Source organism: Sus scrofa, chromosome 6 (assembly GCF_000003025.6).
Source record: "Sus scrofa isolate TJ Tabasco breed Duroc chromosome 6, Sscrofa11.1, whole genome shotgun sequence".
Lineage (NCBI taxonomy): Eukaryota > Metazoa > Chordata > Mammalia > Artiodactyla > Suidae > Sus > Sus scrofa.
In genome coordinates, this window is record NC_010448.4 from 53276654 (window position 1) to 53524962 (window position 248309).

The 248309-nt window shown below is 53.0% G+C and overlaps 6 protein-coding genes and 1 pseudogene across 9 annotated transcripts; 6 read left to right on the forward strand and 1 right to left on the reverse strand.

Annotated features, from left to right (window-relative positions):
- ZNF541 (zinc finger protein 541) lies at positions 3389-34781 on the reverse strand. 3 transcript variants are annotated; one of them, XM_021094642.1, is made up of 17 exons: positions 34670-34781; positions 33359-33507; positions 29777-30181; positions 25367-25610; positions 22453-24262; positions 20735-20793; positions 20347-20506; positions 20017-20184; positions 18474-18807; positions 12292-12355; positions 11558-11700; positions 11050-11153; positions 9575-9650; positions 9024-9112; positions 4533-4673; positions 4188-4369; positions 3389-4075 (listed from the first exon to the last, which is right to left on the reverse strand). In XM_021094642.1, the coding sequence occupies exons 3-17, from the start codon at positions 30081-30083 to the stop codon at positions 3907-3909; spliced, it is 4050 nt and encodes a 1349-aa protein (XP_020950301.1). In that variant the 5' UTR covers positions 30084-30181; positions 33359-33507; positions 34670-34781; the 3' UTR covers positions 3389-3906. The 3 variants fall into 3 exon arrangements, with proteins under 3 accessions (XP_020950301.1, XP_020950303.1, XP_020950302.1); XM_021094644.1 differs by lacking the exon at positions 20017-20184; XM_021094643.1 differs by lacking the exon at positions 4533-4673.
- Positions 35080-56067, forward strand: LOC100518843 (annotated as a pseudogene).
- On the forward strand, positions 62513-140181 carry BICRA (BRD4 interacting chromatin remodeling complex associated protein). The gene is given in 17 exon segments (XM_021094645.1): positions 62513-62579; positions 117439-117484; positions 117570-117612; positions 119857-119922; positions 121890-123863; positions 124454-124630; positions 133533-134177; positions 134351-134480; positions 134483-134512; positions 134757-134863; positions 135662-135723; positions 136890-137038; positions 137251-137345; positions 137540-137642; positions 138181-138693; positions 138696-139180; positions 139183-140181. Coding segments are annotated over 16 exon segments (4722 nt in total). The 5' UTR covers positions 62513-62579; positions 117439-117443; the 3' UTR covers positions 139285-140181.
- Positions 146836-165354, forward strand: EHD2 (EH domain containing 2). 2 transcript variants are annotated; one of them, XM_003355959.4, is made up of 6 exons: positions 146836-147032; positions 148948-149418; positions 150204-150301; positions 154533-154945; positions 160282-160446; positions 163605-165354. In XM_003355959.4, exons 2-6 carry the CDS (start codon positions 149015-149017, stop codon positions 164154-164156), a joined length of 1632 nt encoding a protein of 543 aa, XP_003356007.1. In that variant the 5' UTR covers positions 146836-147032; positions 148948-149014; the 3' UTR covers positions 164157-165354. The 2 variants fall into 2 exon arrangements, with proteins under 2 accessions (XP_003356007.1, XP_013854004.1); XM_013998550.2 differs by lacking the exon at positions 146836-147032 and having other exon boundaries at positions 148915-149418.
- Positions 166800-175054, forward strand: NOP53 (NOP53 ribosome biogenesis factor). Its single transcript, XM_021094646.1, is given in 12 exon segments — positions 166800-167060; positions 167487-167551; positions 169842-169950; positions 170472-170671; positions 170937-171016; positions 171581-171676; positions 172955-173059; positions 173144-173344; positions 173696-173871; positions 174056-174122; positions 174821-174897; positions 174994-175054. Coding segments are annotated over 12 exon segments (1461 nt in total). The 5' UTR covers positions 166800-166836.
- SELENOW (selenoprotein W) lies at positions 193910-198009 on the forward strand. Its single transcript, XM_021094647.1, has 6 exons — positions 193910-194162; positions 195551-195575; positions 195681-195734; positions 195913-195988; positions 196113-196210; positions 197643-198009. Exons 1-5 carry the CDS (start codon positions 194135-194137, stop codon positions 196200-196202), a joined length of 273 nt encoding a protein of 90 aa, XP_020950306.1. The 5' UTR covers positions 193910-194134; the 3' UTR covers positions 196203-196210; positions 197643-198009.
- Positions 229757-233205, forward strand: CRX (cone-rod homeobox). The gene is given in 4 exon segments (XM_003127265.3): positions 229757-229856; positions 231009-231160; positions 232559-233120; positions 233123-233205. Coding segments are annotated over 4 exon segments (897 nt in total).

The window sequence follows — 248309 nt, forward strand, 5'->3', positions numbered from 1 at the left end:
TTAAAAAAAAAAAATGCTGGTGAGAGTATGGTAAAAAGTCAGGTTCAACCATGTCTAGCGTCCAGATCTTAGGTTTTAATACCATCTCCACTAAAAGGAACCAGGGGTCCTTGGATAAATGGCTGGGCAGGAAATCATACAAGATGAGCCTGGAGCTTCTTGTACATCCAGAAAGGAAGTCTCTCTGCCTGCATCTCTGTCTCTCTGTCTCTCTCTCACACACACACAAACAAGATGGGGTATGTCAAAGAGACGCAAGAGCCACCTGAAAGAGCTCCCAATAGTCAAAGCTGGAATATTTTGAGCAACAAAGTAGCGCTGATTATAACCAGTCTATAAATCCATGAGCCATGCTGAGATAAATGACTGAACAAATAAATGGTAGAGAACAGGCAAATATTCTGTGCATAATTTCAAATTATGTGGATATTCCACCTTCTAGAAGGTGGAGCATAACTCCTCTGTCCTTACATGTGGACTGCACAGTGACTTCCTTCCACAGAAAGTAGTAGGGGGGAGGGGGCCTAAGTTGACAGTGTAGAAACCTGACACTGTCAGCCAGGTGCTGGATGGTACCACCAACAGTGACAGTCACGTTGGTACTGTGTACCCTTAATAACATGGGATGACAGTGCCACTTCACCCCCGTGGTCCTCCTCCTCTGATCATGCGAAGAACTTAGACAAATCCTAGATGGGCACATTCTCCAAAATACCTGACCAAGACTCCTCATGGCTGTCATCAAAAACAAGGAAAGTCTGAGAAACTGTCACAGCCAAGAGGAACCTGATGAGATGTGACAACTAAATGCAGTGTGGCGTCCTGGGAGGATCCTGGCACAGAAGAGGGACACTAGGTAGAAACTGATGGAATCTGCATAAGTATGGATTTTAGTTACTAATATCAATATTGGCTCATTAACCGTATGTATCACACTAATGTTCGATAATAGCAGCGGAAACTGGCTGTGGGGTATACGGTCATTTTCTGTACCATTTCCCAATTTTTATGTAAATCTAAAAACTCTTTTACTAAGAAAGCTTCTTTAGAAAAATTTAAGTTCCAGGGCCCTAGCTCCAATGATTCCGATTATGAATGGCTATAGTGGCGTATAAGAATATGCAGTTTTTACTGGACCCCCTGATGCACAGGATGCAGATAATCTGCAGTTGAGAAAATGCTGTTTTCCGGTGGGCAGGAGGTGGGGTTTGGCTGAGGGGGTAATTCACCTAAGAAACCCTTGCCCAACTCTGATTGCACCCAGAGACCCTTCTGGCCCACCCACTTGTGGTAGCCCCTATATTCCGAGCACAGATAAGGCAGGGCTGAGTCTGATTGCCACAAGCAGTTGGGTCCCCTGTCCACCCAAGCAGCACTATTACATGAGTTTCCATTTATTTCAAGCTGTTAAGATTCAGCTTAATTTGTTATGTGGCAGGAGGTAACTACGATACCACCCAGGCTTGAAGCCAGACTTTCATTTCCCGAGCTGTCGGGCTTCACTTGTTATGAGGGTGGGCCCCACAGTGACAGCCATGGCACAATGCTCAGAAAGTGGGAGCTGCCCAGACCACCTGGCGCACCTGCCAATACCCAACTCACACTTTCTCATCAACATATCTGTCAGTGTAGGCATTTTCTACCCCAGTGATGGAATGAGAACTGAGACTCAAACAGGGAAAGTAACTGGCCCAGGATCACAAAGAAGAAAGAGGAGCCAGGGTGTAAATCAGATTCCTGTGAGGCTGGGGCCCTTTCCCTTAACCGCAGTGCCCTCACGGCCTGAGCTCCACTTCCTCCTCTGCCCGCCCCTCGGAAGGCAGCGCAGTCACACCTCGAAGCCATCAACCCTCGGATGCGTCCCTCTTGCCCACCAGAGTTTACAACATCCACTCAGCCGCCCAGACCCCAGCACTGCCGCGCCAGCCTCGATCCGTCTTTGTCCTTACAGCTCATCCCATGACGTGAGACCCATCAAGCCTGAGTCTGCTTCTCTGATGTGTCCCTAATCCCTGTGTTTCTGGCCCCTTCACTGCCACCCAGCCCGGGGCCACCATCTCACCTTAGAGCCTTCTAGCTGCTCTCCAGTCCTCCTCCCACGGGCCTCACAACATGTTCCCGAGGCAGAGTCTGCTTCGCCACGCTCTGGCCTGGAAAGCAGGTCTCGGCCTCAGCACCCTTCTCAGTGTGGCCTTCCCTCCAGCCATCCACCTGCCAGTGTCTGCCACACCCTGTCACTCGCTAGGACTGGGTCCCCCGTCTGTCTTTCCTCACATCACTTTGTGGTGGACACAAGTCTAACTCCCCAGTAGCCCTTTCTTCCTCTTCCTTCCTTCCCCTTCTCTTTTCTCTTTCTTCCTTTTCCTCCCTCCCTCCGTCCCTTTTTGCTGTGGTATTCACTGGCTTAATGTGGGATCTCACTTCCCAAACCAGGGATTGAACCTGGGCCACAGTGGTGAAAATGCCAAGTCCTAACCACCATCGGGGAACTCCCCCCAGTAGCCATCTCTGCTGCTGCTGCTTTTCCTGGCAAATGGGATTTCAGCTTTGATCAGGTGACGATGAACTTGAGGGAACTCACTGGTTTTCCCCAGTCCTGGAAACTATTTTTTTTTTTTTTTTTTTGCCACCCTGCAGCATATGGAGTTCCCAGGCCAGAGATCAGATCTGAGCTACAGTTACAGCTATGGCAATGCCAGATCCTTAGCCCACTGTGCTGGGCCGGGGATCAAACCTGTGTCTCAGCACTCCGGAGAAACCGCTGTTCCCATTGTGGGACAGCGGGAACTCCGAGGAGACAAATCTGGAGTGTGCAGGGCACCTGCGGCCATTCCCCTTCCCACCGCCAGGGATCGGTTAGGAAGGGCACAGGCTGCAGTTCTGGCTGATGAGACATGAGGGGTGTTTGGCTGAGGGCTGCCACAAGCTCCACTCACGCCTGAAAAGAGAAACCAGGAAGGGAGGGCCCTGCTCCCTGTCCTGCCCCCTCTGAGGCTGGGATGCCAGCCAGGGGGAGGTGACTCTTACCGCTGCTGCAGCTGACTCGCCGATTCTTCTGTTTCTACGGCCCAAAGCACACCTTCAATCGATAACTCAATCACCTTTTTGCTGATTTATCATTGCTACCTTTCTGCTTCTAAAACATCAGCTCCGTGAGGAGAGGGTCCTGTCCCTACTGCGTTACTGCGTCACTGTGTCCCTGTCACATGGACTGGGTGCCATCTGGCACGTACTACAGGCAGGTGCTCCATGAGTGCTGGCTGGACAAAGGGATGAGCCCCAGCTTCTCCAGGGCAGGGACGTGGCTTACTCGTCCCTGTGGCTCCAGCAAAGGGCAGGGGCCCCCAAGCCTTCATCAGACTGACATGCAGGGAAGCCGGACGACAGCTGCTTAAGAACTCCATTTATTAAGATTTACAAGTCGACAAGTACCAAAAAAACCTAACAATGTACAAGTCACAGCGAGAGCAGGGACTGAACCCGGGACGCAGAGACCCCGGGAGGGGCCCCGACACGGCAGAGGTCTGAGTACCGCCCGTGGAGTCTCTGCATCTCGGCCTGACCTAACAAATGTAACCAAAGCCCAAGCCAAGGCCAAGACTGGGGCTCCCCGGGTCTAACGTGCTGGCTCCCAGGCCTCTGTGCTCGGAGGAGCGGAGCTGCGGGAACGGGAGAGACTATGAGCCTAAAGAGAAGGGCGCCTCGGGCCCAGCCGACGGGGACGTCACCGCCATCAGATGACCGGGCATCTCCTCCCTACTTGTGGCCAAACTCGCTGGCTCTGCAAGCTGGCTGGCCAGCGGGGACAGTGAGGGGGCACGACAGAAGCAGAGGGGGACCTTGGAGAGGCCAAAGGGGCTGGGACAGCGCTGGAGGTCCCCATCCCAGCTTGCTGCCCTCCACGAGTCACCACGGCAGGGGGCCAATGTCAGTGCCCATCTCCTCGTCCTCCTCCTCCTCCTCCTTCAGCTGGAAGGGCTTCACGGGCCACTTCACCCGGACGAGGGGCTCCATGTGGTCCTGAAGCCGGTGCCGCTTCATGTGGGCATTTCGACTCTTGATCTTGTCGAAGACCCTGTGGGGTCACCAGGGGATGTGGGGTCAGAGCAGGGGAGAGGCAGGTGGCCCCGAGGGGGACCCCAGGGCCGAGGGTGGGCAGTAGGGTGCATCCAGGCGAGGGCTGCTACCTCTCACACTCCCTGCAGGGAAAAACGCCCTGGCCCTCCACGCTCCCAGGTGGCTCGGGCATCCGCTTGGGGCCAGCGTTTGGGCTGGCGTTGAGCGTGGACTCTCTCCTGTAACTCTTAGTCTTTATCTTTAACTCGGGGGTTGGACGGTGGCCGGGTCTCTCCCGAGGGCTGCACGTGACCTGCAGAGGAGACAGAAGTGAAAGGGTGCTGGTGACTCCCAGCCTTCTGGGGTGCAGGGATCCAGAGCATACCCGTCTCCGGGGCGCCCCGCAGCCTGGCTGGGCAGTGGGCGTCCAGATCAGCTCTCAACTCCAGACCCTGACCCCGACCCTGACCCGCTACCTTTGTTTCTGTCCTGTCTGCTTCATCTGCTTCTCTCCTGACCCTCTTTTCCAGCCCTGGGGCTCTGCCACAGTCAAACTTGATCATTTTTTTCCAGATGTAATAATACTCAACACACTGGGCCACAGTTTTTGTCTGGATCTAGTGGAAGAAAACAGAAGCCAGCCAGGGACAGCGCCTCAGGAGCGGCTGTGAGCGTGGCCTTGAGGTCCACCAGCCCCCCGCCCCACCCCCGTGGGGCCGGCCGCCCCTTTCTGAAAGCCCTCCTGAAACATCTCTCCCCGAGGGCTTGGCGTGCTCCTTTGCGACAAGGGACAAGAGGCAGAGTCACAGTCCTTCCCGGATATGGGGAGGTTTAGAGTGAAGCCATCAGAGCCAACGCGACCTAAGGTCTGTGTGCTCTGAGCTGGCCTAGGAAGCCTTCCCCTGGGGAAGGTGCACGCAGAGGTACACAGGCGGCGCTCCCTGTGACATCGCACGGAGCCACGTGTCTGCAGAGGGCAAGGAACAAGAGCAGCATGCCCTCAGGCGCTGCATCTGTGGACAGCTAGGCAGAGCCCTGCGGTCCTGAGGGGTGTGGCCCCCGAGAGGAAGAGGTTCTGGGGACAGGAGGTTCTGCGGCAGGGTTTGATCCTAGGGCACTCCCACCCCACCGTCTGCTCCTCCCTCCACTAACAAGTGACCCCATTAATAATAACATCTGTAAAAACCAAGCAGAGTGGAAAAGTTAAATTGCTTGAGGAAGAAAACATCTCAGGAAAATTGAATTGGCTATTTAAACATCTGGAGCTATTTCAGAATGTATTTTTTTCCACATGGATCTTTTCTTCCCAACTTTGTGTGTGTTCACAAGCTAGGAATCACAACAGTATATCCTCGGAATTCCCTTCATGGCTCAGTGGTTAAAGAACCCGACTAGCGACTAGCATCCATGAGGATGCGGGTCTGATCCCTGGCCTCGCTCAGTGAGTTAAGGATCCCGCGTTGCCGTGAGCTGTGGTGTAGGTGACAGACGCAGCTCGGATCCCCGCATTGCTGTGGCTGTGGCTGTGGTGTAGGCCAGCAGCTGCAGCTCTGATTTGACTCCTAGCCTGGGAACTTCCATATGCCACAGGTGCCACCCTAAAAAGCAAACAAAACAAAACAAAACAAACAGTATATCCTCTGCTTGTCTAAGAAATATCACTAGGGTTTTAAAAAGTTGAATTTCTGCTTCTAACAAGATGAAGCAATGGGGATTGGATTTACCCTCCCATCCAAAACAATGAGAAGAAACAGTCCACAGAGATGAAACAATGGTTAGTAAGACTAGCAAGACACTGGACGTGAGTGAAAAACATTCTTCTCTGAGAGACAGAAAATAAACTGCCCCCATCCCAATTAACAGCCTTGAGAGGGTTTTCCCAGGCCATGGCCCTCAGAGTGCGGGGGATCTAGGCAGAGCCCTGCAGACTTCCCGAGTGAAGCTGGAGTAGAGTGTCTGGGGAGACCGAGGGGGCAGGATCCACAAGATGAAGGTTAGCAGAGGAGAGAAACTCCAGAGATGTGCAGAGAATTCCCTTCGAGTATTCAGCCAAGCACGGAGCAGCCCATGCCTCCAAGGAGGCTGCCCACATCTGGGTAGAGAAGCACCCAAAGGGGCTGGAGGGAAAGGGCCCTGTAGCTGGTGCAGAGCCTGGCAGAGGCCTGCTCCTGCCAGCTGGGGTCAAACACCTCAAAACTCATGGGGTATTAGTGGAGTCATGGGAAGGGGCTTGCCTCAGTAATATGTAATCAACAGCCCTAGATGAAAAGCCTAGTTCCACCTTCAGAAAATCTCAAAGCAGTACCCAAAAGGAACAAATTCTTTTCAAGTAACTGTGTCTCACATCAAAATTCAAGAATATTTATAAGAATGTAAAAAAATATCTAGCACCCAACAAGTTAAGATTCACAATGCTTGGAATCCAGTGAAAAATTATCAAACATTCAAAACAGCAGGAAAGTATGACATTAATGAGGGGGGAAAAATCAATTCACTGAAATCAATCCGGAAGGAACACAGATATTAGAATTAGCAGGGAGACACATTAAAAGTTGTTATAACTGTATGCCTTCAAAGAGTAGTAGAGATTTGGAAGATATAAAAAAGACCAAACAGAACTTCTGGAGATAAAAACTGTAAAGTTTGATTTGAAAACTACACTGCACAGGAATAATGACCAATTAGACACTGCAAAAGAAAAGATTAGTGAACCTGAAGGCAGCCAGAGAAACCATCCAAAAAGGAAACACCCAGAGGAAAAAAATCATAAAAACGGAAATATCAGGGAGCAGTGGGACACCTGCAGGAACCCTGGTGCACATGTAAGTGAGTCCTCAGAGGAGAGGGAGGGAGAGAAGAAATATCTGAATAAGGCTGACGTCCCCCCAATTTAATGAAAACTATAAACCTATACATCAAAGAGTGTCACAAACCCAAGCATAAGAAAAGAAAGAAAGAAAGCAAGCCACACCAAAGCAAATCATAATTAAACTGCTCAAAACCAGTGATGAAGAGAAATTCCTAAAAACAACCAGCCGGAAAAACAAAGATCCCATGTTTTTAATATACAGACAGAGAAACGAAAGCAAGGGCATCAGTAGAGTTGTTGGAAACAATTAAAAGCAAGAAGAAAGGAGAGCATCTTTAAATTACTGAACGGGGAGTTCCTGTCGTAGTGCAGTGGAAACAAATCCGACTAGGAACCATGAGGACGCAGGTTCGATCCCTGGCCTTGTTCAGTGGCTTAGGGATCTGGCATTGCTGTGAGCTGTGATGTAAGCTGCAGACGAGGCTCAGATCCCCAGTTGCTGTGGCTGTGGTGTAGGCCGGCAGCTACCGCTCTGATTCCACCCCTGGCCTGGGAACCTCCATACACTGTGGGTGCGGCCCTAAAAAGACCAAAAAAAAAAAAAAAAAAAAAAAAAAAAGTCTGAATATTTCATGTGGAATAAAAAGAGCTACACTCACCACTTGCCACTTACAAGAATGCGCTTTAAATATAAATACACAAATAAGTTAAAAGTGACAGGATGAAAAAGATATACTATGCCAATGCCCATTGTAAGAAAGTTGGAGTAGTTGGCTATATTAATATCAAAAAAGTAGGTTTCAGAGCAAAAAGTAACACAAGGGATAAAGAAATTCATTTCATAATGATAGAGAGGGATAATTAATCAAGAGGAAATAAGATCCACATGCATCTGAGTCAGCTTCAAAATATATGAAGAGAAAACCAACAGAACTCCAAGGAAAAATGAATCTACAATTACAGTCAAATCTTTTAACACCCCATCTTCAGAAATGGCAGGAACAAGGAGACAGTAAAGGAATGGAAGCCCCGAATCTCTCCATCACCATCCCGAAAACCGACACAGAGCCCCGCCCGACAACAGCAGCATAAAACCCAATAAAAACGGAGGCAAAAGATATGAACAGACACCTCACCAAAGAGGGTGCAAATGAGCCCAAAGATGCCCAGCCTCATTAGGCATCAGGAAAATGGGGCCGGACGCTCCCGTGCACGCATTAGAATGGCTGAAAGGAGAGAGCTGACCACATCGGTGTGGGCCAGGGTGTGGGGCACCGGGAACTCTCCTAACCTGCTGGTGGGCATGTGAAACGGCACAGCCACTTTGGAAAGCGGTTTGGCAGTTTCATAAGACGTCGAATATACGTCAACCATACGATGCCTCCCCACGGCCAGGCCGCGCAGAGACCTGCCGCGAGTGCGCACGGCAGCGCCATCGACAGTCATCAGTAGCTGGAAGCCACCACCCCAGAAGGACGGTAGTGCACGGTGGTCGTCTACACGGCAGAATACTACTCAGCAATGAAGAGACAGACTACTGGTACACACGACAACGTGCCTGAATTTCAAAATCGTTACGCTTAGTGTACGAAGCCAGTCAAAGCAGGTCGAGATTCTCCCATTTACCTAAAACTCTAGATAACGCAAACTAATTCACAGTGACAGAAAGCAGACTGCGCCGACTAGTAACAGGGGTGGTGGGAAGGAGAGGTTACAAAGCTGCAAGAGCAAACAAACTTTTGGGGGTGACCGATATTTTCATTTTCCTGATCGTGGTGATGGTCTTACAAGTGTAAAAACATGTCAAACATCCAATCTGACACTTTACACCGCAGTTTGCAGTACATCAAGTTGAAAAGCAAAATAATCAGCAGGATAGTAAATACATGATCTCACTCATTTTTGAGAAAGTGTGTAAGTGCGTGTAAAACCTGCGTGAGCATTTAGTAACTGCCCATCCGGTTTCCAATGGGAAGCAGGACAGGGGGGAGGGGCCTGAGGGCTTTATCTGGAGCCGGGCTGCCTTTCTGTGCTGTTGGTGGCGGTTCACAGCAAGGGCTTCGTGAGGTTCACTGTGGGAGCCGAGTCTCACCCCCGACAGGCCCTGCGGCCCTAGAGTCTCAGCCGGGTGAGGGAGCCTCGTCGACTCCAGCCTTACCGTCTTGTGTATCAAGTAAAAGTCCTTCTTGTGCGCGCAGAACGCCTTCTTAAAGAGCCTCTTCTCCATCGGGGTCCAGGTGTCCGAACCTATTGGAGAAAGAGCCCAGGACAGTTCTGGGACCTCGGCCATGGCTGAAACGCAGCCCGGGCCTTTCAGCTGCCATTGCCACGCTTCGACTATGTGTCCAGGTTTCTGCTAAGCCCTTACCTGCTCTATCTCCCAACCCTCGCAAAAACCGAAGCAGGTGGGGGCTATTACTCTCCCCACTTGGCCGATGCAGCAACGAGACTTCCGCTGCCTAAGGGGCTTGCCAAGGGCAGGCGGGAACCCCAGGCTGCCTGACTTGTACTCAGCTGCTGACCCTGAGCCCCCCACTCTTCCTGGCGCCCCTTCCTGGCTGGGGAGAGCCATGAGGGGACAGGGGAAAGGGGGAAGGCAAGGTCCCGAGAGACCGCCAAGGGGCGCAAGCAGAGCTTGCCCTGGAAACCGGCTGGCTCACAGGGGTCTCGGCCAGGCCAAAGCCATGCGGGCAGCCTCGCTCCAGTCACCTGTGTAGCGATAGTCAGCGAGAGGGTGAGTCCGCGACTTCTGGGGTCCTCTGAGTAAGAGGGTCTCCAGGGCCTCCTAGAACAAGAGGAGCGGCAGGTGACTCTCTGAAGGAGAGCGGGTGAGGGGGGGCCCCCTCCTCCTTTCATCCATTTGAAAAGCACCTGCAGCCCTCCCCAGTGCCTTCCCTGCCCCAGGGTGACCCAAAGTGTGGTGGGTCAGGTCACCTGGGGAGCACGCAGCCTGCAGTAGCAGGCATTCTGTTGCATGCCGCTGCCGTGACCTTTCTCACAGCAAGGTTTGCTTTTTTTTTGAAGGCTGCGCCTACCGCGTAATGGATGTTCCCGGGCCAAGAATTGAACCCTTGCCTCTGCAGCAACCCGAGCTGCTGCAGTCAGATTCTTAACCCACTGCACCTAGCGGGAAACTCCCACAGCGAGGTTTTCGTGCTGAAGGAACCAGGGTGTGGACTTGTTCTGGCACAAGCTCCTTTCCTCCAGGAGCAGTGTTCGGAGCAGCGTTCAGAACAGCGCGGCCCTCGCCTGGCCCCACGCCATCCTCTTCATCCTGTTCACCAGCATCTATCACTGTCAACAAGCAGACTTCCTGAGGTTCCCTGGTGGCTTAGTGGTTAAGGATTCAGTGTTGTCACAGCTGGAGCTCAGGTTCGAGCCCTGGCTCAGGAACTTCCGCATGTTGTAGACGGGACCAGGAAAAAAACAAACAAACCTAAAATGTACCCTTCAAACATGTAAGCGCCACAGAGAGGGCTTTTGTCCTGCTCAGCAGTGTCACTGCAGTCAGGACTAGCTAGGTGATCTGCGGGGCCCAGTGCAAACTGGGAACACAGGGCTCCTTGTTCAAGATGTACTAAGAACTGCAGATGGTGGCGGCAGGCATAAACCCGAGGGCAGCCCTCAGCCTTCCCAGCCTGGTACCAGGGCCTCCCCAGGTTCTCAAGAGGACCCAGTAAATAGGTGTTCCTGCCTTTGCCGCGCACCCAGCATGTGCCCGCCCTGCCCCTGAGCTTGAGAAGAAGCACCAGGTGGCCCTGTCCCTTTGGTCTCTAACCCGGGTGATGTGACTTCCTCTCCTATTACACAGCTGGACTGCGATTTCCTAAACCTCAGGCCTGTGAAGAGGGTCTTTGGAAGAGGCAGAGGCACTTCTGCTGCATCAGAGGTGTCCATATATCGGTGTGGAATCAAACAATCCAAAGTTCAATACGTAAACCAGACTGACGCAGACCTGAGTCGGTTCTCCCAGGATCCACCTCCCCAGGGCCAGTCACACATACATTGAGCCTGAATGTGTGCGCTTCTGCGCTCACAAGGACGACGCCGATCCCCAAGTCACCGGGGTGAAGGGGACCACCTTCAGTTTCATAACGGCAAGCCCCCAAGCAGGAGGCCCAGGCACACACCCAGGGGAGCAGGGAGCTCGCCGCCGCCGCCGCCACCCCTCGCCTCCACCTCACCTGAACGTCACCCTGGGCTTCGTGCAGGCAGTGCAGAGCCAGCTCCAGGTTGGTGCCCCCGCCCGGCATCACGCTGGAGCAGGCCGCGTTGCAGAGCTCCGTCACTGGGTCGGGCGGGCAAGCAGCCCCCGCCGGGCAGGGGGGAGAGGAGACGAGGGTCAGCAAGAGCCGGCGAGGCGGCCGCCCCGACCGACTGCGCGGACTACGGCTCCCGGCCCATCTCCCTCTCAGCGGCGGCGCTGTGAGAGCGGGCCCAGGGGAGGGAGGGACACGGAGGGAGGGCAGAAAGCCTGCTCCGGGCACCTGCTCTGGACGGGCCGGCAGCTCCCGTGAGAGAGGACAGGCAGGGGCGAGGGACCGCAGTGCAGGAGAGCAGGGCGGGGCTGAAGGCCACCTGCCACCCCCGCCCCGCAGGGACAATGCTTCTTGGTCAAGGTGAGAACTGGGAGGCCATCTCCTTGGAGATGGAAGAGGCCCATGGGGAAGGTGGCCCCAAAGTCTCAGCCACCTCTATCCTGCGTTTCTGGGTTGGTCATCACATCTCCCCACGGCTTCCAGACCAGAGAAGCTACGTGTTCATCGGTTCCCGCCAGCAATCTGTCCTGGAGCTCCGGGATCTCCGCCTGAAACCGGCTTCCTATGTTGATGTGTCTGAAACGAGGCCACGCACACAGACATACAAGACATGGGTGTGGGACTGAGCCAGGAACAGAGCAGAGATGGGAGGTGAGCCCTGCTCCCAGGCCACAGCCCTGCTCTGTGGGATCCCCTGCCGTCTCCCAGACACATGGAGTGACAGACACACACCAGCCTTCCAGAAACCGCAAGGGCTATGCTCTCCCTTCCTCCGCTTTGCTCTGTCGCCAGATTCCTGGGCCTCCGGTGTCTTAAGGGTCTAGCACAGGGGAGGCGTGTGCCGACACCTGGGAGGCTGCCACATCCATCTCGCCCCTCCGTGGCCACTCCAGAGCCCTGCACTGTGCCATCCCCAATTCCACCTGGGACCCCAGGGTGCTGGGCTTTCTGTCCCCATGGCCCAGCTAGGGAATCTCCAGACAGATGGAACGCTGGGGGCCTTCCCACATGCGCTCAAGCCCCCACTTCTCTCCTTGAGAGGTTCTGGGTCTAGGCCTGACCTCCCCGATGAAGGTGCCCTCGGGAAAAGCCGACCCGGAATGCAAGCAGCGTCAAAGCACTCCCACTTGGGAAGGGCCCTCAGGTCCTAAGCCTGTTGCGACTCACGGTTCAATGCTGATCTTGGTGTCGTCCTTCACCACGCAGATGCCAAAAGAGCCGTCCGTGTGATCTAGAAAACACACAAAGAAAAGTCTCAAGAAGACCAGCTAGAATTGAACCAGGAGGCCCCTTCTGTCCGCCTCTCCAGAGCAGGTGAAAAGCAGGCTCTTTAGGACTGCATGGTATGGAGGTGCCTCGAGGTTAAAAACAGAACATACACATGATCCAGCCATCCCACTGCCGGGTATTCATCCACAAGAACAGAAATGAAGACCGCACAAAGACACCTGCACGCCCACACTGGCGCCAGCTACTCACACTGGTTAAGAGGTGGAAGCAGCCTAAGGGTCCACTGACAGACAAAGATGTAAAGGAGACGTGCTTCGCACATGCAACGGAACTCGACTTCGTCTTTACGAAGGGAATTTCTGCAACGTGCGATGACATGGACGCACACTGGAGACGTTAGGCTGAGCGACATAAAGCAGTCACAGAAAGAGGATTTCCGCACGACTCCACTTCAATAAAGCAGCTGAAGTGGTCAAACTGATGTCATTAAGGGGGGAACAGGAGCTGCCGGGGCTCAGGGAGGGGGGAAACGCAAGGTTACTAGTCAATGGGCAAAACGCCGCAGTTAAGCGAGATCTCGAGTCTAACCCTGTGCCCAGAGTCGCCGCAGCACTGTCCTGCGCCCGGTGGATCACAGGATGACAGTTCACATCACAAGAAAATAAAAGACAATGAAAGAAAAGAAAAAGACTGCAGGGAAGGGGGATAAGACTTCTGAAAACGTCGAGTAAGGAACTCGGCGAAACAAATTAACTGATAAAAGCTATTTTAAAAAACAGTAAGTTAAAGTCTCTGGAAGTTGTCCTAAAGACATACAGTATTTTAAGAAGGGACTTTCTGCATGCCTTGGGGCGGGAGAGGAAGGAAAGAAGGAAGGATGGACGGATGGACAGACGGGAGGGAGGGAGGAGGAAGGAAAGGAAGGAGGGAGGGAGGGAGAAAGGGAAAGAGAAAGAAAGAAAGAAAGAAAGAAAGAAAGAAAGAAAGAAAGAAAGAAAGAAAGAAAGAAAGAAAGAAAGAAAGAAAATCTACTAAATCTTGGTACAAACAGTGAGAGCCTGTGGCACTAGGGCCCCGGCCCACTGTCTTACAGGCACCCAGCCCCAGCTCCGTGTAACAGAAGTTCCAGCCAGGCAGGTGCAGCCAAGGAGACAGGGGCTCCTTCTCCCCACGCCCAGCTCCTTTGCTTGAAGAATTAAAGGAAGGAAAAATAAAAATTTCTCACCAAGAATACTATAAAGATACAGAAAGTTTTTTTTTAATGGAAATTCTGGGGAGTTCCTGTCATGGCTCAGTGGTTAGTGAACCTGACTAGCATCCATGAGGATGCGGGTTCAATCCCTGGCTTCACTCAGTGGGTTAAGCATCCGGTGTGAGCTGTGGTGTAGGTCGCAGGCACAGCTCAGATCCTGTGCTGCTGTGGCTGTGGTGTAGGCCAGCAGCTACAGCTCCAATTCAACCCCTAGCCTGGGAACCTTCATATACCGTGGGTGCGGCCCTAAAAAGACAAAAAGACCAAAAAAAAAAAGGAATTCTGGGATTAAAAAAGTACACTACAATAGATGGACTTGGAATTTGGGGTTAGTAGGTGCAAACTATTACATTTTAAATGGATAAGCAATGAGGTCCTTTGCTGTATGGCAGAAATTGACAAAATATTGTAAATCAACTGTAATACATTTTTTAGAAGTATGATAACCAAAGTGAGACTCAACAGTAGATTTGAGCTGGCAGAAGAAATGATCAACAAACCTGAAGACAGACTAATGGAGTCTATGGAATCTAAAGAACAGAGAGACAAAGAGCAAAGAGAAACGAAGAGCACCTCAGAGAAACGTGGGACAGCATTAAATGCAGCAACATTTGTGCAGTGGGAGCACCGGAAAGAAAGGAGAAAGGGACAGAAAAATATTTAAAGTCTTAATGGCTGAAAATGTCCCTAATCTGATGAAAAACTATATATCCAAGAAACTATTACTCCAAGAAGGATAAACACAAGGAGCTCTACATCTGGACATATCATAGGCACAATGTTGAAAGCCAAAGATAAAAATAAAATTTTTTTTTGTCTTTTTGCTATTTCTTGGGCCGCTCCCACGGCATATGGAGGTTCCCAGGCTAGGGGTCGATTCAGAGCTGTAGCCACCAGCCTACACTGCAGCCACATCAACGTGGGATCCAAGCCGTGTCTGCAACCTACACCACAGCTCACGGCAACGCCAGATTCTTAACCCACTGAGCAAGGGCAGGGACCGAACCCACAACCTCATGGTTCCCAGTCGGATTCGTTAACCACTGCGCCACGACAGGAACTCCAAAAATAAAATCTTGAAAGCAAAAAGAGAAAGACAATTTGTTACATACGAGGGCACCCCAGTAAAAATAACAGCTTGATTTCTCATCAAAAAACGATGGAGGTCAGAAGACAATGGGGTAACATATTCAAAGTGCTGAAAGTAAAAAACTGTCAACCAAGTATCATATTCAGCACATTATCTGTCAAAAATGAAGGTAAAATACAGATATTCCCAGATAAACAAAAGTTGAGAAGATCTGTTACTAGCAGACCTGTTTACAAGAAATATTAAAGGTGAAATATTATTCAGCCACAAAAAGGAATGAAGTGCCATACACACTGCAACATGGACAAAACCTAAAAACATCATGGAAAGTCCATGAAGGCACTAGCAAAACACACAACTGTGATTCCGCTTACAGGAAACACGCAGGAGAGCGGACTCTGTGCAGAGACAGAAAGCAGATTGGTGGTTCCCTAGTGCTGGGGTGGGGAGGACGGAAAGGAGGGCTTGCCAATGCACACAGGGCTCCGTCTGGGGACGGGAACATGTCTGAACACCGATGACAGTGATGGCCGCACAGCTCCGTGACATATGAAAAGCCAGGCGTTACATGCTTTGAAGGGATGAACTGAATGGTATGTGAATTATATCCCTCTAATAAAAATTACTAAAGAAAGTTCTTCGGATTAAAAGCAAAGGACATCAGACAGCAATGTGAATCCAACCCCCCAAAAAAAGCAAAGCGTGGGTAAATATAATTCTCTGGGTAACTATAAATATCAGTCTGACTGCATATTTTTCTTAATTGCCTTAAAAGGCAATTGCATAAAACAGTATGTGCTGTGGGCCTATAACATCCAGAAATATACCACATGTGACAGCAACCGCAAAAGGAGCAGGGCTGCACTGGAGTAAAGAAATATCATCCCCGGAGCTCCCTGTAGCACAGTGGGTTAAGGGTCCAGTACTGTCAGTGCAGCAGCTCTGGTCGCTGCTGTGGTGCAGGTTCAATCCCCGGCCCAGGAACTTCCGCATGCCCTGGGCTTGGCAAAAAAGAAAAAAGAAAAAAAGAAAAAGAAATGGTACACAAGAAGGTTAATATAACAGCCTATAAATTCGGCTTGCTTGCCTTTATCCTCTCAGGCTGCTTTATATGAAATCAAAGTATGCAAAGTAATGAACATGCCAACGTCTTCCTTGCTCTCCACCACACACGGGTGTCACACACACACACACACACTCACAAGGACAGCAGCAGCGCGAGAAGGCCTAGAGCCGGACAGGAGCAGTGTTTCCATAGTTCATTGTTAATAAGTTATTACACGGCTAACAGATTCTGATTAAGATGGATCTAGTAAGTCCCAGAGCAACCGCTAAGAAATGACTAAGAAAAAGTGAAAAATTTGAGGAATTAAAGTATTAAACTAGAAAGTACTCATTTAAGAAAAAAGTCAGTGTAAAAAGCATTTAATACAAAGAAGAAGAAAAAGACTGGAGTTCCCACTGTGGCTCAGTGGAAAGGAATCTGACTAGGATGCATGAAGACGAGGGCTCGATCCCTGGCCTCGCTCAGTGGGTTAAGGATCCAGCGTTGCTGTGAGCTGTGGCGTGGGCCAGCAGCTACAGCTCTGATTCGACCCCTAGCCTGGGAACCTACATATGCTGCGGGTGCAGCCCTATAAAGACAAAAGACAAAAAAATAAATAAATAAATACATAAATCTTAGGTTTTAAAATAAATCTGAACTAATACAAAGTATATTCTCTGACCACAATATATATTTGGCTTATAAGTCAATAATCTAATTATTTGTAATTTGGAAAATTCACAAGTATGTAAAAATTAAGCAACATACTCCTTAATAATCAGTGTATTAAAGAAGAAATGAAAAGAGAAATTAGAAAATTCGTTGAGATGAATGACACTAAAACTTACGAAATGTCGCTAAGGCAATGCTCAGAAGGAAATGTGTAGTTGTAAAATAACTGCATCATAAAAGAAGAAAAGTCTCAAATCATTCATGGTCCATTGATTTTTCAAGAGGATGCCAAGACAATTCAATCAGAAAAGAGTAGTCTTTTCAAGAAATGGTGCTAGAAGAACTGATATACACATGCAGAAGAATGAATATGGACTCCTACCTCACACAATAGATAAAAATTATTAAATAGATCTTTAAATAGATCAATGACCTAAATGTAAGAATTATTACTCTAAAAACTCTTAGAAAAAAAAAGAGAAGTAAATCTTCATGAACTTTGGTTAGGCAAAACCTTGGATATAACACTAAAACACAAGTGACAATACTAAGTTGGACTTCATCAAAGTTAAAAACTTTTGCATTGCAAGCCATACCATAAAAAAAGACAACCCATAAAATGGGAGAGACTCTGCAAATCATTTATCTGATTAAGGGGCTTGCATCCAGAATACACAAGGAACTATTACAACTCAATAATAAAAAGATGAGGATTCAATTTTTTAAATGGGCAAAGGATCTGAATAGACAGTTCTCCTGAGCAGATATACAAATGGATAATAAGCTCATGAAAAGATACTCGGCACCATTAGCTCTCAGGGAAATGCAAATCAAAACCACAATGAGCTACCACTTTATACCCACTTGGATGGTTATAACAAAAAGCACAGATAAGAAGGGTTGGTAAGGATGTGGAGAAACTGGAACTTTCATACAACGCTGATGGAAACTTAAAAGGGCTCAGCCATTCTGGAGAACAGTGTGGCAGTTCCTTGAATGGTTAAACACAGTTACCCTATGACCTGGCGACTCCACCGCTAGGCATACACCCAAGAGAAATGAAAATACACGTCTAAAAAAACATGCACGTGAATGTTCCTAACAGCACTGTGTGCAATGGCCAAAGGAAAGAAACAGGCCAAATGCTAACCGACTGATGAATGGTCAAGTAAAATTTGGTCTCTCGTGACAATGGAATATTATTCAGCCATAAAAAGGGATGAAGCACTGATGCATGCTATGACACGGATGAACCTTGAAAACCTTATTCCAAGTGGATGAACTAGACAGAAAATGTCACATATCGTGATTCCAATCATACGAAATGTCCAGCATAGGCAGACCCTAGAGAGAAAAAGTGCACTGGCAGACTGGCAGTTGCCCAGGGCTAAGGAGTTGGGGGCTACAGGGCATGTGTGTGACTGTTCATGGATACAGCGCATCTTCTGGTGGTGATGAAAATGCTTTAAAATTAGGTTGTGTGATGGGTGTACAACCCTGTGAATATACTAAAAAACACAGTGCACTTTAAATGATTGATTCAGGACTTCCTGTCATGGTGCAGCAGAAACAAATCCAACTAGTAACCATGAGGTTGCAGGTTTGCTCCCCAGCCTTGCTCAGTGAGTTAAGGATCTGGCATTGCTGTGAGCTGTGGTGTAAGTTGCAGACACAGCTCGGATCCGGCAACTGCAGCTCCGATTAGACCTGTAGCCTGGGAACCTCCATATGCCGTGGGTGCGGCCCTAAAACACAAAAGTAAATAAATAAATAAAAATAAATGATTGATCCATATAGTATATGAATTGCATCTCAATAAAGCTGTTTTAAAAATCACGCAAAGGGGCAGGCAGAAGTTTGGTCAGGCTAAATGGCCTCTATCTTCTTTCTGGCTGTAAAATTGCAAGCAGCTAGAAGGCTGTTGGTCCCAGGTGGTCCGGGAGAGTTCTGAACAGTGAGGGGACACACACACCAGAGCCAGCCACAGGCCAGAGACAAGGGCTGGCCCACAGGCTGCAGGAAGGAGGGGGTCCGGCCCCCGCAGCCCCAGCCTCACTCACCGAGCACGGTGCTGATGAGCCTGTCAGGTCCGGCCTGGGCCGACGTGGAACAGAGGGTGCTGAAATACAGCCCCGACCCCTCCCGGATGGGGCTGAGCATTGGGGGCGGCGTGTAGGGAGAGCACTGGAACAGCCCCTTCAGGAGGCGGTCCACCAGGAAGACGGGGGATCGCAGGCAGCTCTGGTGGCCCCCACCGGGGCCCGGCTCCCCGAATGTCGACGCTGCCGAAGGAGGAGGAGGGATGAATGGTGCCTTGGGCTGGGGGCGCTTCTTCCGCTTCCTGGGTTGGCTGGTCTCCTTGCTGTCTCTCTCTTCCCCATCCTTCTCCTGTCCCTGGAGAAGATGAGACTTTAGAACCACCAAGGGTCACCTGAGGCCACCTGCCCCACAGCTTAGTCCTCAAGAGAGCAGAAAGTGGGAAGGGGCACAGAACCACTGAGTTGCCTGCCCTGCATGTTGTGCCGAGAGCCCTGAGCAGTGGAAGCCCCCAGGCCTGAGCCAGACCCCAGACCCCAGGGAGGGCGATGGTCGAGGCTGGAGCCTTCTCAGTTACCCCCAAGGAGTGGCCCTCGCCCAGAGCATTTTGGGAACTCGTGTCAGTTGTTTAAATGACTGGCACTTAAAAACTGGGGCCAGAGGAGTTCCCGTCGTGGCTCAGTGGTTAACAAATCCGACTAGGAACCATGAAGTTGCGGGTTCGATCCCTGGCCTTGCTCAGTGGGTTAGGAATCCGGCGTTGCCATGAGCTGTGGTGTAGGTCGCAGACGCGGCTCGGATCCCACGTTGCTGTGGCTCTAGCATAGGCTGGTGGCTACAGCTCTGATTTGGCCCCTAGCCTGGGAACCTCCACATGCCGCAGGAGCGGCCCAAGAAAAATGGCAAAAAGACAAAAAACAAAAACAAAAAAAACTGGGGCCAGAGATGCAGTGCAACCATGTGACAAAAGGAAAACTGTTCCCTTCAAGGAACAGCAGCCCCTGGGAGACGGACAATGGGACTCATGCTTCCTGTCCCCGAGTCTAGCACCGTCTCTCCAGTGAGCTCTTCCAGAGCAGGCCGGACAGACTGAGCACTTGAACTCACTCGCCACGCTCTCCCTCTCTCCCTCACCTCCAGGAAATCTCCCTCCTCCAGGGCCGTCTTACTCCTCATCCTCCAGGTCTCAGCTCCGATACCCCCTCCTCCAGGAAGTTCACCCCGACCTCCTCAGGCCGGGTCTCTGGCGCCCCCTTGGGGCTCCCACAGCTCCCTCTGTTCCCCCTCCCAGCCCAGCCCACTTCCTGTGTGGGGACAAGTCTATCTACTCCGTTGAACTGGGAGCCCCGGGAGACGGGGTGAGGATGTTGTGGTCACAGCAGTGTCGCCAGCACTGCCCAGCCCAGAACCAGACACGGGCAGTTCAGTGGAGATTGACTGACTGACAGAACATGCAAACCAAGCTCCTCTGAGTCAGCCTTTCTGTGCCATTCGGCTGGGCTGTTCCCACAGCTCGGCTGGCAGGTGAGGAAAGCAGGGCGAGGATGAGGGCTGGCCAGCACCCACCTTGCTCCCCGGGGGGCGGTTCGCTGCCGCCACAGGCCCCGGCACGGGGCCCACCAGAGGGGCCACGGTCATGCTGTCCAAGGGCTTCCTGGCTCCTGGAGGACTCTGCCCATCCCCCTCTGGCCTCTGCACCTGTCTCGGTGGCCTGCACAACTCCGTGCCACACACCTGCACACAGAGAGCAGGAACAGTAGGTGGGGAGGAAGGAGCCCCTCTGGAGCAGCGCGGCCCTGATCCCTGCCCCAGCCAGGCCTCCCGCAGGACGTCTCCAGCCAGTCCTTGCCCCCAAGCCTGTGAGGAACCCCCGTAAGCAGAGAACTGCCCCTTCACCTGCTGCTCCTGCTTCCCTCGAGGTGACGGCCACTGGTTGCTGTGAAAACACATGTGACTGCTGAGCCCTTTCTCTGTATAAAACATCTGGCTGCAATTCTTGCAGATGTAAGTGCTCATCGGCTCTGCCCAGTCTGTGGGGCCCCCGCTGTGCTGGTTACTGCAGGGAGAAACGGCAGGGGGAGGAGTGGATGGGAGTCTGCCCCGCGGACAGCTCCGCGCGAACCCTCAGACACAGAGGCGATGGCCGATCCCCAGGGCCTGGCGCTCACAGCTTCCGAGGGCAGCAGCCAGAGCTCGCCCAGCCCGGGCCAGCACGGCAAAGCCACCAGACGGCTGCCGAGGGCTGGGCCCCCCGGGCAGGGCAGGGAGGGGCTTCGGAGCTTACCATCCACCTGCCATGTTCTCCTCCTTCATCGGCTGGGGGAGCCGATAGATATTTCCACCCTGAAGATGAAAAAAACATCTGAGCCAACGGGTCAGAAATAAGGTACAAACATGAAAACTCTAAGACACTTCGAAGAAAACACAGGTGTAAATAACCAGGTAATCCTGGAGTAGGCAGTGTTTTGGATGACTCCAGAACCAAACAAAAGACAGAACAAATTGGACTTCATCAAAATGTAAAGCTTCTGTGGGAGTTCCCGTTGTGGCTCAGCAGTCAGCAAACCCGAATAGCATCCATGAGGACGCAGGTTTGATCCCTGGCCTTGCTCAGTGGGTTAAGGATCCGGCGTTGCCGTGAGCTGTGGTGTAGATCCCAGACGCGGCTCGGATCCTTTGTTGCTGTGGCTCTGGTGTAGGCCGGCGGCTACAGCTCCGATTATACCCCTAGCCTGGGAACCTCCATATGCCACGGGAAGCGGCCCTAGAAAAGGCAAAAAGACAAAAAAAAAAAAAAAAAAAAATTTAAAAATGCACAGGAGTTCCCTGGTGGCACACCACATTAAAGATCCAGTGTTGTCTCTGCAGCGGCCTGGGTCACTGAGGTGTCACGGGCTCCACCCCAGGCCCAGAAAGTTCCACATACTGATGTGACCAAAAAAAAAAAAAAAAAAAGAGCAAAGACTCTGCAGACACGTGTTGAAAAGAAAGATACCCAACAGTCCAGCAATTCCACTCCTAGGTATTTTCCAAGAGAAATGAAAATACATATGTGAACAAAACTTGTCCACCAATGCTCGGAGCAGCATTAACACAGTGGCCAAGAAGTGGAGCCAACCCACGTGTCCATCAGCTGTGAAGTGGATCAACCAAACATGGTGAATCCGGCTCAGCACAAAAGCAATGAGGTCCTGAAGCCGCCGCAGCACCATGAGTGCCGGGAACATCGTGCCAAGTAAGAGGCCAGACGGGAAAGCCACGCTGCAGGAGACTGCCATCCTGTGAAGTACCCAGAACAGGCGACTGTCTGGGGAGAGAAAGAAGGGTCCCGGTAGCAGGAGCCGGGAGGGAGCGCCGCAGACTGGGCGGGACGACTAACGGGGCCGCGTGTGCTTTCGGAGCCGATGAAAATGTTCCGGCAAAGAGTGCTGATGCGTGTACAACCTTGTAAAGATCCAAAAACCCACCAGATGCTACACCCTGAAACGGTGAACTAGATGGGATGGGAAAATTACAGCTGGGGGGGCGGGTGGCTGTGGTGTGACAGAAAGGACCCTGGGCCTCAGCACAGCACGGAGGAAGTGGCCGAAAGCTTGGTGCCCGGGACTTCGTGGGCACGATGCCAGGGGAAACAACCACAGCCCCACAGCGACGGGCATGCGGAGGGGGCCAAGTCTGCCGTGGGGACGCTGATTCCCAGGCAGGGATGTGAGGGGAGCAGCAGCCCACCCTCCCGGCCTCCAAAGGGAGCGCAGGGCAGAGAGCCCGCCCACCCGCGGGAAACCTGACCGAGGCATCTAGGACACTCGAAAGCCTTGCTTCTGGCCTTTTGTGGGGGAGGCGGGGAGGCGAGGAAGAGCCATCCCTTCCCTGGACCCTCGTTCCCCTCCTCACCCCCGCCCTGGAAGCTGCATCTGAGGACTGGCTGCCAGTGAGAGGAGCCTGGACAAGAAGGGAACCCACAAACCAGGACCCCGCCGCCCGCGGGGCAGGGCTGGATACCTGGATCCTGTTGAATATCGTCAGCTTGGACGTGGCGTCCCGGGGGGCGTCCACCGGAGGCCCGGCCGAGAAGGAGGCCATGGCGACCTGGCTGGGAGACGCCGCGCAGCACACGTCCATCCTCGCCTTCTCCTTCCGGAAGCCCGGGAGGCGCTGGGCCCTGGAGTTGCTGGATAAGAGCCTGTAGCCCCCAGCCCGGGAGCAGGTCGGGCCCTTTTCACCCTGCGTGGCCCCGGAAGCTGTGCCATCCTCGGCCTGGGCCTGCTTCCCTGGGAGCTGGGCTCCGGGCAGCTCGTCCCCTCCCGACGGGGTCTGCCGCTGGCTCCCGGGGGCAAAGACGTTCCCCAGGTCCATGGTCCCTTTCGCAGCTCTCAGCTGCTTGGCCAGAGAGGAGAAGTCTGGATTCCCAGGAGGGTCCGAGGCTGAAGCCGCAAGGGCCGGTGGAGCGGCAGCCGCTCTTGGTCCTCCCTTGGCGTCCCGGCTCGCGCTGCCAGGGGAGGCCTCCCTGGGGAAAGCCGGGCTGGACTTTCTCCTGTGGGCTGGGGATCCCTCTGGCTCTGGGTTCACAGGGCCAGCGTGCAGAGAGTCAACGGTGGGCGCGAGAGGCCACGGGCCCTGCAGGGCCTTCAGGGCGCCCTGCTTGCCCTCGGGCCCAGGGACCTGGGTGTGGGAGAAGAGCCGCTGGGACTTGGTAATCATCTGGAACACCTGCATCTGCTCGTGGCCCACCAGGGGCTCCTGCGACTTCAGGAACAGCTGCCGGAAGAGCGGCGTGGCCTCCGAGGAAAGGCTGCCGGGCTTCTGGACGTCCTGGGGGCCTGGCTCCCCGGGGTTCTGCCATGAGAACGAGTTGCAGTCAAACTTGCTCTTCTTGGAAGCCCAGGAGTCGTCCTCCGCGCTGGCGTATCTGGGGTCACCGGAGGCCTCTCCCGGCGCCTTGAGGAGCGAAGGAGGGAAGGGCAGCGCGTCCTCCAGACCGGCGCCCAGGCTGGGCGAGGGCTCCCCCGAGGGGGAAGCGCTGCTGAGCCCGGGGCCAGGCTCGGAGCCCTCGCGAGACGACGATGGCACTGAGGGGGGCTTGTGGACGACAAACATGTTGTTCCCTTTGCTTTGGGGGCAGCCTGGCAGGTTCCGGAGCCACTGGAAACTGTGGCCTGATGGCTGGGCACCGGCAGGGACCGTCTGGCCTCGGAACAGAGGCAGGCAGGAGGGCAGGGGGCTGCCCTCAGGCCAGCCCTCCAGGGAGGACGGGAGCTGGAGCAGCGGTGGCTCCGACTCGGCTGGGTTGGGGCCGTTGTTCTCTGCCGCCCGGGCGTGGACCGCTGTGAACAGGTCAGCAGCGGGCTCCTTCCGCAGGGGACGAGGCTCCTCGGGCACCTCAGGGCCCAGGGTGCCCGGGGCGCAGGAGGAGGACCCTGACAGGGGCGGGCAGGAGCAGGGGGTGTTCCTCCCTTCGCCGCTGTCCGGAGGCCCTGCTGGGGCTGGCCCCGGGGAAGGGAGCTTCTGGTGGACGATGCTGCTCACGATGCAGCGCAGGAGGTCTCGGTTGGGCAAGAGGGAGCCCGGGGACCTGGCTTCTGGGGGCACCAGGGACCGCAGGCCCCCAGGTGCCGGCTGGCCGGCCACCTCGTGCGCGTGGGGCGAGTCCCCGCAGGCTTCCTCTTCCGGGGGCGCCTCCTTGAGGATGCAGAGCCCGTGCTGGACCTCGTAGTGCCGGCGCAGGGAGCGGTAGTCGCAGTAGCTCTTGCTGCAGCCCTGCTCGATGCACACGAAGGGCTTGGTCTTCTGGTGGGTGAGCATGTGCCCTGTCCTGGAATCGCACGAGGAGGCGGTCAGTGGGTGGGTCCCACTGCAGGACCCCCAATGTGCCCCCACAGGGCCACGGTGCAGCTGCACTACGATTCACAAGCTGCACTTGGCCCCCATGGGCAAAGACCCCACGATGGTCAAAGCCATTTGGACGGGGGGGTCTCTTTCCCTCACTGTTAAGCAAACCCCTCATCTGAGAAAACAAAAATCAATGGGAGCCAAGTCAGAGTTCCCTGAAGTGGGTTCCCAAGGAACACTGGTCTCCAGAGGTGCTCCCTGAGGATGTGGGCTCAGCTGGCAAATGAGTTTTGAAAAAACTCTCTTTGCTTCTTGGAGGTTCGCAGTAACAAACTGAAAAGCCACACAGCAGAGAAACAGACACCTGTCTAACTTCCAACGTCTCTCAAGTGTATGTGCCCCCAGTACCGTTTTTTTTTTTCAAACAGGCCTGCTTAGCATCCCTGAGAACCCCAGTTCCGTGAACACCCTTGAGGAAGTGGCAACTCGGGGATGACCATTCCTTGAACGGAGGGGAGCGCTCTGCAGAGACTGGGAGTGCTCCAAGCACAAGGGACTTGTCTCCTCCCACTTGCAAGTCCCGTGGTTTGAAAAAAGTCTGTCTTTCCTTCCTCCCTAGCAAGAAAAGCTTAGCGTTTGCTAAGACAGGAAGAACAAAGGGAATTATGTTCCTCTTATATTGGGCTTGCTTTTTAAAATCTAGAGTTGAAAAAAAATTCAAAAGTTAGAAAAAAGAGAAGTGGGAAAAAAAGGAAATAAAAAAAAGAGTGAACACTCCAGGGCTGTGTTCTGGAAAGAGGCGTTTCAGAACCCCCCATGCCCCCATGTCACCCCGCACCTACTCTCCAAGGAGCAGAGACATTCTCCCAAGGCCTGCCAGGGACTCTGCGCATTTCTCTAGAGTTAGCCCAATCCCCTCCAGGACAAAACTGCCTCTGGAGCCAGCGGGTCCCTGTCTTTAGCCAGGAGGGACCTGGCGGCTCGTCCAGGGGCCCCACAGAGTGGGGGAGGGGATGAAGGGACCCAGGAACAAACCCCTGCCCCCGGCCCCCGGATGGCCACGTGCCCTGACCAGACTGCTACGTACAGGTGGTCCTGCCGCTTAAAGGCCTTGCTGCAGATCTTGCAGACGTGCTTCCTCTCCTGGCTGTGCGTCAGGTAGTGCTTGCTGAGAGAGCTGGCGCTGCTGAACACCTTCCCACAGAGGCTGCAGTCCAGGAGGGGGTTCTGAGGGGAGCTGTGCTGCCGCCTGCCCTTCCGAGCACTCCCAGAGGCTGCCCGGCCTCCCTCGTCGGCCTCTTTGGGCACCTTGAGCACGCCGAGCCCCAGGTCTGAACAGAGGGAGGGAGAAAGCAGAGGTTACAGACCTCCGGGGACACCCAGGGGCAGGCGACAGCACCCTGCAACTCTCAGGCCGCACTGGACTCGGGGAGTGGGCCGAGTACCCTGACTCCGACTCCAGCACAGAGGGCCAGGTTTGGGACCAGGTGAGAGGGAGAAGGGACTCTGGAAAGGCCACCCCCACAGGGCAGCAGCCAGTCTTGGTGCCACACCCGGCGGGGACTGGGATGGCAGCAGTCTGAGCACCTCCAGGACAGAGTGACCAGGTGGGGCAGGGCTGCAGGACGGCACCAACACGGGCGCCCCCGGAAGTGCACCCAAACTCTTACAACCAATTCCACTTTTTAATTCAGGAAATTAATGGAGATTTGTACAAAGAATGAGCTGCAGCCTTGTCTTTCCTGGTGAAACGTGAGAAACCACCTAGTATCTGACACGAGGGCCTGTGGAGGACTGCGTTCCGGTCTCAACGGTCTATGACTCAGGCATTTAAGATAAAGCTGTAGGAGTTCCCGTTGTGGCTCAGCAGGTTAAGAATCTGACCAGGTTCCATTCCTGGCCTTGCTCAGTGGGCTAAGGATCCAGCCTTGCCTTGAGCTGTGGTGCAGGTCTCAGACATGGCTTGGATCGTGCATTGTTGTGACTGTGGGGTAGGTCAGCAGCTGCAGCTCCACTTCGACCCCTGGCCTGGGAACTTCCACATGCCATGGTTGCAGTGGTAAAAAAACAAACAAAAAACCAGACGCCACTAAAAACATAAGGCCCGTGGGTACAAGGAGTCTTCAGGCTCGCTGCAGTGTTCCCAGCTCCTGGAATCCCCGTGCTGGTACCTGTAGGCACTCAGCAACGGTGCGTTGGATGGATGAATCCTGAAAGATTCTTCTACCCTTTGGACCGGTGTGCAATATGGCTTAAGCTGTGCCATAATGTGATGGCAAGTTTAGAAATGGCCATTCATCTAGGACACTGCAGAGGCGGGACCCAAGACTCCAACAGGCCAGGCCGTGGGGATGGGGTGGGTACTGCATCCTAAGGGCCTGCAATCCTAATTCTCCGTGGCTGAGAGGCGGCATGACAGACACAGCAGAGAGGAACCTGGACTCTCATCCCAACTCTGCCTCTGGTCACGTGTCACTTCATCGGCCTGGTCTACATCTTCTTCGTGTGAGAAACTGCCATGATACGTGGTTGAATGTTTCCAACAGTCTAAGTGAGGGAAGACAGGCCTCTCACAGGGGCAGTTCTGCCCCTGCTAAGTTATTTTTAAAACGCTCCTTAAAACAACCCTTCAACTAGAACACGAAATGCGGTCTTTAAAACCGGCAAGGAGCGGGGTAGGAGGGATGGACTGGGGGTTTAGGCCTGGCATACGCACACAGAGGCATATGGAATGGCTGGCCAATGGGGACCTGCTCTATAGCACAGGTGATCCTCTGTGTGGGGAAAGAACCTGAAAGAGAATGGATTTGTGTATGTGGATGACGGAATCACTTTGTTGTACAGCAGAAATTATCACGACCTTGTAAATCAACTACACCTCAATAAAACCTTTTTTCAAAAAGTGGCAGAAGTTCCCGTAGTGGTTCAGCAGTAATGAACCTGACTAGTATCCACGAGGATGCGAGTTTGATCCCTGGCCTCGATCAGGAGGTTAAGGATCCCACATTGCTGTGGCTGTGGTGTAGGCTGGCAGCTACACCTAGGGACCCCTAGCCTGGGCACTTCCATATGCCACAGGTGCGGCCCTAAAAGACAAAATAAATTAAATAAATAGATAAAATGTCTAAAAAGTGGCAAGGAGGCGTACTCTTGGTGGCACAGGGGGTTAAGGATCCAGCTTGGTCGCTATTGTGGCTCTGGTTATAGCTGTGGTGCGGGTTTGACCCCTGGCCCCAGAACTTCCATAGGCTGGCGTGGACACAGCCAAAAAGAAAAAAAAAAAAAAAAAAGAAAAGAAATGAAATGAAAAACAAATCAAAAATCCACAAAACACTGGGAAGGACACTGAAAAAGGGGCAACCTGAGTCACTGGCCGGGAAAGCCACTAGTTTCCCCAGAGAGTCTGTGTGAGGCCGTCTCATTGCACGTGTCCTCAGACGGCAGCAGGCCGACCTGGAGGCCTGTGTGCCAAGACCTCGTCCAAGAGTGAACTTGTTGGAAAGTTCATCACCCTCAGACGGCAGCAGGCCGACCTGGAGGCCTGTGTGCCAAGACCTCGTCCAAGAGTGAACTTGTTGGAAAGTTCATCACAGAAACACCCCTAACAGCCAAAGAGGCAAGAAGGCGGTCTGACCACACAGTGGGGTACCCATGACAAGGACAAGAGAAGAGTCCATCTTCCTATGAGAAAGCAAACACACTAAGTTTTAAAAACTTCAAATAGAATTAGATACCTAACAGATCTCTGCAAAACCATGTCTACCTGAGTGGCTTCCCCCATGTTTTTTAAAAAATCCACGTGTGGAAGGCAGGGTGGGGATTTCTCTTGTTATTACTTTTCTTTGTGTTCTAAGTTTTCTTTATAAATATGCATTACTTTTTCAATAAAAATTTAATATAAGCATATGCATTTGTCTGAATCTGAACCGAAGCCAGAGAAGTATAAAGGGTTAAAATGAACATTAAGTGGAAGCTTTTTTTTTAATAAGGTAAAAAAAAAAAAAAAAAAAAAAACCTCAAGCTTTGGCGTTCCCTGGTGCCTCAGTGGGTTAAGGATTTGGTTCGTTCACTGTTCTGGCTGGAGGCACCGAAGATGTGTGGGTTTGATCCCCAGCCTGGGAATTTCCACACGCTGTGGGTGTGGCAAAAACAAAACAAAAAGAACCTTCAAGTTTAAAACAAATTAGGAAAAACGGAACTAGATCAATATTCTCTAACAATTGTGTGTGTGGGGGGGTGCAGAGACCCATATGAAAATCTGCTGAAACCTACAGGTTCTCTGCCCAGCAAGACACATACACGCTCCCGTGGCCGGCATTTTTTTAGGTAGTTTCTGGGGCCAAGGCTGAGAACCCTAATACTGCACCCAGGCCTGGCCCCGTGCCCGCAACTCTGAGGACGTCCTGGGGTTCTGGATTTCATACTCAGTTGCTGTTCCAACGTGCTTTCTAGGCTAATGGCCGGTCTGCATCTTGTGTAGAGGGGAGGCCTCAGAAGTTTTCATGCCCGCAAGTCTTCAGGACATTTCTCGAGCCGCTTATCCTGATCGCACCTGCTCTGTTTCAGGCATGGCCTGCCACGCGCCTGCTGTGATTATAAACATCAGTGCTCTCTGGCTCAGTCAACCCGTCTTGGTTACCCACCCAGGACCTCATGACGTGGGCTGAAACCAAAAATCAAATCGATCCTGTGGGGGAAGCCTGACGGCAAACCCAGGGGAGATTTAACCAAGGCCCCCAACTACTGGCTCCGTTCTCCCTTGGCTCCTCCCTCTGATGAGGAAGAAAAAGACGGAGAACTGAATCAGTGCTCCTGCACCTGATCGATGAAGTTCATTCTAACAAGACTGATAAGAACCACTATCATCCAACCGGTGCTTTACAGTCGGGGAAGTGCTTCCACATTCAGTTCTTTTGCTTCTTACTGCCGTCACTCTAGGGGAGCAGAGTGGGTCTTAATGGTCCCCACTTTATAGATGAAGAGAGTGGGACTTGGGATAGATGGAGAGCCAGCAAGCAGGTGGACAGGAGCCCAGGTCATCCTGGCCACGTGAAAGGAGCCTCTGTGATGTGGTGACGGATGGGAAAGTCTCCCGGCAACCGAAGGTCTGCCCACACCACCCACCCACAAAATCAGGATATCCCCAAACACCCAAGTCTCTCAACATCAGTCCCCAGGCTCGGCATTCAGTTTCCTTAACTAGGAAGTTGGGGACAATTCCCAGGTGGGAAAAAAGCGACTGTTCCCTAGTCACCTGCGGAAAAGAAACTTGTTCTTACCCAATCCGGGCATACTCGACCCCTACCTGGCTGCAGGACCTTTCCTTTTTTGGCCACAGTGTGCAGCAGCTTGACATGCAATCCCAGTTCCCAGACCAGGGACTGAACCCAGGCCCAGTGGTGAAAGCGCCAAGTCCTATCCACTAGACCACCAGGGAACTCCCCACAGGAACTTTCAAAGAGCCTGCCATGCCCAGGGCCTGGCTAGACAGCCTCACCTTGTAAGGAAGGCTGAGATTCCGGATCTGCATACTCCTCCAGCAGCTTCATGGAGTCACTGTCCCTCCCTGAGTACAGGGACAGGGTGTCCAAGTTGTCCTCTAGTGCCTCGCTGGGCACGTCGGGTGTCGGCAGGCTGGGGTCCAGGTCCAGGCTGCCCAGGCCGGCATAGAGCAGGTCTCGTGTGCGGGGACCCAGATCCCGGTTGAGGCTATCGCTGCAGTGGAGCCCCGGGCTCTCGGAAAACGAAGGGAGGTGCATCTCTGATGGGAGGGCGCCCTCGCCCCCGAGGCCGTACTGGTCCATGGCTCTCCACTGCCAGGTCCTGGCCAAGCGCTGCTCTCCGGACAAGCAGGGCTGTGGGAGGAGTCAGGGAGGTGAGAGCTCTCGGCAGCGTCTAATCCCTGGGAATGAACAAGGAGGAATCACAATTATGAGACAGCAACACACACGGTGGATAGAGCGGGGCCCGGAATTCAAACAGACCTGTACTGGGTCTGTTCTCTGCCACTTACAGCCATGTGACCTCAGGGAAGTCACTGAAGCTCCACAAGCCCCAGTTTCCTCATCTGGAGATCGAGCAGAAGAGTAAGGAAAAAATGAAAAGATTTCACTAAGACGAGGGACAGAACTGACCTCTATCTTCAACATAAACATACAGACACATGAGACAAGACCATTTTCAATACACAGCCAAGCTCAAGAGACAGGTAAGACCCCAGGTGCCAGCCACAATGAGGACACTCAAAGCGGGCACAAGATGACCCAAGAGGAAAGTCAGATCCGGGTACGGGGCCTGGAGCTGTCATCCGATAAGGCAGCCACTGGTGATGTGTGCTTGCGGCACACCTGAAATGTGGCCCCAGATTGACACCTGCTATGAGTGTAAAAGACACACTGGATTCGGAGGACTCAGTAGCCAAAGTAATGTATTTTCATGCTGAGTACATGCTGAAATGACAATATTTTGGACTTACTATGTTACTAAAATTAATCTTACCTACCTCTTTTTATTTTTTTATTATTTTATTTATTTATTTTTGGCCATGCCCATGGCATGTGGAAGTTCTGGGGCCAGGGATCAAACCCACACCACAGAAGTAATAACACCAGCTCCTTAACCCACTGCATCACCAGGAACTCCACGCCTCTTTTTATTTTTTATTTTTTTATATTTGTTTATTGATTTATTTTTTTTGTCTTTTGAGGTCCACACCTGCGGCATGTGGAGTGTCCCAGGCTAGGGGTCCAATCGGAGTTGTAGCCACAGGTCTATGCCAGAGCCACAGCAACGACAGATGAGAGCTGCGTCTGTGACCTACACCACAGCTCACGGCAACACCGGATCCTTAACCCACCGAGCAAGGCCAGGGATCGAACCTGCAACCTCATGGTTCCTAGATGGATTCGTTTCTGCTGTGCCACAACGGGAAATCTTTTTATTTTTTAATGTGGTTATGAGAGAATTTTTTTTCTTTTGTCTTCCTAGGGTCACACCTGCGGCATATGGAAGTTCTTAGGCTAGGGGCTGATTTGGAACTGCAACTGCTTAGCTACACAAGAGCCACAGCCACAGCCACGCCAGATCCAAGCCTCCTCTGAGACCTACACCACAGCTCACAGCAACACCGGATCCTTAACCCACTGAGTATCCTGTGTCCTCATGGATACTAGCTGGGTTTGTTACACCTGAGCCACAAGAGAACTCCTGTGAGAGAATTTTAAATTACGTATCTGGCTCATATTATATTTCAATTAAAAACCACTACTGTGGAGTTCCCATTGTGGTGCAGCAGAAACGAATCTGACTAGGAACCATGAGGTTGAGGGTTCGATCCCTGGCCTTGCTCAGTGGGTTAAGGATCCGGTGTTGCCGTGAGCTGTGGTGTAGGTCGCAGATGTGGCTCCGATCCTGCGTTGCTGTGGCTGTGGTGTAGGTCGGCAGCTATAGCTCCAATTGGACCCCTAGTCTGGGAACCTCCATATGCCATGGGTGCAGCTCCCAAAAGACTAAAATAACATAAAATATAAAATAAAATAGGTCCATCATTCCACAACTGGCCGAGGTAGGAGAAGAAAGGGATTCTCCATGAAATGCTACAGCCTCTGAGGAAAGGAATCTACCACAGGAGTCTAGATCACAGCCACAGTCCACGATTAGGTGAAGAGCACTTGCTGCGGCCTTGTTTGGAGGGAAGGGAGGAAACAACATCCACCTGTCTACAAAGATGCTTACTGAGCCTGCAGGAAATTTCAGTATTTGTCACTTAGTTATCAAGTTGAAAAACCTGTCAGAGTTCTCTTGGACAGAGGAAGAAAGTCCAAGAGAACTTTCCGTGCTGGGAAAATGTTCTAAAACTGCACTGGCCAATGATAGGTACTGGCCAACGACAGGCACTCGCCACACGTAGCTGCTGAGCAGCTAGAAATGCAGCTGGTGCCACCGACAACCCAAGTTCCTGTTTGTTTTTTTCCTGTAGCGCCCACGGCATGCAGAAGTTCCAGGCCAGGGATCAAACCTGCACCACAGCAGTGACAATGCCAAACCTTTAACCACGAGGCCACCAGGAAACTCCACTGAGTTTTTCATTTTATTTAATTCTAATAAATTAGGTACAAGTGGCTACTGGCTACCACATTGGATGCTGCATGAAGGCAAGGTTCTCTGGGAGCTCCTGGTGTGGTACGACTGAAACGAATCTGACTAGTATGCACGAGGACATGGGTTCAATCCCTGGCCTTGCTCAGTAGGTTAAGGATCCAGTGCTGGAGTTCCCATCATGGTGCAGTGGTTAACGAATCCGACTAGGAATCATGAGGTTTCGGGTTCGGTCCCTGGCCTTGCTCAGTGGGTTAAGGATCCGGCGTTGCCGTGAGCTGTGATGTAGGTTGCAGACGCGGCTCGGATCCTGCGTTGCTGTGGCTCTGGTGTAGGCCAGTGGCTACAGCTCCGATTGGACCCCTAGCCTGGGAACCTCCATATGCTGCAGGAGTGGCCCTAGAAAAGGCAAAAAAAAAAAAAAGGAAATTCCAAACTGGTGGCCAGCAAACATATTTTGCAAGGACCCCACACCATCTTTAAATACCTGTTAAACTGGTTGTCAACATTTGAAGATCAAACGGTTTCCCATAAACACAGCAGTTTGGTTTCTTCTCAAAAAAGAAAAGAAAAAGAAAAACATAAAAGTTCTGGCATCACTGCCCTAGCGTTTCCACTTGGCCATTTCCACTGGTTGGCATCACTTAGACAGGGCACACAAACTTTGGCTGGCCACACTCTGGGCCTTTACCTGCCCATCCCCTGTAGGTATCCAAGTTGCTAAACTAGAGAAGAAAAAAAGGATTTCTTTGCAATAAATAATGAAACACACACCAATCCAATAAAAACCTGCCTTCCTCCACAGCAGTCAACACGCACAATAAATAATCCTTTTCCTTATGTGACTTCCCAAAGCAACAGCTTCTAATGGTTTCATCTTTGGTACGGAGCCCTCTGGATCGATTAGAAACCCTTGCGAGAAAGAAAGGAATTCATCTAACAAATAAGTGTCCTCAGAAAAGTGCAAAGGGAGGAAACTCACCCGAAGAGCAATGGAGTGAATCTCCAGGGCACAGGCGGGCCCAGTTTAAGCCCCACAGGGAAGGGGTTCAGGTGACAGTCAGATCATTGGCTGTTTCCTCCTGGAATGCTGGATAATAAATTCAGGACACTCATCCAACTTCTCTTGCCCTGAAAGCAGGTGGTGGAAAGGAAGGGGCCGTCAGAATTTGGGTCCCCAGAGAAGCAAGGACACAGGCGTGACACTGGGGAAGGTAGGTAATCTTTGGAAGAGAGAAGAAAGCAATATTAAACTGGGACGATTCGGGCAGGAAAAGGGATCCTTTTGCTGTTAAAGGAGGTATTTTTTCTTTCCTTATTCTTCCCCCTTTGGGAAGGAACCTGGCGAGTTGTGCTGGAAGAAGCCTAACCAGGATGGGGCTGGTGATGAAAAGGAGCTTTTGTTAGAGAGTTGGGAGAAGAGGGTTGGAAAAATATTAGACAAGAGAGAAAAATGAAAGGACCGAGTTGGTTTGTAATCAGCAGAGGACCTTGGTGGGAAGGAAGAATTTCTGCTGGAAAGGGATCCTGAATGGAGGAAAAATCTGGGAAAGAAAAAAAAAACTTTTTTTTTTTTTTTTTGCTAGAGGAATGTCCTACAAGGAGGGGGATGGTCATAACCAAGGAGGAGAGGAAAGATAACTTGGTTTTGCTGCAAGATCCTTAAAAGAAACAAATCTGCGTCTCCTAAAATGGGACCGTTCTGGAGGAAAGGGGGTTTTTAGCACAAGGGGCCTGGAAAGCGGAGGGGCGAATGCAAGGCCGAGATGCAGAAAGAGTGGAGAGAGGTCGGGTAGGGCCCCGCGGCGCGAGCTGGGGAGCGGCGAGGGGGCAGTTGGGCCTGGGGGGCGGGGTAGGAAAGAAAAGGGGGTGCAGTGGGCCGGCGGCCTCTGAGGAGCGTCTTCTCCAAGGGGGAAGGGGCTGCGGGGGTGCAGCGGGGCCCAGGGCTGTTAGGGTGCAGAAGGTGCGTGCGTGACGCGGGGTGAGGGGCGCCCGCCGCGCCTGCTGCGCCCCTCAAAAAGAAGATGGGTCTCCCCCCACAAAAGAAATATATAAACGAATTAGATTTTAAAAGGCGGGAGGGGGTTGAAGACTGAGGAAGGGGCGGGAAAGGGCGGGGTGGGGAGAAGAGGAGCGGGCAGGGCAGCAGCAACCGGGTTTTACCCGCCCCCGGGGGCTCGCGCGCCGGGCCTCGCGCCTCGCGGGCTTCCCAGCGGCCCCCAGCCTCCCCGGCGCCGCCAGCTGGCCGGGCGCGCACGCGCAGCCGGGCCCGCCCCCGCAGCACCCGGCTCACCCGCAGCACGGGCACGCGTGCGTCGTCGAGGGCCGCCTCGAGCCGCCCAGAGCGGCCTCGCGCCGCCTGGGCTCCCGGCTCGTGCCTCTGGCCGCGCAGCCTAGGCGGCTATTCGGCCGCGGCTGAGGGGCGGGGCCACGGGAGGGGCGGGGCTTGGCGCGGTCAGGTGACCCGCGACGGGCGGGAAAGGAGGCGGTTGGTCGCCATTTTAGGGGGCGGGCCGTTGACGTTGGGAGAGTGTGAAGGCGGAGCGGGAGGGGGCCACGGGGGGGAGGGGCTGGCGCCCCGCGACCCACACGCGGAGAAGGGGACTCGGGTGGCTCCGGCCATTGTTCCTGGACGGCGGCGTTGGAACGCAGCAGGGGGAACTCCGGCTCCCCGCGGGCTGCTCGGAGCCGCCGTTTCCCGCGATGTGGGGTTACGAGAGCAGGGGCGGCCGCGGCGAGGCCTTAGGAGACCTGCCCGGCAGTGGGTTGGAAAGACGTGGGGCTGGAAAAGCAAAAAGGGGGTTGCGATCTGCTCTGCCATTTTTTTTTTTTTTTTGTTATTTCTTGGGCCGCTCCTGCGGCATATGGAGGTTCCCAGGCTAGGGGTTGAATCAGAGCTGTAGCCACCGGCCTACGCCAGAACCACAGCAACGCGCGATCCGAGCTTCGTCTGCAACCTACACCACAGCTCACGGCAACGCCGGATCGTTAACCCACTGAGCAAGGGCAGGGACCGAACCCGCAACCTCATGGTTCCTAGTCGGATTCGTTAACCACTGCGCCACGACGGGAACTCCTGCTCCGCCATTCTTGAGGCAAACCTCGAGCCGTGTGTGTGGGTCGGGCCCTGTGCGGAGCTGTGTTTCGAGACAGAACGAACCGGGGAGGCACAGTCGCCAGAGGATGCTGATGGGCCAGGAAGTTTGAACCCCTGGACCAACTTACGGGGAATTCATTCCTTGGAAGCTGAGCATAGAAGACAGAAAGCAAATTCGTGGTTGCCTGGAGGGGGGAGTGGGGATCGACTGTAAACAAGCACCAGGGGATCCGATGAGGGTGAGGGAAAGATGCTGACAAGTGGGTTGTGGCAATGGCTGCACAACGTGCTGACTTTACTAGAAAGCCTTGTATTTTACACTTAAAATGGGTGTCTTTCAAGTAGATTGTACCTCAGTAAAGTTTTGGTGTTTTTAAAAAAATTGATCCTTGGGGTAGGTAGAACAGAGAGGGGAGGAAAAGGACTGGCGTCTACCTTTGGATTCCTTCAGTCAGCAAAAACTGAGTTTCTGCTGTGTTCTGAGATAAGGCAGTGTATGAGTCAAGCACCTCTTGTTTATGCTCTAGGGCAGCACTGTCTATTGAAATACAATACAAGGAGTTCCCATGGGGGTGCATTGGAAACGAATCCAACTAGGAACCATGAGGTCACGGGTTCGATCCCTGGCCTCGCTCAGTGGGTTAAGGATCTGTCATTGCTATGAGCTGTGGTGTAGGTCGCAAACGTGGCTTGGATCTGACATTGCTGTGGCTGTGGTGTAGGCTGGCAGCTATAGCTCCGATTGGACCCTTAGCCTGGGAACCTCCATATGCCGCAAATGAGGCCCTAAAAAAACCAAAAAGAAAAGAAAAGAAATATAAGCCCCAAGTGCCAGCCATATAATGTTACATTTCCTAGTAGCCATACTTTTTAAAAGGTTTAAAAACAAACCAGATGAAATGAATATGGTTTAAGCCTAAGAATTATTTTAACATGTAATCAAATTTCAATTTTTTTTGGCTGCTACCCATGGCATGTGGACGTACTGGGCCAGGGATCAAATCTGAGCTGGGACCTACATCACAGGTGCTGGCAGGGGATAGTACTGGCGCCTACAGAGAGAATTGTACCATTAACCCGCTATGCTGTAACAGGAACTCAGTACAAACTTTTTTGTTTTCTTTTGTCTTTCTAGAGCTGAGGCATATATATGGAAGTTCCCAGGCTAGGTGTGGAATCGGAAGCTGTATCTGCGACCTACACCACAGCTCACAGCAATGCCGGATCCTTAACCCACTGCGCCAGGCCAGGGATGGAAACCACGTCCTTATGGATACTAACTAGTCAGGTTTGTTTCCAATGAGTCACCTCAGGAACTCAACAAACATTTTTAATGAGATAATTTATTCTTTTTTTCAGCAGAACCTGGAGCATGCAGAAGTCCTCATGCCAGGGGTCCAGCCTGAACCACAGCAGTGGCAATGCCAGCTCCTTGACCTGCTGAGCTGCCGGAGAACTCTGAGATAATTTACCTTTGGGGTGACCCTTTAAAATCTGGTGTATATTTTACATTAACAGGACAACTAATTCTGATCAGCGACATTTCAAGGGCTCCAGAGCCAAATGTAGCTAATGGCTCTGGTACTAAACAGCATCCGTTTAGTGAGGGGCTAGACAAATGCACATAGATGGCAGTGTGGTTGTGTTTTACACTGTGCCTGGGAAATTCAAAGAAGGGCCAGAGTTAGATATGGAGGCCAGATTGATGCTCCAACACAGATGAAATAATGATGATAATAATAAGTAGCAGCCATAATGTGAAACCTTTCAATGGCGCGTATCATCACCAAATCCTCTTCTAAGTGTTCTGTGTGCATAAGTTCACTGAATTCTCACAACAAGCACACGATGTAGTTACTGTAGCTCACCTCATCTCGCAGAAGAGATTTTTTTTTCCTGTTTTTTTTAGGGCCACCCTGTGGCGTATGGAAGTTCTCAGGCTAGGGGTCGAATCAGAGCTACAGCTGCCAGCCTACACCACAGCCACAGCCACGCCAGATCTGAGCTGCGTCTGTGAACTACACCACAGCTCATGGCAACACCAGATCCTTAACCCACTGAGCGAGGCCAGGGATCAGACCCGCATCCTCATGGATTCTAGTCGGGTTTGTTAACCACTGAGCCGTGGCAGGACCTCCGGAAGAGGAGACTTTTAATGGAACGTGACCGGTGGGAGAGTCTTAGACTTTGTTCATAGGACATGGGAAGTCCCCTCAGCAGAATTTTCAAGTTCAGCACTGCTGATATTTGGGGATCATAGGATTGTTTGTTGTGGGGGACCTGTCCTGTGCATCGTAGGATGTTTAGAAGCATCCCTGGACTTGACCTACGAGAGGCCAGTAGCACCCCCTCCCCACAGTGTGACAGCCAGCATGTCTCCAGACATCGCCAGCGTCCCCTGAAGGGAAAAATCACTCCCAGTTGAAGGCCATTGCAGTAGCAGTTGTTTGAATCGTAGAGGTACACAGGCCTGGGTCTGGAATTAGCTCCTCGGGATACCAGCAGGATGAGCCTGTCCTCTGCAGCCTCCTGCCTGCATGAATAGAAGTAATTTCCAAAGTAGAGCTTGAGCTCACCGACACCTCAGACGTCTTTTCCACTTCCACCGTCCTCAGCAGCTGCGATGGCATCCGATGAATTCAGCACTCAGGGCAGCGTGTGAGATGCCTGGCGCCCGCAAGTTCAAATAAGTGACTATCTTGAGACTCTTATATCATTCATAGCCTTGTGCCTCCCTCTTTGAACTTGGCTTCACTTGACCAGCATATACTGAGGCCTCCCTCATCACTGCCCTGCCAGGGTCTAGAGCTTAAAAAATGAATGAGCTATGGTGCCTTGAAAGATCCATCATCTCCTCTCATCTAAGAACATGGATTGGAGTTCCCGTCGTGGCCCAGTGGTTAACGAATCCAACTAGGAACCATGAGGTGGTGGGTTCGATCCCTGGCCTCGCTCAGTGGGTTAAGGATCTGGCATTGCCGTGAGCCGTGGTGTAGGTCACAGACCTGGCTTGGATGCCATGTTGCTGTGGTTCTGGCGTAGGCCAGCAGCTGTAGCTCTGATTAGACCCCTCGCCTGGGAACCTCCATGTGCCACGGAAGCAGCCCTAGAAAAGGCAAAAAGACAAAAAAAAAAAAAAGAGAGAGAACATGGATCTGATCATGTCACTTTCTCCTGTGTAAAAACCCCTAATGATGTCCAACCAAAAACCTGCATATGGGAGTTCCCTGGTGGCTCAGCAGGTTAAGAATTCCAGCATTGTCACTGCTGTGGTGCAGGTTAATCCCTGGCCGGGAAACATTTGCATGCTGCGGGTGTGGCCAAAATTAATTAATTTTTTAAAAACCTGTACACAGATGCTCATAGCAGCATTATTCATCATAGCGGAAAGGTGGAAACAACTCAAATGTCCATCAGTTGATAAGTGGATAACAATATGTTTGCTAATCCCTATAGTGGGATATTACTCAGCAATAAAAAGTGGAGTTCTGATACAAATTAGAACAGGAATGAATCCTGCCAACAATGGATTGCTTCCACCTTTTGGCTATGATGAGTAATGTTGCTTGGAACGTTCGTGGGCAAGTGTTTGTTTCAATACCTGTATTCATTCTTTTGCATGTATACCTAGGAGGGGAATTGCCAGACTATATGGTAGTTCTATGTTTAACCTGTAGAGGAGGAGTGCTTTTGACAGTAGAGGAAAGAGATGGAGCCAAGTCAAAGCTGATTCTGTAATAAACACACACACACACACACACACATTTTGCTTTTTAGGGCCACTTGCGTGACATATGGAGGTTCCCAGGCCAGGGGCCAAATTAGAGGTGCAGCTGCTGGCTTACGTCACAGCCACAGCCACGCCAGATCCAAGCTGCGTCTGTGACCTACACCACAGCTCACGGCAACGCCGGATCGTTAACCCACTGAGCAAGGGCAGGGACCGAACCCGCAACCTCATGGTTCCTAGTCGGATTCGTTAACCACTGCGCCACGACGGGAACTCCCTGATTCCGTAATTTTTGAGCAAGGCAAAAAGACAAAAAAAACCCCACAAAAACAAAAACAAAAAAATCCCACCAAATTTCTCCTTTTTATACTGATACCAATTTTTGTTTGTTTGTTTGTCTTTTTGCCTTTCCTAGGGCCGCTTCCACGGCATATGGAGGTTCCAAGGCTTGGGGTCTAATCAGACCGTAGCCGCCGGCCTACACCACAGCCACAGCAACGCAGGATCCGAGCTGCGTCTGCAACCTACACCACAGCTCCCGGCAACACCAGATCCTTAACCCAGTGAGCAAGGCCAGGGATCGAACCCACAACCTCATGGTTCCTAGTCGGATTTGTTAACCACTGCGCCAGGACAGGAACTCCCTGATACCAATTATATTGGATTAGAAGCCTACTCCACTGCAACCTCATCTTAATTAACCTAATTGCAACAATGCTATTTCCAAGTAAGATAGCATTCAGAGGTACCTGGGGTTGGGACTTCAACAGAGAAATTGGGTGAGGGATAAACACAGTTCAACCCATAACAAGTCACTTCTGCCATAGTCCCAAGCCTGTCCAGATTCAAAGGGAGGGAACTGGATTCTCAGTAAGAGCCAGGCCAAAGTCACATTGTAACAAGATCCTGTGGGATGGGAGATAGGGTTGTGGCTATATTTGGAAAATACAAATGTCAAGTGCTGAGGCAGAGGCTGGGGCAGAGGTAGGCATGCTCAGAAGCTCTGGAATCAAACTACATCCTCTAAGAACACTCAGCTAACAGTGACTGGAGGTGGATGATGCAGGGCTGGTTGCACAACTCAGCCACATCATCACAGATTTTCATATCCTCTCTTCTTCTATCCTCAGAGTACTGGTGTTTTGATCCTCATTGTTATTGCCTCATGGTTACAAATAGCTGCTGCAGCTCAACCATCACCTATTCATTCCACTTTCCCAACCAAAAAAGAGAGAGTGAGCAAAAAGCTTTTTTCTTAAGCGTTTTGATATTTTTATCCAAGAAGATTGTCTGTGGTGGATTGCAAAAGCTAGCCCATTTTCCTTTTCTCCTCATTGTCTATTCCTTGGCCTTAAAACTTCACAGTACCCTAGAGTTCCCTTCATGGCTCGGTGGTCAACCAACCCGACCAGGAACCATGAGGATGCCGATTCTATCTCTGGCCTCACTCTGGGTGAGGGATCCAGCATTGCCCTGAGGTGTGGTGTAGATCGCAGACTCGGCTGGGATCCCAAGTTGCTGTGGCTGTGGTGTAGGCTGGCCGCTGTAGCTTTGATTCGACCCTTAGCCTAGGAACATCCACATGCTGCCAGTGTGGCCTTAAAAAGCAAAAAACCCACCAAACTTTGCAGAACCCTTTCACCACGACTCTGGGCTTAGCCATGGAATTTGCCCTCGTGGGATAGTTGCAGGTTTGACGCCAACAGAATCTTGAATTGGGCTTGTTAGCCTGGGCTCACTCACTCCTGAGCCTCTGCCCTGGCCAGGAAAACATGCCCAGGCTGGCTTGCCAGAGGATGAGAGAGAGGCACATGGACCATAGTTGAGTTGTTCTAGTCACCTTGACCACTCAACGGCCACCCTTTTTTTTTTCTCTCTCTCTCCTTTTAGGGCCGCACCTACGGCATATGGAGGTTCCCAGGCTAGGGGTTGAATCAGAGCTGCAGCTGCCGGCCTACACCACAGCCACAGCAACGTGGGACCCGAGCCTCATCTACGACCTACACCAGAGCTCATGGCAATGCCAGATCCTTAACCCACTGAGAGAGGCCAGGGATTGAACTTGCATCCTCATGAATACTAGTCAGGTATGTTAACACTGAGCCGAGACAGGAACTCCAATGGCCAGCCCTGACCATTTGACAGCACTGAACACCAGACATGTGAGTGAGCCCCACCAGGATCAGCAGAGCCACCTAGGTGGCTCCAGATGCACAGGTAGTAAACGCTTATTATTACCTTCCACCGAGGCATGGTGGTTGCTTGTTACGGAGCATTACCGTGATAGCAAATAAGTGACTCCGTTTTTTCAGAAATCTTCCAAGATGTCCTGGCAAGAGTCGGGGAGGGAGTTACATACCCAACCACAGCTGCAAGGGAGTCAGAAAGCAGGTGACTGGTGGGAGTCAGGGGACGGATCTGATTGGCTGGGGCCAGTCATGATCAACCCCCAACAGAATGAGGTCCTGTTAGCGGAGAGCAGGCAAGGAGCGCTGTGCGGTAGGCAGCCAGCAGTGTCTGTCACCCTGGTGACTACATTCCAGGGAGGCTAGGTGGATGCGAGTGCCTACTGAGGCTATCAGAGGAACCAGGAGGAATGGTGGTTCTTTCTGGGGAGGGAACTAGGATGGGGGATGGAAGAAGGAGGACCTCAAGAGTTCCCATCGTGGCTCTGACTAGCATCCATGAGATTGCAGGTTCGATCCCTGGCCTTGCTCAATGGGTTAAGGATCTGGCATTGCCCTGAGCTGTGGTGTAGGTTGCAAACGTGGCTCAGATCCCTCATGGATGTGGCTGTGGTGTAGGCGAGCAGCCTCAGCTCTGATTCGATCCATAGCCTGGGAACTTCCATGTGCCACGGGAGTGGCCCTAAAAAGACAAAAAAATAAATAAATAAATAAAAGGAGAGGACTTCCTCACCATCAGGAAGGATTTTCATTTTCTACAAAGTTTAAAAATGTAAATGAAAATGTATTAACTAAATTAAAATGTATTCATTAGATTAGAAAACTAATTAAAATGCAAACTAAAATTATATTCTAACTTCTTAATTAAATGAAAACATTAAATTATATTCATTAGGAGTTGCCTGGTGGCCTAGAGGTTAGGGATTTGGCATTGTCGCTGCTGTGGCTTGGGTCGCTTCTGTGGTGTGAGTTTGATCCCTGGTCTGGGGACTTTCATGTCCCATAGGTGCAGCCAAAAAAAAGAAAAAAATGAACAAAGAGGAATTCGCATCGTGGCTCAGTGGTTAACTAATCCGACTAAGAACCATGAGGTTGCGGGTTTGATCCCTAGCCTTGCTCAGTGGGTTAAGGATCTGGTGTTGCTGTGAGCTGTGGTGTAGATTGCAGACACAGCTCTGATCCCGAGTTGCTATTGCTATGGTGTAGGTCAGTGGTTACAGCTCCGATTCAACCCCTAGCCTAGGAACCTCCATATGCCACAGAAGCGGCCCTAAAAAAAAGACAAGACAAAAAAAGAAAAGGAGAGTCAAGTCAGCGTGTGTGCCCAGATTTGCTCTAGGGAAAGAGCAGGCATTTGAGGAGAAGTAAATCGGTGAGGACACTGAGACGTGGAAGCAAAACCGTGAAGAAGAAGCCCCAGCCAAGCGAAGGGAAAGCTGCTCTTGGAAGGAGTGCAGGGTCCACCCTGGCCACCGGTTTCTCCTCTCCTCCGCCCTTTCGTGTCCTCGTCACTATTTCTCTCTGCTCTGCCCTACCTTCATGATTCACCTCTTGCATCACTTCCTTCAAGCATCCTCAGACTCCTCGCACCCCACATCCTCTGGAGTACACACCTGGCCAAACTCCGGTCTTCCGCGAAAACACCCACCCAGCCAGCCCAGCAGGTTTTACCTGAATCAGAAATCGCAGACCTCGAGGGGGCTCAGGGCACTGTCCGTGTGTCTCTGGGGAGCTTGGTTTTCACTCCATCGCTCCAGGCGTGACACATCCTACCAGGCCTCCCCACTTCCCAGCCCTGGCGTCCCACATCCCAAGCCTCCCCATGCAAACTGGAGCCATCTCTCGGGAATCCCTTATCCTCCCCCTTCTAATGTTAGGCCAGATCCAAGCTGCGTCTGTGACCTACACCACAGCTCAGGGCAACACCAGATCCTTAACCCACTGAGCGAGGGCAGGGATCAAACCCGCAACCTCATGGTTCCTAGTCGGATTCGTTTCCGCTGTGCCAGATGGGAACTCTTCCCTCTGCTTCTAATTCTCCTCCTCCTCCTTCTCCCCTCCTCCTGTGCAGCCCACATCAGCCAACTCAATCCTTAAAAACGAGGGATCACTCCACCTCTTGGTGGGAAGAGGGGAAATATTTAGCTTCTACTGTCAAAAGAGACTTTGGGGGGTGACTTTTGGCTCTTCTCTCATGCGGCTATATCTATTTTTTTTTTTTTTTTTTTTTTTTTTTTGTCTTTTTGCCTTTTCTTGAGCCGCTCCTGCGGCATATGGAGGTTCCCAGGTTAGGGGTTGAATCAGAGCTGTAGCCGCCGGCCTACACCACAGCCACAGCAACATGGGATCCGAGCCGCGTCTGCAACCTACACCACAGCTCACGGCAACGCCGGATCCTTAACCCCCTGAGCAAGGCCAGGGATCGAACCCGCAACCTCATGGTTCCTAGTCGGATTCGTTAACCACTGCGCCACGATGGGAACGCCTCATGCGGCTATATCTAAAGGCCAAACAACCCAATCAAAAACTGGGCAGGGGGAGTTCCGATGCATTTTCCTAACAGAAAAATCCTGGTTCATTAGATACCCTCCCTTCCCTACCAAAGTCTTTTCCGTTTCCCCACGTCGGGTCCAGAAAAGAAGAGAGGATGGAACAAAGTTGATTTGGTCACAGCCGTCTTTGCGAAGGTGACTTGGGTGGCGGAGGTGGCGATTTTCTCTGTTCAACTAATTGCTAGCACCTTATTTCCTGAGATTCAGCAAGACCATCAGCTCCTCTGAAATTAAGACCACTGCTCCTTGGGAGATCCTGTTGTGGCTCAGCACAAAAAAACCTGACTAGTATCCATAAGGACACGGGTTCGATCCCTGGCCTCGCTCAGTGGGTTAAGCATCTGGTGTTGCCTTGAACTTCGGTGTAGGTCCTGATGAGGCTCAGATCCTGAGTTACTATGGCTGTGGTGTAGGCTGACAGTTGCTGCTTCCGATTCAACCCCTAGCCTGAGACTGTCCATATGCCACAGGTGTGAACCCCCAAAAAACCCCAAAACCGTTGTTCCTTGACTTCAATGATAATAACAGCTCTCAGTTTATACTTGGCCCCGAGTTCCAAAGCTGTTATTCTTCGGCCACACCATTCTCTTTCTTAAAATGTTAATTCAGGGGAGTTTCTGTTGTGGTGCAGTGGAAATGAATTCAACTAGGAACCATGAGGTTGCCAGGTTCGATCCCTGGCCTTGCTCAGTGGGTTAAGGATCTGGCGTTAACGTGAGCTGTGGTGTGGGTCACCGATGTGGCTTAGATCTGGTGTTGCTGTGACTGTGGTGTAGACCGGAGGCTGTAGCTATGATTTGACCCCTAGCCTAGGAACCTCCATATGCTGCAGGTGTGACCCTGAAAAAAAATAAAAAAATAAATACTAAAGACTGGGTGTTGGGGATGCCCACACATTTATCCCAGCCCTTAGCCTCTCCTTTGTATCAGTTAGCCACAGCTGCATAAGGAACTGTCTCAAAACTTAGTGGTTTAAAATAACAGCCATTTATTCTTTTCTCACAGGTATTTGGGTTATCTGGACGGTTCTGCTCATCAGAGCCAGGCTCTGCTGACCTTAGCTGGGCTCACCTGTGAATCTGCCGTCACCTTCCAGCAGGTCAACTAGAGGTAGACTGGTTTCGAATGACTTCAGCAGGAATGACTCATTTCTTCCTTCCCTTCCAGCAAGCCAGCCCAGGCACGTTCTCACGGCAAAGGCAGGGACGAAGAGAGAGAAGAGAAATACTGGGAGCCTCTTAAGGCTTAGCCTTGGAATTTGTAACCTTCTGCTGTATTCTACTGGCCGAGGCAAGTCGCGAGTTCCAGTTCAGAGGATGGGAAAAGACACCCCATCTCTGGATGGGCAGAGCTACAAAAGCACATGGCAGGGAGGGGTAGAGCAGGGTGGCGTCAAGGCAGTGACGAGTGGTCCTTCCTGTTTCTCCTCCTCTTTCCATGAGCTGGCGAAAGCGTGATCCCCATCAGCCACCGTCGCCTCATCTGCCCCCCACAGTCCTCTTTGCTTTCTTTTTTGTTGTTGTTGTTCACACCCAAGATATGTGGAAGTTCCTGGGCCAGGGACTGAACCTATGGCACTGCAGTGACCCAAGCCACAGCAGTGACAACACCTGATCCTTAACCCAATAGGCCACCAGGAAACTCCCACAGCCTTGTTTTCTGACTTTAAACTTCACTTCTTTCTGTGGGTCCCTTAGGTATCTTTGGGGGCTGCTCTATCCCATTCCTTATTCTCCAAGCTCCCAACCCCATCTGCCCCTATCAAAAGAGGAGGATGAGCCCTGCCCCCAACTCCTACTTTTTTTTTTTTTTTTTTGGTCTTTTTGTTTTTTTAGGGCCGCAGCCGCAGCACATGGAGTTTCCCAGGCTAGGGGTCGAATCAGAGCTGCAGCTGCCAACCTACGCCACAGCCACAGCAATGTGTGACCCGAGCCACATCTGTGACCCACATCACAGCTCACACACAGCAACACCGGATCCTGAACCCACTGAGCGAGACCAGGGACGGAATCCGAGTCCTCATGGATGCTAGTGGGGATGGTTAACTGACGAGCCACGACGGTGCTTCCAATGCCTACTTTAGAGTCAGGACGCTCCCTGCCCCCCTGCCTCTATTTCTTCCATCTCCTGCAAGGAGATGCTTCTCAAGTGCTCGTGAGCCGTTCAACCGGGACTCCCCCCCCTTCCTCAGCCCCTCCTCCCAGCCAGTCACCCTTCTACCTCCCTGTGGGTTGGTCCTCTTGTTTCCATGCTCTCATCTCCACCCTGGTCCAGGCCCCACCATTAGCTCTTGCCCAAGACCAACGGCAACCAGATAGATGGCCGTGTTGCGGGTTGGTGGGTCTGGGTTCTAATCCTGGTTCTGCCCTTGACTAGCTGGGGGGCCTCAGGGGACTGACTTTACCTCTCTGTGCCTCAGTTTCTCCTGTCATAGGCTGAATGTTTATGTCCCCCCTCTCCCCGGAGTCCCCAGACCGTATGTTGAAACTGAATGCCCAGCGTGATGGTGTTCGGAAGCGGGGCCTTTGGGAGGTGATTAAGTCATGAGGATGGAGTTATGAGTGAGATGAGTTCCCTTGGGAAAGAGACCCCAAACGACGCGGTCCTTCTCTGCAGCACAGGGGACTATGTTTCGTATCTTGGGATAAACTTTAATGGAAACGAATATAAAAAAGAATATATTTAGGGAGTTCCCATCGTGGCTTAGTGGTAAAGAACCTGTAGTATACACGAGGGCAAGGGTTCGATCCCTGGCCTTGATCAGTGGGCTAAGGATCCAGTGTTGCCATGAGCTGTGGCATAGATCGAAGATGCGGCTCGGATCCTGCGTTGCTGTGGCTGTGGTATAGGCTGGCAGCTGCCACTCTGATTCAGCCCCTAGCCTGGGAACTTCCACATGTGATGGGAGGGGCCCTAAAAAGACAAAAAAAAAAAAAAAAAAAAAAAAAGAAGAAGAAGAAGAAGAATATATATATGTGTATAACTGAGTCATTTGTTTTGCGGTAGAAATTAATACACTGGGGCAAATCAACTATGCTTCAATTAAAAAATATATTAAAAAACAAATAGGGGTCCCCGTTGCGGCTCAGCAGGTTATGCATCTGACTAGCATACACAAGAATGTGTGTTCAAGCCCTGGCCTCATTTCAGTGGGTTAAGGATCCGGTGTTGCCTCAAGCTACGGGCATATGTTGCAAAGGTGACTTGGATCCCGTGTGGCTGTGGCTGTGCTGTAGGCCGGCAGCTGCAGCTCCAAACTGACCCCTAGCCTGGGAACCTCCATGTGAAACAAAATGAAACAAAAATCAGCCTTCCAATTCGAGAATGTGGAAAGGAAGGAAGGAAGAAAAAGAAGAGAGGGCATCACTGAGAGCTCCCTCAGCCCCTCTGCCATGTGAGGACCTGCAAGGTGTGGGTCTGTGAACCAAGAAGCAGGACTTAGCCAGACCCTGAATCAGCCAGCACCTCCCAGTCCCCAGCACTGTAAGAAATATGTTTCTGGGTTTTTTTTTTTAATTGCATTTTATTGGAGTATAGTTAATTTACAACGTGCGTTTTTTTGTTTGTTTGTTTGTTTGTTCATTTTTGCTTTTTAGGGTGATGGTTGCAACGGCGCATGTTGAGTATATAAGAAACCACGGAATAGTCCACTTTTTTTTTGTTTTTTATTTTTAGGGCCGCACCCACAGCATATGGAGATACCCAGGCTAGGGGTTGAATCAGAGCTACACCTGCCGGCCTACACCACAGCCACAGCAACCCCAGATCCACACAGGGTCTGTGACTTACACCACAGCTCACAGCAAGACTGGATTCTTAACCCACTGAGCTGGGCCGGGGATCAAACCAGTGTCCTCATGGATGCTAGTCAGATCGCCTAGCCACAACGGGCCCTCCTAATGGTCCGCTTTAAATGAGCGCATCTTATGGTATGTGCAAGGCACAGCAATTAAAAGTAGTTATGACGGTGACAATGAACCCTTCAATGACTGTGTGTGGCCTTTGGGATCAACCCCCAAATCCCTGGTGTGCTTGCAAGGCCACCCAGTCCCTGTGTCTCTCAGGAGGCTGACCTGCCTTCTTTCCCGGGCCATTGCCCCCTCTGGGTCTGCAGGGCCCTTCCTCTCTGCTCTTATCTGGCTAACTTTATTTATCTTGCAAGTCTTAGTTTATAACTGACTTCCCTCGGGAAAGTATCTCTTTATCCCCAGCGTCCGTGTGACTGGGCTCCCAAAATAGCATTTGGGATGGTTTCCAGGTGACTTACTTTAATTGTTATGCACTTATTTTAATGCACACTGGGAAAAAAGTAACTAGCCCACCCTACCCGTGACTTCAGGACCGTTGTTGCTTGGGAAATGCCTAAGGCAGCCTCAGGGGAACCAATGAAAGAAGAAAACAAGTTGGTTGAATAAAGACACTTTTTTCTTTTGTCTTTTTAGGGCTGCACCCGCGGCATATTGGAGGTTCCCAGGCTAAGGGTCTAATCGGAGCTGTAGCTGCCAGTCTACACCACAGCCACAGCAATGCCAGATCCGAGCTGTATCTTTGACCGGCACTGCAGCTCACGGCAGCAATGGATCCTTAACCCACTGAGAGAGGTCAGGGATCGAACCTGGGTCCTCACGGATACTAGTGGGATTCGTTTCTGCTGCACCACAGCAGGAACTCCAAGAACAAGTTTTTAAAATGTATTTCTTAAAATTTTTTTTAAAAATGTATCTGGGGAGTTCCTGTCGTGGCGCAGTGGTTAACAAATCTGACTAGGAACCATGAAGTTGCGGGTTCGGTCCCTGCCCTTGCTCAGTGGGTTAACGATCCGGCACTGCCGTGAGCTGTGGTGTAGGTTGCAGACGCGGCTCGGATCCCGCGTTGCTGTGGCTCTGGCGTAGGCCGGCGGCTACAGCTCCGATTCAACCCCTAGCCTGGGAACCTCCATATGCCACGGGAGCGGCCCAAGAAATAGCAACAACAACAACAACAACAAAAAGACAAAAGACAAAAGACACACACACACACAAAAAAAATGTATCTGGGAGTTCTGGTTGTGGCACAGTGGGTTAGGGATCTGACTGCAGCGGCTCTGGTCCCTGTGGAAGCACAGGTTTGATCTCTGGCCCAGCACAGTGGCTTAAGGATCCAGCCTCGTGGCAGCTGCAGATTCAATCCCTGGCCTGGGAACTTTCATATCCCATGGGTGCATCTGAAAAAGGAAAAAAAAAATTAAAATTAAAAACATAGGAATTGCCTTTGTGGCTCATAGATAATGAACCCAACTAGTATCCATGAGGACTTGGGTTCAATCCCTAGCCTTGCTCAGTGGGTTAAGGATCTGGAGTTGCTGTGGCTGTGGTGTAGGCTGGCAGCTGGAGCTCCAATTCCACGCTTAACCTGGGAACTTCTATGTGTCTCACGTGTGTGTGGCCTAACAAACATAATAATAATAAAAACATAAAAGTGTATTTGATTGCAGTATAGTTGATTTATAATGTGATAATTTCTACTGTACAGAAAGTGATTCAGTTACATATAGATACACATTCTTTTTCATACGTTTTCATTATGGTTTATTGCAGGATACTGCGTATAGTTCCCTGTGTTATTCAGTAGGACCTTGTTTATGAAAGACCAAATTTTTAAGGTACAAGCAAGAGAGGCAGAACTGTGCCAAAATTGTGAAACAGTCCTTTGGGAATAATAGAAGTTGGGAAGCCCCTGGGGGCTGGGTTAACTCCACCTGACCTCCCATAGCGGCCTCTGGGCTAATGTCTATCACACTGGGAACAGGTTTGTTTTATGTCTGGGGTGTGAGTCCCATGAGGGCAGGGCTGGGCTTGTCTCCTCCCCACAGTGTCCCCAGCACTGCCCATGTGGGGCGGGGTGCAGAGCAGGTGCTCACAGGGTATGCCTGATGAACTAAGGCCAGGCTGCTCTGGAGTGTGGACCTTCCCCCAAGGGCACTAGGGAGCCCCTGGAGGTTTGCATCAGAGGAATGTCAAGACTGATCTTGATAGGTGCTTTTAGAAATTCCAGGAGTTCCTGTCGAGGTGCAGCGGAAACGAATCCAACTAGGAACCATGAGGTTCCGGGTCTGATCCCTGGCCTCGCTCGGTGGGTTAAGGATCTGGCATTGCGATGAGCTGCGGTGTAGGTCACAGATGCAGCTCAGATCCCACGTTGCTGGGGCGGTGGTGTAGGCTGGCAGCTGCGGTTCCGATTCGACCCCTAGCCTGGGAACCTCCATATGCTGCGAGTGCGGCCCTCAAAACACAAAAGAGAAAAAAATAAAAATTAAAAAAAAAAAAAAAAAGACATTACAGGGGGAGGAAGTGGGATGGACTCGGAGTTTGGGGTTAGTAAATGCAAACTAGGACATTTAGAACAGATGAGGGAGTTCCTGTTGCAGCTCGGTGGCTTATAAACCCCTACCCATGAGGATTTGGGTTCCCTCCTGGCCTCAATCAGTGGATTAAGGATCCTGCGTTGGCTGTGAGCTGTGGTCGCAGATGCAGCTGGGATCTGGCATTGCTGTGGCTGTGGCTTTGACCGGCAGCTGCAGTTCTAATTTGACCCCTAGCCTGGGGAACAAGCATGTACCGCAGGTGCAGCCCTAAAACTCAAAAAAAAAAAAAAAAAGAATGGATAAGCTACCATACAGCACAGGGAACTATATTCAATCACTTGTGCTAGAACATGAATAACAGAAGATAACATGAGAAAAAGAATGTATATATATGTATGTCTGGGTCACTGTGCTGTATAGCAGAAGCTGGCAGAATATTGTAAATTAACTGTAACAGAGAAAATTAAAAAAAAAAAAAATTCCAGGCTCGCTTTCTACTCTGGGCCCAGAAAATTCACATTCCTCCTAATCTGACCTTTCCTATCAGACTCCCCTTTTTGCCTTCTCCTCCTCCAGGAAGCCTTCCTGAACTGCAGGCTGGGTCAGGCGCCTGCTCTGGGTGTCCACAGCCCCCTGCTTCCCCCATCCCAGTCCTGTCTACACTGGGGGTGGGTGTGTATCTTCCAGAGACCTGTGCAATCTCCATGAGGTCGGCTCTGGCCCTAGGCTCTCAGGAACCCCTCTGGAGCAGGTGTATTTACTGGACGTCAATCGACGGCTATTGCTCCTTTCTTTTCCTCCACCAGCCCCTCCCCAACTACTTTTCAATCCTCTCCTCTATACGCTGCCCTGTGCATTGTTTTTTAAATCATGTGTGCTTAAAAATCTGCTTTCTTATCATTTAAATGTTTTCCTCTATGAATTTTTCTCTTTTTTATTTTTTATTTAATAGAAAAACTGTTTAATCATAACATTGACCATTTTGGGGAGTTCCCGTCATGGTGCAGTAAAAACAAACCTGATGAGTATCCATGAGGACACAGGTTTGATCCCTGGCCTTGTTCAGTGGGTTAAGGATCCGGCTTTGCTGTGAGCTGTGGTGGAGGCCGGCAGCTACAGCTCTGATTCAACCCCTAGCCTGGGAACCTCCATATGCTGGTGTGGCCCTAAAAAGATAAAAAAAAAAAGACCATTTTGGAATTCCTGATGGTGCAACAGGATCAGTAGCATCTTGGGAACATGGGGATGTAAATTCCAGACCCGGCCTGGCACAGTGGGTGAAGGATTGGGTGCTGCCACAGCTGCAGTTTAGGTTGCAACTGCGGCTTGGGTCAGATCCCTGGCCTGGGGAACTCCATGTGCCATGGGGTGGCCAAAAAAGAAAGAAAAAAAGACGATTTTAAGCCCCCCCCCCCGCTTTTTTGGCCACACCTGTGGCATGCATACGTTTCATGGCCAGGGACCCAAGCCACAGCAGTGACAACGCCTGATCATGAACTGGCTTTGGCACCGAGGAACTCCCATTTTAACCATTTAAAAGTGTACAGTTTAGGAGTTCCTGTCGTGGCTCAGTGGTTAATGAACCCAACTGGGAACCATGAGGTTGCGGGTTCGGTCCCTGCCCTTGCCAGTGGGTTAAGGATCTGGCGATCCTGTGAGCTGTGGTGTAGGTTGCAGACGCGGCTTGGATCCCGAATTGCTGTGGCTGTGGTGTAGGCCGGCAGCTACAGCTCCAATTGGACCCCTAGCCTGGGAACCTCCATATGCCATGGGAGCGGCCCAAGAAATGGCAAAAAGACCAAAAAAAAAAAAAAAGTGTACAATTCAGTGGCGTTCAGTACATTCACAGTGTTGTACCACCATCATCACTAATTCTAGAAATTTCACATCACCCCAAAAGGAAAGCTCAGGCACATGTTGCTGTCATTTCCCCACGCTTTTCTCCTCCCCACCAGCCCCTGGCCACCCCTAATTAGCTTTCTGTCTCTATGGATTTGCCTTTTTCGGACAGTTCCTATAAATGGGTTCATCCGATATGTGGCCTTTGGTACATGGCTTCTTACACTGAGCATCGTGTTTTCCAGTTTCCAGGTCAGAGCTTATGGCCCTTCCCAGGCTGGACCTGTCCTTTGCTCCTTTTTATGGCCGAATAATATGACATTGTGTGAATACACCACATTCTGTTGATCCAGGCATCCTTGGATGGACATCTGGGTTGTTTCCGCCTTTCGGCTCTTGTGCATAATGCTCCTGGGAACACGCCCGTGTAAGTTATTGTTTGAACACCTGTTTTCAATTATTCTGGTTCTGCGCACATAAACTGGCTGTAGAGGGATTCTAGGGGCAGCTTATTGAGGACGGAGCAAACTGTGCCCCGTATTGGCCCCATTGCACCCGGCAGCAGGGTTTGAGGAGTCTGATTTCTCCACATCCTCCTTAATACTTGTTATTGTCCTTGCTTTGGGCTATGGCCATTCTAGCGGGGGGGGGGTGGTGAAGTGGCTTCTTGTTGTGGTTTGGACTTGCATTTCCCTAAGGACTCTGGGCATCTTTCCATGTGCTTCTTGGCCATTTTCTCACCACCTTTTGCAAGCTGACCTCAACCCCTACCACCTCGCTAAAGCTGTTTCCCCCACACTTACCAGTCCACTGGCTTTTTTTTTTTTTTTTTTTCAGGGCCACACTCACAGCACATGGAGGTTCTCAGGCTAGGGGTGGAATCAGAGTTACAGCTGCCAGTCTACGCCACAGCCACAGCAACACCAGATCTGAGACGCATCTGTGACCTACACCACAGCTCACAGCAACGCCGAATCCTTAACCCACTGAGCGAGGCCAGGGATCAAACCTTCAACCTCATGGTTCTTAGTCCGATTCGTTTCTGCTGCGCCATAAGGGGAACTCCCACTGGCTTATCTTTAAAAATTTTTTTAAATTTTATTTTATTGAAGTAGAGTTGATATACAATGTTGTGTTAGTTTCAAGTGTACAGCCAATGATTCAGTTATACATATGTGTGTATATATATATATATTTTTTTTTTTTTTCTTTTTACGGCCACACCCACGGCATATGGAGGCTTCCAAGCTAGGGATCAAATCAGAACTACAGCTTCCGGCCTACACCACAGCCACAGCAATGTAGGATCCTTAACCTAATGAGCAAGGCTAGGGATCTAACATGCAATCTCATGGTTCCTAGTCAGATTCCTTTCCACTGCGCCACGACAGGAACTCTGCATCCACTGGCTTAATTCTCATTTTTTCTGTCTCTCAGCAACTCTGGATGCCTTCCTCCCTCTCCTGCCATGACCTACCCATTCTTGTCTTCCTCTTCTTTTTCTCAAAAGAGATGTGGGACCTTGGGCCTGTTATTTAACTTCTCTGTGCCTTGGTTTCTTCATTTGCAAAGTGAGACTGCTAACAATTTTGATCTCAGGGTTGTGCCTGGCACGTGGTACCCATGAGGGAAGTGCATAATGGTGAGAGGAGTAGAAAGCATTTTTTTTTTTTTTGTCTTTTGTCTTTTTGTTGTTGTTGTTGTTGTTGCTATTTCTTGGGCCGCTCCCGCGGCATATGGAGGTTCCCAGGCTAGGGGTTGAATCGGAGCTGTAGCCACCGGCCTACGCCAGAGCCGCAGCAACATGGGATCCGAGCCGCGTCTGCAACCTACACCACAGCTCACGGCAATGCCGGATCGTTAACCCACTGAGCAAGGGCAGGGACCGAACCCGCAACCTCATGGTTCCTAGTCGGATTCGTTAACCACTGCGCCACGACGGGAACTCCAGTAGAAAGCATTTTTTAAAAAAATCAAGAATTCCTGTCGTGGCTCAGTGGTAATGAATACAGTTTGTATCCATGAGGACACAGGTTCGATCCCTGGCCTCGCTCAGTGTGTTAAGGATCTGGTGTTGTTGTGAGTGGTGGTGTAGGTTGCAGGTGAGGCTTGTATCCTGCGTTGCTGTGACAGTGGCGTAGACCGGGCAGCTACAGCTCCGATTCCACCCCTAGTCTGGAAACTTCCATATGTCGTGGGTGCAGCCATAAGAAAAAAAATCTGAGTTCCTGCTCTGGCACAGTGGGTTAAGAATCCTACTGCAGTGGCTCAGGTTGCAGCTGCAGCTTGAATTCATTCCCTGGCCTGGGAACTTCTGTATGTTACAAATGTGGCCAAAATAAATAAATACATTAAAAAAAAAAAAAAAGCTTGCCCTGGTATAGAATTGTAGGAAAAACATCAGAAAGTATTCTATTTTTAAAAAACCCCACAGGAATATTACTCAGCTATAAAAAAAAGAATGAAATCATACCATTTACAGCAACATGGATGGCCCTAGAGATTATCATGCTAAATAAAATAAGCCAGATGGTGAAGACAAATAGCATAGAATACCGCTTATCTGTGAAATCTGAAAAAAAAAAATACAAATAGGAGTTCCCATCCTGGCAGAGCGGAAACGAATCTGACTAGGAACCGTGAGGTTGCGAGTTCAATCCCGGGCCTCCCTCAGTGGGTTAAGGATCCTGTGTTGTTGTCGCTGTGGCTGTGGTGTAGGCTGGCAGCTGTAGCTCTGACTGGACCAGTAGCCTGGGAACCTCCATATACCACGGGTGTAGCCCTAAAAAGAAAAAAGACCAAAAAAACCAAAACCAAAACCAAAAATACTTATTTACAAAACAGCAACTCAGAGTCATGGAAAACAAATGTATGCTTAGCTAAGGGGGAAGGGTGGAGTAGGAGTAAATTAGGAGTTTGGGATTAGCATATACACACTACTCCACATAAAATAGATTACCAGGAACCTACCGTGTAGCTCAGGGAACTATACTTAATATTTTATAAGAGCCAGAATTCCTGGCGTGGTGCAACAGGATCAGTAGTGTCTTGGAGTGCTGGGATGCAGGATGGATCCCTGGCCTGCCACAGTGGGTTAAGGATCTGGCATTGCCACAACTGTGTTTTGGCATAGGTTGCAGTTGCGGCTAGGATGTGATCCCTGGCCCGAGAACTACAGAGGCTGTGGGGCGGCCCCCCAAAAATTTCTTTTTAGGAGTTCCCATAGTGGCTCAGTGGACAACGAATCTGACTAGCATCCATGAGGATGCAGGTTTGATCCTTGGCCTGGCTCAGTGGGTTAAGGATCCCACGTTGCCATGAGCTGTGGTGTAGGTCGCAGATGCGGCTTGGATCCCGCATTGCTGTGGCTGTGGTGTAGGCCGGTGGCTACAGCTCTGATTAGACGCCTAGCCTGGGACCCTCCATATGCCGTGAGTGCGGCCCTCAAAAGACAAAAGATTAAAAAAAAATAATTCTTTTTAATAATAACCTACAAGGGAGCTCCACCGCGAGGAGTTTGGCATTGTGGGAACTCCTTCCTTTCTTGCTCCCTGGCCATCTCGGTGGCTGCTTGTGGTTGGGGACGTCCCACACCTAAGGCAGGAAAACGGTGGCCGCAAAGAAGATGACATCGCCAGAGTCCATCAATTCTCGGCTCCAACTCGTTATGAAAAGTGAGAAGTAGGTGCTGGGATACAAGCAGACTCTGAAAATGATCAGACAAGGCAAAGCGAAACTGGTCATCCTTGCCAACAACTGCCCAGCCTTGAGGAAATCTGAAATAGAATATTATGCCATGTTGGCCAAAACTGGTGTCCGTCACTACACTGGGCACAGCATGTAGAAAATACTAGAGTATGTACACTGGCTATCACTGTAACCAGTGATTCTGATATCGTTAGAAGCATGCCAGAACAGACTGGTGAAAAGTAAATCATCCACAATTTTTCTTTCATAAAACCAGCCAGAGCTTGTTTAAAAGCAAATAATAAAAAAATAATAACCTACAAGGGAAAATAATCTGAGAAAGAATATGCATATATATATATATATATATAAATTACTTTGCTGTGACCTGAAAACTAACATGACATTGTATCAAGTATACGTCAATTAAAAAAAACAATCCGGAGTTTGCAGTGGAAACGAATCCGACTAGGAACCATGATGTTGCAGGTTTGATCCCTGGCCTTGATCAGTGGGCTAAGGATCCAGTGTTGCTGTGGCCGTGGTGTAGGCTGGCAGCTGTAGCTCCGATCGGACCACTAGCCTGGGAACCTCTATATGCCATGGGTGTGGCCCTAAAAAGCAAAAAAAAACAAAAACAAAAAAACAAAGAAAGAAAAGTTTTTAGGGGCAAGTGTAATATGGTGTTTAAAAGTATGCACTTTGGAGCAAGGCTGCACGGATCCAAATCACTGAGGTGGGCAATTCTGTAATCTCTCTGTGACATCCGTAAATTGAGATGAAGTTAGAACCTGCTAGGATCTTTTGGGGCATTCACCGAGTTTATCTATGTACCTGGGCCGGCAGCACCAGCTCTGGTAGGCGTTAGGTAAAACTACACCATCTCACAGCGGATTAGTTTTCACCCCAGGTCTGGGTGGCTTTCACAGCCTGTGTAGCTAATTTATACAGAGGAAGTCTTTACAAGTAAGATCCATAACAGGTCAAAGCTCAGCTGCAGGAAGTTCTTCTCATCCTCCGCTCCATCTCCCGGAACAGAGAGTAATAATAAATGTCAGAATCCGGACAACTCTCCTTTCCGCCCGTCAACTCTGCCAGCCTCGCGTCATTTTCCGGAGGAGGCTGACTTCCCTTCTTAAAGGGGCCTCTCCTGGTTTTGACTTTCTCTTCTCTTTCCTAAGTGGCCTGGCTGGTTTCTCTTCCACATCCATCACTTAGCATTTCTCAGGAAGCGGCCCCTCCCTTCCAGCTGGGATGTTAAATCCTGCAGTGATTTCATATAAAGTCACTCTTCATTGTGTCTGGTGGTGCTTGAGTAGGTGAAGCTGCTGATTCCCAGCTTCTCCCCTCTCCCCAATACCATTGAGGGTTGCAGGAGGCACGGGTGTGTGTGGGTGGGGGGGGTCCGTGATCCCAATGGCCATGTCAAGAGTTTTCCTAAGGACGGTGGCTTTGAGGTATGTGGATGAAAAAGGAAGTTCTCAGGACTTAATATTTTTGTTTTCACAGTATGTATTTCTTTGAATAGGTGCTACAAGTTTCCAAGTTTTTACAAAGGTTCAAAGAGATTTACCCTCCGTGCACCCTGCTCTCCCTCCCCACAGACTCTGCCGTTACCAGTTTGTTTCTGTTTTCGAAGATATTCTGTGCATTTAACAAGCAGAAGCCTCCCTGCATTTATTATACACTCTTCTTCCTTTGCTGCCTTTTCCCCTTAGCTGAATTCATAGCTCATTCCGTGTCAGTTCATGTATTACTTCCTCATTTTACAGTTACTCCGTGGCCCACTGTGGGCTGAACCACAGCTTATTGATGAGTCCCCTATCCATGGACAGCTAGGTTGTTTCCGGGTTTGTTTTTCCTTACGCATTTTTACGGAAACAAAAACAATGCTCCCTAGCCCGTTGGTCAGCATTTATGAAGAAACCGGCGGGAGCCACAACCAGCCCGCCCGCATCCGCCGAGAGCACCCCCATTTCCAGGGTCCCGGCACTTTGCCGGCGCTTCCTGCCCGGGTCCTCATCGAAGCTGTCAGGCGCCGGCCAGGGCCCTCTGGAGCCCCGCCCCGCGGCCGGCCCGCAGTCGAGCCGATTCAAATCCAGCCAATAGCGGCGTGTAAACAAACTCGAAGCCCCGCCCCACTATGAATAATTCCCCAGGCCGGCGCGAAGCCTATTTAACCCGGCGGGGGATGGAGGCGGAATGGAGACGTGGCCCCGCCCCCGGTGTGGGCCAATGGGCGGCTAGGCCCCGCCCCCCGCACTTGCCGCGCTGAGGACCCGAGGTCGGGCTGGGCTTGCAGCTGCCTGATTTGCCGCCGCTTGCGATCTTGGCTCTCCGAGCGAGCCAGCGCCGTTGGGAGTTAGGGCAGCACTTTCCCGCTGAATGAGCCATATTTAAAGGGCGCGGTCCAAGGGCGCAGGTCGCTCTGGAGTCAGTGCCCTTTGATTCTCCGCTTTTCCCTTTTTCCCCCGCTTGGCGGCTAGAATTTGGATCCTGGAGGGATCTTTGATGGAAATTTTCTCTTCACGCCGCTCTGAATGGAACTTGGAGGGACCTCAGGGGTGTTTTAGAATTGGGCAAGGCTTTTCTTGTTTTGTTCCTTCTTGTTATATAAGTGTTAGCTCCCTACAGAAAAGTGCACGGATGCTAAGTGTGCTGTTCAACTGAAACCTAAAAACACCCGTGGAAACATCCTCCCAAGATCAAGAAACAGAGCTCCGGTTGGCAGTTTTAAACTGCATCTGCCAGTGCGAGGGAGGAGCCGCGATGGGCGTTGTTTTGACTTTCAGCGGCACAAACCAGTTGTTTTAAAAAAAGAGGGAGAGAAATAAAAAGAAAACCCACTCCTCTCTGTAGGGAGATGGTCCCTGCAGGGTAGGAGCTGGGTTATAGGACAGGTAGGAGATGTAGCGCTCAGTTAGGATAAGAGGGGTTAAGAGATGATTGGGAGAGCTGGGAGTAGGTTGGGGAAGGCCTAGAAGTGTGAGTGGATGGGACAGAAAATGCTCGGGTGGGGGTGGGGGTAGCTTTCAGGGCTGGAGGGTTGGAGGGCCAGGGGAACTGGGAGCCAGTGAGCCGAACATGTTCCATCTCCCAGGGCGTCAAGCCCCTGGGAGAACACTTCATCAAGTCTGGACTCTGGGGACAGACAGAGGGGTTTGAATCCCCAGCTGTGTGACCTCGATCCGGTTTCTTACCCTCTCTGAACCTATTTCTTTCACAAAAAAAAGTTAGAATTGAGTGAGTTTCCCGGTGGCCTAGCAGTTAAGGACTCAGAGTTGTCACTGCTGTGGCACAGGTTCAATCTCTGGCCAGGGAATGGCTTGGGAACTTCCACATACCCAGGGGTAGCCAAAAAAAAGTTAGAATTGAGGTTTAAATGAGAGTTGGCCTCTGGCTGAGGTGTTTTTATCACAGAGTGTTTTTCACAGTGGGAAGTTAGGCTTACCTGGTTGATGGTGTGTTTGGGGAGAAATAAACAGATGTCTGCAATGTGTCCAAAAATGAAGTGGGTTTGATGGGTGGATAGATGCTCAGATGTGTGAGAAAGCAAATAGAGTAATATACTGATAGTTGAATCGAGGTGCTGGGTATTGAGATGGTCACTATCATATTTCTTTCATTTTTTCCTATTTGAAAATGTTCGTAATAAAATATTGGGAGGGAAAAATAAGTAAGTAAATAAGAAAATAAAATATCGGGGGTGGATTTTGGTGTCTGAGTCTACAGTCCCACTGCATGAAGGAGCTGGAGACGGGACTTTGCCCAGGTTTGCTGGTGACTAAGGGACAAAGTGAGTGAACATGGGTGACTGCATTAGTCCCTACCCTGGCTTGGTATCCCTGGGGCAAGTTGCTGAATCACTTAGGGTTTCACCATCACCTCTACTCCTAACCTAGAACTCACGTCTTGCATCTGATTCTCAAAGGGAAGGGTTGCCCCCCCCCAAGAAGAGCAGGTCTCTTAAAATTTGGGGACCATGTCGACCTCTCCTCTGGCCTTGGATGTTTGACCTCCCAGGGCTTTGCCAGCCATGGCCAGATTGGGGGCTTCTTTCACACCCAGGCACAATACAAGCCTCCTGGTCTTCAGACCATCTTCCTAAGAGATGGAGAATGCCTGTTTGTGTGGGCATTATCTCATTGTTTAGCAGAACTTTTCTTTCTTTTTTTTTTTTTTGCTTTTTAGGGCTGAACCCACGGCATATGTAAGTTCCTAGGCTCCCAGGCTAGGGGGCAAATCAGAACTGCAGCTGCTGGCCTACACCACAGCCACAGCCACAGCCACAATGGGATCTGAACATCTGCAACCTACAATTTAGCTCATGGCAACTCTGGATCCTTATCCCACTGAATGAGGCCAGGGATATTAGTTGTGTTTGTTACCACTGAGCCACAAGAGGAACTCCTAGCATACCTTTCTTGAGCACTAAGTGCTGGGTACACTATTTTGGGGGGTATGTGTAGCAGGCGTAATGCCACTGGAAGCCTGGAACCTGCCACTGAGGGCCAGGGAAACAGGCTAAGAGACCTATTTGCTTATTTTCTCATTGTCTGTATCCCCTAATAGACAGTGGCTGGGGGTGGGGGTGGGGTAGGGGTATCGATGGGGCAGGAACCAGGGTGACACTATATTCCCCACCCACACTAGATACTCATCAACAATACTTCCTGGATGAGTGAACTTGGACAGTCATCCCCTGCAGCGCCTCAAATCTGCTAACTTGGAACCCCAGTCAGTTCCCAAGTTCTGAGGTTCCCCAGGGTCAGCAGCTCTGAGAGCCAGGAGTGGCACCTGGCTCAGATCAGGTCTCACTTCCTGCTTGTGGGAGCTTGGGCAAAACACTTTCCCTCTTTGGGCCAGTTTAGTTTTCTACGCCCGTAAGATGGGACTAACTAAAGGTCTCTAGATAGAGGTGACTGAGGGTCTCTTCCTGGTGAAGACTGGAAAAAAGCCATCGAGACAGGATTCAAGCTGTGTAACTGAGTGTCAATCTTAGCCAACAAATAATAAAGCTGCTCCAAAATAATGTCTGTGTATATGGCTGTTCCCTAAGGGTCCCCTATCTCAGTGGGTGGCGGATGACCACCACGTTAGTCATAGATTGACCACTGTTTTCTGTTTGGAGCAATGCGTGTGTTAAGTTCTGGAGTTGATCAGGTTCCCTTTTTATATAATAATCAATAATAATAACGGTCTGCACTTATCTGGCGCTTCCTGTCAGGTTCCGCTCTCCGAGAGAAGTCATTTTCTCCTACTAACCCTCTAAGTGAGACCTAGTATTGATTTCTTCTTGGAAATGGAGGAGCGGAGAGGTGAAGTCATTTGCCCAAGGTCACACAGTAAACAAGTGGCAGGATGGGAACCAGGAGCTCCCGGGTTTGAGTCAGGGCCCTTTACCTCCGTGGTCTCGTAAATAACAGTAGTGCCGCCGAGAAACTAGGATCAGATCTAAAGCTTAAAAACACATAGCTCTCAATCACTTATTTATTCAACACACATGTATTGAGCAGCTTCGTGGGGTATGCGCCTAGCTTTTCAGGGAACCGGGGAAACTGAAGGTATTAAGCGACCAGAATATAAGCCGCCTCGGCCTGAGCGCTTGGGGAGGGTAGCTCGTAGCTATCTGGGTCCTCGTTGGGCTCCGAGCCCGGCGCAGGGCACACAGTAGGCGCTCAGCATGCGTTCGCCGAAGAAACGCGCCCATCTGAGTGTCACGCCCGCAAGGCGTTCTCGGCCCGGCGGGGCGGAAGCAGACCCAACACCACCGAGGCGTCCCGGGGCTTCTGGGAATCCCATCTGCGCGGCCCGAGAGACCTCGAGGAGAGGTTCTAAGAGAGGTCGGATCCGCTTCCCCGGCGCCCGCCTCCAGGCCGCGGCAGCTCAGAGAACCGACAGAGGTGAGTGAGCGAGCCGCGTTTGGGGTCCAGGCCTGTGTCCCCAAAGCACCGCCCCCGCTCCCCAGCCTTCCAGCTTTTTGGCTCCGACTCCCGGCTCCTTCGAGATTCCACCTGCGGGGCCTCCCTTCTCCATCCACGACTCCCGCTACCTTTTCGAACCTTCGGCGCTCCCCTTGGACGCGTTCTCCTACCCGGCGACCGTCCCCAGCGTCGGGGCGCGGCCGGGGCGCACGGAGCCCCCTCCCCAGCCGGGCCGGTCGCCCGGGATCCGGGAGTGCGAATCCGTTTAGCCTTCCCCCCTAGTCCAGAACATCGCTCGATGTAGTCGGGAGGCTCCAACGGAGCCTGGGAAGACGCGCCCCGAACCCCCGGGACTTGAGCGAGGGAGGGGGCGGTGCCGGTGCGGAGGTCACCCTCCCGGGGCGTCCGCAGCCTCCCATTCGCTGGCGGGCCCGCCGCTCCGCGCCCAGAGCGGTAGCTGGTTTGCCGAGTCGCGGGGCGGGGCCTCCTCCAAGCTCGTCCCCCGGCGAGGGCGGAGGGAGGAGGAGGAGGAGGAGGAGGAGAGGGGGGGCGGGACACAAAACCTGCAAGGTTTTTTTTTTTTCTTTTGCATTTAATTAAAAAAAAAATTTTTTTTTTTTTTTTTGCAAACCCGAGGGGTCCTGCCCGGAGCGGGCGCGGGTCCGGGGCGCCCGGGCCGCGGCGCGGGGCGGCGGCAGGGGCCTGGCGGAGGCTGCCGGGCGGCCGCCATGCGATCAGGCAGTGCGCTGACCGGCCCGGCCGGTCGGCCCCTTCTGGGTCCTCCCTTTGCAGCCCGTGCGGGGCCGTCTCGGAGACCCCGCGCCGACGGCTGCTCAAACATCAGGGTGAGTTTCTCACAATGTAGCAATTTCTCTTTAAATCTCTTAACTCTCTCTACCTGCGAGTCGGGGCTGTGACAGGGCGCAAAAGCGAGGGGGGAGTGGGGGTTGGCGGCGAGGGTGTGTGTGGGGGGAGCCGGAGCCGGGGCCGAACCCACCCCCCGACACTCACACACTCAGCCCCCCAACCGGGGCGCAGCGCCCGCTGCCTCTTTTTTTGCTCGGCGCCCACCACCCCCGGTAGCCCCCCCCCCGACTCCTCGCGTCTCTCCCACCATCACCGCCGCCCCGATCCTGCGGGGACCCCCACCCCCCACCCCGGGTTCCTCTGCCCAAACCCGGCGCCCGGTGCCTCCCCGGCCCTCCCGCCGGCTGCCGGGGATACAATGGAGCGGCGGAAAAACGAGACCTAACGTTCCACGGGGGGAGGGGCGGGGAGACCCCCCCTCCCCCGGCCCGGGGGCCTCCTCCCCTCGCCCTGCTCCTCGCCTTTCGGGAAAGAGGAGGGCAATGGGGCAGCGGATGGTGGCTTCCCTGTCGGAGCCGGCGAGCCTTCATCTCCCCCTCTCGCCCGTCCCCTGCGCCCCCTCCTCTCATCCCTCCTGGGGGTGCCGGGAAGAAACGGGGCCTCCGGCAGGCTGGGAAGGGATGGATGCGGAAGGAGGCCACTGGGTCTCCCCCTCCCCACCGCCCCTAAACAATGAAAGGAGTTGACTTGGTCCCCCACCCCCCAGCAGTGAAAGGAGTTGACCCCCCCCCCCGCTAGCTGGCTGGTCCCGGAGGGGGCCGTTGCGGGGGGTGGGGGGAGGAGGGAGTGGAGCCTTACCCCTGTCACCTCCCGAGATTTGGGGTGGCCCCCCATCTCCTCCCCCTCGGCCCGGGAATGGGAGGCACCAGGCCCAGCCCGGGCACCGCGCTCGGGTGGTGACCTTTAGACAAAGGCAACCCTTTCCCTGGGGTGAGCCCGGACGAGCCGGGCCCGAGGCCTCCCCGGGCCCCTGCGGAGGGCGGCCAGGCCGCGGGCACCCGGAGGGAAGGATGGAGGAGGAGGGAGGAGGGATGGAGCCATCTGGTTTTCCCATCCCTGGCCGCCCCTCGGCTGCTTCTCCGGCTCCTGTCACCCGGCGGCCTCGGGGAGACAAGGGACCAGGGGCTGCCCGGGCCTTGGTCCGCGGCCAGCGGCCACCCGGGCGAGGAGCCGCGGGAGGGCCCGGGAGGCAGCGGTGGCTGGAAGGCAGCGCGGCTCCTTCCTATCTCCGCACCCCTTTGTTTTGCTTTGTGGTTCTGAGCAGCTGAACTTCCCGGGGAGGTGGGGTCAGAGGCCGCTGTGTCAGCTCTCCCCGGGAGGCTGGGGTGACAGGTCCCAGCCCTCTGATGTTCCCAGACTGTGGGCCGCAGCTCGTGCCCAGCCTTCTGCCCGGAGCGGCAGCCCCTTTTGTCACACAGCCCCTCCTATAGTGGCACAGTCGGGGGATGTTTTTGAGTGTTTGCTTTTCCGCACGCCTCCTTTCCCAGCCGCTACTCGTCAGGGCAACAGTTTTTAGAAACACCCTGGACTCCAGGCCTGAGATTGCTGATAAATTCTCTGTGTTTGCAACCTGTCCCCTCACCTGAGGTGAGGTGTCTTTGACCTGGGGGGTGGGGGGGCTGTGGGAGAACAGGGGAGGTGGACAGCTCAGGAACCACCCCCTTCCCACGTGTCAGTGTCCAGTGGGACTGAAGCCCTGTACTTACTTACCCCGCCCTCCCCCAGCCTTGCCCACCCCTAGAAGCGGGAAATCACACCCCAGAGGTTGTTAGAGAGAGGCTACTGCTAGTGCCTGCACCAACCACAGCCCCAGGAGGAAGTAGGGTCAGTTACGTTACTCCCATTTTGCAGACAGGCTCATGGAGGCTCAGAGAGGCGAAGTGACTGGCCTAGGGTCACACAGCCCTGATGTGTAATCGGCTCACGTTTTTCGGACACAGCTCGGAACTGTTAGGTTCTCCCACACCCCTCTTTGGCACTTTGTCCCTTTGGCATCAGTTGGGTGTCAGATGTAAATGATGGCAGGAAGGAGCCGCTGAATTGTTTTTCCCCTTGAGTGCTGGTTTGGGGAAGGGGTCGGGAGTGTGGGGAAGCTAGGAGGGGGCCAGGATGCCTTCACCTGTGGCCGGAGCAGAGCGCTTGTTTGCCTGTGAGAGCTGAGGGTTGGAGGTGTGCGAGTCAGGAGAAGGGGGGCCCCAGGCCTCGCCGGGTGGGGCTTGGGGGGTCCTCGGTAATTGGCCCCACTGTCATTCTCCTCTTCCTCCACCTGAGCTGGGACCTCCTCAGCCCTGCTGGGAGGGAAGCCGAGCTGTTGGGGACCTTCACCACTCTGCCCCGTGGCCTCCGGCGTGACCCTCCCCTGCCCATTCATTCTCCCCTTGGCCTGGGCTCACACTCCCGGTCCGACTCTGTCCCCTCAGGCAGGTCATTTGCTCACCGGTCCTGGGTCTCCTGTCTGCAGTTGCGGATAATTTTAATTTCCCTAACTGACCTTGCAGTGGCTCAAAGTTTTCCCCAAACGTGTTATTTTTATTTCTCCCTCAGCATGTGGAATATGGCGCGCCCGTCGGGATGAGTACGAGTGTTGGGTGCTGGGCACTTTAGGGCCAATGCCAAACGGCACCCTTCCTGGAGCAATTCCCTGTGGTGGGTGAGGACTGCCTGCCACCAAGTCCACTTTGGGGACACTCTCCCTCCAGCTCCTGGAACTGGGGCCCCCTTCAGCCCTGACTGGGGGACTGGGCTGAGGGAAAAGGGCTGGGGGGGCAGTAATACAGGCGATGGTGCCATTTTACAGACGAGGAAACTGAGTCCAGAGGACATGTGTCCCATGGCTGAGCGGGAACTCCAGCCCCAACTGCAGGGATGAGGGGCTCCACAGGTGTCAGCAGAGCTGGGGGACGACCCTTAGAGGGACCCCCCCCCCGCCCCGCCTCGCAGCCACAAAGCTCCCTTCCTGAGGCGACAGGCATCATAAGCAATAATAATTCCAGGGGGCCGGGGGCAGGAGGAGAGGGGCCGAGGTCTCTGCAGGGTGAGTGTTTCCTGAGAGCTGGAACCGATTTTTTTGGGTGGGGGGGCGGGGAGTGGGGGAAGCAAGAGTGAGGCCCAGGAGTGACAGGCCTGTGCCCGGCCCCCTTTTGCCAGCTTCCTTCCCAGAGGCCCTCGGGGCCTGGCAGGAGGCGTCCCTGGGTGGGGTTCCCTGGGGTCGCCTTTTAGCCCCAGGCCCAGCCACCCCTGGCGTTCCCGCCAGCCCTCCCCCGTGGCTGTCCTGACTCCTGGTCTCAAGAATGCAGAGGGCTGCTGGTGGGGGAAGTTAATTGGAAACAGGAAAACATGGCATTCCTTTCCAGCGGCCTGGGCCTGGAGAGCCAGCAGCGAGGGGCTGCTGCTTCCCCCTCCCGCCCCGCAGGGGTCCCTCGGGGGTCTTTCCCCCCCAGGCTCCCTTGCCTTAGTGCACATAGCGAGTGTGCCCTGTTACCCAGCTGTCATGTAAACCGCTTCCCCCTCATCAGAGTGACTCGCCCCCGCTTAGTCACCGTTCACATCCAAGTTTGTCCCCTGTCTTTGAGGGCGGAGGGCCTGTCTGGCGTGGCTCCCCAGTGTAGGCTGCGTCACACTAGAGATGCAGGGGAAGTGTTTGCTTGAATTGTCCCCAAGGGTTCCATCCTCATTCCTTCCCTAGAATTCTCCTGGGCCTGGGGTACCACCGCTCAAGTGTTTCGCCCCCATTGACTGAGGCCTTTGTGTCCCCTGGGCTGCGAGGGCCCCCGACGGTAAGAGAGAGTGTGTTCTAAGACAGTTTCTAGTTTGGCGACAATGACTTTTGTGTACCGAGTTTGCGGCTATCCATGGTGGCGGCGGGGGAGTCTGTTGGCATCAGAAGCCGGAGAGAGTGCCTTTGTGTCTTTAATTGCTCCCAGTTAAACTTCCTGAGGGCCTACTGTGCACCGGGGCCCTGGTATTGGGCCCCGGCGCACTTATGGTATTGGGACCCAGGCCAGGAGGAGGCTGGCTTAGCCGCTGTGGCGCTAGATTAATTCTGTCTGGGGCCTTTGCAAAGGCTGTGAGGAGGAAGCAACCTCTTTCTCTCTCTAAGTGATCCATGGACCAGGGACCAATTCAACAGCCCAAATGTACTAAGTCTCCCCCTTCATCCAGAACATCCCCCAGCTCACCTCCCAGAGGCAGCTTCTTAATCCTACTGTTTTGGTATATGTGTGTATATCTGTACACATAATTATTTCATGCGAATGGTAGCGCGCCTTTTCCCACTGTTCCGCATATTGGTTTTTCTGCTTCATCTCCCTGAGAAATGGACGCAGTACTTGGAGGGTTTGCTCTGGCTTTTTCTCGGCTGCGTTGTATTCCTCGGTGTGGGCAAATTCTTGTTTACTTTACACGGATGTGGAGGAGGTTCCTGCAATTTCTAGTGCCGAGCTGGAAGGCACGCGTCTGCTTGTCCTATCGGGAAGTGGCTATGCCAGTGGTATAAACCCCTGGAGGCAGGATTGCTGGGTCAGGAGCCTGCGATTGGTCATTTGACACGTGTCTTTGGAGGCACCTGGGCAGCTGCATCTTGAAGGAAGCCGTCTCCCCTCCTGTTCGTCATCTAGCCCACCCGCCCCATCGTCTTTGCCTCTTGTGACCTCCTTGCCTCCTCCTTCCTGCCCGTGGCGGGCATCACATGCTTGCCCCTTGCTGAAGAGGTCAAGAACGTCAGCTCTGTTGGTTCAAATCCCGGCTCTGCTGCTTGCTGGCTAAATACCTGCAGACAGGGGGCTTGCTGGCTCTGGGCCTCCGTTTTCCCCTCTGTTAAATGGGTTCATCTCAGTACTTGCTTTTGGAAGGTTGTCGTGAGGATTAAGGATGCGTCACGCACATAGGTAGCTTAGCCTAGTCAGTCAGTAGTAGTGTCATCTGTCATTAGGAAACCCCCTAATCCCGGGCTGTGAATCCCCTTCTTGGCAGGCAGGGGAGGGAATGTCGGCTTTTTCACTAACCTGCGGCATGGCCCTGGGCAAGTGATCCTCCCCTGGGCCTCAGTTTTCTTGTCTGTAAGATGGGCCCGTGATGGCGCCCTAGCAGGTGGGTGGTGAGGGCTGAAGGAGGCAGCGCCCTCCCGGCCGGGCAGTGCAGTAGGCGTTCAGGATCCAGAATCTGATGTTGCTGTTATTTTCACTATGATTACTGTTCTCCTGTGGGCCCCACGGTGACTTTGCCACTCTAAAAGCTCTCCATTGTCTCCCCGAGAGGCACACAGGGAACATTGTTGGCAGCGGAGGGCACAGGGCAGGCTGCTTGGGCATCGGATGCGGCGGTGTGGCCCTGGGGGCAGGCAGGGCTTCCTTGCTCTGTGCCTCAGTTTCCTCGCCTGGAGGAATGGCAGTGACAGAGGACCCAGCTCCCTGCTCAGGGATGTTCAGGGCTAGACCCCTTGCTTGGCATGTCACGATGGTGATATTGATGACGGAGGAAAAAAGTAGCAAAGTCTCCCATGGGACTAGATACCCATGTCCTTGTCTCCTTCTGCTAAAACTGGGCAGTCAGTGTTGGCATTTTGATCAGAGGGCAAAGTCCCAAGCCATCAAATATCTAAAAACTGAGGCCTCAGTTTCCTCACCTGTAGCAGAATTTCCCTCATGGGGTCGTTGTAAGGCTTAGGTGAGTAAAGAGTAAATAGCTGTGTTTACTTATTTATTTTTAATTGGCCATGGCATGCAGCGGCCTGATGTGGGATCTCAGTTCTCAGACCAGGGATAGAACCCGGGCTGCAGCAATGGAAGCACCGAATCCTTACTACTAGACCACCAGGGAGCTCCCTGTGGAAAGCTTTTAAGACAAGTCTTGATTTTTTTTGTTTGTTTGTTTTGTCTTTTTGCCTTTTCTGGGGATGCATCTGCAGCATATGGAGGTTCCCAGGCTAGGGGTCGAATCGGAGCTGTAGCCACTGGCCTACATCACAGCTCACGGTAACGCCGGATCCTTAACCCACTGAGCAAGGTCAGGGATCGAACCCGCAACCTTATGGTTCCTAGTCGGATTCGTTAACCACTGAGCCACAATGGGAACCCCAAGACAAGTCTTGATTTTTAAGCTTTGAGACAAGAGTGATGAAGGTTCACTTTGCTCTTTATCATTTTAACTTTCTGGACGTGCTTGTCACGTGTGGAAGTTCCTGGGCCAGGAATCAAACCCATGCCACAGCAGCAAACCTCTGTGCCACAAGGGAACTCTTATTTTCTTATTTTAACTTTTTATCATGGAAATTTCTTTCTTTCTTTCTTTTTTTTTGTTTTTTTTTTTTGTTTTTTTTGTTTTTTAGGGCCATGCCCTCGGCATATGGAGGTTCCCAGGCTAGGGGTTGAATCAGAGCTATTGCTGCCGGCCTACACCACAGCCACAGCAACGCCAGATTGGAGCCGAGTCTGCAAACCACACCACGGCTCACCGCAACACCGGATCCCTAACCCACCGAGTGGGGCCAGAGATCGAACCCACAGCCTCATAGTTACTAGTCGAGTTCGTTTCCGCTGAGCCGCAGCGGAACTCCTATCATGGAACATTTTAAGCACCTCCAAGAGTTGAGAGCTTCACCAGCAATCGTCACCCGCCTCACCAGTTTTCTGCTGATGCCCTCTGTCACCTGCCCTTTTTTTTATTGGAGTGCAGTTGACTTACAATGTTGTGTTCGTTTCTGCTCTGTAGCAAAGTGATTCAATTGTGCATATATATACATTCTTTTTCCTCTTCTTTTCCGTTATGATTTATCACAGGATAGTAAACGTAGTTCCCTGTGCTACCCAGGGCGGCCTTGTTTCCATCCGTTCTCTATATGATGATTTGTATCTGCTGATCCCAAACTCCCACCCCATCTCATCCCTCTCCCCCTCGGCCACACGTCTGTTCTCCGTGTCTGTGGGTCTTTTCCTGTTCAGTAAATATATCATTTGTGTCATATTTTAGATTCCACATACAAGTGGTATTATATGGTATTTGTCTTTCTCTTTCTGACCTACTTCTCTTAGTGTTTTTTTTTTTTTTTTTTTTTGGCTTTTTAGGGCTGCACCCACGGCATGTGGAAGTTCTCAGGCTAGGGGTCAAATCGGAGGTGTAGCCGCTAGCTTACACCACAGCCACAACAACGTGGAATCCGAGCCGCGTCCGCAGCCTACACCACAGCTCACAGCAGTGCCAGGTCCTTAACCCACGGAGCAAGGCCAGGGATCGAACCCAAGTCCTCATGGATACTGGTCGGGTTCATTCACTGTGGAGCCACGACAGGAACTCCAGTATGGTCATTTCTTTTCCCTTTTTTGCTGGAGTACGTTTAAGCAAATCCAGACATCATATCAATTCAACTGTGTCAGTATAGTTGCTCGGGTGTTATATTATTTTTGGCATCCAGACTCTTTTATCACCCCCAGGATCCGCTCTCTTCTGTGAGAGAAGAGACCTTAAGTCCCTTTTGCAGATTGGGGCACTGAGTCAGCAGGCGGTGAGCTCTGGCCAGGTCGCCCTTCATCTGCGTTTGTGTCCTTTCTGTCTTGGCCCCTCGGGCCTCGCACCCTGGTGGCTGTGTCTGATCCTGCAGGTTTGAGGGTTTATGCCTGGATGTGTGTGGCGTGGGTGTCAATTCTGATGCTCTGTGTGGAAATTGCAGTCAGAGAAATTGGGGCAGTGGTGAGTGTGGGGGAGAGGGGAGAGGGTAACTGGGTCAGCCGCCCGGGTTCGAGTCCTCTTTCTGCCCCTTCTAGCTTGTGCAAGTTACATCTCTCCTCTAATTCCAGATTAGAGAACCAGAGGGCAGGAGTAATAATTGATGCTTCTTTTTAGAGCTTTTGCAGCAATTCAGTAAAGTCCCTTGTGGAAAAGTGTTTTGCAAGTGCCTGGTTCAGAGTAAGCACTTGGCAGAGGTAGCGGGCAGTGTTGACACTGTAGTTCATTGTGACTCCTGTGTGTGCCCCGAGGGGGCTGTAACCAAATGCTCCTAGGCTTAGGAGGGTCAGAGGATGGCTTGATGACTCAGGGGTCCCTGGCCAGGCCTGGCTTCATCCCCTCCTCTTGCTCGCTCCATCTCCCTAAAATTCCTCTTCCAAGTGTTTCTTGTGCTTGGAGGGGCTGGAGGGGGCTTCTGACTTCTAGGTGTACCTGCTGCCACCCCCCCCCGCCTCCCACCTCCTGTGTCCCCTGTGCCCTAGCCTGGTGGCCTTGGGAGTGGAGTGAGGGGGGAATGTCTGTCTGGGGCTGTGGGACCCTTGTAATGACCCCTGGAGGGAGCCCCTGGTGACGTCTGCATCCTGTTCCCCCAGGACACCTGCAGATCGAAGCTCCCTGGAGCCCCCTTTCCAGAGGAAGGATGCTGCCTGCCTCTGGTCCACTGTGTGTGGGCAGGCAGATGCCCACAGCTCCTGACTCATGGGATGGTTGTGACAGATGGTTGGACTGTCACCTCCCTCCTGTCCTTCAGGGCGCCTCCCCCCCCACCCGCCCCCCATCCTCAAACGCCAACTGCCCCAGGCTAGGTGAGGGCGACCCCCTGGAAGAGTTCAGGTACATGCGTCCCCTTGTGCGGAGAGTTGTGTATTTCCGGTCACCGTGTGTAATTGACCTGGAGTGAAATGCCCAGAGATGAGGGTGCTTCTCCAGGAGTCTTGACACACCTGGCAGCCTGTGTGAGCCACACCCCATCAAGAGCCAGGACCTTGGAGTTCCCTGGTGGCCCAGCGGTTAAGGATGCAACATGGTCACTGCTGAGGCTCACATCACTGCTGTAGCTCGGGTTCAATCCCTGGTCTAGGAACTTTGGCCTGCTGTGAGTGGGGCCAAAAAAAAAAGATCCAAAACATTCACATCACAGCCAGAGAGTTCCTTTGTGCCCCAGCCCAGTCAACACCCCCTCCTAGAAGTGGTCACTGGCCCGCTGCTCCCTTGTGTCGTTGTGGGTCAGCGTCCCCCTTCTTGAACTTTGCAGACTTGTATGGTCCCGCGGGTCGAGTGTCCTTGTTTTGAGATTCATGTTTCTGCAGGTATCAGGAGCAGGAGTCCAGGGGAAGGTTTTATTTCCTTTCTCTCAGGAGAGAGAGATCGGCTCCCCCCAGGCCCCTTCCCCTTCCCTGGGTGCCCTTCCCAGCCTCAGCCCCTGCTCTGGGGGTGCCCTCCCAGCTCACTCCCCCACCCGTCGTAGCCCTGTTGGGATGTGGTAGGTGTCCCATGAGCTTTTCTTCAGGCCTAGCTTTTTCACTAGACTTTTAAACTACAGGAGGGAAACATTGGCCCTGCGTTCTCAACTCTGCAGTAGGATGTGGATGTTTGTTGATTGACTGACTGACTGACTATAGGATGGACAGGTCACAGGGGTGGAGAAATAGAGCAGAGAGCCGGTGTTTGGAGTCGTTATTCTTGTTCTCAAAAAGTATGAGCCACCTGCTTCCAAAAGCTGCAGAGGTGCATGTTTAAAATGCTCATCCCCAGGTGCCACTCAGAACCTACTTCCCAGGCGTCCAAGTGGTTGGGGCCCGGGAGGCCCCCAGCCAGGCTCCGCTGCCTTCATGGCCCCCCGTACCCATCCCCTCAGCACTTTTCTCAAGCCCTACCCCTGAGCGGGTCCTTGGCTTAGGAAGCCCACCCCTCAAGCTCGGCTGGTGGCAAAGCTCCACCCGCAGGCCCCTTACCCTAGCCAGGCAGCCACAGGCCTTCCAGATGCACTTGACCCTTGATCCATGGCGGTGCCCAGCCAGCCGTCGGTTGTAAGATGCACCCCCTTTTACAGAGATGCTAAAACGGGGAAAGGCTCTGTTTGATAAAAACTGTGGGGAGCTCTCTCGTCCATCTTGGCCGTCGGGTTTCCTCCCCGCGCTCCTCGTTTGCACCAGATCTCAGAGCGGTCCCGTGAGGGGCTGGTTTTCCTCCTCAGGCTTCTGTCTCCTTAGCGGGGCGAGCAGGAGTCCCTGACATCTGCCCGGGCCTTTCCCCGCCCCGAGCCCGTCCTCCTCCCACAGTCCCGTTTCCTCCTCGAGGCCTCGAAGAAGCCGGGAGCCCTGGCCGTTGTCACCTGGGACACTGAGCCAGCTTCTGGGCCTGAAGAGCCCCCAGGCTGACTCTGTAGCAGAACTGGGGGTTTCATTGAAGGGAGTGCCTGACCGAAGCCCGCCTTAAACAAACAGTAAAACACACACACACACACACACACACACACACACACGTTTATATAGGTTATACGTTATTATTATACTTTATCTAGTAATTTAATCGTACATTTAAAGTTTGCGATATAAGAAGTGTGTATGTTATATACAGACACATGCAAGTGGATGTTTACACGTCTGTGTACAGTGCCTTTTATCCCCAGTCCCGTCCCTGGCCCTGTGCCCTGGCAACTCGTTTGCTTTGTGTGGTGGATTTTTGCTTGGTACAGAGGCTCCAGCTGTATTTCTCCTTCGGTGTCTTTTCCGCTCAGTGCTCGCTTTCAGCCCCCCGGCCCCCATGATGCTACCTGTCTGGTCTCGTATGTTGCTTCTTCTAGCTGTGGCTCCGTGGGGCGCAGTCATTGTGGTTTGTTTAGAATCCTCCCCAGAGCCAGACCCCGGGTTGTCTTCCTCTCCCTGTCACAGCAGGAGGTGACGCTTGCCTCCTGCAAGGTTACAGGAGCTAGTTGCTGGCAGACCAGGCATCTGAAGCCAGGCCATCTTGCTGGTTGATTCCCAACCCCACAGCAGGCCTCCTCTGTGCCGGGCTTGGGAGCTCTGCCCTCAGGGCCAGGGGAGGGAGGTCAGCTAGAAACACACCCATCTGCCCTGAGAGGAGGAGATCCGTATCTCAGGAGTGTCCCCCTGGGCTGGTGGAGGCCAGGAGGAGGCATAGCTTCTGGGGTATGTTGGTGCCTCTGGGCAGGCTTCCTGGAGGAGGGGGCTTCTGGAGGCAGGCTTTGGGTTCAAGGCCGTTCCCAGCAGAGGGAAGCCTGGGGTGCTTTGCCCAAAGGCCAGATGAAACTTCACGGGGAAAGAGGGCCCGGGACACTGGGGCTGAGATCCGGGGTGCTTTGGTTTTGAATGCTGGCAGGGGGAGTCCAGAAGGAGCCAAGGTCATTGACCTGAGCACCTGCGTGGGTGCAGGGGTCCTTTCTTGAGACACTGTAGAGGTGGCTGTGGTTTAGGGGGCACAAGCCCCAGAGAGCAAGGCTGTGACACTCTGTCGGCTGGTGGAGAGATGCTGAGGGAGTGAATGAACCAACTGGAGGCTCATGAGTGAGAGACACTGAGCAGACGCTGCTGAAGTCCCAGCGCCCCCCCCCCCCCGCCCCGCCCCGGGAGAGGACTGGGAGGGTTGAGAACCCAGCCATGGGAAGGGCAGCCGGGGTGGAGGCTTCTTTGGCCAAAAGAAAAGAGGGAGGAGGAGCGGGATGGGGCAGGCGGCCTCTCAGGAACCTGGCGGGGGTGGGGGTGGGGGGGTCCTCCAAAGGCCTCGAGTTAAGCAGGCAGGAGGACCGGCTTCCTGGCTTGGATGCCGCTGTTCTGGAAGCAAGGTTTTCCGAGTCTGATTGGAAGGTAGGGGCGGAAGCCCGAGTGGAATATGGTCAGGAGTCGGGAGAAAGGGATGGCTCCGTGGATGGATGGAAGGAAGGAAAGAAAGAAGGCAGGCCGGCAGATGAAGTTCTGGCAGCCAGATGGAACAGAACCAACCTTGCTTACCTCTGTGGCCCCCTAGTGCCCTGGGAGGACATCTAACCTTCCCCTCCCGCCCAGAGCCGGCCCGTCTGGCGGCTCGCTCGTCTCCCTGCCCTCTCCCCTTGCTTTCTTCTCCCCCAGCTTGTTCCTGCCTCCCCTCCTTGCCCTTGTCTCTGCCTGCCACCGTCTTCTCCCACTCCTGCCTCTGGGCTCCTTGCCCTGCAGGCCTCGTCTTAAACACCCCCTCCTCCGGGAAGCCTTCCTTGATGCCCTGCCCAGCTTCCTCCACGTCACTGGGTGATGTGACTGCGACCTGACTGGGAAAAAGCCCAGACTTGGTAGTCACTGCGACCTTGACGCAGCTCGTGAGAGAGGAGACGTGGGATCCCTATTTTAGGATCTGAGCAGGCTTAGAGAGAAGGAAAGGAGCCAAGGAAGGTTCCAGAAGATGCAGGAGGGGCTGGTGCCCGCTCGGGGTCCAGAGTGAGGTTTCCTCAGAGGTCAGGAGATGAGGAGGAGAGGGCTGTGAGGGCAGAAGAAAGATGTTTGCGCAGGTGCCAAGGGCTTCGGGAGGTGGGCGCGGACCTGGTTGGAGACAGGAGGAGAGGGCGGACAGGGGAGGGGGCCATGGGGGGGCCCGGCGGTGTGGGCAGCGGGTGGGGGAGCTTTGGCAGTCCTGCCCGGCTGGGAGAGGTGGCTGCCACCTTTGATCGTCTTCAGGCCAAGGTGGGAGCCCCGAAATGGAGGAAGGAGGTCTCAGGTCCTTTTTGGAACCTGCTCAGAGGCCACCGACCTGTCCCCATGAGGAACACACGCTTGGCGCTACACCCCGGCATTTGGTGAAGGATTTCAGGGGGGCCGTGGATGCAGTTAGGAGCTCTCCACAGATGGTGGCCATGGCGACAGTCACTCTGACAGCCAGCACCGCCCTGGGTGCTGATCTAGGGCTTGCATAAGGACGGACTCAGTTATGGCATTAGGACCTTAGGAGCTCCCGTTGGGGCCCAGCAGGTTAAGAACCCATCTAGTATCCTTGAGGACACAGGTTCGACCCCTGGCCTCGCTCAGGGGGTTAAGGATCTGGTGTTGCTGTGAGCTGTCGTATAGGTTGCAGATGCAGCTCAGATCCCATGTTGCTGTGGCTCTGGTGTAGGCCGGCAGCTGTAGCTCCAATTCCACTCCTAGACTGGGAACTTCTGTTTGCCGTGGGTGCGGCCCTGAAAAAGAAGAAAGAACAAAGGGTCTTAGGGGGAGGCAGTGAGCATCCCATTTTACAGATGAGGAAACTGAGACATAGGCGGTTCAGTGACTTGCCCAGCATCTCAAAGCTGCTAAATGGCAGAGCAGGGATGCCCCCCTCCTCCCACCAAAGGGGCAATCTGGTCCCAGCGCCCAGGCTTTTAAACCTAAAGCCTCGCTGCTTGCTTGTTCCTGGGGCCGGGGCAGAAGCCCCCAGCCCAGAAGCTGTGCTTCCCCTCCCCGCCTCCGCATTTGCCCTCTGATCCCGCTTGGGTCTGGCTCTGCTGGGGGCTGCCCGGACTTAGCAGCCCTCAGCCCGCCCTCCCTCCTCTTTCCCTTTCTACCCCCTCCAGCCCTTGTGTCTTCATTAACATAATCGTGGCGTGGCCAGGCTTCCTCCAGACAGCGGATGTGTTTGTGAGTTTGTGAGAGAACCGGGTGGGTGGCTGACGGGCCAGCCCGAGTGAGTCACCGAGGCCTGCCTGCGAGGAAGGGGTCAGGACTCTGGAGGCAGATCTGGCTTGGAGGCAGGCCCCGCCACCTTGCTCAACCTCCCTGTCCCCATCAGCAGGAGGGGCCTGATGCCTTCCTCCTGGAGGTTTAACAGATGATGTTGCGTGTCCACAGAGGTGCTGCCTTTGTGGCAGCAACCCGCTTCATAGGTGTTTGGGAATTCAGAGTATTTCAGAGCGGGGTGCACGCTGGGTGAGGTGGACCAGCCCCCAGCAAGCCTTTCCCACATAGGCTAAGATTTCTGCAGCAAGTCCTGCTTCTTCTGCTGCTCATACATCTCTGGCTATTTTACATTAAGAGGGATAGACAAGGATCATTGCAGGTCAGCTCTTGCTTCCGAATGAGTAAGAGGGGGAAGAAAAGGAGGGTGTTTAGAGATTTGTGGAGGTTGGAATGGCAGGTACAGGGTCGTAGATCCAAGTGAGCTACCTAGTGGCATTGCCGCGGGCTTTAATTGAGCTAAGGTATCATCAAGAGCCTGGCACCCAGTAAGCCCGTAGTGAGTGCCGGTTGCTGTAACTATCATGGTGGTTGCTGTTATTACCACTAACCCGCCTTGAGTCTGTACCTACTGGTGCAGACAGATTGGGCTGCATTGCAGATCAACAGTTTCTCAAACTCGAATGTGTGTACACGCGTCCTTTGGGGAGCCTGTTAAAATGCAGGGTCTGAATCAGCAGATTTTTGGGCGAGCCTGAGACTCTGCATTTCCAGCAGGCTCCCAGGGGACGCTGAAGCTGTTCCTGGCCCAGGGACCAGACATTTGAGGAGCAGGCAGGGGGTAGAGTGGTTTCTGGACCCATGTCCAAGTTGCTTCACGAGTTCTGGAAATGAAATAGAGACCCTGAATGCCGAGGCTGAAAGCACATTCCCTAACTCTTTGGCGTTTGCCAGTTTGAGGGCAGATCTGTATGAATCGTTATTATTTGTTTTCATTGTTGGCCGCCCTGTGGCATATGGAACTCCTGGGCCAGGGATCAGATCTGAGCGGCAGTCACGAGCCAGGCTGTAGCCGTGGCAACGAAGGATCCTTAACCCACTGTGCCTGGCCAGGGATCAAACCCATGTCCCAGCGCTCCCAAGGCGCCACTGATCCCATGGTGCCACAGCGGCAGCTCCTGTATGAATACACAGAGAAAAGTCACATGTAACACTGTGAAGACCTGTTCTCTCCAGAGGGGCCCTCTGGGTGAGGAGTTTAGGGTGCATTCTTTCTGCCCCCCTATTTTGTGCATACTGTTTTCCCTCTTGATCACTCCTACTGTATGAATTATTCTGCATATTTTTAACTTGAACAAATATCTTACGGGGTTCCTGTGGTGCCTCATCGGGTTATGAACCCAACCAGTATCCCTGAGGATTCAGGTTCGATCCCTGCCCTCGCTCAGTGGGTTAAGTGTCCAGTGTTGCCGTGAGCTGCGGTGTAGGTCGCAGATGTGGCTCAGATCCCACGGATTCCATGTGGCTGTGGCTGTGGCTGTGGCCGGCAGCTGCAGCTCTGATCAACGACCCCTAGCCTGGGAACTGACACAGGTGTGGGCCTAAAAAAAAAAAGTTCTTTTAATTATTTCCATGGCAGCAATCTGGCTTTTTTTTTTTTTAATTGAAGTATAGTTGATTATTTACAGTGTTGTGTTAGTTTCTGGTGTCCAGCAAAGAGATTCAGTTACACACACACACACACACACGCACACACACACACACACACATTCTTTTTCATATTCTTTTCCATTATGGTTTGTGGCAGGTTATTGACTAGAAGTCCCCGTGCTGTCAGCCGGGCTGTCCCATCTCCCTCACCCCCACCTACTAGTAGCCGCTATGCTATTTTCTGTCTATGAATTTGACTACTTCGCCCTCATATAATCATACAGTATTTATCCTTCTGTGTCTGGCTTATTTCACTTAGTATAATGTCTCCAGGGGTTGTCATTGCCTGTGTAGCATGTATCAGAATTTCCTTCCCCTTTTTTTGGGTCTTTTTAGGGCCGCACCCATGACATATGGAAGTTCCCAGGCTAGGGGTTGAATCGGAGCTGTAGCTGCCAGCCTACACCACACCCACAGCAACGTGGGTTCCGAGCCACGTCTGTGACCTACACCACAGCTCATGGCAACGCCAGGTCCTTAACCTGCTGAGCGAGGCCAGGTATTGAACCTGCGTCCTCATGGATACCAGTCAGATTCGTTTCTGCTGAGCCACTACGGGAACTCCAGAATTCCCTTCCTTTTTATGGCTGAATAGTATTCCACTGTCTGGATAGACTACGTTACGTTTCTCTATCCAGCCAAAGATGCTTGGGTGGTTTCCACCGTTCGGCTACTGTGAGTAGCGCTGCTGTAAACACTGGCATCCAAGTGTCTGAATCTCTGCCTTTGGCTCTTTGCGATATTTACCTGGGAGTAGAATCCGCTGGTAATTCTCTTTTAAAAACTTTGAGGACCTGCTCTTGTCCCCGGTGGCCGCCCCATTTCACATGCCCACCAGCAATGCACAGGGGCTCCAGTCTCACCACATCCTAGCCAGCACAGTTTTCACCCCGTGGCCTTGCACTGAGTTTTCGAAATCCAGTGTGTATTTAACAGATTGGAGCATCTTGTTGGACCAGCTCAGTTTCCAGGGCTGGGCAGTCACATGAAGCCGCCCCACGTTAGATGGTTCATATTTGCTTTCACGACCGATGTGGTTGGACTTAAGTCTTACATCTTGCTGTTTGTTTTCTGTTTATCTCCTGTGTTCTTTGTTTCCTTTTTTTTTTTTTTTTTAAGAGTAATTAAGTAATTTGGCACTCCTTCTTATCTCCACTAGTCGCCGATTCTCACCACCTCTCTGTCACCCTAAAGTTTCCATTCCGCGTCTTTGGCCGGGACTTGGGCTCCGATCCTGAGTGAGGTGGGCTTTTGGGGGTGGGGGTGGGGTGGGGGCTGACCCGACCTGACTTTTTTTTTTATCCACACCTGCAGCCGCTTGGGCAGGCGTGTTTCTGCCGGCCAGGTTCCTGGAAGAGGAATTGCTAAGGCAAAAAGGGAAGCGTGTGCTGAGGTTTGGGGAGGCCCTGCCAAATGGCATTCCAGAAAGACTTCCCCGCTCTCACCCCTCGCAGACAGCAGCCAGGATTTATCGAGTGAGTGTTCGCTGCCAGGTCTGGGCCGGCCCTTAGAGATGCTGGTGAGAAGCAGGCCGGGTCCTGCTGTTTAAATACCTCTCAGCCCTGGAAGCACAGGGCAGCCTCTGAGCTCAGAGGAAGGCGAAGCTTTCAGAGGGACCAAAAAAGGAGAGGCCAGAGGCTATTGTGGGTGGCCGAGGGAGCTGTGGCACCGCCCGGGCAGCCTGAGAGCTGGCTGGACCAGGAGGCAGACTGCATTGGTCTGGGGGCCACATGTGTGGGTTCCCCATCCGCTTGGGACATGTCGGGTACAGTTGAGCAAGATAGCAGGACCTCCCTCCCGGGGCGCTGGGAGGATGCTTCAAGAAGCCAACAGCACACAGGCTGTTGTTTGACTGAGTTGTCCCCGGGTTGGGCGGGATCAGCATCTGGAATGGGTCGGCCTGACCCAGGCTCTGGACCTGTGTAGGACCCGTGTCAGACGAACTTGGGCTTGGAGCCCCAGCCCCTTCCTTCCTCAGGCCAGCTGCCCCAGGCCTCTGTTCAAAGAGGATCAGGAACAGAAGGGAGCTCCCATCATGGCACAGCAGAAACAAACCCAACTAGGATCCATGAGGTTGCGGGTTCGATCCCTGGCCTCTCTCAGTGGGTTAAGGATCCGGCATTGCCGTGAGCTGTGGTGCCATTTGCAGACATGGCTCGGATCAGCGTGGCTGTGGCTCTGGCCTAGGCCGGCGGCTACAGCTCTGATTGGACCCCTAGCCTGGAACTTCTCTATGCCACAGGTGTGACCTAAAAAAAAGGCCAAAAAAAAAAAAAAAAAAGAAAAGCGGAAGCTGGTTCCCAGGAGTGTGATGAGGGTGTAGTCAGTGAGGTGATGGCAGCATGGAGCTCAGGGCCTCCTGGACCAGAGTGAGGCTCCGGGAAAGTCAGCCGCCACCATTATTATTGCTGATGGTGTCGCTAATTCATGTAAGGCTTGGAGGCAACAGCCAGATCCTCTGAATCCACCAGGACAGACTCCAGAGAAATGATGTCTGTCGCTTGGGGTCAGAAAATTGCAGAGTGGGGATTTGAAGCCAGGGCTGTCCGACCAAAGCTCAGGGGCCTCCTGCTTCTGGGCCCCGGGGGGAGCCTCAGGTTTAGCACCGAGTCTTCCCTTCTTAGAACAGCCAGTGAGCCAGGTCCGCTGCTCGATCCCACCACCTCCATCGATGCTGGTATGTGGGCAGGTGACTCGCCAGGCATCAGGCCCCAACCCAGCCCAGGCTGTTTATGGTCTGTCTTTGTGCTCCTGTGACTATTCATGTGTTTGGCTGCAGATGCTTTAGCTTGGATGACAGGTGCTGCCTCTGAGCCAGTTGTGGGTGTTCAGTCCCAGACTGTGCGCATCCCGGCACCTGGCTGGTCTGAAAGAATCTGCACTGATCTGATCACATCTCTGCTCAAGGGTTTTTTTTCTCCCTCTGTGTTGTTTTTTTGTTTGTTTGTTTGTTTGGCTGCCCTGTGGCATATGGAGTTCCCGGGCCAGGGATCAGATCTGAGTCGAAGTTTCAATGTGTGTTGCAGCTATGGTAACGCCAGAGCCTTAATCCACTGTGCTGGGCATGGGATTGAACCTGCGTCCTGGTGCTGCAGAGATGCTGCGGATCCTATTGCGCCATGGCAGGAACTTCTTAAGGTGGCTTTTTTTTTTTTTTTTTTTTTTTTTTTTTAAGGGTGCACCTGTGGCATACGGAAATTCCCAGGTGAGGGGTCCAATCAGAGCTGCAGTTGCCAGCCTACACTGAAGCCACAGCCACAGCAATGTTGTGGGATCCGAGCCATGTCTGTGACCTACACCATGGCTCAGAGCAATGCCAGATCCTTAACCCACTGAGCAAAGCCCGGGATCGAACCTGCGTCCTCATGTACTGGTCGGGTTCATTACCACTAAGCCACAACGGGAACCCTCAAAGGTTTTGAATAAAGGCTCACGGACCTCTGCTTATGTACATTCTGTCTCCTGCCTTCCCACAGCCTAGGGTGCGTGTTGCACGTACTGTTTGGCGATGTCGGTTGTGTTTACTATTCAGGTTCTGACGATGCAGAATGAGCAGCCGTGTCGGAGCCCATCAAGGCTCCGAAGGCGAGGACGCCTGTGGGCGGTAGGAGTGGGCGGAGAACCTTCTGGAAGCCTGTTTTCCAAAAGCCGGGAGTCTGGAGTCTGCCGAGTTGGGCTGTGGCTGGTGATGAGGGACGAGTAGGGCAGGAGAAGTGGGGTGCTCCTCCAGGGGCCGGATGCAGTGTTGCGGGGAAGCAAGAGAGGGGCCAGGCCCCCTAAAAGATGTGGAGAGGAATTGGGGGCGGGTGGGCTGGGAGGGGCTTCTGTTCACTTTCGTCAATCCAGTAGGGCAGCCTGCCAGCTCTGCCCCCAGTGCATCTCCAGAATCCCGCCTGTCTCCCACCCCCACTGCCCCACCTGGGTCCAGCCCCGCCTGGACCATCTCAGTCCTCCTGGGGTCCCTCCATCCCAGCCCCCCCAACCCCAGGCGCTTCCTTTCATGCAGCCAAAGGGACCTTGTTGAAACCTGAGTCACTTCACAGCTGTGTGGCCCCGGTCACTCAGTAAAAAGCGTGAGTCCTTAGGTTGCCCGAACTCTGCTGTCCAGTGCACTGTCCTGTGGTTCTTGAGCCGTGACTATCAAAAAACACACTGGATTTCAGGGGTTCCCATTGCGGCTCAGCAGAAACGAACCTGACTATTATCCTTGAGAACTCCGGTTGTTGCAGACGCCGCTCAGATCCCGAGTTGCTATGACTGCGGCGTAGGCAGGCAGCTGACTCGACCCCTCGCCTGGGAACATCCATGTGCTGCAGGTGCAGCCCTAAAACAAAACACAACAAACCAAAAAACCCAACAACAACTGGATTTCAAAGACTTAGAATGAAGGGGGGGAAAGTAGGTTTTTATATCAATTACACGTTGAAATGATCAGATGTGTATATATTATATTTCATGAAATCTAGTCTTAAAATTAACATATGTAGGAGTTCTGTTGTGGCGCAGAGGAAATGAATCTGAATAGGAAGCATGAGGTCGTGAGTTCCATCCCTGACCTCGCTCAGTGGGTTAAGGATCCAGCATTGCCATAAGCTGTAGTGTAGGTTGCAGACGTGGCCTGGATCTGGCGTTGCTGTGGCTGTGGTGCAGGCCAGCAGCAGTACCTCCAATTAGACCCCTAGCCTGAGAACCTCCATATGCCTTGGGTGTGGACCTAAAAAAAAGAAAAAAAATTTTAAAAATAGTAAAAGTAAAGAATTAACATATGTAAATTGGCCTCTTCTTTCCATTAGAAGATTTAAATGACATCCGCAGCTTGCATCCTCTCTCTGCTGGGCAGTGCTGGTCTAGAAGGGCATGCCTCCCCTGCTGGGTTTCTGGAGGAGCAAACGGACGAACATACATAAAGCTTTGAGAACCATGCCCGATGCATCTGACGCAGACGTGTTAGCTGTTAGTGTGTGTGGGTGTGGTGTGGGTGTGGGTGTGGGTGTGTGGGTGTGTGGGAAAATAGGCAGAATGTAACATTTCCCATCTTCGCCGTTTTTCAGTGGGCAGTTCAGTGGCACTGAGTACATTCACAGCGTTGCGCCACTGTCACCTCTGCCCATTTCCAGACCTTTTTCATCATTCCAAACAAACTCGGTCCCCGTGAAACAGTAACTCCCTGTTCTCCCCTCCCGGCAGCACCCCCCCCCCATGTTACTTTTAATCTACTTTCTGTTTCCAGAAATTGGCCTATTGTATGTACCTGATTTAAGTGGAATCCTACCACCTTTGTCCTTTGGTGTCTGGATTATTTCACCTAGCATCGTGTTTCCAGCATTCATGCATAGTGTAGCGGGTATCAGAATTTCATTCCTCTCTAAGGCTGAATAAGCTCTACAAAAATGTAAGCTCTAGAGTTCCCTGGTGGCTCAGCAGTTAAGGATCTGGCATTGTTGCGACTGTGGCTCAGGTCACTGCTGTGCTGTAAGTTTGATCCCTGGCTCAGGAACTTCCTTATGCCACAGGCACGGCCGAAAAAAAAAAAAAAAAAAAGTAAGCTCCAAGTGAACAGGAATCTTTGTTTTGTTCATAGCCGTCTCTCCAGCTTCTAGAACAGAGCCTGGCACGCGGCACATGTCCCAGTCCTTAACCACTGAATGGATGAATATTTAGTGAATGAGGATGTGAACGAGCAGAGAGAGAGAATGTTGGGGGTGGGTGGGGAGGAGGGGAAGTTGGGAAGCCCAGAAAAAAGACCCGGAGGCTTAACACCTGGGTGATGAGGCCCTGGGTGGGTGTGAGGGACACTGGGAACAGACTGGCAGAGGAGATGGCATGAGTCCTTGGCGAGGTCTGATCTTTACCTGACATGTGGTTCCCTCATTTGCTGGGTAACCTTGAGTCGGTGACACACCCTCTCTGAGCCTCATTGCCTCATCTATAAAAGAGAAGAGCAGCTGTTTGTTCATTTAGCGTATCTCCTGCATTCCTGCCATGTGCTGGGCCCTGTGGTAGGTGAGGTGGGCAGCGTCCTCGCCCTCACTGACCTCTTTTAGGCATCTGCCTCCGGGAGCCGCACCGGCCGCAGTTCCTGTGGTCGGGTTGGCTCGGGCCTCAGCCTTCCTCATCCATAAGGCAGGGCTGGTGGTACCCCCTGTGCAGGGTTGTGAAAGTCGGGCTCTCTGTTTACAGGAAGGGTAACGGTGATTTATGAATGGGGGCTCTCGTTATTGGTGTCTTCTTGGGCTGGAGACCCAGGTTGGGCCTTTGCCATGCTGCTTATGTTTCTTTTCAAAATACAAGCTTGATGTGGCTCAGGATGCATTGCGTGGACACTAAATCTCTGGCCCCGGATATGTGGCCCTCAGGCTTCACTGTTGGCTCTTCTGAGTTGGTCACACTCGTTGTACCCTGAGGCAGGCAAAGTCTGTTTCCTCTCCTCCCCTCTCTTTCTGGAACTTCAGCAAATATTCTTCGTTCAGCAGGCTGCTGAGTTAACCAGGCTTCATTTGGGGGTTAGGTTAACCTGGGTCACTCTAGCTGCTGTAACAAATAAGCCCTTTATTCTCAGTGGCTTCAGTGTATTAAGTGGCTTAAAAGTATTTTTCTTAGGGTTCCCTTGTGGCGCAGTGGGGTTAAAGATCCAGCATTGTCACTGCAGTGGCTTGGGTCACTGCTGTGGTGCAGGTTAGATCCCTGGCCTGGGAACTTCCACATGATATGGGCATGGCCAAAAAAAAAAAAAAAAGGCATTTTTCTTGCTCATGTAATAGACCAGGGAGGGTGTTTCTGGTGGGGCAGCCTCATGTGAACCTACTGAGAGGCCCAGATTCTTCCTTCCTCCACTAAGTCTGTGGAGGCCACTGCAGATGGAGAGCAGAGGGATGTTTTGCCAGCTAGGCTGGGAAAATGGGAATGTCTCTTCCATCTACCTTATGTGGCCACACCCAGCTACAGGGGATGCTGGGAGATGTAGTCCAGCAGCGTGCCCAGGAGGCATGAAATGGTTGGGGGGAACAAACACCCCACCATCTTCACCATCGTGGGTGTGTACGTACTTGTGGGTGCCCACAGGGCTGGTGGAGTGAGTGGGAGGCCTCAGCTCAACGGGAGCAGGCGTCCGAATGAGCTGTTACCCCCACTTTTGGATCTGTAGTCTCTGATGAGAGAAGTATTTCACACCGGGAGCCCAGAGGGACACATGCACACACCACACACACACACACACAGGCACATAGACACACACTTGAAACAAAGTTTTATTTCTTTCACTGATGGTTGAGACTCACTCTCCTCGATTTATCACTGCTCAAGTTTTCCAACCCACAATTTGGAAACAAAACAAAACTGAAAATGCAGGTGGAAATGTGAGAACATTTGAACCATAGGGGCAACTTCTGGCCTCCTGAGAAGGTCCCACCTCGGTTCTCCTCGCATCCCAAGCCCAGTTCCTCAAGCCTGTCGGAGGCGTTGAGGCAATACCAGGAGGTTAGAACACGCAGGACAAAATCGACTCACCGCCCGTGCCCCCACTCACCTCACCAGGGTCTGGTTGTTCTGAGTGCCACTCAGGCACATTCCTGCCTCAGGGCCTTTGCACTCGCTGTTCCCTCAGCCTGGGAGGCTTCCCCCCCCCACCTTCGCATGGCTCCCTCCTCACTTCATTCCAGGGTCTGCCTCAGTGTCACCTGGACTGGCTGCCCTCTTTTCAAAGCGAGGCCTTCTTTGCCCCCTCTTCCTGCTGAATGAGCTCCCCCGGCCCTGCACAGACCAGGCCCAGCACAGACCAGCCGTCGTCACAAGCAGCCGGCATCAGGTTTACTGTTTATGGCAACTTTCTTCCATGAGAATTTAGCTCCTCGAGGGGTCTCCCAGCGCCTAGTAGGTGCTCACGGAATATCTGTTGAGTGGATCAGTGCAAATGTTTTGGTCTGGTTTGGTTTTTGCCCTGCCCAGCGGGACTCCACTGGGGTCCTCAGGAAGGGCTTGGGGTGAGCACATAATGTCTGTAGGTTATTATTTCATAAAAGAATTGCGGGCATTTGCTCCTCCTGTGCTGAAACAACAGGCCTAAATCGCACCTCTTAACCAGCTGAACCCCTGGAGGCCCCTCCAAGCGTGGGCATGGGGTGGAGTGGGTCCCTCTGATTCTCGCCCTGAAGTCCCTCAGGCCTGATTTGCTCTGTGTGTGTGTGTGTGTGTGTGTGTGGATGGAATGGGAGGCCGAAGCGTCATACTCATCCTTCACGTGGCGCCCCCATGCGGGGCCATCGGTGGGTGCAGAGGAAGGCGACCTGGGGTCCACCTGGATCCCGTAGGGTGCCCATGAGTGCAGCGGGGACTGGAGGCAGGGGTGTGGGTGGTGCCCTTGTGTTTGGGGGCAGCAGCCTTGCTGAGGGGAGATGTTTTTAAACAGCTTTATTGAGATATAATCCACATAGCGTAAAACTGCCCCATCTAAAACCAGCAATTCAGTGGGCTTAGTACATTGACAGAGCTGTGCTGCCGCCGCTGACGCCGCACCTTAGTTGCAGAACATTTTCATCCCTGCTTCCCTCCCACCCCAGGCAACCGCCGACCTGCTGCTGTGTCTTAGGGTTTGCTCAGGGTGGATATTCCCCTAGAAATGAAATCCTACCCTGTGCGGCCCTCTGGCTCTGGCTGCTTTCATGTAGCGTGTGTTCATGGCTCATCCATGTATCAGAGCTTCATTCTTCTCTTTCTCCTCCCCCCCCCGCCGCCCCTAGCCACAGCAGTGACAATGCCGGGTCCTTAACCCATTGAGCTACCAGGGAACTCCTCATTTTCTTTTTAGACATTGAGATTTTTGCATGGATTAGTTTCTCCTTTTTAAAGCATACAGTTCGGTGGTTTTTAATACATTCGCAAAGTTGTGCAACCGTCCCCACAATCTAGTTCCAGAACAATTTCATCACCCAAACGGAAACCCTTGTACCTGTTTCCCCGCCAGCCCCTGGCAACTATTAATTTATTATTATTATCATTATTATTATTATTATTATTATTGCTATTTTAGGGCTGAACCCACGGCATATAGAGATTCCTAGGCTAGGGGTCTAATTGGAGCTGCAGCTGCAGGCCTGCACCACAGCCACAGCAACTCAGGATCTGAGCTGCGTCTGCAACCTACACCACAGCTCACGGTAACGCCGGATCCTTAACCCACTGAGCAAGGCCAGGGATTGAACCTGCGTCCTCATGGATGCTAATCAGATTCGTTAACTGCTGAGCCACGAAGGGAACTCTGATTAATCTCTTTTTTGTCTCTGTGGACTTGGCTCTTCTGAACATTCGTACACATGGGATTATGCCAGGTGTGATCCTCTGTGTCTGGCCGCTTTCACTTCATATAATGTTTTCAACATTCATCCACATTAGTGTGTGGATCAGGGCCTCATTCCTTTGTATGGCTAAGTAATATTCCACTGTAGGAAGGTACCACATTTTCTTTATCTGTTCATCAATTGATGGATGTCTGGGTTGTTTCCATGTTTTGTCATGTATGAATAAAACTATTTGGTGGTGGAGTTCCTGTTGTGGCGCAGTGGAAATGAATCCGACTAGGAACCATGAGGTTGCGGGTTCAATCCCTGGCCTTGCTCAGTGGGTTAAGGATCCAGCGTTGCTGTGAGCTGTGGTGTAGGTTGCAGACGCAGCTTGGATCCTGCGTTGCTGTGGCTGTGGCGTAGGCCGGTGGCTGCAGCTCCTATTAGACCCCTAGCCTGGGGACCTCCATATGCCGCAGGTGTGGCCCTAAAAAGATAAAAGACAAAAAAAACAAAACAAAAAACAAAACAAACTGCTTGGGGGCTGTTTCTTGGTCGGAGGTGGAAGACAGCCTTTCAAGCCACCCTCCCTGCCCCAGGCCCCCTCTTCTTGGTCTTCTTTCCCGATCTCCTCCTCCTCCTCCTGCTCGCCCCAAGTTGCCTTCCCCTCCCCGAGCCGCAGCCTAGCGTGTGTGAGGCTGCAAGTCATTTCCAGGGAGCCCCGGACTGTCCCACGGGCCCTTCTGCTTCCAGCCCTGCCTGCCTCCCCCTCCGCCCCCCTCCTGCCCCAAGGAGCCAAGGGGACCACCCGATCCTTCTAATCCAGCCCCAGGGGAGGTATGTGGGGACAGGGCCACACTTAGGAAACAACTTTTCTTTGAAGCCTAAAAAAATTGTTTTGGGGGAGTCACCTTGCATCGGGATCTAGCATTGGCACTGCTGCGGCTCGGGTTCGAGCAGGTTCAGGTTCAGTCCCTGGCCTGGGAACTTCCATATGCCGGGCCTGGCCAAAAAACAATTTATTAAAAAAAATAGGGAACAACATGCCCCAGTATCAAACTCAAATATCAAAGATTTCTAATGAAGTCTTTCTTCCTCCCCCAACCCCCAGCAGTCTGTAGCCACGTCCTCTTCCTAGAGGTAAATGGTTTCAGTTTGGGGGCTTCTTTCCAAATAAACCTTCTGCACATGTGTAAGCATCTCTTTTGCTCTCTCTCATATACACACTCACTCACACACCTTTTTTTTTTTTTTTTTTTTTGCTTTTTAGGGCTGCACACCAGGCATATGGAGGTTCCCAGGCTAAGGGTCACATCGTAGCTGCAGCTGCCGGCCTACACCACAGGCACAGCAACACCAGATCCGAGCTGTGTCTGCGACCTACACCACAGCTCACAGCAACACCAGCTCCTTAACCCGCCGAGTGAAGGCGGGGATCGAACCTGCGTCCTCATGGATGCTAGTCAGATTCGTTAACCGCTGAGCCGCAGCGGGGACTCCAGCACAGTGATTTTGAGGTTCGTCTCCGTCGCGCATCTCAGTGGTTTGTTGCTCTTGGTTGCCGAGCAGACCCGTCACGGTTTGCCTGTCCACTCACCTGCTGGCGGACCTTTGGGCCACTCAAGCGACTGTGAGCCCTTGTGTCCTGATCTTTGGGTGAACACGTGCCATTACTTCTCTTGGGCAAATCCGTAGGTGCCGCGCGGCTGGGTCAGGGAGGGGTGTGTTTACCTTTATTGCAAATGGCAGTGCGGTTGTTCGCCTGTGACGCTTAGCATTTCCCTGCCAGGCCTTGAGAGTGCCGCTTGCACCACGGCCTCACAGCCGCTCTCGGTTGTCAGTCTTTCTCCTTTTCCCGTGGGTGTGTCGTGGCCGCCACTTCTGGTCTTCGTTTCAATTTCCCTGTGATTAAAGATGTTGAGCGTTGGGCCGTTTGTGTTATTGTTGAGTCGTAGGATTTCTTTGTACATTCGCCATCTATGTCCTTTGTCCGACAGGTGCGTTGGGAACTTTTTCTCCCAATGTGGGCGTCGATTCCCGTTGTTCACAGCCCGTGTATTCTGTAACGCTGGCAAAGGCGCCACCCTGGGATCTTTGCAGAGATGCTGCTGGCTTTCCCAAGTGGCGGGCAGCTAACTGAGGCACCAGCTAATGTGAGGCTGTGTGATCTCCGCACCAGCCTGTATCCCAGCCCGGGTACCTCTCAACGCCGCCTCCTCTCTTTTGCAGGCACCCTGGCCTCCTTGCTCCCTCCTTAGGCCTCCTCTGATGCTCTTCTTTAAATGGTTTTATGAGACGTGATTACCATGCAGTTCCCCCGTGTATAGCACCATCCAAGGCTTCTTCCTGTACCCCCAGATTTGGACAACCATCCCCACAGTCAATTTTCAATCATTTTCCTGTTCTAAAGAAACTGGGAGCAGCCCCCTGCTAGATGGCCCTGGACACACAGGTTGAGGGAGAACCCATGTTCTTTGCTTTGTAAAAACTAGAAAGACGCGGCATACATTTTCACAATTTCACGGTTTTGGGTTGCTCACGGTGATGCTAACAGCATCGACTGAGCATTTGATGTTTTAGGCTCGTAGATCCTGAAACAGCCCTGGAAGCAGGGACAATGATGAGAGTATTTAAGTGCCTTCGGAACCCAGGTCGGCTGTGCAATGTGAGGCCACAAGCGTGTGCAGGCAGATCACCCCTGGCCCGGGACGCGGTTATTCTTATTCCAGTGTTTCTTTCCTGCTCATAGAAACCGAGGCACAGAGAGGGAAAGTAACTCGCTCCAGGTTGCACAGCCAAGGGGGGGCAAAGCTAGGGGCAAATCCAGGGAGCTTGGCCCAGAGCCAGCCGAACTTCTCATTTTGACGAAAATGTCAAATTTCTAAGAAAAGTGGCAAAAAGAATGTCGAGAAACCTATGTCCAACTCACCGACTTTTAATCTTTTACCCCATTTCCTTTTGTTGTTGTTGTTCTATTTCTCTTTTTTACGGGCCAGCTGAGCAAATAAAGTCTTCTGTGTGGGAGCCTCAGTTTCTTCATCTGGAAAATGAGCCAGTTCTAGAGAGTGGCCCAGTTATACCCAAACTCTACACACACACTCTTGTTCGTTTTGTCCCGAAAGCCGTGGAAAGTGGGAACCACATTCCCTGTGCTTCTTTGGCCCTGGACACCTTGGCGTGTGTTTTGGAAGAAGGCTCTTCCTTTGCATAACCCCAGGGCAGTTGCCAAACGCACCTCGCGGGCCGCGAGCCAGCCGTGTTGTGCAGTCCGCTCTTTGGGTCCCGTTTTTGCCCGTTGTTCTCTTTAACCAGATCCCCCCGCCCCGCCCCCATCTGGGACCCATCGCTGTCCCGTCTCTTTCATTTCCTTCCGTCTGGAGTGTTCCTCAGCCTTCCTTTGTGGTGAGTGACATTGGCCTCTTCGAAGGGTCCAGGCCATCCTGTCACTGTCCCTTTGCTGGGCTCTGAGTGCTGTTTCCACTCAGTGAGATTTGAGGATTTGGGCTACACATCCTGGCGAATGTTTAGACCCTGCGCTTTGACCAGCTGAGGTTCTCACTTCAAAGGGGCCCTCTGGGGGGCTGTCACCTCCTTCCGGTCCGGCCTGTTCTCTGTGACAGCCCCCGGCACTTCTCTGCATCTGGGGAGCATGTGATGGGAAGGAAAAGTTAAAGGAAAACACAGTCGCTCAACACGAAAAAAGTAACACAAGATATTAGAAGGAGAGTTCCCTGGTGGCCTAGCAGCTAAGGACTTGGCATTGTCACTGTTCTGGCACAGGTTTGATCCCTGGCCTGGAAACTTCTGCATTGCTACAAGTGCAGCCAAAAGAAAAAAAAAAAAAATCAGTTGAAGGAACAAAAGAGTTAAAAGGGGCTAGGAGGGGGATGAAATTGGAATATACGAAGTTCCAGAACCGCTGAGAACACGAAAGGGACGTGTCATTCTGTGTCCTGGGTAGAGCGGCCTTATTAACGTTTGGGCGTCTTTCCTCCCAATCGATTTGCTTTTCCTTTTGCCCTTGGGACATTCATTCCTGCGCCACTGACAAGAGTGACACATTTTGAGAGCTGAGGACAAGAGCAAAATTCAAGAGATCAAGCTCCCTCCGGAGGTGTTTGGGGACCTGGCCAGGTGGGTGTGCTGTGGGCGGGGAGTGCGCACAGGGAGATAGCGCCCCCAGACTGGGCCTCTGGCCTCCTCTGTGGACACCAGCATCTTCCGCTGTCCCCGGGGGAGGGAGGGACTCAGAGGCTGGGTCCTCGAGGAGAGCGGGCAGGGCTGGGCCCCTGCTGGAAGTGTCCCCCGGATCTCAGGGATGCTCCGAACCCAAAGCCGAGGGGCGGCCCAACACACACCAGCCTGAAGTGCATCACGCTTAGGAATGGTTTTTTCTCCCAAGTTTGGTTTTTTTGAAGCCCGAGCCTGGGGAATTGGGAACAGTAGCTACTCCCGATAGTAGTGGATACTCCTCCAGGACAGCCCAGGCACCCTGTGCAGGTGTCATGGTTCCTGTCAGAAGTGGAAACCAAGGGTGTTCCCACTGTGGCCTGGTGGTAATGAACCCGACTAAGATGCATGAGGTTATGGGTTCAATCCCCGGCCTCGCTCAGTGGGTTAAAGGATCTGCCGTTGTTGTGGCTGTGGTGTAGGCCGGCAGCTGCAGCTCTAGTTGGAACCCTGGCCTGGGAACTTTCATGTGCTGAGGGTCCAGCCTTAAAAAGACAAAAAAAAAAAAAAGAAGTGGAAACCAAGGCGCAGAGAGAAGTGACTTGGCCAAGGTACACAGGTGCTTAGGATCAGAATGGGATCCGAACCTGGGCAGTCAGGGTGCGTCTAAGAAGTGGTTTGCTGCTCATTTAACCGTGGCCACTGAGAGCCTATGTGGAACTAAAAGCAGACACTCCTTTCTTATGACCCTTTCTGTCATCTGTTAGAAAATTGTCATCACCTATATCCACAAATCTATAGTGTCCTAAGATGGGAATGCCCCCCCTCCCCGGCCCAGGTTGTGCAGTGTACAACCTGCACAGTTGTACGTGGTTACCCAATGTTTAGCAAATATTTCCCAAGAGTCTTGTTCAGACAGACAATAAACTAGAAAGTCAGTAAAACATTGACTATGTCCGACGTCAGTGAGTGTTCCTTACAAAGATAAAGCAGGAGGAGGAGGAAATCTGGGTGCCGGAGGTTGGGGCTGTACTTTCAAACACAGTGGTCAGGGCAGGTGAGGTCACTGCAGAGGTGACATTTGCATAGAGAGCCGAGGTTGCTGAGAGGATAGGTCATGTAGGAGTACTGGGGGAAGAGCCTTCCAGGCAGAGGGAATAGCCAGTGCAGAGGCCCTGAGGCAGGACCGAGCCTGGTATGTTTGAAGAAGAGGGAGGAGGCCCATGTCACCAAGTGAATGAAGGCGGGCAGGGGACGAGGGCGGTGGGAACAGGGCCAGATCTTGGGGGGCTGGGGAGCCACACTGAAGACTTGGCTTTGACTCTGAGCAGGACTTCTTCTCCGAGGAGGGATGGGAAGTTGAAACCAGATCCCTGGGCTGGGGATTGGCGGGGAGACTGGTGAGGAGGCTGCTGAAGAAATTCAGGCATAGTGCGGGTTCAGGAAAGATTTAGTAATTTTGAACAAAGGAACGACTTCGCCTTTGCTGGAGCAGAGTGCAGGGCAGAGGGCTGGAGGGTCTGTCCTGGCCCCCCCACACACACACCGGTTTCTCCTCCTTCTGCCTCCCAGAACCAAGCAGGGGCTGGGGAGGACCCAGCCGCTGAGCAAACAGAAGCCCTGCTTCTACGCAGACCTGCTCCATCTCCCCGGGCAGGGATGGGGGGGTGTTTCCTTGGTTTTCATTCTGTAAAATGCGGATAATCAAGTGTGGGTGTTTTCAGTACATATTTGCTTCTTCTCTCTCTTTTTTTTCAATGTGAAATAAAGTTCATACTGAGAAGTAGAAAACTAATGATATGTGGCGTATGATAAACAGTTGTGTTTTTTTAAACAGCTTTGCTGCGCCTCAGTTCTCATGCCATGCAGTTCACCTGCTGAAAATGCAGCTCTGTGGTGTAGACACATTCTCAGAGATGTGGAACCATCACCTTCATCAACTTGAGAACATTTTCATCACCCCCAAAATAAACTCTGTGCCCTGAGCCATCACTCTCCCCCCATTCTTTGCATCCATCCCAGCCCTTGGCATCCACAGTGGCCTCTATGCATTTGTCTGTCCTTGGCCCTTTGGCCTCTATGGAGTTGTCTGTCCTGGACATTTCCTATACACACAATTGTATAACATGTGGTCTTTTTTCACTTGGCGCTCTGTTTTCTGGGTTCATCCACCTTGTAGATGGATTAAAATGTCAGTGCTTCGTTCCTTTTTTATGGCTGAATAATATTCCACCGTGTGGATAGACCACATTTTGTTTCTCTGTTCATCAGTTGGTGGGTGTTTGGATTGTTCTCACCTTTTGGCTGTTGTGACTAATGCTGGTGTGAACATTTGTGTACATGTTTGTATGTGCACACATGCTTTCATTTTTCCAGGGTAACCTCCCCAAGAGCGGAATTGCCGAGTCCTATTTCTGTGTTTACCCTTTGAGGAGCTGCTAAGCTGTTCCCTGTGTGCTCACAGTATGTTCCATCCTACCAGTAGTAGATAAGGATGACAGTTATTCTTTTTTGTTTTTGTTTTTGTCTTTTTGCCATTTCTTGGGCTGCTCCCTTGGCATATGGAGGTTCCCAGGCTAGGGCTCGAATCTGACCTGTAGCCACCGGCCTACACCACAGCCACAGCAATGCCAGATCCGAGCCGCATCTGCGACCTGCACCACAGCTCACGGCAACGCCAGATCCTTAACCCACTGAGCAAGGCCAGGGATCGAACCTGTAACCTCATGGTTCCTAGTCAGATTCATTAACCACTGAGCCAAGATGGGAACTCCCAATTATTCTTTTTTATTATTCTTTTTGGGGGAACTTTCTGTGCCCTCAATTTTTTTTTTGTTCCCCCAATTTCCTCCCCCATTACAACATAAAGAGCACACATCGTAAATGTCCAGTTGGATGAACTTTCACAGGTTGGACACACCCATGTAACCATCCCCCAGATTAAAAAAGCAGAACATGAACCCCTCCCCAAAGATGCCCCAATCCTTTCTGGCCCCTCCATATACCCCTCTGTCCTCCAGGGAACAACCATCCTGACTCCATAGTTAGAATGAGTGTGTACTTTACATATGAAACTATATGGAGATGTTTCCTTTTACTCAGCATAATGTTTTTGAGATGCTTCCATGTTGTGTGTACCAGTAGTTTGTTCCTTTTTCATTGCCATGTAATATTCCATTATGTGGTCAGGCCATAGTAGATTCATACATTCTTCTCTTGATGGGTGTCTGGGTTGTTTCTGGTTCAGGGGCACTGTGAGCATTCCAGAATGTTTTTTTGGTCCACATCTGCCCTGTTATTCTTTTTTTTTTTTTTTTTTTTTTTTTTTTTGCCTTTTGAGAGCTACACCTGTGGCATATGGAAGTTCCCAGGCTAGGGGTCAAATTGGAGCTACAGTTGCCAGCCTACGCTGCAGGCACAGTAACGCCAGATCCGAGCTGCATCTGCGACCTACACCACAGCTCACGGCAATGCCAGATCCTTTAACCCACTGAGTGAGGCCAGGGATTGAACCCAATCCTCATGGATACCAGTCGGGTTCTTAACCCACTGAGCTGCCACAGGAACTCCCTGCCCCATTATTCTTAAGGGTGGAATTAGGTAGAGTAGCCCCAGGCTCCATAGGCTGCCAGGTAGAAATTATCTGTAGGCTCCCCTCTCTTCTTGATGGGGGTATTCTAGAATCTTCCTTCCTGGGTGAGGATTAAAAGCCATTAGGACAGTGCCTGCTGCTGGCTTTGGTTCTTTAACTCCTGCTCTGGGGGTTTAGAAGTGTTCTCTTCCACAGCACCCGTGAACCAGCCACTGCCACCGTGTCCCAGAGGCGACCTGGGGGTCCTGCCCCCTGTGGAGGGTGTCCTGTTGGGCTTGACAGGGTTCATGGGGCAGTGTTGCCCCCTAGGGGGCATCTTGCACACTTGCCTGGATGTGTGCAAGTTTTTCTTGTCTTCGGTATTGGGATGGTTCCAGGTGTTTGGTGGGTAAGAACCTCTGGTGTAGACTGGATTAATTTGCCTCCTGGGTTTGTGTGCAGGGCGGGGGTGGGTGGATACGTCCTGTGCAACATCCCCCACTGTGTCCACCTTCTCCTTCTCCCCCCTTCTTTCTCCGAACTACCCTTTGTGGCCTTGGCTCCATCAGCTCCTCTGCTCACTTCCCCTTCTCTGATCCGGTTTCTGCGCCCGAGGCCCAGGCTCCCCCTTCCCCACCCCATGACCTTTCACCTCCTCTGCTATCTGCCGCTGACAGGTTCCCTCTGGGTCCCTGGGCCTCACTCTCCATCACAGCGGCCAGTCCCCCATTCTGAGCCCTACCCCAGGGGACCGTGGATCTGTCCCTCCCCCAAACTGGTCAGGCGCCTGCTCTGCTCAGCACCAGCTCTGGCCTGAGAGCCTCCTTGGTCATTCAGTCCATGTTTACACAGAGTGAAACAGGCCAGCCAGGGCCTAACCCCACCCACCTTATCTACGGGTAGGTCAGGCCTGTAGATAAGATAAATCCCAGTCACCGGCCTGTGAGATGGTTATCAGAGCTTTGAAGAAAAGCAAAGCCAGAGAGGGAGGAGGGTGGAGACTGCCACTGTGGTCGGAAAGAGATTGAGCCTCACTGATCTGTTGCAAAGGCCCTGAGGCAGGCGTGTGCGTGGTGCAGGGGAGGCATATGGACGAGGCTGGCATGGCTGGTGGGGAGTGAAGCGGGGAGGGAGGATGGGAGACGAGGACAGATGGTGCAGTCCCTGGTGGTCACAGTAGCAACCTGGACTCTGAGCGAGGCAGAGGCCCTAGAAGGGTCTGGGCAGAGGAGGGATGTGAGCGGATTCGTTCTAACAAGATCCCTCTGGCTGCCGTGTGGGGATGAGTTGGAGGAGAATCAGGGCAGAATCAGGGGGACAGGGCTTAGTCGATGTTTGTTACAGCCAAGAAACCAACCCTTACTGTCGCCCCAACTGCAGAATTGACTCGGATTTCTTTCATTTGCCCCTGTGGTCCCTTTTCTGTTCTGGAATTCCACCAGGACACCACGTTACATTGAGTCGTCATGTCTCCTTAGGCTCCTCTTGGCTGTGACAGTTTCTCAGCCTGTCCTTCTTTTGATGACCTTGACCGTTTCCGGGAGTACTGCTCAGGTGTTTTGGAGCACGAGGCCTCGCTTGGGATTCCCCTCATGTTTGTCTTGTGATCAGACAAGGGCTTAGGGGTTGAGGAGGAAGCTCACGGAGGTGGAGTGTCCTTCCCATCATGTCCTATCAAAGGTACCTGTGGTCAACTGGACTTATTCCAGTTGCTGTTGACCTTGACTGCCTGGCTGAGACCACAACACTTTTGATTTTTCACTCCTGGCCATAAAAATGGTAAGCACGGGCCTAATGCAGGTATATTTACATGCATCCATTCATCTCAGTCCTCACAGCCCTGTGAGGTGGGTCTACTTTTAAGCCCATTTTTCAGAAAAAGCAACTGAGGCACAAGGAGGCTGAAGTGACTGTGTTCACACAACAACTAAGTGGCAAAGGTGGCATTTGGTCAGGTTCCAAAGTCCAGGCTTTTAACCATCACCTGTTGGTTATAAACCATATACATATATGACTCCTCTTTGGTACATTATAAAAAATACATGCAGGGAGTTCCCGTCGTGGTACAGCGGAAACGAACCCAACTAGGAACCACGAGGTTTTGGGTTCCATTCCTGGCCCTGCTCAGTGGGTTAAGGATCCGCCCCTGCCCTGAGTTGTGGTGTAGGTCGCAGACGCGGCTCGGATCTGGCCTGGCTGTGGCTGTGGTGTAGGCCGGCAGCTGTAGCTCTGATTAGAGCCCTAGCCTGGGAACCTCCATGTGCCGAAGGTGCGGCCCTAAAAAGACACACACACACACAAAAATACATGCAGATGTAAATTTAAAACAGATGAGGGGGAGTTCCCGTCATGGCGCAGTGGTTAACGAATCTGACTAGGATCCATGAGATTGCAGGTTCAATCCCTGGCCTTGCTCAGTGGGTTAACAATCCGGTGTTGCCGTGAGCTGTGGTGTAGGTTACAGACCGGCTCGGATCCCGCGTTGCTGTGGCTCTGGCGTAGGCCGGTGGCTACAGCTCCGATTAGACCCTTAGCCTGGGAACCTCCATATGCCGCGGGAGCGGCCCAAGAAATAGCAAAAAAAAGACAAAAAAAAAAAGTAAAACAGATGAGGAAGATTGAAAAAATCATTTTAAATAGCATTCTATATCAGTAACCATTACAAATGATAAAAACAAGTCTCTATTTTGAATGATATTCTTGATAATTAAAGCTCCAATCACCTTCTTACCATCACTGATGTTAACTTTTTAATGTGGTTTAGAAAGAGCTTATAACAGAAACAGAACCATCATCTTTTTTTTTTTTTTTTTTTTTTTTTTTTTGTCTTTTTAGGGCCACACCTGAGGCATATGGAGGTTCCCAGGCTAGGGTCAAATCGGAGCTGTAGCCACCGGCCTACGCCAGAGCCACACACAGCAACGCGGGATCCGAGCCGCATCTGCAACCTGCACCACAGCTCACAGCAACGCCAGATCCTTCACCCAGTGAACAAGGCCAGGGATCAACCCGTGTCCTCATGATACTAGTTGGCTTTGTTACTGCTGAGCTGCAGTGGGAACTCCAGAACCATCATCTTTCTATTTATTTTCTGCCTACATTAACTTTGTTTTCTTTGTCTGAGGTTCTCATTTCGGGGAAGGTGGCAGGATAAATTAGGAGTATACCCGCTACTATGTATGAAACATAAACAATAAGGACCCACCTTATAGCTCAGGGCACTCTACTCAATATTTGGTGATAACTTAGAGGGGAAAGGAATCTGAAAAAGAAAATATATATAACCGAATCACTTTGCTCTACACTTGAAAGCAACACAACATTGTAAATCAAAAAAATTCTCTCTTTTCAAGTGTCCAATCCAGTCGGTTTTAGTACCCAGATAACGTCATGCAGCCACCACTCCTGTCTAGTTTTCTGCCCGCCCACCGCTCTAGGATAATTGCATTTGCCCAGAAGGAAACCCATGGGGCAGTTTCTGCTCTTTTCTCCTTCCCCCAGCCCCTGGCAGCCCCTGATTTGCTTTCTGTCCTTATGGAGTTCTCTCTTCCGGACTTTTCCTGTAGTTGGAACCACACCATGTGTGACCTGTTGTGTCTGTAGATTATTACTTTTAATCTCTTGGTTTCTTTGCATGTCCTTTTATGTGAAGGATGGGGTAGGTAGAAGTTGATAGTGTGTCTGTGTCACGGTCCTGAAGAATGTATTGTCAGGCAAAGGCGCGTCCTGGTACCTTGCTGCCTGGACCGTGTGTCACCGGCTGCCCAGTGTCACTCCATATATTTATTGATCACCTGTCCAGCTGAATATCTGTGTTGTGTATCTTGGATTAGAGAATAAATAAGAATTGATATTCTGTCAATCAGGGGGAGAGAACAGAGAGCCAGGCACACAGGGATATCCGAGATGAGGCCAGAGTGGCCACTGGTCACGTTGATGGGGAAAGGAGAGATTTTATAAACAGAGAAGGGGACCAACAGTTGTCATTCATTTGGGCAGAGATGCAATTGGATCCCTACCTTACGCTACAGACCCCAAGATGGTTTAAGGATTCAAAGTCAGATGTAAACTTGGAGTCTCTGTTTTTTTAAATTTACTTATTATTGTGGCTGAGAGGGAGGGAGTGGTGTGGGCTGGGAGCTTGGGGTTAATAGATGCAGACTCTTGCCATTGGAATGGATAAGCAATGAGATCCTGCTGTGTAGCCCTGGGAACTATGTCTAGTCACTTAGGATGGAGCAGGACAATGTGAGAAAAAAGAATGCATACATGTATGTGTGACTGGGTCACCATGCTGTACAGTAGGAAATTGACAGAACACTGCAAACCAGCTATCATGGAAAAAATAAAAATCATTATAAATGAAAAAAAAGAAAAAAATGTACTTCTTTTTGGCCACGCCCACAGCATGGAGAGGTTCTCCAGGCCAGAGATCAAACGTGAGCCGCAGCAGTGACAACACCAGATCCTTAACCACTAGGCCACCAGGGAACCCCGGAATCTCTTTTCAGACCTTGGGGAAAGGCGGTGTGGGCAGAAACTGGGGCTGCCATCAGGAAGGCCCCTGCTGAGTCCGGGAAGAAAAGTGTTTCCACCGGGGAAGGTAGAGAAAAGGGAAGTCATGCCACGAGATGCCCAGCTTCCAGAGCTTTCGTGGCCACTGGCAATGAGGCAGAAAAGCGGTCTGGACTTGGTGTCCACGAGATCCGGATTCAGCGGGGCCTCCCCTGACCACTGAGTAGCTTTTCAGTTTGCGTGCGTTAGGCTGCAAGGAACAGTTTACCTGACGAGTGATGGCAGAAACCGTATTCTAATTTTTTTTCAACAAGTTTGTGCAGGTTTGCTTTTTGAAATGGTTAGGACATGGGCCGAAAACCCAAAAGTCCTTTTGAAAAATTGGCAGCCGAATGTCTCTCTCCCATCTTTGTCCCCATCTGCCAGGTTCCTCTGCTAGTTAATCAGTGGGTTTAGTGACATAGAAGTCCTTCTGGAAGTTATATAGATATGGAAAGGCATTTAGGATATATATATATACATGTACTTTTTTTAAACAGATGTATAGTTGATTTACTAGGATATAGCTCCTTCATCCTCTTTTTAAGCAGATAGTAATGTTTTCTACACATTGTTCTGCATTTTACCCCACGGAGCAATCGTCTTCGAGGTCTTTCTGAATCAGTATATGAAGAACATCCTTGATCTTTTTTTAAAAAATAACATTATTGACATGTAATTCACACATTATGAAATTCTCCCATCTAAAGAGTACCGTTCAGGTTTCCTTGTGGTGCAGTGGGTCAAGGCTCTGGCACTGTCACTGAAGCAGCCCAGGTCACTGCTGTGGCAAGGCTTCAATCCCTCGCCCGTGAGCGTCCACAGGCCAAAAAAAAAAAAAAGTATACATACAATTCAATACTTTCGAATATATTCTTAGGTTATATATTCAACATTATATCATGTATAATACCTAGCCTAGTTCCAGAACTTCTTTTGGGGGGGCCATACCTGTGGCATGTGCAAGTTCCTGGGCCAGAGATGGAACCTGCGCCCATATGGCAACCTGAGCCACCACAGCCACAGCCACGCCGGATCCAAGCCTTGTCTGTGACCTACACCACAGCTCACGGCAATGCTGGATCCTTAACCCACCAAGTGAGGCCAGGGATCAAACCCAAATCCTCCTGGATACTAGTCGCGTTTGTTTCTGCTGCACCACGACGGGCACTCCCCGTCTGTTTTTTTTCATTGTTGCCATCCTGCTGGGTGAAGTGTTCTCTTGTGATTTTGATTGTCATTTTCCTGCTGGCTGGTGAGGTTGAGCATCTCTTCACAGGCTCGCTGGCCATCTGGGTTCTTCATTCTTGTTTGTCGTTGCATAGTGTTCCTGTTTAGATGGACTGTAATCTGTGTAACCTGTTTTCTCCTGGCGGCCAATGCATTGCTTCTGCTAATCTCACTGTAATGCACATGCTTGGCCATAAGACCTCCTACATGTGTAAGTTTGGATCCATCAGGTTGCGCCTGTAGGATCAGGCCCATAAGTGAAATCTCCAGGCCAAAGGTAAATAAATGTGTCATAATCTTGATTGAGAGTTCCCGATACGGTCGGTTGCCATTCCCACGTGCTGAATTTGCAAATTCAGCTGAATTTGCTAAAATGTCTTCGTAACACCCCCCCCACCCCCATCAGCACTTGTGGCACTTTCCCAGTGTCTCCGGACACGTGCAGAGCAAGTGAAGAATCAGGGTTGCCCTGTGTGCCTGCTCCCAGCTGAGCTCGACCCAGGCCATGCTCTGCCGTCGTGTTTCACGTCTCACACTATAAACAAGCATCTTTTTCCTGATCTCTTTAGTGCCACCGTTTTCACATTTAGGGGCTTCTTTGTAGGTGACTTAGCTGCTTAAGATGCCACCAAGCGTAGTGCTGAAGTGCCGGCTAGTGTCCTAAGCGCGACTGGGCTGTGAGGTGCCTTGTGTAGAAAACACGTGTCTTTCCTGAGCTTCGTTCAGATCCGAGTTACAGCGCTGGTGGTTGTGCGTGCAATGTGAACGAATCAGCAGTATATATTCGATAAGGTGTCTTTAAACAGAAACACACGGAAAACAAAGTTATGTATTGATCGGTTGATGAAAACGTTGGGACCAGAGGCTCAGAAGAACCTGTGTTTCCCCCGGGGGCAATAGTTCATTATTCCCTAATTCAGTGCTTGTGGCCACTTTGTAGACAGAACCACCATGAGTAATAAGAATCGATTGGGGGGGGTTGTTGTTTTTTTTTTTAATACATTAGCTGTGCTTTACTGGGATTCGGTTTAGGTATAATAAAATGCACGAATCTTAAGTGCACGGCTTGACAAACTTTGGCAAACATTCCCTACGCAGCCGCCATCACCTGGACGAGTGACAGAAGATTCCTCCACCCAGAGCATCCTCCCGTGGCCCTTCCTTGTCAATACTTGGCCCTCTCCTCTTTCTCCTGCCTGGTCGGGGCAACCACACCTCTGATTTTTTTTTTTCTTTCTCCCTCCCCCCCATCAGTTTCTCTAGGACCTCACTTCGGGAGGCTCCCACACCAGGTGGTCTTTTGTGTCTGGCTGATGGGTCTGCGATGCATCCATGTCATTGCCTGTATCAAGAGTTTACTTATGGAGTTCCCGTCGTGGCGCAGTGGTTAACGAATCCGACTAGGAACCATGAGGTTGTGGGTTCAGTCCCTGCCCTTGCTCAGTGGGTTAACGATCCAGCGTTGCCGTGAGCTGTGGTGTAGGTTGCAGACGCGGCTCGGATCCCACGTGGCTGTGGCTGTGGTGTAGGCTGGTGGCTACGGCTCCAATTTGACCCCTAGCCTGGGAACCTCCATATGCCGCGGGAGCGGCCCTGGAAATGGCAAAAAGACAAAAAAAAAAAAAAAAAGAGAGAGAGAGAGAGAGTTTATTTATTCTCTTTCATTATTAAGCTCTATTCCATTGCTTGGATTGAACACAGTTTGTTTCTCCGTCTGCCAGTCAGTGGACAGCTGCGCTATTTCCAATTTGGGGCTTTTGTGAGTAAGGCTGCTATGAAAATTTTTACACAAGTGTTCTTGTAGACATATTTTTCATATCCATTAAGTAAATACCTCGGAGTGGGATCTCTGGGTCATGGAGGAGGTGTGTGTTTAAACTTTAGTTAATCCAGGTTTTTAATTCTCTTCTGGAACAAGACATGTAGTGGAAGACCATTCCAGGGATATTGGGCAGCTCCGTATTGCCAGGCCACTGGGTCTGTCTGTGATTTGCTTAGCCTTCCCCCTCAGGAGTGCAGAGTGGCTGCAGAAGCTCCGGCCATTGTCACCGTGCTTCAGACCATTCTTTCAAGCAGGATCTGCAAATAGTCTTCCCAAAGTAGGCTCTGTCTTTTCATCCAAATGTAAAATTCTTTCCCATGTCTACACTTAGCTGCAGATGAGCTGAGAAAGGAAGTTTCTGGCACTCATTGTGATTCATCTTCTTGGGAAGGTACACTGCTGAATGAAACCAGATCCAAGTTCTGTTTACCAGGATGTCAGACTGAGACTGGCTGTTGGATCCTCCTGAGCCTCAGAGAGGACCCTGCGAGGCCACTTTGTCAGGGACCTGGACACTGGCTAGAAACTGGTGGCTTGTGTCCTATATGAGAACAAGAGCCCCAGAAAGAAAACTAAAAAGACAGAAGCTTCTGGAACAGTGGTTCTCCAAGTGTGGTCCTTGGAGCAACAGCGTCAGCATCACCTGGGAACCTTTTAGAAACGCAGATTCCCAGGCCCCACCCCGGACCTGCTGACTCTGAAATCCAGTCTTGACTTTGAAGGTGGTGATGGTGGTGCACACTCGCGTTTAGGAACGCGCGGTCTAAAGCGTGTGCGGGATGCGTTGTAGGAGTTTTTGCCTCCCCTTCGCTTTGCTTCTCTTAGTTCCATTTTGACCTGAGCTTGAAGGTATCCCTGTTGCCTGATGCCCTGGGTGGCCCCTGGGGCCAGTAACGTCATCGCCCCCTTTGTTCCCTTCACCCCACCCCGTTGGCTGTTTCTCCTGGTTTCTTATACAGTAGTATTAAGAAAAAAAAGTCAAAAACCTTTCAGATGCCTGAGTTTCTTGGCAAGCCTGCAGCTTTATAGCTGCATTTAGAAGAGCGGCGAGTGGCGAAAAAAGGAAAAGAAAGAATACAGCAAACATTTCCAGTGTGTAAACTGCCCGTAGAAACTAGGCTTTTAGGAGCTAGACACCAGTCACTTTATGAGCAATCCAGAGCTTAGAGGGCCCGCTTTCATGTTGTAAAACGAATTCAGTGACTTGAGAACTCGAAAGGTCACTGAAAATAAAGATGGTGTAGATTTAATTGCTCTCCAAATAGCTCTTTCTTTCTCTCCCCCCAAAAGGGTGGGAGTGAGTGCGGCATCAACATTTTTTTCCCCCTGTTGTCCTTTTCTGGTTTTGAAATAGACACAGCATGCTAATAGCTCCTTTCTTACTGGGCCTTTGCATGGAATTCCAAAAGGCCCCCTCTGGGAGGGCACAGTCGCTTAGAGTCACCTTTGTATGAATTAGGAGAGGGGCTTCCTTTCTCCAGGTGGATGTTGCCCTTCTCTGGGTCTCAGAGCAGAGCCTCAGTCAAATTCAAAGCACCACTAGTCTCTGTACTGGATTCCTTTGTGCAGTGAACAACCTGCACAGCTGTACATGGTGGTTGGTGTATATATAGCATATACGCAGTACAGATTATGTGCATCTATCTTATACATTTACATCCTGTACCAGTTTCCTGTGGCTGCCATAGCAACCACAACAAATGTGGTGGCTTAAAATAACGGAGATTTATTCTCACAGTTCTGGAGACTAGAACTTCCAAATCAAAGTGTTGGCAGGACCACCAGGGCAGAATTGTGCTCCCTCTGAAGGCCCAGGGAAAAGTCCTTCCTTGTCTTTTCCAACTTCTGGTGGCTCCAGGTGGTCCCAGGCTTGTGGCTGCATTGCTCTAATCTCTGCCTCCATCTTCACATGGCCGCCTCTGTGTCTTCTTTTCTGTCTGTTAAAAGGTCAGTGGAGGAGTTCCCATTGTAGCTCAGTGGGTTAAGGACCCAATGTTGTCTCTGTGAGGATGCAGGTTTGATCCCTGGCCTCGCTCAGTGGGGTAAGGATCCAGCGTTGCCACACGCTGCTGTTTGGATCCAGTGTTGCCATGGCTGTGACTGTGGCACAGGTCTCAGCTGCAGCTCTGATTCGACCCCTAGCCTGGAAGCTTCCATATGGCATAAAAAGAAAAAAAAAAAAAGTTGGTAGATTTAGGGCTCCCCCAGATCAGCTCTGAGTCTCAAGATTCTTTACTTAATTACATCAGCAAAGACCCTTTTCTTCCTAAATAAGGAAGGCCACCCTCACAGATTTTGAGTTGTGGTCATGTGTTTTTGGGAGCCACCATTTAGTGCTCTATAGATGCCTTAGGAAAGCATCCTACGAGCATAACTTCTAGGGTTTCTGGGGTGTTGAGTCCACCATGGAATGCCTGTTGGGGAATCGCCCAGTTTGCCTGTGTGACCCAGGTGTGGGGGAAGTGTGCTGACGTCTGTGTGGCATTTCAGGACAGTGGAAGGGGAAGGGGACCCCACTGGAGGAGGGTGGGGCCACTAAGGGCGTTGCAGGAAGTACGCCCATTGCAGGGGGGAAAGGGGGTGCTAGCCAGCCTGGCGCTGCCGTGTAGTTCCCGTGACCTTGGGAGCCTGTCAGCCTGGATTCGAATCCTGCATCTGTCATCCTGCCAACTGGGAGACCTTGGGCAAGTTACTAACCCTTTTCTCAGCCTCAGTTTCCTCAGCTGTGAAATGGGTATGTGGGTTTAGGCACCTGCCGCATAGGACTGTTGTGAGAACAAGGTGAAGTTTTTGAAGCACTTCGAACCACATGTGGCATTGGTAGGGGCCCGACAAACCTTGGCTGTGATGACGAAGAGGATGATGAAGCAGGAGGCGGTGGCAGCTGAGGGCATAGGTCACAGACTCGCACCACTTCGAACGCCTGGCCTTGCAGACTCTGCCACCTGCAGATCGTCCTGAGCAGGGATCAGCCTCGTGGTTGGGCAGGTCAGGCCGATGGCCAGGAAGGCGGGGGCTGGCGTGGACGAGCAGAGGCCAAAGGGAGCCTGGCCAGTAGGAGGCGGGCTTTACACAGTCACGTGTGCCTGGCTTGATTGATGTCTTCACTGGCGGACTTGTACCCTGTGAAGGTACATCAGCACAGGGCAGGCGTGGGTATCAGCACAGGGCAGGCATGGGTAGGGGAGGCACTGAGCGACACTTGCCCAGCACTGGGTGAGTGGCTGGATGCAGCAGCATGAAGTCATGATTCATCAAATTCAAGACAAGCAGCAGAGCGCGGGCACCAATCAGGCAGCACCCAGCGTGGTGCTGAGGGAAGGAGGAAGGGTCTCGCAGGCTCCATGCTATGCTGGGGTTTCCCTTCTGTCGCTGGGGCGTGGGGGTGTCTCAGGTGGTCCTGAGCCAGCAGATGGGGTTCTGGGGGCAGCATTTATTTGTCAGTCTTCCTAAGGAAGTGCTTGAGTATTTTAACAACAGGAGCAGCTAGTTGGGAACAGGCTGCACATGCGCATGGGCTGGGTGGGTGGGTGGATGCAGAGAGGAGGAGATAGAGTGGAGAGGTTTGGGAGGCAGAATGGCTAAGACTTGGGTGAGCCAGAGGGGTGAGGTTAAGGTTGGTCTCTAGTCTCTAGAGAAGGCTGTATCAGTTGGCTGCTGCCACGTAACAAACACCCTCCAACTTATAGGCTGTTCTGGTTCCTGTTGCTGTTTACCAAATTACCCCAAAATGTAGCAGCTAGAAGGAACCACTGAATTATGCTCCCTTGGTAGAAAATTTGACACACGAGTCTCTGCTCGCCATGTCTTGGGGCTTGGCTGGGAAGGGTCACAGGCTGGGGGCTGCACGGCACCTGGGCCGGGGTGACTTGAAGATATGACCATCAACCAGGGCACCTGCTCGTGGTCTCTCCACGCGGCTAGCTTAGGCTTCCCCATAGCATGGCAGCCTCCGAGTGGTCAGAACTCTGTTAAGGTGGCTTAGAGCTTCCAGAGTGAATGTCCCAGTGAACACGATGGAAACTGGATTACGTTTTAGGACCATCGCACAGTGGCGCTTCTGTTGCACTGTCCTGGTTAAAAGAAGTCACAAACTTTCCTCAACTCAAGGGAATTAGTAAGATCGTGGGGGATTGGGGACCTCATAGCAGCCATCTTTGGGAAAACACCATCTGCCACAGTGGATTGAAACAAAGCCATGATCCCGATGGTTGGAAATTGGCCTGGGCACAGGCCTGAATCCCCTGGGTCTTGGAGTGGGTGTCTGCTCAGCTGTAGGTCAGCGAAGTGGCTCTGCTTCTAGGGCTGGGCTGGCTGGGAGCTGGGATGTCGGAGGCGATGGGCGTGGGTCTCGTGTCTTCCTAAAGGCTACCCCGGATGTCTTCACGTGGCAGCTGGGCAAAGAGCAGGCTTGGAAACGTACACCATCCCTTCTGCCGCATTCTGTTGGCCACGGTGAGTCAGAAGGCCAGCCTGAGTTCAAGGGTTGAGTAATAGACCCCATCTCTTGATAGGAGGTGCTAAAAAGAGTGACACTAGGGAGGCGAAGAGTTTCTGGCTGCTTTTGCAATCAACCACAGTGGCGTTTGTTTTTTCACATCTCCTTACCATCAGCCCTCTCCCATCTTGCTGGGCCTCTCTTCTCAGTCAGTGGATTCACAGTGTACAGTCCTTGACCCATGGAAGGCTGTGAGGGTCCTTGTGATGGATTGCAAAGGTATCTAGAAATGCTAGCTCATGAAGTTCCCTTCGTGGCACAGTGGTTAACGAATCCGACTAGGAACCGTGAGGTTGCGGGTTCAATCCCTGCCCTTGCTCAGTGGGTTAAGGATCCAGCGTTGCTGTGAGCTGTGGTGTAGGTCGCAGACACGCCTCGGATCCTGTGTTGCTGTGGCTGTGGTGTAGGCTGGTGGCTACAGCTCCTATTCGACCCCTAGCCTGGGAACCTCCATGTGCCGTGAGAGCGGCCCAAGAAAATGGCAAAAAGGCAAAAAAAAAAAAAAGAAAGAAAGAAAGAAAGAAATGCTAGCTCACTTGTATCGGGTTGTGCTCAACTGCACAGAATGAAAAACCTAGTAGTGGCTTAAACTATAAGGATTAAGCATTTGAGAGTCAGGCGACCCATGAGTTGTTAAGAACCTAGTCATGCAGGGGGTTAAGTATCCAGCATTGTCACTGCAGCAGCCCAGGTTGTTGCCATGGTACAGGTTTGATCTCTGGCCTGGGCACTTCCACATGCCACAGACAGAGGGGGAAAAAAAGAGAGAGAACCTAGTCTTTTTCTCTCCTCTCATCAGTTATCCTCTGCAGATAGGCTTATCAGCCTCAGGTTTATTGCCTCATGGTTGCAAAATGGCTGCCACTGTTCCAGTATTCTCACCTGTATTCAAAGTTGGAAGTTGGAAGCAAAAGACTTTCTCCTGAGAGAAGCTCTGTCTTTATATTCTGGAAGAAAAACATTCCCAAATTCTCTTGGTCTTCCCCAAAAGACTCATTGAGCAGAACCTGACTCTGTACACCTTGGCTTTGACTGTTTGTGAAACTGTGGCTGCCCTAGCTGCAAGGAAGCCTGATGAATTCCCCTCAACGGGATAGCAGTGCCACTGGCTTAGTCCAATAATTTCAAAGCTAATTTTGGCCACAACCCACAGTAGGAAATATGTACACACACAGACACACATAATGGAAACCAGTGTCACTCACTGACCCTTAGGCTTACCCTGTGTGAGGCCGTTTGATATTTGCATTCCTATCCCATTCCGTTGGACCCTATACTGTTTAACTTAAAAAAAAAAAAATCCTGGGAGTTCCCGTCGTGGCGCAGTGGTTAACGAATCCGACTAGGAACCATGAGGTTGCAGGTTCTGTCCCTGCCCTTGCTCAGTGGGTTAATGATCCGGCATTGCCGTGAGCTGTGGTGTAGGTTGCAGACGCGGCTCGGATCCCGCGTTGCTGTGGCTCTGGCGTAGGGCGGTGTCTACAGCTCTGATTCAACCCCTAGCCTGGGAACCTCCATATGCCGCGGGAGCGGCCCAAGAAATAGCAACAACAACAACAACAGCAACAAAAGACAAAAAAAAAAAAAATATCCTGGTCTCAACCTGCTAATTTGATTTCACTACCTCCAAAGGCATGACCCACCGTTTGAAAAAGACTGACTCAGAAGTCTTTGTTTACATCTTGGGCTCGGCCGGCCTTCCCTGGGCGAGTGGGTGGCTCGGGGCTGCTGAGACCGAGGCCAGGAGGGCTGGGGAAATGGCCTTTGGCAGAGCAGCAGCGAGGCTTCGCCACATCCTCTTCTCGGCCTCTCATTTCCCATCAGCAAATGATACAGTTCCGTCGACTGTCATTTTTATGACTTGCAAAGGACCTGAGGGTGACCAGCATTCGGCTGGGGAAATTCAAATGAGCCTGTTTTGGAGCTTCGCGGGGACTCTTAATTCCGGCTCTCGCGCGGCAGCCTGGCGTCTGCACAGCTCCCATGACAGCGCAGAAGTCTGAGTGCATTGCAAGCGCCCGAGGAATTCACAGGATTTTCTGGAAGGACACTTTGTCATTGTTGCGTCACGGCTGTTCTCTTGAGCTGCTTGTGCTTTGCAGGCCCAGCTTGTCCTGCTTTTTATAGCCTGGTGGTGGAGAATTCCTCAGAATCACAGGGTCTGGGTTCAAATTCTGGCCCCACAGTGTGGCTTGGGGCAAGCGTCCTGACCCCTACAAGCCTCGGTTTCCCTCCCGTGCAGAGGGGGTCATCAGTGGGTGTGGAGTGGGCACAAGGCCTGATGTGAGGAAGCCTGGGGGCAGGGTGGGCTCTGCCCGCATCAGTCAGCCTCAGCCAAGTGATTTGCAGCAACAAGTGAGCCCCAGATCTCGGTGGCTGACAACAGCCAAGGCTCCTCTCGGCCACGGGTCAGCTGTGGCTCTGTCCATGTGTCCACTTTGTGCCGGGACTCGAGCAGAACCAAACGATGGCTCTTAGAGCTTCTGCTCTGAGTTCCCTGGTGGCTCAGAAGGTTAAGCACCTAGCGTTGTCACGGCTATGGCTCAGGTTGCTGCTCTGGTGCAGGTTTGATCCCTGGCCCGGAAACTTCTCTGAGTGTAGCCAATAAAAAAAATAAATAAAATAAAGTGTGGCTGCTCTGAAGGATGCATTACATCCACTCCTGTGTGGATAATTTGGGGTTGCAGCTTTGCACACTCATGGTCTGTGTCCCCTCCAACCGAGTCACTTTTTTGGAAGCTTGAGGATGTGTGTGTCGAGGAGAGGGGCGTTCGGTGTCATCCCTGGTGGAGAACCAGGGGTCGTGACCCGCCCCAAGGTCAAGGACTGAGTCTGCTCTGCTCCTTCCAGTACCCTCAGCCCTCCCTCTCCCCGACGCCGGACACAGAGCTGGCGAGTCCTAAAGGCCCTTTCTACCAGGCTGCTCTTTGAACAAACGAATGGGTTTGTTTAACCCCCTCTGCAAATTCATTCATTTGCCCCACAGATATTCACTGAGCCCCCTGCGTGCACCACAGGGAACCGCACAGACAAAAAGCCTGCCCCTTGGGCGTTTGACATTGTGGCAGGGGAGACAGACGGTAAACAATCAGACAGATAGTATTTGATATTAAAGTATTTTCAGAGTTCCCATCATTGCTCAGCGGAAACGAATCCAACTAGGAGCCATGAGGTTGTGGGTTTGATCCCTGGCCTCGCTCAGTGGGTTAAGGATCTGGCGTTGCCATGAGCTGTGCTGTAGGTCGCAGATGCGGCTCGGATCTGGTGTGGCTGTGGCTGTGGTGAGGCCGGTGGCTGCAACTCCGATTGGGCCCCTAGCCTGGGAGCCTCCATATGCCATGCGTGTGGCCCTAAAAGGACAAAAGCCAAAAAAATAAAGTATTTTCAAAGTGAAAACCGTTATGGAAAATTCCAAATATGCACAAAGTCCAGAAAATAGTAAAACACGGACACCGTCAACCAACTCTTTGCCAGTTTTCCGTTTCCCCACACACTAGACCAGCATTGTCTAAGAGAGCTTTCCGCCACCACAGAAATGTTCTAGAGCTGTGCCCACCCGTGTGGGAGCCACCAGCCACATGTGGCTGTTGAGCCTAAGAAACGTGGCCAGCATGACTATGAACTAAATGCTTTCTAATTTCCTTTGTATTTTTACGTAATTTTTTTATTTAAAATTTTAAGGTTCCCCATTGTCCCTTTCTTTTTCTCAGTTTTGAGAAAAAGAGGTAAAATATATATAGCATATAGTTTATTGAGGTAAAATATATATAGCATATAATATAAAATTTACCTGGAGTTCCCTGGTGGCTCCATGGGTTAAGAATCTGACATTGTCACTGCTGTGGCTCAAGTTGCTGCCGTAGTGCAGGTTCGATCCCTGGCCGGGGAACTTCTGCAGGCCTCGGGCATGGCCAAAAAAACATGTACAATCTCAGCCTTTTTTGTGGGGGCCGTGCCCGCGGCATGTGGAATTTCCTGGGCCAGGGATCCAGCCTGCGCCACAACAGCAACCTGAGCCACTGCAGTGACAACACTGGATCCTTAACTTATTGCACCATAAGAGAATTCCTCAGCCACTTTTTTTTTTTTTTTTTTTTTTGTCTTTTTGCTATTTCTTGGGCCCCTCCTGCAGCACATGGAAGTTCCCAGGCTAGGGGTCCAGTCAGAGCTGTAGCCACGGGCCTACGCCAGAGCCACAGCAACTGGGGATCCGAGCCGCGTCTGCAACCTACACCACAGCTCATGGCAACACCGGATCTTTAACCCACTGGGCGAGACCAGGGATCAAACCCTCAACCTCATGGTTCCTGGTCAGATTCGTTAACCACTGCGCCGCGACAGGAACTCCTCTATTTTTAATTTTTTGAGGAACCGCCAAACCATTTTCCACAGCAGCCGCACCATTTGATGTTCCCACCAACAGCGCGTGAGGGTCCAGGCCCTCCACGTCCTCGGCCACACTTGTTATTTTTCGGCGTTTTGGTAGCGGGTGTTCTAATGGGTGTGCGGTGGCTTCTGTGGTTTCGATTGCATTTCTCTAGTGATTGATGGCGTCGGGCGTCTTTTCACGTGCTCATGGCCATTTGTCTTCTCTGGCTGAGGGTCAGCTCAAGTCTCTGGCCTTAATTTCATTTAATTAACTTGAACCTAAATGTCCGTAGTCACATGTGGCCAGAGGCCACCATATTGGGCCAGTGCAGCTGCGTGTGCCCCTGAACACCCCAAACTGGGTTATTTTGCAGTAAATCACAGCCGTTTTATCATTTCACCCCTACATATTTTAGGATATGTTTTTTAAAGGTAAGGACTCTACAGAGTTCCCGTCATGGCTCAGTGGTTAACGAATCTGACTAGGAACCATGAGGTTGCAGGTTCGATCCCTGGCCTTGCTCAGTGGATTAAGGATCCAGCGTTGCCGTGAGCTGTGGTGTAGGTTGCAGATGCGGCTCGGATCCCACATTGCTGTGGCCCTGGTGTATGCCAGTGGCTACAGCTCTGATTAGATCCCTAGCCTGGGAACCTCCATATGCTGCGGAAGAGGCCCTAAAAAGACCAGAAAAAAAAAAAAAAGTGTGGCAAGTGGCACCAGGTGGAAGAGCTGGGGTGCCAGGGACTTCTGTCCAATGTGACTGCTGTGGCCAGAGAGCTTTGGGAGTTGCCAAACTGTGGGAGATTCACAGTGGAGCTAAAACAGTCGCCACAGGATAGACGGCTCACAAGATGCTTCACCACCCGAGAGGTTTAAGGTGCTCCTATAGAAGAATCCTATGGGGCGGTCATCCCCGTTTTCCAGATGGGAAAGCTGAGGCACTCGCTGCAGGCCATGCGCCCGAGAAGCAGCAGCGCAGGGACGGGAACCCAGGCCACCTGGCTGTGAGCCTGCTTTTAGCCACATGCCACCGTGCCTCTGCGGCAAGGAGTTTGTATCCATTGCGGTGGACACTCAGCCAGCTGCTGGCGCACAGCTGCTCCAGGGATGTCAGCTGCTCTGGAATGGGGACATTTATTTAAAAGGCAGCATCTCCTCTCAATTTCTGACCCTCTAGATCCTGGGAATCGGCATGAGGCTGTGTGGAGACGGGCCTGGGGGGTAGAAGGTGGAAGTCAGCGGCCTCTGCACCTCTGGCCTTTTCTCACTAGTCAGCAACGCGTAATAGTATCACAAAATAATACTATCGATGCCGGTAATAAGGATACTGTCGTCTGCTGTGCACCAACCACAGCTGGGCCTTGGTCCAAGAGCCTCTCCTCTGCCATTTGCCCATTTTACAGATGAGGACACTGAGGCCCAAAGAGGTGAGGTCACCTGCCCAGGCTCACCCAGCCCATGAGTGGGGGAGTGGGCATTCGAACTGCTGACTCCAGCCCCAGAACGTTCACCCTTGCCAGGTCTCTTGGCATCAACCTGATAGACGCCAACCTGGGCACCTGAGTGGGGGAACCCATCTCAGAGGAACCCCAGACCTGCTGATCATGGATGAATTGTGTTTGTTTGTTTGTTTGTTTGTCTTTTTGCCTTTTCTAGGGCCACTTCCCGTAGCATATGGAGGTTCCCAGGCTAGGGGTCGAATCGGAGCTGTAGCCATGGCCTACGCCAGAGCCACAGCAACAGGGGATCCGAGCCGCATCTGCGACCTACACCACAGCTCAGGGCAGTGGCGGATCCTTAACCCACTGAGCAAGGCCAGGAATCGAACCCGCAACCTCATGGTTCCTAGTCAGATTCGTTAACCACTGAGCCATGACGGGAACTCCGAATTGTGTTCTTTTTGTTCTGGAAACTTTCAGAAAGATGCAAAGTAACTAGAATGATACTGTGAATGCCCCCCTCCCCCCGTAGCCGGCACTCAGCCTTAACAGTTACCCACCCTCACCTGTCTCTTCAGCACTCCCCCTCCCCCACTGCCACTCCATGCTAGTGGGTTATTTTGTAAATTTTTCTTTTTTAAGGTAAAATTGACATGAGTTGACATAACACAAATCTGAGCTGTGAATTTTTTTTTATTACTATTTTTTGGCTGTCCTCGTGGCATGCGGAAACTCCCAGGCCGGGGATCAAACCCATGCCACAGCAGTGATCTGAGCTGCTGCAGTGACAACACTGAATCCTTAACTCACGGCACCACCAAGCAACTCCTGAGCTGTGAATTTTGAAACCCTCCTGTAGCTGACCCCCCATCACAATGCAGGACATTTCCTTCTCCCCAGAAAGTACCCCCCGCCTCCCCCATTTCTCTGATTCCACCATCGGAATGAAAACACAGGGCCAACAGATCCTCACAGGCTGGGGCCTCCCGCTGGACCTGCACCCGTGAACCTTATTTGAAAGGCCCTGTCCCGGAAACACCCCCTCCTGGCTCTAGTTCTGGTCCATGGTTTGCAGAACTTGGGCCACACCCGAAGCTTGGGGACAGGGAGGAGGGAAGGACCCACGTGGTGCTGACGGCTCTCATCACCACCACGGCGGGCCCTTGGGGTCACCTCCAGGGCAGGGCAGTGCACCTGGAATCTAGATGGGCCAGGATCCCATGTTCCAGGGTCATGTGACAGATGCTTTCTAGATCCCTCCAGAGCCCTGGACTCTCCATACAAAGGAGAAGCAGCTCACGTTCCTCCTCTCTGTTCCAGCCACTTTGTCGCTTCTCTGGATCAAAACCATCCCAGGCACTCATACAATGTTAACAGAGGCTGTCACCCAGCTTGGTGTTATCTTGACACTGTTGCCATGTTCGCTTCAGATCTTTCAAGAGGAGCAGCATGCTGGGAGGGAGACGGAGGGATGGTGGTTACGGGCGGGGCCTCTGGCGTGAGCCTGCCTGGGCTCGGAGCCCAGCCTGGCACTTCACAGTTGAGGGATCCTGGGCCCGTGGCTGGCCGTTCTGAGCCTCGCCTTCCCGGTCTGCAGAATGGGGGTAATAACAGCACCTGCCTCTCAGGGGTTCCAAGGACGTGAGATGGGCCAATCCGTGCAGAGTACTTCACACCAGTGGCCGGCACACAGTGGGCCTGCAGCCATCATCATGGTCACATTTGAGCCTCCTTATGCTCAGATTCCGTATCTGCGAATCCACCTACTCGCTAACACTGACAACTCTCCAAAGCAATGCTCTCCGTGCTTTTGTGCTCACACACAGATGTGTGCAGAGCCCTGAAACGTCTCAGTTGCCCGATTCGTGGGCTCCCAGCCGAGGTTGAACGCGGCACCCCTCTGCCTCCTCTGTTGAGCCAGAATGCTGTCAACACGTGTCCTTTGGTGCTCTCTTTAGTGCCCTGTCGTTTTGCACATTTGTGCTTTTTGTTGGTGTTTTTTTGTGAAAAACAGCCCTTTCTCTGTAGTGCTGAAGGCTGTCCAGTGCTCTAAGCAAGGGAAGGCAGGATGTTCTCTACAGAGAACTCGTGTGTGTGCGTGTGTGTGCATGTGCACGTGTGTGTGTGAAAGAGTGTGTGAGAGATGAGCGTCCTTCAGGTAGGTTGTGGTTGTAGCTGTTGGCCATGAGCTCAATGTGAGTGAATCAACAATTTATAGTATACGGGTGTCTTTATTTATTTCTCTTGGCTGCACGCAGCATGCAGAGGTTCCCTGGCCAGGGACTGAACCCATGCCCCGGCAGTAACCAGAGCCAAAGCAGCGATAATGCCAGCTCCTTAACCCACTGAGCCACCAGGGAACTCCTAAACAAGGTGTCTTTAAACAGAAACTACATAAAACGAGGGGAAGCATTGAATGAGAATGGGACACGAGGCTGGCAGGACACTGACCTTGTACTTCCTCCGGTGTGGTGGCTCAGTGTTCATGATCATGAATTCGTGGTCACCTCCGAGGACATAAGCACCTCAAATGACAAGAGCTGACGCGTGTGATAAAGTCCAGCCTGGGCTTCGGCGGGTCAGGCTTGCCCTTAACTCCTCCCGCTCTCTGGCTCGGTCTTTCTCCTTTGCACCCACTCTCTCACTCACAGCCTCTCTCTCATTCTCTCTCACTCCACAGCTGGCCCCCGAAAGGACGCTCCCCAAGTCCCCAGCCGGGGGCCCCGCGTAGACCTGGAGTGGACACCCCCTCCTTCCCTTCATGATTCGTTTGTAGCGCAGGTAACCCGCCACGCGTCCCACTCGTTCCCGGAGGGGCGGCGCCCCATCCACCTCCCTGGAAGGGATGCTCTTGCTTGGCAGAGCCTGGCTTGGCCACAACCTTCAGCCCCGCCCCCTCCAGATTGGGCCCCAGGTCATTCAGGCCATCCCCCTGCCTCCGGCCTTTCCCCTCTTCTCCAGATTCTTTGCAGACCCTGCCTTATCATTCCCTGGCCAGGCCTTGCCCACCATGGGTGGCTTGGGAAAGGCAGGGGGCCTTATAGGTCACAGAGCTGATGACACGGGAGGAAGGAAGCATGGGATGGGGGTGAAGCCACAGAGGGTGTTGGCACCATCACCAGATGCAGCAAGAGCCTTGGAGGGGCCTCTCTGGGGACAGTCCCCGGGGCCAGCTCTAGAGGGGGTGTGATAGGCATGTGAGGATCTGGAGTGGGGGTCTCTGTCTGCCTTGCGTGCCCTGTTCTAGACCACGCTTGTGAACCCAGGGCCCATGAAGTGTGCACGTGTGTGTGTGCATCTGTATGTCCCCTGACCCCTGGGGAAGAGCAGAGACCACTGTAGGCTCATGGGCATGTTTCTGGCAGGAGGGTCTCTTGCTTTCATCAGACTCCAAAGTACCATTCAGAGCAGACCCTGACCCACCTAGGAGGGTCCCTACCTGAGATTTTTTTTTTTGGCCACACCTGCAGCATGCAGAAGTCCCCAGACCAGGGATCAAACCCACACCACAGCAGCAACAAATGCTGAGTCCTTAATCCCCTGAGCTACCAGGGAACCCTTTTCTTCCCCCCTCCCCCAATTGAGGGCCAGGGGGGCCGTGAGGAGCTCACTGTCCATCGAGTCCAGACAGTGTTGTGGGCAGGGGTGGTTGTGAGCCAGCTGAGGGCCCGTGTGAGATTCTGTACTTGTGTTTTGAAGGGAAGGGCACCCACAACAGTCACATGTCCTCAGCGAGTTCAGGACCACCCGCTCCCACAAAAAAGAGAGGTCAATCCCTTCGAGGCCCTGGGTCGGGCTGGGTACCATTTCTCGTCTCATGCCGTCTGCACCACCGCCAGGAGGGAAGGATGCCGGGCTGACAGAGGATGAGTGCGGGGAAGGATGGTTCCCTTGGTGTGTTTGCAAGGCGGGAAGGATGGCTGGGGGGCAGAAGTTGGCAAGATGGGTGTGTAGGAGCTCAGTGGGGTGTTTGGAGCAGTGAAAGGCGAGGTGAGTGGGGGCAGATAGGCAGACAGGGACCTTCCTGTTTTCTTATCTGTAAAGGGGGGCGCACAGCATGCTCTCCGGGGGCTTGGGGGAGCGGGGGACAAGCTAACAGTTGTGAAACACGTGGGACAGGGCTGGGCCCGAGGTGAGCACAGGACACGTGTTAGCCGTGCTCGCCTCCTCCTCTGACAGGCACAGCCTGGCTCCCGCAGCTCCTCTGACTCCAGGTGCCCATCCTCCCGGTCCCCCCACTTCCTTGAGAACCACACTACACTGTCTTCTAGGGGGACCCAGAACCTGGCCCATCAGGCCCTTCATGCCACCTCCCTCCTGCCCCGCTTCACGTGGAGGCCCCCCCCACACACCCACCCCCAGCCCCGGCCGCAGGGCAACGGGGCAGTGCCGAGCACAGGCTCAAGCCAGACTTCTGGCTGCAGCCCTGGCTGTGTCCCAGGCTAGCCCGGAGCCCGAGAGCCACGACTCTGCTCTCCCGCTCACACGGCTGAAAATCGGGGGTGGCAGGTCCCGCCTGCAAGGCTGTTATGGGGATGAAATGAATTACGCGCGTGTGAAGCGCTTAGCACGGACCGCACGTGATCGGGGCTCCCTGAGGCTGGGCTGACATCATCCTCATCCTCGTCATCAGATGCTGATGAAAGAGAGGGAGCCAGGGAGGCGGGAAAGGCAGCTGTTTCCCTCTGGTCAGGAGGGTCTGGTACGGAGGGCCCCTGCCCTGCCCCGGCCCCGTGCCCACAGACCTCAAAGACCTCAAAGCCTGACCCCTCCCGGGGGATCCTGGTGCCGCCAGTGTCTAACTTGTCTCCCTTGTCCTCTTCCCGCCCCGCCCCGTCCAGTGGCGATGGATGATGAGGATGGGAGATGCTTACTAGACGTGATTTGGTGAGTAACGGGCTCCCTCCCAACCCCCTCCCTCCCCATCCCCCTCCCTCAGCTCCTCAAGTATCTCTCGCCTTCTCTCTTTCAGTGACCCCCAGGCCCTCAATGACTTCTTACATGGATCCGAGAAGGTGAGTGTGGGGGCAGGGACAGGGCTCCCCAGGGCAGGGGGCTGTGGAATTGAAGCTGAGGGACACCCCCACCCCACCCCACCCCCGATTCAGTAGCCCTCTGGCCCTGCCTTCCTCAGGCTGGGCCCCAGGGTTATGGTGGAAGGTGAGAGAGAACCAGTCCCTGCCTCACGCCGCACATGCTTCCTTGGGAAACGAAGCACTGGTCCCTCGTAGAGGCAGTGGTAGAAAGCGCCGAGCAGAGTAGCCCGGGAAACAGTGCCATCACTTGCATAAAACAAGTTTAGAAGAAGTTCCCGTCGTGGCTCAGTGGTAATGAATGAACCTGACTAGTTTCCATGAGGACTCGGGTTCAATCCCTGGCCTCACTCAGGGGGTTAAGGATCCAGCGTTGCTATGAGCTGTGGTGTTGGTCACAGATGTGGCTTGGATCTGGCGTTGCTGTGGCTCCGGTGTAGGCTGGTGGCTGCAGCTCCGATTGGACCCCTAGCCTGGGAACCTCCATATGCTGCAGGTGCAGCCCTGAAAAAAACAAAACAAAAGAAACAGAAGAGGTTTAGAAAAAAATGAATGTGGGGGTCGGGGTGGGGGGCTCCCTTAGCTGGAGTGGGCCACAAGTGACCTTGGAGGTGGACCTGAAGGATCCAGAGGAGGTGCCCACAGCGCTGTGGGCAGGGCAAGAGCAGGTGGAAAGATAGGAAAGTTTGACACATTCGAGGAACAGAAAGGCCAGTGGGGAAACTCGTGGGACAAAACCCACCAGGTCAGGCAGGGCTGGGAGGGCCTGGAGAGAGAAGTTGAGACCCTGTTCTGACTGTGGCAGGCCGTTCTGATGGGTTATTAAGCAGGAGAATGCCATGTCCTGTTTGCACTCTGGAGAATGGAACAGAGCAAGGAGGAGTGGAAGTCTGTTGGGCTGTCGTTTCAGTTACGTAGGGCTGCGTAACAAGTTGCCCCAACACTTAAAACAATGTTTGTTAGAATTCTCTGTTTCCGAGGGCTGGGAATTGGGGCAGTGGCTTAGCTGGCTGTCTGGCTCAGCATCTCCCCTGAGTAGCCACCAGGACGGTGGCTGGACCTGCTGTCATCTGAGGTTTGTGTGGCTGGAGGGTGGCTTCCATGACTGCTCCCACGGCTCATGGCTGGAGGCCTTGGCTCCTCACCACGAGGGGCTCCCCATAGGCTTGCTGAAGAGTCCTCATGACAGGGGTATGGCCCCAGAGCGAGCAACCTGAGGGAGGGGCCGGGAGGAAGCTCAGTGCCTTTTATGACCTAGTCGTGGACGTCACACACTGTCTCTTCATCATGGCACTGCATTCACTAGAAATGAGTCACTAAGCCGGCCCACGCTTCCCAAGAGGAGACGAATCAAATTGGTGGTGTGGAGGCGAGTGCGCCGGGGTGATGGTGGCCTGGCTGCGGGCAGGCGGTGGCGGAAGTGCCAGGTGCTGGCTTCGGGATCTGTCCGGGAGGCAGCGCCTCTGGACTTGCTGGCCGATTAGGTGGTGTGGCAGGAGGGAATGTCCAGAATGCCTCCTGGACTTGACCTGAGCCGCTGAGTGGGCTGTTCTCTGTTCGCAGAGATGGGGAGTTTGAGGCAGATTCCAGAAGCTTAGGGAGGGATCTTGGATGTGCGTCTGGGGTTCTAGAAAGAGATCGGCCAGAGAGAGAGGTCGGTGGGGGAGGCTCTGCTGTGGGCAGACGTTAGTGGGGGCTTTGGGCCTGTTCGAGGCCTTGACGATGCTCCTGGGAACGAGACCGGCCCTGGCTGCCCAGAGTCGGGAACAGCACAGCGTGTTATGCTCCGGGTGGCAGGGCCGCACAGAGAGAAGGGGGACGGACAGTTGGAAGGGACAGACAGTTGTTGGGAAGAGGGAGCAAATGCGACAGGCCCTGAGGATGTGTTGCCAAAGACCCAAAGGGCGACGGTTAGGGGACTCGGGAAGGCAGGATTCTAGAGTTGAGGGCAAGTCAGTGCTGGGGTCACTTCGGGTTTGATGCCAGGCCCTGGAATTTCTGCATGCCATGGGCACAGCTGCAAACACCCCAAAGGAACGTGCAGCCAAGCCCCTTTCTTTGGGGCTCCTTTTCTGGCAGAAGAGTTTCCTGTACCCCTCAAACCACCCCCATCTCACCTTTGTTGTTTTGACCCATTTAACCCTACGCTGGTTTTTGTTCTAGAGCGTGGGCCGGCCCACTGCCCAGCTGACCTTTGACCTTGGGTGGGGGCGGGTCTTGTTGCAGCTCGACAGCGATGACCTCCTGGATAACCCCGGGGAGGCCCCAAGTGCCTTCTATGAAGGTCCCGGGGTAAGTGGCCCAGGGGCTGGGGGAGGGTGTGGGCTCCAGTCAGTACCCGAGGCACCCTTGGTGGCAGCTGGTGGGGGTGGGGTGGGGATTGGGTCACGCTTGTCCCGCAAAGCACTTTGCCAGGAGGGCAGCCGGGGGCAGTCACTGAGGGCAGCGCGGGGCTGAGGTGACACCAGAGCTGCTGGGCCCCCGGCCGGCTCTGCACGGGCCCCTCAGAGAAGGGGCTGTGGGTCCTGGGTCCCTGGCCTTGGGGGTCAGCTGGTACAGAGGCAGAGGCTGGCTCTGGAGTTCTTGGGGGGTCGCTCTTGAGCAGTTGGGCCTGGGGGGCTCGGGGTCCCGTCCCGGCTCAGCTACTGGCAGCGCTGCCCTGCGGGAGGGGACTGACTGACACAAACCCCAGTCTTCGCCTGGGAAATGAACCAAGGGTGGTGAGCAAAGCCCAGAGCCAGGAATGCAGTGTGGGCTTTTATTGAGCACCTACTGTGTGCCCGCCTGGGCTGGGCCCCTTACTCAGTGCTGGTTGCCCTTCCCCCTCTTCCTCTTCTGCGGCCTCCCCCACCTTCCCCCCGCCACTTCCCCCCCCCTTGTCATATAACTATCATTTACTGAACACTTATCATATGCCAGGCCTTTTATGGTAATTTTCACTTAATCCGTACAGTTACAATAATATATTCCACATAATTTATCTGGCACAATATAAATGAATAAATCCAGAGCCCAACAAATAAACATTATGTTCACATTATTACGTTTACAGACACAGTAATAATATGAGCCTCTGTTCTCACTTTGTGGTCGTTATTCTCGTCATCGCTGTCCTCTTAATACCTGTAAGGTCCCTGGACATGTTCTCAGCACCTCCTGGACATGAGGTCGGTCAGTGTCACGGCCGCTCCTAGGAGGCGGCTTTGGTTATGGCCATTCAGCGGTTCGGAACTCAGTTGGGGGCCAAGCTGGAGCCCCGTCCTGCCAGGCACCACCCTCCACTCAGCAGGGCGACCCCTCCTCCCGCCTGGGAGCAGTGCCCACCCTGATGGGCTGCTGTTAACAACAACGACGTGGATGGTAATAATAACGACAGTAACAGTGAGAGATGCTATTTCCCGCGTGCCAGCGGGTGCCGGGTACCGCTCTGAGCCCTCCATGGGGATTAACTCAGAATCTGTCAAGCTACATGTTCTGATCCATGGTTGTCCAGTATCAGTGGGTGCTCCGTGCCGTTAGCCTCATTATTGCTGGGGAGATGTTTGCTCAGCGGAGCGTACGCGTATTGAGTATTCACTTGTGTCCTGGGTCACCATCCTGGAAAGCATTTTAGAAGCATCAAGTTCACAGCGTAGGTGGCACAGAGTTGCCGTCCCTGCTGTCTTTAACAGAACTGCAGTCTCATCCAAACCTTTGGGGCCAGGTTCTGGAAAGGGGATGCTGAACACTGTGTACTGCATGTGATGTGACACACTCACCTCTCTGTAGTCACAATTAGGACAAGTCATACTGTATGGATGAATTAAGCCCCATCTCCCCATGTCATGTCACCCCAGTTCTTGTCAGGTTTTATAGCCAAAAGTTACCAAAAGTTTGGTGTTTGCAGAGCCTTTTGGGTTTTAGAATTGCACATAAGTGTTACAGGCCTAGACCATTGTTGAGAACCTGGTTTTTAGGGAGTTCCCTTGTGGCACAGTGGGTTAAGGACCCGACGTTGTCACTGCAGTGGTTGGGGTCACTGCTGTGGCACATTCTGCCGACGTGCACAGAGGAGAAATCAGGCCCCATGGAGAAGGCCTCGCACTGCACAGCCCAGCCCTGGCAAAGCTGGGATTCGAACCTGGGTCCAGCTACTTCTAGACAGAAGGTTCTTTCTGACCGTGCCACCCCCACACCAAGTGCCCTTGGCTTCAGTCGTGCCTGGAGCCCAGCCCCTTGCTAACTTCAGCTCTTTGCTTTTCACCTTGCTTGGCTTCCAGCTCCATGTGCAAGAAGCTTCTGGCAACCACTTGAACCCAGAGCCCAGCCAGCCGGCCCCCAGCGTGGACCTTGACTTCTTGGAAGATGACATCCTGGGCTCGCCTGCGGCAGCAGGTGGTGGTGGGGGTGGCGGGGGCGCTGACCAGCCCTGCGACATCCTCCAGCAGAGCCTCCAAGAGGCCAACATCACTGAGCAGACACTCGAAGCCGAGGCTGAACTGGACCTGGGCCCCTTCCAGCTGCCTACCCTGCAGCCCGCAGATGGCGGGGCGGGCCCAGCGGGCGCCGGAGGAGCTGCTGCCGTGGCCGCAGGACCCCAGGCCCTCTTCCCGGGCGGTGCCGACCTGCTGGGGCTGCAGGCCCCACCCACGGTGCTGACCCACCAGGCCCTGGTGCCACCCCAGGACGTGGTCAGCAAAGCTCTCAGCGTCCAGCCTTTTCTGCAGCCCGTGGGCCTGGGCAACGTGACCCTGCAGCCCATCCCCGGCCTCCAGGGCCTGCCCAATGGCAGCCCCGGGGGTGCCACGGCAGCCACGCTCGGCCTGGCCCCCATCCAAGTGGTGGGCCAGCCCGTCATGGCCCTCAACCCGCCCACCTCCCAGCTCCTGGCCAAGCAGGTGCCTGTCAGCGGTTATCTGGCCTCAGCAGCCGGCCCTTCAGAACCAGTGACCCTGGCATCGGCCGGTGTCTCACCCCAGGGGGCGGGGCTGGTCATCCAGAAGAACCTCCCAGCCGCCGTGGCCACCACGCTCAACGGGAACTCAGTGTTCGGAGGGGCAGGAGCCGCCACGGCCGCAGCCAGTGGGGCGCCCTCGGGACAGCCGCTTGCAGTGGCCCCGGGCCTTGGCACGTCGCCGCTGGTTCCTGCGCCCAACGTGATCCTGCACCGCACGCCCACGCCCATCCAGCCCAAGCCTGCCGGCGTGCTGCCCCCCAAGCTCTACCAGCTGACACCCAAGCCGTTTGCCCCCGCGGGCGCCACACTCACCATCCAGGGCGAGGCGGGGGGCCTCCCACAGCAGCCCAAGGCCCCCCAGAACCTGACTTTCATGGCAGCAGGCAAGGCCGGCCAGAACGTGGTCCTGTCAGGCTTCCCAGCGCCCGCCCTGCAGGCGAACGTCTTCAAGCAGCCTCCTGCCACCACCACCGGGGCGGCCCCGCCACAGCCCCCGGGGGCCCTGAGCAAGCCCATGAGTGTGCACCTCCTGAATCAGGGCAGCAGCATTGTCATCCCCGCCCAGCACATGCTGCCCGGCCAGAACCAGTTCCTGCTGCCCGGCACGTCGGCGGTCCAGCTCCCGCAGCCACTCTCGGCCCTGCCGGCCAACGTGGGCGGGCAGATCCTGGCGGCCGCAGCCCCCCATGCCAGTGGACAGCTCATCGCAAACCCCATCCTCACCAACCAGAACCTGGCCGGCCCACTGAGCCTGGGCCCCGTGCTGGCCCCCCACTCCGGGGCCCACAGCGCCGCCCACATCCTCTCGGCCGCCCCCATCCAGGTGGGCCAGCCGGCACTCTTCCAGATGCCCGTGTCGCTGGCTGCGGGCAGCCTGCCCACGCAGAGCCAGCCGGCGCCCGCCGGCCCCACCGCCACTACCGTCCTCCAGGGGGTCACTCTGCCCCCCAGCGCCGTGGCCATGCTCAACACCCCCGAGGGTCTGGTGCAGCCGGCCACCCCTGCTGCCGCCGCCGCCGCTGGGGAAGCAGCACCTGTCCTCACGGTGCAGGCAGCGCCCCAGGCACCCCCCGCGGTCAGCACACCGCTGCCTCTGGGCCTCCAGCAGCCACAGGCGCAGCAACAGCAGCCCCCACAGGCCCCCACCCCGCAGGCTGCCGCCCCGCCTCAGGCCACCACCCCCCAGCCCAGCCCAGGCCTGGCATCCAGCCCGGAGAAGATCGTCCTGGGGCAGCCGCCCTCTGCCGCCGCCGCGGCCATCCTCACTCAGGACTCCCTGCAGATGTTCCTGCCCCAGGTAATTGGGGGAGGGGGGAGGCCGGGCGGGGAGGGGTCTGCTGTGGCCGAGACAGCCACCGGGGGGTCCTGTGGGTGTGGGAGAGCATCTCAGAGGTGGCACCCCTGGCCCAGGTTCCCAAGGAGGAGGCCCGAGCGTGACAGGGGCCAACTGCCTGACACAGAGACAGACAGACAAGAAGAACGGATAGACAAGGAGTGGGCCAGATAGACAGACAGGGAGAGGGACGGGCTGACTGCTGACAGATTGACAAGGCTGCCCTCTTGCTGGAGAACTGGAGGGGGCTCATAGAGAGTGGGTGAGACACGGACAGACCGATGGACAGACAGGGCCCGAGAGGTGGACGTCAGGGCGGAGCTGGACAGTGACTCATAGGGACCGAGGGGAGGTCGCTGCCCGGGGTTGTGGCCTCCTGGCACCTGGACCCTGGGGCTCCCACCTGCTGGCCTGGGCGCCCTGCCTCCTGGTGCCCCCCCAGCCAGTTCCCTCCACCTGCTTCTCTGGAGCATCAGTGGGGTGGGGTGTCAGGGCGGGGAGGCTGCGGGTCCCCAGGGACGGCCTTCTGACCCTGTGCGGGCTGCCCATTTCAGGAGAGGAGCCAGCAGCCCCTCCCCACAGAGGGCCCCCACCTCTCCGTGCCCGCCTCGGTCATAGTCAGCGCCCCGCCTCCCGCCCAAGACCCAGCCCCGACCACCCCCGTCGCCAAAGGAGCTGGCCTTGGCCCTCAGGCCCCCGACAGCCAGGCTTCCCCGGCGCCGGCCCCCCAGGTAGACGAACCCCAGCAGCCTCTGTCCCAGCGCAGACCAGCCTTGCCCCCTGCGCCCCCTCTCCCGGCTCCCTCCGCTCGCTCCCTGGCTGCCCTGCCTGCCTCTCTGTCTCGCTGGCTTGGGAAACGGTGCTCCCCTTGGCTCCCCAGAGATTTCCTGAGGGTCTCCTGACAGTCATGGGTGCTTGAGACCAGGGCCACCCCCAGGGAGCCCACACTCTCTTCAGGGTCGCAAGATACACACAGCAGGAAATGAATCAGGCCCTGGGGTTATCATTTTCATATCGGGATCACTGATATTCAGGTAGCTTATGTTTCAAGGACGCTGTCAAGAGGTCTAGGTCAAAGCCCTCTCTCCTGCTTTCCCGTCCCAAGGCCATCTCTTGCAATCCTTCTGCACACACAGCCAAGCAAAGTGACATCTGGACTCCTCCCCTTCCATACTGACAAAAGTCATAGCATACCATGCATGCAATTCTGCGCCTTTTTTCATTTAGAAGGTTGTCTCGGAGCCTGAACTGTTCTTTCATAGACTGCATAGTATTCCCTTGGGTGGATGTACTATTTAGTTAACCAGTTGTTGGGAATTTAGGTCACCTTTGGTCTTTAGTTGTGATGAGCAAGGCTACAGACAACAATGTGTGTCGCTTTGTAGAATAAGTTTTCTAAAAGGAAATTGATAGGTCTAAGAGCCTGTGCATTTATCGCATTAACAGATGTCGCCAAATTGCTCTCTGTGGGGTATAAATTGATTTACTAGATTATCAGCAATATATGATCTGTGCCTTTTTGCCTCCACCATCAGCAGTTTTGAACTTGGCCAATCTGATAGATGAAAAATAGTATCGTGTTTTGTTTTAATTTTCTCCTTTACTGTGAGTGTGGCTGGACAGGGTTTTTGTTTTTGTTTTAGATTTAGAGCTGTTTGTATTTTCTCTTCTGTGGGGTTGTCTGTTCATATGTTGGCCATTTTCAAATATGGAGTACTGAGCATTTTCTTGTTGATTTGTAGAAACTCTTTACATATTAGAGAAATTAGCCTTTGCCTCATGAATGATTAGCACGTAAGCATGTGGGGTGTCAGGGCTGGCCACCTTTTATTGTACTCATTCAAAAAGGACCGGTGGGCAGGTAGATTAGGATAGGGAGGAAGAGGAGGGAATGACATCAGCGAGGTCCAGGATGGCAGAAATCAGCTAGGCTTTGGCATTAAATAGCCATGACTCCAGTCTCAGGCTCTGCTACTTATGATTGTGACTTGAAGCAAACCGGTTTCTTCATTCCATCAGCAGATGTTTAGGGAAGCAAGGGCTCTTGTATACAGGCCAGGCCTTGTTCTAACCCCGAGCAAGTCCCTGGATCCTGCTGCACCTTGATTTCCTCACCTGGAAAATGGGCATGACAGTTTCTTTATAGGTCTATTAGGACGAGTAGATGGGTTCATATATACTTGGCCCAGAGAAGCACTCCATAAATATTTGCTATTATTGTTGTTATTATTTGAGCTCCTGTGTTTACGGTGTAGTGCGTGGCTCAGTCCAGAGGGATGTGGGGCCAGCACATCCTCGGCTCATCTCTGCACAGAGAGGAAAACAGCAAGGGAGAGGAGGGGCCGGGGCTGCCTGGCCTGTGAGAGGCTCAGGGTAGAAGCACTGTTTCTAGAGTGGTCGGAAGGGGGCCTGGGTCCCTCAGCTCCCACCTCCTGAGCTCCCGTCCTCAGCTGGAACCTCGGGCTGCTAGGAGCCTTTTTCTAAGCGCCATGGAGAGCCGGGCCAGAAAACGTTCGTGCGCAGGGTGTTGTAACCCTGCAGATACGCATCTGTCCTGCATGCCAGGTCCTTGTCTAGACTCGCTCCTTGGGTGACCGAGCAGCCCCATTTACCCAGTACTGAGGAGGGGACTTCTGGTCTCAGGAAGCCCAGGTTGATCACCCTACATGCCATCTCCCTGTTCGTATTTCTCCATGGCACTGGCCACCCTCTGCCCGGGCTGCACACTCCCCCTGCGGCCTGTCTTGGCTGTACCATGAACTGCCGTCTATAGCGTAGACTTGGCTCTAACGTAAACTCCTCTCTATGACATAGACTCTCGCTATGGCGTGAACTCCCTGAGAGCAGGGAGTTCTGTGTGTTCTGCCCCTGGTGTCCCCAGCGCCCAGACCAGTGCCTGGCCTGCCACAGACGCTCAGCGAGCATTTCTCGAAAAACCCAGTGAAGGAAGAAACCCAACCACACGTACACCCGCCCGCCCGCGCTGTGCCGAGTACCCGCCGCAGAAGCCAAGGGAGAGCCGTTAGGACGGGCGCGGGATGTGGCTCGAACAGCACCGTCGGGGAGGGTTGTCGTGGGGAGGAGTGAGTAGCAGGGACCTTGGGGTCCCGACTCCGCCACGAACAGGCTCTGCGCCCCCTGCCAGTCCCTTAGCTCCCTGTGCCTCTGTCTCCTGGCCTGTAAGAGGGGGTGATGGTACCAGCCTCTGCCTCATGGGGCTCTTGTGAGCGATAAACAAATTACTATACGTGAAATGCTTGAACAGGGCTGGGCGTGTTGAAAGTCCTGCAGAGCAAAGGAAGCCAGGTGAATTTTCCACGAAGGGCCAAGACTTCAGGCTTTGCAGGCCTCTGTCATCGTGGCCTAGAAGCGACCCCAGGCCCTCCCTCGACGAGGGAGCATGTGGTGTGTTCCGCTAAAACCTGATCCGTGAACACCCAAGTTTGCAAGGTGTTATTCGTCTTTCGACCTCTTTTCAACCCTTGAAAAAACGTACAAACCATTCTTAGCTTGCAGGCCACACGAAATGGTCAGCTAAGCAGGCAACAGGCCAGATTTGGCCTCTGGGCCATATTTTGTCAAACCTTTTAGTGTCTGTTTCATCACATAGACACGCAAGTTGTCACTGATTCAGTCCCCGGTGGAATTGGCAACAGACAACCCAACCCTTCTACACGTATTCTTGTATCAGGCTTTGCACACATGTGTGAAAATACCCTTAGGGTATTTTCTAGAAATAGACCTGTGGGGTAAATTTCTCGAAATAGAATTGCTGGACCCGAGGGTACGTAGTCAGCCCTCCATACCTGCAGGTTCTGCTTCCACAGATTCAACCAACTGCAGATCGAAAATATTCAGGGGAAAATATTCCAGAAAGTTCCAAAAATCAGAAGTTGCATTTCCTACATGCAGGCTCCTATACATTGTGTTTACATTGTATTAGGTATTATGAGTAATCTAGCAATGATTTAAAATATCTGAGATATGGAGTTCCCGTCGTGGCACAGTGGTTAACGAATCCGACTAGGAACCATGAGGTTGCGGGTTCGGTCCCTGCCCTTGCTCAGTGGGTTAACGATCCGGTGTTGCCGTGAGCTGTGGTGTAGGTTGCAGATGCGGCTCGGACCCCAAGTTGCTGTGGCTCTGGCGTAGGCTGGCAGCTACAGCTCCGATTGGACCCCTAGCCTGGGAACCTCCATATGCCGCGGGAGCAGCCCAAAGAAATAGCAAAAAAAAAAAAAAAAAAAAAAAATCTGAGATATGAGAGGATTGTGTAAATTATATACAGATACCGTGTCATTTGTGCAAGGGACCTGAGCCTCTGTGGGGGTCCTGGAACCCATTCCCTGGGGATTTGGACTTTGTGCGCTTTGCAAACATTTTCTGGAAAGGACCAAACGGCTTACTCCTCCATGGAGTTTGTGCCAGTGAAGGCTTCCTGCGGCAGCTCCCTCAACCCCAGACCAGCATCTGGCTCGCTTGCGGCCAGGTGGGGAAACGTGCTCCCCCTGTACTTCCAGTTCTCCGTGAATCACATGTCCTGCCGTCTCGCCCAGGGCAGTTGAAATCTCTCTGTAGACAGTCCACTCACTTGGGAGTTTAAAAAAAAAAGTGATTATGGGGAGTTCCTGTTGTGGCTCAGTGGTAGTGAACCTGACTAGTAACCATGAGAGTGCAGGTTCGATCCCTGGCCTTGCTCAGTGGGTTAAGGATCCGGCATTGCTGTGAGCTATGGCGTAGGCTGGCAGCTGCAGCTCTGAATAGATCCTTAGCCTGGGAACTTCCATATGCCACACATGTATCCCTAAAAACCAAAAAAAAAAGATGATAAAAATAATTTCATGCTTATTTAGAGGATTTAGGAAATATGGAAAGGAACCATGATACCACCATGCAGATGCAGCTGTAACATTTTTGGTACGAAGTTAACTTTTGGCCTTGCTTTTTTTCTTCCCTTTTTTTTTTTTTTTTTTGGCACCCACAGTGTGCAGAAGTTCCCTGGTCAGGTATGGAACACAAGCCACAGTGGTGACAATGCCAGGTCCTTAACCTGGTAGGCCACCAGGGAACTCCTCTTCCCTCCCATCTAAAACATCTTTACAGAGTTCCCTGGTGGACTAGCAGGTTAAGGATCCAGCATTGTCATTGCTGTGGCTCAGGTTCCATCCCTGACCAGGGAACTTCCATGGGCGTGGCCAAAAAATAAATAAGTAAAAATAAATAAAATAAACCATCTGTTCTTTTTCTTTTTTTCTTTTTTTTCCCTGCTGTTTAGGGCTGCACCCACAGCACATGAAAGTTCCCAGGCTAGGAGTCAAATCGGAGCTACAGCTGCCAGCCTAGGCCACAGCCACAGCAATGCAGAATCCAAGCCCTATCTGCAGCCTACACAGCTGCTCATGGCAACTCCAGATCCCTGACCCACAGCAAGGCCAGGGATCGAACTCGCATCCTCATGGATACTAGTCGGATTCGTTTCCGCTGCGCCACAACGGGAACTCCAGCATCTCTTCTTTTTGGCACTCAGTATTATGTTCACATCCCAGCTCCGAATTCCCAGCCCCAGCCCCTCCGCATAACGTTCGCACCTGCTTTGTGTATATCCTCCCAGCTCACTGTGCATATACATCCTCCTGCAAAGACGGGTTTACATTTCTCTCTACCCAGCGGGTAGCACATTGTCTGCTTACTTGAGCAGCACATAGGGAGTTCCTTTGGTCCTTTGTTACAGTGAAGCATAGTCCTCTGTACACCCCGGATGGATGATCCTTCATCCCTGGAAGTGCTGTCCTGATGCGCGCTGGACCACATCCAGGCTTTGGTTCTCCACGCAGAGCTGCGGGAAGCCAATCATCCCGGTGTCACTTCCCGCATGTGCAGGTGTATCTCTCTGGTCACTTTCCGGATGTTTGTTTGCTGGATCGCAGCACCTGGGCACTTAGAATTTGCACAGCTGCTGCTGAATTGCATTCCTCTAAGGTTATAGCAGATGGTGCCACTTTAGACCCCCAGGGGCAACGTATGAGTGTCTTTATCAGACACACGGCTTATTCCTGCTGTGATGCCTGGAAAGGGTTCCATGGGGTTCTTTTGATTTGCCTTTCTCTTGTTATAGGTGAGGTTGAGCATCTCTTGAAATACTTAAGCCTTTTGCGTTTTCTGCACACTGTCTGATCACCCATGACTCCTCTTTTCACGCTTGTGGTTGTTCTCAGTGATTTCTCGAGAGTCTTTATATATGAGAGAGATGAGCTTTTTCTGTGCTGTGGAGTCCATCTATTTCCCCAGTATCTCATTTGGTTTTTGACTTGGTCTGGCGGGAGTGTGTGCATTTGTCTCTGCATTTTTAACGAGGATGAGGTTTTTAATTTTTACGACTTTTTTGTTATTTATATATATCTTTTTTTTCCTTTTTGGCTTCCCCGTGGCATATGGAGTTCCTGGGCCAGGGATTAGATCCGAGCCAAAGCTGCAGCAAGGCTAGATCCTTAACGCACTGTGCCAGGCCGGGGATCAAACCTGCATCCCAGTTCTCCCAAGACATCACCGATCCTGTTACGCCACAGCAGAAACTCCTGTTTGTTTATTTTCGTCTTTCTAGGGATGCACCCACAGCATATAGAGGTTCCCAGGCTAGGGATCTAATTGGCGCTACAGCTGCCGGCCTATGCCACAGCCACAGCAACATGGGATCTGAGCCGCATCTGCAACCTACACCACAGCTCACAGCAACGCCGGATCCTTAACCCCCTAAGTGAGGCCAGGGATCAAACCCTCATCCTCATGGAGACTAGTCAGATTCATTTCTGCTGAGCCACGAGGGGAACTCCAGGAACTCCTGTTTTTAAACTTTTCATTTTTAAATCATTTCAAACATATAGCAAAGTTGTAAGGCTAATCCATGGGAATAATACTCATGAGAGGTCTTTACCGTCTTACCAGAGGTATAAATTATCTATTGTTATGTAACAAATTAGCCGCCCCCAGAATCTTAGCCGCTTGAAACAACAAACAGCAATTTATCTCACCTGGTTTCTAAGACTCAGGCGTCTGGAAGCAGCTTAGCTGGAGGGTTGTGGCTCGTGATCTCTTTTAAGAGATTACAGTCAAGGTATCAGCTGGGACTATGGCTCGGCTACACTGGAGAATCTGCTTCCAGGAGGTGCCGTCAAGCAGCTCTCGGCAGGAGGAAGTCCCTCTCTGTGTAGAGAGGAACCGAGGCTAAGGCCTCTCCAAAGAGCAGCTCATGACACGCTGTGTGGTTGGCATCCCCCAAGGACGGGATCCAACAGGAAGAAAGTAAGAGAGCACCCAGGACAGAATCCACAGTCTTTTTTAGAACCTAACCATGGGAGTGACATGTGATACCTCTGCAGTGTTCTTTTGGCCGCGCCTGGTGTCAGGTGGGAGGAGACAGCCTGAGGCAGGGATCGCTGGGCCCATCTCGCAAGCTGGCAGCCACACCAGCTTTACCCACTGTACATATGTGGCCACGTTCGCTTTATCTGTAGCTCTCCCAACAGGTCTACTCTGAGTCAGCTGAGAGTAAGTTGCAGGCATCATGCTTCTTCCTTTGATATTTTCATGTAATATTTCAGCCCTCGAGGATAAGAGCCTTCTCTGATCAGACCAGAGCAGAGTTATCCCATTCAGCACGTTCAGCATTGGGACGGTGCTGTGGTCAGATCCACTGTGCCTGCGCAGTTTAGCCCGCTCTCCAGTGGTCGTTTCATGGCTTATTCTCCTTACTTCACGGAGTGTTCTGGCACATCTGTGCTGCCAGGTCCCTAAGCCCTTGAAGCATGTGCTTTCAAGGCTGTCGAGGGGGGCCAGCTCCCTTCATCCTTTTCCTCCCTTAGCTGCTCACCTGCTGCTGCTCTTTGGTTGTCCATGTAACAATCTCAAGTCAGCCCCCTGAGAGCCAAGGTCCAGCCTTCTGATCCCTCCTTAGAGGCGGCAAGCCTTTGGAGATATGTAGATGGGATTGACCTGTTAGTTGCTTTTGGGTTTTGTTTTGTTTTGCTTTTCCTCTTGGCTGCACCAGTGGTATTCGAGTTCCCGGGCCAGGGATTGAACCCAAGCCACAGTAACGACCAGAGCCATGGCAGTGACAAGGCCAGATCCTTAACCCACTGCACCACCTGGGAACTCCTGCGTTTTTATTTTGAATTGCCCGGGGTAATTCAGGGCCAAGCTTGGAGACTGAAAGGAAGTCATAACTCTGGAAACATGAGTTAGCCCATTTTGGAGGCTGGGAGCAGAGCCCAATTTTGGAGCATAGCAGGGGTGGGTGGCCCTGGGCAAGTCCTCTAAGCCCTCTGAGCCTGAGTCCTGGGTCAGGTTTGAAGTCACTGGGTGGTATGGACATGACAGGGAGGGAGTTCCCTGGTGGCTCAGCAGGCTAAGGTTCTGGTGTTGTCATGCTGTGGCGTGGGTTTGATCCCTGGCCTGAGAACTTCCACTTACCTCAGGCATGGTACACCCCCCCAAAAAAAGACAGGGAGATGATCAGCACAAGTCCAAGACTCTGGAGCACTCATATTGGCTCCCTGGCCTCAATTTCTCATCTGTGCAATGGGTCCGATATTATCACAGCTCCCAGGGCCGTGGAGAGACCTCACGAGTGGGTACCAGTTCCCGGCCATATGCTCTGGGTCAGCATGCGCCGTCACAGGGAAGCGGCTTCTGTGACAGTGAGCGGAAGGGTGCCGGCTCAGTGTGGGGGCCACAGCTGGTACTCGCTGGTCTCAGGGAGGTGACCCCTGCGGGAAGAGAGTGCCCAGGGCTGAGATGTTCTGACAAAGATGCGTTTTAGGCAACGTCACTCTATACGTGTTACAGCACCGGTGCCCAGGTCATGTGCACACACACTCACACACCCATGCCCACCGTGCAGGCTCACACGACTCCCAGGTAGGCCTGCAGCCATGCCCACACAGGCACACGGAGGCAGAGGCCACGGACACTTAGAAGGGGCCCTGTAACTCATGGGCTGGCATCCAGAGGGACCTGACCCGACCCTCAGTTTTAGTCCTTATCCCCGGCTCCCCCAGTCCCCACCGTGTCCTTCTCGGCATCAGCCCCACACCCCAACACGCAGCCGCAGTGTCTGTGCTGGTGTCTCTTTTCCTGGGTTACAGCTGGATGGTCAGGCCCTGCGGCGGCCGCCCGCGGCCACCCCCTTCCCCCCTTGCTGCTGTGCTCATGCTCCCTGCCCCACCCACCCCCGCCTACCTGCTGGGCAGCTGGTGTGGTGCCCCCGCCGCCACTGCTTCCTCTGCTGCTGTCCCCAAAGCCTGCAGAGCTCGCCTTAATGGGAGGAGGGGGAGGGGGCTGAGATCAGAGGGCAGAGGTATGGGGGGATGCGGTGGGGGACTGGGACTGGGACGGGAGGGGAAGGGATGATGTGGGGAACAGGTGGAGGGAATGAGGTAGGTGCACAGGTGGCTGGATGCAAGGGGGACAGGGGGTGGAGCGGGAAGGATGCTGGGGTCCTTCCTCTCAGGACAAGGGGTGGCTTAAGAAGGGGGGGTTCCTGGCAGGGGTGGCCGGGGTCCCCACTGTCTTGGGGCAATGCAAACCAAGGTTGGTTCTGACCCCCGCCCCCTCCCTCTACCTCCCTCCCCCGCCCAGATCCCAGCAGCGGCTCCGCTGAAGGGCCCAGGCCCCTCCTCATCCCCGTCACTACCTCACCAGGCCCCCCTGGGGGAGAGCCCCCACCTGCCCTCCCCGCACCCTGCCCGGCCCCCCTCCCGCCCGCCCTCCCGGCCCCACTCCCGCCCACCGTCCCAGCCGCAGAGCCTGTCCCGCCCACCCTCGGAGCCCGCCCTGCACCCTTGCCCTCCCCCCCAGGCGCCCCCCACTCTGCCCGGCATCTTCGTTATCCAGAACCAGCTGGGCGTCCCCCCAGCCGCAAGCACCCCCGCCCCCTCTGCCCCGGGCCCGCCCCAGCCCCCTCTGCGACCCCCATCCCAGCCCCTGGAAGGGCCGCTGCCCGCAGCCCCCCACCTCCCTCCCGCCTCCACCGCTGCCGCCGCCGCCGCCGCCGCCGCGGCCTCCTCCGAGACGTCCTCCAGGCTGCCAGCCCCCACGCCGCCCGACTTCCAGCTCCAGTTCCCACCCGGCCAGGGGCCCCACAAGTCCCCCACGCCCCCTCCGACCCTCCACCTGGTCCCCGAGCCCGCAGCGCCCCCCCCACCGCCTCCTCGGACCTTCCAGATGGTGACCACCCCCTTCCCGGCGCTGCCCCAGCCGAAGGCTCTTCTCGAGAGATTTCAGGTAATGGGAGGCAGGGACCGGCCACCGCCCGCCCCGCGCCCCTGCCCGCCCCTGCAGTGCGGTCAGAATCCCCCCCCCCTCCCGCTTGATGGCTTTCTCTTCACCCCGGCCCTGGGTCCTGGCTGCCCCCACTTTTAGCGTGTGGCCCCCCAACCACCTGTCCCCCTCCGCAGGTGCCGTCCGGAATCCTTCTCCAGAGCAAGACCCCGCAGACCTCCGCCAGCCTGGGGCCCCTCGTCAGCCCCACTGCCTCCGTGCTGGTCAGCGGGCAGGCCTCATCCGGGACCCCCACCGCCCCGAGCCACCCCCTGCCCCGGCGCCCATGGCCACCGCAGGTAGGGGAGGGGTGGCTCACGCAGGGGCCCTGCAGGCGGGTGGGCAGGGGCTGAGAGAAGGACGGGGCGGGGGCGGGGAAGGTGGAGGAGGAGGGACCAGCTCCCGGACAGGGGCGGCGCCCACTCCAGGGCTGGCCCGACCCTCAGAGCCAAAGAGCTAGAGAAATGCTGCGGGCGGGGTCACGTCTTTGGAGGGGTCTTTGTGCCGGTGACTCCTGAGCCCTGTCTGCCCCCACCCCCCCAGGCCTCCCTCCTCTGCTTCCTGCCGAGAGCAAAGCTTTTGCTAGCAGCCTCCCGTCCCTGAGTGTGGCCAAGGCCATTGCATCCGGGCCAGGGAAGTCGGCGCTGCAGGTAAGGGGCCGCCAGAGCAGAGGGCCGGGGAAGCTGACCAGCAGGCAGGCAGAGACGGGCAGAGGGGACAGCAGATAGCCTGGGCAGGGGGCACGCAGAGACCAAGGCAGCTGGACAGAGGACACCCCCCACACACACACACACGCTCACCAAAATGACAGGTGATGATAGGAGAGATGGCCTGAGCCCCCAGACGGTCACTGGGGAAGGTGGCAGGTGAGAGGTTGAGACTGTAGGCGGAGGGGTTGGGGGAGGGGGGGTGGTGAGACGCAGAAGTGGGGGTGGAACTAGGCTGGTCGGACCGGCTGGAGGGGCGAGATGAGTGGTGGTGTGAGGGGGTCTGAGACAGGGGCCAAGATTCCAGAGCCTGAGAGAGAGGTCTGCGCCTCGCGAGGGAGTCAAGATCCAGAGATTTAGGCATCAGAAGAGTTGGGCCGGAGGAAGGAAGCCATGCACGTCAGATCGTGGGCCAGACCAGGGAAACGGGCCATCTGACGGGCAGGGAGGGGACACCAGGCGGAGGCTGAGACCCAAGCTGGAGCAGGGGCTGGACGGGACCCAGGCGGCGCACCAGGGGCCTCAGGCCTGCCTGTCACCCTCCCCACGCCGGCCCTGCCCGGGTGCTCCCTGTAGGTTGAGTGCCATGCGCAGGGCATCCCGCACTGGGAGCCGAGACCGAAGCTCGCAGGACGTCAGCCGCACTCCTGTCTTCGTCCCAGGCTGGGGGTGGAGGGGGTCAAGGAGCCAAGGGCAGGGTCCTCCGTGGCAATTCCTCTTACTGGCCTCCCTCCCCCGCAGTATGAGAGCAAGTTGAGCGGCCTGAAGAAACCACCCACGCTTCAGCCCAGCAAAGAAGCCTGGTGAGTTCAGCGCCTGCCCTTGGTCCTCCCCCGCCGTGCCTGCGCCCTCCACCTCTGCGTTAGCCCGGTGGTTTGGGCAGTGCCGTTTCCCCAAAGGCCCTCCTCTTCCCCCTCTAGAAAACGGGGTGGTCACCTTAGGGTGGTGAGGACTCAGTGAGACTGCTAGGAGTGATCGTGGCTTCAAGACGGAGGGGTTTGGTGTGGTTTGGTCATGGCTGCACCTCCAGCATCTCACACAGGCTGGGGCAGGCAGTGCCATGTCAGGGGATGCCCGATGGGTCTTTGGGCCGGTGGAAGGATGAATGGGGGCTTGGTTGAATGGATGGATGGGACTTGGGGGTGGCTGGGCGGATGGCTGTTTGAGGGATGGTTGGGTAAATATTGGAGGCTTGCCTGCCTTCTGCTCCTCCCTTCTGCATGGTCAAGTCCTCATACAGCACCCAGTTCTGTGCTGGATTCCGGAAACACCAGGCGGACCAAGTCCTGCCCCTGTGGTGTGTGGGGGCTGCTGGTCGTCAGCACAGGGTACAGACATGCGTGTCTGGTGGGAAAGACAGTCATACGGAATATGCGCTATGCTAGAAAACAGCCCAGTGAGAGAAAAGGATCTTATCAACCAAGCAGCCAAGGGACCAACCTCCCCAAGCTTGCTGTCTGATCAGAGGCAGAGTGGGGACATGCTGACCCCAGGTGGCAGGAGGTGGTATTACATGGAGAATGGGGCTCATGCTGGGGCCTCTTCTTTGTTGTTTGGTTTTGGGGGGATGTTGGGGGGAGGTTGACCACACCCATGGCATATGGATGTTCCCAGGTCAGGGACTGAATCCAAGCCACAGCTTCGACCTAGACCACAGCTGCAGCAGAGCCAGGTCCTTAACCCACTGTGCCACAGTGGGAACTCCCACTGTAGATGCTTTGGGTCAGGGACTTCTGTGAGCCTCCATTTCCTCATCTGTAAAATGGGCATAACGATAGCACCTCCTACTTTGGCTGCCCCAGAGATGCAGTGAGGCGGAACAGGCACGGTCAGCAAAGTAACGTGCTTCCACGTTATTGCCCCCCATTGTTGTCTGCCTTGTGGCCTGGGGCTCTGGCTCCAGGGTCTTTCCTCTCCTGGCCTCACCACCAGCTCTGTGTGTGTGCGTGTGGTCCTCTCCACCCCCCAGCTTCTTGGAGCATTTGCACAAACATCAGGGCTCCGTCCTGCACCCTGACTACAAGACGGCCTTCCCCTCCTTTGAGGACGCCTTGCATCGCCTCCTGCCCTACCACGTCTACCAGGGCGCCCTCCCCTCCCCTAACGACTACCACAAAGGTGAGGCCTCCCAGGACTCTCCCCACCGTGTCCCAGGCGTGTGGAGGTGGGTGGCGAGGACTGCAGAGGGTACCAGCGAGCAGATGCTAGCGCAGCTCTGCAAACGCCATTGTAGGGGGGGCAGGATGCGCCCAGCTCCATGCGTGTCCTCAGGTCAACCCCCCCCCTCCCGCCAACGTCCGGGCCTCTGGACCTCTTCTCTTCCTCCGCAGTGGACGAGGAGTTTGAGACCGTCTCCACGCAGCTGCTGAAACGCACCCAGGCCATGCTCAATAAATACCGCCTCCTGCTCCTGGAGGAGTCCCGGGTAGGGTGGCCATCACCTTCCTTCCTGGGGCACCCTGCCCTTTCCCCTGGCCCCCTCTGAGCAAGGCGGAGGGGGAGGGAGGCTGGTCACAAGAGGGATGGGGAGGAGTCCGTTTCCATCCCTCCCGGTTGCTCGCGTGCCGGCCCCGAGTGTGACTCCTCACTTTCCCCATCTTTTCTTCTCTCTCCCCTCAGAGGGTGAGCCCCTCAGCGGAGATGGTCATGATCGACCGAATGTTCATTCAGGAGGAAAAGACCACCCTGGCCTTGGACAAACAGCTGGCCAAGGAGAAGCCCGGTAAGAGGGGCGGGAGCGCGGTCCCCCACTCCTGCTCTAGCGTCTGAGCTGCGGAATCCGACTTGGGCGGAAGCTGGGTGCGTGACCTTACCTCACTCCACCACTGGGCGGCGCCCGAGTCCAGCCTTTCTGCCGAGTCCGCCTGGCTCTGAAACCAGAGCTGTTCTCTTCCCCGTCACTGTGCGTCCATTGCACCTTCCCGATCCTGGCCTGGGTGGAGGGAACCTTCTGCCACCCCGAAGGGGATAGACAAGCCGGAGAGCAGAGCCAGGACTGGGGTGAAGCAAGCAAGGTTCCTGGGTTGCAAAAGTTAAGGTGGCTTCCACTCTCTGGTGCCCGCTGGGGCTTGCACATTAGCGGGGCTTGGGAATTGGGACGAGTCCTGCCTAGAAGTGTCAGGATTTGCTGAATCAAGGGCTTAGCCCCGGGCCCAGCAAGCAGTAGGTGCTCATTGTACTCGGCTCCTCTCAGCTCTGCTCAGCAGGCACCTCCTGCTTTCCGTAACCCCCTGGGTTTTCTTGGCTCCCTGGTCCTGCAGATGAGTATGTGTCTTCCTCGCGTTCTCTCGGCCTCCCGGTCGCCGCCTCTTCCGAGGGACATCGGCTCCCCGGCCACGGCCCAGCGCCGTCCTCAGCGCCCGGGGCTCCGACCCAGCCCCCTCTGCACCTGCCCACCAAGCTGGTGATCCGGCACGGGGGCGCAGGCGGCTCCCCTTCCGTGACCTGGGCCCGGGCGTCCTCCTCCTCCCTGTCCTCGTCCTCCTCGTCGTCCGCCGCCTCGTCCCTGGACGCCGACGAGGACGGCCCGATGCCCTCCCGCAACCGCCCACCTATCAAGACCTACGAGGCCCGGAGCCGCATCGGCCTCAAGCTCAAGATCAAACAGGAAGCCGGGCTCAGCAAGGTCGTCCACAACACGGCCCTGGACCCTGTGCACCAGCCCCCGCCGCCGCCCCTCGCCGCCCTCAAGGCGGCCGAGCCCCCACCCCGGCCCCCGCCCCCGCCCCCGCCCACCGGCCAGATGAACGGCACGGTGGACCACCCGCCGCCGGCCACCCCGACCGCAAGCCACCGGTCCCGGCCCAGCACTGCCCCCGCCTGCCCCTCCGGAAGACGTACCGCGAGAACGTGGAGGCCCCGGGTGGCGGGGCTGCCGAGGGGACGGCGGCGGGCAGGGCCCGGGGCAGCAGTCCGGCGCCTCTGCCCACCAAAGTGGACGAGGCCACCAGCGGGCTCATCCGAGAGCTGGCGGCGGTGGAGGACGAGCTGTACCAGCGGATGCTGAAGGGCGCCCCGGGCGAAGCCGGGGCTGCCACTGGACAGGGCAGCGGCAGCCGGGAGCCCGGCTGGGAGGCGCCCCCGCTGCCCCCAGCCAAGCGGCGCAAGTCCGAGTCGCCCGATGTGGACCAGGCCAGCTTCTCCAGCGACAGCCCGCAGGACGACACCCTCACGGAACATCTCCAGAGCGCCATCGACAGCATCCTGAACCTCCAACAGGCCCCCGGCCGGACGCCCGCACCCCCGTACCCCCACGCTGCCCAGCAGCTGTCACCCCTGCCTCCCCGTCCCCCCTGCACAGGCCGGAGGCCTACCCGCCCTCCAGTCACAACGGTGGCCTCGGCACCAGGACGTTGAACAGATAACACCGGGCTGATCTTCCCTCTCCCGTCCCTTCGCTGCGCAGGGATGCCGGGCAGGGGGCAGCCGGGCGTCTGACCTCAGCCTCCTGGGGACACGGACACGAGCCGGGGACCCCTCGAGTTGTTCTTGCCTAAGTTATTTGAGTCACAAAAGCCTCCTCCCCCACCTCCTGCTTCAGCCGGGTCACTGGGTGGGGGTCGTGGATTTCGGGGAGGGGGCAGTCATGTACAATGTCCCCCTGCCAAAGGAGGGCGTAATCCTGGTGTGTCATTTCCTTCCTATTTCCTGCCACACTCCGCCCCTCCACCGGGGGACACGCGTGCGTTTGCCAGGGATGAGGGCTCCCTGGCTGTCCCCACTGCTCACGCGTACACGGGTACCCCAGGTACCAGGCCTGTCCGTGTGGCTTCACGGATCCGTGAGTGGAGGGTGTTCAGAGCTGGCAGGGTCCTTGGGAGCGGCGCTCAGCCGCTCCCCACCGCCCCCTACAGGCTGAGAGAGGAAGCGCAGGGAAGGGGCTGCGGGAGCCCGCGCCCTGGGCCGCCCACCGGGGTGCTGGGCCCGCGGGCGCCGGGGTCACGCCCGCGTGTGTGCGTCCCACTCCGTGTCCTTTGTCCTTCTGGGTGTGCTCGAGTAAGAGAGAGAGATTCTGAAGCCTCCAGTCCCTCGACTGAAATCCGAGCGCCTCCAAAACCGGAAAGCGGGGTCTTCCTGCCACCCCTTCCCCGCCAGTCTTCCCTCTGTTCTTCCTGCCGCCAGCCACCCACGCCAGATTTTGAAATCTTGGAGACAAAACTAGTACTGTAAGATAAATTTTTTTGTACTGTATTTATTGTGTATAACGATTTTTTTAAAGGAGAATTCTGTACATTTAGAACTCTTGTAAATTAAAAAAAAAACAATCCTTTTTTTAAAACTGTACCGACGCCCCCTGCCCCCATTGCTTTCGGGTCTTCCGGGACTTGGCTGGAGTCTAGGGGTGGGGGGACGATACATGGGGAGGGAGGGAGGGAGATTGTGAGGGACACCCTGGGTGCCAGGCCCTGTTCCAGGCACAGGGGTGCAGCTGAGCTAGGCCAACAGAAGTGCCTCCGCCCCTGCCCCGGGGGGGGGGGGGGGGGGTCAGCTTGTTAGCGGGCCTGGCAGTGCAGAGCTCAGCCCAACACAGGCCATTGGTACATTCCTGGTGAGGGTCTGTCCCCTCCCCGCACAGGGGATGAGCGAATAGAAAGCACTGCCCCAGGGGGAGAAGACTGGGTTAGTGTCCTGCCAGCCTCGGGTCACACTTGTGTCAAGCCGTCAAGACGTAACCTCTTTAATGTGGGTTTCTGTTTAAAGATGCCTGCTTCATAGATTGTGTCGATGTGTTACGGCTGCCGGCTGGCTCTGTGCCGAAATGCAGCTTATCTAACACACGTTTTTTCTCCCTAAGGCACATCCCACTGAAGAGCTGCACTTAAGAATTTTAAACAGCTTGAAGCCCTACTCCTCAATAGGAAAGTCAAGGACTTCCCGCTATGGCCCAGTAGGTTAAGAACTGCAGTGGCTCAGGTTGCTGCTGAGGCGCTGGTTGGATCCCCTGCCCCGCCCCTGGCAGTGGGTTAAAGGGATTCAGTGTTGCCACAGCTGAGATTCAGTCCCTGCCCCAGGAACTTCCATATGCCACGGAAGATGCAGCTATAAAAACAACCAAACAGGGAGTTCCCGTCACGCGTGGCTCAGCGGGAACAAATCTGACTAGTATCCATGAGGATGCAGGTTCAATCCCTAGCCTTGCTTGCCAGGAGCTGTGGTGTAGGTTGCCAGATGTACTCAGATCCTGTGGTGGTGTGGCTGTAGCATGGGCCGGTGGCTACAACTCTCATTTGACCCCTAGCTTGGGAACCTCCATGTGCCACACGTGCGGCTCGCAAAAGACAAAACACACAAAGCTAAACAAACAAAAATAAAACAGTGAAATCAGAAATTCTCTTGTGGCAACAGGATTAAGGAAATGGCGTTATCACAGCTGTGGCCGGGGTTTGATCCCTGGCCCCAGGAACTTCTGCACGCTGTGGGTGTGGCCAAGAAAGGCAGATTTCAATAGAGCACCCACAGATAGAGAGAACTGACTGGAGGTGTACAGTGTCAGAGATCAGATGTGAGGAAAACCAAGCAAACTGTGTTAGTTTCTGGCGGCTGCCTAACAAAGTACCAGCAATGCGGTGGGTGGCTTAAAAGAACAGAAACGTATCGGCTCACAGCTCCAGAGGCCGGAAGTCCCAGGTCAAAGTGTGCTCGGGGGCCCCCATCCCCTGGAAACTCTAGGCAGGACCCTTTCTTACCTCCACCAGGCCTTCCAGGTCCAGGTGTTTGTTCCTTGGCTTGTGGCTGCATCACTCCACCCTCTGCCTCCGTCTCCGCAGAGCCACGGTCCCTCTGTTGTGTCTGTTGGATTAGAGCCTCCCCTGCTCCAGGATGAGCTCATCATGGCTTGATTACAGCTGCAAAGACCCTATTTCCAGTTAAGATCACAGGTGGGAGTTCCTGCCATGGTTCAGTGGTAGCGAAACCCACCAGTATCCATGAGGATGTGGGTTTGCTCCCTGGCCTCGCTCAGGGGGTTAAGGATCCAGCGTTGCCTTGAGCTGTGGTGTAGGTCCCAGATGTGGCTTGGAGCCCTCATTGCTGTGACTCTGGTGTAGGCCGGCAGCTACGGCTCGAATTTGATTCCTAGCCTGGGAACCTTCATATGCTGTGGGTAGGGCCCTAAAAAAAAAACAAAAAACAAAACAAAACAAAAAAAAAGATCACAGGGGGAGTTCCCACTGTGGCTCAGGGGGAACAAATACAACTAGTATCCATGAGGATACGGGTTCGACCTCTGGCCTCGCTCAGTGGGTTAAAGATCTGGTGTTGCCCGCTCAGATCCTGTGCTGCTGTGGCTGTGGTGTAGGCCAGCAGAGGCAGCTCCGATTCGACCCCTAGCCTGGGAACTTCCATATGCCGTGGGTACAGCCCTAAAAAGTCAAAAAAAAAAAAAAAAAAAAAGACCACAGGTGATTCTCCAGGGGTCAGGACACTGGAATGTCTCTGGGGGACATGCAACTCGATCCATAGCACAGAGCAGAGCGTGGAGTGGACAGAGCAGCTTCTGGTCCTCAGAACCCCTTTGTGTGAACTAGAAAAGCACCCCTTTTTCCTGGAGCTTGGCCAGCAGTACGTGACCTGGAGTCCAGCCCCCCTTCATTCAAACCTGCCCAACTACACACAAAGTCCCTCGGGATCTTCCTCAGGGAAGGGGAGACTTCTTTGAGGAGGTGACATATGAGCCAAGATACGCATGAAATAAGGGAGGGGACTGTGGGGAGATCTGGAAGTAGAGCACCCAAGGCAGAGAGCACAGCCAGTGCTAAGGCCCTGAGGCCGGAGCATGCATGGAGTGTTAAACTGCCAGGAGGCCCTGCTGCTGGAACCTGGGGGAAGAGGGGGTGCAGACAAGAGGTGAGGTCAGAGGCCACAAAGGGGGCCTACCCTGTAGGATCCTCATCTCCAAGATGATGACTTTGCTCTTACTCTAAGGGAGGCTGGAGCCAAAGGAGGGTTCTGAGCGGGGAACTGGGAGAGCTGATTTTGGCTTCCCAGACGCCCTCTGGCGGCCGTGCGGGGAACAGACAGGGCGAGGAGGCAGCTGCTGTAGTCAGGGGAGCGTGAGGAAGGCTGGACCCAGGTGAACCACCCTATTTCTCTGCAGGCCCCTGGGAGTTTGGGGAATGAGACGCATATATACGGGATCCCCGGGCGAGGGGTAGCCCCCCTTCCTAGCTATAGACCTATTTCCACCGTATCACCGAAAATAAAGCACCGAAGGAGATCCTGGAAGACCTCCCGGGGCCGCCCAAAGTTTGCCAGTGACTTCCACCAGCTCCGGTGATGCAGCCTGCGCAGAGGTCCATGACGACTGACGTTTCCAGAACACTTACCCTGGGCAATGCTCCGAGCCCTTCACCCGGGGCATCTTATTTGGTGCTCATAGAAGCCCCGGTGTGGGAGTTGATAGCCCCATCTTGCAGGTGAGGAAGCTGAGGCTCCAAGGGACGCAGTAAGTGGCAGGTGGGCTGCAAGCCAGGCGGTCTGGATGCGAGCCCAGGACCTCTGCACACAGAGCTTCTGGGGGCTGGGGGTGCAACAGCGAGGCCTTGGCCCCTTGGCACTGGGGGACCCAGAGCCCCGCCCCGCCGTGTGCAGGAGACCAAAACTGATCTCAGCCCCCACGGTTAGTCCTTGGGGCCAAACTTCTTAGATACTTGTTCCCAGGTGCTAGAAGCAGCTTCCTGGGCATTTGAGCAGGATTGGAACCCAAGACTGACAGTGTCCAAAGGCTCATGGGCTGCCTCCTCCATCTTTTTTTTTAGCATTCTAACATTTTTTACTTACTTTTTCTTTGGTCTTTCTTGCCTTTTCTAGGACCGCTCCCACTGCATATGGAGATTTCCAGGCTAGGGGCCCAATCGGAGCTGTAGCTGCCGGCCTACACCACAGCCACAGCAACGCGGCATCAGAGCCACGTCTGCAACCTACACCACAGCTCAGGGCAACGCCGGATCCTTAACCCACTGAGCAAGGCCAGGGATCGAACCCTCAACCCCAGGGTTCCTAGTCGGATTCGTTAACCACTGCGCCACGACAGAACTCCAGATTTTCATTTGTCTTATTTTGTTCCTTTACATTTAAACCCTTATGTCTTCCTTTGTTTTTGTTTTATTTTCTTTTTTTACTCAGTGAATTTTCTTACGTGTATAGTTGTACAACGATCATCACAACCCAATTTTATCGCATTTCCATCCCAAACTCTCAGTGCATCTTCCCACCCCCCAACCTGTCTCCTTTGAAAACCGTAAGTTTTTCAAAGTCTGTGAGTCAGTATCTGTTCTGCAAAGAAGTTCATTTTTTCAGATTCCACATGTCAGTGAAAGCATTTGATGTTGGTGTCTCATTGTCAGACTGACTTTACTTCGCATGGTAATTTCTAGGTCCATCCATGTTGCTGCTTTTTTTTTTTTTAATTGTGGAAAAAATTATCCATACCATAAAATTTACCATTTTAATCATTTCTGAATATATAGTTCACCAGCATTTATACGTTTCTGTTGCGCTACTGTCAATCCTCCAAACTCCGTTCTTCACCCCGAACTGAAATTCTGGGAGTTCCTGTCATGGCTCAGCAGAAACGAATCTGACTAGTATCCATGAGGATGCAGGTTCAATCCCTGGCCTCACTCAGTGGGTTAAGGACCTGGCGTTGCCGTGAGCTGTGGTGTAGGTCGCAGACGTGGCTTGAATCCGGAATTGCTGTGGCTGTGGTGTAGGCTGGCAGCTGGAGCTCCAATTGGACCCCTAGCCTGGGAACCTCCATATGCCATGGGTGTGGCCCTAAAAAGACCAAGAAAAAAAAAAAAAGGGAAAATCCACAAGTCTGTGACACGGTAATAAGGGCTGTTGTATCACACAATTAGAGAGGACTGGCTGTGGGTCTAATCAGTGGTGAGTAAACAATCACTGGAAATTCCAAAACAACCGCAGTGTGAGAACATTGGCAATTCCTCTTGGTGACAGTGACACACGTCCTGCGGATGCTATTGTGCTTTTTGGCTCACATTCACGGTGGATGGAAGCCCTGAGTTTCAGTGAAAAATCCAGATGTCATTTTCTCCCCTTCCCAGTTCACGGACCCACAAGGAAACAGCTGGCTGAGAAGCCCCAGGGGCAGGAGTGAAAGCGAGGCTCTGCCCGCGGGCAACCTGGGCACAAATCCTCCTTCTTGTGCGCCTCGGGCCAGAGAGAAATTGCTTCCCTGTCCCTTGACTTTTCCATCTGAGAAGTGGGGTTAATCAACAATAATAATAAGTCCTCGCCTCCTGGGGGGAGGGAGGGAGACCATCCATGTCAATCTTTCATTTATTTATTTTTTTGTCTTTTTGCCTTTTTCTAGGGCCACACCTGTGGCATATAGATGTTCCCAGGCTAGGGGTCGAATCGGAGCTGTAGCCACCAGCTTACACCAGAGCCACAGTAACATGGGATCTGAGCCGCATCTGCGATCTATACCACAGCTCATGGCAATGTCAGATCTTTAACCCACGGAGCGAGGCCAGGGATCGAACCCGCAACCTCATGGTACCTAGTCGGATTCATTAACCACTGCGCCACGACGGGAACTCCATGTCAAGCTTTTAGAATAGAACCGCAGGAGGCGTTCTGTGGCGGTGTAGCAGGTTAAGGAGCCAGTGTTGCCACTGCTGTGGCATGGGTTTGATCCCTGGCCTGGGAACTTTTGCATGTCATGCGTGCAGCCAAAAAAAAAAAGGTCACATACATACTGTGGCCCTTGGTGATAAGTGCTAGGAGGGTAAACGAAGTAGGAATTAGGAATGGGGAGGGGGCTTCGAAGAGCAGGGTAGGGTGCTGGAGGTGCCTTTTGAGTAAAGACTCAAGGGAAGCGATCCTGTGAAGCAAGAACCAAGACCCATTTGACAGGTGGGGAAACAGGTTTGCAGGGGCAAAGTCGCTTCCCAGGGGTTAACCCAGATCTGGATTATTAGAGCTGATGCTTAAGCACTTGCTATGAGCCAGGCGTGTGGCTAGGCCCTGAGCAAATCTCTCTGGGTTTTCGGAATTCACTTCCCCAGAGCTCAGTTGTCTCATCTGTGAAATGGGAACAATTAAGACCTTCTTCTCAGGGGTATTCCAAGAACTCGATGTGCCAATACATGCAAAGAGCTTAGAGCGGTGCCTGCACATAGGAAGCGCTTGGTAAATGGTCAGGGATTAATTCAACAAACATATGCAGAGCCAGAGGAAGACACAGCAGGGAACCACCCGGTCTGAAGTCCCGGTTCTCACCGGGCTCAGGTTCTCACGGGGGCTCAGGTTCTCACGAGGGAGACCCTCGCTGAAGCGGGAAAATGGAAAATATGTAGACGGCTGATAAAGACGCTGGGGAAAAATAAAGCCCCCATGATGGATACAGACGGTTGGTGCTGCATTAAACAGGAAGATGAGGGAGGGCTTCTCCGAGGAGGTGACGTTTGGGTAGAGACCTGAAGGAGAGGTGGGTCCTGGGGAGGTGGGGGCGGTGGGGAGACGTGTTCCAGGTGGAGGAACAGCATGAGCAAAGGCCCTGAGGTTGGAGGGTGGTTGGTGTATTTGAGGAACAGCGAGGAGGCCAGTGTGGCTGGAGGGAGTGAGCCACGGGGAGAGAGGGAGGTGAGGGCAGAGGGAGTTGGCAGATGGGGCGGGGGAGGGCAGAGCCTGGCGGACCACAGTGAGGACTTTGGCATCTAGGTTCGTGAAGAAAAGCCCGGGAGGCTTGTGAGCAGAGGGGTTTCATGAGCTCGCATATGTTTTAAAATTTCTAGTATTACTTATACTAATAAATTATTACTATTCCCTTGTTAAGAGGGAGAGATGGAATTTGAACCCGGGACGGGAAGCCCGCGCGCTCACCCATCTCGCCAAGGCGCCCTGCCACTCCCCACCAGGGGGCGCCAGAGGCCGAGCGCCGGGTTTGGGGAGGGGGGGGCGCCTCGTCCCGCCCGCACCCCGGCCCCTCCCGTCCCTCCTCCCGGTTCTGGGCCCCACCCGGCTCAGACGGCTCCGGACGGGACTTCGAGCACAGGCCGCTCCGCGGGCGCCTCGGATCCCCGCGGGACCCCCCCCCACCTTCCCGCCCAGCTCGGTCGCCGGGTGCAGCCGCCTGCGCTCCCCACCGGTGAGTAGCCCCGGATCGCAGCTGTCCCCTCCCAGCCTGCGTCGCGGAGTCCCCGAGCCTGCCCTACTCGCCAGGGACCCTCAGTCCCCACCCCAGTGCGTGTGTAACGGTCTCCTGGGTTCCTGGGTTCCTCCCGACCCCTATCGGGCCCGCTCCTCCCAGCCCCTTCCAGACCATAACAACGTCCCCTCACTCGCCTCCTTCCTTCCAATGTTTCCCACTGCCCCGTCCTCTGGCCGGAGGAGAGCCCCTCCTTGGGGATCCTCCTCATCCATCGGTGTCCTGTTTGGTCCCTCTCCTGCCCTCGCCCATCCCGGTCCAGCCACCCCAAGGCGCCTTCCCAAGATGTCCCCTAGATCCCTCCGCAGGACACCCCCCCCAACATCCCAGATCCTGACTCCAGCCTCTCCTTTACCTCCCTGCCTCACCTTCCCAAATTCTTTTCCTTTTTTTTTTTTTTAGGAGCATTATGATTTTATAGATTTTAACATATTTGGGTTGCAGTTATTTTTAACATTCAAATTGTCCCAACTTTGGCCAGTGGCAGTCCTGCCAACCCAGGTCTGTGTCCCTGTAACATGCCCCGTCCATGTTTGAGCACCTCCCCACTCTCTGATGCAGGCTCGTCCTATCCCCGCCTCAGCCCAGGAATCAGCCATTTCTCCAAGAATCCTCAGTTTCTTTTTGTGGAAAATGGCATTTAGAGACACCAATCTGATGGAAAGTTGGTTCTGTGAAAAGATCAGTAAAATTGTAAGCATCTACTTTGACTGATCGAGAGGGAAAAAAAGAAAGGGAGCAAAGACCCAAATGAGTGATACCTGGAATGAAAGAGGGGACATCACTACAGATCCTACAGAGGATGAAAGGCCAGTGAGGGAATGCTGAGAACACGGTCTGGGTGCTGGTGGTGCTCGTTGCTGCCGGGTTGATACTTCTCCCTCCCTCACCCCTTAGACTGCAGTCTCTGTGGTCAGGTTGCCTGGAGTCCTGGCTTGAGCACTTTCTAGCACAATGATCTTGGCAAGTTATTGCTGTCTTCCTGAACCTCTGTCTCCTTGTCCGAAAAGTGGGGAGAATAATAGCCCTACCTTACAAAGTTGGTGTGGAGATTACATGAGTTAGAGCTGGGTCTGGCATGCAGTGGTCATAAATGTTATTCTTCTTGTGAATGCCTATGCCCCCCTGGGACAGGGGCAATCGTTCAGTCTCGTTTCTCACCCCTGATCCTTGAGCCCCTGTGTCCAGCGACCCTGTCCAGGCATGTCACAGCTCCAGGCCATGACACACACCATCTTCTCTCCCTAAATGCTCTTGTCATGCCCACTCTCTAGGAAGCAGCTCAAAAGCCAGCCCAGCCAGAGCCTTCCCGATCCGGCTGTTCGGTCCTCACGTCCTGCTCTGGTGCCTACACGTCCACTGCTCAGCAGTGCCCAGGCATCACTGACCGCTCGGCCCGACCGCTCGGTGCCCAGGGTCTTTCCTCACTGGAGGCTCTGGGTGTGCGGGAGCTGCTCTCTGGTCTCTTTTTGGATCCATAGCTCCTGACATGTGGAGAAAGTTCAGTCAAAGCGTGTGAAATCATGGGAAGTACGGAGGCGGAGGAAGGGAAAGAGGAAGGAATACCTTCCTCCCGGTTAGCCTCTGCATCCTTCCCTGCGTTCATCTCTCGGTCTCCCACCACCAGTCCTGCCTCAGCCATTCCCCTGCTGCTCTCGCTCTCTTCCTCCAGCTGGAATAATCACCTCCCTCCTTCAGCCACCAGCTCCTCTGTCCTGTCCTCTGCGGATGCTCTCAGAAGCCCCTCCCCCTCCCCCTTCGCCGTCCTTCGCCGTCCATTCTGCCTCCCGGCTCCATGTTCCTTCTTCACCTCCTCCTCCAGGCCGCCCACCATCGACACCCTCTCCTCCCGCAGGTAGCTCTCCTCCCCCTGCTCGGGTGCATCTTCTTCAGGGAGCCGAGTGGGCCGGTGCACAGCCACCATGTTCAGCTGGCTGAAGCGGGGTGGGGCGCGGGGCCAGCAGCCCGAGGCCATCCGCACGGTGACCTCGGCCCTCAAGGAGCTGTACCGCGAGAAGCTGCTGCCCCTCGAGGAGCACTACCGCTTCGGGGCCTTCCATTCGCCCGCCCTGGAGGATGCTGACTTCGACGGCAAACCCATGGTGCTGGTGGCCGGACAGTACAGCACAGGCAAGACCAGTTTCATCCAGTACCTGCTGGAGCAGGAGGTGCCCGGCTCCCGCGTGGGGCCCGAGCCCACTACCGACTGCTTCGTGGCCGTCATGCATGGTGAGACCGAGGGCACGGTGCCTGGCAACGCCCTCGTCGTGGACCCGGACAAGCCCTTCCGAAAACTCAACCCCTTTGGGAACACCTTCCTCAACAGGTGTGCAGCCTGGAGCCAAAAATGCGCCGTCTCGTCCCATCTCTGCCTGTATTTCTCTCCTTTTCAGCCTCCATTCCCTTCTCTCCACTGGGTCCTCCCTCTTCCTGCCTTCTCCAGGGGAGCAGTTAAGCCAGGGGAGCCTGGGCTCACCTCCAGTCTGGCTGGGCGGCCTTGGGCAAATGACTTAACCTCTCTGTTCCTCTCTTATCCTCATTCAGAAAATGGGGACAGCCATAGCCGTTATTCTGTAGTGTTGGTGTGAGGACTAAATGAATTAATACTCACAAAGTCAGTGCGCAATAAACATCAGCTCTGGGCTTTTTTTTTTTTTTTTTTTTTTTTTTTTTTGTCCTTTTAGGGTCGCAGGTGCAGCTTATGGAAGTTCCCAGGCTAGGAGTCTAATTGGAGCTGCCGCTGCCAGCCACAGCCACTTGGGATCTGAGCTGCGTCTGCAACCTACACGACAGCTCACAGCAACACCAGGTCCTTAACCCACTGAGAAAGGCCAGGGATCGAACCCATGACCTCATGGATACTAGTCGGGGGGTTCATTACCGCTGAGCCACAACGGGACTCCTGGGCTTTCTTACAGCTGTTTTGCTCTGTCCTGATTTTACTTTTCTCTGTCAAGACTCTGCCCTTCACCGCCTGGTTTTTCTCTGTAGTCTTGGTTTTTGGGTTTTTTTTGCCCAACCCGAGTGGCGGTAGTAACTTAGTTTCTCTTTTTATGTGTCCCCTCCTCCTGCCCTTCCCTACATTGACCTCTGACCTTCCCTCCCGCCCAGGTTCATGTGCGCCCAGCTCCCCAACCAGGTCCTGGAGAGCATCAGTATCATCGATACTCCAGGCATCCTGTCGGGGGCCAAACAGCGAGTGAGCCGAGGTGAGGGGCGGGGTCCCTGGCTGCGAGAGAGGAGGGGGCTGAGTGGGGGGACTGCTGGGTCCGAGGGAGGAGGGGCCCAGGGTCTCTGCTAGGCCTTGGGCCTGGCTCAACCGGCCAGGCCGAGCGAGCCGCCCGGGTGGCCAAAGGCAGCTGGTGCAGGGCCCACGTCGAGGGCGGGGGAGGCGTGCGGGTGAGCGCGAGTGTACGGGCTGCAGCTGCAGGTCTGGGCGGGTCTGGAGGCTGGAGAGGGGGAGAGCCCCAGGGCGAGTGGCAGGGCCAGGCAGCTGTGAGGAGACCCGGGAGACCGGCCAGGAGGCAGAGCCAGGGTGCTGGGCCCGCGTGAGCGCCTGGCTCCGCGTCTGGGCCACAGATGGGGCTGAGCAGGGCCTGGGAGGGAGGTCTGGGCGGGGGCCAAGGCCGGGCCTGGAATTTATAAACAGCCGAGCAGGGGGAGCGGCGAGGGGGGGTGGATGCCAGGGGGCCTCTGAGAGCCCGGCCCGCTCCGCATCGGGGCGCCCCCTCCCCAGCATTTCTGTGCCGCTCCCCGCCCGGTCCCAGTGGCCAGCAACTGGGGCAGAGGAGGCGGCCGTGTGGGGCAGAGGGGACTGGGCAGCGAGGCAAGGAGGCCTGGAGGCTGGCCTCGGGGCGGGGCGCGGAGGGTTCCAGCGTCCCCGGCTGGGTCCCTGGCGGCGGCCCAGGAGGAGGATGGCCGCCGAGCTGCCGGAGCCCAGGAGGGGGCGGCCGCCCGCGCGCTGCAGGGGGCAGTGGGCGGGGAGTTCCCGGGTACCCGCCTGGGGGGCCTCCAAGCCCGGGCGGGGGTGCCGGGTGGGGACCCAAGGAAGGGGAGAGTAGAGGCGGGAGTATCCTTCCCTGGCAGCGAGGGGGGAGGAAGAGAGTCTGTCCGCCTGTCTGTCTATGAGGATTCGTGTGTGTGTGTGTGTGTGGTGTGTGTGTGTGTGTCTGGGAGCCTGTGCCTGTGTTTGTGGCTGCATCTCCGGGGGCTTTGTGGGATTGTGTGTGACTGTGACACTGTGTCTTCGTAGGCAGTTGTGAAACACGTGTGAGTGTACCGTGCAAGGGGATTTTTGTGTAACTGTGTGGATCATTTAGTGTGTTTGGCAAAGTGTGTCACTGCAGGTGTGATCTGAGGTGGTGTGTTTGTGTGTGTGTCAGGGCTGTGCCTGTGTGACTGTGTGGCCCCGTGGTTCTGTATAGGACTGGGAGATTTCGTTGGATTGTGTGTGACTGTAACTCTATATAGTTGTGCCCTTGTGTGTACAAGTGTGTGTGGGTACAGAAGCGTAACTTTAGTGTAACTGTGCATGTGAGCGGTCTCTGCAGGGTGGTGTGTGTGCCTGCTGCTGTCTGTTACTTTGTGTGGGTCTCACATCTTTGCGGATATCAGTTGTAGGTCCCAGGCTACCACAGATGAGTGAGAGTGTGTTTAGGAGGCTGCATCTTATAGTGTGTGGCTCTGCTTGTGCCCCGATGGTGTGCCGAGTGTGTAAGTGGTGTCTGTGGTGGGAGCGCTGGGGGAGTGTGTGGCCTCTGTGTGGAACAGCCATGAAGCACCTGTGTGTGACTGTAGCAGACTGGGCCCCTCTGGCGGGGTTCAGATCTGGGCTCTGCTACTTCTAAACTGTGGGGCCGCAGCCAAGCCACCTAGCCTCTCCGTGCCTCCATTTTCTCATCTGTAAAATGGGCAACGTGGTAGCTATCCGCCTCCTAGGTTGCCCTGAGGGTTACATTTAAATGTCAAAATGGGAGTTCCCATTGTGGCTCAGCGGGTTAAGAACCTGACTAGAATCTGTGAAGACAACGGTTTGATCCCTGGCCTCGCTCCATGGGTTGAGGATCCGGCATTGCCATGAGCTGTGGTGTAGGCCACAGATTCAGCTCGGCTCTGGCATTGCTGTGGCTGTGGTGTAGACTGGCAGCTGCAGCTCCTCTTCGACCCCTAGCCTGGGAACCTCTATATGCTGCTGCTGGTGTGGCTGTACAAGGAAAAAAAAAAAAAAAAGAAACTATCAAAATGCATGAAGCACTTAGAGCCATGTGTGTACACAGTGGGTGCTTCTGCGGGGCTGTCATGGGGTGTGTCCGCCCTCCTCGGGGGCGAATCAACCTCCCTCTCCCCTTCCCTCCCAGTGAGACACACTTTCCGAATCCAGGCTGGTGTGTGTGTGTGTGTGTGTCTGCATAGATCTTGGGGAGGGAGGAGGGGCCCCAGCTGCCATCCCTCTGGTGATCCACCCTTTCCTCCCCCCAAAACAGTGTCACCCACCCCAACCTGTCCCACCCAGTCCCCAGTGGCTGCAGGAGCCTGCTTGCTCCTTGGCAGGACGGGCCACGTGGAAGCCCAGGCGGCAGCTGCTCTGCTGCCTCCTACCTTGTGTGTCAGGAGTAAATCCCTTAACTGCTCTGTTCCTCAGTTTCCCCTTTGGAAAATGGGGGTCGTAAGAGGGCCCTTCTCCTGGGGTCATTTTGAAGATTCCATGAGTTGAATTGGGGGGGTCATGGGGTGACTTAGAGTGGATCAGCTGTTTCTGCCTGTTCTGCCAGTTAACTCCTCATCCACCAGGTCGCCACTCTGTGCTGCCTCCTCCTAGAAGCCCTCCCTGACCCCCCAGGCTTGGTCAGGTGCCCCCACCACCACCTCCCTGCCGGGTTCCTGCAGCTCCCTGGGTTTTCGCATCCCAACCTGCCCACTCTGGACTGTGAACCCAGTAAGGACAGAACAGTGCTGCCTAAGCCACACTGTGTCCCCAGCACAGAGCAGGTGGCTCTGAGGATGACTTCCAGATGACTCTCCCACGGTGTCTTGCAGGCATCGTGGGTGATATTTGTTGAGTGTTTACCATGAACCTAGCACTATTTATTTTATTTTATTTTTATTTTATTTTACTGCTCTTTAGGGCCACACCTGTGGCATATGGAAGCCACAGCAACGCAGGATCCAAGCTGCATCTGCGACCTACCCCACAGCTCACAGCAATTCCAGATCCCCGACCCACTGAGTGAGGCCAGGGATCGAACCTGCACCTTCATGAATACTAGTCAGATTCATTTCTGCTGCTCCATAAAGGTTTTTTTTTTTTTTTTCCAAAAAACAATTTATTGTGGCATAATTTACATGCCCAAAGCTCACTTGTTTTAAGAGTATAGTTCAGTGCCAGGCACTGTTTAAGCTCCTTTTTTTTGGCTGGGCTGGTGGCATGCGAAAGTGCCTGGAACAGAGATCAAACCCGTGCCACAGCAGCGACTGGAGCCACAGCAGGCCCAGCCCCCCAAAAGGAGTTAGGATAGCGCTCCACGAGGTCAACTCTGTTCTCTTTGGGATCCCCAGTGCCCACGACAGGGCCTGGCACACTGAAGACTCGCAGTAAATACTATAAATGCAGTAAATATTGTTCCCTTTTGGCTCAGCAGGTTAAGGATCTGTTGCAGCTGTGGCTCAGGTCACTGCTGTAGCATCAGTTCGATCCCAGGCCCAGGAACTTCCTCATGCTGTGGGCGTGGCCAAAAAATATTTAGCCTCTGCAATGGCCAGAGCATAACCAGGGCCCACGTGAAATCTTTAGCTGAAAAAAAAAGAAAAAAGAAAAAAAAAAACTTCAGCTGAAAAAAAAAAAAAAATTAAAGGAGTTCCCATCGTGGCTTGGCAGAAATGAATCTGATTAGCATCCATGAGGACACAGGTTTAATCCCTGGCTTCGCTCAGTGGGTTAAAGATCCCACGTTGCTGTAGCTGTGGTGTAGGCCATTGGCTACAGCTCCAATTTGACCCCTGGCCTGGGAACCTCCATATGCTGCAGGTGCTGCCGTAAAAAAAAAAAAAATCTTCAGCTGCTGCATGATGGGGCCATCTGACAGGTCCTGGGGTGATGGAGGCATGGTGGGGAGGTGTCCACAGAAACCCAAGAAATCTATTAGGAAGCACTTTAGTGTTTTAATAACCAAACCAGTGCACACGGCTAATATCTGCCTAATGAATGCATGGAAAGATGGGGGGGGTGATTGTCCCCAGCAACGGATGCCAGAGTGATGGGGGAAATTTGGGGGGCCTAGGGACCAGAACTGTGGGGTTCTCTTGGGGCCTCGGCTGTTTCCCATAGACCGAAATTGCGATGGTTAACAACCTGCACATCCCTGCGGTCCAACATGAATCCAAAGGACTCCGGGGCTGACCTGTGCTCCTGACGCCCCTGTGCCCCCCGCCCCCCGCCCCCAGGCTACGACTTCCCGGCCGTGCTGCGCTGGTTCGCCGAGCGCGTGGACCTCATCATCCTGCTCTTCGATGCCCACAAGCTGGAGATCTCGGACGAGTTCTCCGAGGCCATCGGCGCCCTGCGTGGCCACGAGGACAAGATCCGCGTGGTGCTCAACAAGGCTGACATGGTGGAGACGCAGCAGCTGATGCGCGTCTACGGGGCGCTCATGTGGGCGCTGGGCAAGGTGGTGGGCACGCCTGAGGTGCTGCGCGTCTACATCGGTTCCTTCTGGTCCCAACCACTCCTGGTGCCCGACAACCGGCGCCTCTTCGAGCTGGAGGAGCAAGACCTCTTCCGAGACATCCAGGGCCTGCCGCGCCACGCCGCGCTGCGCAAGCTCAATGATCTGGTGAAGAGAGCCCGGCTGGTGCGGGTGAGCCGAGATGCGGGGCGGGCTGAGCGGGGATGGGGACGGGGAGGCAGAGGTGGTTCTTGCCCTTCCTCTGAACCGTGGCTGCTGGTCCTTGACCTCAGCTCTGAGAAGTTAGTTCTCTAATCCAGGAAAGTTCTCCTGGGAGTTCCCACTGTGGCTCAGCAGATCCTGACATGGGTTCCATCCCTGGTCTCGCTCAGTGGGTTAAGGTCCCGGCACTGCCTGCAAGCTGGGGCGTAGGTTGCAGATTGGGCTCGGATCTTGCCTTGCTGTGGCTGTGGTGTAGGCTGGCCGTTGCAGCTCCCATTTGACCCCTAGCCACTTCCATATGCCACAGGTGTGGCCGTAAAAAGGAAACAAAGACAGTTCTGCTGTGCTTGACCCTGTTGTGCTGGGTGGTGCTGAGGACATGGCAGTGATGAAGGCAATCCAGAGGAGAAGCCGGCTCCATCCCCAGACACTGGCCCTCCAGCATGGTCAGGGCTGAGCCTGTGGAGCCCAGGGGAAATCCGAAAGGGCTTCCTGGAGGAGAGGGCATCTGAGCTGCAAACTGGAGGATAAGGAGGATGAGGAGGGGAAGGGATTCTAAAAAGAGGGTCCAGCATGTGCAGGGACTGGAGATGAGAAACCTGGCCAGTTCGAGGAAGAGGAAAAATGTGCGTGTTGAAGCCAGTGTAGACTGTGGGAGGAACTGAATCTGAACCTGGGGAGGAGGTAGAGAGTCAGATCACCCAGGGCTGTGGCCTGGAACTTGTGCTTTGTCCTGAGGGCACTGGGGAGCCATGAAGGATTCAGAGCAGGAGAGGGGTGGGATCAAGGGCACAGGGAACAGGAGGAGCCTGGATCAGGACCCGGCCTCGGGGAAGGGGAGGAGAGCACTGGTTTAAGAGGCATTTGGGAGGCCCAGAGGAACATTCGCAGGGGCGGCTGCCCGCCAGGGTGGAGGTGGGGCAGGAAGCTGGGCAGGCGGGACGCTGGGAAGGTCGTGGGGGGTGGAGGAGCTTGAGGTGTTGGTTTAAGGAGCAGCAGAGAGGGGGTGAGTCAGAGCCCCCACCCCCACCCCAGGAATCCTCCGTGGGAGGGAGGGGTGGGAGGGAGGGGCCCAGCGTGGTCTGTTCCTGAAGCCTCCAGAATCCACCTTTCTCTCCTCCTCTGCCCAGGATTGTCTGAGACTCTCTCTCTCTATGTATATCTCCTCATTTCTACCTCTTTCTCAGTTTCCCTCTCTCTCTTTCCCTTTTTTCTTTTTCTTTTTTTGTCTTTTTAGGGCCGCACCCATGGCATATGGAGGTTCCCAGGCTAGGGGCCCAATGGGAGCTGTAGCCTTTGGCCTACACCACAGTCACAGCAACGTGGGATCAGAGCCGTGTCTGCGACCCACACCACAGCTCATGGCAACGCTGGATCCTTAACCCATTGAGCCAGGCCAGGGATCGAACCTGTGTCCTCATGGATGCTAGTCATCTTCGTTTCCCGCTGCGCCACGACGGAACTCCTGTTTTTCTGTTATTTCGTTTTGCCGTCTCCCTTCCCTCATTCATTCTCTTTTCCCTCTCCTGTCTCTCTCCATCCCTCCCTCTCAGCCCTCCTTCCCCTCTCCCCTCCCGCCCCGCAGTCTCCCCCTGGTTCACCCTTTTCCCCCGTGGACTCCAGCCCCCCAGCCCCCTCTAGGAAGCAGACAGCAGCGGGAACTCTCCAGCTCAGGGTCCGTGGGACCGAGGGGTGGGGTGGGGCCGGACACCTGGTGCCCCCACCAAGCAGGAGGCGGCTCCGGAAACCCAGACAAACCCCGGAGTCCGGGACCCGAGCCCCGGCCCAGCCCGCCCACCCACCTTATCTCTTCCTGGCACCTTCCCCTGCTTCCTCTCTGGAAAAGCCATTAGCGCCCTCCGCCTCCCTTCTTCTGGGTCCCCGAGGAGCCACCCTTCGGCCCCGCTCCCTGCCCCCATTGGCCCGCTCTCGCAGGCCCCACCCACCGGCCTGGCCACACCCCTGCTCTGATTGGCCCCTCAGATCTGCAGACGGCTCCTTTCCCTTCGGCCTGCTGATCCGTCTCTGGCTCCCCAGGGCCGCTCAGGACGCAGGGTCCACTGTGAGCAAGGCTCGCTGCCTTTTCCCTGCCCCGTGTCACCCGCACATATCCCCTTCTGACACGCTTGATGCAGCCACCAACCGACTGCCTACACCGTTTCCCTCCCCAGCCGCGCAAAGCCTGGGTTACCCCTGGTAACTACCCTGCGTCTCCCCCACCACACCGCCCCCGTGCCTCAGTTTCCCCGTATGTAACCACATAGGGTGTGGATGGGTCCTCGGGCTCTGCTCTTTGAAGTGACAGCTGCTGCTAGAAGGGGAGATTTCACTGAGCTGTGATGCCTGAGGCCAAGCTCCTGGGAGGTTCTGCTTCTAAAGAGGCCTGAACCTTCATACCGCGCTCTCTGAAGCGGCTCCATACCATTCATTCAACAGTTATTGAGTGCCTCCAGTGTGCTCCTGCACTGTTCTAGGCCACGGTATACAGTAGGGAACAAGCCAGATGAAGTTTCTTGTAGAAGTGTTTTTTAATGGGGAAGAGAAATATTAAACAAATTAACCTCTAACATTTTATTGCGTGTGATAAGGATTATGAAGAAAAATGAAGCAGAGGAGACACTGGCGAGGGACTATTTTAGAGATTAGGGACATCAGGGAGGGTGTCTTGGAGGAGGTGATGTTTGAGCAGAGACCTGAAGGAGGGGAAGGAGCAGAGCCGAGTGGAGATCTGGAGGAGACCAGACCAGGCAGAGAGAACAGCAAGTGCCAAGGTCCTGAGGCCAGGACATGCTTGGACAAGGAGCCCAGGGATGCTGGAGGAGGCAGGGTGGTGGAGATAGGAGGAGATGAGGATTCAGAGCCTGCCAGGTGCCACCAAACACTTAGCATTCTAAACCTATGACTCATTAAAAGCACTTTTTAAGAAGTGTTTTTAATCGAACATTTAAGACCATCTCAAGGGGAAGCATTCATGCTGTCAGCTGTGCTCTCTCCTTCCCGTGTCAGGTCCTCTTCCCTACAGGGAACCCTCATGAATAGTTTCTTGTGTCCTTTTCCAGATACATTCAATTTTTATTTAAGCATATCCATTAATTACTGAGCTTTCCATGGAAAAAAAAATAGGACGTGCTCATTTTTCTTCTCTCCTTGTTTGCTTTTTGATAACTTTGGAGATTGTGGCTCAAAGCTTCTCAGGTTCATCGGCTTATTCCACAAATATTTCTTGAGTATTTTCTCTGCACACTGTGAACAGAGGGAACAGACAAGGTTCCAGCCCTCCTGGAGCTCACACTCTGAGGGAAGGAAACGGAAGAGTAAAGTAACAGATAAATAAAATAATGATGAGCCGTGATAAGTGCTGCGAATGGAACAACAAAGATAGAAAGGAATTGGATGGCAGTGCTTGGGGCAATTGCTGCCCCTGGCATGGCCTCTGTGAGGAAGTGCCATCAAAAGTAAGTGAGGGAGCCAGTATTTGGGAGACCGGGCAGAGTTCCAGGCAGAGAGTAGCATATGCAAAGGCCCTGAGGTTGAAAGAGATTGGCATGAGGATTAAAAAAAAGGAAGGCAGGTGATGAAGTTGGAACAGATGGGGGAGATAATGTTGGATGAAGCGGCAGAAGCTTCATGTAGACAAGTGCTTCTCAAACTGGTCTCAGGACCTCCTTACGCTCTTAAAAATTCTGAAGATCTCAGATAATTTGTGTGCACCTGGATTAAATCTTTTTATGTTAACCATATGAGAAGTTAGAACTGGGAATATATTGAATATTTATTTACCACAGTAGTAATTAACCAACAGTCATTATATAATTAACAATTTACTATAAATGTTATCAATTAGATATTGATGTCAACATATACTCATTAACAGATATTGATAATAATTAATATACAATCACTTAAAACAGCAATTTTAAAAACCCTATTACATGTTAACCTAAGGAACAGATGTTTTACGAAAATTTTCCAACCACCCCCCCCAAAAAACCTTAAGGAGGACAGTGCCCTGTTTCACATGTTTGCAAAGCTCTTTAATGTCTGGCTTCAGAGGCAATGTCTGGATTTGCACATCTGTTCTTGCATTCAGTCAGCTGCAATTCCATGTATTAATTTAGCCTTTAAAAACTCCACCATCCACTCGGGAGGGAAGGAGAGTGAAAAAGACACAGGGCACCTTAGTATTCTCAGGAAAACAGTTTTCACTGTGAGGTCCCTGAAAGGGTCACGGGACCTCTGCGGTAGCAACTATCAGCTGCGGTAGGAATTTTGAACTTGGATAAGAAGACTTAAGAGCAGTGTCTCGAGGTCTGGCACTTGCTCCTTAAAAATACAAAACAAACAAAACCTACCCCAAAACAAACAAAAAACCCTCCAGAAGTTCCCTTGTGGCACAACAGGTTAAGGATCTGGCAGTTCTCACTTCAGCAGCTTGGGTCTCTGCTGTGGCCTGGGTTCGATCCTTGGCCCAGGAACTTATGTATGTTGTGGGCACAGCCAAAAAAATAAGAAAGAAAGAAAGAAAGAAAGAAAGAAAGAAAGAAAGAAAGAAAGAAAGAAAGAAAGAAAGAAAGAAAGAAAGAAAGAGAGAAAGAAAGAGAGAAAGAAAGAGAGAAAGAAAGAGAGAAAGGAAGGAAGGAAGGAAGAAAGAAAAAAAAAAAAAACACCCCAGCGGCTGTTGCACAGCCAGGGACTGGAGGGGCAAGAGGGGAAGCCAGGAGTCTAGTGAGGTGACTGGTGTGTCGTCCTCGCCCCCCAGGCAGGAGATGGTGACCGCTGGCATGGGCGGTGGTGGAACGTAAGGTGGTGAGAAATGGAAGCAGAGGAGAGTCGGAGGAGTTAGAAGGGGCTGATGAGTTGGATGTGGCTGGGGGGGGAGTGAGAACCAGATCAGGAAGGGTTTCCACATTTCTGGGCTCCACGGGATAGGGAGAGGGACGGTTTGAGAGTGACACATGCTCTGAGGGCTGAGCCCACATTCCAAGGGCTATCCAGGAATGTAGACGAAGCTTGAGTCGGCTGAGTCTTGAGCTTCAGGGAGAGGCCAGGGCTGGTATGTACACTTGGCAGTGGACGGAGGTGTGGAGGGGGGTTAAAGCCCCGGGAGGGGCTGAGATTACCTAGAAAATGGGAGGAGCCCTCTACCCTTGGCTGCAGCAGCTCCCCTGGCTTTGTCAGAGATGCGCGTGCTCAGGCCCCTGGACCAAGTGAATCAGAAACTCTGGGCAACCGGTATTTGGAGGAGCCCCACCCCAACCCCAGGTGACCGTGAGGCAAGCTCAGAACTCTCCCCCCCTCCCCCGCAGGTTCACGCGTATATCATCAGCTACCTGAAGAAGGAGATGCCCTCCGTGTTTGGGAAGGAGAACAAGAAGAAGCAGCTGATCCTCAAGCTGCCTGTTATCTTTGCCAAGATTCAGCTGGAGCATCACATCTCTCCCGGTGACTTCCCGGACTGCCAGAAGATGCAGGTGGGAGGCTGCCCCAGAGGGAGGCAGAAGGGGTTGGCTTCTCTAGGCTCCAGGCTCTGGGATGTGGCCTCGAAAACCAGGTGGTAGGTCCCAAAAAGCACTTCCTGCAAATGGTTCCGCAGGAGTGTAGCTTTGTGAGTCAGGATGAGGGAGTGAAGAGCAAACCCAAAGTAACTGTGGCTTAATTAGAAGTTTGTCTCCTTCATAAAAGTCTTGAAGGATGAGCAGGTTTGCTGCTCTACAGAGCCAGGGACCCAGTACCCTTCTGTCTTAATTCTCCTACATGCCCGGCCTCAAGTCTCCAGAACCCCTCATGGAACTAGATGGCTGTGGAAACTCCAGCCATTGTGTCTGCATTCCAGTCAGCAAGAACCAGGGAAGGAGGGAGGAAGCTAATGGTAGTCTCCCTAAGAAGACTTTCTAGAGTAGTGCTGTTCAGTAGTCTTTGTTTTTTTGTTTTTGCTTTTTAGGGTCACATCCAAGGCATATGGAGGTTCCCAGGCCACAGCAACACCAGATCTGAGCCTGAGACCTACACCACAGCTCATGGCAATGCCAGATCCTGAACCCACTGAGCAAGGCCAGGGATCGAACCCAAGTCCTCATGGATCCTAGTTGGATTCATTGCCACTGCCCCACAGCAGGAACTCCCAGGAGTTCTTTCTGTGATGGTGGAAATGTTCTCTGCTGAGCTGTCCAATGTGATAGCCACCAACCACACTAAAATTGAAATTTTAGGCATTCCCACTGTGGTGCAATGGGATTGGTAGTATCTCTGCAGCACCAGGACACAGGTTCAATCCCCAACACAGATGCCGCAGCTTCAGCACAGGCCCCAACTGGGGCTGCCCCGGGGATTGCCCCCCTCCTAAAAAACCCGAAATTTTATTTTTATTTATTTGTTTATTTTTTTAATTTGGCAGCTCCTGCATCATACAGAAGTTCCTGGGCCAGGGATTGAAATCATGATAGAGCAGTGACCTGAGCCACAGCGGTGACAACACCGTATCCTTAACCTGCCAGGCCACCGGGAACTCCTGAAATTTTGTTTTAATCTTTAAGTGCATGTCCACATGTGGCTCCTGTATTGAACTGGGCAATTCTAGAGTTGCCTGTGCAACTTGTGCTGACAGCCAATTGGCTGTAACTTAGTCATGTGACCAAAGCTGCCGCAAGGGAAGCTGGGAGTTGTAGTCTCTAGGCAGCCAGGTGCCCAGGTAACATTCAGGGACTCTAGTACTGTGGAGCAAGGGAAGATGAATTCGGGGGGTTGGGGGGCACTGGAAGCTCCTCTCATGTACAGGCTTAGGACTAAATAGTGTTCAGGAAAGCACTGGGTCTGTGGGTGACAGCCTGGGGTAAACGAAGAGCTGCTGGAGGTGGGCAGGGCAGCAGTGACCAAATGGACGTGGGGACAGAGGTCCAGGCTCAGGCATGGAGGTGAGGACTAGCCCCCTGGCCCAGGCTGAGTCTGTTTGGAGGCTATTAGGCTGACACCCAAAGCCTGTGACCTCTGCACCCACGATGTTTCTAGTCCAAGACAGAGGAATTACAGTGAATTTCCCCTTGGCCACTGACTAGCTCCGTGGACCTAGGCAAGTCAACCTTTTCCGATCCTCGGTTTCTTCAGCTGGAAAATGGGCATCCTGTGAGAATCTCCCTAGATGCTGGATCAGCGAGTGTTGGCCACTTCCTTAGAACAGTGTCTGGCTCAGAGTTTGATTTCTCAAGCTCAGCACTCCCACCCTTTGGGGCCAGATGATCCTTCACTGTAGGGGGCTGTCCTGTGCACTGGAGGATGTTTCACAGCACCCTTGGCCTCAACGCACTAGATGCCAGTAGCACTGCCAAGTCACGACAATCAAAACGTCTCCAGATATTGCCCACTGTCCCCTGGGGACACCATCACCCCTGGTTGAGAACTGCTGGGCTAGAAAAATAGCAGCTGTGAATATGACTCCGCATTAAGCACTTGATCCAGATGGATTCATTTAGCCCTTCCTGCCTCCCAAGGAGAGAGTGTTAGTTATCAACCTGTTTTACAAATCTGGAAACTGACAGGGAAACCAGAGAGGTGAAGTCACTTGCCTGAGGACACACAGCTCCTGAGTGGCAGAGCTGGAGTGGAAGCTGGGCAGCCTAGCTTTGGAGTCCTCCCCACTCTTGTCTATCACACTCCCGCCTCTTTATGATCATGATTAGGGGGCCTCAGCTCTGGAAATTAAGGCGGTGCTGCCATACAGACCATCTTTGCTGCCACGCTGCCCAGTGCGACTGACTTAACAGCTGCATGTGTGAGAAGCAGCGTGACCACAAACCCAGCCCCGCAGCGACTCTAGCACCAGATGACTTCTTGCGGGGGGGGGGGGTAAGGCGCAGTTCCAGAATCCGCTAATGATCTGTCCATCCCAAAGCTAACCTCCAAATATGGAGCAAGCTGCTTAGCCCTTGCATGCGGCGGGGTACCAGAGCTGGCAGAGCGGCAGGAATTACATTTTCTTAACTTACATAAAGCTGGGGGTGCCGGCTGGGCAGCTGGGGTGCTGAAGAGGGTGGGCAGGGCTGCAGGCCAATGGGTGTGCTCTGGCAAAGTCATGGCTGATGTCAAAATGTTGAAATCCTCTCAAACAGCTGGTGGACGCCTGCTACTCTGAGTCACCGGAGGCCCCTGACCGCCACGCTGTGCAGTGTTCTGGGGGACAGCCCAGGCACCGGCGGGAGGGGGCGCCTGTGGGACCCTTTGCCAAGTCTCTTCTGAGCAGTGGGGACCCAAGCGGACAGGGTGTTCAAATGCCTCTGCACCTCTTTTCTTTCTCTCTTTCTTTTCCCTCCCTCCCTCCCTTCCTTCCTCCCCCCTCTCTCTTTCTCCCTCTTTCGTTGCCTCGTTGCATATGGAATTCCCAGGCCAGGGATGGGATCTGAGCCAAAATTTCAACCTAACCCTCAGATGCAGCAATGCCGGATCCTTAACCCACTGTGCCAGGGCAGGGGATTGAACCTGCTTCCCAGGGGCTCCCAAGATGCCGCCCATCCCACTGCGCCAAGGCAGGAGCACCTGCACCTCTTGATCAAGAGCTGCCCGGGGTCCTGGAGCCAGTGCGGGGCTGGGGGGCCAAGGGACGGTGCCCCCTGACCTCTCCGTGTCTCCCTGCCCCCAGGAGCTGCTGATGGCTCACGACTTCACCAAGTTCCACTCGCTAAAGCCGAAACTGCTGGAGGCGCTGGATGAGATGCTGACACACGACATCGCCAAGCTCATGCCCCTGCTCCGGCAGGAGGAGCTGGAGAGCACGGAGGTGGGCGTGCAGGGGGGTGCCTTCGAGGGCACCCACATGGGCCCCTTCGTGGAGCGGGGGCCCGATGAGGCCCTGGAGGACGGCGAGGAGGGCTCGGATGACGAGGCCGAGTGGGTGGTGACCAAGGACAAGTCCAAATACGACGAGATCTTTTATAACCTGGCGCCGGCTGATGGCAAGCTGAGTGGCACCAAGGCCAAGACCTGGATGGTGGGCACCAAGCTGCCCAACTCTGTGCTGGGCCGCATCTGGAAGCTGAGCGACGTCGACCGAGACGGCATGCTGGACGACGAGGAGTTCGCGCTGGCCAGCCACCTCATCGAGGCCAAGCTCGAGGGCCACGGGCTGCCCACCAACCTGCCCCGCCGCCTGGTGCCGCCCTCCAAGCGGCGCCACAAGGGCTCGGCCGAGTGAGCCGGCCGCCTGCCTGCCAGCCCTCCCTCCCACTCGCCCTGCTGTGGCTCCCCACCCTGGCGCACGCGCACCCCGCCTGCCCACTCCCCCAGCTGTAAGGAGGGGCGTCCCTCTGCCCTCCGCCGCCAGACAGGGGGCACCATGGGAGGGGCTAGGTTTCTCTGCCCACCCTTCACACCTCTGTGCTCACATACACCTGGCACACTCGGACACGAACACACACGCACACACACACGCAGGCATCCGTCCATGCATCATTCATTCAAATATTTATTGAGCATCTACTCTGTTCATATGTTCAGGGCTCCTTCCTACACTGGGGATTACAGCAGAGAGCCCTCGTGGAGCCCGCTTTCTCAGGAGAGAGCGCCTGCAGAGTCACTCAAAGACACACACACACACACCAGCCCTAACCAGTCTGATCCCTGATTCTGATCCCCTCTCCCCACAAGTGAGCGGCCACTTGGTTGAAATGACTAAGAGACAGGCCTCCCCCCACCTCCCACCCCTGGCTCCTTCTTGCCCTGCCAGGCAAGGACCCTCCACTCCATCCTGGCCTCGGGACCACTGGGGGCTCAGAGGGGAGACGCAACCTCCTACTTCCTCAGCTGCACCCCTCTTAGCCCCTTGCCCCAGTTCAGGTCGCACCCCTTTCTTTAATAAGGGGAAAGCCCGGTCCTCCCACCCTTCCTGCTCCTCCCTGCCCCCCCGACTTCTGTCTCTGCTCACCTGCCCTGGATTGAAAGCCCAGCCTGCTCCCCCGACCCCTCAGGCTCCCCACAGCTGGTGGTCCGAATTTTAGACTGCGAATTTTAGACAGCCTCCCGAGCCACCATCAGGCCATATTTAAGTGGAGTCCCTGCCAGAAACTAAGGCCCCAGGACGTTATTTTTAGACTCCTTTTCAGGGACGTCGTGGGGGGAGGGGCTCTTGGTGCTACAGCCCCCCCTCCCCTACAGGGCACCCTCACCCCCCTACACACGCATTTTCCTGCCTTCACCACATATTAGTGCTTGACCTTGGTGGGGGACCCCACGGAAAAGATGGAGAAGAGCAACATAGATGGGGCCCATGCCCCTCCAGGGTGCTGGCTGGGATTCCCGCTCCCATCACCCCTCACCTCATGCCTGGGAAGGGCCTGTGAGCATAATAGGAACGGTTCCCACAGTGCAAATAAAGCCAAGGCTTCTTTCCCTGAGGGAGTCGGGCTGTCTTGGGATGGGCTGGGGGGCGGGATCGCTCTCCCTGCAACCCCCTGGGAAGGAGAGCCCAGGGCAGGACCTCAGGGGGGCTCCCCTCCAGGCTCTCCGGGGTGGAGGCCATGACTCAATGCGGCGGGAGCCTGATGACTCAGGCCCGGGCTGGGGGCCAGACCGACATATTTTCCAAAGAAAAGTTTCTCTGGGGCCCTCCCTCCGGGACATCCCTCCCTTCTACCTCCTGCCGCGGGGGCCTGGGAACCAAGCCCTGGGGCGCCCGCGCGCGCGCGCCCCCGCCCTCGTCCACCCAACCTAGGTACACAGCTCTTGACACGTAACACTGGGGACCAACGGGCACTCGGAGGGGAGGAGGGGACGCTGCCCAACAGGACCGCCAAGTGTGCGCTCGCTCACGCCCGGGGGCTCTGGCCTCCGCTCTGCAGCGGACCCCGCTCGCGGTCCGCCGACTCACACCCAGGGCCACACCCACGGCGCCCCGGGACACGCTGGCCTCGCGCCCTTCCCGCCCACGCTCGCGCGGTGGCGCAGCTCCCGGCGCCCCCTGGCGGACACCCTGCAGCAAGGCTGGCTGGTGGCGACTGCAATCCCGGTCCCAGGTGGTAGGTGATCAGGTCTCCAAGGGCCACAATCCGGGCCTATCACCTTCCCGATGCGGAGTTGCGCTGCGTGGCGCCTTCCCGCTCTGTACCTTTTTCCTTCTCGAGTGGAGAACGGCCTTTAGGAGGCTCTCGATCCCTATGGATGGTTGCCAGGGCCCCTGAGCTTCCTTCCTTATTTGTAAACAGCAAAAATTGATTGTAAGATGAAATCTCAGGGAGTGAGGCAGTAACAATAGCTAACAATGAGATGCCACGCACAACCTTAAGGGCTTTGTATGTATTACCCTGTTTTAGCTCCAGAATAACCTATGAGGCAGATGTACCATTACCGCCCCCATTTCACAGATGAAGCAAATGAAGCACTGCTCCGTAGCTTAGAAAAGACTCATTCGGAGCCTGCGCTTCTAGAGTTTCTAACATTCCTCGCATGTAACCTTCTGTGTTCCCAACCTTGACATTCAAAAAGCTCTCGGATTTCCAAGATTCTTAGGGTTGGAACGTGGAAAGACGCATTTTGAGACTGGAACGTGTCTTGTGCCAAATCTGTCATGGTTCTAACTTTTCTTAAGAAAACTAGATTGTTTTGAAATAAAAAAATTAAAAATAATACTCAGATTTTAAAAGTATCCCTGGGCGGCCGGGAGAGGTGCGTCGCTGAGAGCTAGAGCCCCAAACTTACAACCTGGATCTGACCCGAATAACAGAGGAAGAAGGGCGGCCTCCACGCCCCTCTGCGGCTCCAGCCACCTTACCAAGATGGCGGCCACCGGAAGGAGGTCATGGGAGAGGGCGGGGGGCCGGCGCGCGCATGCGCGAAGTCGACTTTCAGGGTGCTGGCGGCCAAGTGCTTCCTTTAACAAGATGGCGGCGGGAAGTAGTGCCGCTGGCGGTGCGCGCTGCTCAAAAAGCGAGGCCGACTCTGGCTTCCTGGGGCTGCGGCCCACTTCGGTGGACCCAGCCTTGAGGCGGCGGCGGCGAGGCCCAAGAAATAAGAAGCGGGGGTGGCGGCGGCTCGCTCAGGAGCCGCTGGGACTGGAGGTCGACCAGTTCCTGGAGGACGTGCGGCTGCAGGAGCGCACGAGCGGGTGCGTGGGGCGGGACTTCCGGGAGCTGAGCCTGGTTCTGGGTGGCGGGGTGCGAGGCCGAGCTGCTGGGGGGACTTCCGGGGGTCAGGAAGCGCGGGTCCCGGCAGCGCTGGGAAGTGGCGGGGATGGGGACGTGATAGGTTTACCGGTTAGAAGACTCCCAGTTAAATTAGAACCTAGGTAAACAACGAATACATTCTAGTATTACTGTGCCCCTCGCCCCCACCCAAGCTTAGCGCGTTTTAAGTATTAAGTTCCGCAAAGTGGAGGGATGGGGCCCTGACCTGGAGGGGTCTCATGGGGGAAGAGCGTGTCCGAATGAGCATAATGGGATAGCTGGGCCCTGAGGGGTTAAATCTGCACCTTCTGCAGCAGTTTGCTTCCTCCCAACTTCTGTGGCTGATATTCTGCGTTTGCATTTCCCAGTGGCTTGATATCAGAGGCCCCGGATGAAAAACTCTTCTTCGTGGACACTGGCTCCAAGAATAAAGGTGAGGAAGGGTGGCATCGTGTGGTCACGATTAGTCGTTATCTAGTTCATCTCAACTTGTGAAAGAATCTGTGTTAATGATGTGGCTTGGGTGACAAACAGCTGCTGAAAAGGGTCTTTACTGTAGACTAGAAGGCCTGGAATGAACAGAAAGCAAGCTAGAGGAGTTCCCTGGCGGCCTAGCAGGTTATGGATCTGGCTTTGTCACTGTTGGGGCGCAGGTCATGGCTGTGGTGTGGGTTTGATCCCTGGCCTACGAACTTCCGCATGTTGCAGATGTGGCCAAAAAAACGCAAGTTAGCAACTACCTTCAAGAACTCATTTTCTTTTTGAGGTTTTGGAGATCTCAGTGGCCAGAGAAGCCAGCAGCAGTGTGCGCCGATGAGTAAATAAGACATAAATTAGGAGGTTAATTTGCAGAAAAGCAAGTCAAGGCTGGGGGGTGAGAAATCAGGCCCGTTTTGGTTAGTGAGGTATGCTTTAAAGAGAACAGAAGGGAGTGCCCATGGTGGCTCATCAGTAATGAATCTGACTAGCATCGCTGAGGACGTACGTTCGATCCCTGGCCCTGCTCGGTGGGTTAAGGATCCGTCATTGACATGAGCTGTGGTGTATGTCACAGGTGTGGCTCAGATCTGGCGTGGCTGTGGCTGTGGTGTAGGCCGGCAGTGTAGCTCCAATTTGACCCCTTGCCTGGGAACTTCCATATGCATGGGTGTGGCCCTAAAAAAAAAAATAAAATAGAGCAGAAGTATCAAGTTGATAGAGAAGGTATGAAACTCGTTTTAACATGCTTGCTTTAATCTGCCAAGATGCAGCGTGGGGACATGCAGACACTAGTGGAGGAGAAGCATGTTAGGGTTTGTTTTGGTGAGTGGCAGGGTTTATTGTCAATGTCTAGAAAAACAGACAGAGTAAGCCATCTGCTTTAAGGAGGGGGTAGAAAAGCTAAGAGGTCCATCTGCTTTCATGAGCAAAAGTCAGGCTGCTATAACAGCAGGATAACCTTTCTTTCTTTCTTTTCCTTTCTTTTTAGGGCCACACCTGTGGCACATGGAGGTTCCCAGGCTAGGGGTCGCATTAGAGCTGTAGCTGCTGGCTTATGTGAGGTCTGCGGCCCACACCACAGCTCACGGCAATGCCGGATCCTTAACCCACTGAGCGAGGCCGGGGATCGAACCTGCGTCCTGGATGTTAGATTCGTTTCCGCTGAGCCACAACGAGAACTCCAGAATATCCTTCTGAACATGAATGAGATCGGTCAAGGGGTCCAGTCTAAGGAAAATGAGGGGATCTCTGAGGAACAGGAATCTTGGCATGAGCCGGTAAGAAAGGGTTAATGAAAGAAGTCAACTTTCACCAACGTAAGTAGATCTGCTTGGTGAACAGCGGGCATGGCAGCAGGTACCTGCCCTGGCGAACAGGTGGGAAGTAGTTACAGATTTTGCTTTGGGTGTAAAAAGAAAAGAAAACAGAAAGGGAGGATGGCAGTGAAGTGCGGTTTCGCAGGGGATCCCAGTACTGGGGCTCCTGAGATGCAGTGAGGACCCTTGAACAGTGCAGGGGTTGGGGGAGCAGAGCCTCCACACAGTCAGAAATCCGGGGGTAATTTTTAAGAGCCCCCTCCCTGTATCCACGGTTCCACATAACGGAATTCAACCCCCGAGGACCGGGCAGTGAGGTAGCGCTTCCTCTGGAAAGAAACCCGCTCGTAAGCACGTGCCCCGTGTGGTTCAGACGGCGGTCGGCCGTGATTACATCTCCCCCCGACCCTGTGAAGGAGGAATCAGACGGTCTCATTTTGGAGGCGCAGAGCAGCCAGGTCACTTTCACGAGGTCCCATGACAGCGGGAAGGAGGTGGGTTTTGTCCTCGAGATCTTTTCAGTCTTGGGCTTAGAAGTCAAGGCAGAAAGCGCTGTTGTGCTGAGAATCGGGTCTTGGGTCCCGTGTCCAGGTCCCCGGGCCTCCCGTGTCACCCGACCACCTGCTTGCTCCTGGTGAGCATTCGTGGCTCTGTGGTCATTTCCCTGCTGCCCCTGGCAGCCCCTTGTCCATGGGGCTGTGGGTCTGGCTCCCTGACCCAGGAAGTGGGTGTGGAGGGAGCGTTGCAGCTTGGGCACCTCGCAGGCCTCTTTCCTCCCGTGGGAAATGGGGTCGGCCCGGGGCCTGCAGGTCCCGCCTGGGTACGGGTCTGGTGGGCGCGGTGGAGCTGGAGTGAGGGGAGTGGGAAGCTGGCCCTGGGTAGCAGGGAGGCCGAGGCTTTGAGCCCTCTCCTTTCTCCTGCCCCCAGAGCTGAACAGGAAGAGGACCAGAAGCCAGAAGAGGTCCCTGCTTCTCAAGAAACCCCTTCGGATCGACCTCGTCCTAGAGAACACATCCAAGGTCCCTGCCCCCAAAGAGTGAGTGTCCCACTACCCCTTCCACACTGGGTCTGGCCTCGTCCCTCTCTGGCCTCGGTCCCCTCTTCTTGGGCCTAAAGGAATTGGGGAGGGGGGTCCTGACCACTGAGGTTGCTGGAGGGGAAGATGGAGTGGGCTTTGGGCTTCGGAGAGCCAATTGGAGGCAGCGAGGCTGGGGCTCAGGGCTCAGGGCTGGGGCAGGCGAGGATGGAGCCTGGACCTGGCCAGAGGCTCGGGGATGGAGAGGAGGGGCTGGCCGGAGCCGTGGTCAGGAGGCAGGCGGGCAGGGCCTAGTGACCAACCCCTGAGGGAGGGGAAGGTGGAGCGGGTGGGGTGGACAGGGTGATTTGAGGGGAGACTCCAGGGCCAGGGCCCCAGAGGCCCCTGTGCCTTTCGGTCTGGGGCTCAGGAGCGAGTCCCTGACCCGCTGGCTGGAGTGAGGAGGAGGAGGAGGGCGGGGGTGCCAGTGAGGGCCTGAGCCCGACTCACCCACCGCGCCTGGACCGCTTCCCCCCACCCAGCGTCCTTGCCCACCAGGTCCCCAATGCCAAGAAGCTCCGGCGGAAGGAGCAGCTATGGGAGAAGCTGGCCAAGCAGGGCGAGCTGCCCCGGGAGGTGCGCAGGGCGCAGGCCCGGCTCCTCAACCCTCCTGCGGCCAGAGCCAAGCCTGGGCCCCAGGATGCCGCCGGGCGTCCCTTCTATGACCTCTGGGCCAAAGACAGTGAGTGTTCCTGCTGCCCCCGTTCCTTGGGGGTCTGGGCAGTTGGGTGTCTTGGACCAACTCCCCTTTCCCTCTGAGCTCCCGGTCCCGCGGGGCTGGCTCTCACCTCTGGGCCCTGCTCTCTCCAGCTTTCTGGTCCAGACGCGCCCTGCCTGGCGCTCACAGCCCTTCCCGGTGTCCGTGCATCTCTGACAGGGGAGGGCTGGTGGGGAGGCCCTCGGGGCTCCCCAGTTTGCTCAGTGGCCGCTCCTCGCTGCCTCCACAGACCCGCTGGATGGGCCCCTGGAAGGCCAGGACGCGTTCTTCCTGGAGCAGACCAAGAAGAAGGGGTGAAGGTGGGTGGGAGTGTGGCCTGGGGGTGAAGGGAGGCTGCGTGGGGACAGTCCCGATGTCCTGTGACCAGGACCCCACGAGCGAGCCGGGCAGCGAGGCCAGGGCCTCAGAGGTGACAGCAGGGTGGGGCCGGGGCGGGACACGCTCTAGGGAGGTGGGGAGGCCGTCCCTGGAGGAAGAAGTGGTACAGCGGGCGGGAGACGTGAGGGGCAAGCCTCCAGGCGGGGGCAGGGATGGGGGCGGCATAGGCGCACAGTGGGCTCTGGGCTTCACTGTACCTGCGTTTGCAGAGAGCGATGGGCTCGGGGGCTGCTCGGTTGGGGCGGGGCAGGCTGTGGGGGGGCGGGCCCCCAGTGTGGGAAGGAAGGGGGTGGCTGAAGACAAGCCCCTGGGCAGAAGCACCCTGCCTGGCTGGCAGCTAGTGTGAGGAGGGGTGGGGGGCCTCTGGGAGGGTGGAGGCCAGGCACCTCCCCTTTTGCGGGTTGTGGCCGGCGCCAAGGCCTCTGGCACTGGCTCTTCGGAGAGCTGGAGTCAGGGGGCTCCCGGGCCTGACCCTGCCCTGGTCTTGTCCTCCAGCGGCCTCAGCATCTCCACACCAAGCCCTCCCAGGCGCCTGCTGTGGAGGTGACCCCCGCGGGAGCCTCCTACAACCCGTCCTTTGAGGACCACCAGGTACGTGGCCTCGCCAGGGGCTTCCTCTGGGCCCACCTGGTAGTGGGGACTCAGTAGAGACTGAGACAGCCTTGGGAGTCGAGGCGGGAGGCTTCCTGGAGGAGGGGGTATCAGAGCCGAGGCTGGTGGCAGTTTGCTATGGTAAGAGGAGAAGGAAGGGGTGTCCTAGGCAGAGAGAACAGCATGTGCAAAGGCCCAGGGGTGAGTGAGACCACGGCACCCTTCAGGAATCCCATGGGGCCTTTGGCTGTTAGCAACAAGCCATGGGACCCAGTGAGCTTTGTGCGAGACAGGTAGCAGGGTTAGCAAGGAGAAAAGCCATCTTTGAGAGTCACAGCGTCACAGCTGTCGTGAGCAGAGGGAAGAAACCCCTGCCCTTGGGGAGCACAGGTTCCTTGAACAAAATTGAGGTTATTGAATAGAGGCGGGTGCTCCTGGGAGTACTGGTCAGCGTCAGTCCGGTAAGATGGACTCCCGACTGGGGGCGGGAGGTGGTGCACTGCGCCTGGGCCCCTGAACGGCGAGAGGATGAGACTGGCCCCGGGCAGGAGAGGCTTCTCGATGATGCACGTTGGTCCCCACCTAGAGAGCAGATGGTCTTCTTTTTATAAAAATAAGTTTTTCTAGGAGTTCCCACCGTGGCTGAAAGGTTAACGAATCTGACTAGCATCCGTGAGGATGCAGGTTTGATCCTTGGCCTCGCTCAGTGGGTTAAGGATCCCGTGTTGCCATGAGCTGTGGTGTAGGTCACAGACACAGCTCGAATCCTGTGTGGCTGTGGCTGTGGCCAGCAGTGACACTCCAAGTCAACCCCTAGCCTGGGAACCTCCATGTGCCGCGGGTGCGGCCTAAAAAGACACACAAAACTTTTTTGTGAAGATAACTACTTTTCTGAGACAGGATTCCTGCGTCCTCCAATTTGCCATTGTTGCAGTCAGTTCTGGAGCATTTCCATCGGCCCAGAAACGTCCTGGCCGCCAGCCATTGCCTGGTTCCCGTCTCCCCCAGGCTTAGGCAGCCGCTGTGCCTTCCTGTCTGTGCCATTTGCCTGTTCTGGGAGCTTCGTAGAGATGGGATCCGGGCGGTTGCTGGGATCAGGCCGTCCTTTAAGAGAACAGGCAGGGCTGGCATGATGAGGTTAAGGCTTAGAAGCCCCCTCAGGCTGCTGCTGGGAGGGGCCAGGGCCGCCCCGGGTGTGGGCACCGGGGTGAGGGCACAGGTGGAAGGGGAGGGGCCTCTGGGGACCGAGGGTCTCACCTGTCTCCTGCCCTCTTGCAGACTCTGCTCCGTGCGGCCCATGAGGTAGAGCTGCAGCGGCAGAAAGAGGTGGAGAAGCTGGAGCGGCAGCTGGCCCTGCCCCCAGCCGAGCAGGCCGCCACCCAGGTGAGCGCAGGTCCGCCTCCCGCCTGCCCTCCTTGCCTGCTCCTTCCCCGGAGCCTGACCTCGAGCCTCGCGCCTTTGCCGCAGGAGTCCGCCTTCCAGGAGATGTGCCAGGGGCTGCTGGAGGAGTCGGACGGGGAGGGGGAGCTGGCCGAGGGCCAGGACCGGGGGCTGGAGGCTGGAGGAGACCAGGCCGAAGGAGCAGAGGCCTCGCCAGCCGTCCGCCTGGCCTCCTTGGAGAAGAAGACGGAGCAGCAGCGGCGGCGGGAAAAGGCCGCCCGGATGCTGGTGAGCACCGTGGGCCCCGGTCTGCTTCCCCTGCTCCTGCAGCTGGATTTCTGTCTGCAGCCTGTGTCTGGGGCTGTGTGGGCTCCTCCAAGCTGCATTGCTGGTTGAGACCTAGTTCCCGGCATCCTCCAGACATCTCTCTGGGCTCTGGGGATGCAGCAGGGGCCACACTCAGTCAAGCCTGGCGCCCTGGTGCTGGTGTGGGAGGTGGGGGTGTGGGAGGAGTTACAGGCCAGAGACAGGGAAGGGGCTGCAGGAGGCAAGTGCTGTGGGAAAGCCGGGAGCGGTGGCCGGGAAGGGTCCCCGAGCAGTGTGGTGTGCAGCTGGGCCCTGACCCCCCTGTCCCTGCAGAGAGCACAGCAGGCCGCGGTGCGGGCCGCCCGGCTCCGGCACCAGGAGCTCTTCAGGCTGCGTGGGATCAAGGCGCAGGTGGCACGGCGGCTGGCGGAGTTGGCACGGCGCCGGGAGCGGCGGCAGGCGCAGAGGCTGGTGGAGGCCGACAAGCCCCGCCGGCTGGGGCGGCTCAAGTGAGGCCTCGTCTGGGGGCTCCTGGGCAGCTGGGAGGGGTCCCGGGCCCGTCCTGGGAGACCATCTCTTCCCCCGAAGCCCCAGGTTCTCAAAACCCCTGCCAGGCCTGTTCTTGCCAAGAGGGGCCTTTGGTCCCGTGTCCTACTGGGCTGAGCCCTGGATGCCTTGCCCCCTTGTTCTCAGGTATCAGGACCCCGACATTGACGTGCAGCTCAGCTCCGAGCTGTCTGACTCGCTCCGGACCCTGAAGGTACTTGTCCAGCAGGGTTGCTAGGGTGCTGTAGCGGGGACCCCCGTGCCCGGTGATGACACTCATCCTTGCTCCCCGTGTCCCCCAGGGACTATGGGCGACATCATGGCTGCCCCCAGGCTGGGCTGGTTGGGCTGATGCCTGGGGGCTGAGGGCGCGGGGTCCCCAGGGTGGAGGCGCTGGGTGGTGGTAGTTGAGCCTGGAACCCCAGAAGGCCTTTCCTCCCAGCCCCACCTCTTTTTCAGTCCCAGAAGGGTCTCCCCAAAAGCTGAAAATGGACCCTGTTCCTCATTTGCTCAGAAGCTGCCATGACTCCCCAGTGCCCCTGGGAGGGAGCCTAGCTCCTGGCACAGCCACCGGCCCTGTGTGGTCCGGCCCACTGGGACTCCAGGCAGCTGTGCCTCACTAGTAGTCTGACCATGTGCCCGCGCTCCCCCTGCCTCTGCCCTCGCTGTGCCCTCTGCCCCGCACGCCCGTCTCCACTTCTCCAGCCTCCTTCCTATTGGTTCCTCCAAACCCCGCTCGGGGGCAGCCTGAGCGTCCGTGCTGTGACCCCGTGAGCCCGGGGCAGGCTGAGTCCCTGGGTACACAGGGTTAACGCGGCTGCAGGGCTGATTCCCACTGGACCCCATGGAGATGTCGGGGACCCAGGGTTTCTGCCAGGCGCCTGCTGAGGCCTCCCCGTTTGTGACCTGCAGCCCGAGGGCAACATCCTCCGGGACCGGTTCAAGAGCTTCCAGCGGAGAAACATGATCGAGCCTCGCGAGCGCGCCAAGTGAGGGCCCAGGGCTGGCGGGGGGCGGGGGGGCGGTCAGGAGCCTTCCCACGGATGATGCGCTCGTGGCCGCTGACTGGACAGGTCTCCCTGCAGGTTCAAGCGCAAGTACAAAGTGAAGCTGGTGGAGAAGCGGGCCTTCCGGGAGATCCAGTGAGTGGCGCTTCCCTTCCCCCGCTGGTCTCCAGCGCGTCCCGGGGCCCATCCCAAAGCTGGTCGCTGTGGCCAGTGGTGGAGACATGCTCCCTCCGGCAGGCCCGAGAGAGGGTCCGCCTGCCAGAGCCACCTGACCCAGAGCCAGGGAGGGTCCCCAAGGAGTAATGGAAGTGCCCAGACCAGAAGAGAGGTGTCAGGTGGACAGAGGTGGGGCCCCATTCCCCTCGCCCACCCTCCGTCTCCCCTCTGTCCCCAGGTTATAGCCGCCGCGGGATGACAGAGCCCCGCCCTTCAATAAAGCGCCTTCTGACCAGCAGCTCGGGCCTCTGTGTGACTTGTCTCCCTCCTGCGGGCTCTGCCCGTCTAGCACACGAGGATGGAGCGACCAGGGTCTCCGTCCCCACCAAAGCCTGGCGGGCACCCAGGGCGTGGCAGAGGGCCCAACTGGCAGAGGTGGGGCTGCTGCCTGGATGGATGTGAGCAGGGTCTTAACAGGGGCAGCGGGGACGGGCCTGCGGGCTGTGGGGTGTAGGGAGGTGGCTGGGGGCCAAACCTGGATTTCTGATGGGGGAGCAGCCCCAGTGACCGTGACGGCAGCCCTGTCCCGTTGTTCGGAGCTGCAGCTGACGTTTGCTTTGTACCTCCTGGGCTCTTAAGCAGGGGGCGTCCCGTCAAGCCCTCTTAACAACCCAGTTGAGAAGGCTAGGGTCACGCCCCTTTCAAGGTGAGGGCACAGGCACATCCGAGGGGGTTCGTCCTCCCACCCCAACCCCCCATCATAAAAGACTTTTTAAAACCGTTGTTTTGCAAGTGATAAAGGACTGTGTTCTCACTGGAAGTCACAGAGAAGGATGGTAAACACACCAAAGAAACACGTGAGCGTCCCCTTTGCCCTTTGCCCTGCATCTGGTGCTCTCGTCCGCAGAGGTAGCTGTCTCTGCAGTTCGAGTGAATGGCTCCGTGTGACCCATGTGATTCTGTTAAGTGACGTACATGTGCATCAGAAGAGGGGTCACTTCCGTGCCTCGGGGGGAATGAGGCAACAAGTTTAGGTCCTGTGACTTGTTCTTCAGCGCATGTCGAGAGCTGTCTGTGTCTGTGTTGCATGCCTCCTCCTTTTTCACAGCCACGTAGAGTTCCACGGTCTGAGTGTGGTGATTCCACTCTGCCAGGCACATAGGGCTCCCGCTGAAGCTGCAGGGATACCTGTGTCCCTGTGTCATGTCACATGCCTCTGGAGGACGAGTGCCTGGAAGTGAATCTCTGGGCTACAGGGGACGTGTACCTGAAAAGTCGTTTGGACTCAGCCAGATAGTTTTGTGTGTAGACTGTGCTGATGTTAACCTTTCAGCAGGCTAGGACCCGCTCCCCCGCCTTGTTTACTCATAGCTTTACTGCTGTGTGGTCTCACCATCTCTATTTTAGCTGTGTGGTTACCAGTGAGGTTGAGCATCTTTTCATGAGATCACTGGCAGTTTCCTCCACACTGGCTTTGGACCATTTTCCTGCTGGGCTGTTTGTCATTTTCTTGGTTTTTTTTTGCAGTAGCTCTTTATTTATTGTAGATCTGGGAGTTCCCATTGTGGCTCAGTGGTTAACGAACCTGACTACTATCTGTGAGGACTCAGGATTGATCCTGGGCCTGCTCAGTGGGTTAAGGATCTGGTATTGTCACAAGCTGCAGTGTAGTTTGCAGACGCGGCTTGGATCTGGTGTTGCTGTGGCTGTGGTGTAGGCCGGCAGCCGCAGCTCCAGTTCAAACCCTGGCCTGGGAACCTCCGTATGCCACATGTGCAGCTGTGGCATACGGAAAAAAAGGAACCGTACCTGCTCTTGCTCCCTCCCATCTTGAAAATAAAAGGACAGTTCAGTTGTACAGACAACAAATGCGACAGGGGATGGTAAGCTGAGGTGAAAACTGAAGCCTCTGGGCATCTGCTAAAGCCTGAAGCCCTGGCCTGTGACCCAGTTGGCCCATCCTGGGGTGGGACTGTGGCGGGGGAGTCTGAAGGAAGCTGCTGGAGGCAGGGAGGAACCTCACTGCCCAGAGATGGCCAGCAGGTCATCCATCCAGTATGAGGAGCCAAGGGCGAGGTCTGCAGCTGGAGGGTGGGCCGAGTCCTGAGGAGGTCCTTGCTGCTGATGCCCAGGGGACTGGGTCTGTGCCATGTATGCAGAAGCAGGGCTCAGCAGCAAAGGCACATTTTTGGCTTTTATTGTGTGAAAATTACATTTCATGTGTTTTACATTAGAAGTAAAAAAAATGTTCACAAAACAAAAACAAAAAAAAAAGGAGTTCCCGTCGTGGCGCAGTGGTTAACGAATCCGACTAGGAACCATGAGGTTGCGGGTTCGGTCCCTGCTCTTGCTCAGTGGGTTAATGATCTGGCGTTGCCGTGAGCTGTGGTGTAGGTTGCAGACGCGGCTCGGATCCCCCGTTGCTGTGGCTCTGGCGTAGGCTGGCGGCTACAGCTCCGATTAGACCCCTAGCCTGGGAAACTCCATATGCCGCTGGAGCAGCCCAAGAAATAGCAAAAGACAAAAAAAAAAGTTGAACTTGAGGTGTAGATTTGCAAACTGCTGCGGTGCCCTTTTGTCTGCGGCCTCATTTGAAATGCACACTTCAGTAAGGGGGAGAGGACGGCCAGATGCCCGGACGCCCCGTAGAACAAATTCAGGGGTGGAGTTCCTCCTGTGGCTCAGTGGTAACGAACCTGACTAGTGTCCATGAGGACGAGGGTTCGATCCCCGGCCCCACTCAGTGGGTTAAGCTTGTTGCCATGAGCTGTGGTGTAGATCGCTGATGCAGCTCGGATCCTGAATTGTGGCTGTGGTGTAGGCTGGCAGCTATAGGTTTGATTGGACCCCTAGCCTGGGAACTTACATATGCCGCAGGTTCGACCCTAAAAAGCAAAAACAAAACAAAACAAAAAAACCAGGGACATGTTACTGAGAGTCTAGGTGGTGGTGTACATGGTGATCCAAAGAAAACTGCCCTTTACTGCAAATCTTCCTTAATAATTCTGGGGGAAAAACATTTGGATTTAGTGTGAGGCTGGTGGCACTTCAAGATCAGGGCCAGCCTTGCACTGTAGGCAGCGCCCTTGAATTGCGGCAAAGATCAGGGACTTGGGGAGTTCCCTGGTGGCCTAGCTGTTGAGGATCCGACATTGTCACTGTTGTGGTGCAAGTTCGATCCCTGGCCACGGAACTTCTGCATGTGGCAGGTGCGGCCAAAAAAAAGCATGGACTTGGGAGCCAGTGTCCGGATTTCAGATTCCAGCTCTGTCACCTACTGGCTGTGTGACCTTGGCCCTCGTGAACGTTACTTCACCTCTCTGTCCAGAGTCCCCACCTGCAAAAGGGACATAACAAGAGTGCCCAGCTCACCGTGGGTTATTCCAAGGATGGAGCTAGCACAGGAAAAGTGCTTAGAGCAGGACTTGGCACAGAGGAAGCCCTGGTGAGCGTTGGCTATTATAATGTTTGGGAAGAAACAAAAAGTGGTTTAAAAAAAAAAATGTGGAAACTTGCAATCTGTGCCAAAGACTCCTCATAAACACTCTTACCTTTTGACCCACTGATGGAGGTCTTGGGAAACGAGCCCAAAGGAAACAGCCGGAAATGTGGGGAAAGTGGGTGCAGAGGTGGGTAGGCAGGGCTGCAGGGGCTGGAAGGAAACGTAGTCATGGCCGAGGGGCGCCCGGGCCCTGGGGGCTGGGGCCTCTGCTGCCACTCCCTGCTCCCCCACAGTCAGAAGCATGGGCAGTGACCGGGGCAGGTTCCTGTTCTGCTGTTTTTGTTTTGTTTTGTCTTTAGGGCCGCCCCCACAGCATATGGGGGTTCCCAGTCTAGGGGTCAGAGCAGAGCTGTAGCCCCTGGTCTACACCACGTCTAGACCTATGCCACAGCTCACGGCAACGCCGGATCCTTAACCCACTGATCGAGGCCAGGGATGAAACCTGTCCTCAGGGATGCTAGTCAGGTTCATTTCCCCTGAGCCATGGCGGGAACTCCCTGTTCTGCTGTTTTGTGCAGAAAAGCAAACAGGCTCTGCTGCTGTTCACACTGGGGCTCCTTGAACTAACCCTGAGCCAGCTCCTGGAGGCAGATTCCGGGGGATTCCTTTTCCTTCTTAGTGCCTTTTCCAGCTTTTCCAAACCTAAAAAAAAAAAAAAAAAAGTTCAAAGGCGGATTCCTGGATATATGCAGCGTTGTGTGCCTTTGTGCTGTTTAAAAGATTAGAAGCAGTCCAAGTGTAGATAATAGGAAACGGGTTTTTATAACCAAGATGTCTGTGCAGTGGGACAGTTCATCACCATTTAAGAAGAAAACAGGAGTTCCGGAATTCCTATCGTGGCACAGTGGAAACAAATCCAACTAAGAACCATGAGGTTGCAGGTTCGATCCCTGGCCTTGTTCAGTGGGTTAAGGATCCAGTGCTGTTGTGAGCTGAGGTGTAGGCCGGTGGCTACAGCTCTGATTCAACCCTTAGCCTGGGAACCTCCATATGCCGCGGGGGTGGCCCTAAGAAGGTCAAAAAAACCCACACAACACCCAGCTTTGTGAAGAACTTTTAATAATTGGGAGAAATACAGTCTGTCTCAGAAAACTGTTAAATGGGGAGAGGACACTGCTCCTGACCCGCTTAAAGATGTAAATAAACCCACAGAGGAGGGCACTTGGGAAGATGTATGCCACGGTTAATAGGGTCTACACCTGAAGGATGCTGGATTTTTTTTTTTTTTTCCCTGCTTTTTAGGGCTGCAATAAAGGTTCCCAGGCTACTGGTCAAATCGGAGCTGTAGCTGCCGGCCTACACCACAGCTACTGCAATGCGGGATCCTTAACCACTGAGCAAGGCCAGGGATCTAACCCACGTCCTCATGGATACTAGTTGTGTTTATTAGCCACTGAGCCACTGTGGGAACTCCGAATAATGCTGGATTTTTACCTTTTAAAAAAAAAAAAAAAATGGCGTCACCTGCGGCATATGGAGGTTCCCAGGCTAGGGGTCGGATTGGAGCTGCAGCTGCCAGCCTACACCACAGCCAAGCAAAGCCAGATCCGGGCCGTGTCTACAGCCTACAGCACAGCTCATGGCAACACTGCATCTTTAACCCACTGAGCAGGACCAGGAATCCAACCCGCATCCTCATGGACACCAGTCCGGTTCCTTACTGCTGAGCCATAGTGGGAACTCCCACAGGAAGGTTTTAGACCATAGGCCAATTCCCACCCCCACCCCCTTCCATGAGCACGAGGAGCAGGTGAACACAAAGGGTTGGCGGCCTCCATCCGTCTGTGCTCCTGCCTCATTCATAAAGGCTGGGCTAAGATTCCATGGACAGAATCCTGACTGGACCCTGACTCTCAGCTACTGTGCGGCCTTGGATAAGCCCCTTGCCTTCTCTGGGCCTCCCATCACTTTTGCTGGCAAATGAACACAGCAAATATGTCAGTTTTCCAAGTGAGTTTCTTTCTTTTTTTTTTTTTTTTTTGTCTTTTGTCTTTTGTTGTTGTTGTTGTTGCTATTTCTTTGGCCGCTCCCGCGGCATATGGAGGTTCCCAGGCTAGGGGTTGAATCGGAGCTGTAGTCACCGGCCTACGCCAGAGCCACAGCAACGGGGGATCCGAGCCGCATCTGCAACCTACACCACAGCTCACGGCAACGCCAGATCATTAACCCACTGAGCAAGGGCAGGGATCGAACCCGCAACCTCATGGTTCCTAGTCGGATTCGTTAACCACTGCGCCACGACGGGAACTCCCCCAAGTGAGTTTCTTGCAGATTTTGGAAAGCTCTTAGAATTAAATATATATATATATTTTTTCCTCGAGTTCCTGTTGTGGTTCAGTGGGTTAAGAATCTGACATCTCCGTGAGGATCTGGGTTCCAGCCCTAGCCTTGCTCAGTGGGTTAAGGATATGGCATTTCTGTGGCTGTGGTGTAGGCCAGCAGCTGCAGCTCTGATTAGATCCCCTAGCTTGGGAACTTCCATATGCCTTGGGTGCAGCCTTAAATGAAAAGGAAAAAAAACAAACAAAACCTTCCCATGCTCCAAACTCTGGAATGACATAAATCCCCTGGGCCAGAACCCTGGCAGCATGATGGATTCCTCCTTTTCCTTTAATGATGATGTCATTTAAACAATTAGTCTTGTTCCATAATTAGAAAGCATCTCTGTCCCAGGTCATTTTTCTGGTCCCAGTGTGACAGGTACTATTTCTACCCTCTTGTGGGTTTTTGTTGCTGTTGTTTGTGGGTTTTTTTGTTTTGTTTTGTTTTCCTTCACCACTGAGAAATCTGAAGCACAGACCAGGGTAAGTGTAAGTGTCTCGCCCACATCAGAGAGTCCACCCAGGACAAGTCTCTCTTGTTGAAATTGCCCTTTCATTTGTCCCCACCCCCACTCATCCCCCCAGGTATCAACCCAAAACACCGAGTCCTCTCCTAGTAATTGATATTTGAGTAGAAACTGGAATAAAATGAGAGAGGAATAACAGGCTTTCCAGGTACAGACAACAGCCAGTGCAAAGGCCCTGGGGTTGAGAGCCTGAGGAGAGGACAAGGAGACCTGGGTGCCTGCAGCCATTCAAAGAGGGAATGTGGAAAGCGATCCCCATGATGCAACATGGGGCCACGCCGTGCCAGGCTGCTTGGACTGTGTGAGGAGACAGTCCCTCTGGCTGTGGCTGGGGACTGTCTGGGCAAGAGATGAAGGGAGAGAGCAGCTGCAATAGGCCAGGCGGGAGATGATGGTGCAGGACCAGGTGGAATCAGTGGAGGGGAGAAGTGGTCAGATTCAGGATCCATTTTGAAGGTGAAATGCACACATTAGCCAAGAGATTGTGTGTGGGTGTGAGTGTGAGAGGGCAGGAGAGACCCTGGAAGGCACTGGAATATTCTGGGTGGAGAGAGATGGTCTCTGCAGAGATAGGATGGTTCCAGAAACAGATTCCTGGAAGTAAAGCCCTAATCCCTTCCTGGCTAGTGGGGAGCTGCAGAGGGAGACAGAGAATGAATGAAAATTGAATGGATGGAGGAAGAATGAGTTAAGAGCAGGTTAACTGAGATGGAAACAAGTTAAAGTGGGTCTGGGGAGCTCCCGTTGTGGCGCAGCAGAAATAATCTGACTAGTATCCATGAGGATGCAGGTTCGATCCCTGGCCTTGCTCAGTGGATCAGGGAACCACCGTTGTGGGTGAACTGTGATGTAGGTCTCAGATGTGGTTTGGATCTGGCATTGCTGTGGCTGTGGTGTAGGCCGGCAGCTGTAGCTCCAATTCCACCCTTAACCTGGGAATCTCCATAGGCCCTGGGTGTGGCTCTGAAAAGGAAAATAAATATACAAGGTGGGTTTGGGGCAGAGGAATGCAGATAGGATTTTGGCAAGATTCAGCCTAGATGGTCTGTTAGGCTTGTAAACGGTGAAGGGGCCTTAGTGGCTGGACCCAGAACTGGATCTCAGAGGACCAGTCAGGGAGAGACAGTCAGCGTGTGGGCGTGGGTGGCACTGGGGGCAGTGGGAGCTGAAGTAGACAAAAGCCAGGAGGAGAGAGGGGAGTGGGAGAGGGAGGGCTGAAGGAGGGGAGGGGGGAACCTGCAAAAGGGACACAGCAGAGGCAGCCAGAGAGGTGGGACCCCTCCTTGGCAGAGGAACCACTCCCAAGAGCCTGGAAGTACCCGCAACAGGGAGGAGTGGTGGCCAGGAGGTCGTGTTAGGGATGGATTGCTGACCACTGCAGCGGGGGACCCAGGGCGGTGAGGCCCGGGAGACCACGCCTGGAGCGGTCTCCTGGCGGTGCCCCGGTCCTGCCGGAACATTAACGCCCCCCTCTCTCTGAGTGTCCAGAACGGAACCTCAGTTCTAGCGGAAGCGAGTGGAGATGCTGGAGAGACGGTAGCCGCCAGGGGGCGCCGAGAGCCCGCACCCGGAACCAGTTGGCCTGGGACGTTCCCGCGCCCCCCAAAGTCCCCGTCGCCCTTATTCAGGATTCCCCTCACAGGGCCACGTTGCAGCAGGCCGGATAAAAGCCAGACTCCCTGACCACACTCCCAGTCACACTGCAGCAGGCGGGGGCAAGGCGGTAGCTGCTGCTTTCTGATTGGGAGGGAGTAGATTGATCCCCGGAGACTTCTCTCTAGGCCCAGCCAGAGGGGCTCTTGGAGCCTGGGGGCTGCGGCTTGGGCTTTGATGGTCCCAGGCAGTTGATGAGACTTAATTTATAGGCCCACACTGGGGAGTTCCCGTGGCTCAGCGGAAACTAATCTGACTAGGATCCATGAGGATGCAGTTCGATCCCAGGACTCGCTCAGTGGGCTAGGGATCCAGCGTTGCTGTGAGCTGTGGTGTAAGTCCAAGACCTGATTCGGATCCCGCGTTGCTGTGGCTGTGGTGCAGGCCGGCGGCTACAGCTCCAATTGGACACCTAGACTGGGAACTTCCATATGCCTGCCGCAGGTGCAGCCCTAAAAAGACATAAAATAAAAAGTTGCCTTTTTTTTTTTTTTTTTTTAAAGAGGATGGTGGAGTTCCCGTTGTTGCGCAGGGGAAACAAATCGACTAGGAACCATGAGGTTGTGGGTTGGATCCCTGGCCTTGCTTAGTGGGTTAAGGATCCAGCGTTGCCATGAGCTGTTTTGTAGGGCACAGACGCGGCTCGGATCTGGTGTTGCTGTGGCTCTGGCGTAGACCAGTGGCTACAGCTCATATTTGACCCTTAGCCTGGGAACCTCCATATACCGTGGGTGCGGCCCCCCAAAAAGACAAAAAGACATAAATAAATAAACAAATAAATAAAAATAAAAGAGGATGGTAAGGGAAGGCCTCACTGAGAAGGTGACACTTGAGTAAACATCCCTGTCACCAGCACCACTGAAGGTTTCCAGACTCCTGGAGCTTCTGTATTCCTCCGTGTACCCCGCACCAAAACATTTGTCCTAGCTCTTTCAGTTACCGTATTCACCAGAATACGTCCTGCCTCCTAATGTTTGCACCTGTGTTGGTGGCTCAGCATTACCAGTGAAATGAAAACGGCCTAATGGGAACTTGGTGGGACTTGGCATCTGCCTCCAGTGGAAGAATTGCCTGTAAGCCCTACTTTAAAACATTTAAAACAGGAAATAGGCCCTTTCCTTTTAAGGATGTACATTGGCTTCTTATCAGCCAAGGGCCTGATAAGAAAAGCATCTTTCTCTCCCCCACCCTCCCCCATCCAACCTTCCTGAATTCCAAGAAACTGGTATTTGCCTAGAAAGAGATAAGAATTATCTTAGGGAGGGGAAGATAAGAATTCTAAGTCCAACAATGACTCGGTTCACTTTCCTGGTTCACATATATTTTTTGCACCATTCAGTCATTTCCATTGTTTAGAAATGAACATTCAAATGAATGAGATGTTAAAGATGGTTCCTGTGAAAATTAAAGGTGTTCCACATTGATGCTGTTGACACACAATGCACGCCAGATCTGAGTCGCATCTGCAACCTATGCTGCAGCCTGCGACAATGCCAGATCCTTCAACCCACTGAGAGAAACCAGGGATCAAACCTGCATCCTACGGAATATCTGTCATGACTCAGCGGGAAGGAACCTGACTAGGATCCATGAGGACTCGTGTTCGATCCCTGGCCTCGCTCCATGGGTTAAGGATCTGGCGTGGCCCTGAGCTGTGGTGTAGGTCTCAGACTTGGCTCAGATCCGGTGTTGCTGTGGCTGTGGCATAGGCCAGGAGCTGCAGCTCCAGTTCAACCCTTAGCCTGGGAACTTCCATATGCCGCGAGTGTGGCCCTAAAAAGCAAAAGCAAAACAAAACAAAACAAACACCTGCATCCTCGTGGATACTAGTTGGGCTCTTAACCTGCTGAGCCACAACAGGAACTCTGCCATGCACTCCTTTAAATGCACATACCACGAAGGAGAAAAAACAAAAAACAAAAACATGGAGTGAAACTTCTAGTTGGGGGAGTCAGTTAACAGCATTTAAAAAATCTAGTTCCCGTCATGGCACAGCGGAAATGAACCTGACTAGGAACCATGAGGTTGTGGGTTCGATCCCTGGCCTTGCTCAGTGGGTCAAGGATCTGGTGTTGCCATGAGCTGTGGTGTAGGTGGCAGACGCGGCTCGGATCCAGCGTGGCTGTGGCTGTGGTGTAGGCTGGAATAAATAAATAAATAAAGGACAAACTCTGTTCATGATTTGCTTACACATCTCAAAGAAGAAAGATAAAAAAGAAATTGTTGGAGTTCCCATCATGGTGCAGCGGAAACGAATCTGACTAGGAACCATGAGGTTGCAGGTTCGATCCCTGGCCTCACTCAGTGGGTTAAGGATCCGGCATTGCTGTGAGCTGTGGCGTAGGCCATCAGCAACAGCTCTGATTAGACCCCTAGCCTGGGAACCTCCAGATGCTGCAGGTGCGGCCCTCAAAAAACAAAAAGACAAAAGGAAAAAAAAAAATCTAAAGATACCTAGGATGCCAAGGATGTGTCATGAGAAAAAGGGGGTAGAGAGGGATGGAGGAAGAGGTGCATTTTTTAAATTTATTTATTTGGCCGCACCCACAGCATGTGGAAGTTCCTGGACCAGGGATCATACCCGGAGCCACAGTGGTGACCTGAGCCACAGCAGTAACAGCACAAGATCCTTAACCTGCTAGACCACCAGGGACCTCCCAAGGAGTTGCAATTTTAAATACAGTGTCTGGGGGGAGTTCCCATTGTGGTGCAGCAGAAATAAGCCTGGCTAGTATCCATGAAGATGTGGGCTTGATCCCTGGCCTCACTCAGTGGGTTAAGGATCCCGTGTTGCCATGAGCTGTGGTGTAGGTCACAGACATGGCTTGGACCTTGCGTGGCTGTGGCTGTGGCTGTGGCTGTGGTGTAGGCTGGCAGCTGCAGCTCTGATTCGATGCCTAGTCTGGGAACCTCCGTATGCCGTGGGTGTGGCCCTAAAAAGACCAAAAAAGAAAGAAAGGAAAAGAAAAGAAAGAAATGTCCAGAACAGGCAAATCCATACAGACAGAAAGTGCATCAGTGGCTTCCAGGCGCTGGGGGGCTGGGGGGGGAAGGGGAGTGGGTGGGAAGTGACTGCTTAATGGATACAGGTCTGCTTTTGAGGGTGATGAAAAGATCTTGGAACTAGATAGAGGTGCTGGTTTTGCACGACATTGTGACGGTATCAAATGTAAGATTAGGTGTATTTTACCACCAATTAAAATACACATAACTCCCATCTCCCATCGCTGTCATTTCCTGTAAGAAATGGCACCATTTCTCAAAATAGGTAGTTCCTGTTGTGGCTCAGTGGGTTAAGAACCTGACTAGTATCCACGAGGATGTGGGTTTGAACCCTGGCCTTGATCAGTGGGTTAAGGATCTGGGCGATGCAGCTGCCATGTAGGCTGCAGACGTGGCTTGGATCCTGCGTGGCTGTGGCTGTGGCGTAGGCCGTCAGCCCTAGCTCCAATTGGACCGCCAGCCTGGGAACGTCCATACCCTAAAAAGAAATTTCGTAAAGCTATTTCAGCATTAGCCTCCTCGAACCCACACCCAATGGAACAGCAAAGAGCATGGTGGGGGATGTGTTTTGCATTTTTTCTTTCACTTACCTCCGTTTCTGTCTGGCTCCAACCCGGGTTGCCGGTTCTATCAGGATCCCCAAACCGCGCCCCCCCCCATGTTCGGAGATGTGCCAGATGGTCCTACAGAAGTCAGTATAGAGTCGGAGTTCCCACTGTGGCACAGCAGAAACGAATCCGACAAGGAACCATGAGGACGCAGGTTCCATCCCTGGCCTCGCTCAGTAGGTTAAGGATCCGGTGTTGCCGTGAGCTGTGGTGTAGGTCGCAGATGTGGCTTGGATCCCGTGTTGCTGTAGCTCTGGCGTAGGCTGGCGGCAACAGCTCCAATTAGACTCCTAGCCCGGAAATCTCCATATGCCCCGGGTGTGGCCCTAAAAAGCAAAAAAAAAAAAAAGTCAGTATTGAGCGGATTCATTATAGGATACACAGAGAATCATAGAGGGAGATTCTGGAGGAATCCAGGTGCAAGGTTCCTTACCTTCGCTCCCTCCCACAAGGGCTCACCCTGAGCACACGTTTCTCTGACAACACAGATGCGGCAACAGGTGTGTGATGTTTCTACACAGAGAAACTCTTTAGCGACTCAGGACCCAAGGATTTTAGGGGGGCAGCTGGTCACGTAGGCACCTTCTACCCAACGTGTCCTCATATTCCAGACTTTCAAAAGGCGAGCAGGCGCCAGCAGTGTAAACCATATTATTTTGTCCAGTCTAGGCAGAGAAAATATTTTTATCATTTAGGAAAGTTTCATATCAGTGGAAGGAAATGCTTATCAGCCAATTTCCGTGCAAGGCAAGGGCCAAGCTTGCAAGCCGACCTTTCTAAGCTGACAGACCTGAGATTGCTATGTTAATTGTTTCATCTTTATCTCTCCCAGGGGCCAAGAGGATGGATGGATTTGAACAAGATAAGGAGCCATGGAAGAAAATGAAAGCATAAGCTGTAAAAGAAGAGTGAAAGCCATTCCACCCTTCTAAGAAAATGAAGGAGGAAATTTTAGTGACCTTAGATCCGATAAATATTTATGACATGTTTATGACACCAAAAAGCATGAAGTACAATAAAGAAAAAATACATGGGACTACATCAAAACAAAAATCTTGTGCTCTTCAAACGACAGTTGCGAAAGCAAGAAGACAAGCCACAGACTGGAAAAATATTTGCAAAACATATATCTGGGAGTTCCCATCATGGTGCAGTGGAAATGAATCTGACTAGGAACCACGAGGTTTTAGGTTCGATCCCTGGCCTTGCTCAGTGGGTTAAGGATCTGACGTTGCCGTGAGCTGTGGTGTACGTCACAGACGTGGCTCGGATCCTGCACTGCTGTGGCCAGCAGCTGTAGCTCTGATTGGACCCCTAGCCTGGGAACCTCCATATGCTGCAGGTGTGGCCTTAAAAAAACCAAAAAAAAACAAAAAACAAAAAAAAAAATCACCATCATGTCTTCCATAGGCCCCTTGGAATGTCGAACTTAAAAAAAAAACAAAAAACAAAACTAATCCTCACAACATTGTAAATCAACTATACTTCAATAAAACTTTAAAAAATAAAACAAGCCATAAAAAAGAACATAATGCCATTTATAGCAACATGGATGGAACTAGAGACTCTCATACTGAGTGAAATAAGTCAGAAAGACAAAGACAAATACCATAAGATATCACTTATAACTGGAATCTAATATCCAGCACAAATGAACATCTCCACAGAAAAGAAAATCATGGACTTGGAGAATAGACTTGTGGCCGCTGGGGGGGGAGAGGGAGGGAATGGGAGGGATGGGGAGCTCGGGTTATCCTTTCCGACTTGGAATGGATTTACAAGGAGATCCTGCTGAGTAGCATTGAGAACTGTGTCTATAGATACTTATATTGCAACAGAACAAAGGGTGGGGAAAAAAAGTATACATGTAAGTGTATCTTGGCCCCCATGCTGTACAGTGGGAAAATAAATAAATAACCCCCCAAAAAACATACACACACACAAACCTGACCCTCCCAAGTGCAGGCGAAGCTAAGGATGGGGATGGAGCCACAGGAACGCTCGCCCCCACAGGAACGCTCGCCCCCTGCTGGTGGGAATATGAAATGTTAACCATACACCCACCCTATGGTCGATCCAGGGTTTCCACCTGTAGGTATTTACACGGAGACAGAGGAAAGCACGCACCCCTGTAAAGACGTGTGTGCATGAAGGCACAGAGGAGCTTTCTGAAAAGCTAGGGGAGCCCCCGAGGCAGGATCAAGCCCTGAGGGTCCCGGGGCTCTCGGGACAGGTCTCCCTGCAGGCGCTGCTCTCCTGGCTGAAACCTCAGGCTTTGGGGCGGGCTCGGCGCAGCCAGCACCGCGTTGGGGCAGGAGAGGCTCAGCGTGGGGTGGACTCGCCAGGGCCACCCGGCCAGGTCTGGCTCCTGAGACCAGCAAGTCCCACGTCCACAGCCCCAGCGAAGGCAGAGTGTGGGGAGGAGCAAGGGGGTAACCCCAGATGGCGGGGAGCTCCCTGAGGTCACTGTCTCCCCGGGATGGAGGGGCCTCATCCTACCCCATCCCTCACCTCCACCTCGCCAAGGCTCCCTTTGCCCTCTGTGGCCTCCGGCTCCTGCAGGTGCAGCACCTCGGGGCTGTTGGCGAAGACGCGGGTGGGGTGCAGCACGGCGCCCTGCTTGGCCTGGGTGTGGAAGATCTGGAGGAGCCGAAGGGGATGCCCGCTGCCGGAGGCCCTCGGTCCTGCCCTTCCCGCTGCCCAGAATGCCTTTCCTCCACCCTCTTGGCAGATGCCCCTCCTCCCTGTCTCAACTCAGAAGTCTCCTCCTCCTCCTCCAGGAAGCCCTCCCTGCCCCCCTCCCAGGCTGGTTCGACTCCCGCTTTGGGTGCTTCCAAACTTAGCCCCACCCACTCTGGGTCTTCTTTGTCCGGAACAGCAAAGAGCAGGGCCTTGGGGGATGTTTGTTGAATGAATGAAGGAGTGAATAGATGCCACGCTAATGAGTTGGGACCAGTCTAGCAGACACTGGGGGCCACAGAGGGGAGTGACATGACCAGGTGAGTGCTTTGGAATGAGCTCCCCGCTGCCCTGCAAGCCGAGGCCTCCCCACACAGGCGAGGTCTTCAGAGGGCTCCGTGGTCCTCCCTGGGGCAGGGAACGAGGGGGAGCAGAATGATAGCCAGACTGGGGGTGGGGGGCTGCCACCAACCTCACCTGCACCCAGGTGTTGAAGGCATGGAAGAGTGGGAAGGGTCGCCCTGGTCACTGGGCACCAGACTGGGCACAGATCCTGGGGCAGAGATGAGCCAGCAACCTCCTGGCTTCTCAGAAGCCTGGGCCTCTTTCACCCCGCTGGAGCTTTCGGGGTCCCTGACGACTCCCCACTTCCTGTCCCTCCCCACCTGCCCCCGCGTTTCTCTGTCTAGCCGGCAGCAAGGTGGTTCAGAGTGCAGTCTCCACAGCTAGACAGCGGGGTCAGATCCAGCCTGTGCTTTGTGTGTGACCCACCTGTAAAATGGCACAGTCACTGTTCCTGCCTTTTAAGGCCCGAAGTAGGCTTTTGTGTCACTGTGTATTTAAGCGCTGGCTGTTCTTATTAATAACAAGAGCTGTCTGTCCTGGTCTGTTTACAAAACTCTCCGCCCCAGCAGCCCTGCCATGCTTCCTGGCTTTATTTTTCTTCCCAGCACCCACTAAGCCCTGGCGGAATCCCTGTTTGGTTATGTGTTGTGTCTGTCTCCCCCACCCTAACATGAGCCCTGGACCATGTGTGTTTCCTGCGGGTCCCCGAGCCTAAGCGTGGGCCGCTGCGAGGCTGAGCGGATGCCTCCGCATGTTGCGGGACTGGGCCCCAGGGTCTCTGCCAGGGTGTGTCCCGGGGTGGTGTGTGGTTTGGTGTGGGGTTCTCGTCCAGATGTAGCCAAGAGAGAGTCTGTCTGGGGTGTGGCTGGGTTATTAGTTCATGTTGCAGCATGTGTGTGTGTGTGTGAGATTATTGTATAAGCTAATGTTGCAGTGTGTATATGGTATTGTGTTAGCCAATGTAGTGTGTGTGTGCGTGTGTGTGTGTGTGTGTGTGTGTGTGAGAGAGAGAGACAGACAGACAGACAGACAGAGACAGAGAGCACAGGAGCATAAGGGTTGGGCTTCCAGCCTCGGAACCACCACCCATGTCTCCAGCCTTCCCCAAGTCTGGGCAACAAAGACCTTTGTTCTCAGTGGCAGAAGGGGGGGGCGTCTCCTAGCAAGTTCTCAGCCCTCAGCCTGGTCAACAAAACAGCCCCTGAGCCTCGGCCCTGTGCCTGGCCACCTGGTGGGTGTGCTGGGACCCAGCGGGCACTGGACCCAGGGCAACCACGGTATTGCTGGAAGATCATTTGGGGAGAGGAGGGGGGAAATCATGCCTCTGACAGGTCTAAAGGCGAACGTGTGATAAAGATTCGATGTTACACTCATGACGTGTTACAACCACTGCACAGGGAATTAAAGAACAGGCATTTATAGAGCAGAAAAATGGAAACAAAAGTACAAATAGAGACATTATGGTCAGAATGTTTGTGCTGCTCCCCAAAATCCGATGTCGAAATTCTGAACCCTAAAGATGATGCTATTAGGAGGTGGGGTCTTTGGGTGGTGCTTAGGTCATGAGGATGGAGCCCTTGTGAATAGGATTAGCACCCTTATAAAAGAGGCTCCAGGAGTTCCCCCTGTGGCTCAGCAGTAATGAACCTGACTAGGATCCATAAGGATGCAGGTTTGATCCCTCACCTTGCTCTGTGGGTTAAGGATCCGGTGTTGCCATGAGCCGTGGTGTGGGTCGCAGATGCAGCTCAGATCCCGTGTGGCTGTGGCTGTGGCGTAGGTCAGCAGCTACAGTTCCAATTTCACCCCTAGCCTGGGAACCTCCATATGCCGCGGGGGTGCCTCCACCCCCCAAAGATGTCCAGAGACATCACCTTCCACCAGGTGAGGACGCAGGGGAAGGTGCCAGCTAGGAATCAGGAAGAGGGCCCTCACCGTGCATCCAGGCTGGCACCTTGATCTCCCCAGCCTCCAGAACTGTGAGCAATCCATGGCTGCTGCTATAAGCTACAAGTTGTAGTATTTTGTCACAGCAGCCCACGCAGACTAAGGGAGAGGGGTTTTTCCTCCACCAGAAAGAACTCACTTGCATGTCTGCCCAGAAGGATTTTCCCTGCCCTCATTTCTTTACAATGTATGGAGTTGTAAAACGGAGCCAGATCAGAATCAGATAACTGAATGATTTGTTACAGATTGAATCAGGCCCCCCTCAAATTCATGGCGGTCCTAACAGCCAGAACCTCAGACTGGGGCCATCTTTGGAAACGGGGTCGCTCCAGGTGTAATTAATTCACATGAGGTCATCCTGGCAGAGGGTGGGTTCTAATCTAAACTGACTGGGTCCTTAAAAAATGGAGACATTTTGGAGTTTTCCGTGGCCTCGTGCTTAAGGATCTGGCATTGTCACTGCTGTGGTCAGGTCGCTGCTGTGGCTTGGGTTCGATCCCTGGCCAGGGAATTTCTGTATGCTGTGGGCGTGGTCAAAAGGAGGGGTCTGGACCCAGATTTGCACACCAGGAGGGGGAAGGTAGCGACCCTGGGTGATGCTTTGATAACCCAAGGGACACCAAAGGTTGCCAGCAAAACACTGGAAGGGTGCAACAACTCCTTCTCACAGCCATTAGAGGAACTTCTGGCCTCTAGAACCGGGAGATAAATTTCTGGGGTTTAAGCCACTCAGTCTGTGGCACTTTTTTTTTCTTTTTCTTTTTAAAACCCTATTTATTTATTTATGTCTTTTTGCCATTTCCTGGGCCGCTCCCGCAGCATTTGGAGGTTCCCAGGCTAGGGGTCGAATTGGAGCTGTAGCCACCGGCCTACTCCAGAGCCACAGCAACAAGGGATCCGAGCTGCGTCTGCAACCTACACCACAGCTCATGGCAACCCGGTCCTTAACCCACTGAGCAAGGGAAGAGATCAAACCCGAAACCTCATGGTTCCTAGTAGGATTCATTAACCACTGAGCCACGACAGGAACTCCCTGCGGCACTTGGTGATGACACAAAGGAATACAGATGTAATGTGGAGAAGGCATCATTTATGAAACAAAATTTCCCCTAAAACGTGCTGGAGCTGATTCCTGGAGGATGAACAGGATCAGGCAGCAGGAGAGGTGGGAACAGCACATGCAAAGGCCCAGAGGCAGGTGACTGGGTGAGGTCTGTGATTTCACGTAGCTAGGGCACTGAGAGGGCCAGAAGAGAACCAGGAACCAGGCAAGGGCAGAATAGCTAAGCTTGGCTTTTTGTTTTGAGACCCAGGAAGCCTGAAAAAGATCTCTATTTGTGGGACACGGACTAGTCCAGCTTTGCCTTAAGTATTCTACATTATAGGCTCATTCTGTCCTCCCAAGACCACAGAGATCAGAGGTCACTCTGCCACCAACGGAGGTGGAGTGGCACTTCAGCCTTGTCTGCCAATGCCTGAATATCTGGTCGCAGCAGTGAGGCCCAGAGGGCAAACACAGAGCTGTGGCTGGAAAACCTTGGGCAGAGCTAATTTTTACTAAGCTGCTCCTCTTGTTTTTCCTCGGGCGTGAACTCACTGAACGCTCCCGTCACCCCCTCAGGGGAAGGAAGCCCTATTTCATGTTGCTTCAAATCTCTTTTCCTCTCTAGCCAAATCACTCCCTTGAGGGCGGGGCTCTTGTCTATTTTTTGTTGCTGTTATCTTCGGAACGTAGGGCTTGCAAGCAGTACCCCACACCTATTGTTAAATCGGTAAGTATTCCCGGAAGGCGATTATGCCCATCCTCCAGACGAGGAAACTGAGGCTCGGAGACAGCATCGGTAGCATAAAGACCTTAACTCAGCTGCCAGCTGCCAGGACGTTCCACGAACCCTCGCCGCGGGAGGCTGGAAGACACTAAAAGGGGAGATCGCAATGCTGATCAGGGGCGCCCGAGTACCGAAACAGACTTTAACAAGGTAGCCGGACCCTGGAGCGCTCACTGGAAAACTTAGCTTCAGGGGCCTCCCCTCCGTACCCCGAACTCTTTCAGATTCTGCCCTCTGGCCCTCCCAGCCTCCCCCAACCGGCTGGCCAGTCTTCACTTGCATTCCATTCCCGCCAGTAGCGGTTGGCCCTGAACCCCCGCCCCATGAGCCATACCATTCCGCCCCGGAGGGGGGGATCGGGGAGGGTACGCACAGAAGCGTCTCCCGGGACTTCCTCTGTCGGGATGCTCTGTATCCTCACAGGGGAGAGAAGGGAGAGTTGTATGAGGGCTCAGGGTGGCGGCCGCAGGAACCCCCCGTCCCAGCGGTGGCGCCTGCTCCCCTCCTCCGCCCTCCCCCGCGTTGGTCCGCGCCGTGGAGCGCCGACTAGCAGGCTCTGTGCGCATGCTCCGGCCGGGGGCGCAGACCTCGCCGTCCTTTCTGGATTTCGGCTCGGTGTCCGCTGTGCTGCGGGTGCTAAGTCCTAATCATGGTGTCGCCGTTCGAGTCGTCTATTGGTGAGCACGAGGGCCAGAAATCCTCTCTCCGACCTCCACTCGGCCCCGTCCTCCGTCCCGGCTGAGCTGGGCGCTGGGGACATCGGGGGCAGAACACATGGGATCCGTCCGAGAAAAGGGATTCCGGCGTGGCGAGGTGGGCCGGGCGGGAAGTGGGGCGTCGATCCCCATTCCGACCCAATTGGTGACATTCTAGATGGACATCCCGGTCGTAAAAGGTAGTACTGAGACACATGTATCCGCTTTATACCCCACTCCGACCCCCGATTCCGGGACTCGATTTGGCAGCCTGTGGGGTCGGTTTGTAATGGAAAGGAGCCTCCTCAGCGCTTCCGTTTCCCCTCCCCAGTACCGCGAACAGCCGTGGGTGGGGCTGGCTAGATCGAGAAGGTTCGAGTTCGGGCTGTGTTGGAAAGGACTTAAGTGCATACGCGGATGCCATTCGTACTAATCTCCTTTGCTGGCCTCACTTTCCCCTTCTGTGGACGGAGAGCGAGAGAATATCTTAATAGTTACCTCGGAGGGGGTGCTTGATCGGAGCCAACTAAATACGCTTTGTGGTTCTGGCATCTGTGGCTGTGCAGGTATGCACAGGCGTGGTGGCATGTGGTGGCTCCCAGAAACCCCTTGGGTGGGGCATTCTAGCTCCGTTTTACAGATGGGAAACCAAGCCTGGGAGTGAAGCGGGGGGGGGGGGGCCGAATCAGCAGCTTGTGGCCCAGACTGCACATCACAGGGGTAACCCGGATGTAGGGTCCCTGGCTGCCATGTCTGCAAAATGTCCTCTGGAGGCACAGCCTGGGTTTTTGAAAGACTCAGATCTGTTAGGAATGTCAAGCAGAGGGTGGAATGACATTTTGAGCAACCCTCCCCGACGCCGGGCCTGTGCCCAAGACTCCAGTCCGAAATAGCCAGCCATAGCCGGCTCTCAGGGTCGGGAGGCGCTTCGATTTCATCCTGAGGTCTGGGGGTCTTGGGAGTGCAGGGATAATGGTTTCCCTTAGATTCTTCCAGGAGCTGTGGGTGGAGATGCTATTTCAGCAGTTCTCGTCCTAACCCACTTCTCTGTGTTGCCTCCCTCTCTTCTCTGGCTCATGCTTGTGTTCTCTCCTTGTTCCATGTGCTGCGCTCCCCCCCCCCCCCCATTTTTGTCTCCCTTGTGGTTCCTCGTTCTGTGCCCTGCCTCCCCATTGTTGCTGCTCCGAACACTCGTTGTCTTTCCTCTCTCGATGGTGTCTGGCCCTCCTTGGTTTTGTCTCCTGTTCCTCTTCATTTTTTCCTGTCCCCTGACCCTAATCCCTCCTTCTCTGTCCTGCCTGCCCTTCCCTCCTCTTCCGGTCACGCACTCTCCCTCTCCTGGACCCATCTCTTGGACACTCTCCCACCAGTGGCGCTTGAGGCTACAAGTCCAAGGTAAAGCAGAGTGGTCCCAAGAGGGATCCCTGGCAGGTGGTGGGTGAGGACTGGCTAGTGTGGCTTCTGTTGACCCCTCTTGTGACTTCCCACCCCCTTTTTCAGTATCTTCAAACTCAAGAAGAAGTTAGAAGAGAGTTCCCTGGACGCCTGGACATCGTGAGTTTTGGGGATGGGGAAGGACTCAAATGTGATCCTGGCCGTCCCTTGGCTCTGGTTGGCAGTGGGAGTGGTTTGGGTCAGCCCCACCCTTCACCCGTGTTCTCCATTCCCTGGGAGGGGCGGGTGTGCCCAAGAGGGCCCTCAGCCCCTTCAACCCCCTTCCTGCTTTCCCCAGTGTGGCGAGGGGACTCCCCAGGTCACCGGGGTTCTTTCGAAGTATTGGTAGCAGGAAGTTGGTTCACTCCAAGAAGGTATGTTTGTCTGTCCTGCCTCATTTGAGCTAGTGGGCTTGGGGCTGGGATTTGTGTCTTGAACAGCTCACTCCTTCCCTTTTCCCCTCTCCTCCCTTCCTTCCCCCGCTCCTCCCACCTCCAGGGAGGTGATGGCTACGTGGATACGGAGAGCAAGTTTCTGAAGTTGGTGGCTGCCATCAAAGCTGCTTTGGCTCAGGCTAATGTGCCCTGAAGGCAGAGGTGAGGGGGCCCAGGTCCTAGACACCAGAGTTATCTCCTGGTTCTGGTGTATCCAAACCTAAGTTTCCACCCCATACATTCTGGAAGAAGTAGCAATTTCACTTTATTGTTTGGTGCATAGAACTGCTTTAGCACCTTCTGAGCCTGATTTCTAATTTTCAGCCAATACATTCTAGAAGAGCCCAGACTCAACATATTCTAGAACTGGGCCCTGGTTACCAGCCTTGTCCATAACCAAGCTCTGGCTGCTGGTGCTCCAGAGCCTAGAAGCACTTCCTCCTCTGCCCGCAGCTTGAGTCCAGTTCCCACTGTCTGTGCTGGAATGAGTGGTGGTCCAGGAATAGAGTAGGCCCAAGTACCCGCTCCCAGCATCCTTCACACCAGAAACCTACTCTCAACATTTTGTTTATTTATCTTTGCTTTCAGGGCTCACCTGCAGCATATGGAGTTCCAGGATAGGGGTCTGATAGGAGCTACAGTGCTGGCCTACACCACAGCCACAGCAATGCCAGATCTGAGCTGCATCTGTGACTTACACCACAGATTATAGCAACACCGGATCCTTAACCCACTGAGTAAGGCCAGGGATTGAACTCTCAACCTTGTGGTTCCTAGTTGGATTTGCTTCTGCTGTGCCATGACGGGAGCTCCTCTCAGATGCTTTAAACTCAGTTCCATTTCTCATCATCCTCACTTGAGCAGAGTGAGGTTGCTTTCAATGTAAATTTGAACCTGCAAATTTGAATTAATACGTTACAGGAGTACAGATGACCTGTGTGCAGGTCTGAAATGAAGTGAGTCTACGAGATTAAAAAAAGAAATCAAGAATTGTGTAATTCCAAAAAAAAGGGGGGAGTTCCTGTTGTGGCTGCAGCTCCTTTTGACCCCTAGCCTGGGAACTTCCATATGCTGTGGTACTGCCCCCCTCCCGAAAAAAGAACGCATAATCCAAAGCTTCCTGAACGTGATGGCTGTGAGTAGTTTTGCTGTGAGGAGGGGGGTGGGATGCCACCCTCATGGGATTTGAATCTTAAAGAGAAATGGAACACATCCTTGCATAAACATGCTCTTTGCCCACTTCAAGTTGTCAGAAACCCGAAAGGCTTAAATCAACATGATTGCTTGGATTCCAGAGACGTCCATTAAAGGATGATCTCATCCAAAATAAGCAAAGAGGATTATATAGAAGTGACAGTGGAAGAGTGATTCTTGTTTGCATGTCTTATGAATGTAATTTCAGGAGTCCGAGAAACCTTCAGGGTTAGTGATTTGCTTGAATCAGGACTCACAGAACTCAGCAAGGCTCTTGTAACTCATGGTTACAGTGTACTACAGTAGCAGCTTAGAGACTAAAGTCAGTGAAGGATGCACTTCAGTCTGGTCTTCTTCCCTGCCAGTTCAGCCCTCTTTCCCCACCTGTTCTTTTGCACAGTCCAGTGACTTGGCCAGCTCCTCTCGGCAGACGCTTCATGACAGGAAGGACTGAAATGTCTTGTGGACGCCTGGTCCTTCCCTGATGTTCTCATGGCTGCTGGGCGGGCAGAGGGACACCCTTGGTCTTTGCCTGTGTGTGGAAGTGTGTGTGTGTCCCCAGGAATTTAACTTTGCACACTGGTTCCACTCCTTCCTTCCTCCCCCCACCCCTGTCTCCCTGCATTCCCCATGCCTCCTTTCCCCTCTTGGGTGTTTGGGGTGATCCTGCTCCAGGCTTTCTCTTCAAGGAGGAGCCGAGGGAAGGATTAGGATGAGTGAATCTCAGATTTCACAATTCAATAAATGCTGATGAGGTTAACAAAACATGGCTGTGTCTGCATGTGTCTGTTTTACCTCTGGAACTTCCCTGGTCTCCTGTCCAGGAAGTTAGTGACCTGCTAAGTAGGTAGCTGTAACTAACTGAGGGGTGAGCTGCTAGTTGGTCCCCCAGGCACAGGTGAGGGTGGTCTCTGGACACCACCTGGAGCTCCCTGTAACCATCATTGGCATAGTCCTGTGTGAAGTGGGTACCTGGTTCTCATGTTTAGGAGAATTGATGTTCATTGGAAGAAAGGTGCTAGGTGGTTGGTTGCACCTTCATATTACACCCTGCCTATCTGCTGTGCCCTCTGCCCTCACACAGAGGTGAGCTGTACCTCCTCACCTCTTAAACGCTGGGTTTGGTCACGACTTGATTTGACAATGAATGAGGCAGAAGTAACTGCGTCAGGTCTGAGCCTGGCCTCAGGAGTCCTTGTGTTCTTCAGTGTGAGGACATTGCAAGCCACAGCAATGAGGATCCAAGCTGAGTCTTGGTGACCACAAGTCTCATGGCAGAGCACCAGATCTTAAACTCACCGTGACCTCATGGATGCTAGTTGGGTTCATTAACTGCTGAGCCAAACAGAATCTCCAGATGACTTATGTCTTTCTGTGCCAACTGTAGTCAATGTATCTTCTTAAAAACAGTTTTGACATTTCTTCATCCCAGCAGATTCTGGATGGTGTGGTATAAATGTGATCAGTGAAGTTTAAAAAAAATTTTTTTTTTAAATTTTTATGGCCACACCCACCACGTGGAAGTTTCCAGTCCAGGGATCAAATCCAAGCCGCAGCCTATACCACAGCTGTGGCAATGCCGGATCCTTACCCACTTTACATCCATTGTGTATCATGTGGCTGGCTAATGGCTATCCGGACAGTGCAGATGGAAACAGGTGGAGACTCAATCCACGTGGTTGGGAAAGAGCATAAAGAAATGCGCTGCTTCTTAAGACCGGAGTGACGCACATCACCTTTAGTCCCAGCCCATTGGCCAGAACTGTCACATGGCTCTACCTACCTGTAGACTTCCTGAGGACTGTGGGCTGAAGGGAGAGCCAGAAAAGGGTGAACACTAGAAATATCCACACGGTCTTTTTAATTTTACTTTACACATGAAGAGAAAATGCACGATCCTATTTTGACTTAGAAGTTTACACCTGAAGAAAAAGAATTCAGTAAGAGCGGCGCTCTTACTGAACAGGGAGACACAGCGAAGTCTTCCGACAGTGACACTATGTGGCTAACTGAAAGAACTGCATCTGCTCAGATCTCCTGGGATCAGGAGTCTATTCGGGACCATAGAATCACTTCCGGTCATTGAGATTTAGTATAGACAAGTGAATCACCATCTCAGGTGTGGTGACATAACTCTTTTCAAGAAGTAAGGAAGAGAGAAAAACATACATCTTTTGTTTTTTCAATCCTTTCTCTGGACCCTTTCCATTTATTCTCTAAACTGCACCCAGCTTCACGTCTTGTTGGCTGTGGGACCTCAGACAAGTGACCTCCCCTCTCTGGCTGAAGATTTAGTGGAAAGAGGAAGCAAGAGAAGTGAGAGTGAGGCATCAAGGGAACCCCAGGCTGGGACTGGGCAGGACTAGGATCATGTGCAAAATGATAGATTTGCCTTCTGTGCTTCCTTCCCGTCTTAACTTTTTTTTTGTCTTTTCTAGGGCCGCTCCCGCGGCATATGGAGGTTCCCAGGCTAGGGGTCGAATCAGAGCTGTAGCTACCGCCTACACCACAGCCACAGCAACTCAAGATCCGAGCCACGTCTGCAACCTACACCATAGCTCACGGCAACGCCAGATCCTCAACCCACTAAGCAAGGCCAGGGATCGAACTTGCAACCTCATGGTTCCTAGTCAGATTCATTAACCACTGCACCACGACGGGAACTCCCCATCTTAACTTCCTAACTGCTTTCCCTCACTTCTCTCCATCCAGGGAAAAGACTGAGCCCTCCTCTCCCTTAGCCCAACCCTCTGCAGTTCCACTTTGCAGGGACTTATAACAGTAGCGCCTCCTACTTTAAAAAGTTTAAACTTCAACATTTGTTGTTAAGAGTTTTGGGAGGTCATTCTACTGATTAAATGGGATGCTGCCAATTAATGAATCATTGAATAAGCCAGTAGATTTAAAAAAAAGTGAGCTGGTTGTCAGCTACACTTAATCAGGTTTCATAATTTTCTATCTTTTCATTCTCTCCTTTCTTTAGTTTTTGATATTCAGCTGCTTGTTTTTGCTTCATGGTGGCGAGATGGCTGTTGCAGCTCAGGCATCACATCTGTGTTCAAAGAAGGAGGAAGGCACCCTATCAGCACACTTTCTTGTTGTGCCTGTCCTACATTTTAAAAATTGAGGGACGATACACATAACATATACCACTTGAACCATCTTAAAATGCACGATTGATTCAATGACATTTAGTATATTCCCAGTGTTATGCAAACATCACCACTTTCTAGTTCTAGAATATTTCTTCACTTCAAAAGAAGCCCTGGGAGTTCCTGTCGTGGGGCAGCAGAACAAATTCGACGAGGAACCATGAGGTTGAGGGTTCGATCCTGGCCTTGCTCAGTGGTTAAGGATCTGGCGTTGCTGTGAGCTCTGGGTGTAGAAAAAAAAAAAAAAAAAAGTCCTGAAGTTCCTATTGTGGCTCAGCAGTCATGAACCCAACCAGTATCCTCATCCTGGTTCAATTCCTGGCCTCACCCAGTGGGTTAAGGATCTGGTGTTGCCGTGAGCTCTGGTGTAGGTTGGAGATGTGGCTCAGATCCTGCATGGCTGTGGGCGGTGGTTTCACTGTCAGCAGCTGCAGCTCTGATTTCGACCCTAGCTGGAACTTCATATGCCGTGGGTGTGGCTCTAAAAAGAAAAAAAAAAAGAAAGAAAGAAAGAAGAGAATCGAACCATTAGCATCAGTTCCCATCATTTTCCCTCAACACTGGAACATGAAACACTCAGTCTCTATAAAGACTGCATATTGTAAAATATTAAAAATAATAAAAAAGGATTTCCTCAGACTGGGCTGGGAAATAGTCTGGTGTGACTGACAGACGTTGTTTAATTCTCCCAGGTGACTCAGTGAGCCCAAGTAGGACAATTAGATAAAACATGGGAGAGCTTATACAAAAAGCTATATTAATAAGAATAGACAAGTAAAGCAGAGGATGAGTTTGGAGTAAAAGAACTAAGAAACCATGGAGTAAATGCAATGTGACCATCTTATTTGGATTCAATTCAAACCAACGGGAAAAAGGCATTTTTTGTGATAATCAGGGAATTTTTTTTTCTTTTTTTTTTTTTAGGGCCTCCCTTGTGGCATATGGAAGTTTCCAGGCTAGGAATTGAATTGGAGCTGCAGCTGCCGGCCTGCACACAGCCAGCACAACAGGGGATTTGAGCACAGCAGCTCACGGCAAACTAGATCCTTACCCACTGAGCGAGGCCAGGGATCGACCCAGTCCTCATGGACCTAGTCAGGTTCTTTACCATGAACCATGATGGGACTCCCAGCTGTTCTTCTTTCAAAGCACAAATGGTTCGCTTTGCTTCCCTTCAGGGTGGCCCCGAGTCTTTGACGGAACCTCGGAGAGCTTGTATTTTGGCGTGACAGGAGGGTTCTAGGCTCACCTGGATTTTTCTGCCTCAGATGTGAGGCAAGCCGTTATGCCAAAAAACTCATTATCCAGAGGGAAATGTTACTTAGAGATAAGCATCTGTGACTCCAGATCTGGAGAGAACAATCTCCCGGCCCTCAGGCGTCAAGACACCAACGCTGGAGTTCCCACTGGGATGAAAAGAATCAGCACGTCTCTGAGACCTGGGAACGCAGGCTCGATACCCGGCTTGGCGCAATGGTTAAAGGATCGGCAACTGTAGCTTGGATCTGATCCCTGGCCCGGGAGTCCATTTAACAAAACAACAAGATGCTGAACCCAACTATGAGTGGGAGAGACTAATTCTAACTGGACGGTGCTCTGCCTCTGTGTCTCCCTCTCTGTCCTGTTTCTTTCTATGTTATCGAATTTGTTAGATAGCAGGAAGAGTCTGTATATTCGGCACCCAGGGTGTCACCCGTTAGTCTATTCCCACCTCTGTCCTTCACATGACGTTCCTCCTCGATCTGATTAATCTCTCCTGTTGCTGATGGCCTGGCCTAAGAGGATTGGAGCATTTGCTAAATGGGACCAGGACAGGGTCAGAGGACCGACTGTGGGGAGCCCCAGGGGCCAGGAGGGCGGATAGAGGAAGAGAGAGATGGGGAGACAGAAGGGACAGAGAGGAGATAGGGAGAAGCAGAGAGGGGGAAGGTGTAAGGGGACATCCTCCTTGGCCGTGACGGCTCGCCGTATTGACATGGTCACTGGATGTATATTTAAAAATAAAATATAAAGGAAGTGGGTGTGAGTAAGAGAGGGATGGAGGAAGCGCCACGGGAGAAAAATGGTCTGGTGTTTTAAGCAGTACGCACTAGTCATTGTGCAAAGAACTAGGATTCCATCACCACCACACAAACCTCTTTTTTACATGTACACACCATTTATACATATTTACGATAATAAAAACCCTTTCTTTCTCTAAATGCACTTCTGCTTGTGGTGTCTTTTTACAGGATGTAGAAATAAAGTCACGAGGTGTGGAATGAAAAACATGTAATAGTCCCCTACAGCTCTTTATGCTCTTGCGTGCAGACTTGGGTTCCTCAGTGTTCTGTTTTGCCCTCCATCTCTCCCTTTCTGCCCCTCTCTATCTCCTCTTTGCTCTTGTCTGTCTCCTTCTTTGCTCCTAATTCTCCTGTGGTTCTCTGTTTTCCTGTCTATATTCCTACTGGGGTCTCTCTGATAAGCATGGGGGAGAAGCTTGTTATATCTCTGACAGTTGTCTCTCCACCCAAGCACAGCCTGTCACATGGACCTATAAATCCTGCTAATTCTCGCTATATTTTGCTGAGGCCGGTGGTCTAAGCGGATTGGATCGGAGCATTTGCTAATGGGAACAGGATGGGGCCAGAAACTGGCTGTAGGGAGACCAGGATCCTGATCCTGTAGGGGTCAGGATGGCAACAGTGGGGAGCAGAGAAAGTGGAGACAGGGGGGCCGTGTAGTTGGTAAAGGGTTACAGAGACCATGGACCTCAGATTCAGACATTGTAGATACCACTCCATCTATGAATGGATCCCTGATTTATGAGAAATTAAACCAGCCTCTCCATCAGCTGACCATTGGTAATTCACTAGGAAAAACAGCAAAGAAATCCCTACCTCATGCCATACATCCACAATCAATTCTAGATGTCGTGACCTAAATGTGGGAGTTCAAATTGTAAAGATTTTTAGGGAAGGAAGCAATTGTATTTATAATCCTGTGATAATGATAGATTTCTTAAACATGAATGAAAAAAGAAAAAGCATTAATTCCAGAGGGAAAAGAGCAATTCTTCCCTCTTCTCCTCAAATCCTTGAGTAATATTGAGCACAGTAGGCTGGGGACCTCAGACTGACACAAGGGCAAATCATTTATTTATTTATTTATTTATTTTTGCTTTTTAGGGCTATACCCTCGGTATATGGCAGTTCCTAGGTTTGGGGTCGAATCAGAGCTGCAGCTGCCGGCGGCCTACACCACAGCCATCACAACTTGGGATCTGAGTTGTCTAACACAACCGCCTCTGAAACCGATCTTTAACCATGAGGAGGCCAGTTGAACCATGTTCATGGATCTAGTGGTTTGTTACCCCTGACCATGACAGAACCTACATAAAATTTTGAAGAAATAAAAATATCATTTTGTTTTACAGATGATAGGGCACGAACAGACAAACTTTAAAAAGAAACTTTACTATACAAAAAACACATGGAAAAATTTGCAACAATATAATACCGAAAGGATAGAAAATTGAACAAATAAAAAATGGAGTGAAAAAAGAAGCATTTACAAGTATTGCCAATGTCTGATTGAGCTTCACTGGAAACATATTATGAAAACAACAAAGGAGCCACTAAAACAGCAGATCGGCAAACATGTAAAGTCTCAAGTCCTACACGGGATGGTCGAGGTCTCATGGAACTTCTCAGGCAGCGTCCACCAAGCTTGGAACCACACCACAAGCAGCAATGTTGCTGCTGTTCTCTGCTGTTCTCTCTTGAGGCTCAGAGCGTGAGGATCCAGCGTTATCACTGCAGTAGTTCAGTCTCGAGGGTTCAATCCCGAGCCCCTGCCCCTCTGGCCCAGAATTTCCACAACCAAAAAAAAAAAAAAAAAAAAAAAAAAAAAATTGACAGAAATACAGAAATGATTTGCGCAACTCTTGATGGCTCACAGTGACACAAAAATGCCCCAGGCTGGATCACTGTAGTGTGTCAAGTTGATGGGAGCAACAGCTGTTAGAAACTAGCCGGCTCTGAGTCCCATATCCAGGTGGGTGACACACACACACACCTGGCTCCGCTCTGGCCTTGGGGTCGCAGGATTTGCAGGACAAATGACTCTATAAATTCATGATCCTGGGCCCAAGTCGTTCCATCCAGAGAGTCATCCCTGTTCTGGTGCCCAGACATCAAAGGAGGGGGGCCCTCCTGGAGGGTCCTGGCGTGAGAATATCTTGTAAAATAGGAACTGGACAGACCCGGACAAAAGGTCGGATCGTAGGGGTCCTGAGGCCACCCTGGGCCGGCGCTGGCACTGGCGCTGGCACGCCAGGACCTCCGCCCGGGCGCCCTGGGCCGCGCCCCACAGGGCCGGGCCGCCGCTGGAGACGCTGGGTCCCGGGCAGGAGCATCCCGCGGGGCTGGCGGAGGGGGGCGCCAGAAACCCGGGTCCTGGGAAGCGGGGCGGGCGGCAGCGGCGCGGCGGCGGCGACAAACCACGGGGCAGGGGCAGGCGCGGGGCCGGGGCCGCCGGGGTCGGTGGGAGATCGGGGCCCCTGGCCTTGGCCCTTGGCCAGTCTCTCCAGCCGGGAGCGTTTGGCCCGGCGGTTCTTGAACCAGACCTGGGGGACAGGGACAGGACCAGGGGTGAGAGGCAGCGGCTCTGAGGCTGCTCCCCTCCCCACCGCCCCCCCCGACCCAGTTAGAGGCCCCTGGGGTTCAGGGGCCCCCGGGAGGGGCAGAGGGCAGGAGGGCAGGGCTGGGCCCCTGCGAGCCCAGGGGCCAGGAAGGGGTCTGCCGCGAGAGGGTCCCGGGTCAGAGGTCCGAGGTCCGGATGCGTGCAGACCCCGGGGGCAACAGCGGGCCTGATCAGGCTGGCGGTGTGTGTGCACCGGGTGAGGTGGACTCGGGGACCCGCCGTGGGTCTACACCCGGAGACCCTTGCTCGCCTGTGACCCAGGGCGGCACTCGGCCCTCTGGCTCGCTGCGCCCCACGCCGCGCCGCCTGTGGGTGCCCTTGGTAGGTGGTGGCGAGGTGGGAGCGGGTCCTGTGCAGGGGGGAGGGGGAGAGGGGAGAGGGAGGGGGTCAGACCTGCACTTGTGCTCCTCTAGCCTGAGGCTGGCCGCCAGGCGCAGCGTCCTGTAGCCCGGAAACTATTTGCTTGAAGAATTTTCCAGCATCTCCAACTGCACTTGGTGTACACCGTGCGCTCCTGCCGCTGCCTCTTCGGGTGTCCTGAGCGGCTCGTGGCACCTGGCAAAGGGGCGATGGGGTGCTGAGCCCAGCCTGCCTGGCACCCAGCCCTGGCTGGGCCAGGCCCTGGGGAGCAGGTGGGGCTCAGCCTGGGGGCAGGAAGGAGGCACGTGCGAGGAGAAGGTGTGACACTGGACAGGTGTGCTTGGTCAGACCCCGGCTCTCCACCGCCCAGCCCCAGCCCAGCCCCAGCCCCTGCCCTCTCTGGTCCTCAGCATCCACAGCTTTGAAATGGGCTGCTCACACCTTCTGGGATATTCCAGGGCCCCAGCCTGGGACGACAGGCAAGGCAGGCTCTCCCAGCCAAGGGCTGAAGGGGCCACTGCGTGCCAGCTCTCTGCTCATCTGGGCCCAGGAACGGGATTCCATTCGCCAAACCCCACTAAGTCCTCCACAGCACCGCCCAGGAAGCCCCCTGGAGCCCTGGGCCCGTCTCTGGGTCCCAGGAGGCTCCAGCCCAGCCGTGGACCCAACCCCACAACACAGCCAGCTCACAGCCGCCCCTGGGGCCAGACTCACTCATTCTCATGGAATCTCTCGATTCCAGCGCTTGAGTCTCACTGGTGCTCTGCGTCTGCGTCTGAGGCTCTGGCTCGCAGGGCCTGGGGCCTATATCCCGCTTCCTCCCCACCACTCAGGCCTGGGACCCCCCTCTCGGCCCCACCCTCACCCCACTCCTGGCAGGACTCGAAGTGATGGATTAATCCTTTGATTATTGATCACTGCTGCTCTGGGCCTTCCTAGGAGCTCCAGGACCCTTGTGCTAAGACGGCCTGGGTGCTGCCCTTCTCCTTGGCGGGTGAATGGACTGGGTCGCTTTGCTGGTGGACTCAGGAACTTGGGTCCCAGGAGCCCAGCTTCCGCTCCCGGGCTGCTTGGACCAGGGTCTGCGCATCAGACTGAACTCCTGGCTGGCGCGGGTCTCCTGGGACCCGGGTCAGGAGGACAACGCCTTACGATGCTCCTCCCCCCGGGGCTTTTATTGTCATCAGCGTGAGATGACAATTGACTAGATGATGGGATAGGAGGCGAAGCAGAGTCAGGAGAGCTTGGTCTTTGGTTCCATCACACTCTGAACTTCCGCTCACTCTCACGTGGGGTCTGACCCATAATGGATTTTACTCTGCTTCTTTCTGGCCTCGTGCTGCTGCAACTGACAGTTTTCTGCTTCTTAGGTGGCTGGGAAGACACTGGGTACAAGACACTCGGTGACACAGCCGTCACCAAGGAGTCATGTCCTGTTCTATACATATGACTCGGATGCCACCTTCTCCCTACTTTTTAAAGGAAATTAAACATAAATCTTAAAATCTTTTTAGGAGTTCCCATTGAGACTCAGCAGGTTAAGAACTAACGAAGTGTCCATTAGGATGTGGGTCAATCCTTGGCTCGCTCAGAGGGTGATGGGTCAGATGTGCTGTGGCTGCGCTGTAGTCAGCACTGCAGGTCTGATTCCACCTCTACCAGACAACTTCATATGCCACAGGTGTGACCATAAAAAGAAAAACAATTTTTTAAAAAATTCGAGTATAGTTAATTTATATGGTTGTGTTAGTGTTTTGCATACAGCAAAATTATGCAGATATACACATACTTTCTTTTTCATATTCTTTCACTATAGTTTATTATGAGATATTGAATACAGTTCCCTGAGCTATACAGAGGTCTTGTTGTTATTTTACGTAGAGTAGTGTGTATCTGCTCATCCCAAACTCCTAATTTATCCTCCTCCCTCTTCCCCTTTGGTAACCACAAGTTTGTTTGCTATTTCTGTTTTGTAAATAAGTTCTTTTGTGTCATTTTTTACGATTCCACATAAAAGTGCTATCATATGATATTTATCTTTGACTGATTTCACTTAGTATGATCATCTCTAGGTCCATCTATGTTGCTGCAAATGACATTATTCATTCTTTTTTATGGCTTAGTATATTCCACTATATATATATATATATACACAACATACACATACACACATCTCACATCTTCTTTTCCTAAATGTAACATTTCCCCCCCCATTTTTCTTTTCAGGTAGCACCCTCGACATGTGGAATTCCCAGCTAGGAGTCGAATTGGAGCTACAGGTACTTGCCTACACCACACCACAGTAACACCAGATTGAAACCAGGTCTGTGACTACAGCACAGCTTGAAGCAACTCGGGATACTTAACCCATGAAGCGAGGCCAAGGATTGAACTGGCATTCTCATGGCTACTAGTTGGGATTTGTAACTTGCTGAACCATAACTGGAACTCCAAATATACTGTATTTTAAAAATAATAAAAAATAATAAACATCTAGATGTTGTTATTACAGGCCCAGTTCATTGCTTTGAACTGCTACTTAAGCGTTGGATATTGGAAAATTCCCTGATCCATCACTTTTCCTGGCAGCGTAAGCCCTAAATATGCTGGGAACAGGAGGCAGGACAGCAATGACCCTGCTTCAAAGATTTTGCGCGTAGAGTTTATTTGGCCAATACCAGATAATAGGAGTTCCCATTTGGCTCAGTGGTAACGAAACAACTAGATCCATGAGGATACAGGTTTATCCTGGCCTCACTCGTGGGTAAGGATTGGTGCTGCATGACTGTGGGCTGTGGCATAGGTCAGCAGCTGTAGCTCCCATTTGACTCTAGCCTGGCAACCTCCATATACCTCGGGTTCGGCCTAAAAAAGAAAAAAAAAAAAAAAGTGTAAATAGATGGACAAACTCACTGATACTATTTTAGGAAAATGTGTGATGGACATATGGAAATATTCAAGGCAGCGCTATTCACGAGAGCCAAAAGGTGGTAATTAAACAGAAACATCAGGATTTCCTGTTGTGGCATAATGGGGTGGGTGGTATCTCTGGACCACTGGATGCAGGTTCGATCCTGGCCCGGGCACAGTGGGTTCAGGATTTATGTTGCCTAGCTGTGGCCTAGATCTGACCCCTGGTCTGGGAACTCCAATAGAAACATCCATCCCCTGATGAAAGGATGAAGACATGTCTTTAACCATACGATGGAATATTTTTTCACCATAAAAGGAAAGAAGTACTAATCCACACTGCCCTGAAAATATTAGGCCATTTGCAGGAACTTGGGGAAAGGGGAATTGGGACCGGCAGGTGGCAAGAATGGGGTTTCTATTCGGGGTGATAAAAAAAGTTCTACAACAGATGGTGATGCTGGATACACGACTCTGAAAAAATGAAGACGCACTGAATTATAGACTTTAAATGGGTGAGCCTTTGTTATGTGAATCCATAGCAATACAAATATACAAATGTCTCATGTTCACCATTAAAAAGTATATGAATGAACGCAATGCTAATTTTTTTTTTAAGGGTGCACCCACAACCTCTTGATTCCCAGTCGTGTTTGTTTCCGCTGAGCCGGGCTGGGAGCTCGGATGTCACTGTTTAAAACGCCCCCAAGCCAGTGCTGAGATGCCGGCTGCAGTTCCTTCCCGGACGCAAGGATGTATTTTACTGAGAAGGCAGGTGTTCGAGATAAGCTTCCTCAGGCCAGAGTTCTAGCTGCCTCAGTTCAATGCGAAAGAATCACAACATAGAGTAAATAAAGTGTCTTCAAACAGAAACGCATAAAACAATGTGGGGGAGTGACCAGCTGATGAAAATGCAATCAGAGTTTTCCAGAAACAGGAGCAGAAGTGAATCCTGAGAGTTCCGCGGTGGAAGTATTTTCACAGAACATAACAACCTCGTGGAGTTCTCGTTGTGGCTCAGTGGTTAATGAATCGACGAGGAACCATGAGGTTGCGGGTTCGATCCCTGGCCTTGCTCAGGGGGTTAAGGATCCGGCGTTGCCGTGAGCTGTGGTGTAGGTTGCAGACGAGGCTCGGATCCCACGTGGCTGTGGCTGTGGCGTAGGCCGGTGGCTACAGCTCCTATTCGACCCTAGCCTGGGAACCTCCATATGCCGAGGGAGCGGCCCAAGAAATGGCAAAAAGACAAAAACAAAAACATAACGACTCAGAGAATCGTAGCAGAAATGTCGGAAGTCAACTCGGAGCTTAGAAGGGCAGGGCTGCCCAGGCAAAATAAGCTCTGAGATCTAATCTAAATCTGGGGCGGAGTTGTGAAAATTCCCAGCCAGGCATTCTCTTCCAGGTCCACGGAAGACGTGAACCTAAGCTCCCTGACCAGGCAGCTCTCATCCTCTGACCTCCCCCACCCACCTCCGGTCCCGCCCTATTCAGAAGGTTCTGGAAAGACCAGGGTGTTTGGAACCTGTGAGTTCCTGGGGCTCTCTTCGGATGGGTAGCCTTGGGGATGGGAGTGGGGGGTGGAGGGCGGAGGCACTCCCGAGGACAACCCCCAGGCTGCCAACATCTGCCCTGCAAAACCCCGCGTGCCTAGAGTGCCTCATTCTAGAGGCGAAAATAGGCTCCCTAAAGACCGCGATGATCTGAAGACACAGGCAGAAGTGTCAGGCTCTTTGGTAGCCACAGAGGTGACAGGCCAAGGTGGGAAATGGGGCGGGGAGGTAAGACAGTTCGTCTCAATCTCACTAGCATCCACGAGGACGCAGGTTCGATCCCTGGCCTCACTCAGTGGGTTAAGGATCGGGTGTTGCTGTGGCTGTGGCGTAAGCCGGCCGCTACAGCTCTGATTAGTTCCCAGCTCTGGGAACCTCCACATGCGGCAGGGGCGGCCCTAAAAAGACAATAAACAGATAAATAAGACAGCTTGTCTCCCGGTGTCCTCTGGGCCCCTCTGTCCCTCGCCCGTCTCCTGGGGGTCTCAGTGTGTGAGACGCCTCAGACCTCCTCGTTTCAAATAAGCAGTCTGCGGTGGTCTATGCCGACGGTCTGTCTCCTCCCCTCCCCTCCCCGCACCCAGCCTGTCACATGAGTGTCCCCCTCCCAAATCTGATCTAATTCTCTCCCTGCTCTGCTGAGGCCGGCCTGGCCTAAGAGGATTGGAGCATTTGCTAAATGGGACCAGCACAGGGGGAGAGGAGCGATTGCGGGGAGCCCCAGGGGCTTGGGGCGGCCGCAGGAGGGCGTCGGGTTGGCTGCGATGAAGAGACGGAGGGGCGGCGGGCAGGGGGGCGGTGGGCAGAGGGGCGCATGCGCACTCCCTGGCTGTTAATTTAAACAAGGTTGAATTTTAAAAGTTATCAAAATGTACCGTGAACCTATATCTTGCTTTCCTACTCACTCTTTCCTCCCTCTTTGTTCCTTTGGGAGTTACAGGGTGTTCTGGAGACAGGGACCGGGGTACAGGTGTGAACATCTGTGGGGTCTGATCAGGGTCCTCAGAGAGAACCTGGGGTTCCTGGGCTGGGAAGGTTCTGGAAAGGTCTGACCTGCCAGCAAGCTTCTGGAGAGCCCTGAGGTCTACCTCTGACATGAGGCATTTTGCAGCTTTGCGGTGTTCAAGGAAAATATTCAAATTTTTTTAAAGACAGAGTTTTAAATATATTTCTTATTTATGTATATGTATATATATGTGTGTGTTTTTAAGGGCCGCACCTGCGGCATATAGAGGTTTCCAGGCTAGGGGTTGAATCGGAGCTCCAGATGCCGGCCTGCACCACAGATACAGCAACACAGGATCCAAGCCATGTCTGTGACCTACACCACAGCTCATGGCAACGCCGGATCCTTAACCCATTGAGCGAAGCCAGGGATTGAACCTACATCCTCATGGATCCTAGTCGGGTTCGGGTTCATTAACCACAGAGCCACAAAGGGAACTCTTAAAATATATTTTTAATAAATTAAAAATATTTTAAAATATTTTTAAAAATTCCTCAGTTTTAACTTTGAATACAGTAATTGATATTGAGATATAAACCGATCTCAACCAAGCTCTCTGGGTCTTTGGTAAATTTCAAAACCTGGAGAGGCCCTGCAGTGTGTGTGTGTGTGTGTCTGTCTGGGTGAAAGGCCTGTTAAGATTCTGGGATGAGTGTAGCGGGGCCATCAAGGACACTGGTTTAAATGAGCAAAGAAGCCTGGACCTAAATATTATTTATATTAATTGCTATTATTATTATTATTTGTCTATACGGAGGTTCCCAGGCTAGGGGTCGAATTGGAGTAACATCTGCCAGCCTACACCACAGCCACAGCAACTGGGGATCCGAGCTGTGCCTGTGACCTACACCACAGCTCATGGCAACGCCGGATCCTTAACCCGCTGACAAAGGCCAGGGATTGAACCTTCGTCCTCATGGATATTAGTTGCGTTTGCAACATGCTGAACCATAATGGCATCTCCAAAACTCCTCTTTTAAAGTAGACAGTTCAGGAAGTTCCCATCGAGGCTCAGTGGTTAATGGATCTGACTAGGAACCATGAGGTTGCAGGTTCGATCCCTGGCCTTGCTCAGTGGGTTAAGGACCTGGCGTTGCTATGGCTGTGGTGTAGGCCAGTGGCTACAGCTCTGATTAGACCCCTAGCCTGGGAACCTCCATATGCCGAGGGAGCGGCACAAGAAATGGCAAAAAGACAAAAAAGAAAAAAAAAAGTAGTTCAGTGGTGTTTACACAGCATGTTCACAAGATTGTGCAGCCATCTCGACTGTCTGATTCCAAAACACTTTCATCACTCCCAAAAGAAGTCCTGTCTGTACCCAGGAATCGGTCACTCCTCATTGTTCACCTCTTGGCCCCCGGCAACCATTATCTGATTTAAAAAAGATTTTTTTGTGGTTCTCAAACTTTGGAATTACACAGTTTGATGGGTGTTTTCTAACATGACCAAGCAATTAACTCCATTTCTGTCTCTCTGCCTGGAGAGAGCATCCGAGTCCACGAGTTAAGGACCCAGTCCCACAAGGCTGCCCTCTTCCCCTCGCATCATCAATCTCAAGTCCAGGTTTTCGCCTGTGCTCCTGACCAGCCAGTCATCCATGAGAGTTTCCCACAATCCTCTCCTTGGCTTTCGTTCTTGGAGTGGGCCCACAGAACTCTGGGAAAACGTTTATTCACTAGATTATCATTTTGCTATGGAAGGATTTGAACAGCCAGATGAGGAGACAGAGATGATGAGACTAAAAAGACTCCCAAACGCATGAGCTTCTTGGTCCACGCTCAGCACACAGATATATTCTGGTTCAACAACCTCAAAACTCTTAGAACCTCATCCTTTTTTTTTTTTTAAGGGTCTGTGAACTGCGGTTCCTCAATTCTGACAGATGCCCTGATGGGCATCTCTGGGCATTCAGCGTTTCCTCTGTTCTTCCATTTATTTCTCTATTTTTATTTTCAAAAATTTCTTTATTTGCTTTTTCAGGCCACAGGTGTGTGGCATATGGAAGTTCCCAGGCTGGGGGTTGAATTGGGGGTGTAGCCACCGACCTACACCACAGCCACAGCAACGCCAGATCCAAGCTGTGTCTGGGATTATATAAGCATGATGATTGATGAAATCCTTGGTCCTTGGCATTTGAACACCGCATCCACCTCTAACTCCTCTCACATCCAGGAAGGGGTAGGAGGGTGGGGAGTGATCACAGAGGACTGAAAACCAAACCCTCTAATCCCAGGCAGTCAGCCCATCCTTAAATCACCTAGGGCTTTCCAACGGTTCCTTCATTTACATAACAAAAGACATCCTGATCCCTCTCCTCACAGAAAATTCCAAGGTTTTAGGAGCTTTGTGCCAAGGATGGGACAAAAACCAAAGATAGAGTTCTTATTATAATAAGTCACACTATGTCATTCTTTGCATCTAGCTTCTTTCACTCAGCATAAGGCTTTTGGGACTCAGCCATGATATTGTACATGTGATAGGTTGTTCCTTTTGTGCCTTTTTGATGGCTGAATAGTATTCCGTTTCATGGCTGTATCACACTCTGTTCTTTTACAGCTCAGCAGATATTTGAGTGGTTTCTCATTTGGGACTAGTATGACAAAAAAAAAAAAGAGCTGCTTATGAAGATGTCCAACAGGGCTTAAGGTGGACATGTGTTATCATTTCTCTTGGATAAATATCTAGAAGTGGAGTATCCATGTACAAGATTAAAATAATTATCTTTATAGAAAACAACCTGGCAGTTCTCCAGTTCTCCTTTTGGTGGGAACATTCTGTTCCCACCAAAAGGTATGGGAGTTCCAGTTTCTCACGACCTCACTAACATTCGTGATGTTGGTTTTTTCGTTGTAACCCTTTTGGTGTTCATGTGTAGTATCTCACTGTGGTTTTAATTTTGATTTCCCTAATGACATAAAGTTCAGTATCTTTTTGTGCCCTTATCAGGCATTTATATATCTTTGTGAAGGGTCTCTTCCAACTGCTTTTTTTATTGAGTTGAAGGAGTCTTCCTTATGGATCCTGGTTATAAGGCTCCGGTCACTGCTGTGGTGTGGGTTCAATCCCTGGCCCAGGAACTTCCACATGCCATGGGAGTGCCCCCCCCAAAAAAAAACCCAACTTGATTAAAAAATGGGCACTAGAGCTAGAGAGACATTTTTCCAAAGAAGAGATGCAGTTGGCCAATAGGCCCATGAAAATATGCTTAGTATCACTAATCATTAGAAAAATGCAAATCGAAACGGCAAAGAGATATCACCTTACACCTGTCAGAATAGCTATCATCAAAAACCCCACAAAAACAAATGTTAGTGAGGATGTGGAGAAAAGGGGAACTCTTATACACTGTTGCTGGGGATATAAGTTTGTGCAGCCACTGGGAAAACAGTATGGTGGTTTTCAAAAATTAAAAAGAGAACCACTGGAGATCCCTTTGTCATTCAGTGGTTAAAGAACCCGACTAGGATCGATGAGGACTCAGCTTCAATCCTTGGCCTGCTCAGTGGGTTAAGGATCCTGCATTGCCATGAGCTGTGGTGTAGGTCGCAGATGCAGCTCAAATGTGGCGTTGCTATGGCTGTGGTCTAGGCCGGCAGCTGTAGCTCTGATTTGACCTTAGCCTGGGAACCTCCTGGGTGTGGTCCTAAAAAGACATACACACACACACACAATAAATTACTATATGATCTAGCAGTCCACTCCTGGGTATATATCCAAAGAAAATGAAAATATTATTTTGAAAAGATACACGCACCCCACTGTGCATTGCAGCATTGTTTATGATAGCAAGATATGGAAACAACCTACGTATTCATCCACTGATAAACTGATAAAGACAGGATGGTTTACGGAGTTCCCGTCGTGGCTCAGTGGTTATTGAATCCGACTAGGAACCATGAGGTTTCGGGTTTGATCCCTGGCCTTGCTCAATGGGTTAAGGATCCGGCGTTGCCGTGAGCTGTGCTGTAGGCTGTAGACGTGGCTCGGATCCCACGTTGCTGTGGCTGTGGTGTAGGCCGGCAACTACAGCTCCCATTCAACACCTAGCCTGGAAACCTCCATATGCTGTGGGAGCGGCCCAAGAAGTGGCAAAAAGACCAAAAAAAAAAAAAAAAAGGATGGTTTATTTATTTATTTATTTTTGTCTTTCTGTCTTTTTAGGGCAGCATCTGCGGCATATGGAGGTTCCCAGGCTAGGGGTCCAACTGGAGTTGCAGCTGCCAGCCTACGCCAAAGCCACAGCAATGCCAGATTCGAGCTGCATCTGCGACCTACACCACAGCTCATGGCAATGCCGGATCCTTAACACACTGAGCAAGGCCAGGGATCGAACCCAAGTTCTCATGGGTACTAGTCAGGTTCATGAATCACGGAGCCACGACAAGAACTCCTCTAAAGTTTTGGAATCACTCTGTTGTACACCTGAAACTAATATGACATTGGAAATCAACTGTATCTCCATAAAAAATAAGAAACTATTGTTTTAAAGTATCTGCATGTTTAGTGATGCTTACATTTTGATATATAATTTATGATTCATTAATAAAGTTACCTATAATATTATCACACCTTAAAAATGTTTTTCTTCCTTTTTGAGGGCTGCACTCACAGTATATGGATGTTCCCTGTTAGGAGTCAAATCAGAGCTGCAGGTGTGGGCCTGCGCCACGGCCACCACAGCACCAGATCCAAGCTACACAGGCGACCTGTGCCGCAGCTTGCAGCAACGTGGGATCTTGAGTGAGGCCAGGGATTGCACCCGAATCCTCACAGACACTATTGCAGATTCTTAACCTGCTGAGCCACAAAGGGAACGCCTTAATTTCTTTTTTTTAAATAATCAATTGACCCTAAAGTTTTGGTTAATTTCTGAAGTCTGTTCTGTCCCACTTATCTATTGATTTAGCCTATAAAATACCACTGTCTATATTATTGTAGCATTACAAAAGTCTTGGAGTTCTTGTCGTGGCTCAGCGGAAATGAATCCAACCAGGAATCATGAGGTTTCGGGTTCGATCTCTGGCCTCGTTCAGTGGGTTAAGGATCTGGTGTTGCTGCGGCTGTGACGTATGCCTGCAGCTGCAGCTCCAATTAGACCCCAGCCCGGGAAACCCTACATGCTGCGGGTGAGGTCCTAAAAAGCAAAAACAAACAAACAAAAACCAACCCCCACTCCCCCCCGTAAGTCTTGAAGTCAGGGAGTATGAGTTCTTAACTTTTTTTTCCTCCAAAATTTTTCTGACTATTCCAGAGCCTTTAAATTTTCATATAGATTTTGAATCGTCTTGTCAGTTTCTACAAAAACACCCTTTGGGGAGATTTTGATTGGGATTGCAGTGACTCTAAAGATGTGTTTGTCTAAAAAAAACCTAAAAATAGGAGCTCCCGCTGTGGCACAATGGGAACTGCAGTGTCTTGGGAGAGCTAGGATGTGGGTTCAGTCCCTGGCCGGCACAGTGGGTACGGATCTGGTATTGCCGTAGCTGGAGCTTAGTTCATGGCTTTGGATTTGTTCCCTGGCCCGGGAGCTCCATAGGCCATGAGGCGGCCTAAAATAAATTAAATTAAATTAAATTAAAATAAAATAAAATAAAAATGGAACCACCATATAACCCAGCAAGTCTATTTCAGGGCATATAGCGGAAGAAAACAAAAACACTAATTTGAAAAGATGCATGCACCCCAGTGTTTACAGCAGCATTGCTTACAATTGCCAAGCTATGGAAATAAGCTATGTGCCCATCAACAGATGAATTTACAAAGAAGGTTTTATGTATATATAATATATATATATAATGGAATATTCCTCAGCCGTAAAAAAAATGAAATTTTGCCATTTGCAGCAACATGGATGGACTTAGAGGGCATTATGCTAATAAAACAGAGAAAGATAAATACTGTGTGATATCACTTACATGTGAAATCGAAAAAAATACCACCAATTAGTGAAGATAACAAAGAAGAAGTAGACTCGCAGATATCGCAGATATCGAGAACAAACTAGCAGTTATCAGTGGGTAGGCAGGGAGGGGCCATACAGGGGAAGGAGAGTGGGAGGCACAAACTATTGGGTGTAAGACTGGCTCAAGGATGCGTTGTACTGGAATTCCCGTCGTGGCGCAGTGATTAACGAACCTGACTAGGAACCATGAGGTTTCGGGTTCAATCCCTGCCCTTGCTCAGTGGGTTAAGGATCCAGCGTTGCCATGAGTGGTGGGGTAGGTCAGACTCGGGGCTCGGACCTACTGTGACCTGCTGTGGCTATGGTGTATGTTGCAGATGCGGCTCAGATCTGGTGTTGCTGTAGCTGTGGTGTGAGCTGGCAGCTGTAGCTCTGATTAACCCCTAGCCTGGGAACCTCTGTATGCTGCGGGTGTGGCCCTAAAAGGCAAAAAAAAAAAAGGATATATTGTACAACATGGGGAATATTTGGTAATAACTGGAAATAGGATGTAACCTTTAAAATTGCATAAATATAAAATTTTTTAAAAAGATGATTTGAGAAAAGCTGATATTTTAAAAATCTGAGCCTTCCAATCCATGAACATGATTCGTGAACATGGTATAATCATCCCTCTGTATCCACGGGGGATTGGACCCCTTATAAAGACTCAGAGCCAAGGATGCTCAAGTTCCTTATATAAAATGGTGCAGGGCTTCCTGCTGGGGTGCAGTAGGTTAATACCCTGAAGGCAGTGCCTCGGGTTGCTGTGGAGGCGCAAGTTCAATCCCTGACCCAGGAATTTCCATATGGCTCAGGTGGGGCCATAAAAAAAAATGGTGCAAAGTACATGCTCCTGGGTACTTTGTGTCATCTTTAGATTTCTTATTATACCCAATACAATAAGTGTTATGTAAATAGTTACTGGCACGTGACAAATTCAAGTTGTGCTTTCTGGAACATTCTAGAAAAAATTTTTTTCCCCAAATATTTTTGATCCTCGGATTGGTTAAGTTCACGGAGTCAGAGACTTAGGTCTTCTTTAATTTCTCCAGCAGTGTTTTGTAGTTTTCAGCTAGGCCATGAGCTGAAAGAGGAAATGACAGGCTTTGTGGGCAGATCCCATGCCGTGGGGGTGAGGGGGTGGGGTGTGAGGAAAAAAGGGACAAGGCCAGGCTGATGGCCAGGGTTTCCCCTTGAGTCTCTCCCTGGGTGTAGATGAGAAAAGATAGCTACTTGCCTCGGGGAAGGCGTAGCCTGGATTTAGCCTCAGCTTAATTGACCCCAGGGCCGTGTCCACGAGCTGAAACGCATCTCTCCACACCCTCGGCTTGGCCTGGTGGGACTCTGAGCCCAGAGCCAATGGGTGGGAAAATTCGGGGGAGGTGATTAAGAGGAGCTGACACCTCCCCCCGGGGGCTGTGGAGGACCTGTTCTCTCTTCCGCCCTCCGATGGTCAACTTTCCTTCCCTGGGGGGACGGGGGGCAGGGGGGGCGGCTGCAGGACTGGACCCTTCCCTCAGTAGCCGTTTGACTGCTCAGCAAGGGTCAGGCGGGGCCCCTCCCTCCCTTCCTGCCACCCCTGGCTCTTCAAGCTAATGAGACCAACCCTGATTCCCCAGCCAGGCTGCCGGCCTTAATCTCTTCTAGTAGGAGGTAGGGGTGGGGGTGAAGGAAGAAAGGGCCCCTTATGGTGCGACACAATGACCCAGCCACAAGGCGGGATTACTGCCGTCTCATGCACGTAGGGATGTGCGTATGTGGTGGAGTCTTTGGGGCTGGCGAACGGACCTGAGTGGGGCCAGGAGCTCAGGGAGATATTGATATCCAGGAAGATACACACACACACACACACACACACAGAGAAGGACAGAGAGACGAAAACAGAGGGAGACAGAAACCAGGACAGTCAGAAGTACAGAACAAGAGAGGGACCACGACAGGGAGGAAGATGTGGAAGGGATGTGAGAGAGAAAGAAAGCAAGGATCACAGGGAGAGGCAGGGAAACGGAGAAGCAGGAACAGAGACTGAGCCGACGAGGTTGGATAAAGGACAGAGGTGATGCGGGGGCAGGAGGCTGGACAGGTGGGCAGAAAGAGACGAGGACAGCGACCCCTGAGGTCAAAATCCAAACAGGCACAGAATCAGAGAGAGAGAGAGAGAGAGGATGAGAAGACAGAGAGGTCAAGACAGAAAGCGATACATCAAGAAAGACAGGGACCAGGAGTTCCCACTGTGGCTCCCATTGTGGATCAGAGGTAACAAATCCAAAGAGTATCCATGAGGTTGCGGGTTCGACCCAGTGTTGCTGTGAGCTGTGGTGTAGATCCCAGACGTGGCTTGGATCCTGAGTTGCTGTGGCTGTGGTGTAGGCTGGCAGCTGCAGCTCCAAGGGAACCCCTAGCCTGGGAACCTCCATATGCTGCAGGTACAGCCCTATAAAGGAAAAAAAGAAAGAAAGAAAGACAGAAAGTCAGACAGACAGACAAGGACAGAAGGGCCCAGAGATGGAGAATGAGAGACGGGGCCAGGCAGCCAGGCAAAAAAAGTGGTACAACTTGGGCCTCGAAGAAGAGAGAAACAGAGGCACAGAAACCCCAAACAAAGACTGAGCGTGTGGAGGGAGGAGGGGCAGAAAGAGACGAAGATGACAGAGGAAGAGTGAGAGCTTCGGGAGAAAAGGAAATGAGAGGAGTCAATGCCAAAGACCAGAGTGATAGAAGCTGAGGCCAAGAGGGAAACTGAGGCAGGAACGAGACCCATGGGCCAGTTCTTGCCCAGCTGTTGGGGAGAGGGGGGGGGACCCAGGAAAGCCCCGCACCCCTCCTTTTTTTGAATGGTGTTTCAGGCAAGCCCAATATCTCTCCCTTTCCTCTTTAATGAGACAGTAGCCAAAGCTGGAGGGACACTGGTTAGACTTAGGGAAGAACTTCCCTGAGGGCCGAGGGGCCCCTGGGCACAGGCAGGAGCTGGGGCCGCCCGTCCCCATCAGCCTTAATTGCCAAGATGTCAAGGAGGGGGAGAAGAGGAGGGGATTAGGCAGACGGGCGCCCCTCCCCCTCCCGGCCAATGTCACCTCCTGGTGCCCAGTCGCATCCCCCATCCGGGCTCCAGAGATTACCCTCCGAGATCCAGGCCATGGCAAGTGACATCACTCCCAGCCGGGGCTTAAAATCTCCCCGTGGGAGGGGACCCGTTTCCTTCAGCCTCCGCTGTCTGACGCCGCCGTCCAGGACCTGGGCCACCAGGAGAGCCCTGTCCATACCTTTTGCAGGTGAGTGTCTGCAGGGCAGCGGAGGCGCTGGAGGCAGGGGGCTCACGAGACAGGGGACGTGAGGGGTGGGAAAGTGGGTTCGTTTAATTCATGGCTGTGTTCTCAGTGTCTGGTACAGGGACTGCGAAGAATGGGTATGTGGATCAGAGGTCCATCCTGACGTCTGGGGACGTGGGGCAAGCGGCGACTGCAGCAGAGGGAGTGGGGGTGGACAGGGGACATTGGCCCTGGCATGGGGCCACTGGAGGATTCACAAGTGGCTTTTTGGGGGAGGTGAAGGACCGAGCTCTCCAGCTTCTAGGGCTGGGGGATTCTCACGGCTTGAAGGCAACTCCCTGGCACGACTCCCTGTTGTATTTTGCTTACAACTTTCTCCCGCCTGAAACTTTTCTTTGCGTGTGTATTTTCCCCCTCACCGCCCATCTACCCGCCCCCCAACTTTGATTTCCTCCCAGTGCCTGGCATGGTGTTGGGATGCCTGCATATCTGTTGACAAGATGAATGGATGGACAGATGGATGACAGAAGTAGAGATACACAGAGCGCCAAGGTTTCACAGCCGCGATAGGAGGGAGAGAGGGGGCGCTGGGAATGCCAGGACTTGGGGATGGCAGGGCTGGTGAACTGAATTACACGGGGCTCTCGCTGTCCCCAGAGGCTCTGGCTTCCTCCACGTCCAATCTTGGGTGGTGAGCATGACACTCAGCTCCTTGTCCCTTGGGTGGCAGAGCCAACACTGGGGGTGGGGATCGTGGACTCTGGTGGAGGGCCCTGGACACTGCTGAGCTGGGGGTGAGCCTTGCTTGGGTTGATGTGGAGCCATGTGGGTCTCTGTGAGGTCTCTCTGGACCTCAGTTTCCCACGTCTGCGAAGTGGGGACGATGACAAGTTGCCACCAGGATCCAGTCAGATGAGCCATGGGAAGCCCATGTCACAGGCCTGGGTGACCATGCGTGCAGGGGAGGGGTGGCCTCTTCCCACCTTGGGGGACCCCGAGTAGATTTGGGGGTCAAGGGAGGGCTCTGGGGCCCAAGACCTCCGGGTTCTATTCCTACCTGTGCTGCTTACAGGGAGTCGACAGAGCCCCTCACAGTCTCAGCGTCCCCTTCTGAGAAATGGACATCTGAGCGCCGTGGGGCTGAGGAGAGCATCCTAAGAGGCAGTGGAACTGGGTGGTCAGGGGGCAGGCTCGGGGTGCGGGCGCTGGCTGGGCCCTGGCTCTGCCTCGGACCTGTGTGCTGGACCCGAGCCTCCGCTTCTCTGAGCCTCGTTTCCTCCTCTGTGGAGAGGTGATGACAATAGGTCCCACCTGGTGGGACATTTTCACTGGATCCCACCTGAGATCTTGTTTCCGAGGCCCGGGGTGCGTGTCTGAGCAGCTGGGGATCCCAGCTGGAGGTCCTTCTGATCGTAGAACCTCCTTCCCGATGTGGGGCTGCCCCTTCCTCCCCCCCCCAGCCCTTAGGTCTCCGCTGTCCAAGCACCTGCTCGGGTTGGAGCCTGGACCCGGTGGCTGCTGAACCCCAGGAGCCCCGAGCACCAGCCTCGGGCCCCGCTGGTTGGTCCCCGGGGCAGGGATGGTGGTCTCCCTGGCTCCACTGTTTGGGATTATGAAACATCATGGCCTTGAAATTCATCAGGCAGGGTGATAAAGGGTTGCTGTCAGGCTCGCTGTAAATCCTCAATGTGAGGTAGACGTTGTAGTTGTTTTCTGTGCTCCTGGAGGTCGGACACACAAAGCCTGTGGGAAGGGGAGAAATTCTGGAAGCCCTGAGACCATCAGCTGCCTCTGCTTGTTTGCCAGACCCAAGAAAGGCTTTGACGAGGGTCTAGTAGCATTTTGATTGGGACTCATTCTTTGCAGACAGCTGGTCTACCAAGCACTGCCTTCCTGGGCATCCGAGGCGTGGGCAAACCCTCCCTGGTGGAGGTGGTATCATTATCGGCTGCTTGGTTTTGGTTAAGCCCTTTCCTTCCCCCCCAGGCTCAGATTCCTGCCCATAGGAGGAGAGAGAGCTAGGCTTTCCTGGAAGACCAACCCCTTAGCCCAGTAACCTGAGGCAGATTCCACTGCGAAGAGGGGGTGGCTCTTGTTCCAAGCCCTGCAAATTGTTCCTGGAGGGCAAGTTAAATCAGCTTCCCTGTGTCCACTCTCTCTGGAGGTTCGGACGGAACGCCACTGCTCCTTGAAGAAGAGGGAGAGGACAGAGGGGGCTCAGACTGGGACTGGGAGAACAAGGCCTCCAGGAGCCCCCCCACCCCAGGGTTGGAATCCTGGGTCCTCACTCACAGCCTGTGAGTGTCCCTGAGCAAGTCACGGTGCCAGAGACCAAGGATGTTTTCGTCTGTAAAATGTGAAAGTCATGGAGCTCCCGTTGTGGCTCAGTGGTTAATGAATCTGACTAGGAACTGTGAGGTTGAGGGTTCGATCCCTGGCCTTGCTCAGTGGGTTAAGGATCTGGCGTTGCCCTGAGCTGTGGTGTAGGTCGCAGACGCAGCTTGGATCCCCCGTTGCTGTGGCTCTGATGTAGGCCTGTGGCTACAGCTCTGATTAGACCCTTAGCCTGGGAACCTTCATGTGCCGTGGGAGCAGCCCTAGAAAAGGCAAAAAGACAAAAAAAAAAAAGAAAAGAAAAAAGTGAACATCATAGCAATACAGTCTCTGCCTTCCCAGGTTGTGCTGAGGACTGTTGAGAAGTCTTGTGTATTCATCAGCCACAGACGGCTGTGTAACAAGTTACGCCCAAACTTAGTATCTTAAAACCATACACATTTATGATGTGTAATTTCTGAGATCACAGGAATCCGGGAACCGTGTCGCTGGGTGGTTCTGGCTCAGGGTCTCTTGTGTTGCTGTCATCAGATGTCAGCCAGGGCTGCAGTCCTCTGAAGCCCCAGCCGAGGCTGGAGAATCAGCTTCCCCAGTGGTTCATTCCCACGGCTGTTAGCAGAAGGCCTCAGTTCTTGTCATGAGACCTCTCCAGAGGACGGCTCGGGCATCCTCAGCATGGCAGCTGGTTTCCTAGAGAGAGAGGGCCAGCCTCAGAAGTCACACTGTCATTTCCACAATATCCTATTGTTGCACACACAACCTGGCTCAGTGGGAGGGGACAACTCAAGAGTGGGAATACCAGCCACTGCCTAGGATGCCAACTTGATCCTTAGGATTGATGTGGTTGGAGTTTCTGTCGTGGCTCAGTGGTTAACAAATCCGACTAGGAACCATGAGGTTGCAGGTTCGATCCCTGGCCTTGCTCAGGGGTTAAGGATCTGGCGTTGCCGTGAGCTGTGGTGTAGGTTATAGACACAGCTCGGATCCTGAGTTGCTGTGGCTCTGGAATAGGCCGGTGGCTACAGCTCCGATTAGACCCCTAGCCTGGGAACCTCCATATGCCGCGGGAGCAGCCCAAGAAATGGCAAAAAGGAAAAAAAAAAAAAAAAAGGATTGATGTGGTTGTTTTTTACTTTTATGATTATTGTCAGCACAGAGCCTCCCTGTGACCATCTTAGCAGGTCCTACATAATCTTAGTCCCCTTCCCACTCTGATCGGTCTGCTCCAGTCACACTGGACAGTCGGATTCTCCTCCGCAAGACAACGTGATTCCAGCCTCCAGAACTTTGCAGCTGCTGTTCCCTCTGCCTAGAGACTGCGAGCCCCGCTCCTCCCCTCCCTCGATGATGTGGAGTTGTCGCTTTGCAGCTCCCAGGTCACCTCCCGAGAGAGAGGTCTTCCCTGATTGTTCACCTAAGTTAGATGCCTCACCCTCACCCCAAACCCTGTCTCTATCCTATTACTCCGTTTCATTCTCCTCAGCGTTCTCGAAACTCTTCAAAAGCATATCTTTCCTCACTCCAAAGCATTTCAATATTCTAAAAATCTGTTTCCTCATTCACTGTTTGTTTCCTTAACTGGGTCCTGGAAGTTCAATCCCATGAAAACAGAGGTGCTGTGTGTGTCTTATTTCTTGCTGTATCCCTAAATCCTGGGGCACGGGAGATTCTCAAAAAAGATTTGCAGCATAGACGGTAGCACTTCAATTTTATTTTATTTTATTTTATTTTATTTTATTTTATTTTATTTTATTTTATTTTATTTTTACTTTATCTTATTTTACTTTATTTTTTGCTTCTTAAGGCCACACCTGTGGCATATGGGAGTTCCCAGGCTAGGGGTCAAATCAGAGCTGCTGTGGCCGGCCTACACCACAGCCACAGCCATGCCAGATCCGAGCCTCATCTGCAACCTACACCGTAGCTCACGGCAACACCGGATCCTTTAACACACTGAGCGGGGCTAGGGATCGAACCCACATCCTCATGGATACTAGATGGGTTCGTAACCGCTGAGCCACCATGGGAACTCCCCCTGTCATCCATTTTTTTAAGCATGTATTTTTTTCAAATTGGGAGGACTGGGGACATTGCAGGTCTCTGTCCTCAGCTAGCTGACCGAATTGGGGGAGACAGATGGAAACAGATTTATAAACGTGTCGTATTTAATACGTGTGATTCCTGAAGAACAGGAGAAAGAAAATGTATGTGGGTGTGTGTGAGAGAGAGAGACTGAGCAGGGGAGAGAGAGAGAACTCCTGTTCAGGGTGTGGGGGTGGCTCTCCTGGGAAGTGATGTTTGAACCCTGACCCAGAGGAGGAGGGGGATTAGCTGGTGGGAGGGGGCTGCAGGCTGAAGGAGAGGCATTCCTGGCCCCAAACAGCTTATTGCCAGAATCTGGAGAGGCTCAGAGGTCTCCTCAGGACATCTTAACTGGGGCAAGAGAAAGCCCTGGAAAGATCAGCTCTCTCTCTCTCTTTTTGGCCTTGCCCGTGGCACCTGCACATTCCTGGGCCAGGGATGGAAAGGCGCCACAGCAGTGAGGACGCCAGATCCTTAAATGGATTCTCTCTCTTTTTCAGTAGATTGTATTGTTGTTTTGGTTGTTGAAAAGGTAGCAGACACACACACGGTTAAAAAGCAATCCAAACTGTGAAAACAAGATGTGGATATAGGGAGTTCCCATCGTGGCTCAGAGGTAAAGAACCCAACTAGTAACCATGAGAATGCAGGTTTGATCCCTGGCCTCACTCAGGGGGTTAAAGATCCGGCATTGCTGTGTGCTGTGGTGTAGGTCGCAGACACGGCTCGGATCTGGGGGTTGTTGTGGCTGTGGTGGAGGCCAGCAGCTGTAGCTCTGATTTGACCCCTAGCCTGGGAAATTCCATATGCTGCAGGTGCGGCCCTAAAAAAAAAAAAAAAAAAATTATGTATATATGGATATAGCACAGCTACCCAGAGGCAGCCACTTTGACGATATATTGTGTCAGACTTGGGAATTTTCTAGGCATATAAGATATATATTATATTACATTATACATCTCTGCCTTGGTTTGCTTTTTTTTTTTTTTTTTTTTTTTTTTTTTTTGCTTTTTCAGGGCTGCACCTGCGGCACATGGAGGCTCCCAGGCTAGGGGTCAAATCAGAGCTGTAGCTGCTGGCCTACACCACAGCCACAGCAACGTAGTTTCTGAGCCTCATCTATGACCTACACCACAGCTCACGGCAACGCCAGATCCTTAACCCACTGAGCAAGGCCAGGGATTGAACCTGCGTCCTCATGGATGCTAGTCAGATTCATTAACTGCTGAGCTACGATGGAAACCCCTCTCTGCCTTATTTTTAAAATCACAAGTGGTAGCATGCTATAAACACTGCTTAGCACCATAGGTTTTTCCTTTAAATACTTATGTTCAAAGGATCTATTCATTTGAATAGAATATATATTGTGTATATAAATTGGTAATGTATGATATCTAATATACATACATACATATTGTGAAAGTGTAATTAAAAAGTTAGAATCTTGGAGTTCCCGTCGTGGCGCAGTGGTTAACGAATCCGACTAGGAACCATAAGGTTGCGGGTTCGGTCCCTGCCCTCGCTCAGTGGGTTAACGATCCAGTGTTGCTGTGAGCTGTGGTGTAGGTTGCAGACGCGGCTCGGATCCCGCGTTGCTGTGGCTCTGGCGTAGGCTGGTGGCTACAGCTCCGATTCAACCCCTAGCCTGGGAACCTCCATATGCCGCGGGAGCGGCCCAAGAAATAGCAAAAAGACAAAAAAAAAAAAAAAAAAAGAATCTTTATTCAAAGGACATATTGAATATATAATATTGTATTATATATTATATACATAATTTTGCATATAATTTGGTAATATACATACATACTCTTTTTGTCAAAATGTAATAAAAAAACCCCAAAAAACCTGACTCTCAGGCACATGAAAGAAGCGCATTTCAAAGATTTTTTTAAGTCATGAGGGAACCAGCTGTTTCAAAGGAGAATTTGAGCAAGAGGTTAATATTGTTATTCAGAAAGGAGTTCTGAGGAGTTCCCCTTGTGCCTCAGCAGGTTAAAAACCCAACTAGCATCCAGGAGGACGTGGGTTTGATCCCTGGCCTCCCTCAGCGGGTTAAGGATCTGATGTTGACACAAGCTGTGGTGTAGGTCACAGACACAGATCTGGCGTGGCTGTGGCTGTGGTGGAGGCCGGCAGCTACAGCTCTGATTGAACCCCCAGCCTGGGAACCTCTGTATGCTGCAGGTGTAGCCCTAAAAAGAAAGAAAGAAAAAAAAAACATAACAGAAAAAGTGCACTGATAAAAACTGCTCAGGTTAGATATGAAATTAGCTCAAGTCCTACAGAGCAGCAAAACTGTAACCTGTGAAAAGTCTTCCAAAGAGAATTCATTGGCAACCAAACTTGTAGAAATTACTATTTACCTTGTCAGAGTCTGGACCCCAATCGATAGTACATGATCAATTGAACAAGGCATAGTCCCCTAGAGAAGGCAGTAATTCTTAGTTTGTTCTGCTAGATGAGGCTCCAAGGCAGCCTGGAAGGGACACGCTGTCATCCTTTTGTCTCATTGCCAATTTTAGGATAATCTATTGTCTTTTTAGGTCTGTACCCGTGGCATATGGAGGTTCCCAGCTTAGGGGTCTAATTGGAGCTGTAGCCACTGGCCTATGCCGGAGCCACAGCAACTCGGGATCCTTAACACACTGAGTGGGGCCAGGGATGGAATCTGCGTCCTCATGGATGCTCTTTGGGTTTTTAACAACTTTTTTTTCTAGAAGCGTTTTCAAATCCATTCATAGAGAGCAGCCTTACACTTTTTTAATGACTTCATTGTATTTCCTTGCATGGATGTGCCATAATCTTAAGATAACTTAATTTACCTAATTTATTCACCTACTTCCTATGTCCCCTTCTGATAGACATATAGGCTGCCTCCACATTTTGGTAATTATAAATAAGGCTGCATTAAAAATCCTAGCTTTGGGAGTTTCCGTCAGGGTGGAGTGGAAAAGAATCGGACTAGGAACCATGAGGTTGAGGTTCGATCCCTGGCCTCGCTCAGTGGGTTAAAGATCCGGTGTTGTCATGAGCTGTGTCGTAGGTTGCAGACTAGGCTCGAATCTGGCGTTGCTGTGGCTGTGGTGTAGGCCGGCAGCTACAGACCCCTAGCCTGGGAACCTCCACATGCCGCCACGGGTGCGGCCCTAAAAAGCAAAAACAAACAAAACATAAAAATCCTAGCTTTGGAGTTTCCATTGTGGCACAGCGGAAATGAACCTGACTAAGATCCCTGAAGACTTGGATGTGATCTCTTGCCTCGCTCAGTGGGTTAAGGATCCGGCATTGCTGTGAGCTGTGGCATAGGCCAGGCAGCTGCAGCTCCAATCCTGCCCCTAGCCGGGGAAGTTCCATACGCCATGGGTGCAGTCCTTAAAAAAAAAAAAAAAACCCAAAAACTTAGCCTGGGAGTTCTCTTGTGGTACAGTGGATTAAGGACCTAGTCTTGTCACTGCCGTGGCTCAGGTTGCTGCTGTGGCATGGGTTCAGACTCTGGCCCAGGAACTTCCACATGCTGCAGGCGAGGCTGAAAAAAATAATCCTAGCTTGGTGTGTGTTGGGGGGGATAAATTAGCCGTTTGGGATTAAGGGATACAGACTAATACCCATAAATAGATTAACAACAAGGTCTTACTATAAAGCACAGGGAAATATACTCAATATATTGTAATAAACTATAACAGAAAAGAATATGATAAAGAATGTATATAATATAGTTTAATATATTGTAATATATATAACTGAATCACTTTGTTACACAGCAAAAACTAACACACATTTTAAACCAACTGCATTCCAATAAAAAAAACTCCCAGTCTATGGAGCATGATAATGTGAGAAAAAGCATGTGTATAGGTATGTGTGACTCCGTCACCTTGCTGTACAGTAGAAAGCTGACAAGACACTGAAAACCAGCTATCATGGAAAAAATAAAAATCATTAAAAGAAAAAAAAAATCCCAGTGTCAAATCTTTGCAAACATCTGCTTGCAAATGGTAATAATTCCCGCAGTTTTGTAGCATTTGCTCTTTCAAGCATCCGATGCATATTAATGCCTTTGATCCTCACGTCAGTCTAAAGACGTGCTATTTTCATTCCCATTTTCCAAAGAGGTGACCGAGGGGCATTGAAGGTAAATTGCTGGGACCAAGGAAAGACGGCCTTATTCTTCGATAAGTGGTTCTGGTTGGTCCTGTCCACATTGCCACCAGGCTGACATGGGAAGTCTGGTTCTCAGCTCTGGGGACCAGCCCTGGTGTCACCAAGCCTCTTTGATCTTTGCCAACCTGCTAGGTCCGAAACGGTCCTGGAAGATTGTCACTTGCTGTCATTTTACTATGACTCTCCCTTGGGGTGACCAGCGGTCCTGATTTGTCTGGGACTCTTCCTAATCTGGCACTGAAATCCCACATCTCTAGAAACCCCTCCATCCCAGACAGATTGGGACAACGGGTTACCCTACTTGCCATGATTCTGTGTGAGGCTGAACATCTTTTGGCAGGGGCTGGGGAGCATACACAAAAAAAGATCTGGAACAAGGGAGTGGCAGGAAGATTTTTTTAAAAGAATAGAGTAGGAGAGGAGTTCCCGTTGTGGCGCAGCAGAAATGAATCCGACTAGGAACCATGCGGTTGCGGGTTGGATCCCTGGTCTCACTCAGTGGGTTAAGGATCTGGCGTTGCCATGAGCTGTGGTGTAGGCCTGATTCGACCCCTAGCCTGGGAACCTCCCTATGCTGCTGGTGTGGCCCTAAAAAACAAAAAAAAAAAAAAAAAAAAAAAGGGGGAAAAAAAGAATAGAGTAGGGGAGTTCCCTTGTGGTCCATCACGTTAAGGATCTGGTGTTATCCCTGCAGTGGTTCATGTCTCTGCTGTGTTGAAGATTTGATCCCTGGCCCAGAACTGCTGCAGGTGTGGCCAAAAAAAAAAAAAAAAAAAAAAAAAAAAAAAAAAATAGAGTAGGAATAAGAGCTTCCATTTAGCGCTCTGGCTCTCTGCTTTGACAAGCGACTCCGTGAAGCTTTGACACCCTTAAGCAGAAGGCTGTTTTATAGGTGGAGAAACGGAAGCACAGAGAGAGAGGGGAGGTAAGTGGCCCAAGGTCACGTACCTGAGGAGAGACAGAGGGAGCACTGGAACCACCCTGTGATGAACTGCCGAGGGTCTGAGCACCCCCTTCTCTTGCAGCCCCACCGACCTGGGCCCCAGCATCCCCGGAGACCATGATGGCGTATATGAACCCGGGGCCCCACTACTCCGTCAATGCCTTGGCCCTAAGCGGCCCCAGTGTGGATCTGATGCATCAAGCTGTGTCCTACCCAAGTGAGTATGGTCCTTCTCCCTGCCATCCCAGGATGGCCCCCATCTTCTGAGGACCTCTGGGGCCCCTCGGAGTAAGATGGGCACTTATGGGGTGACATCAGGATCCCACATCAGTCAAAGGTATTGATATGCAAATGCAAAACATGGCTCTGTATCTCTTAAGGATGCAAAAAAGCACCCCCGGGACAGACACAGGAATTTAGAAGAGTGGTTCCCTCTGGGGTGAGGGCGGGACGCACCTGGGAGGAGGACACAGAGGAGTTCCCATCAGCCAGCTATGCTTTATTTCTCAGAGAACGAAGCTTTCCTTCTCCTTCCGCCCCTCTTCTCCTTCTTCCTCCTCCTTTGCCTTTTTTCTTTTTTGGCTGCCCTGTGGCCTATGGAGTTCCCTGGACTGGGGTCAGATCTGAGCCGTAGCTTCGACTTACACCACAGTTGTGGCAACGTAGGATCCATAACCCACTGTGACCACTTGGGGATCGAACCTGCGTCCTGGTGCTACAGAGACGCTGCCGATCCCATGGCACCACAGAGGGAACTCCAGGGGGATTATTATTATTATTTTGTCTTTTTAGGGCTGCACCTGCGGCATATGGAGGTTCCCAGGTTAGGGGTCATATAGGCACCACAGCCATCGCAATACCAGATCCAAGCCACGTCTGCAACCTACGCCACAGGTCACAGCAACACCAGATCCTTAACCCACCAAGCAGAGGCCAGGGATCGAACCTGCATCCTCATGGATACTAGTTGGGTTCGTAACCTGTTGAGCCACCGTGGGAACTCCTAGGACCAGCCGCTTTCATAGGCTGGATTGTAAAAAATGATTAGATATCCAAAATGTTATGTTTCAACTGAATGCCTTTGTGCACAAGATAAAAACCAAACTCTTATACCTCCCTCCACGGCTAAAGCCAGCTCTCATCAGGGTGAGGCATGAGCCCCCATATGACAGGCAAAGGAGGACCCCGTTTCCCAGGAGCACAGAGTGAGGACTAGGAGTTCAGGAATCAGCACCCCCTTAGCCAGGGCAGAATGAACATCCAGAAGGGGCTTCTCGGCGTCCCACACAACCTCTGGACCTCACACCTAAAGATGAAGAGAAGAGGGGCTCAGGTCACCAGAGGTCCCATTTTCCTGCCCCCACTCCAGGCGCCCCGAGAAAGCAGCGACGAGAACGGACCACCTTCACCCGAAGCCAGTTGGAGGAGCTGGAGTCCTTGTTTGCCAAGACCCAGTACCCGGATGTATATGCCCGGGAGGAGGTGGCTCTGAAGATCAACCTGCCCGAGTCCAGGGTTCAGGTGGGATGCTCTGTCCCCTGGGCCCCTCTGACCCTTCCTGGGACACTGAGGGAAGGGAGGAGGGAGAGGTCACAGAGTAAGAGCCAAGTCATAAGGGGCCCTAATCATCCTTTGCCCCGTGGTTTCCTTGGCTTCCTCTCTCCCTCCCACCCCTTCTCCCTCCACTCCAGCAACATGGCCCTCTGGTTCTTCCTTTGACACGCGCACCCAGCACATGCCTGCCTCAGGACCTTTGCTCTCTCTGTTCCCTCTACTTTCCAGGTAGAGTCCCCATCACCTTGGTCAAGTCTTGGCTGATTAACCAATCAAGTCACCTTGCCAGTCGATGCCCCCTCTCTTGACGTTTGAAGTTGCCACCTTCTCCTGCCCCCCCAACTCCTGCTGCTCCCCCTTATCCTGCTCAATTGGTTCTTCTCAAGGGTGGATCACGTTCTAAAAGACTATATGATTTGCTTACTTACTGTTTATTTATAACCTGTCCCGCACAACTAGAATGTCAGTTTCACTGGCGGGTCCCCCGAGTTGTAGAAGATGGTTATTCCATGTTTATCAACCCATTGAATGGGTGGAAGGATGCATGGATGGGTAAATGTATATATGTGTGTTTGTATGATGGCAGGTATGTAAATCTGGTTAGATGAATGAATGTACATATGTTTGCGTGACTGTATGTGTGAATATATGTGTTTGTGTGATACTGTATTTGTATTGGATTATGTGTGATACCGTATGTGGATTGGATGTATGAATGTATGTATGACTGCATGTATGTGCAGATGGATGAATGTGCATCCATCCGTAGATACGTGATTGTATGTACGATGTATGTACGGATGGATACGTGCTTGTTGGCATGATAATGTATGAATATATATGACTGGAGGATGAATGGATGCGTGTATTATGTTTGTAGGTATATATATACACAACTATATGTATGTGCATAGTTGATAGGTGAATGTATATATGGGGGATTGTATGTATGTATAAGTGATTAGATGAATAGATGGATGGATATATATATGTTTGTATGTTGCATGACAATATCTGTGTATATATGACTGGGCAGATGTTTACATGTATGTATGTGTATACTTACAACTGTATATATGTAGGATTGTATGTGTGTGCATATGATTGTACATATGTGTATGTGTACAGTTGGCTATATGAATGATTGGATGGATGGATGGATGGATGGATGGGCGGGTGGATGGGCGGGTGGATAGATGGATGGATGGGTGGGTGGGTGGATAGAGTGATCTGTAACTGATTGCAAAGTGGAGATCTATGACTCTGGTATGTCTCACCAATAAGCTTCATCCTTCCCGGGCATCCTGAGGGCTCTCCTGGGCCTCCTCCCCACTCACCCACCCTGATCTCCCTCTCACCCCCCAGGTCTGGTTCAAGAACCGTAGGGCTAAATGCAGACAGCAGCGGCAGCAGCAGAAGCAGCAGCAGCAGCCCCCAGGGGCACAAGCCAAGGCTCGCCCTCCCAAGAGGAAGGCAGGCACTTCTCCAAGATCCTCCACGGATGTCTGTCCGGACCCCCTGGGCATCTCGGATTCCTATAGCCCCCCTCTCCCTGGCCCGTCAGGCTCCCCCAGTGCAGCAGTGGCCACTGTGTCTATTTGGAGTCCAGCCTCAGAGTCCCCTTTGCCTGAGGCGCAGCGGGCTGGGCTGGTGGCCTCAGGCCCTTCTCTGACCTCAGCACCCTATGCCATGACCTATGCCCCTGCCTCTGCTTTCTGCTCTTCCCCCTCAGCCTATGGGTCACCGAGCTCCTATTTCAGTGGCCTGGATCCCTACCTTTCTCCCATGGTGCCCCAGTTGGGGGGTCCAGCTCTCAGCCCCCTTTCTGGCCCCTCTGTGGGGCCCTCCCTGACCCAGTCCCCCACCTCCCTCTCAGGCCAGAGCTATGGCACCTACAGCCCTGTGGACAGCCTAGAATTCAAGGACCCCACGGCACCTGGAAATTCACCTACAACCCCATGGATCCCCTGGACTACAAGGATCAGAGTGCCTGGAAGTTTCAGATCTTGTAGAAGACACTCTTCTCCATCTCTCATCCAAACGGTCTCCCTGCAGGTTGTCTCCACCTGCCCTGGGGTGGCATCCCTGAGAAAGCGCCAGGAGATGGCCATCCTTCCCAAGGTCATGGCCTCTTTGGCTCAAGGGCAGCTTAGCCCAATACGGTCCACCCCTTTCCTCCTGGGGAAAGAGGATCCCTTCTCTCTCCTGGCACTCCATAGGTCTTAGGAATTCCCTCACCCCCAACACTGTCTCAAATGGAATCGCACGGACATTTCAAGCCATGAGCCCCAGACTCGAGAAACTGGTGCTGAGAATTTGCCCCAAGGAGAAATGAAACCAAACTCGTAGTTGATTTGGGATGATGTTTAGGTCAGAATCATGGTGCCCTTGAACCAATAGGTGGGAGGTTCCATTTCTTACCTTTCCATTTGGGACACTTCTTTGGTATAAGTAGAGATCCTTCTAGAAATTCCAAAGACAGACTTTATGAAGCCCCACCAGGGAACCTTAGGCAATTATCAGCTATGTTCAGAAATTCACTTGGCAGTTTTACAGATTTCACAAATGTCAGGTTTACATGGTAGGTTTAGGGGGCTGTTTGATATGTATTTCTTCTTCTTTCTTCTTCGTTTCTTCTTAAAGACATTTCATTACTCATTCATTTGGACTTTGAGAGTGGGCATATTGATAAGAAAATGAAAGGCAAGTTGACCGTTTCATGTCTACTCTGTTTTCTTTGGTTCTAGCATTTTCTAAAGGTGAACTTCACCCAGACATTGGAGGGACGGTGGTGGCTGTGTGGTGTGCACCAACTGTGATTGTAGGTATTTCAAAGAGAAGAGGAGATGGACAGGCTTCCCATCTGTAAATATATGAGAGATGGGGGTGGGGTGACAGAAGTGGCTTTGGAGGCAACCCCACATCCCAAACACACATTCCCTCTTTCAGATGTTTTGTTTCCAGTTTCAGTTGTGGGATTGGACAATAAATAGAGCTTGGCCTGGGATGCTTTTCTGGGGCAGCCCTGTATTTCTTTCAATATACTCTGACTCAAGGCACAGGGACAAGCAGTGTGAGAATCTGGAGAGGGATTTAGGCAATTTGACACTCTGGAAGTTTGGTGCTTTGGCACCTACGTCCTCGGAATGAGTTCTTTTACTTCTGGGTGGAGAGGGAGGAGCCACAAGCCTTTCACTTGTGGGTTTCCCAAAGCAAAGGCTGAAAGGAGTAGAGCAAGAAGGGGACGGCATGCTGGTAGATGCTTAACAATGGGCTCTCCAAGGAAGAGGAACTCTCTGATTTGGAGTGTTTGCCCATTGCTGTAGTGTAAATTCTCCCACCACAGCTGATTTCAAGGTGCTAACCTGAGGTCTCTGAACTTGGAGTTGGGAAGAGATCCTTGTAATCTGTGCTCCCCATCTAAGACAAGCTGGCTGCAGACCCCCAGACATATAGAAAGGGACGTCAGGAGGGAGGCACAGTGTGGAGAGAATCTGGTAGGCATCCAATACTTTTTCCTGGTCCAGGCTGGGAGAGGTCCATACAACCTGGGCCCCAAGGGGCACACTGCAATGACTGGGGCCCACAAAGATGGTTTACTCAACACACACTCGATCATCTCTCATGTGCCTGAGTCACGCTGGGACATGAGGCTCAGAGGCCGGATGAAACATATGCACAGAGGAGAGCCTATGCTGGGGTATGGGATGGAGGAGCCAGGCAAAATTCACAGGAGAGGGACAGGTAGGAGATGATATTGTGTTCTGGATTCTGTGCAAAAGTTGGGACCAGGATGCAATGTCCATTATTCCTTTTTCAGAGACTCACATCTGTGCTGGAGGCTGGGGTCTCAGGTGTCGCCAAAAGTGTCTCCCTATCCCACAGAGGAGAGCGTGTTTTGTACAAACAATTCAAAGGCAGCTCAATGAGGGGGCCTGGGGAGGGCTTGAAGGATGGACCTGATGTTCTGGAGGAGGATGGGAAGTTATAGAGGCTGGGGGCCACAGTCACGGGCCAATGGGGGTCAGATTTAGCGAGCCCTATCCTGGGGTCTTCAGAGAGTCTTCGAGGAGTTGGATGGAGGGAGGAGTAGAATCTGTACGAGAGATTCCAGATTCCTTTGGGTCAGCCTTCTGAACGTTGGTTCTTTGGCTGTCCATTGTGAATGCAAAAGTTCCTACTTTCTCAAGCCAGGATGAGTGACAGGGGAGGTGGGGACAGAAACACGAGGCCGGGAGCCTCCCTCCCTCTTGCGTCAGACCCTCTGTCCTCTTCTTTCCCACTCACTGGTCTTCCACTGCTGGCCACCTGTGGAGTGAAACATGATTAAAATGTTGAATTCTGCTTAACGTCTGGGCAATTCGTCTTGTTTCCGGGGAGGGGCAGATGGGGGGAGGTTAAGGTAGGGATTGCTCTGTCCCCTCCCCCTCTCCCCCGCCTTCTGTCTCTGGGAGCATGGGGGCATCCACGTGCTTCCTCTGTCTGGTCACCGTCTTGTCCCTGACATCTCCCTAAAGCCAATTAAGTAAGGACATAGGCTCCAGACAGCCAGCTTCCCCCCGCCGTGACCTTGATGGGCCTCTCCCTCAGTGCAAGGGGGTGATGACCATGCTTCCTGCCCCAGTGGTCCCTGTGGGGATGGGAGCCATCTTCATCAGCCTCCGGTCCTCTGCAGTTCATCTCACACGTCCCCCTTTCTCCTGCCCTCCTTGACGCCTTTCGTCTCTTCTCTCTGGTCACTTTCAGTTTCCCGACATTTCTTTTTCATCTCCCTTCTTCCTCCTCCTCTTCTTCTTTCTTCTTTCTCCTTTTTCTCTTCTTCCTCCTCCGTCTCTTCCTCCTCTTCTTCCCCTTCTTTTTTTTTCCCTCTCTTTCTCTCTTTTCCTGATTGTGGAGTCTCAGCCATTCATTCCTTTTTGCTGGTTTTTGTCTTTTTCTTTCTTTCCCCTTCTCTTTCCCTTTGTTGTTCCCTTTCATTTCTCCAACTCCAAGTCATCCATTTCTGCTTTTGTCTCTCTCCGTCACTGAGTCCTGAGTTAAAATGTGTGTCTGTGTGTGTGTGTCCAACACAGAATTGATGAGTTCAAGAGACTTTCTCTCTGAGCTGGTCCTGTGACCTTGGGCAATTTCTTTCTCCCAATGTCAGTTTCCCTCCCTGCAATATGAGACATTGAGAAGACCTACTTGGAGAGAATGAGATGAAATCATTATGCTAAGTATTTGGTCTTGAACTCTGGTCCATGATACGAGCGGATAAACATGTATGTATTTTTTATGGTGAAATAGACACCACTTGAAATCAACCATTATCATCATTTGACATTGTGCAACTCAGCCGTATTAAATACCTTCACAGAACAACCAAGACGCCAAAGGCCACATATCATGTGATTCCATTTATATGAAAAGTCTGGAACAGGCACATCCATAGAAATGGAACGCAGGTTAGTGGTCAGAGGCTGAGGGGAGGGGAAACTGGGGAGTGACTGACGAATGAGCACGGGGGTACCCATCTGAGGTGATGCAAAAGTCCTGGAACCAGATAGTGACTCAGTAATTCCAGCCCTAAGTGTAGACCCTGAAGATTTGAGAAAGATGTTCAAACAAAAATGTGGATATAGCCTTATATCCATAGCAGCGCTCTTCATAATAACCAAAAAGAGGGAAACAACCCAAATGTCTATCTTGAAGACATTAAGCTACAGGTTTAGCTTAAGACAAAATTTTCCTGAAATTATACTTGCGTCATCCATAGCAGCTTTATTCATAATGGCCTTGAACTGGAAACAGTCCAAATGCCCATCAACAGGTGAAAGACTGAACAAAATGGTACAGACAATGGAATATGCCTCAGAAATACAAAGAAATGAGCTCCTGGAGTCCCCTTGTAGGGCAGCAGGTTTGGTATCTGGTGTTGTCACTGCAGCGGCTCGGGTCGCTGCTGCAGTGTAGGTTCGATCCCTGGCCTGGGAACGTCCACGTGCTACCTGTGAGTCAGAAGGAGGAAAAAAAGGAATGAACGTCTGGTGTGCCTAACAGCACGGATGGATAGCATGATAATGAGCGGAAAAAACCAGGTTCAAAGCATAACATAGGGTAGGATTCCACTCACAGGAGATTCTAGAAAAGGTAAAACTATAGTGGCAGAAAACAAATAGTGGTTGGAAGGAGCTGGGAATCAGGATGGGATTCACTGCCAAGGGACAAAAGGGACCCTTTCCGGGATGCTAGAATTGCCCTGTATCTTGATTATGGTGGTGGTTCCATGACTGTATGCGATCACCCAAACTCCCCAAACTGTATGGTCAAAGCGGGTAGAATTAAAACAAAAAAAAAAAGCAGGCAGAATTTAGGAGTTCCCAGAGTTCCTGCGGTGGCTCAGTTGTTAACGAATCTCATTAGCCACCATGAGGACACAGGTTTGATCCCTGGCCTCCCTCAGGGAGTTAAGTATCCAGCATTGCCATCAGCTGTGTAGATCAAAGCTACAGCTCCAATTTGACCCCCAGCCTGGGAACCTCCACATGCCACCGGTGCAGCCCTAAAAAGACAAAATAAATAAATAAATTTAAAAAAAAAAGAATTTAGGAGTTCCCATCATGGCTCAGCGGTAATGAACCCAACTAGTATCCATGAGGACGCAGGTTCGATCCCTGGCCTTGCTCAGTGGGTTAAGGATCTGGCATTGCCACGAGCTCTGGTGTAGGTGGCACACGTGGCTCGGATCCTGAGTTGCTGTGGCTGTGGCACAGCCAGGCAGCTGCAGCTCTGATCCTATCCCTACCCTGGGAACTTCCATATGTCTTGGGCACAGCTGTAAAAAGGAAAAAAAAAAGTAGGTAGAATTTGTAGTACATATAAGTCATACATCTATGACTTGGAAAGAAAGAAAAGAAAAAATTTATTGAGCAGGTACTATTTGCCAGACCCTGGAGAAATCCAGCCCTAACACTTTGATTTCTCAAAACAATCCACCAGAGAGATGCTATCATCATGAGATGGATGCTGTGATTATCCCATTTCAGAGATGAGCAAACTGAGGCAGAGGGAGGTCAGGTGACCTGTCCAAGGTCCCACAACTAGGAAGAAGTAGACCTGGGGTCTATAGTCATCATGTTGAGATGCAGATCCTCTTGGCGTCTCGCCCGCCACCCCACTTTTGATCCTGTCTCTCATTCTTGCTTCTCTCCTGTCTGTTTCTTTCTTCTTTGGTCTCAAGCTTGAGTGTCTTTCTCTCTTCTCTTTTCCTCTCCCTGGAGGTCCTCTCCGCTCCCACCTCCGCATGTCTCCGTCCTCCCTCCTGTTCCTCCTGATCTCTGAACCCCTCCCTGGCTGTTCCCTCTGTCCCCGAACAGGACTAATTTAGCAAATGCTCCAATCCGCTTATGATAGTCCAGCCTCAGCAGAATGGCAGGGGAATTAGCAGGGATTAAGTTCAGATGCATGACCCACGGCAGGGAGGGAACGTCATGGAGACAACTGAGTTTTAACTAAGTGATGCTGCCCTCCACCCTCATCCCCTCCATGTGAAATCACGCCTGGGACACCCAATGGGAATGAAAGCAAAACTACAGTCTTTACAGAGCGCTTACGGTGTGCCAGGCGCTTCTCTTGTGTTGCTCCCTCTGTGAATCTTCATCACAATCTCATGAGGTAGGGACCATCCCCCATCTCCCCTATGTCAGGGATCCGGAGCGTTAAGTAACTTTCCCAAGGCAATAGGGATCTGGGGATCCCAGTCCAGCTCTCCTTATACTTTTCAGGTTAATGATGGAGAAACAGGCTTGAGACAAGAATGGAATGGCGCTGAGTCCACAGAGCATGCAGGTGCAGACCCTGTTGGGTGATGTCAAAGATGACGGCTCTCAGCCCCTCGAAGTACGGAGGAGATGAAAGAGAGGGAAAGAAATGAATGGGGGTAGCAGTGGAGTGGGAAATGCGTTCCAAGGGGAGGAACAGAAAGCAGAGTGAGTAAGAGATTAAGTAGGAAGAAAAAGAGACACGACAGACTTTAGGAGGAGGGTTTGTGCAAAGTATTATTTCTTCTTCAGTCATGTATAGAATTCACCAGTGAAGCGTATGGGCCTGGAGGGTTTTTTTTTTTTTTTGTCTTTTTGTCTTTTCTAGGGCCGCTCCCGTGGCATATGGAGGTTCCCAGGCTAGGGATCGAGTCGGAGCTGCAGCCACCGGCCTACGCCAGAGCCACAGCAACGCCAGATCTGAGCTGCATCTGCGACCTACACCACAGCTCACGGCAACGCTGGATCCTTAACCCACTGAGCAAGGGCAGGGATAGAACCTGCTACCTCACGGTTCCTAGTCGGATTCGTTAACCACTGCGCCATGACGGGAACTCCGGGCCTGGAGGTTTTTTAAAAGGAAGGCTCATTATGTATTTCCTTATTTAACATGGGTGCAATTGTTCGTTTAAAATTTCGTATTGTGTCAGTTTCAGGAAGTTGTATTTCTTCAGGAGTTTGTACATCTCCTCTGCGTCGCCAAGTTTATTGGCGTATGCTTGTTCCTCATACCCTAATTTCCGTTTGATTTATCTATAGTATTAAATGGTAGAGCAGCCATCAGATAAGAAGAAAGACTAAACTCAACCATCATCTCAAGAACTTAGAAATGAGGGAAGAAGTAGTAAAGATGAGAGCAGAAATTAATAAAGTTTAAAAATGTACAAGAGAAAAAACAACAAAGAACAAAGTTTTGCTAAAGATTGGGAAGTTCCATTGTGGCTCAGCGGTCATGAACCCGACTAGTATCCATGAGGACGAAGGTTCGATTCCTGGCCCTGCTCAGTGGGTTAAGGATCCGGCGTTGCCGAGAGCTGTGGTGTAGGGCGAAGACACAGTTCCGATCCTGTGTTGACGAATATGATTTGGATTTGATTTAAAAAAATGAGTGTATCTGCTGGAGCACAACTGCCATTGCTCTGGGAGGTAGATTCTTCAACTCTTTGGGCACCTGAAAAAATGGGTTTTATGGGACAAAACAATATTCTGGAAGCTTTCACCGATGGTGGTTCAAGGGAGCTATGTTACAGTATTGTCAGGGGCTTATGGAGGCAGATGCTAAGATTATCCCCTTGTCTGGATGGGGGAACCCAGGCCTGCTGGGGAGGATGACTTTGCCCAAGGTTGGGCAAATGGGACGGAGGAAGGGTCACCAAGGATCCCAGCTGTTCAGATGCTGCACTTGGGATGTTGAAAGAAAAGCAGCTCCCCGTAGCCTGGCCTGGAAAAGACAAAAAGACCAAAAAAAAAAAAAAATTGTCCAAACCACGAAAGTGACCGATGTCCCCTACACGCGCCAATTTGAGTGACACGTTGTATACAGATCCCAGCTCTAGTCCCACTCCATCCTTCTCACATTCTCGATGAAAGACTTAATCAGACAATGACCTCCATTTCCTCATAGCCGCCAACAACGAGCAAAGCCGCTCTTTTGTCGTCCCCCCCCCCAATTGTGGTAAAACACACAGAACACAAAGTTTAGCATTTTAACTTTTTTTTTTTTTGATGGCCACACCCGAGGTGTATGGAAATTCCTGGGCTGGGAATTGAATCCGAGCCACAGCTGCAACTGACACATCCACAGCAATGCTGGATCCTTTCACTCACTGCACCAGCCAGGGGGTTGAACCTGAGCCTTCCCAGCGACCCAGGCCACTCAGGGACCCAAGCTGCTGCAGTCAGCGTCTTAACCCACTGTGCCACAGTGGGAACTCCTCAACCATTTTAAAGTGTACAATTCAGTGGCCTCAAGTGCATTTAGAATGTTGCGCAATCATCACCTCCATCCACCTCCAGACTTTTCCTCAGTTTATTTATTTATGTTTTAATTAATTATTTTATTTTATTTTTTTTGTCTTTTTGCCTTTTCCAGGGCCGCACCCACGGCATATGGAGGTTCCCAGGCTAGGGGTAGAATCAGAGCAGCAGCTGCCGGCCTATGTCACAGCCACAGCAACACAGGGTCCGAGCCGTGTCTGCAACCTACACCACAGCTCATGGCAATACTGGATCCTTAACCCACTGAGCAAGGGCAGGGACCGAACCCGCAACCTCATGGTTCCTAGTCGAATTCGTCAACCACTACGCCATGACGGGAACTCCTTTTTCTCAGTTTAAACTGAAACTTTGCTCTCATTAAACACTAACTCTCCAGTCTCCAGTCCCCTGGAATCTACTGTCTGTCTCCAGGAATTTATCCATTCTGGATCTTTCCTTTCTTATATAGGTCCTTTCAAATATTCTCGTTCTGAGATGCCTCTAGGGTTCCAAGGTGTAAGTTCTCCCTCGAGGCAATGAGACAATGAATTTGCTCAACCACGGAAGCTCTCTTGATGGTCTTTGGCTGAGGGTATTGGCAGCTCTCACCATGTCTGCCTCAAACGCCAACATACACTCCCCAACACGAGAAAGCCACAGTCACTCCCTAACCCCTCATCTACCAATCTCAAGCACGACACCTCTTCTCGAGCTTTGCAAATCTGTTCATGAAGATGTTACATTTAAGAGTTCTCATTGTGGCTCAGCAGGAACGAACCCGACTAGTACCCATGAGGATGCAGGTTTGATCCCTGGCTCTGCTCAATGCGTTAAGGATCTGGTGCTGCCATGAGCTGTGGTGTAGGCTGAAGACATGGCTCAGATCTGGCATGGCTGTGGCTGTGGCTGTGGTGTAGGCCAGCAGCTGTAGCTCCAGTGAGACCCCTAGCCTGGGCACCTCCATATGCTGCGTGCGGGTGCAGCCCTGAAAAGCAAGGGAAAAAAAAGATGTTACATTTATTTCCTTTAAAAAGTAGACATGCTACTGCATAGCACAAGGAACAGAATCCAGTCTCTGGTGATAGAATGATATGAGAAATAATATAGAATAATAATATGAGAAAATAAGATGAGAAAAAGAATGTATATATGTGTGTGACTGGGTCACTGCCATAGAGCAGAGCTTGAGAAACACTGTAAACCAACTATACCTGAATTAAAAAATTTAAAGAATAGGAGTTCCCATCGTGGCGCAGTGGTTAACAAATCTGACTAGGAACCATGAGGTTGCGGGTTCAGTCCCTGCCCTTGCTCAGTGGGTTAAGGATCCAGCATTGCCGTGAGCTGTGGTGTAGGTTGCAGAATCGGTCGGATCCCGCGTTGCTGTGGCTGTGGTGTAGGCTGGCAGCTACAGATCCGATTAGACCCTAGCCTGGGAACCTCCTTATGCCGCAGGTGCAGCCCCAGAAAAGGCAAAAAGACAAAAAATTAATTAATTAATTAATTAATTAAATACATTAACGAAAAAAAGTAGGAAGAAAGTGGCTTCGAATCACCTCTGACACACCAAGGACGTTACTAGATTCTCCCCTGGTGACGGCTGTGTCACCGAGTGTCTTGGTGACCAGTGTCTTCCCAGCCACCTAAGAAGCAGAAAAGCTGTCCAGTTGCAGCAGCACGAGGCCAGAAAGGAAGCAGAGTAAAGATCCACTTATGGTCAGACGCCCCGTGAGAGTGAGCGGAAGTTCAGAGTGTGATGGAAACCAAAGACCAAGCTCTCCTGACTCTGCTTCGCCTCCTATCCATCATCTAGTCAATTGTCATCTCACGCTGATGACAATAAAAGCCCCCGGGGGGAGGAGCATCGTAAGGCGTGTCCTCCCCTGACCCGGGTCCCCAGGAGACCCGGCGCCAGCCAGGAGTTCAGTCTGATGCGCAGACCCTGGTCCAAGCAGCCCGGGGAGCCGGGAAGCTGGGCTCCTGGGACCCAAGTTCCTGAGTCCACCAGGCAAAGCAGACCCAGTCCATTCACCCGCCAAGGAGAAGGGCAGCACCCAGGCCGTCTTAGCACAGAGGGTTCCTGGAGGCTCCTAGGACAGGGCCCAGAGCAGCAGCTGATCAATAATCAAAGGATTAATCCATCACTTCGAGTCCTGCCAGGGAGTGGGGCTGAGGGTGGGGCGGGAGAGGGTGGGTCCCAGGGCCCTGAGGGTGTGTGGGGCAGGAAGCTGGGATATAGGCCCCAGGCCCTGCGAGCAGAGCCTCAGACGCAGACAGCAGAGCACCAGTGAGGACTCAAGCGCTGGAATCGAGAGATTCCATGAGAATGAGTGAGTCTGGGCCGCCAGGGGCGGGCTGTGAGCTGGGCTGTGTGTGTGGGGTTGGGTCCCACGGCTGGGGCTGGAGGCCTCCTGGGGACCCAGAGACGGGCCCAGGGCTCCCAGGGGGCTTCCTGGGCGGTGCTGTGGGAGGACTTAGTGGGGTTTGGCGAATGGAATCCCGTTCCTGGGCCCAGATGAGCAGAGAGCCTGGCACGCAGTGGCCCCTTCAGCCCTTGGCTGGGAGAGCCTGCCTTGCCTGTCGTCCCAGGCTGGGGGCCCTGGAATATCCCAGAAGGTGTGAGCAGGCCCATTTCAAAGCTGTGGATGCTGAGGACCAGAGAGGGGCAGGGGCTGGGGCTGGGGCTGGGGCTGGGCGGTGGAGAGCCGGGGTCTGACCAAGCACACCTGTCCAGGTGTCACACCTTCTCCTCGCACTGCCTCCTTCCTGCCCCCAGGCCTGAGCCCCACCTGCTCCCCAGGGCCTGGCCCAGCCAGGGGCTGGGTGCCAGGCAGGCTGGGCTCAGCCACCCCATCGCCCCTTTGGCCAGGTGCCACGAGCCGCTCAGGACACCCGAAGAGGCAGCGGCAGGAGCGCACGGTGTACACCAAAGTGCAGTTGGAGATGCTGGAAAAATTCTTCAAGCAGAATGAGTTTCCGGGCTACCAGGACCGCCTGCGCCTGGCGGCCAGCCTCAGGCTAGAGGAGCACAAAGTGCAGGTCTGACCCCCTCCCTCTCCCCTCTCCCCCCTCCCCCTGCACAGGACCCGCTCCCACCTCGCCCACCACCTACCAAGGGCACCCACAGGCGGCGCGGCAGGTGGGGCGCAGCGAGGCCAGAGGGGCCGAGTGCCGCCCTGGGTCACAGGCGAGCAAGGGGTCTCCCGGGTGTAGACCCACGGCGGGTCCCCGAGTCCACCTCAACCCGGTGCCACACACACCAGCCAGCCTGATCAGGCCCCGCTGTTGCCCCCCGGGGTCTGCACGCATCCGGACCTCGGGACCTCTGACCCCGGGGACCCTCTCGCGCAGACCCCTTCCTGGCCCTAGGCTCGCAGGGGCCCAGCCCTGCCCCTCCTGCCCTCTGCCCCCTCCCCGGGGGCCTCCTGAACCCCAGGGGCCTCTAACTGGGTCGGGGGGGGCGGTGGGGAGGGGGGGAGCAGCCTCAGAGCCGCCTGCCTCTCACCCCTGGTCCTGCTCCCCTGTCCCCCAGGTCTGGTTCAAGAACCGCCGGGCCAAACGCTCCCGGCTGGAGAGACTGGCCAAGGGCCAAGGCCAGGGGGCCCCCGATGCTCCCACCGACCCCGGCGCCCCCGGCCCCGCGCCTGCCCCTGCCCCCGTGGTTGTCGCCGCCGCCGCCGCCGCCGCCGCTGCCGCCCGCCCCGCGTTCCCAGAGGACCCGGGTTTCTGGCGCCCCCCTCCGCCCAGCCCCGCGGGGATGCTCCCTGCCCCGGAGCCCAGCGTCTCCAGCGGCGGCCCGGCCCTGTGGGGCCGGCCCAGGGCGCCCGGGCGGAGGTCCTGGCTGTGCCAGCGCCAGTGCCAGCGCCGGCCCCAGGGTGGCCTCAGGACCCCTACGATCCGACCTTTTGTCCGGGGTCTTGTCCAGTTCCTGATTTTACAAAGATATTCTCACGCCAGGAGCCCCCCTCCTCCCCGCCATCTGGGTACAAAAGATAGCTTTGCGGATGGGGAGGACTTAGCCTCCAGGCAGTTACTGAATTTATCGGTCATTGTCGCGGCAAAATCCTGCAGACCCCGCGGTGTCGGCCCGCGCGGCGCCCACGTGGATGCGGGGAGTGGCTGAAGCTTGGTCCTCACAGAGGTTACTCTCCGCAGGGTGACGGCGCCTCCACCGATCCAGCCTGGTTAGGGGGGCATTTTGTACCGCCACCACAGGTCACGCAGCTCTGAATGGACCTGCCCCGTTATTTGGGGCACACGTGGGTATTTCTGTAGAGTCCTGTTAGATGTGGAATTTCTCTTTGGAAAGTGTTATTACGCTTTCATGGATGCGCCCCCGAATTTTCTCTGGGACCTCCACCCGCTTCATTGGGAATTTGATTAAAATTGCATTAAATCTTAGCTTTGCCCCGATGGCCAGAAATTTTTGTTTTTTCCTTTTCCCCACCCCTCCCTGTAGTTTCAAATAAATGTGAATTTTAAAAAATTGCATTAAATCCAAAAGTTGTTTTGGAATCGATTGACATCTTTATAATATTGAGTTTTCCAATCTAGGTATATTATTTATTTATTCATTTGCTTGTTTACAGAGACTGCATCACGGTTATTAACCGTGGAAGGCCTATGGACATCTTTCCGTGGGTTTATTTCTAGTATTTGGTGTTTGTTACTGCCTGACATTTTATTTATCTTTTTTATGTTTTTTTCTGCCTGACATTTTAGACGGTATTTAAAATTTTACTTTAAAATCTGTGTCCTGGGAGTTCCCGTTGTGCCTCAGCGGTAAGGAACCCAACTGGCATCCATCCAGATGCAGTTTTGTTTTTTTTTGTCTTTTGTCTTTGGTTGTTGTTGTTGCTATTTCTTGGGCCGCTCCCGCGGCATATGGAGGTTCCCAGGCTAGGGGTTGAATCGGAGCTGTAGCCACCAGCCTACGCCAGAGCCACAGCAACTTGGGATCCGAGCCGCATCTGCAACCTACACCACAGCTCACGGCAACGCCGGATCCTTAACCCACTGAGCAAGGGCAGGGACCGAACCCACAACCTCATGGTTCCTAGTCGGATTCGTTAACCACTGCGCCAAGACGGGAATTCCCCAGATGCAGTTTTTGATCCCTGGCCTTGCTCAGTGGGTTGCGGTGAGCTGCGGTGTAGGTCCCCTATGCGGCTGGGGACCCCACGGTGCTGTGGCAGTGGCTCGGATTTGACCCCCAGCCTGGGAGCTTCCACGTGCTGCAAGTGTGGCCTTAAAAAGCAAATAAATAAATAATGAAATAAAATAAAAATACAATCTGTGTCTGTCTTAGGATTCAGTTGATATATTTATTTTGTATTCAGGGAGCTGGCTCGACTTTTAAAAAAATTCTGGAGTTCCCGTCGTGGCGCAGTGGTTAACGAATCCGACTAGGAACCATGCGGTTGCGGGTTCGGTCCCTGCCCTTGCTCAGTGGGTTAAAGGATCCGGCGTTGCCGTGAGCTGTGGTGTAGGTCTCAGACGCGGCTCGGACCCTGTGTTGCTGTGGCTCTGGTGTAGGCCGACGGCTACAGCTCCGATTCAACCCCTAGCCTGGGAACCTCCATATGCCGCGGGAGCGGCCCAAGAAATGGCAAAAAGACCAAAAAAAAATAAATAAATAAAAATTAAAAAATTCTATAGCTTATCTGCCCTATAATTTATCTGGACATTGTTTTGGGTTTGATAATTTGAAAATTCATAAAGGTCATGGTTATCTTAGAAACACTGTTTCCCACGGAGGGCTACCCCTCCTTTGGTTTGGCCCAAACGGTGGGGGATGGATATTTCTCCTGGCTTCTCTGCCGCTCTGTCTCCCATCAACATCTCCCTCTACCGCCCCCCTGTGGCGGCCCTGGCCCCTGAGTCTCCCCGCAGCCTGTTCTCTGACCCTGTCCTGGACCCCTTGCGCAAATCCTCTTAGACCAGGACGGCCTCCGCAGAGCAGAGAGAGAATTAGATCAGATCTGGGAGGGGGGCACACGTGGTGGGTTCTGGAGGCTGCGCGGGGGACGGGGCGGGGGGGGGGGAAGCGGGGCGGGGAGACACTGCCGGGATATAATGAAAGCCCCTCCTGCTTATGTGGTAGATCCTGGCGGGACAAACACACCAACAAAACCACGGGAACGCCGTCCCATTCAAACCCTGACACTGGTCGGGAGGGCAGGGGGGATCTAGTGTTCCATCTGTTCCAGGAGAGGGAGCTGAGGTGAGGAAGTCCCGTGGGCATTCTGGGGCCAGGGGAGGAAGGGATAAAGTTTAGATTGATCCTGGGCAGTGGGGAGAGAGGGTGGTGGCTAGGGATCCCACATCCTCCCCCCCCCCTTTCTTTTGCCTTTCCTGTGGCAAGTGGGAGTTCCTGAGACCAGGGATGGACCTGGAGCCACAGCTGCAACCAGAGCCGCAACAGTGACAGTGCCCAGATCCTTTATCGCTAGGCCACCTGGGAACGCCATTCCTGTCCACGTGTCACTTAGGCCAGTTTTCTTTTTAGGAGGGCCTATTATGAACAACGTTTTAAAAATTCAGTTTCCAATTATACTTTGCCACTATATTGCAGTACAATTCATTTGTGTGGGTTGATCTTAAGTCCTACAATTTTGCTCATTAGATCTAGGTGGGGTTTTTTTTGTTGTTTTTTTTTTTGATTCTATGATGTCTGCAAATAAGGACAATTTTCTTTCTTTCTTTTTTTTTTAGGGGCTGCACCCGTGGCATATGGAGTTTCCCGGGCTAGGGGTCACATTGGAGCTGCCACTGCCAGCGTACACCACAGCCACAGCAACACTGGATCTGCAGATCATGGCAATGCCGGATCCTTAACTCATGCGGGCCAGGGATTGAACCTGCATCCTCATGGATACGAGTCGGGTTCTTAAACTGCTGAGCCACAACGGGAACTCCAGGACAGTTTTATTTCTATTTTTCCAAGCTGTGTGACTTTTCTTTCCTTTTCCTGCCTTTTTCGCGTTGACTACGAGTTCCAGCACGCTAGTACACGGAGCGCTGATAAACATCCTTGTCTGGTTCCCGTCTTAGAGAGAAAGCGTTGCCGTATTATTAAGTATGATATTAGTCATCAGCGTTTTCCCTTAGGCATAGAAAGTCTTTTCTTAGTTTGCTGAAAGTTTTTTTTTTTTTTTAAATCAAGAATGTATATTGAGGGCAGGAGCTCCTGTTGTGGCGCACAGGGATGAATCCAACTAGTATCCATGAGGACATGGGTTCGATTCCTGGCCTCACTCAGTGGGTGGGGGATCCAGTGTTGCTGGGAGCTGTGGTGTAGGACCCAGATGTGGCTCAGATCTGGCTCAGCTGTGGCTGTG

What these genes read in the sequence shown, in the direction of transcription:
- EHD2 (XM_003355959.4), top strand. Translation starts at nt 149,015, where the DNA reads ATGTTCAGCTGGCTGAAGCGGGGTGGGGCGCGGGGCCAGCAGCCCGAG. An exon ending in GGGAACACCTTCCTCAACAG is followed by an intron (nt 149,419 to 150,203) that starts GTGTGCAGCCTG and finishes CCTCCCGCCCAG; the next exon opens with GTTCATGTGCGCCCAGCTCC. An exon ending in CGGACTGCCAGAAGATGCAG is followed by an intron (nt 160,447 to 163,604) that starts GTGGGAGGCTGC and finishes CCCTGCCCCCAG; the next exon opens with GAGCTGCTGATGGCTCACGA.
- ZNF541 (XM_021094642.1), bottom strand. Translation starts at nt 30,083, where the DNA reads ATGGACCAGTACGGCCTCGGGGGCGAGGGCGCCCTCCCATCAGAGATG. An exon ending in CGCTGACTATCGCTACACAG is followed by an intron (nt 9,113 to 9,574) that starts GTGACTGGAGCG and finishes TTTCTCCAATAG; the next exon opens with GTTCGGACACCTGGACCCCG. An exon ending in CCCTGCAGGGAGTGTGAGAG is followed by an intron (nt 4,076 to 4,187) that starts GTAGCAGCCCTC and finishes GTGACCCCACAG; the next exon opens with GGTCTTCGACAAGATCAAGA.
- SELENOW (XM_021094647.1), top strand. Translation starts at nt 194,135, where the DNA reads ATGGTGTCGCCGTTCGAGTCGTCTATTG. An exon ending in GCCGTTCGAGTCGTCTATTG is followed by an intron (nt 194,163 to 195,550) that starts GTGAGCACGAGG and finishes CTCTCCCACCAG; the next exon opens with TGGCGCTTGAGGCTACAAGT. An exon ending in TCCCTGGACGCCTGGACATC is followed by an intron (nt 195,735 to 195,912) that starts GTGAGTTTTGGG and finishes TGCTTTCCCCAG; the next exon opens with TGTGGCGAGGGGACTCCCCA.